Source organism: Saccopteryx leptura, chromosome 1 (assembly GCF_036850995.1).
Source record: "Saccopteryx leptura isolate mSacLep1 chromosome 1, mSacLep1_pri_phased_curated, whole genome shotgun sequence".
NCBI lineage: Eukaryota > Metazoa > Chordata > Mammalia > Chiroptera > Emballonuridae > Saccopteryx > Saccopteryx leptura.
Window position 1 is genome coordinate 98,839,494 of NC_089503.1, and position 287,658 is coordinate 99,127,151.

The 287,658-nt window shown below is 42.8% G+C and overlaps 8 protein-coding genes, 1 non-coding gene and 2 pseudogenes across 35 annotated transcripts in view; 2 read left to right on the forward strand and 9 right to left on the reverse strand.

Moving 5' to 3' along the window:
- The first annotated feature begins 6,758 nt into the window (after nt 1–6,758).
- On the forward strand, nt 6,759–30,139 carry IFT46 (intraflagellar transport 46). Of its 11 annotated transcripts, XM_066372355.1 has the most exons (16): nt 6,759–6,979; nt 7,704–7,800; nt 11,979–12,058; nt 12,165–12,255; nt 12,343–12,535; nt 16,244–16,389; nt 16,496–16,648; nt 17,708–17,838; nt 22,455–22,529; nt 22,690–22,783; nt 23,543–23,671; nt 24,547–24,668; nt 25,030–25,096; nt 27,632–27,692; nt 27,989–28,074; nt 29,320–30,139. In XM_066372355.1, the coding sequence occupies exons 7-16, from the start codon at nt 16,544–16,546 to the stop codon at nt 29,476–29,478; spliced, it is 1,029 nt and encodes a 342-aa protein (XP_066228452.1). In that variant the 5' UTR covers nt 6,759–6,979; nt 7,704–7,800; nt 11,979–12,058; nt 12,165–12,255; nt 12,343–12,535; nt 16,244–16,389; nt 16,496–16,543; the 3' UTR covers nt 29,479–30,139. The 11 variants fall into 11 exon arrangements, with proteins under 11 accessions (XP_066228452.1, XP_066228438.1, XP_066228444.1 ...); XM_066372341.1 differs by lacking the exon at nt 16,244–16,389; XM_066372347.1 differs by lacking the exon at nt 16,244–16,389 and having other exon boundaries at nt 16,520–16,648.
- A 7,087-nt stretch (nt 30,140–37,226) lies between these two features.
- Nucleotides 37,227–41,774, reverse strand: TMEM25 (transmembrane protein 25). Of its 5 annotated transcripts, none has more exons than XM_066372395.1 (9): nt 41,596–41,769; nt 41,128–41,296; nt 40,558–40,869; nt 39,614–39,904; nt 39,319–39,450; nt 39,060–39,090; nt 38,828–38,928; nt 38,599–38,682; nt 37,227–38,474 (listed from the first exon to the last, which is right to left on the reverse strand). In XM_066372395.1, the coding sequence occupies exons 2-9, from the start codon at nt 41,195–41,197 to the stop codon at nt 38,401–38,403; spliced, it is 1,095 nt and encodes a 364-aa protein (XP_066228492.1). In that variant the 5' UTR covers nt 41,198–41,296; nt 41,596–41,769; the 3' UTR covers nt 37,227–38,400. The 5 variants fall into 5 exon arrangements, with proteins under 5 accessions (XP_066228492.1, XP_066228490.1, XP_066228485.1 ...); XM_066372393.1 differs by having other exon boundaries at nt 38,599–38,685; nt 41,128–41,221; nt 41,596–41,768; XM_066372388.1 differs by having other exon boundaries at nt 38,599–38,685; nt 41,596–41,768.
- Nucleotides 41,775–42,076: 302 nt separating this feature from the next.
- Nucleotides 42,077–46,900, reverse strand: TTC36 (tetratricopeptide repeat domain 36). Its single transcript, XM_066372144.1, has 3 exons — nt 46,660–46,900; nt 45,511–45,699; nt 42,077–42,390 (listed from the first exon to the last, which is right to left on the reverse strand). Exons 1-3 carry the CDS (start codon nt 46,772–46,774, stop codon nt 42,128–42,130), a joined length of 567 nt encoding a protein of 188 aa, XP_066228241.1. The 5' UTR covers nt 46,775–46,900; the 3' UTR covers nt 42,077–42,127.
- Nucleotides 46,901–48,058: 1,158 nt separating this feature from the next.
- Nucleotides 48,059–160,458, reverse strand: KMT2A (lysine methyltransferase 2A). Of its 10 annotated transcripts, none has more exons than XM_066372187.1 (37): nt 160,023–160,458; nt 157,877–157,975; nt 122,920–122,989; nt 116,557–119,210; nt 114,825–115,002; nt 112,536–112,770; nt 111,006–111,070; nt 110,197–110,574; nt 109,888–109,961; nt 108,773–108,904; nt 102,205–102,318; nt 98,139–98,285; nt 97,233–97,325; nt 96,886–97,006; nt 95,045–95,167; nt 94,079–94,263; nt 92,420–92,593; nt 91,061–91,171; nt 90,703–90,776; nt 89,648–89,841; nt 89,215–89,321; nt 87,297–87,434; nt 85,748–85,906; nt 85,391–85,508; nt 85,184–85,262; nt 83,464–83,624; nt 83,081–83,266; nt 78,630–82,872; nt 78,286–78,366; nt 76,423–76,487; nt 74,240–74,410; nt 71,347–71,421; nt 56,402–56,576; nt 56,133–56,240; nt 55,608–55,691; nt 55,051–55,180; nt 48,059–52,532 (listed from the first exon to the last, which is right to left on the reverse strand). In XM_066372187.1, exons 1-37 carry the CDS (start codon nt 160,455–160,457, stop codon nt 52,257–52,259), a joined length of 12,012 nt encoding a protein of 4,003 aa, XP_066228284.1. In that variant the 5' UTR covers nt 160,458; the 3' UTR covers nt 48,059–52,256. The 10 variants fall into 10 exon arrangements, 9 of the variants coding, with proteins under 9 accessions (XP_066228284.1, XP_066228287.1, XP_066228289.1 ...); XM_066372190.1 differs by having other exon boundaries at nt 95,054–95,167; nt 97,233–97,328; XM_066372192.1 differs by having other exon boundaries at nt 56,133–56,236; nt 56,398–56,576; nt 95,054–95,167; nt 97,233–97,328.
- A 38,906-nt stretch (nt 160,459–199,364) lies between these two features.
- Nucleotides 199,365–209,225, reverse strand: ATP5MG (ATP synthase membrane subunit g). Its single transcript, XM_066372412.1, has 3 exons — nt 209,078–209,225; nt 201,437–201,597; nt 199,365–199,869 (listed from the first exon to the last, which is right to left on the reverse strand). The coding sequence occupies exons 1-3, from the start codon at nt 209,127–209,129 to the stop codon at nt 199,771–199,773; spliced, it is 312 nt and encodes a 103-aa protein (XP_066228509.1). The 5' UTR covers nt 209,130–209,225; the 3' UTR covers nt 199,365–199,770.
- A 2,001-nt stretch (nt 209,226–211,226) lies between these two features.
- On the reverse strand, nt 211,227–211,330 carry LOC136390257 (U6 spliceosomal RNA). Its single transcript, XR_010748685.1, has one exon. It is a non-coding gene; the product is annotated as a U6 spliceosomal RNA (small nuclear RNA).
- Nucleotides 211,331–211,374: 44 nt separating this feature from the next.
- On the reverse strand, nt 211,375–269,880 carry UBE4A (ubiquitination factor E4A). Of its 3 annotated transcripts, none has more exons than XM_066372330.1 (21): nt 269,749–269,856; nt 264,803–264,969; nt 263,920–264,068; nt 254,310–254,483; nt 253,623–253,735; nt 252,804–252,956; nt 250,924–251,083; nt 250,096–250,298; nt 249,699–249,890; nt 248,451–248,784; nt 247,225–247,345; nt 236,867–237,171; nt 234,072–234,204; nt 230,185–230,372; nt 226,597–226,697; nt 226,373–226,486; nt 224,838–225,012; nt 220,952–221,132; nt 220,016–220,163; nt 217,272–217,429; nt 211,375–214,676 (listed from the first exon to the last, which is right to left on the reverse strand). In XM_066372330.1, the coding sequence occupies exons 3-21, from the start codon at nt 264,038–264,040 to the stop codon at nt 214,547–214,549; spliced, it is 3,204 nt and encodes a 1,067-aa protein (XP_066228427.1). In that variant the 5' UTR covers nt 264,041–264,068; nt 264,803–264,969; nt 269,749–269,856; the 3' UTR covers nt 211,375–214,546. The 3 variants fall into 3 exon arrangements, with proteins under 3 accessions (XP_066228427.1, XP_066228419.1, XP_066228412.1); XM_066372322.1 differs by lacking the exon at nt 264,803–264,969 and adding an exon at nt 264,268–264,299 and having other exon boundaries at nt 269,749–269,840; XM_066372315.1 differs by lacking the exon at nt 264,803–264,969 and having other exon boundaries at nt 269,749–269,880.
- LOC136389716 (MKI67 FHA domain-interacting nucleolar phosphoprotein pseudogene) lies at nt 230,473–232,436 on the reverse strand (annotated as a pseudogene).
- On the reverse strand, nt 257,374–260,192 carry LOC136389717 (cell cycle checkpoint protein RAD1 pseudogene; annotated as a pseudogene).
- Nucleotides 269,881–269,906: 26 nt separating the features above from the next.
- The window catches only part of CD3D (CD3 delta subunit of T-cell receptor complex), a 31,624-nt gene continuing 13,872 nt past the window's right edge, over nt 269,907–287,658 (forward strand). The window contains exon 1 of one of the 2 annotated variants that reach the window (XM_066372162.1): nt 269,907–270,003. The gene's annotated coding sequence lies outside the window, so the exon portion shown is untranslated. Of the gene's footprint in view, nt 270,004–284,620; nt 284,704–287,658 lie in introns of those variants that run through there. The other variant, XM_066372169.1, reaches the window with a different exon arrangement.
- Nucleotides 279,686–287,658, reverse strand: part of CD3G (CD3 gamma subunit of T-cell receptor complex) — an 11,041-nt gene continuing 3,068 nt past the window's right edge. The window contains exons 2-7 of the mRNA XM_066372151.1: nt 286,260–286,283; nt 285,627–285,845; nt 284,538–284,669; nt 283,835–283,878; nt 283,357–283,440; nt 279,686–280,101 (exon numbers count right to left, since the gene is read on the reverse strand). Of these exons, the coding sequence (XP_066228248.1) occupies nt 283,375–283,440; nt 283,835–283,878; nt 284,538–284,669; nt 285,627–285,845; nt 286,260–286,283 (485 nt within the window). The 3' untranslated portion in view covers nt 279,686–280,101; nt 283,357–283,374. The remainder of the gene's footprint in view (nt 280,102–283,356; nt 283,441–283,834; nt 283,879–284,537; nt 284,670–285,626; nt 285,846–286,259; nt 286,284–287,658) is intronic.

Here is a 287,658-nt window from a genome sequence, read left to right on the forward strand (position 1 = left end):
AGAATATATAAAGAACGCTTACAGCTCAACAACAAAGACAAATAATCCAATATTTAAATGGGCAAAGTAGACGTTTCTCCACAAGATATATATATGGCCAATAAATAAGGTGACGAATTGTCCTCCTTTAGGGACGACAGTCCTTCTTTTGTAAGTTCCATCCTCCCTCGAAAAGTGTCCTCCTTTTTAATATAGGAAGACTAATCTGTAAATGTCCATATTCGATAGATGCAGAGTCAATCCATTGCGACTGTTGTGATGTACTTGTATTTGACATGATGATTTGTAAAGGATCAGTATCTAAATAAGTACTTTTTTCTTACAATTATTATTAAAAATTAATAGGCATGTAAGCATAATTACAATATAAAATATTACAAATGTTTTTATTATGCATTTATCATATTATAGTGTATTATTATTGCAATGAATAAAATGTTTCTTTTATTTACACTATTGTTTTCTTCAATTTATTTCTGTCCTCCTTTTAATTGTAAAAAAGTTGGTCACCTTACCAATAAGAACGCAAAAGATGCTCAACATCCTTAGGGAAATGCAAATCAAACCCAAAAGCAATGAAATATCACTTCACACCCATTGGATGGCTATAATAATAATGTTGGTGAAAATGTGGAGAAAATAGAAGCTTCATACATTGCTGGTGGGACTGTAAAATACTGCACTTACTTTAGGAATACTTCAGTGGCTCCTCAAAAAGGTAAACATAGTTACCATATGACACAGCAATTCCACTCCTTGGTATATAGTCCCAAGAAAATTAAAAACATGTCCACATATGCCTGAACTGTGGTGGCACAGTGGATAAAGTGTCTACCTGGAATGCTGAGGTCACTGGTTCAAAACCCTGGGTTTGCCCGGTCAAGGGCCATATGGAAGATGATGCTTCTTGCTCCTCCCTGCCCCACTCTTCTCTCTAAAATGAATAAATAAAACCTTTTTTAAAAAAAATAAAAATAAGCCTGATCAGTTAGTGGCACAGTGGATAGAGCATTGGACTGGGATATGGAGGACCCAGGTTCAAGACCCTGAGGTCGCCAGCTTGAGCACGGGCTCATGTGGTTTGAGCAAAGCTCACCAGTTTGAGCCCAAGGTCTCTGACTCAAGCAAGGGATCACTCAGTCTACTGTAGCCCCCCCCCCCCCCCCCTGTCAAGGCACATATGAGGAATCAATCAATAAACAACTAAGGAATCGCAACAAAGAATTGATGTTTCTCATCTCTCACCCTTCCTGTCAGTCTGTCCCTATCTGTCCCTCTCTCTGTCTCTGCCAAAAAAAAATTTTTTTTTAAAAATTAAAATAAGCCTCTGGTGGCACAGTGGATAAAGTATCGACCTGGAATGCTAAGGTCACCAGTTCGAAACTCTGGACTTGTCTGGTCAAGGCACATATGGGAGTTGGTGCTTCCTGCTCCTCCCCTCCTTCTCTCTAATATCTAATCTCTCTCTCTCTCTCTCTCTCTCTCTCTCTCTCTCTCTCCCCCCCCTCTCAAAAATGAATAAATAGCCTGACCAGGCGGTGGCGTAGTGGATAGAGCGTCGGACTGGGATGCGGAGGACCCAGGTTCAAGACCCTGAGGTCGCCAGCTTGATTATGGGCTCATCTGGTTTGAGCAAATCTTAGCAGCTTGGATCCAGGGCACTGGCTCGAGCAAGGGGTTACTCCGTCCGCTGAAGGCCCGCAGGCAAGGCACATATGAGAAAGCAATCAATGTACAACTGAGGTGTCGCAATGAAAAACTAATGATTGATGCTTCTCATCTCTCTCCATTCCCATCTGATCTGTCTGTCCCTCTCTCTCTGATTCTCTCTCTGTCTCTGCAAAAAAAAAAAAAAAAGAATAAATAAAATCTGTAAAATAAAAAAAATACAGGTGAATTTCTACCTTAATAACACATCTACCAAAAAATAATAAAATCAATAAAAAAATATTTTAAAAACCATGTTCAGACCCTGGCCTGTTGGCTCAGCGGTAGAGCGTCAGCCTGGCATGCAGGAGTCCCAGGTTCGATTCCCAGCCAGGGCACACAGGAGAGGCACCCATCTGCTTCTCCACCCTTCCCCCTCTCCTTCCTCTCTGTCTCTCTCTTCCCCTCCCGCAGCCAAGGCTCCATTGGAGCAAGGTTGGCCCGGGCGCTGAGGATAGCTATATGGCCTCTGCCTCAAGCACTGGAATGGCTCTGGTTGCAGCAGAGCAATGCCCCAGATGGGCAGAGCATCGCCCCTTGGTGGGCATGCCGGGTGGATCTCAGTCGAGCGCATGCGAGAGTCTGTCTGACTGCCTCCCCGTTTCCAACTTCAGAAAAATACAAAAAAAAAACATGTCCACACAAAAAAGCATACACTAATATTCATATAAGCGTTATTCATAATAGCCAAAAAATAGAAACTATACATATGGTCATAATAAGTGAATAGATAACAAAATGTTATCCATGAAACATTATTCAGATATTATGACTAATAATATTATGACTAATATTATATATACTATTATATTATATATACTATATATATTCTAGTATATTTTATATACTAGTATATTATATATACTATATTATATATGTATTATGACTAATAACATTATTCAGATATTTTATGACTAATAATTCATATTATTAGTCATAAAAAATAATAAAATATTGACATATTATACAACATGGATGAACCTTGAAAATATTATGTTAAATGAAAGAAGCCAGTCACAAAAGACCACATCTTATATGATTCCATTTATACGAAACACCCAGAATAGGCAAATTCATAAAGATAGAATGTAGGGCTGCAACGAGGTGGAAAAGGTGGGGAATAGAAAGTAAGGTTTGTTTTTTGGAGTGATGAAAATGTTCTGGAGTTGGATAGAAGTGGTGGTTACACAAGTCTGTGAACTGTACACTCAAAGGGGTATAATTTTATGGCTTATAAATTACATTTTTATTTTAAGTGTGCAGGAATCAGGACAATCATGTGCTTATGTTCATTTTGTAGGTGAAGAAAATAATGACAAGTTAAGAAATTTTATCTGCCACAGTGGCTAGAGCATCAGACTGGGATGCAGAAGACCCAGGTTTGAAATCCCGAGGCCACCGGCTTGAGCACAGGCTCATCCAGCTTGAGCGCAAGCTCACTAGCTTGAGTGTGGGGTTGCCGGCTTGAGCGTGGAATTATAGACATGATCTCATGGTTGCTGGCTTGAGCCCAAAGGTCGCTGGATTGAGCCCAAGGTCGCTGGTTTGAGCAAGGGGTCACTCACTCTGCTGTAGCCTCCCCAACCCCCGTCAAGGCACATATGAGAAAGCTATCAATGAACAACTAAGGAGCTGCAACAAAGAACTGATGCTTCTCATCTCTCTCCCTTCCTGTCTGTCCCTATCTGTCCCTCTGTCTGACTCTTTCTTTGTCTCTGTCAAAAAAAAAAAATTTTTTTTTACCCAAAGTTCTAGGCCAGTATATAATGGAATCAAACAAGTGTCAAATCCTGTCTTCTGATTCTATTGTTAGTTCTCCCATGCCCAACATCAGACTTAGAGCACATGTGATTCAGCAGTTCTCTATATCCTTGCCCTATATCATTTTATCCCATATTACTGGATAACTCTACAGCACTTGTCCATTGCTGCAATAATAGATATATAGCAAAATTTATTGAGTGTTTATTTTGTGTCAAGTGCTCCACACATATTGTCCCTATCCTTTACAATAAACCAGATAAGGAAACCAAGAGTCAAAGAAGTTAAGCACTTGCCCAGACTCACACAGCCGGTAAGGAATAGAATCAGGATTCAGGCTTTTGCAGGTTAGCTCAGTCTGTTAAGAGCGTCTTCTGGAAATAACGAGGTTTCAGGTCAGAACATACACCGGAAGCAACCAATGAAGGCACAGCTGAGTGGAACAACAAATGAATGCTTCCCTTCTTCCTCCCCCACTTTCTAAAACTGAATCAATCAACACATTTAAAAAAATTTTAAAAAGAAAGAACCAAAATTCAAACCCAGCTTTTCTCATTATGACTCTACTTCTCTACAGTATATCTCCTATGTATTTCTTAATGTTTATTGAGCACTTATAATATATCAGGCATTACTCTAAATCCTTCACACAGATTTTCTCAGTCAATCCTCAAGAGAATTCTCTGAGATAGGAACCATTAATATCTTTATTTTACAGGAGGGGAAACCAAGGTACAGAGAGGAAAACTAATCTACTACAGGTCTTAGGGTGAGAAGCTAGCAAAGTGTGAAGTGGAACAAAGGCTGCTAAGCTTTAGCACCTGTACCCTTAAGCACAGCACTATAGAAGCCTCCCTCTTACTCATTTCAAATTTATCTCCAGTGGTTTTCTAGCAGAATCATTACAAAGCCTCCATATTTTATTTATTTGTTTGTTTGTTTGTTTGTTTTTGACAGAAAGAGAGAGGGACAGATAGAGACAGACAGACAGGAAGGGAGAGAGATGAGAAGCATCAATTCTTCCTTGCAGCTCCTTAGTTGTTCATTGATTGCTTTCTCATATGTGCCTTGATGGTGGGGGTACTACAGCAGAGTGAGTGACCCCTTGCTCAAGCCAGTGACCTTGGGCTCAAGCCAGCGACTTAGGGTTTCAAGCTGAAACTTTTGGGCTCAAACCAGCAATTGTGGGGTTATGTCCGTGATCCCATGCTCAAGCCAACAACCCTACACTCAAGATGGATAAGCCCACACTCAAGCCGGTGACCTCAGGGTTTCGAACTGGGGAACTCTGTGTCTCAGTCTGATGCTCTATCCACTGTGCCACTATCCAGTCAAGAATGTTTTTAATTTTTTGAAAAGAGTAAAAGTCAGCCCTGGCCGGTTGGCTCAGTGGTAGAGCATTGGCCTGGCATGTGGATGTCCTGGGTTCAATTCCTCATCAGGGCACACAGGAGAAGCCCCCATCTGCATCTCCACCCTTCCCTCTCTCCTTTCTCTCTATCTCTCTCTTCCCCTCCTGCAGCCAAGGCTCCATTTGGCAAAGTTGGCCTGGGTGCTGAGGATGGCTCCATGACCTCCGCTTGAGGTGCTAGAATGGTTCCGGTTGCAACGGAGAAATGCTCCCCCCCCATGGGTAGAGCATCGCCCCCTACAGGGCTTGCTGGCTGGATCCCGGCCAGGTGCATGCGGGGTCTGTCTCTCTGCCTTCCTGCTTCTCATTTCAGAAAAATACAAAATAAATAAATAAGAAAAATAATAAAAATAAATACAAAAGGAAAAGTCATGCCTGGAATTATTGTTTTGTTTTTTCTTTTTTTTTAGACTTTATTTATTCATTTTTTGAGAGAGGGAAGGGAGCAGGAAGCATCAATTCCCATATGTGCCTTGACCAGGCAAGGCCAGAGTTTTGAACCAGCGACTTCAATGTTCCAGGTCGAAGCTTTATCCACTGCACCATCACAGGCCAGGCTGAAATTACTGTTTTATTGTGAAGGCTTCAGTGTGGACTATCAAAGATCTCAAAGACCAATTGGTGCTCTTTCTTTGGAAATGTGATATTAGCTGAATTAACTTGTATAAGAAAAGCACCCCTCTAAGCATGTTTTGTGAAGAGTACTTTAAAAGCAGTATGTCATAATGGTTAAAAGCAAAGACTTGGAAATTAGATTGACTTGTGTTTGACTCCCATTTTCAGCACTTACTAGCTGAGTGACTTTAGGCAAGTTCCTTTAATTCTCATAAACCTCAATTACTTAATCTGTAAATTGGTGGCAACATCTATCTCATAAGGTTGTGAAGTAGATAACATATTAATAAAGAAGATTATATAACCTAAGTGCTCCCACATAGAAAGTGCTCAACAATACATATTCATTATTATTAGCAATAACAGATGAGGATAACATTTTTTTAAATGTTTTGTAGTTCCATTGTTAAGCAGAAGTCTCAGAAGAGGCGGTTGCGTTTTCTTTTTTAAAGCCACTTTGTTGCTCTTTTCTGGCAGGTTTTCAGAGTCAAACTGCCAATATTCTTTTCTTTGTTTCTCTTTTTCTCTGACTCCCAAAAGTAACTATGTCTTAGTTTTGAAATATCTCTTCCTCACATATATTTTTAAAAGATTTTATTTATTGATTTTAGAGAGAGAAGAGAGAGAGAAAGGCGGTGGAGGAGGAGTGGGTATGTGCCTTGACCTGACAAGCCCAGGATTTCAAACTGGTGACCGTTGGCAGTCAAGTCTTTGTCCACTGTGCCACTGCAGGTCAGGCAAATTCCTCACATCTTCATTCATTTACCTAATTTATGCAATGCAAGGAGGCTATGAAGATCTTAAAAACTAGACTCAGACCCTGCCCTAAAGCAGCTCAGTCTTCTTTAGCAAACAAAAACACAGACATCAGGTTAAATTGAAATCTCAGATAAATAATGCATACTTTGTTATTTGATGTATGTCCCATGCAATGGGATACCGTTCAGGGGAAGGACTATAATGCAATATAAATGCTAAAAAGGACATACAAATGGTTGTGAGACTATTCCTTAGAAAATTTTCATAAATGCTGGCTAGACTGATATATAGGAGGCATTGCATGACCAATGGTACTCCTGTAAGGGGGGAAACTGCACAAGGTGTTTTCAGAATGACGAGCTAACCATATGAACCGAAATTCATCACCTCGCTTTACCACCCGTGGCCACTATGTGCCGCCACAGACATAGTTACTGAAACCATAGACAAACAGGCGACCGGGTCGCCCAGAGAGGCTTTTTCTGATCCGCTCTTGATCCTTAGAGCCTTCGCTGGAAAGACGTGACGCGCGAGTGAGGTCTCACGAGAATGAAAGCAAGTCCCGCGATTTTAAAGATTTATTTATTTATTTTTCCTAACGACTGACAACAGACCGATTGCCCCGAGTAGAATCCCTAAAGTGGTCCAGCCGGGAACTTGGAGTAAGACCCCAGCCGTAGGCCGGGGTTCTTTCCATATAGAACGACGGATTCTGAGGGGCTGCAGGTAATGTGTACTGGTCCTATCAGAAGGAGAGCTGTCTTTCTCCGTCCCAAGAGGAATTTAAGTGGACTCTTCAGTCACCGCCCTATCTGTTCTGTTCTCGTCTCCATGACAACTGTTCCTTCTTCCCTTCCTTCATGCCACCACCAATCTACCTCTTTCTTTCTTTCTTTCTTTTTTTTTTAACACTTTGCTTTTTTTACTCCCCAAGAAACTTAAGGGGGATCTGACCTGCAAGATGGGGGTTGGGGGTGAGATGGGGTGATGCTTTCAGGATTATTGGATGGGGCTGAGAGACTGGAGTTTCCCCTCCCTTCTGGTAAGCGAGGTGACTCCAGAGGCAGATCTCTTTCTAGAGTCTCAGCCTCCCCTGAGATACCTCTACAGCCTTGGAGAGAGCCGCAGTCTGCAAATGAACGCTGTTATGCCCCTGCGGGTGTATCTTAACAGCTTTGGGGAGCTAATGCAGAAGTTAGCTGTTGTTTCCTTGCACGGTTCCCTCCTTCCTCTGCCAGCCTGGCAGCGGTTCCTGTATAAGGGCTGCAGCAGATTGGCTTAACTGATTGACGTGGGGCCAAAAAGCTTTAAGGAAAGTTTGAATGGAGGTCAAAGTTTCATGTAAAACTGGGGTCTTGGGTGAGGAAGAGCTGGTTTGGAATCACACCTCTCCACCGAGTGCTTAATGCCACATGTTATGAACTCTGTAATCATGTCTCCTTTTGCTTAGACCGAGATTGTTGAAAATCAGACATACGATGAGCGTCTAGAGATTAACGACTCTGAAGAGGTTGCCAGTATTTATACTCCAACCCCAAGGTGCAGAGGTAAGAGAGGAATGAAGAGGAAAGAAGAAAAATGTTTCTCAGAACAAAGAGTAGGATGAATTCATGATTGTCTCTGAGAAATTCCTATTTTATAATAGTGAATGTTCACTTTCAGAATCAAGTTACTTCACTGGCCATTCTTTCTGTTTCTAACTAATTAAAAAGAAAAGACAGCCACCCAGATTTCAGGGTCTCCTCCAACCTGATCAGTGTTTCTAACCATCGTTTACTTCATGATACTTCTCTGCTCACAATCTGTAGGGAATACAAGGTTTTTGTTGTTGTTTTAACTTGCTAAAACTGTTCTGCTCACTTTTGAAGATACTTCAATTACCTGCCCTTAATCTGCAATCCCAATAAAAATCTCAATGAAATATGTATATTTTTAAAATTTATTTATTCATTTTTGGAGAGGGCGGAGAGAGAGAGAGAAAGGGGAGGAGCAGGAAGCATCAACTCCCATATTGCCTTGACCAGGCAACCCAGGGTTTTGAACTGGCGACCTCAGCGTTCCAGGTCGACGCTTTATCCACTGTGCTGCCACAAATATTCAATGAAATATCTTAAGAGGACCTGACACCATCATTTATTCAACAATGCGGTTTTTTAATACATACTATGTGTCAGCATTCTGCTTGGCACTGCACATACAGGTATTAAAAAATACACTGACCCTGCCATCCTGATGCTTGTAGTCATGAGAGACATGACAAATCAATAAACAAACGTAATTACAAATGTGGTAAGTGCATTGATGGAGGCAAAGAGTTTGATGTTTATGGAAAATGATGGTGAGGTGTGGGATCTACTATTGATAGGGTGGTCAGGGATGACCTAAGGAGGTAACATTTGAGACAGAAAGTTGGGACAGATCCAGACATTGAGGAAAAGTAGGCCAGAAAAATGTAACAATGTCTGACCAGGTGGTGGTATAGTGGATAGAGTGTTAGCCTGGGATGCTGAGCCCAGGTTCAAAACCCTGGGGTCACCAGGTTAAGCATGACGGTTTCAAGGTTCATCCATGCTGTAGCATGTGTTAGAATTGCCTTCTTTTCTTTCTTTTCTCCCTCCTTCCCTCCCTCCCTCTCTCTCTCTCTTTTTCTTTCTTTCTTTCAACAAGAGACAGGAAGGGAGAGAGAAGGAGGAGAAAGACTGAGAAGCATCAACTCATAGTTGCATTCACTTATTTTTTTAATTTTTTTTTTAATTTTATTTATTCATTTTAGAGAGGAGAGAGAGAAGGGGGGAGGAGCTGGACCCCATGGTTGCTGGCTTGAGCAAGGGGTCACTGTCTTGGCTGGAGTACCCTGGTCAAGGCACATATGAGAAAGCACTCAATGAACAATTAAGGCGCCGCAACTATGAGTTGATGCTTCTCATCTCTCTCTTTTCCAGTCTATCTGTCCCTGTCTTTCTATCTCTATCTCTTTCACATGCAAAAAAATAAAATAAAATAAAATAAAAAACGGGGGAATAGTAAGCGAAATGTGAAAAGGCCCTGATGCCAGAAAGAACTTGAGTTAGTTTGAGGACTTGAAAGAGACCACCAGCACATATAGTAGGAGAGAATGATATCAGAGTAGGCAAACAGGAGGTAGGCAGAGGTAGGCAGGAGGCCTAATAAACAGGGCTTTAGAGGTTCTGCTGCTGATATATGTGAAATGGGTTGAAAGATGCAAGTAGGAAACCGTTGGAAGGACTGTTGCAATGGCTGAGTTGAGGTGATAGTGGCTAGGATATGGTGAGGAAGTTGTGAATAGAAAGAAAATCACTAAGACGTTCTGATGGATGGATTTGGCTCTTGAGTTAGCAATCAAGGGTGACATTCAGGGTTGTTTGCTTGTTTGTTGTGGTAAATATACCTAACATAAAATTTATCATTTCAACTCTTTTTTTTTTATATATAATTTTATTTTTTTAATGGGGTGACATTTCAACTCTTTTTAAGTGTATAATTCAGTGGCATTAAGTAAATTCATATTGTTGTGTAACTATCTACTTTCTGCCTCCAGAACTTTTTCATCATCCTGAACAGAAACTGTACCCATTAAATAAAAACTCCTCATCCCCCTCTACCTCCCAGCTCCCTGTAGCCTCTGTTCTACTTTGTCTCTATGAATTTGCCTATTCTAGATAGCACATAAGTGTTATAACATAGTACCTGTCTTTTTGCATCTGGCTTATTTCACTTAGCATGACGGTTTCAAGGTTCATCCATGCTGTAGCATGTGTTAGAATTGCCTTCTTTTCTTTCTTTTCTCCCTCCTTCCCTCCCTCCCTCTCTCTCTCTCTTTTTCTTTCTTTCTTTCAACAAGAGACAGGAAGGGAGAGAGAAGGAGGAGAAAGACTGAGAAGCATCAACTCATAGTTGCATTCACTTTTTTTTTTATTTTTTTAAAAATTTTATTTATTCATTTTAGAGAGGAGAGAGAGAGACAGAGAGAGAGGAGAGAGAGAAGGGGGGAGGAGCTGGAAGCATCAACTCCCATATGTGCCTTGACCAGGCAAGCCCAGGGTTTCGAACCGGCGACCTCAGCATTTCCAGGTCGACGCTTTATCCACTGCGCCACCACAGGTCAGGCTGCATTCACTTTAATTGTGCATTGATTGCTCCTCATATGTGCCTTGACCAGGGATAGGACCTTGGGCTCAAGTTGAGCCAGCTTCCCCTTGCTCAAGCCAGTGACCTTGGGCTTTTCACACCAGTGACCTTTGGTCTCAAGCTGACAACCTTTGGAATTATAAGCACAGTCCTCCAGTCAAGCTAGCAACCCTGCTTTCAATCTGATGGTCCCGTGCTCAGAGCTGGAGACCTTGGGGTTTCAAGCTGGTGACTTTGGCATTCCAGGTTGACGCCTTATCCACTGCACCACCACCAGTCATGCAGAATTTCCTTCTTTTTTATGGCTGAATAATTTTCTATTTCTATATAACCACATTTTGTTTATCATTTGTTGTTGGACAGTTAGTTGTGTTATTTACATCTTTTGGTTGCTATTGTTAGTATGCTGCATTGAATATTGGTATATAAGTAAGTACCTGTTTGAATCAATGCCTTTTTATTTTTTTCAAAGAGACAGAAAGGGAGAGAGATGAGAGGCGTCAACTAGTAGTTGTGTCACTTTAGTTGTTCTTTGATTGCTTTTAAGATGTGCCTTGACTGAGGGGCTCAAGCCAAGTCAATGGCCCCTTGCTCAAGCCAGCAACCTGGGATCATGTTGATGATCCTGTGCTCAAGCTGGTGAGCTCGTGCTCAAGCCAGCAACTTTGGGGTTTTGAACCTGGGACCTCAGCATCCCAGGTCCATGCTTTATCCACTGCGCCACCACCTGGTCAGGCTTGAGACCTGGTCAGGCTTGAGTCAACGCTTTTAATTTTTGGGGGATATATATATATATTAATATATATATATTAATATAGATATTAATATATATATGCCTAGACACCCAGGTTTTTGTCTTGACCATGATTTTAATCTTGGCAGCTGTGAATATTATCATTTATTTTCATTTTGAGCAATTTTGTAGGCTAGAAAATGGTGTTTCATTGCCATTTATTTGATTTAGAAATACAGTATGCCAGTTAATATCTGACATCTGATTATGAATATTTTAGGTTAATTGTTTAGAATATTTTTATTGCTCTGTGGGCACTGATTCAGATTTATATTTGTGACTATAATTTGACAGGAGCTGGGTCAGTTTCTTTCATCTACGTTTTTTTCATTTGATCTTTATAACAGTCCTGAGTGAGAAGTATTAATGACCTCATTTAGAGGTGGGAATACTGAGACTTAGAGAAGTTAAGTCATTCGGTCCAAGTGATAGAGCTGTCCTTCAAACCCAGTATTCTGACTATAAATCCAGCACTCTTTTCATTTACTAATTACCAATCTCATTTCACCAATGTGTAAACTAAGGGCAGATTTTATACTATTTATTTAACAGCAGGTAATTAGTGTAATGCCCTACCCAATGCTAAAGTGCAGTGATGCTTAGTAAATACATGTTGAATTGAATCAACAGAGCCATGACCAGAGTTTAATCTTCTGTCCTTTAGCTAGATGTTCATGTAAACCATGTTCCATAAAATGGTCAAATTATAAAATTTTATGAACTAAAAATATCTGTCTAAAAATCATTTTAACAGTAACCTAAAGGGAAAACTTTTCTCCTAAGGATTTCCTTATTCTGCCCATCTTCCCAACAAGACTATGGCTGATAACAGCACTGATGAGTATGAAGAGGAAAATAACAAGGTACAGTAGAACTCACAGCTTCTTGTGGAATTTCTGCTTTGATATTTTTAGTAGCTAGAGAAGACACCAGTTCAGTAGTGAACATTTCTTGAATATTGACCTCCAGTGGTAGGGTACCTTTGACAATCGGGAAGAAAGAGCCTTAAGGATTTGACTCTCCTTCAGGAATAAAGGCTGCTATTACAGTTGACTTTTTGGTGAGTAATTTTTTTTTTAATTTAAAACCCATGAAGTTGGTTTTTAAAAAATTTTTTTTTAATTTTTATTTTATTTATTCATTTCAGAGAGGAGACACACACACACACACATATACACATACAGAGAGAGAGAGAGAGAGAGAGAGAGAGAGAAGGTGGGAGGAACAGGAAGCATCAACTCCCATATGTGCCTTGACCAGGCAAGCCCAGGGTTTCAAACCAGTGACCTCAGCCTTCCAGGTCAATGCTTGATCCACTGCGCCACCACAGGTCAGGCTTGGTGAGTAATTTAATATAATGTATGCCAGTGTTTTGCAAACTTTACTTTTTTTTTTTTTGCAAACTTTTTTGATCATAAGAATGAACTAGGGCACTTAATTTTATTTTTTGATTGATTTTAGAGAGACGGAGAGAAAGGGGGGAAAGCATTCATTGTGTTCCAATTAGTTGTATATTTTTGGGGGGGTTAATTTTGAGAGGGGGGAGGAGAGAGTGAAAAGCATAATTCATAATTGCTTCACTTTAGTTGTCCATTGACTGCTTCTCATACGTGCCTTGATGGTGGGGTGGGGGGCTTCAGCTGAGCCAGTGACCCCTTGCTGCTTAAGCCAGCAAACTTGGGCTCAAGCCAGCAAATTTAGGATTATGTCAGTGATCCCACGCTCAAGCCAGTGACCCTGCGCTCAAGCCCTTGACCTCAGGGTTTTGAACCTGGGGCCTCAGTGTTCAGGTTGACACTCTATCCGCTGTGCCACCACTAGTCAGACTAGCTGTGCATCATTGGTCGCTTTCTGTATGTGCCCTGATTGGGGATCAAACTCACAACCTTGGTGTCACAGGATGACGCTCTGACTGAGCTAACTGGTCAGGGCCAGCACTTAAGACTTCAAAATCAAGGTCTTGTTCACAAAGTATTGGCAGTACTACAAGTGTTGACAATAAACAAATGCTTAAAACAATAATTCCAGACTTGCTTATTAAGATAATTACTTGGAGTGTTTGCTAAAAATATAAATTTCCAGGCATTTACCTTTAAGTCTCTAATTCAGTAGTTCTGGATGGGGACTGAGAATCTGCATTTAAAAAAATTAAGACCCAGATGCCACTTTATTGTTATTCTGTGAACCTAGAGAATCACCCTGTTTCTGAGAGAAAGACAGAAATATGCCTATAGCTCTAAGCCAGGTGAGGCCTTAAAGTTGCATATGTTCACTGTTTAACATTGTGTTCAGCCTTAGCACATGGTCTGATGGTTAGATTTTAGTTGTCCTTTAAGAACAGAAGCTTTTAAAACTCTAGTAGAGAGGAATATTTTTTTTATTTTATTTATTCATTTTAGAGAAGAGAGAGAGAGGGGGAGAGAGAGACAGAGAGAGAGAGAGAGAGAGAGAGGAGAGAGAGACAGGGGGGAGGAGCAGGAAGCATCAACTCCCATATGTGCCTTGACCAGGCAAGCCCAGGGTTTCGAACCAGCGACCTCAGCATTTCCAGGTCAACGCTTTATCCACTGCGCCACCACAGGTCAGGCTAGAGAAGAATATTTAAAGAATGCAGAAAGCTGTAGTGATATCAACTAATTTCATAAAAAGTCTAAAAAGGAACATTTTAAGATAGCCTTACTTTGTGACTAGTGTGCTGTTTAACATCTTACTCACCAAGTAATATTTAGGCGTTTGTTTGTGGTATATAATGGTCTCTGCTTTTATTTTATTTTTAAAATTATTTTATTTATTCATTTTTAGAGAGAGAAAGAGAGAGAGGGAAGAGAGGAGGAGCAGGAAGCATCAATTCCTGCATGTGCCTTGACCAGGGAAGCCCAGGTTTTCGAACTGGTGACCTCAGCATGCCAGGTTGATGCTTTATCCACTGTGCCACCACAGGCCAGACTAAAGTTCTCTGCTTTTAGATCAGGGATTTTGCATAGCACAACTTTGAAGCAGACAAAAGAAAACTGAACAATTTTCCTAAATTGACTTTCTAATTTTATATATTCAACCTAAATTTTTCTAGTCTTCATCATGATGTGGTCAATATTCAAGGCTCATTTATGTTTATTTTTTTGTTATTTTTATTTATTTATTTATTATTATTATTAAATTTTTTTATTTTTTACTATCATTAGCTTTTTTTATTTTTTAATAAAAAAATCTTTATTAATTTTAATCCTGCAGTTCTTGTTTTTTTCTGATTTACTTATTTCACTCTGTATAATGTTATCAAGATCCCACCATTTTGTTGTAAGTGATCTGATGACATCAACAAATTAGGGTACACATATTCAAAGAAAACATGTCCAGGCCATCCTGTCATTCAACCATGCTGCATACCCATCACCCAAAGTCAGATTGTCCTCCGTCACCTTCTATCTAGTTTTCTTTGTGCCCCTCCCCCTCCCCCTTTCCCTCCTTCCCTCCCCCTGCCCCCTGTAACCACCACACTCTTGTCCATGTCTCTTAGTCTCGTTTTTATGTCCCACCAATGTGTGGAATCCTGCAGTTCTTGTTTTTTTTCTGATTTACTTATTTCACTCTGTATAATGTTATCAAGATCCCACCATTTTGTTGTAAGTGATCTGATGTCATCATTTCTTATGGCTGAATAGTATACCATGGTGTTATGTGTCACATATTCTTTATCCAGTCTTCTATTTTTTTTTACAGTGATTAAAGCCTTTAAGCAAACTCTTGGCCAATACAGCAAGAATCCATAAAAGAGTAGTGTCCTTAACAAGTTCACCAAGTCCAAGTTGGCCCCAACACCATGCCAAGTCCCTGATAAATGCAACCCAACCCCAGTTCAGTCTGTTCAGCTCTGTTAGGGGCCGTCCCAAGGAGCAGGAGTCCAGGAAAAGTCCGCATGTCACTGGAATTGTCACAATTCTATACTTTGCAGCTCACAATGACTGCTGCTTCTAGCTGGTAATAATTCAGGTAGACTGGAAAAGTCATCTGCAGCATGTGTGGAGATGGAGCTTCTGTTCTCCTCTGCCTGAAGAGATGAGACCAGGTTGCTTTTCCCTGGAGCTCTGCAACTGTGGCTTAGTAAAGAGAACCTTGGGATACACTAAGCTGGGTGGCAAAAGTAGATTCATAATAGAAGTTGTCAAAAGGGGGAAAGAGAGCTCTAAATTAGGAGTAGGTCCCAGCCTGAAATATGAGTGGGGCATTGAGGTAGGATGAATAAAGGAAACACTATGTATTAAACAAAGCAGAAAATAAGACTATCAACACCCACAACAGAGATCTTCGAGGGAAGAATAAAAAACCTGACTATTCAGGCAAGACATAGTTAAGTGGCCCTTGTGCAAATGAGATCAGTTTACCTGCTTCCTGGAAGAAATACCCTAGGCTTATTGTTTTTAAAAATATATATTTTTATTGATTGTTAGAAAGAAGGAGAGAGAGACAGGATCATTAATCTGTTTCTGTATGTGCCCTAACAGGGGATCAAACTGGCAACCTCTACACTTCAGGAGGAAGCTCTAACCAATCGAGCTATTTGGCCAGGGCTTATTTATTGATTTTAGAGAGAGAGGAAGGTTCATTTATGTTTCCAATTTAGTATGCACCCAGAGTCAGCAGAAAGGATCCATTTTTGATAATCAATATTCTTTAAAAGCTCTCTTTGCCAAACTGCTTCCCATGTAACCAAGGATAATTTTGGCAGATTTTAAATTAAGAAAGGACACTATGGGAAATGTTTATCAATTGTATACCAATAGGGCTTAGTCACTGAATAAATTCTGCAACTCTATGTCATCTGTCACACATATTATAGATTAAAATATATTTTTATCTATGTATAATAAATCTGTATTATGCTTAGAGGAAAATATGACCAAAAGCAGTTTTTCATGTCCTGTAATGTGTCATAGTTTTATGTGCCAATAGCTGTTTTACTGTAAAAAAAATTAAATAAGTTATAAACTAGAACCAAATATCTATTTTTTTAAGGTTTTTTTTTTTAAATTTTATTTATTAATTTTTAGAGAGGAGAGAGAGGGAGAGAGAGAGAGAAAGGGGGAGGAGCTGGAAGCATCAACTCCCATATGTGCCTTGACCAGGCAAGCCCAGGGTTTCGAACCGGCGACCTCAGCATTTCCAGGTCGATGCTTTATCCACTGCGCCACCACAGGTCAGGCAGAACCAAATATCTATTAATCTCAGTCCTAACCATATAGTATATGGAAACCAAGCTTTCAAAACCTACTTTTAAAGGGGGCCAATTGGTCATCCTTCAGGTTCTAAGTGAGGGGATTCCACAGGCTCCAGGCCACAGAGGCAAAGACATGGACCCCATCCCAACTGCCCCTGCAAGCCCCAAGCACCACCAGACCCCTTCTCATGGACTTAAGAGGATGGGATGGTACATAGAGAACCAGAAGCTCAGAAAGGTATGTTGTAATGCCAACAACAGAAGCAGCTCTATGTAACTTATGGGAGGAGGGAAGGGAAATAGGGATTAGTTAGATACCCACCGAAGAGAATGGAAATAGAAAACCAATAGTCTCTGCATCTGCTGATGAGAATTCAGGCATGGGGTGGATGATGAACTTCCTTCTTTTGGTAGTTACAAGCAGCTTACTCTGGGCAGTCTTGCAAATTAAATGCTAGATTTCCTCCCTGAGATCTCTGTGAGTACTAAGATCCCCTAAAAGTTTGTCTTCCCCACTTTATCTTTCCCCATTTGCCTTTCTCAAAAAGTTCCTAGAGGCCCTGGCTGGTTGGCTCAGCGGTAGAGCGTTGGCCTGGCGTGCAGGGGACCCAGGTTCGATTCCCGGCCAGGGCACATAGGAGAAGCGCCCATTTGCTTCTCCACCCCCACCCTCCTTCCTCTCTGTCTCTCTCTTTCCCTCCCGCAGCCAAGGCTCCATTGGAGCAAAGATGGCCCGGGCACTGGGGATGGCTCCTTGGCCTCTGCCCCAGGCGCTGTAGTGGCTCTGGTCGCAGCAGAGCGACGCCGCGGAGGGGCAGAGCATCGCCCCCTGGTGGGCAGAGCGTCGCCCCTGGTGGGCGTGCCGGGTGGATCCCGATCAGGCGCATGCGGGAGTCTGTCTGACTGTCTCTCCCTTTTTCCAGCTTCAGAAAGAAAAGAAAAGAAAAGAAAAAAAAAAGTTCCTAGAGTTTCTCAAAAAGTTTTACAGTTGAACTCCCAGATAGTTTGTGCAGAGATCTCAGGATATCCTAAGTAATAGGTGAAACAGATATATGGGGTAAAATTTATTCCCAGACCTCAAGCAGGGAAACAGAATTTGGTTAAAGAGAGTGGGGACGCAGTTTGTAGTAAGCAGAAGCAGATGGTTGTCGGGCACTTCTGGGGAATGCTGTCTTCTCTCTGGTGAGGCGGTGCCAGCTGGGAGGGTAATGGTTAGAGTGCCCAGAGAAAGCTGGGCAGAGGGACACTAAATTTTTCTTTATGTGGGTCTTTCTGTGCCTACCTTGCCTTATTTCAGGAGAAGAAGACCTCGCAGCTGACACCTCAACAGGGCTTTAGTGAAAATGACGAGGATGAGGATGAGGATGAAGATGACTCATCTGATGAAGATGATGATGATGATGAAGAGCACGGAGCTCCTCTGGAAGGGTGAGGAAAGCACCCCCTTCAAAACATGGGCTAAGAGGACATCAGTTAAAAGTGAAATTCCAGCCTGACCAGGTGGTGGCTCAGTGAATAGAGCATTGGACTGGGATGTGGAAGACCCAGGTTCGAGACCCCAAGGTCGCCAGCTTGAGCGCGGGCTCATCTGGTTTGAGCAAGGCTCACCAGCTTCAGCCCAAGGTCGCTGGCTCGACCAAGGGGTCACTCAGTCTGCTGTAGCCCCCCGACCAAGGCACATATGAGAAAGTAATCAATGAACAACTAAGGTGCCGCAAGGAAGAATTGATGATTCTCATCTCTCTCCCTTCTTGCTGCCTGTCTCTGTCCCTTTCTCTGACTCTCTCTGTCTCTGTTCCCCCCCAAAAATAAAAGTGAAATTCTAGTATCTTTTTCTATGTCTATTTCAGATTTTCAGATGTCTCAGAAACTCAACATAATGAGTTTTCATTCTTTTCTGGCTCATTGAGTCCCATGATGTCACATGCACTGTCTGAAACATTCGTGGGCTCAGGGTTCATGAGGTTTTTCTTAGTAAAAGATGGTCCCTGACTTCAGGGAGTTCACATTGTGAGGAAAAGAAGATAAATGTATGTACATAGCAAAGCATTTCTGTTTAGCATGGAGAGCATACATGCATAGGAGTAGACGACTTCAAGCTCATACCCTTTTTCAACAAGCAGAGCATAGGTACTTCAGGAGCCCCACATTGAAGCAAGTTCTTCTGAATGATTCTTAAGAAAAAACCTCTTACCCTGGGTCCTTGCCCAGTTACTCAGTTGGTTAGAGCATCACCCTGACAGCCAGGATTGTGGGTTTGATCTCCAGTCAGGGCACATCCAAGAATCAACCAATGAATGCATAAATAAGTGGAACAACAAATCAGCTTGAGCCCAAGGTCACTGGCTTCAGCAAGGGGTCACTTGGTCTGCTGTAGCCCCCGATCAAGGCACATATGAGAAAGCAATCAATGAACAACTTGCTGCAATGAACAATTGATGCTTCTTATCTCTCTCACTTCCTGTCTGTCTGTCTCTATCTGTCCCTCTCTCTGTCTCTATCTCTGTCACACACACAAAAAAAATAATAACTAGCCTGACCAGGTGGTGGCGCAGTGGACAGAGCGTCGGACTGGGATGTGGAGGACCCAGATTCGAGACCCCGAGGTCGCCAGCTTGAGCGCAGGCTCATCTGGTTTGAGCAAAAAAGCTCACCAGCTTGGACCCAAGGTCGCTGGCTTGAGCAAGGGGTTATTTGGTCTGCTGAAGGCCCACAGTCAAGGCACATATGAGAAAGCAAATCAATGAACAACTAAGGTGTTGCAATGAAAAACTGATGATTGATGCTTCTCATCTCTCTCCATTCCTGTCTGTCCCTATCTATTCCTCTCTCTGTCTCTGTAAAAAAATAAAAAAATAAGCCCTGGCCAGTTGTCTCAGTGGTAGAGCATCGGCCTGACGTGTAGGAGTCCCGGGTTCGGTTCCCGGCCAGGGCACACAGGAGAAGCACCCATCTGCTTCTCCACTCCTCCCCCTCTCCTTCCTCTCTGTCTCTCTCTCTTCCCCTCCTGCAGCCAAGGCTCCATTGGAGCAAAGTTGGCCCAGGTGCTGAAGATGGCTCCATGGCCTCTGCCTCAGGTGCTAGAATGGCCCTGGTTGCAACAGGGCAATGCCCCAGATGGGCAGAGCATCGCCCCCTGGTGGGCATGCTGGGTGGATCCCGGTTGGACGCTTGCGGGAGTCTGTCTGACTGCCTCCCCGTTTCCAACTTCAGAAAAATACCCCCCCCCCAAAAAAAAAAATAATAATAATAAATAATTTTAAAAAGTTAGGTTGGGAAAGAAAAAAAAACCTCTCACCCTGTTCCAAACCTTGGTGTTAGATTAGTCATGGCCCACTCCTATAGGTTTCTTTTTAATAATTAAAAAAATTCTTTACATACTGATTTTAGATAGAGAGAAACATCAATTTCTTGTTTCACTCATCCTGCATTCATTGGTTGATTCTTGTATGTGCCCTGACTCAGGGATCGAACCCTCAACCTTGGTGTATCAGGACAGCACTCCAACCAACTGAGCTACCCTGCCAGGGCCCTATAGGTTTTAAAGTGGATTCTAGGACCCATTTAAAATATAATTGCTGGTTAAGTGACAATGTAACCATTCAGTAGAATTCTATCTAGCCATTGAAAAGAATGAGGCAACCTGACCGGGCAGTGGCGCAGTGGATATAGAGCGTCAGACTGGGATGCGGAAGACCCAGGTTCGAGACCCCAAGGTTGCCAGCTTGAGCGAGGGCTCATCTGGTTTGAGCAAAAGCTTACCAGCTTGAGCCCAAGGTCGCTGGCTCAAGCCAGGGGCTACTCAGTCTGCTGAAGGCCCGCGGTCAAGGCACATATGAGAAAGCAATCAATGAACAATTAAGGTGTTTCAATGAGCAATGAAAAACTAATGATTGATGCTTCTCATCTCTCTGTTCCTGTCTGTTTGTCCCTGTCTATCCCTCTCTCTGACTCTCTCTGTCTCTGTAAAAAAAAAAAAAAAAAGAATGAGGCAGCACTCTTTGCACTGATAAATAACAGTCTCCAAGAAATACTATTACTTTTTTAAAAGGTATAGAAGTGTTTATGCTTTGTTACCATGTGTTCAAAACAAGTATTACAGAGCCTATCTATAGGATACAGTAGAAACTAATAATAGTGATTTCTTTTGGGAGGGGAACTTGGTGGCAAGGGGACAGGATAGAAGGGAGACATAAATTTTCATTGTATATATTTTTAAAATTTTTCCATTGATAGGGAGAAAAAGAGAAAGGGGAAGGAAGAGAGAGAGAAGCATCAACTAGTTATTCCACTTAGTTCCGTTTAGTTGTGCACTCATTGATTGCTTTTCATATGTGCCCCGACCATGGATTGAACCCATGACCTCGGTGTGCTGAGAGACAACACTTTATCCACTAAGCCACCCTGCCAGGGCCTGTGGTATGCATTTTGTACCTTTTATTTTATGTCATGTACATGCATCATTTATTAAATTAGTTGAATAAAAATAAAAATACTTACCTTTGGATTCTTTACCTGCATGCAAGTAGACACTAAGCAAATGAGGAAAATGTTTCATACCAGACTGACTTTTCATGCTTCCCAATTTACTTCGTGATCATAAATTATATATAATAGGGGAAACTTTAAGTTATTAATCTACTTAATTTTTTTTTATTTTTAATTTTTTTTTTACAGAGACAGAGAGAGAGTCAGAGAAAGGGATAGATAGGAACAGACAGACAGGAACAGAGAGATGAGAAGCATCAATCATTAGTTTTTCGTTGCGACACCTTAGTTGTTCATCGATTGCTTTCTCATATGTGCCTTGACCACGGACCTTCAGCAGACCGAGTAACCCCTTACTCGAGCCAGCGACCTTGGATCCAAGCTGGTGAACTTTTGCTCAAACCAGATGAGCCCATGCTCAAGCTGGCGACCTTGGGGTCTCGAACCTGGGTCTTCCGCATCCCAGTCCGACACTCTATCCACTGCGCCACTGCCTGGTCAGGTTAACCTACTTAATTTTTTTTTAAACAACTCTCCCCAGAACAACCTTATTAATAACTTTCAAAGTCACTTACATGCTTTGTCAATGTACATTTTACTTAATTATAATTAATGTGTTCTATTATATTTTTATTTATTTTTTGCTGAGAGAAACAGAACCAAGAAAAGAGAGAAATGAGAAGGATCAACTCATAGTTGCATTACTTTAGTTCAGCGGTTCTCAACCTGTAGGTCGCGACCCACAGGTTGAGAACCGCTGCTTTAGTTGTTCATTGATTGCTTCTCATATGTGCCTTGACAGGGCGGGGCGGGGCGGGGTGGGGCAGGAGGACCGTGGCGCTCCAGTGAGCCAGTGACCTTGGGATCATGTCAGTGATCCCATGCTCAAGCTGGTGTCTGGAGGCTGGCACTAAAACCAGATGAATCTGCAGCCAAGCTGGTGACCTGGGTCGGGGTTTTGAACCTGGGTCCTCAGCATCCCAGGTCAACGCTCTATCCACTGCGTCACTGTCTAGTCAGGCTTCATATGTTCTATTTTTATTTTTATTTTTTTACTGTATATATAGTACGAGTATTTTTTAGTAACTATACAATATTCAACTTAAACATATCTAAGCATTATTCAAATATTAGATATTTTGTTTCTAATTTTTTACTTCTATAAATGACACTGTGAAAAACATCTTTGCAAAAATTCCTTTTTCTCTTGGGGCAAACTTTTTTTGTCAAATTAAAATCTCATCCCATCTTTTCTCTTCACCCCTTTCATTCAAAAAAGAGAAAACAATTTCTGCCATATTCTAAGAATTTTAAAAATTACGTTTTGGATTTTCTGCAGCTCTGTTCTACTTTATTATCCGAGATATCTGAGAGCTAACTTTAATACATTTTAAAGTTGCCTTATGAACCACCCAGGAAAGGCAGAGGTGGGTGGAGCAGCAGCTAGCTTCAGAGTTGCGTGCCCTGTGATTGTAGTAACACGGGCTGAACCAGGGCCCATCAACATCGATTCATCTCTGGCCACCTTGCATCATGTTGTTGTTTTTTTTCCCCAGAGCCTACAATCCTGTAGATTATGAGCATTTGCCAGTTTCTGCTGAGGTTAAGGAACTCTTCCAATATATAAGTATGTGAGTATTAGACTTCTTACCCTAAACCCCCAGGCCCCACCTTATCCTTTCCTACCTCTAGTTGAAAACAAGGCCATCCATTATCTTTAGTGTTTTTTTTTTAACCTGAATAGTAAAGTAAGTTTCTGTCTTTCCATCTTCCCTTGGCAATATTTTCTAGGTATACACCTCAGTTGATTGACCTCGATCACAAACTGAAACCTTTCATTCCTGATTTTATCCCAGCTGTTGGGGATATTGATGCATTCTTAAAGGTATGGTTCAGACCATCCTAAAAATGGTCCATAGGTGTTTCTTCTGACCCCTCTATAACTCTCCCAGTTCCACTAATTTTCTTGAAAAGTGTTAGCTACCTTGATATATATATATACATTCTTCATTTTGTTAGAGTTCCTTTTTGTATGTGTGTGTGACAGAGACAGAGAGAAGGACAGATAGGGACAGACAGGAAGAGAGATGAGAAACATCAATTCTTCATTGCAGCACCTTAATTGTTCATTGATTGCTTTCTCATATGTGCCTTGATTAGGGGCTACAGCAGACCGAGTAACCCCTTGCTCAAGCCAGCAACCTTGGGTTCAAGCTGGTGAGCCTTGCTCAAACCAGATGAGCCCGCGCTCAAGCTGGCAACCTCGGGGATTCGAACCTGGGTCTTCCGTGTCACAGTCTGATACTCTATCCACTGCACCACTGCCTGGTCAGGCTTCATTTTGTTAGAAAATGACTATAGTCATTGCTATTAGGTAATACTTAATTACCTCATTATATGTTAAAAATTTGTCATGTATTTGCCACCTAATTATCTATGACTTCAGCTTTATGTTTAAGGTCCTATAGATCATTTATACATGTTTTCTAGATAGGATTTTAGTACAGTATGATATAGAGGCAGACTTTTTAATACTAATAATAATCATGATGAACCAGAAGTGTTCTTCCTCTTCAGTTTATTGGAAACAAGATGTGTGGCCTTTTTATGTCCTTTTCATTTTTTTCTGTTTTCTCTTAACTAGGTCCCACGTCCTGATGGAAAGCCTGACAACCTTGGCCTGTTGGTATTAGATGAGCCTTCTACAAAGCAGTCAGACCCTACGGTGCTCTCACTCTGGTTAATGGAGAACTCCAAACAGCACAACATCACAGTAAGACACCAGCCTTACATGGGCCCCAGCTGGAGGGCCGGATTGGAGGCCTTGCTGGTGTTTGCCCAGTGGACTGACTGCCTGCTAAAAGGGGTGCCCATGCTTTCAGGACAGCCTTTTAAATAACAAAGTTTCATTGAGATAAAATTTACCTACCATAAAACTCACTGTTTTAAATCATACAATTCAGTGATCTTTAGTATATTCATGGAATTGTAGAACCATTAGCATCTAAGAACATTTTTATCATTCCAAAAGAAACCTTGTACCCATTAGTAACCACTCCTCATTTCTCCCTGCTCCTAACCCTGGAAGCTCCTTCATTCTTTTTAGTGGCTGAATATACAGTACTCCATTGTGTGGACAGACCATGTTTTGTTTATCCATTTGTCAGTTGTTTGCACTTTTATTAATTATGCTGCCATGAACATGGACAAGTTTTTGCATAGACTTGTATTTTTATTTCTGTTATATATATATACATCTAAGAGTGGGATTACTGGACCATATGGTAACTTTTTCATGTTTTGAGGAAATGCCAAACTGTTTTCCAAAGTGGCCAAGCTATTTTACATTCCCACCAGTACTGAATGAGAGTGCTGTTTTTTCCATGTCCTTACCAGCACATGTTACTGCTGTCTTTTTAATTTTAGCCACCCCAGCAGGTATCTTACTATGGTCAGTTCTGTCTTACCAACCTGCTCCTTTCCTATGACTGGAAAATTTTATCAGTGTTCCATATATTCTTCATTGGGCTGCTGTCAGGCTTCCCCTTTCATCAGCTGCTTTGTATATGAAGTAGCAGCTGTGATAAGTCACTGTACAAACAGAGCTGCTTCAGTGCCACCCATCAGGCCTTCCCCTTGTTTTTCCAGCAACACATGAAAGTCAAGAGCCTGGAAGACGCAGAAAAGAATCCCAAAGCCATTGACACATGGATCGAGAGCATCTCTGAGCTACATCGTTCTAAGCCCCCTGCAACTGTACACTATACCAGGTAAGAAATGTCACATTCTCCACCATTGTGACTCATGGTAACCTTCACTCTGCCTGTGCACCCATTGCGTCTAAGAAGAGGGCCCAAAGGCTGTGGACGTGTTTGATCAACATGAGGTCCTGTGGGTCCTGACAGCTGTTGGCTGAGATTGCAATCGTAAAGACTGTCCCTTATCTGGTATTGCTGCTCAGCCAACTTCTCTAAACCCAGGCCCTGGACAAGTTTTGTTTGCCCAGTCTGTGTTCTCCTAAAACCCTCATGTGCCAGATTGAGAACCTCCCTTCATCCTAAATGTCCTGATCCAGAGATTATTGATGTCATCTGTTGCTTGTTTATACTTACGGTATGTCCACACTTTTAGGCCCATGCCTGACATTGACACACTGATGCAGGAATGGCCCCCAGAGTTTGAAGAGCTTCTGGGCAAGGTGAGTAGAAGGTAGCAGGAGCTAAGAAAGTACAGCATTCACACTTGGGCCCAGTGTTTTCTTTCTTCTTATATTATTATCATTATTAACGTATTTTTTTATTATTGATTTTTGGGAAAGAGGAAGGGAGAGAGAGAGACAGACAGACAGACAGACAGAAACATCTATCTGTTTCTTTATGTGCCCTGCCCGGGGATCAAATCGGCAACCTCTGCGCATCAGGATGACACTAACCAACTGGGCTATCTGACCAGGGCCATTATTAAATTATTAATTGGAGGGTAATACTCAATCAGAAATGTACATATGTTAATTAATTTTCACCAGTTGAACACCTCTGTGTGAATCAACACATTAGATCAAAAACAGAACATTGCTAGCATCCTAAGAAGCCCTCTCTTGCTTCCATGTCCCAACATAACCATGATTCCGATTTCTTTATAAATGTATTTATTGGCTTAGAGAGAGAAGAGAGAGAGGAAAGGGGGGAGAGGAGCAAGAAGCATTAACTCATACTAGTTGCTTCTATGTGCCTTGACTGGGCCAGCCTGGGGTTTTGAACCCCAGCATTCCAGGTCAATGCTCTGTCCACTGGGCCACTACAGACCAGGCACCACTATCCTGATTTCTAATAGCATAGATCAGGTTTGCCTATTTTGCATTTTACCTAAAGGTAAGAGAGCTCTTTTGTGCCCTATTTCTTTTACTCATCTGTATTTTGCATCCATATGAAGATTTATCTACATTGTTTCATACACTGTTGCACATTTTTTCTCCTTACTGCATGATATCAAGTTGTTTGAATATGTGACAATTTATCTATTCTATGGTAGCCATTTGGGTATATTCCAGTTTTGGGTTATTACAAATATAATATTACTACAACATTGTTATAATATTTCTATGAACATTGTAACACCTACCTTTTGGTGAACATGTATATATATTTCCTGTATTATTATGTTAGGCATGCCTTTTTCCATAGTGATATTTATGCTATTCTAAGAAGCTGATGTCCTAATCATAATACCCCAGATTTTAAAAATACAGGAGTATTGACCTGGAATGCTGAAGTCGCCGGTTCGAAACCCTGGGCTTGCCTGGTCAAGGCACATCTGGGAGTTGATGCTTCCTGCTCCTTCCCCCTTCTCTCTCTCTCTCTCTCTCTCTCTCATATCTTTCTCTAAAAATTAAATTAGAAGAAATACAGGAATACATTTAATAAGAAATTGGTAAGATTTGCCTGACCAGGCAGTGGCACAGTGGATAGAGTGTCAGACTAGGACACAGAGAACCCAGGTTTGAAACCCCAAAGTCACCGGCTTGAGCATGGGCTCATCTGGCTTGAGCAAGGGGTCGCTGGCTTGAGCATAGGATCATAAACATGACCCTATGTTTGCTGGCTTGAGCCCAAAGGTCACTGGCTTGAAGTCTAGGGTCACTGGCTTGAGCCCAAGGTTGCTGGCTTGAGCAAAGGGTCACTTGCTCTGCTGTATCCCCCCAGTCAAGGCATATATGAGAAAGCAGTCAGTGAACAACTAAGGAAACTAAGGAGCCACAACGAAGAACTGATGCTTCTCATCTCTCTCCCTTCCTGTCTGTCTGCCCATCCCTATCTGTCCCTCTCTCTGTCTCACAAAAAAAAAGAAATTGGTAATATTTATTTGAAAACAAATGATAAAACATTAATGAAGGGCAGACACAAGATCTGAATGAATGAGGAGCTGAGCCATGTTCCTAGACAGGAGGATTCAATCTGATAACACTGTAGTCCTACCCACTTTACTATGTGAGTGTAATGCCATTTCAGGATTTTAACTTGCATTTTTTTAGAAATTGAAAGTCTGAAGAAAAAAAAAGAAAGAAAGTCTGATAATAGCCTGACCAGGCAGTAGCACAGTGGATAGAGTGTTGGCCTGGGAGGCTGAGGACCCAGGTTCAAAACCCCAAGGTCGCTGGCTTGAGTGCGGGGTCACTGGCTTTAGCATGGGATCGGAGACATGACCCCATGGTTGCTGGCTTGAGCCCAAGGTCGCTGACTTGAGCAAGGGGTCACTGGCTCGGCTGGAGCCCCCTGGTCAAGGCATATATAAGAAAGCAATCAGTGAACAACTACGAGTTGATGCTTCTCATCTCTCTATTGCAAAAAAAAAAAAAAGATTCTATCTCCAAATACAGTCATGTTCTGAGGTACTAGGGGCAGAGGTGGATCAAGGTTGGTTGAGGCAGCCCTGGGTGCAGAAGAAAATATTGGGCTCCTTACATTAGAAAAAAGTGTAAAGCTGGGTTTTTTCGGGACCCTTCAGAAGTCGGGACGCAAACATATTAGCTCAAACATATTAGCACGCCTGGTGTGCCTGCTGTTAAATTTGCCTCTGACTAGGGGTTAGGACTGCAACGTATAGATTTTGGAGGAATGCCTTTTAGCCCATAATGCATATGACTTATGCTAGGAGCTCTTTTTTCTTCAGAGAGAGAGAGAGAGAGAGAGTGAGTTCAGCCTTTTGACCTTGATATGTCCGTTGCCCCTCCTAGGTGAGCCTGCCCACAGCAGAGATTGATTGCAGCCTGGCAGAGTACATTGACAAGATATGTGGTAAGCTTTTCCATCCCTTCCTTGTCCCCATCTCCGTATAAACACACAGGACTTTTGAAAAATCCTGTTTACCCTAGGAAGAGAGCATCCTGAGCTACAGCCTTCACTCTAAGCCATGTGTGCTATTGGCAGCACTCAAAGAAAGTGTTTGGGCTTATACGACTTATCTGCTGGGGTTTAACTCTCAGAGCCACAGTAACATGTCCCATCTGGGAGGAGATTGGCTGCTCTCCTAGAAATGCCCCATAAGTCCTGGACTTTTATTTGGTTCTGCTTATGAGAATTCTTGATTTCAGCCATCTTAGACATTCCTATCTACAAGAGTCGGATTCAGTCACTCCATCTGCTGTTTTCCCTCTACTCAGAATTCAAGAACTCAGAGGTAAGTCTAGCATTAGAGATTGACTTACTATATTTCCCCATGTATAAGATGCGCCATTTTTCGAAAAATTTGGGGTCTAAAAACTGGGTGTGTCGGCCCTGGCCGGTTGGCTCAGCGGTAGAGCGTCGGCCTAGCGTGCGGAGGACCCGGGTTCGATTCCCGGCCAGGGCACACAGGAGAAGCGCCCATTTGCTTCTCCACCCCTCCGCCGCGCTTTCCTCTCTGTCTCTCTCTTCCCCTCCCGCAGCTAAGGCTCCATTGGAGCAAAGATGGCCCGGGTGCTGGGGATGGCTCTGTGGCCTCTGCCTCAGGCGCTAGAGTGGCTCTGGTCGCGACATGGCGACGCCCCGGAGGGGCAGAGCATCGGCCCCTGGTGGGCAGAGCATCGCCCCATGGTGGGCGTGCCGGGTGGATCCCGGTCGGGCGCATGCGGGAGTCTGTCTGACTGTCTCTCCCTGTTTCCAGCTTCAGAAAAATGAAAAAAAAAAACAAAACAAAAAACAAAACAACAACAAAAAAAAAACTGGGTGTGTCTTATACAGTATAGTTTTTTTACTTGCATTTCCCTCTTTTTCGTGCTCATTTTTGCAGTTGTTGAAGACAGTGATTCATCACTAGACACAGATGAGGACAAGCTAATGAATGGGAGTTTTGACAGTGATGAGGAGTTGTATGAGTTTTATGATGAATAAAACTTGAATTCAATAACTTCATGTAATACATTTTTTTCAAATTTTGGGCCCCCAAATTAAGGTGCGTCTCATACATGGGGAAATACGGTAAGTTGTAGTAAGGATTGCTGCAGTCTCCACTATTTTGGTTCAGCTGTGACTGTGTCCTGTGTCCTGTGACAATGGAAGATGTTTGTCTTTGCCTGTAGTTACCATTACCCTGTCCATAATTAAGAGACTACAAAGCAGGCAGGGGTGGGCTTTTAAAGAAGTGGAAGTAGAGGAGATGTGGTGGGCTTTGGAAGAGGCTAGGTAAAGATCTACAGAAGACCCCTCATTCTTCAGGAGACTCAGGTGGCCTAATGAATGGGAACAGGAAGAAAGGGAAAAGGGTTTATTTTTGTCATAGGTAGGGCAGATTTCTAGCTGTTTTTCAAAGAGTTGGGAGAAATTGTTTTGAAAGTAGAATTGGGAGAAAATTGGAGCTTCAAAGTTGTAAAAATTTGGTTCTTGCTAAAATGTAGCCTTTGGCATATCCCAGATACTCCATGTTCCCTCCTCTCTTTCCTTGCAGCATTTTAAGGCTCTAGCTGAAGGCAAGAAAGCATTCACCCCTCCGTCCAACTCTACCTCCCAGGCTGGAGATGCAGAGACATTAACCTTCACCAGAGGCACTTCCCAGGCCGCTTTGTTTCAAGGCTCAGCTGGCTCCTCTACCCCAGCTGAGGGGTGATTGTCTTCAGCCACCTGGTGTCCTTGCCCTCACCCAGCTTGACTCAGGGACAGTGTATGTCCTACTACCCTCGCTGCCAGAAGGCACTGCACATTTGTTAAATGGCTTCTGTCTGAGATTTCCTTCCCTTGGGAATTATGTCTCTCTACTACTATGGGGATTTGAATTAGATGAATTGGAATCTCTGGGATTGCCGGATAGCTCAGTTGGAGTATCATCCCGGAGTGCGGAGGTTGCTGGTTCGATTTCCCAGTCAGGGCACATACAAGAGCAGCTCGATATTCTGTCTGTTTCCCTGCCTCTCTCAAAAACAAAAACAAAATGGAATTTCTGGGATCCCAGGATGCTCAGGCTAGGAGGAAAGTTCAAAAGATGTTCTTTTTGAGATAGCAATGAAATTATTTTCTTTCATTCTATTTTTCTTTTTCTTTCTTTTTTTTTTAATTGAGTTTCTTAGTTATTGCTTGATTTTAGCCAGAGAGGAAGGGAGAGAGAGTGAGACAGGAACATCGATCTGTTCCTGTATGTGCTCTGACCAGGGATCAAACCGGCAGCCTCTGTGCTTTGGGCTGATGCTGTAACCCATGGAGCTATGGCCAGGGCTCTTTTTTCTTTCATTCTTTAGTTGCCAAAGACTTTACAAATAAAATTCTCTTATCTTTCTGGCTTTCCTGCTGTTCTATAACATGAAAGAGAAAAGGCAGACTGAGCATGAGGAAGAGATGAGGAATGTGGTGTAGTTCCTCATCTGCAACAGCATTAAGTGAATGACAACCCAAGCAAACCAACTTTGTGAACTAAAATCAAACACCATTCTTCTGAGGTTGGCAGTGGATTGGAATTTCTCTTCCAGAACTTACTTTTCTGGGGCTCTCTCAGCAGTGAATGTTGTCTACTTTATGGGCTGCCTGCCGATCTGGCTCCACACCTGCCTGGCTGTCTGCTCAGGAAGCTGAGCAATTGCCGAGACCCAGTCAAGAGACCATTGACCCTTGGGGGTGCTGTAGTAGTAGAGGTGGATAGATGTGGGAAATAAGTTGGAAGTTGGAAACCATGCTAGAGATTTCTAACAAAAGGTGTTAAATATGGGAAATTGGTTACAAAAGTTTTGGAAGGTCTGAAGAAACAAAACAGAATGGAGGGTGCTGAAGAAATGAAAAATTAAAGAGTAGTGTCCCCTGCAGGTGCTAGAAGGGGAAGGGGGGCCATAGAGGTCTTAAATGGCTGAGCAGGTGCCACATGGAGGCACAGCTGTTGTGCAGACCTCATCCCCACTGCTGCAGCAAGCAGAAAGCAATGGCTGCTGCTTCCTTCCTTCTGTCTTCTCCCATTGGCAGAAATGAACAGCTGACAGGAAATCTGGAAAATCCAGCAGTATAGAGTATAGAAGAGGGGGTGTGAGGCTGAGAGACAGCAGATAAATAACCAGTAGAGGTAGAACTAAACTTGGTGATAGATTGGATGTGGGGGATAAAGGGAAAGACATCAAGGATGACTCCCAAATTTGGGGGCTTGAAGAACTGAATGGGTAATGGAGCCAAGTACTGATGTGGGGAATGAACTGATTGGAGGGGAAGATTGCATTAAAGTGCTCAACTGTCAGCCTAATATATATATATACAGTAAACATGTAGACAGGAGGGGAATCATTTCTTAGGTGCTTTTTTTTAAATTTCATTTTAGAAAAAACTCAAACATTAGTATACAAAGGCATGTGCACCCCTATGTTCATATCACATCATTATTCACTATGGCCAAGACATGGAAACAACCAAAGTGCCCCTTGATAGAGGACTGGATAAAGGAGACGTGATACATATATACAATGGAGTACTACTCGGCCTTAAGAAATGACATACAGTGGTACCTCGTCTATCGCAGGCGTTAGGTTCCAGAACCCCCTACAATAAGCAAAAATCCACAAAGTAGCGACCTTATATTTATTTTATTATTTATATATATTTTAAGGCTTTATAAACCCTCTCCACACTCTTAAAAACCTTTCCCACACTGCTATTAACCTTTCCCACACTCTTATAAATACTTCCTATGCTCTTAAACACTTTCTACATTCTCAAACCTATGTAAAATCCCATGATATAGCAAAAAATCCATGATGCAAATTTAATATATACAATTAAAAAATCTGCGATACAGTGATACCAGGAAAAGTGAACCGTGATATGGCGAGGGATGACTGTAGTGACATTTACAACATAGATGAACCTTGAGAACATTATACTAAGTGAAATAAGTAAATCAGAAAAATCTAAGAAATATATGATTTCACACACAGGTGGGATATAAAACAGATTCATGGACATAGATAAAAGTGAAGTGGTTACCGGGGGAGAGGAACAAAGAGGGACAAATATACAGTGACGGAAAATGATTTGACTTGGGGTGATGGGCACACAACAGTTCAAACGCTATATAAATGTTTACCTGAAACCTGTGTACTATTTTTGTTTTCTTAGATTTTATTTATTGATTTTTGGAAAGAGTGGGGAGAGAGAGAGAGAAGGGAGAAGCAGGAACATCTACTTGTAGAAGTTGTATGTGCCTTGACCAGGTAAGCCCAGGGATTTGAACTGGCAGCCTCAGCATTCCAGATTGACGCTTTATCTACTGCGCTACCACAGGTCAGGCTGTGTACTCTAAATTGATCAATGTCAGCCCATTAAATTTAATTTCTAAATAAAAAAATAGAAAAAAATCATTTTAGAAAGAGGGAGAGAAACATCGACTTGTTCCACTTAGCTGTGCATTCATTGATTGATTCTTGTATGTGCTTGTTTTTTAGACTTCAACTAACTATCATGTTCACATTATGCTTGGGTTTTTGTGTGTGTGTGTGTTTTTCTTTTTTTTATTTTTTTTAAACTTTATTTATTCATTTTAGAGAGGAGAAAGAGAGAGAGAGAGAGAGAGAGAGAGAGAGAGAGAGAGAAGGGAGCAGAAAGCATCAACTCCCATATGTGCCTTGACCAGGCAAGCCCAGGGTTTATCTACTGCACCACCACAGGTCAGGCTGTTGTTGTTTTTTTACAGAGACAGAGAGAGAGTCAGAGAGAGGGATAGACAGGGACAGGCAGACAGGAACGGAGATGAGAAGCATCAATCATTAGTTTCTCATTGCACATTGCGACATCTTAGTTGTTCATTGATTGCTTTCTCATATGTGCCTTGACCGTGGAGCTACAGCAGACCGAGTAACCCCTTGCTTGAGCCAGTGACCTTAGATCCAAGCTGGTGAGCTTTTGCTCAAACCAGATGAGCCCACGCTCAAGCTGGCGACCTCGGGGTCTCGAACCGGGGTCCCTGGCATCCCAGTCTGACACTCTATCCACTGCGCCACTGCCTGGTCAGGCGCATTATGCTTTAATTTGAGGACCAGGAGCATTTGAGCATAAAACACTTACTCTGACACTATATTGGGACCAGCACTATGCTCTCAAGTGGATTTTATTTATTTTTTCCGAAGTTAGAAGCGGGGAGGCAGTCAGACTCCCACATGCACCTGACCGGGATCCACCTGGCATGCCCATTAGGGGAGCAATGCTCTGCCCATCTGGGGCATTGCTCTGCTGCAGCCCAAGCCATTCTAGCGCCTGAAGCGGAGAACATGGAGCTGTCCTCAGCACCCAGGCCTACTTTGCTCCAATGGAGCCTTGGCTGCAGGAGGGGAAGAGAGAGATAAGAGAGGAAGGAGGGGGAAGTGGTGGAGAAGCAGATGGGCGCTTCTCCTGTGTGCCCTGGCTGGGAATTGAACCCAGGAGTTCCACACGCTGGGCTGATGCTCTACCACTGAGCCAACCGGCCAGAGCCTCAAATGGATTTTATTAATGCTCACATTTAACTCAGGGAAAAAAGAAAAGCAAAATGTGATAGGAATTCAATTCTCTTAAGTTTTTAAGGAACAACCAGGTTGACTTCTTTGGCCAGAGCTAAGACTCCACATTTATATACTGTAGTAGATTCTTGTAATTCATAGTACTTATGTTCTATAAAGTCACTGTGAACACTGAGTTAGCAAATACTGAGCCACTGCTCTTAGGGGAACTATAAGGTTAGGTTCCTATATACCTCTGGTCATAACATTTTTATCAACCAGCCTTTGAGTCAGTGAATTCACAGCCACCAGCACTATGAATCACACCACAGTGAAGCTTATCTAACACTTTCTCCTTAAGACACATCACAGCCCTCTTGCACTTAGGAACACTAGGCAACACCTCAGCACTATGCTTGGGGGCCATTTTATACAGTAAAATCACCACCAACAAGCAAAATCATAGCATTAAATACACCTTGAAACGGCACTTGTTTACAGTGTGAGAGCTGAAGCCAGGAGGCACAACATTGTCTCAGATGGGAAGGTAGGTGTTGAGTGACTGATTTTCACTGCTCTGAGCATGTATGCAAATGATCACAAAAATACTGCAACATTGATCTTGGGATTATGATTTTAGTGAGTATGTGAAATTACAAATATGGAACCTGTAAATAATGAGGATCAACTGCCCTCCCTAACTTAATGGTTAACATGTGGGCTTTTTAGCTTTACTCCCACTTCAGGACATGCACCATATCTCTCCACCGATCCTCTTAAGACACTTTTTCATCACAGGATTCCCTCTCCTCTTTAACACTCTCTAGTTATTCCCTCTTGGCTATTTATTCTGTGGCCCTGGGAAAAATCAGTTAACTGTTTTTATTAATCTGGTTAGATGAAGTTCACTTACATATCTGATATTACTTTCATTCTGAAACTTGGAATAATTTTCCCAAAGGTTTTGTTCGTATATATCCAGTGTTTGTGTTCAGGCTTTTGGTATGCCTTGTGTTCAACAATCAGATCTACATTTTTTCCATTGTTTACAAATATTTTAGTATACACCATAGGAAAGATATTAACTTTATCTACCACTTCAAGGTTGTGACATTCGCTGATCCAAAAGTATTATTGGCAAAACACATGAACATTCCAGAAACATGAACTCCTGCTGAGTTGATAGTTAACCTTTCCTGATGTACAAAATTCATGTCACTCTGATGCCAGCTATTACTCTGTGCTTTAATCTGGCTGTTTTCCTTTATCCACATTGAGTCCAGAGAACCAGGCACATCTTTTACCAAGCATACCACTGTGAATTCTTCCTATTCCCTAAGAAGTTAGCTTGCAGATGTCCTGGATTCAGTCCTGTCCGGCACACATGAGAAGCAACCATCTGCTTTTTTTTCTCCCCCTCCCTTTTCTCTTTCTTCCTCTCGCAGCCAGTATAGTAAGTAGGCTGAGTGTTGGCCTCAGGCACTGAGGGTAGCTCAGTTGATTTGAGCATCGGCTTCAGACGGGGTTGCCCGGTAAATCCCAGTTGAGGTGTATGTGGGAGTGCTGCAACCAGTGGGGGGAAGTGAAGATCTGAGTGGGGGCGATGGAGGATGAAGGAAAACACAGACATACAGTTTGGGCCAGGTAGGACAGTGTGCTCTGATGGAAACACATTGCTGCAAACCTGTTTGCAGGCTGGCGATCTCTTGGGGCTTCAAACCTGGGTCCATTGTTACCCCAATCTGACACTTTATCCATTGTCTCACCACTGGTCCTGCTTTTGGTGTCAATGCCACGAACAGCCTTCAAGTTGTTTTTAGTGACCTTGTCTTGCCAGGTCCCTCAAGGCGAAGCAGGGCCCTTTCTCTGCTCTCAGCTGCACATAGGCCAGACACACTCAGATGCAGTATCTCTACATGGCAGTCTATCTCCCTTCCTCTCACTTAAAAAAAGTATACAATTCAGTGGTTTTTGTTCTATTAGAAAAGCTGAGCATTACCATCAATCCCAAAACATTATCATCACCCCAAAAAGAAACCCCATATTCATTAGCAGTCACTCCCCAGTCTTCCCTTCCTCCAGTCCTGGAAACCACTTATGTATAGATTTGCTTGCTCTGGACGTTTCATATAAATGGTTACAGAATAGGTTTGAGTTTGGCTTCTTTAGCAGTGTTTTCAAGTTTCATCCATGTTGTAATTGGTAGGGCTTTTTTTTTTTTTTTTTTACAGAGACAGAGTGAGAATCAGAGAAAGGGATAGACAGACAGGAACAGAGAGAAATGAAAAGCACCAATCATTAGTTTTTCTCTGCAACACCGTAGTTATTCATTGATTGCTTTCTCATATGTGCCTTGACTGTGGGCCTTCAGCAGACCAAGTAACCCCTTGCTAAAGCCAGCAACCTTGGGTCCAAGCTGGTGAGCTTTGCTCAAACCAGATGAGTCTATGCTCAAGCTGGCGACGTCGGGGTCTCAAACCCGGGTCCTCCGCATCCCAGTCCAATGCTCTATCCACTGTGGCACCGCCTGATCAGGCGAGCTTTTTGTTCTTTAATCTGCCATTTTCTCAGAAAAGTGTTAACTTTTGTCAAATTCTCCAAGGAGTTTGTGACTCAACAAAGGCACAAGAAATCTCTGATCTAAGGGGCATGTATGGAGGACTGGGACACTAGTTTAAAAGTTCACCCCTTAGCAAACACCTGCAAGGGTGGCAAATTTGCCAGGAAGAGCAAACCTTTCCAAGTTAGACCGTAAGTGCAGGTAGGAGGAGAGTGCAGGGCTTGTAGCCTTGCCAACGAACAATCAAGGAAGGGGCTCGAGGACCTCCCAAAGAGAACAGTGGATGAGAGAGAGGATCAACAGAATTGACAGCAGGGCACCCTGGCTCCTAAAAGTCCTGGAGCCACAAAGGAGCTTACAAGCAGTATTAGAAAAGGCAGAAACTAAGTTCCTTGCAGGAGGTTGGGGCGGCCTGAGCCATTACCATAGAGGAAAATACCAAATAAAAGATGAGGAAAGGACAGGACTGGAAAACCCAGAGCTAGGCAAGCCAATTAATCTGCCACTAAAAAAGATAGGTTATAAATCTGCCTCCAAAAACTCATCCCATTTCTAGTCTTTTTCCAACCTCATAATCCCCCAGAAATTTTTTTGGGAAAATCACAGCCTAGGCTGAGCTTTCTGTACTCCGGGTCAGGGCAAAGGGGTTCAGTGTTTCTTAGCCACTGTCTTGGCAGGGGGTGTCTGCCACTGATAGTGACTAAAGAAGACTCAGTTACTGGGTACAGCTATGATCCCTACCGGGCACTCCTAAAACAAAAAATGTCAAAAAAAAAAAAAAAAAAAAAAAAAGTCAACCCTGCCACTGGACACAGTGTAATTAGAGAAATATTTATTTTTAAAAAATAAAAGATCTGAAGCAAATAAAGTAGAATGTTAAGATTCAACAGCGTTGTCTGACCAGGCATTGGCACAGTGGATAAAGTGTCAGACTGGTGTGCAGAGGATCCAGGTTCAAAACCCCAAGGTCACCAGCTTGAGCATGGGCTCATCAACTTGAGCGCAGGGTGGCTGGCTTGAGTGTGGGATCATAGACATGACCCCATGGTCTCTGGCTTGAGCCCAAAGGTTGCTGGCTTGAGCAAGGGGTCACTTGCTCTGCTGTAGTCCCCCGATCAAGGCACAAATGAGAAAGCAGTCAATGAACTAAGGAGCTGCAACAAAGAATTGATGCTTATCTCTCTCCCATCCTGTCTGTTTGTCCCTATCTGTCCCCTTCTCTCTTGGTCTCTGTCACACACACAAAAAAAGATTCAACAGAGTTGAGTGGTGGGTACACAGGTGTCTGCTATAATTTTTCTACTGTGTGATTTAAAAACTTCATTAACAAACCTATTTGAAGGAATGAACACATAGAACATTCAAACAATCAAATTTATTGAATTTACTGTGTGCTCGCTCAGCACTGTCCTAGGTTGTAACATGAGAAAAATTACAAAACAAGGTAACAAGGGAAAAATATACTCTGCACTATTAATTTGCTCTCATTTCTATGTTGCTTTGTCAAGTGTCCTTAGGTTATTTTAGGGTTTGTGGTCTGCCCCTGCTCCATGTTCCCCAAAGCTTCCAGCACTGTTGCATTATGGGAACATCCCATGGAACAGAAACATGTTGAGGGAAACTATTAACCCTGAGGGTTGAGGGTACTCAATGAGTCACAGGAAGGCTAGACTTGGGAAGCCACAAAGAGGGACCTGGTATCCTCCCTCCCATCCAGGGGATGTGCTTTAAGTGCCAACTAACACTGTTAGAAAAAAATGCATAGCTGCAAGCCATCCTGGATACCCCTAGACTTCCCACCTCCCTCATTTCTCCTGATCTGTGCTAACACCAGGCACTAGCACTACCAGAGGCCCAGCTAATGAGGAAGTCTAGTGGCCAGTGAAGAAGTGGACAAGGTCCAATATATAACCTATGATGCCCAAGAGAAGGTTGGGACAGAGGAGGCAGAGGTATATAGCAAAAGGGACTAGTTTGTGCTTGGCCAACACCCCTGGGCCAGGAGTTGGTTCCTGTGCAAAGGGCATTTTGGTTCTATAAGCTAGCAGGGTCCTAAATTTTCCCTGAGGGAATAAAGCTATGCAACATAGGAAGGAAATCCGAGACATGCAAGGCCTTCCTCATCCCACAACCAGGCATGCTCCATGCCTGCTATACAAGGTGCTGAGGAGTACTGGTGTGAGGCATAGAGCAGCCCTAAGACAGCAGGGCCACACCACACTTAGATGCTGGATGACCTCTGAGCATGTGGGAAAAGACCTCTATTGGCTTGGGTACAGGCATCACATGCAGACCCAACCTCAATTAGAACAAGGGCTTAGGTGCAGCTGGTGGCCTAGCCAAGGATACCTGTGCCCGAGGGTCTGATCCCAGCGAAGCCATCATGTGGATGACAGAGGGCACACCAGCCAGGGGTGCAAGTAAAAGTGGAAGTGGCCTCTTCTCACTGGCAACATGGCCTGGGCAGAGGATGCCTTGCAGGAGTGGGAGGGTGCCCAGGGGCCATGGGACTCTCCATCTCCCCCTAAGCTCAGAGCCAGATCTCATCACTGCTCACACTGGACACTCGATAGATGTAGCTCAGCATTGGGAGTCGGATGAAACCTACAGGGTCAGAGATACCCAGGATTCTTGGTAACCCTCATCCTTGGAAGTCAGGAGACTCTTCTCTGCCCCTGGGGACTCAAAGGTATAAGCACAAGGGCTGAGGAGCAGAGCAGGAGGGTACCTTGGCTGGTAAGGAGGCCGCCAGTCTCTGAATCCAGCTCTGGCCTGCGGTTGTTACAAGCCATCTGCCGGTCTGCTGGTTTCCCTGCTGGGTGACAAAACAGGTGGCGCCGAGGAGAAGGAGTGGGAGTGTGCCTGATGGGACCTGGCCCCCCTACCTACCAAGGTCTCTCTTTTTCTTAGAAGCACCTCTAGAGATAAAACAGGCAAACAGAGGGTCCTAGATGTACCTCTGTAATCTGGAGTGAGGTCGTTGAGCTGAAGGTTGGACGGGAGGGACATGTTCTCCCGTGGCAGACGCACATTGTTGAGTTTCAGGTTGTTGGAGTCACTACAGGGTGGAGGAATCCCAGGCAGATTACTGCTTTTGGGCCAGTTCCAGAACTACCAGCAACCGAAGATTCCCATCTGTCCCCATGCTGCATCTCCACTCAGCCTATCCACCCAGCCCCAGGAAGTTACCTAGAGAGCAGAGATGGGCGCCGGGAGGGGCCTAAGGAGAAAGAAACCACACCACTGTTCCCAGAGTGCCCATCCACTTTGGGCTCTGCCCCCCTACCCTTTCAGAGCCGTGAACCTCAGGGAAGGGTTCTCTCAAATTCCCAGCCTTCACTCTTTTCAGAGATGACTTGTTCTGCCCAGCCCACTTTTGCCCTGCTGCTCACCCTGACCTCATCTCTACTCCCCCAACCACCCTGTCCCTCCACTGCTTTGACCCTACCTTTGGTTTTCTTCTCTTTCCTGCATACCAGGCAGGCCACCAAAGTGCTGAATGCCACCAGGGTGCCCAGGGATAGCCCTCCAGCCACAATGATGCCCAGCACTGGCACTTCCACCCGAGTGGCCAGGAGTCCTGCAGGTAGTCATTTGGTTAGGTTCCAAGTGGGCAGGGCCCCCAACTCTGAGATGATACAGGTACTACTCGGCCCTCCATGCCCATGGTTGGGGTCAGCTCATTCACAAGTCTAACCCAAAGGGCAAATCCTCCCATTTCTCTACTTAGATTCCATGCTCACCTTGGGCTGGAAGCGAGGCACTGGTGACACCAACATCATTGGTGGCCACCAGAGAGATGTTGTGTGCCAGGTTGCGAAGCTGCAGCTGCACAGTGTGGTTGGTGAGCCAGCGGTAATTCTGGGCATCCAGCACCAGGAAGTCTGAGGTGTTGACAGTCACTGGCCCGTCCTGATTGATCCAGGTCACACTGGCAGGTGGGTTGGCACGCACCAAGGCAAAAAGAACTACGAGGAGGCCCTGGCCCTGAGCTTCTTGGTACTTGGCCCCGACCTGGGCAATCTCCGGCTTAACTGGTACAAAGCAGAGGCCCATATGCTTTCATCACAGCCCCTCATACTCCCTACCCCCCCTTCTAAAAAGATTCTATTTATTGATTTTAGAGAAAGTGGGGAGAAAGAGAAAAAGATGGTGGTGGTGGTGGGGTATTGGGAAGCATCAATTCACAGTTGCTTCTCATATGTGCCTTGACCTGGGGCAAGCGTGGGCCTTTGAACCGGTGACCTCAACATTCCTAGTTGACACTTTATGCACTGTGCCACTGTAGGTCAGGCATTCCTGCCCTTTACTCCAAACTCAGAAGGGACCTGTCCTCAAAGGGGACACTGGGAAATAGGATAGCTATGTCCACCAGAAGACAGCATTTCATAGTGATTGAGAGTATAAACACTAGAGCCAAAATGTAGAGATCTGAATACTGGATCTGCTACTTACCAGCTGTATGACCTCTGCCAGACTGCTTAGCTTCTCTGTGCCTGTTTCCTTGTTTGTAAAGTGAGGGTAACAATAGTAATTACCTCATAGGACTATTGTGAGGAGTAAAGTGAGTTAATATTTGCAAAGTGCTTAAATATTTGTTAAATGTCCTATCAGACCACCTGCCAGGTGGATGCTGGGGCTCCTCGGGCAGAAAAGCTCGCTCCCTGCCCATTTCAGGGACACTCACATTGCACATTGAGGATGACAGAGGCGTTGGCTGACTGGCTACTGCTGAGGTCCTGCAGGGAACAGTTGAGCTCATGCTGGGCCCGATGGGCAGTGACAGTGAAGGTGCTGGTGCCTCCAGAAAAGGCCTCCCCGCCCACACTCAGCAGTCTTGAGGTGCTAGCCTCCTGCAGCTGTCCATCCAGGTACCAGGCCAATTGGGGAATGCCAGGACCCCCTGCCACTCGGCAGGTGAAGGGGTGGCGTTCATTCTCCCGAAGTGCCCGCTCAGCCCAGGCCTGGCCATCGATTTGTGGCGCCAACTCCCCCCAACCTGGAACACAGGGGATTCTGGGTAAGGTTTGTACTGTTCTGTGACCAAGATGAGGTCTAGTTTCAGACGGTCAGCGGGTCGATAGAGCACCTGGGTTCTCTCACCAGGGACTGGCTGGATCTCGGGTGTTCGGGGGAGGGAAACCCAGCTCTAGTTCCTAGGGCCCGAAGTGAGTACCAAACCGGAAACGCAGGCAAGGAGGGTGGAGAATGAACTATGACCTAGAAGTGCTCAACCAAGGAATGAAGAAAGGTGTACCTGAGCTCAGGAGGGCTGGCAGGAGCAGCAGTGTGTGCGGGAGAACAGGTGCGCGCCCAGGCAGTGCCATGGCGCCCCTGTCCTGGGCCTCAGGCTGCCGGGAGAAGGGGGCGGACCTCCACTTAGCCAGGTGAGAGGGAGCAAACAGTAATTCCTCCAGGAATGAACTCTCCAGAAACAAAAGTAAATCACGCACGTAAACACAAATGTAGACCGACCCACGGGGTGAAGGCGGCAAGGACGCGAAAACCCAAAAGCCCCAAAGAACAAATCGACTCGCCGGCTGCAGGGGACAGAGGCATCATCCTCACCTCCCTCCCCCTCATACAAAGAAACAAGGAGCGACAGTGCAGCCCGCCTAGGCCCGGACACACGCAGATGCTCGGACAAACGCGCCCCTCCCCAAAGGAACCGTCCTACTCCAGACCCCGTCCCTCTCTCGTCCCATTCCCCTTCCCCATCTCTCACCCTACGCTCTTTTCCCCATCCTTTCGGTTACTGGGACGGCAGTGGGTCCCTCAGTGAACAGAAGGTGGTCCCGCAGCAGGGCCACCTCACTATCTCGCGGAGCGCAGCATCGCGCCGGCGCAGGCCTGATGGGTTCAGCAGCGCACCGCAGGGGCGGTGCCGCGCCGGGCAGGACCAATCAGAGCCCGCCGCGCCGCCGCGCCTCCCTGCACTGTAGGCCGCAGCTCCCGCCCCCGCCGGCCTCCAGCCCCGCCTCACCCCGCCCCGTCCCCATACCCCACGGGCCCGCCCCGCCCCCGTCCACCGCCCTGCTCGCCCGATCCACAGCCCCCACAGACCCCTCCCTGCCTTAGCCCCGCCCCTGCCCCGCTCCAGCCCCCCACGGGCCCCGCCTCGCCCCGCCCCCGCCGGCTCCCAGCCCTGGGAACACCTGCAAGCCCTGGGCTGGCGGCCCGCGGCCGGGTGCAGAAACAAGCGGAAGTCGGGCAAGCCGCAACTTTATTAGTTCAGGAGCCCCCTCGCCCGCCAGCGCTCAGCGTCCCTCGCTTGGGCCGCGCAGCTGCGCCATCACGTCGGCTAGCATGCGGTTGCACAGCGCGGCGTACGGGTTAAGCAACACCAGCTGACGGCGCGCGAAGGGGCTGCCCAGCCGCGCTGCCTGCTCGAAGTCCCTGCGGGCGTCGTCGTCTCGGCCCTGCAGCCGCGCGAGGAGCCCGCGCTGCACGAAGGCCTGGCGGGCTGCGCGGCCCTGGCCGCCGCTCAGCGCCACGGCGCGCTCCAGGTCCTCCAGGGCTCCTGCGGGGCGAGCGAGCACAGAGTCCGGGCTTGGATGGAGGTCTGGGGCTCAGCCCTTCATTGCCCGCTTGCACGCGAGCCTCCTGGAGGTAGCTATTGTTATTCCCACGACACAGGTGAAGGCTGGAAGAATTGGGAAGACCTGCCCTGGCTGTGCAGCCAGTTAGTTGGCAGAGCTGGGACTAAAGTCCAGGTCTCGCCTTGTCCCACACCAAAATATGAAAGTTACACAGAGCATTTTGAATGGTCATCTGTGCTTGTGGATCTGGCCCATTGCTGGCATATAGCAGGCAATTTATTTCACATGTACGTTATTTTCTAAGTACGAGGTGACTAACTGAATCCCAGAGCCCAAAATAATTATGAAGAACTGCTTCTTACAAATACAGGAAAGACCATATAGGAAAGTCCATTTCTCTTTTCCTTTGAAGACATATCCCTGTTTTCCATTGTGTGATTTTTAAAACAGCTTCTCTCACCCATTTTCTACACTGACTGCCTTTCCTCGTTCTTTTTTGTTTTGTTTGTGTGTGTGTGTGTGTGTGTGTGTGACAGAGACAGAGACAGAGAGAGTCAGAGAGAGGGACAGATAGGGACAGACAGGAAGGGAGAGAGACAAGAAGCATCAATTCTTCGTTGCAGCACCTTAGTTGTTCATTGATTGCTTTCTCATATATGCCTTGACCTGGGGGCTCCAGCAGACCGAGTGATCCCTTGCACGAGCCAGTGACCTTGGGCTCAAGCTGGTGAGCTTTTTGCTCAAACCAGATGAGCCCACGCTCAAGCTGGCGACCTTGGGGGTCTCGAACCTGGGTTCTCCAGGTCCCAGTCTGACGCTCTCTCCACTGTGCCACCGCCTGGTCAGGCTTTCCTCATTCTTTATTTCCATAATCTTCATTATTTTGTATCTAATCTTCGTTGAAGAAGGTCTTGGAGCCAGAGCTGGCCTGCCCATTTTTATTTTTATTGTCCTCATAAAATATTGGGGTTAAACATCTGAATTCAACTTCAAGGAGCCTACTGGTATCTACTGTAGAGTTTACTGAGCTGTATTTCTTCTGGGTTCTTCATGCCGCCGGATACTTGGGGAGCACCATTGATCTTCCTTTTGTCTCTGTTTTGATCCCTGGGAACCCAGCAGGGGCTATGCTCCCACCACACTTACACCTGGACCTGAACCTTTGAGAAGCTCTCTGATGACAGCCTGTTTTGATTTCCCTCAGAGAAGCTGGTCTGGAGGGCTTGAAAGCCTCCTTCATGTGAACTGCCTCTGATCTCTGGGGTTTTGGTCTGCAGGCTGCCTCCAGCAACAATTACAGCCCTGCCCTGCCACAGAGCCAGGCAGCAGACAACTGTTTTCATAATGGAGTCCAGACTCTCCAGCCTGGCATTACGGGTCCCAGGAGCACCTCCACCACCAAGAGTCTTAACCAGGGGTCCCTAACTTTTTACACAGGGGGCCAGTTCACTGTCCCTCAGACTGTTGGTTCCATATTTGTCAATGCTAGCCGTAACAAGTGATATGACGCGCTTCCGGAGCTGTGATGCGTGTATCCCACGTCACTGGTAGTACTGTACGTGAGCAACGCTGCACTTTGTGGCTCTCACTGACCACCAATGAAAAAGGTGCCCCTTGCCTGTCCTGTGGTGGCGCAGTAGATAAAGCGTCGACCTGGAATGCTGAGGTCGCCGGTTCAAAACCCTGGGCTTGCCTGGTCAAGGCACACATGGGAGTTGATGCTTCCTGCTCCTCCCCCTGTTCTGTCTCTATCTCTCCCTCTCTCTCTCTCTCTCTCTCTCCCCTCTCTCTCTAATAAAAATGAATAAATAAAAAAAACAAAAGGAAAGAAAAAGGTGCCCCTTCTGGAAGTGTGGCGGGGGCTGGATAAATGGCCTCAGGGGGCCACATGCAGCCCACAGGCTGTAGTTTGGGGACCCTTGGTCTTAACAGTCTATTAGTTCTTTAGTTCCCTACTAGACTTCTCTGGTTAATGATTGGCCTGCTCTCTGGTTCTAAGCATGGCCCCCTTTGTCACATTGTCCCCACTCCAGCTAAAGTTGCCTGAATGCAGTAGGTTTGATTTCATCACTCCCCAGTTAAAACCCTTTAGTGATTTCTGTTTACCTCTAGGCCAGGGCTAGTCAACCTTTTTATACCCACCGCTCACTTTTGTATCTCTGTTAGTAAAATTTTCTAACCGCCCACCGGTTCCACAGTAATGGTGATTTATAAAATAGGGAAGTAACTTTATAAAATTTATAAAGCAGAGTTACAGCAAGTTAAAGCATATAATAATAATTACTTACTAAGTACTTTATGTCAGATTTTTGCTAAGTTTGGCAGAATAAGTCTTTATAAAACAACTTACTATAGTTAAATCTATCTTATTTATACTTTGGTTGCTCTGCTACCGCCCACCATGAAAGCTGGAACGCCCACTAGCGGGCGGTAGGGACCAGGTTGACTACCACTGCTCTAGGCCGTCCCACCACTCCCTGGTTCAGCCAGCCTGGAGATCTGAAGTTCCCTGTACTTTCCTTTCATGCCTCTGGACCTCCACAGGCTGTGCCTTCTCTACTGCCTCCCCTCCATCCAGCTAACTCCTACTCATCCTTCAAAAGTTACCCTTCAGGAGCAGGTCCCTCTCAACCTGCCACGGTAGTATCATAATTCTGTGTCTGTCCTGCTCCTAAACTGTTCAAATCCCAGCTCTGCCACTTCTCAGCTGTCTGAGTAACAAGCTACCTAACTTCCATTCTACAGTTTTCTTCATCTGTAAGATGAAGATGACAATAGTTACGTACCTTTCAGGGTTGTTGCGAGGATTATCTTAGTTACTACAGCTTACATGTGAAGTTGCCTGGCATTTAGTGCCCCAGCCCCTGGCCCACTGCTACAATAGTAGATTCTCATTAAATACTAAGTGGAATGCAGTCTATTCTTTCATGATAGCCCCAGAGATTAGCAGGACCCATAATATACCTCTTATAGATAAGAATGCAGATTCCAAAGGGGTTTTATGACTCCCTACCCTCATACCCCAGCCCCGTAACCACTTTATCTCTGGTCTGTGCACTCCAGGGCCCCTTATGCAAAGATTCCAGGGCATCTCCCCTCACCTGCCACATCTCCTTGGAGTCGCCGGGCCTGGGCTCGGTTGTTGTAGGCTGATGCCCTCTTAGGCAGCAGTTGGATGGCTTGGCCAAACCTCTCGAGGGCTGTGCTGAGGTCACCAGCCTCTGCTGCTATCACCCCCTGCAGCTCCAGGGCTTTGGACTGCTCCAACTGTGCTTGAGGGAAAAGTCCATCTGTGCCAGGGAGGGGGCCAGGAGGGGATGAGTGTGCAATTGGAAGCAAGAAGCAAAACCACCTCTGGCTTTGGAAACCTGAGCTGGGAATTACTGGGCTGGGGTATGGATCACAGTAGGAGTCAGATGCAGTATTTAGGGCAAGGGGAGCTGAGGTCACCAAGGCTGAAAGCTAGCACTGCCTAAGTCCCAAGGAGACTTGGGAAAGGGTCCTTGGTTGGCTCTCTGTTATGGAGAATAGAGCTCTAACTCAGCCTGTAACTTAAGAGATTTGCTCAATATCACACAGCCCAGAAAGTTGCACAGCTTGGATTTGAACCCAGGTCTTTCTGGCTTCTTAGCCTGTCCTCATTTTGTCCTACTATACTGCCCCCAACACAAAAGCCCCATGACATACACAGGTCATAAAAATTACATCCCATGTATCCCTTAGCTTTTCAGCCTGAATTCTCAATAAGGCTTAGGCTTCGCTCCTTTAGAAACAAAGGACATCAAAAACTTCTGATGGGAACATCAATGTCCATTAGGGACCAATGGAAAAGCCAATGAATGCACTCCACTCCTGTGGAAGGATCAGCTCAGTGCTTGGCTTGTAACTGTTCAATGGAGCCATGCCCTGTCCTCTCCCATTGTTTGTAAGGGTGATACACTCTTGCCATGACAAAGATGCGAGAGCTTAGTATCACCCTCCTTCCTATCCACCGACACAGTTAAACTTGGATTATAGGGAGAATTAAGTGGTGAGGTAAGCTCCGAGGTGTGAGGGCTGAAGGACTGACACAAACTCTGGCTCTCTCCTCTTGGCAGAGTGACTTGCCAAACACCCATCAGTGTACTGAGGATCTCGATCATCGCCAAAGGTTAGTGGAACAAACAAGGGACTTTGTAAGACCACTTTCCTCTGCCTCCCCAGGGAGTCCTGTAGACCAGGAGGGCTCTACTCCGAGGTCAAATACTCACCTTCATCTACTTCTTCTTTCTCAGCTTTCTCTCCCAGGTCCAACCCAACATCTCCAAACGGGGTGTTAGGGTTGAAGATGGCCTGTAACACTGCCTGATCGTTTAGAGTCCCCATGGTGCTCAACTACAAAAATCTAGAACAGTTTTAGGATGAGAGAGGAGGGAAGAAGTGGTGGATGGTGCTGAGCTTCTCAGCCAGTTATCTAGAGGGAGGTTGAGGCCCATCCCCCATGAAGAGGAGTGTCTTCCATGCTTTGGCTGTAGTGTAAACTCAACTTGTTTGGCCAGTGTTTAGTGACCTGGCTCATGACCTGGCTCAGTAGAATATTTACAGGTATTTCTCAACTGCCTCCTCAGTCCTAAGAAAAACAGTAAATAAATCCAATTTCAGCCTTAAGGTGGAGCAGAGCAAAGAGAGGGTGCTGTCCAGGTTCTCCCTTAAATCCTTTAAACCAGGAGTCCCCAAACTACAGCCCCGCAGGTCGCATGCGGCCCCCTGAGGCCATTTATCTGGCCCCCACCGCACTTCCGGAAGGGGCACCTCTTTCATTGGTGGTCAGTGAGAGGAGCACATTGACCATCTCATTAGCCAAAATCAGGCCCATAGTTCCCACTGAAATACTGGTCAGTTTGTTGATTTAAATTTACTTGTTCTTTATTTTCAATATTGTATTTGTTCCTGTTTTGTTTTCTTACTTTAAAATAAGATATGTGCAGTGTGCATAGGGATTTGTTCATAGTTTTTTTTTATAGTCCGGCCCTCCAATGGTCTGAGGGACAGTGAACTGGCCCCCTGTGTAAAAAGTTTGGGGACCCCTGCTTTAAACCTTAAATGCTTGACCACCCATGGATAAAGAAGGGGGAGGTATGTAGGTGGCAAAGGAACTATTCCTTTGTCCTCTTGAGCTCTTCTTTATATCCGGAGTTAACTAAGTTCTGAATATACACCATTGATAAGACAACATGGTTGAGAGAGCCCATGTTTAAAGCAACGAGGAATGACTAAGAGATTCTACCTTAAAATAAGGACTGTGGAAGGTACTTTGGAATCAAGTTTCAGGCTGTACTCCTCCCCCATTTCTCCTCCCCAGCCAAAGCCAAAAGAAAGCCACCATGTGCAGCAATAAACTTGACATGTTTATTAATTAAACTATCACTTAAATAAAAAAAAGTGCATAGAAAATAAACATGTTTAAAAACTCCTTTTTTTTTTTTACAACTATGTACACTTTTTACTTTTACATTCAGTCTTTCGTAGAGAGCTTTCAGCATTATTATTTTTTGAACTATTAAAGTTATTTTCCTTCATCCCTGTCACAGGGAGTTAACACTGATGGACTTTAGATACATTTTTCCTTTTTTTTTTTTTTTCTCTCTTTTTCTCTAACCAGAAGCTTGGAAGAACACAAGGAAAAAAAATGTTATACATGATAAAGTTGTCAAGAAATGTCTTATTTCTAGAAAAGAAGCTTGTCATCTGTTGAGCTTTTGAAACAATTATTCAACTACCTGTATTTACTAAAGAGACTGTTAAAAGTTCAATAAAAGAAACACCACAAGTCTATTTTCTTGGTTGAAAGACAGAACTAGAGTACCTCGGAACAAGATACCAGGAAAGCACAGAACACAATTTTCCCCTAAATGCAGGTGGAAACCCCAACATTCATAACCAAAATAGAAAAACAAGGAGTACAGGTACTGCCTGGCAACATTCACTGGCAGAAAAAAATCCAGGTGACACCGATTCTGCATTTCTTTCTGATCCTAGGAATGGGCTACCATTCCTTTAAGGTTTGCCCCCCTCACCCCATTTCAGAGGACAGAGGAGTGCCAGACTGACATTTTCCTGCCACTACTAGCAACTGTAACACAATCCTTATCTATAGTGTTAAAGAGAATTAAAAGCCGTGGACTGAACTAGGCTTTGTTACATGGTGCATTACTATATTAGTTCCTATATATATCATATTTATATTTATTTGAAAACCAAAACAAAAAAGGTACAAGTTTTCAGAGACTTGACTGGTATTCATGATTCGGCACAAAACCATCTGCTTAATAACCTTGTATTGCTTTAAAATGAAGGAAATGAAACAAAACTACACCCAGCCCTTTGCAATGACCCGCTTTTCCTTTAAAAAAAAATTCTATTTAAAATATCCCAAATCAAACTTAAAAGTTATCATCTGACAAGGTTTTGACCTTTAGTATTTTCAGGTATTTGATTGAACGTCAGTCCTTTAGAAAGATACATTCATTAAAATTTTTTTTTTTTTTTTTTTTTTTTAAATCAAGGGAGCTGCATGGTGCTCACTGCATTGGCCGGGGGTGTTTGACAGAGGCAAGCAGGGTGGTGGACTGGATCCCGGCAAGGGAGTCTGATTGAAAACATATATAGCTGCCAGGGCTTCCCCCTGAATTCTTGATATTGGTCTAAAACAGAAGGGGTTGTGCTGGAGGTTGTGGACAGTAACAGAGGGAGCCAAAGGACCAAGTTCCGGCCAAAGGGTCAGCGCCATGCAGCTATTCTGGTTACACAGTTGTCACTGGCCACCAGGAAATGCAGCCACAACAGGTTCTAGCAGCAAAGCGGTAAGGGAGCTGGCTCTCACTGAGAACTGACCAGGTTTGAAGCCTGTTACTCCTTAGGGATTTGGGGTGCCCCTTGGGGGGCTCTTAGGAATGACCCACCACAGTTCCTCAGTCTGCACTTTTGTGCAGAGATTCATTAGGTCACTTTCAAAACAAACTCAGGTGTTTTGAAAACAGCTATCCCATCTGTTGCCTTCTTTCCCTCTTGTAGGGAACCCTTAGCTCATTCCCCAAGTTGCTGGCAGGTATGCTGAAATTTGGCAATGAACTCAAGGCTGAGCTGTATGAGAAATTTCTCATTTCTGTGGTTAGTTAGGGAGTGGAAAGGCAAGGCAAACCATCTGCAGCTGGCAGAAGGAAGATGTGGGTTCCTCCCCTGGCCTCAAGGCTTGGGACTGGTAGAAAGAGGAGGAGGGGCTCACAGTACAGCATGGCCTAGCAGGGCAGTAACTCTGTCTGTTTAGCTGAGTTTCCCCCACCCCCAGACTGGCCTTTGGGTCTTTCTCAGGGTGAATTCATGACCCATCAGTGCATTAATCTTTTCAGTAACAAATGCAGCTTAAGGATTTTTTCCTTAAAAAAAAAGAAAAAAAAGGAATAAAAGGGTTTACAAAAAAACCTCACACAGTGCAATAATAAAGGAAACCAGACAATAGTGGAGCCAGTAGGGCCACTTGTGTCTTGTTCATGGGCAGAAGGAGGAAGGGAGGTGAGGTCTGGGTAGAGTGCTTTCCCCAGTCCCCTGCTGGCACTTCTCTGTGATAACAAGGAAGTCTCTGCCATCCTGGCCACAGTGCTGGGCTCCCTGCATGACAGCAACAACAGTGATAATGTTCCAGCAAAGCCATCAAAGTTCTTAAGGTCACGGAAGAACAGGGAGCCCAGGATGGAAGGCACAGCAGAACCATGAGTCCTGGAGCAGAGAGCGCTGGGCTGAGTCGTATTGCTTTGCTAGACTTCCATAGGAACGAACAGGCTTCTTGTGTGGAGAAAAGGTTGCCCTGCCCTCTGCTGGACTACAATGCTCTGAAACCTCATGGCTGACAGGCAGAGAAAAACCTGCTTTATTGTGGGTGGTCAGACTGTGCTTCAGTTTCAATGGGCTGCCCCAAAAGAGGGCACAGGGGGATCTATGGGTTCTTTGTAGGTATGAGGACTTGGTGGGCAGAGGGGAAGGGAGTGAGTTGAGCTATGAGGCAGATGGTGGTGGAAATGTCAGGTTGCCATTTCTGAAGTAGGAAAAAGGAGGGAAAAGTAGATTACCACCTCTCACCACTCTGAGCGAGTGCCAGAAAGGAGAGACAGTGCGGGAAAGAAGAGGAGTGGCCCAATGGAGTTGGGTGACCTTCCTTTTCCATTTATTGTCAAAGAACAAAACCCAGGAAACGTTTGTCAACAGGGCACAAACAAACTACACATCAAACAACAAAAAGTACACCTTCCAGGGGGAAGTTGGGCAGGAAAAACCAGACTTTGTGTGTACAGCTGAATATTAACTTTAACTTCATCCTATGAAAATAAAAAATTATTTAAAACCGATCTTCTTTTAAATTAGGATAATACCGCGGTTTAAAAAATAGCCTTGTCATAAGTGCTTCTCCCTATGAAGTGCTTCTCATAGAAAAATATACAAAATATATTTACATTTATAAAACCTTAAATAGTAAACTGTAAACAGAACAGAGGAAAATCCAATGACTTAATTTAACAGGTTCAGGACACTGTCTTGGGGGAAGGGAGAGAAAAAACACTTGATGCTGTTTGACCACATCCTAAGGAGTAATTAGGGCAGTAGTGTCATCTGATTTACTTTACCCATGGATTTTGCATGGGTGGCAGAGTTCCCTCAATACAAGGTGGTCTAGTCCCCAAGTTTTGGGCCTTGAAATCTGATTAGTGTTGTGCCTTCAACTGGACACCGACCATTTAAAAATTAGGTCTTCCTATGTCTTAACAGCAGGACAGTAAAATTACCAGTCCTAGGAATGGGGGCCAGAGGTCATCCTGGCTGTTGCATGATTCAACTATTTAAATAATCTCTTCCTAAAATGTCATGCTACATATATTTCTTTAAAACTCTCAGTGGAGCTTTATGACAACTCCTAATTCTGTCTGGTTATGGCCAATGGCTCCTGTCCACTTCCCCACTGGGAGTGCTTACAGGATCAGGGAAAGTTTTTGGAGGTACATAGTGTGCCTAATAGGGAGTGTCCTTGAGCAGAGAGTCACTTTCTCCTACCACCCAGAAAGAATGGGAAAAGCAGTGGGATGAAGAAAAGGGAACACAAAACAGGAGAGTGAAGAGAAGGAATGAGGGAAGCCGCTCCTATAGTCAAGAAAGGTAACTGGCTGAGATAAGGCTCATGGGGATAAATACTCCCACTTAAAGCCCACAGGCTCAATGTTTGGTAATTAATTGGCACAACCCCAAGACAGCCTTGTGACACAAAAGGTGCCAAGAATCCTGTTTCCCAACTAGAAGTGAACTCTCAAGTAGGAAGAGAGCAGGGAAAACCACCAGACCTTTTCTGTTTGTTCAACAGATGGCTACAGGTTGGGCCTGGCTAGCAAACTATCAGGTAGCCAACCAACCCAATGATTGGGACTTTGCCTGACTCCTTGCTTACAGTGCTTGGGAAAGGGCCAAGGAGAGGATGGCAACTTCTCTCTGAGGAGATGCTTATACCCAATCTCCCAATAAAACTAACCCATAACTCCTTCCAGCAAGTCTACTAGGGACCCCATTTCCCACTTTTGAACAGCATATAATTAGAGGGCCCCAGTAAAAAGCAGATCATGGGCCTTTACTTTGAGACCTCATTTCTCTCTCCAGGACTAGGATCACATGTATAATGTGAATATGGGACATAAGGGACCTCAGCCATCATGGAGGCCTCTCAACTGTGCCCACTCAATCCTAAACTCCTAGCTGCTGGCAAAGGCCTTCAGCATTGTTTTGGATGGCCCTGGGTCCCAGTACTGCACACTGGGGAAGAGGACCAGCTTTAGTTTAGGAACTTCCGGCATTTCTTGGCGCCACAGTTGCAGGGTAGCTTGTTGCTGGCATCCTCAATGGGGAACTTGTAGTCGTAAGTGAGTTCCTCCCCTCGGTAGATCTTGCGCATGGCAAAAATGACAATGTGCTTCTGTCCATCGATGTTGATGACCCGAGAGTAGCAGTTAGGCTCACAGGAGTGATTGATGAAGCGTGCAGCATTTCCATGCATGGTGGCATCCACTACCTCTGAGTCATCAATTCGAAACATGTAGCAACCTATACCCTATATGTGAAGGAGAATGGAGAAGAACCTGTTATTTATTACAGCTCAGTGTTGAGAACATTTCCCGAACTCTTTTCTGGTATGACTAATATCTGGTGATGCAGTTTTTTTCTAGTAAAATTTCCAGATTCCTCTCATCTCTCAAGATGTTTCCATGATGAATTCCAAGATTGTAGGCAATAGACTACTGGTTTATTAATATTTCCTCAGGAAAGAGAAACTTAAAAATTGTGTTGCTATGTGCTTTTTGTTTTTTTAAAAGGGCAGAGACAGAGAGAGAGACAGGACGGGAGACAGGGAAGAGACAGATGAGAAGTTATCAACTCATAATTGCTTCACTTTAGTTGTTCATTGATTGCTTCTCTTATGTGCTTTCACCAGTGACGCCTTGCTCAAGTCAATGACCTGGGGCTTGAGCTAGTGACCCTGGGATCATTTGGATGAGTCCTTGCTCAAGCCAGTGACCCTATAATCAAGATGGCAAGCCTGTGCTCAAGCTGATCAGCCCATGCTCAAGCCAGCTACCTAGGGTTTTTGAAATTGGGGACCTCGCCTGACCTGTGGTAGTGCAGTGGATAAAGCGTCGAACTGGAACACAGAGGTCCCTGGTTCGAAACCCTGGTCTTGCCTGGTCAAGGCATATATGGGAGTTCATGCTTCCTGTTCCTCCCCTTTCTCTCTCTCTATAAAAATGAATAAATAAAATCTAAAACAACCCTGGCCACTTGGCTCAGTGGTAGAGCGTCGGCCTGGCGTGCAGGAGTCCCGGGTTCGATTCCCGGCCAGGGCACACAGGAGAAGCACCCATCTGCTTCTCCACCCCTCCCCTTCTCCTTCCTCTCTGTCTCTCTCTTCCCCTCCTGCAGCCAAGGCTCCATTGGAGCAAAGATGGCCCAGGCGCTGAGGATGGCTCTGTGGCCTCTGCCTCAGGCGCTAGAATGGCTCTGGATGCAACAGAGCGATGCCCCAGATAAGCAGAGCATCGCCCCCTAGTGGGCATGCCGGGTGGATCCTGGTCGGGCGCGTGCGGGAGTCTATCTGACTGCCTCCCCGTTTCCAGCTTCGGAAAAATGCAAAAAAAAACCCAAACCAACAACAACAAAAAACAACACTTTAAACTGGGGACCTCAGCATCCCGGGTCAACATTATCCACTACACCACCACCAGGCAGACTGTTGCTATGTGCTTTTGATTCTGGGATCCACTCGGACAAACCTTCAAAGAGAATTTTGTGTACTAATCCTTACAGTACATTATGAACTTTTACTGGGCCCACCACAAATTTCAGAGATATTAAAATGTTGAAAAAGTGTCTTTGAATCAAAATACAGTATTTTTTTTGATGCAGAGATATTGATAGTTGATGGCCACTTTCTATAATAAACAAAAGTACTGCCTGACCAGGCGGTGGCGTAGTGGATAGAGCATTGAACTGGGATGCAGAAGACCTAGGTTCTAGACCCCAAGGTTGCCAGCATGAGCGCGGGCTCAACTGATTTGAGCAATGCTCACCAGCTTGGACCCAAGGTCGTTGGCTTGAGCAAGGGGTTACTCCGTCTGCTGTGGCCCCCCTGGTCAAGGCACATATGAGAAAGCAATCAATGAACAACTAAGGCAGGGGTCCCCAAACTTTTTACACAGGGGGCCAGTTCACTGTCCCTCAGACCGTTGGAGGGCTGGACTATAAAAAAACTATGGGCCCTGGCCGGTTGGCTCAGCGGTGGAGCGTCGGCCTGGCGTGCAGGGGACCCGGGTTCAATTCCCGGCCAGGGCACATAGGAGAAGTGCCCATTTGCTTCTCCACCCCCCACCCCCTCCTTCCTCTCTGTCTCTCTCTTCCCCTCCCGCAGCCGAGGCTCCATTGGAGCAAGGATGGCCCGGGCGCTGGGGATGGCTCCTTGGCCTCTGCCCCAGGCACTACAGTGGCTCTGGTTGCGGCAGAGCGACACCCTGGAGGGGCAGAGCATCGCCCCCTGGGGGGCAGAGCGTAGCCCCTGGTGGGCGTGCCGGGTGGATCCCGGTCGGGCGCATGCGGGAGCCTGTCTGACTGTCTCTACCCGTTTCCAGCTTCAGAAAAATAAAAACAAACAAACAAAAAAAAACTATGAACAAATCCCTATGCACACTACACATATCTTATTTTAAAGTAAAAAAACAAAATGGGAACGAATACAATATTTAAAATAGAGAACAAGTAAATTTAAATCAACAAACTGACCAGTATTTCAATGGGAACTATGCTCCTCTCACTGACCACCAATGAAAGAGGTGCCCCTTCCGGGTGTGCGGCGGGGGGGCCGGATAAATGGCCTCAGGGGGCCACATGCGGCCCACGGGCCGTAGTTTGGGGACCCCTGAACTAAGGTGTCGCAACAAAAAACTGATGATTGATGCTTCTCATCTCTCTTCATTCCTGTCTGTCTGTCCCTATCTATCCCTCTCTCTGACTCTCTCTGTTCCTGTAAAAAAAACCCCAAAAAAACAAAAGTACTGGGAGAGTGGAAGTTTGAGACTCACCTTGCTGTCATAATACTTCTCTCTCTTGTCAGTCTGGATGGAACGGATGACATTGCCAGCATACTCAATCACCATCTCACCTGCATCGATGTTTCTCTTACAAAAAAGACCCCGGCCATGGATGGGAGACCTAGGACATGAAGATGGACAAGAGATCAGCCATAAATTTTGGAATAAGGTTAACTGTGTGAACACGAGTAAGTGAATAAAATCCCCTGGTCTGTAAGTCCCCCAAGAGGGACACTTGAAACAAACAAACAAATAAACAAACAAACAAAATATGGACCCACTTGAGTACATTAATTATCCTAACAAATTGACAAGGATTAAAATTTTCTCCATTCTGCAGCCCAGTAGAAGTAGCAATACTGCAATGCTTACTGTGTTAAATTTGTTGTTCAACGCAAGAACTGCAGGATCCCAGGACATCTGGTTCAATTAATAATATCTATAAATCCAACCTACTGAATGAGGGAGGTCACTCCTACATTTGGTTCATTCTGATTTTGAAAAACATCATTAGTTTTCTATAATTCTCTCGAGGATTTTAGCCATACCTGTAGACACCAACTGCCTCCTTGGAAGTCTTTTTTAAGTGCCGGAAACGCATGGGCATTGGCAGATCCATACTAGTCGCCCTTCTGAAGAAACAAGGCATATTGTTAATGAATTCTGTTCAGGAAATAATTAGCTCTGAGTCTCAGATTGGAAGTTCCCAGAGAATGACTACACTATTCTTTGTGCCAATAATAACAAGTGTCTTACAAAATTAGGCCTATTTTCATAAATATAGTATTTTCTGACCATGATGACTGCAGTGATACAGCCTAAGCTGACTGATATACTATGGTAAAAAAAAACAACCAAAAACAAAAAACTATACATCTTAGAGTTATTTACATTTCTCTTCTAAACATAGTCTTTGTGCAAGTCAGCTACTGCTACTTCAACACAAAGTACATTTCAGTCTGCTTAAATGTTACCTAGGAAATTCTGATCCAAGCAAAACCACACAGTGCCCTGGAGAGCTGAGTAGACAGAAGCAAAGTGTTTCTAATGACAACTCTCCACTCAAGGCTTACCGAGCTGACTTCAGCTGTACCTCCTCCTCTTCCTCATCATTGGGGTTGTATTCGGGAGGCTGCCGATGTTTAGAAGCCAGGAAATTAAACATGTCAAATGCTGACTTCCTGGAGCCAAAAAATTAGAATATATTTAGAGAAATGCTTTAATAGATGTAATAAGGAACAGCACCAACACTGAAAATCTCAAAGGTTATCTGGGAAAATAATTAAATCATTAGACAAGAAATTGGGACCCAAAACTGCTTAAGGAAAAGAATGGAACTTGCCTCAGGTGGACTTCAGCCCTGGCTGAGCCGTGAGGATTCAGGGGCGGTTCGTTGGCCTCCTCTGGTTTGTGAAAGCGGAATTTGTAATTCCTACAGTGTTTGGCGCCTGACAACTGCTCAATCAGGAACACGACAGCATCGTGGAGGATCCCCAGCATCCTCAGACCATTAACACCTGGAGGAGCAGAGGCACCAGGGCTGTGAGGAGTGCAGCAGACAGGACAGAACAACATGCCTGTGCCAGTGAATAGTGGCCAGAGGCTTCTCTAGAGCAAATTAGACTAAGGACTAGCCAATCATCTGCATTAGATAAGCCATTAAAATGATGTGGATATAGACTTATCAATATGGAAAATGTTGGCGACAGATAAAGTGAAAAAAGGTGAACAAACTACGTACTATTTTCTGTGTTCTGCATGTGTATAAAAATGCTATATGCATGGCCCTGGCCGGTTGGCTCAGTGGTAGAGCGTCGGCCTGGCGTGCGGGGGACCCGGGTGCGATTCCCGGCCAGGGCACATAGGAGAAGCGCCCATTTGCTTCTCCACGCCCCCCCCTCCTTCCTCTCTGTCTCTCTCTTCCCCTCCCGCAGCCAAGGCTCCATTGGAGCAAAGATGGCCCGGGCGCTGGGGATGGCTCCTTGGCCTCTGCCCCAGGCGCTAGAGTGGCTCTGGTCGTGGCAGAGAGACGCCACGGAGGGGCAGAGCATTTCCCCCTGGTGGGCAGAGCGTCGCCCCTGGTGGGCGCATGTGGGGTCTGTCTGACTGTCTCTCCCCGTTTCCAGCTTTGGAAAAATACAAAAAAAAAAAAATGCTATATGCATTATTTCATTTTATGGTCCTAATGACCATGCCAGGCAGGAGTTACTAGTTTTATCTTGAGATAAGTAAATCTAGGCTCAGAGAATTTAAAGGTCACATAGCTAGTGTGACAAAATTTGAGCCTTGGACTGTGTAACTCCAACTTTTTGTTTATAGGTAAATGGAGTTCTGGGTCTGTAAGCATACATCCACACAGGCAGCTCACTAAAATGTAAAAAGAACATTCTTTAACCCTTTAAAGACAGAACTCTCTTTTGTGCTGTGAGAGTGAATGTGTGGAGGAAAACCCTCAATGGATGCGTTGTTTTACCCACTAATCTCATGGCATTAATGAGCACTTATTTATTTTTTTACAAAAACATTTATATAAGTCTGCTGGCACAGACAGGGAAAGGCTTTCTACAAGAATCTGCTTCTTTGCCCTGTCCAAATAGCTCAACTGGTTAGAGCACTGTCCCAAAGAACAGAAGTTGCCGGTTTGATCCCCAGTCAGGGCACATACAGGAACAGACTGATGTCCCTATCTCTCTATCTTTTTTAAAAAATAAAATGTGTGGCCCTGGCCAGTTGGCTTAGTGGTAGAGCATCAGCCCAGCATGTAGAAGTCCCAGGTTCAATTCCTGGTCAGGGCACACGGGACAAGCGACCATCTGCTGCTCCACCTTTCCCCCTTCTCTCTCTCTTTCTCTCCCTCCCACAGCCATGGCTCATTTAATCAAGATGGCCCCAGGAGCTGAGGATGGCACCATGGCTTTACCTTAGGCACTAAAAATAGCTTGGTTGCTTAGCAACGGAGCAGCAGCCCCAAATGGGCAGAGCATTGCCCCTTAATGGGCTTGCCCAGTGGATCCTGGTCAGGGCACATGCAGTTGTCTGTCTCTCTGTCTCCCTGCCTCTCACTTAATAATAATAATAATAATAAGAAGAATAAAAAAAAATTTACTTCCTTCATTTAAGGGATGGGGCATAGTAATGTGCTCACTAATGCCACATTTTTTGAAAGAAATAAATAGTTAATCTTTATATTTTTAGGTAAACTATATTATCTCATTTATAAATATTGTTTTTAGTCTTATTAATTGATACCAAAACAATAATGATGTTTGTTGTAGACAAGACATATAGTTCATAAGCATAATTGTGTTGGGATTACCTACACAATTTAAACAGACATACACTCTGTGTTATGAAGCAAGTTCAGAGATGTAAGCTCAGTGTTATCTGGGGACCACATGCTGTGTCTGGAAGGACATCCATGTTTAAATGTTAATAACAGTTACTTCTGGGAGGTGAGACCCTGTCTAGCTTTCAACTTGTTATTGTAATTGTTTGCTTTTCTGTATTTGAAAATTCTATGTCTTAGGTAATTTTTTAGAAGAAGGGTAAGTTATTATTAGATGTACAATTTCTATTTCACTTAGAGAATTTCTAAGGGACATAACCTGGTTTCAATGGAAAGTAGAAAGTTGTCTCCAGATAAGCAACATTCTTATGAACACAACTGTTGTTCCAATTAGAACTCAACTTATGTATATAACACAAGTCTACAATATAAGAGCTTAAGCCATGTAAGACGATGGCAAACATGTTTTTTCTATATAACACTGGTTTTCCCCAAGAACTTTTTTTCCTAGATTTAATTTTTTTAAATTTATTCATTTTAGAGAGGAGAGAGAGATAGAGAGAGAGAAAGGAGGGAGGAGCAGGAAGCATCAACTCCCATATGTGCCTTGACCAGACAAGTGCAGGTTTCGAACCGGCGACCTCAGCATTCCAGATCGACGCTTTATCCACTGCGCCTGGGCTTTTTCCTAGATTTAGGTCAGGCTTCTTCCTAGATTTAGATTGCAATGAATTCCTGGGTAGAAAAAGACACTGAAAAACATCCCTAAGTATATTATAACACACACACAAAATTACTGTCTTTATTTATTTATTTTTAATTTTTAATTTATTTTTATTTATTGATTGATTTTTAGAGGGCGGGGAGAGAGAGAGAGAGAGAGAGAGAGAAAGGGGAGGAGCAGGAAGCATCAACTCCTATATGTGCCTTGACCGGCCAAGCCCAAGGTTTCGAACTGGCAACCTCAGCGTTCCAGGTCGACGCTTTATCCTACTGCGCCACCACAGGTCAGGCAAAAAATACTAAGTCTTTAATACTTAGGCAGTGTTCAAGTACACATTCCCAGGAGGACTTACAATGAGATCAGGTAGTGTGTCAATATTGGGAAAACAAAGACAAATCATGCCTGGCCTCTGTTCTCAAGGAGCTGCTGGATGAGAGAGAAGGTATGCACACAAACTATATAATATGAAAGTATCAAAATAATGGTTGAATATAAACTATTGTGGCAACTCTTTAAGAAGGAACAATTTATTGTTGTGGAGGGATTTGTTTATTCAACTAATACTTACTGAGCACCTACTATACTCCACACATTCTTTCCATCTCTCCACTGTGACAGACAGAATCTTAGGAATACAGAGGTGAACAGGTGGACAAGGTACCTGTATTCACAGAGCTATTATTTCACGGAAGAGACACAATAAACACAAAGGTATTCCCACTTCAGGGGTTTTTATCTGCTGTTTTTTCTGCATAAAGACTTGTACTCTAACTGTTGCATGACTGACTTATTATCATCACTCAGGTCTCAGCTTTAATGTCATCTCTTTAAGAGACTCTTTTCCTGACCACTCCACCTGGAAGAGGTTCCCTGCGACCAACTACCCACCTTTGTGTCACTCTATTTCAGAACCACATTTTATCTGCTTTAGTGTCTTATATCTTCCACAAGAATATAAAATCATGAGGGCAAAGAAAAGGTGATAGCATGAGAGATGGAGAATGAGAGACAAGTTTTGGACTGCAGAATACAATAGTCATTGTGGCTAACCCTCAGCGTCCATTCCACTGCAATGATTAGTTTATGCCGACCACAGGAATCTCAGGATCCTTGGCAGTAACTACCTTAGGAATGAACATGGTACCAAGTTCTGGTCTGTGAGATGTGAGAAGTCCACTTCCTGCTCACATTGCCATGACTGACTGATCCTGGAGAATTGTTGCAATTATTTGCTATCGGCCTGAACCTGAAGTTTTACTTTTGTAAGCAAAGTGAAAAGAAGGAAAGAATCTAGGTCTTATGACAATGCACACTTCCAAATCAAACCTGATGCCTGTCGTACCTCTGGACTTTCTGTTATGTAAGATTATAAATCATCTTCCTATTTAATCAATCAAGAGATGGGGTTTCTATAACTTGAGGTCAAAGTATCCTAAGCAGTAAGGCTGTAGGTATACAGAAGAATGGTCAAAAAAGGCTCCAGAAAAGAGGAGACTTTGGGTAGGGTGTGTGAGGGTGTGTGTGTGTGTGTGTGTGTGTGTGTGTGTGTGTGACAGAGACAGAGAGAGGGATAGATAGGGACAGACAGACAGGAAGGGAGAGGATGAAAAGCATCAATTCTTCATTGTGGCACCTTAGTTGTTTGTTGATTGTTTTCTCATATGTGCCTTGACTGGGGGCGGGGGGGGGGGGCACTACAGCAGAGCAAGTGACCCCTTGCTCAAAGCAGCAACCTTGGGCTCAAACCAGCAACCATGGAGTCATGTCTATGATCCCACAATCAAGCCAGCGACCCTGTGCTCAAGCTGGTGAGCCCTTGCTCAAGCTGGTGACCTTGAGATTTCAAACCTGGGTTCTCTGCATCCCAATCTGATGCTTTATCCACTGCACCACAGCCTGGTCAGGCGGGTAGGGTCTTGAAGGATTAACAGAAAAGCCAAAAAGGAAATCTGGGGTGCAGGAAGAGAGAAGATGGAGGCACATAGGCCATTCCTGGTAAAGGGAACTACATGAATCATGGTATGCCAAAGTGAAAGCACGTGTTATATAAGTAAGAAGAATTACTTGGGGTACACATTAAAAATCAGCTTTATCACTTCCAGTCCCAGAGGTTGACTCATGTCTACAGACCACATTTTAAGACACACTGATGGATCTGTAACAAAAAATAGTACAGTGTGGCTACAGAATAAGAAATCTGGTGGGGTGAGGGCAGTGTTGAAAGTGAAGTCTGGGAGGTGGAGTGAATAGGACCCTGTTAAGTGAGGCACTCATGGACTGGAGACCCCAGGAAAGCAGGGCTTACTCTGCTTCTACTCAGCAACTATAGGCTAAGTGTTTAACATGGTGACAGACATGTTACAGGTGTTCAGTAAATATTTACTAGTAACAAATCTTTAAGGACTAAAATTTTATTCCAGAATTAGTAGGCAACAATGAGGTTTTAAGTAGAAGAGATGGGAGATTCAGGGATCAGTTATAAAGTTTTTTAATATTATAGGTTAGAGAATAACCAAGGTTATTTCTGAGGAAGGAAAGAGAAGGAATTCTACTTTTGGGGTAGAATCAATAGCAGTGACCGACTGGCTATGAATGAGAGAATGATGAGAGGAAGGATGGACGTCAAGATTTACAGGATTTTTCTGGCCCGAGATATGGGGGATGATAGCAAGAATGAGTTTGGATCACTGGGGTGTAATGTGAGAGTATGGGAATGGCTAAACAAGTCTCCTGGCTCTGGTTGGGTAGCTCAGTTGGCTAGAGAATCATCCTCATACACCAGGCTTGCAGGCTGGATCCCCAGACAGGGCACATACAGGAGTCAACCAGTGAATGCATGGATGGGTGGGACAGTGGATCAATGTTTCGCTCTCTCTCTAAAACTCAATCAATCGATAAAATAAAATAAACAAGCCTCCTGAGTGGGAGAATGAGAGGAACAGAGTCTAAGAATTCAGGAGATTCCTAACTTAAAAACAAACAAACCTGGCCTGTGGCAGTGCAGTGGGTAGATCGTGGACTCTGGGCTTGCCTGGTCAAGACACATATGACAAGTAATCAATGAACAGCTAAAGTGATGCAACTATGAGTTGATATTTTTCTCATTCTCCTAACCTCTCTCCTCTCTCGGTAAAATCAATAAATAAAATCTTTTAAAAAAAATATTTATCATCTGTTCTTTTAACAACAGAACTGAATATATTTAAATCAACTAAGTTTTTATTTCTTAATTTACTGGTTGATTTGAGAGAGAGAGGAAGGAAGAGAGAGAAAGAGAGAAAGAAACATTGCTCTGTTCCTGTATGTGCCCTGACCAGGGATTGAACCTGTAACCTTGGCGTATCAGGATGATGCTCTACCCCAGGGGTAGTCAACCTTTTTATACCTACCGCCCACTTTTGTATCTCTGTTAGTAGTAAAATTTCCTAACCGCCCACCGGTTCCACAGTAATGGTAATTTATAAAGTACAGAAGTAACTTTACTTTATAAAATTTATAAAGCAGAGTTACAGCAAGTTAAAGCACATAATAATAATTACTTACCAAGTACTTTATGTCAGATTTTCGCTAAGTTTAGCAGAATAAATCTTTATAAAACAACATACTATAGTTAAATCTATCTTTTTATTTATACTTTGGTTGCTCTGCTACTGCCCACCATGAAAGCTGGAACGCCCACTAGTGGGCGGAAGGGACCAGGTTGACTACCACTGCTCTAACCAATCGAGTTTTTAAGAAATTTATAAAAATAACACCTACTTAGAGAAGTAAAGTGAAACAGTACAGAGAAGTAAAATTACCTATTCTAATTTCCCAGGTCTTATTCTTCAGATACAGTATCTATATGTGTATGGTATATGTATATGTATATCTGAACATAAAAGTAAAGGGAGCCCTGGCCGGTTGGCTCAGTGGTAGAGCGTTGGCCTGGCGTGCAGGAGTCCTGGGTTCAATTCCTGGCCAGGGCACACAGGAGAAGCGCCCATCTCCACCCCTTACCCTTTCCTTCCTCTCTGTCTCTCTTCCCCTCCTGCAGTCAAGGCTCCATTGGAGCAAAATTGGCCCGGGCGCTGAGGATGGCTCTGTGGCCTCTGCCTCAGGCACTAGAATGGCTCTGGTTGCAACAGAGCAATGCCCCGGATGGGCAGAGCATCGCCCCCTGGTGGGCATGCCGGGTGGATCCCGGTCGGACGCATGCGGGAGTCTGTCTGACTGCCTCCCCATTTCCAATTTCAGAAAAATACAAAAAATAAAAATAAAAAAGGTAAAGGGAATCGAGATACATGATTGTACTAGATACACATTGTTTCAATTAATTTATACTTTGGCCTCTTTCTAAATTCCCCTAATGAGGAGCATTTGGGTTATTTCCATTATTTTGCTACCTCACGTTGAAAAAAACATCTTTATATATTTTTATGACTTGACTGAGATGACATATAAGATAATTTCCTAGAATTGGAATTGTTGGATTGAAGGGCATATGACTTGAAAATTTGGATTAGCTACCATTTAACTGCTCTCCAAATAGTTGTATTAGTAATGTAAGGGACAGCCCATCTTCTCCACCTTTATCTATATTATTTCCAAATTCTGAACCTTTTTTTTTTTTTTTTGTATTTTTCTGAAGCTGGACACGGGAAGAGACAGTCAGACAGACTCCCGCATGCGCCTGACCGGGATCCACCCAGCACGCCCACCAGGGGCAACGCTCTGCCCACCAAGGGGCGATGCTAGCGCCTGGGGCAGAGGCCAAGAAGCCATCCCCAGCGCCCGGGCCATCTTTGCTCCAATGGAGCCTCGGCTGCGGGAGGGGAAGAGAGAGACAGAGACGAAGGAGAGGGGGAGGGGTGGAGAAGCAGATGGGCGCTTCTCCTGTGTGCCCTGGCCGGGAATCGAACCCGGGTCCCCCGCACGCCAGGCCGACGCTCTACCACTGAGCCAACTGGCCAGGGCCAAATTCTGAACCTTTTTAAATCAAGGTAAAAAGTTAATCATGTTTTAATATGCACATTTAAAAATTATGAGTGAGATAATATCTTCATTGTCATTGGCCATTTGTATTTTACTGAAGATAAAGTTTTGTTGTGTCCCTGACCTGTGGTGGTGCAGTGGATGGAGCGTCAACCTGGATGCTGAGGTCGCTTGTTTGAAACCCTGGGCTTGCACAGTCAAGGAACATATGAGAAGCAACTACTGTGAGTTAATGCTTCCAGTCCCCCTCCCACCTTTCTCTATTTCTATCCTCTCTCCAAAAATTAATAAATAAAATCTATTAAAAATTTTTGTTGTGCCCTTTACTTTTTTTTATAATTAAAGAAGTTCTTAAAAATTTTATATATAGAAAAGTACACAGGCTATTATAACAGCTGTACAAGCACCTGCCACTTAAACGAATGTTATACACTTTAAATATTTTCCTTCCTTTTCTTCTTAAAAACATTATAGATAAAGGTTATATTTCTCTAAGTACTCATTCACTTCTCTTCCTACGACTAATTGGAAAGGAGCTTACAGAGGTAGGCAGATATGGAAAATACAGAATCAATGGATTAATTAAAATCTTTAATGTTCACTTGAACAACCGTATTAATGTTTTTACACTGCCTAGTTTTAATTTGAAGTCTAACAGCAATGAGAAACTTTCAATTTTAAAAAAAAGGTATGATGCCTGACTAGGCAGTGGCGCAGTGAATAGAGCGTCAAACTGGGATGCAGAGGACCCAGGTTCGAGACCTCGAGGTCGCCAGCTTGAGCGAGGGATTACTCGGTCTGCTGAAGGCCCACGGTCAAGGCACATATGAGAAAGCAATCAATGAACAACTAAGGAGTCACAACGAAAAACTTAGGAATGATGCTTCTCATCTCTCTTCATTCCTGTCTGTCTGTCCCTATCTATCCTCTCTCTAACTTTGTCTCTGTAAAAAAAAAATGTTTGCAGTTCCTCAAGAAGTTAAACATACAGTTAACATATGATTAAGCAATTCCAATTCTAGTAGGTACACACTCAAAAGAAATAAAAACATGTCCACACAAAAACTCGTACGTGAATACTCATGGCAACATTATTCACCATAATCAGAAAGTAGAAAAAACCCCAAATGTCCATCATTTAGTTGATCAATGAAGAAAGTACATGTGGTATATCACATAATGGGATAATATTTGGCAATATAAAGAAACAAAATACTAATACAAGCCATATATGAAAAATCCACAGCAAATTTCTGACTCAATAGTGCAGGACTAAAAGCTTTTCCTCTAAGATCAAAATCAAGGCAAAGATGCCTGCTTTCACCACTTCATACTACTGCAAATCCCAGTGGGAGCAATTAAGTAAGGAAAATAAAAAGCACCCAAATTAGAAAGGAAGAAGAAAGATTTTCAGTTTGCTAATATTATCTTACATGTAGGAAAACCTAAAGATTCCACATAATAACTATTAGAACAAATAAATAAACGCAGTAATGTAGCAGGATATAAAGCCAACACAAAAATCAGTTGTCTTTCTACATTCAAAAATAATTCCATTTATAATAAGTAGAAAACATCTAAGATTTAACCTAATCAAGGAAATGAAAGACTTGTACAAAGAAAACTACAAACATTGCTGAAAGAAATTATTATTTTTTTTAGTGAGAAAGAGAGACAAGCAGAAAGGGAGAGGGATGAGAAGCATAATTCAGTTGCTTCATTTTGGTTGTTCATTGATTGCTTTCTCATACATGCCTTGACAGGGGTTCTCAAGCCGAGCCAGTGACCCCTTTTGCTCAAGCCAGCAACCACAGAATCATGTTTATGATCCCATGCCCAAGCCAGAACCCTGTGCTCAAGGGGGCGAGCCTGCACTCAAGCCGCACTCAAGACAGTGACTTCAGGATTTTGAACCTGGGACCTTAGTGTCCCAGATCAATGCTCTATCTACTGTGCCACCACCAGTCAGGCTTTGAAAGAAGTTTTAAAAAGACGTAAGTAAATGAAAACACATCCCATGATCATGGATTGGAAGACTTAATATTCTAAGATGTCAATGGGGTTGCCGACCAAGGTGGTGGTGCAGTGGATGGAGTACCGAACCGGGATGCAGAGGACCCAGGTTTGAAACCCTGAGGTTGCCAGCATGAATGCAGGCTCATCTGGCTTGAGCATGGGGTCGCTGGCTTGAGCAAGGGGTCACTCGCTCTGCTTTAGCTCCCCCCTGCCCCGGTCAAGACACATAAAAGAAAGCAATCAATGAACAAACTAAGCTGCAACAAAGAATTGATGCTTCTCATCTCTTTCCCTTCCTTTCTGTCTGTCCCTTTCTGTCCCTCTCAGTCTCTATTAAAAACAAAAAAATGTAAATAGCACCCAAAGTGATCAACAGATTCAGTGTTATCTCTAATCAAAACCCCAACGGGGCCTTGGCCGGTTGGCTCAGTGGTAGAGCGTTGGCCTGGCGTGCAGAAGTCCCGAGTTCGATTCCCAACCAAGGCACACAGGAGAAGCACCCATCTGCTTCTCCACCCCTCCCTCTCTCCTTCCTCTCTGTCTCTCTCTTCCCCTCCCGCAGCTGAGGCTCTACTGGAGCAAAGATGGCCCGGGCGCTGGGGATGGCTCCTCAGCCTCTGCCCCAGGCACTAGAGTGGCTCTGGTCGCAACAGAGCGACGCCCCAGAGGGGCAGAGCATCGCCCCCTGGTGGGCGTGCCGATGGATCCCGGTCGGGCACATGAGGGAGTCTGACTGTCTCTCCCCGTTTCCGGCTTCAGAAAAATACAGAAAAAAAAATCTCGCCCTGGCCGGTTGGCTCAGTGGTAGAGCGTTGGCCTGGCGTGCAGAAGTCCCGAGTTTGATTCCCGGCCAGGGCACACAGGAGAAGCGCCCATCTGCTTCTCCACCCCTCCCCCCTCTCCTTCCTCTCTGGCTCTCTCTTCCCTTCCCGCAGCGAGGCTCCATTGGAACAAAGATGGCCCGGGCGCTGGGGATGGCTCCTTGGCCTCTGCCCCAGGCGCTGGAGTGGCTCTGGTAGCAACAGAGCGTCGCCCCCTGGTGGGCGTGCCGGGTGGATCCCGGTCGGGCGCATGCGGGAGTCTGTCTGACTGTCTCTCCCCGTTTCCAGCTTCAGAAAAATAAAAATAAATAAATAAATAAAACCTCAAAAAAAAAAAAAAAAAGAAAAAAAAAAGAAAAAAGAAAAAAGAAAAATACAGGAAAAAACCCCCACCCCCCAATGGAAAAAAAAACCCAAACCCCCCCCCCCAATGATGTTTTTTGCAGATATAAAAAAATCCATTCTGAAATTCATACAGAATCTCAAGGGACCCTGAATAGCCAAAACAATCTTGAAAAACAACAGAACTAGAGTATGCATACTTCCTGATTTCAAAACCGACAGAAATTGTACTTCAATAAATTTTTTTTTAAAAAGAAGCAAAAAAAGGCGATAGTAACCAAAATATTGTGTATTGGCATAAATACAGACATGTAGACCAATGGAATAGAATAGACATTCCAATAATAAACCTTCACATATTTGGTCAGATGATTTTTGCCAAGAATGCCCAGACCATTCAATGGGGAAAGAACAGTCTTTTTTATAAACGGTGCTAGGAAAACTACACACACACACGCAAAAGTATGAAGTTGAAACCTTAGCTAACACCATATATAAAAATTAACTCAAAATGGACCAAAGACATAAAACTATAAAACTCTTAAAAGAAAACATAGGACAAAATCTTCATAACACTGGATTTAGTAACAATTTATTGAATATGACATTAAAGGTACAGGTAACAAAAGAAAAAACAGAAAAACTGGACCTCATGACAATTACAAAACTTTGTGCATCAAAAGACACTATTAAAAATGCTAATATTCAGTGATTTCTCTGAATTGTCTTAAGTACCTTCAGTCAGGATAATGATCTTAATTGGACACATTTAATATATTAGGATATATAAATAAATAGCTATATATCAATGAATAGCTGCCAATAATGTCAGGTTCATTTTTTTTGTTTTTTTTTTTGTATTTTTCTGAAGCTGGAAACGGGGAGAGACAGTCAGACAGACTTCTGCATGCGCCCGACCGGGATCCACCCGGCATGCCCACCAGGGGCCACGCTCTGCCCACCAGGGGGCGATGCTCTGCCTCTCTGGGGCATCGCTCTGTTGCGACCAGAGCCACTCTAGTGCCTGGGGCAGAGGCCAAGGAGCCATCCCCAGCGCCCAGGCCATCTTTGCTCCAATGGAGCCTCGGCTGTGGGAGGGGAAGAGAGAGACAGAGAGGAAGGAGAGGGGGAGGGGTGGAGAAGCAGATGGGCGCTTCTCCTGTGTGCCCTGGCCGGGAATCGAACTTGGGACTTCTGCACGCCAGGCCGACGCTCTACCACTGAGCCAACCAGCCAGGGCCTCAGGTTCATTATTTTAATGAACTCTCACAACAAATTTTGAAGGTGCATTAATATTATCACTTTATAGATAAGGAGATCGAGGTTCAGAGAAGTTAATTAGCCGCATCCAATGTAATACTGACAGCAACAGAGCAGAAATCGAGCTTAACTCAGCTGTCCCTGCCTCCAGAGCTCATGGTTTCTTACCACCACTGCATATTGTGGTAAAAGACTTAGATAAACTTTTTTTTTTATTTTTTTTAATTCATTTTAGAAAGGAGAGAGAGAGGGGAAGAGAGAGAGAAGGGGGGGAGGAGCAGGAAGCATCAACTCCCATATGTGCCTTGACCAGGCAAGCCCAGGGTTTCGAACTGGCAACCTCAGCATTTCCAGGTCGACGCCTTATCCACTGCACCACCACAGGTCAGGCCGACTTAGATAAACTAAGGATAGCTTTGTCCCCTTGGAAAAAGAGCCAGGATATTCACTTTGAGGCTGGGAATACTAAATCAAAAGGCTGGTTTCCTATAAGAGGCAATCAATGAATAAGTAAAGCACCAGAGCTCAGTTGATGCTTTTCATCTCTCTCCCTTCCTGTCTGTCCATCTGTTTTTCTGTCCCTCTCTCTCTTGCTAAGGAAAAATATAATACTGGTTTCCTCCAGTAGAATTTTACACGTTATCAACGACCAGTTGATAGCGACTATGTACACATCTAACTATACTGTAATTCACTCAATGACAACCAGTTGGTCAGAGTAGGACCTATGAACCATATATTCTTGCTCCCAAAATATCTCCCTCACCAATCTGCAAAAAAGGGGGGATACAATCCACAAAGTAAAGTCAGCCCAAAGAATGGGAGAAAATATATGCAAATCATATCTCTGATCAGGGATTAATATCTAGAATATACAGGGAGGGGGCAAAAGTAGGTTTATTTATAGCTGTTCATATGGAAAATAATATAGTAACTAATTAATAATAATACAAGAATAAACTGGGTTTTGTTTGTTTGTTTTTTACAGAGACAGAGAGAGAGTCAGAGAGAGAGGGATAGATGGACAGACAGACAGGAACAGAGAGATGAGAAGCATCAATCATTAGTTTTTCGTTGTGCCTTGCGACACCTTAGTTGTTCATTGATTGCTTTCTCATATGTGCCTTGACCATGGGCCCTCAGCAGACTGAGTAACCCCTTGCTTGAGCCAGCGAACTTGGGTCCAAGCTGGTGAGCTTTTGCTCAAACCAGATAAGCCCAAACTCAAGCTGGCAAGCTCGGGGTCTTGAACCTGGGTCCTCCGCATCTCAGTCTGACACTCTATCTACTGTGCCACTGCCTGGTTAGGCAGAATAAACTGTTTTGTGTACTCAAAATTGTAAGCCTACCTACTTTTGCTCCACCCTGTATAGAGAACTTCTAAAACTCAACAATGAAAAAAACAACCCAATTAAAAAAAAAGGAAAAGTGCTTAAATAGACCTTTATCCAAAGAAGATACACAAATCACCAAATAGCACATGAAAAAATGCTCAAGATCCCAATGATCTTCTGGGATGTAAATGACAAAGTACGACACACAACCTTATACCTACTCATAAGGATGGCTACTATCATTAAACAGAAAACAAGTGCTGTCAAGAATGAAGAGAAACTGAGATTCTTGTGCACTGTCACGGGAGTATAAAATGGTACAGCTGCTGTGCAAAACAGTGTAGCAGTTCCTCAGAAACTTACAAACGGAATTACCACATGACCCAGCCATCCCACTTCTGGGTTTATACCCCCTATAAAGAATTAAAAGCAGATTCTCAAAGAGGTATCTGTGTATACCTGTTCAGAGAAGAATTATTTGCAGTAACTAAAACACAGAAGCAACCCAAGTGTCCGTCAATGATCAGCAGATAAGCAAAATGTGAAATTACTCAGTTTTACAAAAGGAAGGAAATTCTGCAATATGCTACATGGATGAAGTTTGAGGACATTAAGCTAAATGAAATAAGCCAGTCACATACTGTAAGATTATGAGGTACTTAGAGTACTTAAATTCACAAACACAAAAAGTATTACTGGTAGTTGCCAGGAGCCAGGGTGAGAAGTATCGTGAGTTAATGGGTAATGGGTATAGCGTTTCAGTTTTATAAGATGAAGAGCTATGGGGTGATGACGGTTGTACAGTGTGAATGTATTTAACACCACTGACCTGTACACTTAAAAATGGGGCCCTGGCCAGATAGCTCAGCTGGTTAGAGCATTGTCCCAAAGCACAGGGTTGCCAGTTTGATGCCCGGTTAGGGCACATACAGGAGCAGATTAATGTTCCTGTGTCTCCCTCTCTCTAAAATCAATTTTTAAAAAATTTGAAAATGATTAAGATGGTATATTTTATGTGCATTTTACCAAAACAAAATTCATTTGGTAGAAAAGAGGAAGAAAAAGAATACTGATACAATGTATGGTAAAGAGAAATCTTGAAAGCATTATATTAAGTGAAAACCAGATACTAAAGGCCACATGTTATATGAATCCATTTATAGTATATGACACGTTAGAGGCAAATCCACAGACACAGAAAGTAGATTAGCAGTTGCCAGGGCCTGGGGCTGAGAAATAACTGTTAATGGGTACAAGGTTTTTTTAGCAATAATAAAAATGTTCTGGAATTATATAGAGGTGATAGTTACACAACTTTGTGAATATACTAAAAGCCTCTGAACTATATGCTTTAAATGGGTGAACTGTATAATATAAGAATTATATCACGATAAAGCTGTGAAAAATTAATTTTTTTTTAAAAAGAATGTTGACTGTGCATGTGTGTGTATGTAATCAACTCTGTAACTTAGACTAGGAAGTTACCAGAATATGCTGAGACAGGAGTAAAATGACCACTCTAGCCATTACCTGCAAATGAGAGCTGCTTTAGGCGAGCGTTTGATCGAGCTTCCTGGACTTTATCTGTCAATGACTTCCAGGCATCTATGAGAAAACAAAACATTCAAGCAAACATCTGTTAACACCAGTGGTACGCATAAGCACTGTGCTTAGAATCCCTCCAGCATGGAAACACACCCTACTAGAATAGTTTTTGTTTTGTTAGTTGAAATCAGTTTAGTGCAGAAGAAAGAAGCTGGGAAGGTACACTACCCAGAAGTGTTTTTCTATTAGAAAGGACAGAAGCAGCCTGACCAGGCAGTGGCACAGTGGATAAAGCATTAGACTAGGATGCAGAGGACACAGGTTTGAAACCCTGAGGTTGGCGCAAGCTTGAGTGCAGGCTCATCTGGCTTGAGTGCGGGCTCATCTGGCTTAAGTACGGGATCATAGACATGACCCTCATGGTTGCTGGCTTGGGCAAGGGGTCACTCACTCTGCGATAGCCTCCCAGTCAAGGCACATATGAGAAAGCAATCAATGAATAACTAAGGAGACTAAGGAGCTACAATGAAGAATTGATACTTCTCATCTCTCTCCCTTCCTGTCTGTCTGTCCCTCTCTCTGTCTCTCTGTGACAAAACAACAAAACAAAACAAAAAGAACAGAAGCAGTAAGGAGATTCATACCTGCTGAAAATGACCCTTGAATCCCCAAAGCATTCACATCCCTTGATGGTAATCTGGATTTCAAACCTAAATGTTTGTTATGAATTCTATTCCCTGTAGTACCATACTCTTAACCAAAACAAGTGTATTACCAACTTAACCATGCCTGTAGTGAGATCATAGCTTCTTCTCAATTCCTTAAAATTAAGATAGAAAGAAAAGCTAAAGCTCTTTATAAATAATCTCTTCCAGCTCTCCCAAGATTCTATGATCTCTTACTGTCACAGAAGAAAGTGTGGAGTAGTAGTAAAAAATCTGTATGTGGATTTCAATCTAGTTCTTCCAACATAGAACTAGTTCTTCCAACATAGCTTTTTACCCTCAGTCACCCAGGCTGAATCTTTAGTCACCTCTGACTCCTCTGCTGTCCATATCCATGCAGTCATTAAATATGTCAGTTCTTCTTCCCTTTCTTTTCCTACTGGAAATGGGCTTCATTACCTGACATCTCTACTGAAGATACACTCTCATTAGTGACCTCTTGCTTCCTAGTGTCTCCAATTCCATCTTATATAAAGCTACCACATAAAACTTTTATTCTACTCTCTGAAATGTTCAGAGGGCTCATGGCTTGGCACCAAAGGCCCTCTAAAACCTGTGCCTAACCCACCTTACCAATTTTCTCTATCACTACTACCAACAGGGATTTCAACATCACTTTCCCACCTGACACTACTCTAAATCCACCAAATGCAATTCTATCTTGCTAACCTTCCCTATATCCCTTCTTAGAAAGCCCTCCCACCTGACTGGTGGTGGTGCAGTGGATTGTACATCGACCCGGGACACTGAGGACCCAGGTTTGAAACCCCAAGGTTGCTGGCTTGAGTGCAGGCTCACCAGCTTGAGCATGGGATCACAGACATGTTCCCAGGGGTCACTGGCGTGGCTGGAGACTCCTGGTCAAGGCACGTATGAGAAACAATCAATGAACAACTAAAATGACACAACTGAGTTGATGCTTCTCATCTCTCTCCCTTCCTTCTCTCTGTTAAAAAAAAAAAGAAGAAAGCCCTCTCCCCTTTCTCTTTGCCTAAGCCAAATTCTACTATCTCCTTTAAAGAATCTTCTATTAATCTTCATGGGTTTTTTTTTAGAAGTATATTTATTCCTCATTCCTCTTCTTTTTTTTTTTTTAACAGAGACAGAGAGAGAGTCAGAGAGAGGGATAGACAGGGACAGACAGAAAGGAATGGAGAGATGAGAAGCATCAATCATTAGTTTTTCATTGCACATTGCGACACCTTCGTTGTTCATTGATTGCTTTCTCATATGTGCCTTGACTGTGGGCCTTCAGCAGACCGAGTAACCCTTTGCTCGAGCCAGTGACCTTGGGTCCAAGCTGGTGAGCTTTTGCTCAAACTAGATGAGCCCGCGCTTAAGCTGGCGACCTTGGAGTCTTGAACCTGGGTCCTCTGCATCCCAGTCCGATGTTCTATCCACTGTGCTGCTGCCCAGTCAGGGACTTCTTCATGGGTTTTTTGATAACTCTAGCTGACCTATAGTGATCTTTCTTTTCTTCAAACTCCTCTAATACTTATTACCCACAGAACATTCACTGAATCCCTCAACAGCTAATGCTACATGCATCCCTCAACAGCTACATGCTTGGGTACAAAGGTGAAAAAACAAACTACAAGCCCTATGGGAAGTTTCCTGTTGAGTAAGAGTGAGTAAAACATAAAAGTAAACAAACATTTATAGAACGAATTTTAAGCTATGAGAGAAACATTTAAGAACCTAAAAGGGGCAGAAAGGAGGGAGTGGGACTGCTTCTCTACCTCAGAAAGTCAGAGTCTTGAAGGATGAGCTGAAGCTCACCAGGTGAATGAGCAAAGGGGAGTATTCCAGCAGAGGGAAGAAATGTGTGAAGGCAGAGGGGAGAGAGAATGGCATTCAAGATGCACAAGGAAGTGGTAGAGAGATAAGCAGAGAGATAAGCAGAAGTCTCATGTGCTATGCCAGGGTGTGTGTAATCTTAAAAACAATCTGTATTACTAACTTTTCACATAAATTATGAACTATTTCTCAGGGACACTAAGTCCTTAATGACAGGTTAAATATATAATGCCTTCAAATATCTTCCATAACAGCAAGCACAAAACCGCCCACATAAAGGATACAAATGTACATAAGTGCAGATCTAGCTCAATTAGGACCTGCGATGGTGGGCCAGCCAAATTTAATCCACTTGCCTTCAATACTTTCTGCACAGATCTGAAAGCCATCGTCACTGGAAATTTCAAAAATTAGTCCTTTCTTGGGCTTTTTTTCAGCAATGCTTTCCTTCCGCTTCTGTTCTTGCTGGAGCCAAAGCATCAGTGGAGAGCTGAAATTACTTTCCTCTTCTTCCACTGTTTTAGATTCTACAAGGGAGAAAATATAGAGGGGACAAACTGGTTGCAGGAGCAAACACTGATGGAGCACTGACTTATACACATTATCTTTAGGCTTAGCAACATTCCACAGTTGGTATTATTCCGTGGACAACTAACTAAGTCTCACAGGGGTAGAACAGCTTACTACCTAGGTCACAGCTAAAAATGACTAAAACAAGAATTAAAAAAAAAAAAAAAAGTCAAGTCATGTTGTTTTTGTGGTAAGTTTTTAGTTTGACAATTTGATAGTTTTTCAATGAGTAAATACCCTCACCTGACTGGTGGAGGCACAGTGGATAAAGCGTCAACCTGGAACACTGAGGTTGCCAGTTCGAAACCCCAAGGTTGCTGGCTCTGAGTACAGCCTCATCAGTGTGGGGTCACTGGCATGGCCCCAGTCAAGGTACATGTGGGAAGCAATCAATGTCCAACTAAAGTGAAAGCAACTTCAAGTTGATGCTTCTCACCCTTTCTCCCTTCCTGTCATACTCTCAAAAACACAAACAAATAAAACCTTTTAAAAGTAACTGCCCTCAGTTGGGTTAAAGTAAAAATATAATAACAGTTAATGTATATAAACAGTACGTATTAGGTACTCTTCTAGGAATTCCCTATATAGTAACTCATATAAAACTCACAACAGTCCAATGAGGTAGGTGGTATTATTATCATCCACATTTTAAAGGTAAAAAAACTGAGATAGAGAGAGGTGAAGTAAGTGGCCTAGTAGCCCAAGTTCATATAGCTAACAAATGGTGACACTGGAATTTTAATCCATGTGGCTCCAGAGTCTGTGCTATTAGCCCTTCCTTACTGCCCTCTCACATCAACAGATAGACCAGTCTTCTCGAGCGACCAGCAAGTCAGCAGAATGTGATCACATCCCAAATCTTATGTTTAAGTATTTTTCCTAACTGGTTCTCCTTTGGGAAGACTCCTTCAATACCCAGAGCTCTCTAATCTTGAAGCGGCCAGTTGTTTACTGATCAAATTCATTAGGACAGATAGGAAGTGCTATGGAGATATCTCTGATGTCATAACCAAAATATCACTATCTTATATAATAAATATGCTTCTTGGTTCTCTTCAGTGACAATTGATGAGTGAAGTCAGGTTATCACTAGCTATTTATTTATTTATTTATTTATTTATTTTTGCATTTTTCCGAAGCTGGAAACGGGGGGGGGGGGGGGGGGGGGAGGGGAGGCAGTCAGACAGACTCCCACATGAGCCCGACTGGGATCCACCCGGCATGCCCACCAGGGGGCGATGCTCTGCCCCTCTGGGGCGTCGCTCTGTTGCATCCAGAGCCATTCTAGTGCCTGAGGCAGAGGCCACAGAGCCATCCTCAGTGCCCGGGGCCATCTTTGCTCCAATGGAGCCTCGGCTATGGGAGGAGAAGAGAGAGAGAGGAAGGAGAGGGGGGGGGGGATGGAGAAGCAGATGGGCGCTTCTCCTGTGTGCCCTGGCCGGAAATCGAACCCGGAACTCCGGCACGCCAGGCTGACGCTCTACCACTGAGCCAACTGGCCAGGGCCATATCACTAGCTATTTAAATCACAATACTGGCTTTGGCCACGTAGCATTGTCCCAAAACGCCAAGGTCACAGGTTTGATCTCTGGTCAGGGCACATTCAAGATTCAATTAATAAATGCATAAATAAGTGGAACAACAAATCAATGTGTCCCTCCTCCCTTATCTCTCTAAAATCAATCAATAAAAAATTTTAAGTATAAATCACAGTGCTATTAAAGCAAGTAGAGCAAGAGAGTATTTAAAGGTTTTAGTTTTGCGTCTGTTAGTTGACAGATGACCACAGAATACGTAGTAGAAGAGCACGGGACCAGGAGATAACTGCTGAGTCTCAATCACTTAACTTCTTTGGGACTTAGATTTCTATTTTTTTTTTAAATCTAGAAAATCAGTAGGTAATGCAGATGATTTTTATAGTATGTTTGGCTTTGAAATTCTGATACTAACCTGTTACCCACCCACATACCTGTACTTTCTTGTTCATTTGGTGGATTTTGTGTTGTCTGAACTTCAGGAAGACCAGCCACTTGCCTAAAACACACACACACACACACATACACACACACGTATATATATATATAAACACACAAAACAAAAAAACAAATATGAGATCTAACATCAGTGAGTTCTTCAATTCAAAGATAAAAACTGCCCATAAAAAAAAAAAAACTGCCCATAATCTGCCATACAGCTGTGTCAGTTATTCAAAACAACTACTGGAAATGAACCACAGGGTGCTTTGTCTAGAACCTATTGAATGAAGACTATCACCAAACTACTACTGTGTGGTACGTAACATAAAAGCATCTTCTATGAGGTTTCCCTCAAAATACTGATATTTATTAAATTTCTAGTTTTAGAGTTGTAGATTGTGCCCTTAAATTTTTCTCATATCCTTAGTATTAGAAATAAAACGAACACTTGTTAGAAGCATGTGGGGCAGCTGTGTTAGGCTTGCTCATGGGGTTACCAGCTGCAAGTACTTTGCCTGATTGGTGCATGAGTGCGTGGCAGGGTCACCTGTGTATGGCCTATACAAGGCTATGGGTGCTTGTTCTTGAGAGAGATTGGGGATTGTGGGTGGTGGATTGCCTGCCTGCTTTGCCTGCCTGCCTGCCCGCCAGCCACTGTGAGGGGCCAGTCTTGCTGTTTCTTTGCTTGAGAAGCAGTTTTCCCCTGCCTGTGTGCTTGTCTGCCATTGTGAGACTTTATTAAATATAATGGTCCAATGCTTTCCAGCTCCAGTTTCTTTACCATCTGCCCGAATCCAATGTGGACCTGCCTGGCCTTGGCCATTGGCACAGCAAAGCAGTTCTGGAGTTACTTAAGAGCTGCTTAAGTTATCTGCTTTAACTAAATACAAATGTAAGTTGCATGAGATAATAAACCACTATCAATTTTCACTTTTAAAATTAAATAAAACTTGGAAACAATCCAAATGTATAATAAGGGCTAGGGGCTAGTAAGTAAATTACTGTAGACCCACACACTAGAACTGGAGGCAGCCATTAAAAAAATGAAGTGTGTCCTCATCTGGTGGCGCAGTGAATAGAGCATTGTCCTGGAGTGCTGAGGTTGCTGGTTACATTCCTGGTCAGGGCACATATAAGAATCAATCAATGGGTGCACAACTATGTGGAACAACAAGTTGATGCTTCTCTCTCTCTTTCAAAAATAAAATAAAAATGAAGTGCAACACAGAAATGTGCACACACTACAATAAGTGACAAAACCAGGTTGTATGTACATCATCATTCATTCTATGTAATAAGTGTATATATAAATATATATATATTCATATATATACCACATAATGGTGTACAGAAATGCCTGCATGGATGAAAAATTATTAGCAATGTTACTTCTAAGGAATAGATGGGGAGAGGGTTAGGTAGGGCAAACAGGGAACCATTATCCATTATTTCATAATTCTATACTATTTTTTAAACAAGCATGTACTACTTCCATTCAAAAACTTTGGGAACAGTCTGACCAAGAGGTGGTGCAGTGGACAGAGCATCGGACCGGGATGCAGAGGACCCAGGTTTGAAACCCCGAGGTCACCAGCTTGAGCGCAAAGTCGCTGGCTTGAGCAAGGGGTCACTCGCTCTGCTGTAGCCCCCGGTCAAGGCACATATGAGATACCTATCAATGAACAACTAAGGTGCCGCAACAAAGAATTGATGCTTCTTATCTCTCTCCCTTCCTGTCTATCTGTCCCTTTCTCTGTCTCTGTCACAAAACAAAACAAACAAAAAAACTTTGGCAACAAAAATCAAAACAAATCAGGAAGAATTATTTTTTAAATGAAGCTAATTTTTATACTCACCCTGAAGGCTGCCCACACTGCTTCTGTGAGGACTGCTCCACACTGGTTGTGTCCTGCAGCTCAGTCTCTGCTCCTGGAGTCCTGCAACAGAATCATTTGTGTCTTTTCAAGAAAAATCCACCAGGAAATATGTACCCAGTGTGGAGTTTGGTTCTAGCTCAGAGACAAACTGATCATGAATGAAAGTGAAGTTTGCTCTATAAATCACCACTGAGAAAAATTAAGTTAAAACCCAGAAAACACCCGAGTACAACAACCTGGACATAGACTGGCCCTCCTGGACTACTCTCAGCCTCTGCCTCAGAGCACACACACCCAGCACAGGCACTGTCTGGATCTCTCACCCTGTGACAGAGGTTAGGGACGATGTGTTGGCTTCTTGGTCTGGAATGTGTGCTTCAGAAGAACTGGTCCGCAAATGGGAAACTTTGTGCTTCTTGCTATTCCCCTTGTCCAAAGGCAGCTGAATCCGCTTGACTTTTGATTTGGGTTTAGTGGGACACAGCATTGAGGGACTTGCTGACTGAGGTCCAGAGGACGGAGAGCCTCCTGGAGAGGCTGAGCTGGCTTGTGTGGCTGAGGATGAAGCCTTATTCTGCTCCAGCCCCACGTTATTAGGAGTCTCTGCTGTCTGAGTAAAGCTGGATCCCTGAGTCCCGGGAGCAGGATCCAGATCACGCTGGGAAGAGAGAATTCCAGTTTTGCTGGCAAGGAGCTTGTTCACATGCTGAAGTCGATAGTGTTCTTCTGCTTCCCTAGACGGTGAAGCAGCCGCTATGCCCATAGTCTGGGTGGAGGGGAGGACACAGATGCTAGATGCTGCTGTCATTGTAGCAGTAGAGGGTGTCTGTGATGTCCCCAGTTGTGGAAATATTCCTGAACTTGGCGGTAAAGCCACAGGCTGGTCCTGAATCCCCAGGCCCTGCTGGCTAGCTTTAATTAATAGATTGCTTATTGAGCCAATATCTGGGGTACCTAGTAGCCTTGGGTTGGTTAACGTGACATGTCCTGGAACCGACGCACTACTTGTAGGGGCTGTTGTAGTTTGCATGGATACAACATTCAAGACGGAGGAGCTGGATGCCAAGCCAGCCACAGGCCCTGAAGTGAGGTGGCCAGTATCCTGGTTTATTGTTGCTGTACCCGCTGCTGTAGCAGCGGTGCCTCCCACATTCTGTGGTAACAGAGGAGCCTGTTCAAAATACATGATGCCAGATTTAGACCTTTTTATGATGTTGGGGACAGTTCGGTGAGGTGAAGTATTAAGTGACCCCATATCTAACAGATTGGGATGGTTTGGAAGCTGGGAGGGTGTGAAGTTAATTAGTGTCATGTTAGAAACCACATCAGAGGGGGCAATATTGGAAGGGGTACTAGAGGGAGCGAGTTTTTTATTCTTTCGGGTCTGTAGACGAGATATGGGTCTTTTCTTGAGTCCAGAGGATGGAGTGACTACTGTGGTACTGAGGTCTGTCCTCTGGCTGGCTTCTGAAACCAAAAGTTGGGGATCTGGAGGAGGCTGAACCCCAATAAGTAGGCCTGAAGGAGGACTGCTGATGTTAGGTGGGAAACTACTTTGAGTAGCAGCAGGGAAGGAATGTAAGTGCTGGTGATGAGGCATGGGGAGCAATCCTTTGCTAGCAGGAGGGAACAAAGATTGAGAAGTTGGCAAGCTTGGATTTAGTCCTGTGGTTAGGGTGAGACCACTGCTCATGGGCCCCAAGACTGAAGTATTTGTCTCCATCACATTGGGTGTAGAACTAACAGAAGAGGTCAATTGAATTTTTTGGGTTACTCCATTTGGAAGAGTTTGGAGAACATAAAGTGGCTGCATGTTCTGGTTAACAACAATGAGTTTCTCAGTGGCTGGTTTCAGGTGGGGTGGAGTGGTCTGAACAGCTGCATTAGAAATCTGAGATGGGCCAGGACTATCAGTAGAATTGGGCACATATTTCTGGTTCTGGATAGAAACAGTGGGGGAAACAGGTACCTGAAGGCCAGGGGTGCTACTGTTTCTAGTTAAATCTTGATTGTTGCCATGACCTTGCTCCACTGAACCACAAGGAGGGCTGGAAATGTCTGCATCCATGTGACCTTGGATAAAATGATCAGGAGTCATGTGACCTTCGGGCGCTGGGTCTACTCCTGGACTCAGCAGTGCTGAGTCATCCTCAGAGGAGGCCACCGATTTTTCTGTGATGGTCACTCTCTTCTCTGCTGAGTCTGAGATTACAGCTAGCCTACTCGGATTCTGGCTAGGAACAGTGGGACTCCGGGTGGTCAGGACAGAGAGATCAGATGGTAGCTCTAGAGGCAACTCAAACTGCTCCTCTGCGGAGATAGAGGAAGAGACACTGCTATCCACGGGTTCTGCTGTTGGCAGCTGCTGAGAAAACACTTCAAAAAGACCCATTTCTTTTTCACGATTACTATCAAGACCCAAACCTTCACCAAGATTCAGGAGTTCTGATGAAGATGATTCTGGACTCTCATCCAAAGCCTGCATGGATGGAGTATTCTTCAGTACAAAGTCCATAATGTCTGAGGGCAGGATATTGCCACAGTCATCACTGTTGTTATTGTCCGAATCAGATTTCAGGAGCTCAGTATTATAGGTGTCCAGTAAATTTTTGTCCGAGGGGGTGCCCGTGTGGACTCTGCGACTTGACTCCAGTGAGCTGAGCTGAGCTTCCAAGGAATCCTGACTCTGTGTTTTAACTCTGCTTACAGAGTGGCAGTTATCCATCTTTGGCTCATTTTTGTGGCCAACAGAACTCTTAATGACATGTTCTTTTTCACTGGCATCTTCAGGTCGATCGATCTTTAAGTTCTCTGTTCCATTTTCTTTACCATTTCTTTTTGGAATCTGGCTGCTTTTCCTTGTTGTGGCTGTGACACTTGTATCACTCTCTGTCCCATCATCAACCCCATCCAACTGTGAAATTTTTGGAAGATCACACTGTTGTTCCTCCTCCCGAAACAGGTTATGGGATGCCAGCCGTTCCTCTGCACCAGAAGCAATCACTGTTCTAGTGAAATTGTAGTAATATAGGTCATCTTCATCTGAAGTGCTTAAGTCATCAGCCCCGTCCACCTGTCCTTCAGCTGACCTCTTGCCTCGTTTCTTCCCAGTTGAGCTGCTATAGAACGGAATGTCTTCTTCACCATAGGATCTTACTCCATAGAGTGGGGTGAGCCCAAAAAACATGTTGGAACGTGCACGGGCACTACGACGAGGGTATCTCCTCTTGAAAGAGCCATCCTCCTGAGGTTTGGGGCCATCTGGAAGCATTAGATTTTTGTCCTGTACAGGGAGATTCTGATAGTTGTTACTCTGAGAGTCCTGGGATGAGGTATTATTGGGACTTGGTTGGGCCACTGGACCATCTCCTGGACTTTCAGAGGCTAAAATTGGTTCTTTTGGAGATGCAGACTCTATTTGTAAAGGGGAAACAGGACTACTTTCCTTTAGGATATTCTTGGACTGACTCTCATTTTCCATTTTTAGTGGTGTCAGTGTTACTTTGACTGTGCGTTTCCGGGGAGTTTGTAATTCCTTGGCAGAGCCTTCTACTTGCATGGATGGAGCTTTGGTGACTCCTGGAATAGAAATGACTTTGTCTCCAATTTTATCAGAAGAGATATTATTACATGGTCGTTGCCCCATAAATTCAGGAGTCAAAACTTCATCAGCAAACTCTGACTTTAGGTTTCCTTCCTCACTAGCTGTCACCTGACCAGGTTCTAAAAAAGACTTGCTGGAATGCTTTTCTTTGAACGTTTCTTTACAGGATTTTTTCCCTTTCTGTCTTCTGTCTCTGGAACTAGATCCCACATGTTCATTGATAATAGATGATCTGCTGCTTACTCCAGAGAGCTTCAAGGTTTTGACTTCAGTGTCTTCACTGGGAAGGGGGCTCAATGATTGATTAGAATCTGCATATTGGTCTCGGTCATGCCTTTGCCCTCTCAAATGGAGTGGTGGGAAGGAGTGTGCGTCTTTAGAAAACGGCACTGAAGAGAATTCAGCAAAAGTGCCAACTTTACTAACATTTAATTCGCCAGATGCTGTATTATGAACCTGTGGGGCCAGTTTAGGAATGCCAGGGTAAGCCACACTATGCGCAGATCCCTCTGAACTCTTGGCACTCAGTATTTTGGTCTTCTCTCCTTTAAAGGAGGAGCTATTGGATGGTAAGTCTGAAGCACTGGAATGCTTCATTTCTGAAGATGAAGATCCATCCAAGTGACTGGTTTTAGTGACCATAGTAACTACTGTCCTTTGCAGATTTGAAGAAGTGGAAGTGTTGTGCCTTAAATTAGTATTTGAAGCCAGTGACCCTAAGACATGATCGACTGCTTTGGTGCCTGACTCAAGATCTGCAGCGGGCCCTATAGAGGAGACTGAAGAAACACTATTCTTGGAATAAGTACTCCCAGTTCTCATTGGAGACATTATCCGGAGTCTCGACTGCTGGGGTGACAAGGAAGAAGTACTGTGACGCCTGGAGCCGATGCTTCGAAGTCCAGAGGAGAGTAAGGGATCACCCACTGTGACTATTTCATGAGTGGTTGGAGTAGGACTTCCTAGACAAGAGAGAAAAAGTAGTAAAAGTCTATTATAGATAGAACAAATATGTGATAACGTTGGTTTCAATGACATGGCTATACATAGTTATATGTAACTAAAAAAATCATTATTTTCAATAAAGAAATGTCACTAAAATAAAGTTGCCTGAAAGAATTACAAACTCATCTTTGAGCTGATCTTCTTGGGGTCAATGAAGTCCTTTACCTGCAGAAGGCAATGGCCGACAGCCTGGAGATCTCTGTGTTGGAGGATAACTGGGTGTTCGAATCCTAGGAACCTTTGAGATGACATGATAAAAACAGGAACCAGAGGTCTGCGTATGAGGAGGTCGGTCTGGTGATGGGGGACTCACAATTTCAGCTGTGTTTTGACTTTCTTTAGATACAATTTCTGTAGTAGAATATAAAAACCCTTACTTTAAAAAGTTCAATTAAAAAATCAAACCAATGATCCAATAAAAAGCCAGGTATTAGGTAAATATCAAAATAGAAATAAATGACACCTCCCAAAGAAATGACATTTTCCCATGCTTCAATCACAGTACTCCCAAAACTCTAATTCAAGTAATACCTTGATTAAAGACTAACCTGCAAAAGATGTTGGACTATGAGCAATGGTCCTGTTTTCATCGTGCTCAACAGTGCTGTTGATATCTGGCTCTACGACTGGAGGACGGCATTCCACTATCTTGCATGTGTACACACAACGCTTGCGAGCGTCTGTGGTGCTCCAGTACACCCTGGAACACCTAGCAAACAGATTTGTAAAAATCACCAGAAGTGAGAATGCAGAAGCAAAGATGAACATTTATCAAAACCTCTTCTCATCCTAGGCTCCCTGGTCTCCTTGAATTGTAGAATTTAGCTTCATTTCATGAACTCTTATAGATTTCCCAGGTTAGGATGTTCCAAGCTTTTTGAAGTCCTTGGATATTTTCCAGTCTTTCAGAAAACAGCATCAAATCTTTTTTTTTAAATTGTATTGTAAGCAGGAGACAAAAATAGTAAAACATCCTAAAATGCAGAGAAAAAAAGACTAACTACTGCAAGAAACAGTTATTGGCTTTTGGGAAGGGACTACTGCCCCACAATATATACAAAACAGGTAAGAATAAACCTGAGGTGTTTCCTTTGGGAGAAAAGCCCCAGGAGATGACAGACATGTAACTGCTTCAAATTCTCTGGATATTAATGGAGCCCAGTTTATAGAAATTGCTGCCAACTAAACGTAGACTATAAACTGTTGTCAGAACTGGAATGTCGAGTAAGCTGAAGTATATATTAGCATAATGAGACTCGAACAGGGGAGAGATAGAAAGGGAATTTTAAATTTATACTGTTAGTTTGTTAGAAGTTTTAAAAAATTACTCCAAATAGGAAAGATGATAAATTCTTAGTGGAAAGATCTGATATTATTGACAGGGGGTTTTATTTTTAGAATAATCTGTAAAATTTAAAACTGAGGACAGAGGCACGAGGTATGCAAGATCCTGACAATAATAAGGACTTTTGCATCCAGATGCATGGAACTTTGTGGAATCTCAAGAGATTGACATTGTGTTTTCTATTTAGATTTTATTTAGAAATTATTCTGAAAAAAAAAAAAAGAAGATATTTTTAAAGTGAGAGGAAGGGAGATAGTGAGGCAGACTCCTGCATGCATCCCGACCAGGATCCACCTGGCAACCCCATCTGGGGCTATGCTCAAGTACAGAGCTATTTTTAGTGTTCGAGGCTGATGCATTTGGACCAACCAAGTCATCCTCAGTGCCCGAGTAACACTCGAATCAATCGAGTCACTAGCTACAGGAGGGGAAGAGGGAGAAAGAAGGGAAAAAGGAAGGAGAAGAGAAGCAAACAGATGCTTCTCTTGTACGCCCTGACCAGGAATCGAACCTGGGATGTCCACATACCAGGTCAACACTCTATCCACTGACCTAACTGGCCAGGGCCTGAAAAACTATTTATATTTAAGTGTAGTTGGTATATAATATTATATTAGTTTCAGGTATACAATATAGTGATTTGATATTTTTATACCTTACAATGTGATCACTCCACTAATTTTAGTAACCATCTGTCACCATGCAAACTTATAATAATATTTTTCAATGCTTTTCTTCCATAACTGGATTTAGCTGACATAAAATGACACTTTAGTCCTAATCTATGAGAAGTAGCAAAATAGCAGTTTATTTTTAATAGCAGTTAAAAGCAGCTAACAAGTATGGCTCTGTATTTAACAATCTGATCACTGCTTCAGGGTAAATTGTGGGGGCTGTTGTCTTCTGTAAACAGTTCTACTTACTGATATCCAATAGGAAAAAGTTTATCTTCACAGTCAGAAAGATCATTTAGAATTCCTAAGCAGTCAATTGACATGGAGCCTGACCAACAAAAAGAAGAACTCATTAGAGGAAATAATGACATATATAAAATAATTTTATAAATGAAGATTAGAAAGTACCCCAATGATATATCCAACCTTTCCCAACAATCAAGGCCCATGTCATACCAATCATCATATGAATATTTTCTGGTTCCAAGCCATTAAGGAACTTTCTCCTTAAGCTGATTCCTTCAAAGTCCACAAACACTCTTCTAAAAACTTCAAATCCATTCTCAGGAACCACCTTAAATGAAAACCCAAGGTAGCTGTTAATAGGTTGTCCCTTTATAGAGTATCCTCATGATACTGACTCAAAGGGAGATAAAGATCATATCTCCCTGGGAGGATTCTGTATTTCTCTAAAAGGAGGAGACTCTAGGAACCCCTAGTAGGAATGTAAAACAAAATTTATGACCTTGCTTGCTATTTTCAATTTTCCCAGAATTCCTAGAGAATTTTAAAAAGCAACTAAAGCTCTCTCACCTCGCCTTTGATCAAATCCCGATGTCGTTGGCAATATACTTTCTTATCATCCAGAAAAACACAGTTCTTGGCTCGAGAACACATGAAGTGATAGTTGCTGGTGCAGGACGTGAGGCAGCAACCCACTGTGGCTCCAGGCTTTTGGCAAAATTCACATCTCTAACAATCCAGAAAGAACAGAGTCCCAAGTCAGACTTTCAGATTTTTGGGTTTTTTTTACAGAGATAGATAGATAGATGGAGAGAGAGAGAGAGAGAGAGAGAGGGAGAGAGATAGGGACAGATAGACAGGAAAAAAGAGTGATGAAAAGCTTCAATTATTTGTTGCAGCTCCCATAGTTGTTCAGTGATTGCTTTCTCATATGTACCCTGACCGGGGGGGTGATAGCAGAGCAAGTGACCCCTTGCTCAAGCCAGCAACCCAACGCTCAATCCAATGACCCTGCACTCAAGCCAACAACCTCACAATCAAGCTGATGACCTCGGGGTTTCAAACCTGGGTCCTCTGCATCCCAATCTGATGCTCTATCCACTGTGTCACTACCTGGTCATGCCAGACTTTCAGATTTTTAAAGTAATTTTCCATCTCCTGTATAGAATCACTACATTCTGGATTTCCTATAATTCATTTTGTTTATTGATAATCTGCTGCATTATAGAGAAGGGATGTAAGCCATAAAGTTTCTTTCACAATCTTCTCTCTCACATTGTCCAGGGGGCCCTTTTATAATGGCCAAATTTAAATAATACAATTTGATTTAGAATTTGGAACAAAACATAGTTTTTCTTCTAGGATGCATGACTGGAAGAGGAAAATTTGAAGATCAATGCTAAAAACAACATCTTTCTAGAAAGCTGTTATATCTAAAAAATTCAGTTATAGAATGATTATACCAGTCAAAAACATAATGGTTCTCTAGATACTGGACGTAACAGACAAACTTAACATATGATTAAAAAACTTCCTTTAACCAGTCTATATGTCACCACCTTATTCTGTCAGTCAGTCTGGACTTCTCCAGGAGATTTTTTTCTATTGCACCCATACTCCAAGGGTCAGAATAATCATCTGCCTACAGTGGACAGCAGTATCTCTTACTGGCTACCACCCTGAAGGCACTATGAAAACCATCAGAGAGGCAGCACTTAGCAACAGAAGGAACATCTGGAAACTGAGAGGGAATCTCTTTCATTAAAATTTACTGACAATGCCTGACCAAGCGGTGGCGCAGTGGATAGAGCGTCGAACTGGGATGCCGAGGACCCAGGTTCGAGACCCTGAGGTGCCAGCTTGAACATGGGCTCATCTGGTTTGAGCAAAAGCTCACCAACTTGGACCCAAGATGCTGGCTCGAGCAAGGGGTTACTCGGTCTGCTGAAGGCCCACGGTCAAGGCACATATGAGAAAGCAATCAATGAACAACTATGTGTTGCAATGCGCAACAAAAAACTAATGATTGATGCTTCTCATCTCTCCATTCCTGTCTGTCTGTCTCTGTCTGACTCTCTATCTCTGTTAAAAAAAAAAAAATTTACCCACAAGTTCTTACCAGCTGCTTGCCCCGGATCACAGCCATATGCACATTCTTCAGTGACCCATCATCATCCTCAAACACTTCTGCTGACCACAAAGCGCAGTTCACATGTGTCCACTCATTTTGGCCAATATATAGCAAACGGCCAGCATCCTATGAAACAGAGATTTCCTTTTTCTTTAAAGAATATTATGTCAGCCCTGGCTGGGTAGCTCACTTGTTTAGAGAACCTTCCTGATGCACCAAGGTTGCAGGTTCAATCCTCAGGGTACATAAAGAATCAACCAATGAATGCATAAATACGTGGAACAACAAATCAATGTCTCTCTCTCTCTCTGTCTCTCTACCCGCTACCCTCTTTTCTCGAAAGTCAATAAATAAAAATTTTAGCCCTGGTCGGTTGGCTCAGTGGTAGAGCGTCGGCCTGGCATACAGAAGTCCCGGGTTCGATTCCCGGCCAGGGCACACAGGAGAAGCGCCCATCTGCTTCCCTACCCCTCCCCCTCTCCTTCCTATCTGTCTCTCTATTCCCCTCCCGCAGCCAAGGCTCCACTGGAGCAAAGATGGCCCGGGCGCTGGGGATGGCTCCTTGGCCTCTGCCTCAGGCGCTGGAGTGGCTCTGGTCGCAACAGAGCGACGCCCCAGAGAGGCAGAGCATCGCCCCCTGGTGGGCGTGCTGGGTGGATCCCAGTCGGGCGCATGCGGGAGTCTGTCTGACTGTCTCTCCCCATTTCCAGCTTCAGAAAAATACAAAATAATAAATAAATAAATAAATAAATAAATGAAAAATTTAAATAGACTATTATGTCAAGGAAAGTTTTCTTGTATTTGCTTTACCTGACAAGTTCAATAAATTAATTAAAATCCTTTAACTAAACACACACACACACACACCACACTTTTTTTCTTTTTCTTATTTTTATTAATTTCCAGCAAGAGAAGGAGAGAGCGAGAGATAGAGAGATAGGAACTGTATGTGCTGCTCCTGTATGTGCCCTGACCAGGGATCGAACAAGCAACCTCTGTGCTTCGGGATGATGCTCTTTACCGAGCTATCCAGCTAGAGCATCATATTTCTTTTTTCAATGTTTCAGTTTCCACTTCTCTCCTTTCTGATAACCTTTTCCAGACTGAAGGTAACTTATAAAAAAAGAATTGAAAAACAAGCTATATATGTAACTTCATAAAAATGCACTGACTTCTTTAAAACCTTATTTCAAAGCCAATTCTCTCTGCTTGCACTAAATAAGGCTTTACATACATTATTTTCTTTAGTTTTCATAACTATTCTAAGTATTATTATTATTATTATTATTCCCATTTTAAAGATGAGACTGAGGGTCAGAGAGGTGAAAGCTCCTTGCTCAGGTCAACAGCATAGAAATGTATGCAGGCAGCGGGCCCAAACTGAGGATCTTAACCATTCTGCTATATTACATTCAACACAGATTACTTAATATGCAACTTATATTTTACTGACTTTCATAGTCTTTTTGAGGAACTTACTGTAGAAATGATTAGACATCAGTAGATTTAGGCAAATAAATCTCTTAATAAGTTTTATTGATTCATTCTTAAGGACAGAGAGAAAAGGAAAAAGAGGGAAAAAAAGAGAAACATAGATTTGTTGTTCCACTCATTCATGCATTTGTTGGTTGATTCTTCTACGTGCCTTGACTGAACCTTCTTCTATTGAACCTGCAATCCTGGTATATTGGGATGATGCTCCAAACAACTGAGCTACCTGGCCAGGGCCAAGGCAAATCATTTTTTAAATCAACTAAATCAGTTATAGAAAAAGCCCCACGTTTCACAACTCAGTGATAAACATCCATTAAATAAATGACACCCAGTCATCAAGTTTAGACACAAAGGACAAATAGTTCACTCTGGGTATCTAATAAGTAGGACCCAGATATCCCAAGGTACTTACATTAGCACTGTCATCACCATACATCAAACACAATGCACATTGTCTGTTATCTTCTATGCCTGGGGGTGGGTTTAGCTCTGGACTATCTTCTCGACTCCTATCAGTACCTTGTAATCCAAAAGACATCCAGTTAAAATTGGCAATACTAATTTTGATTTCCAGAAAAAAAAAAAGAAAACAATTCAGCTTAAATAGCCTATAAAATGAACATTTTCACAACAGGTTCAAAGTCATGCTCTCTCACCTATAGCTGTACATCCTATATAAAACAATGTATATAAATTCCTTGTTAACATCCCAAGTGAAGCAAAAATAGTGATTTATTACATTTAAGGATCATCTGAAAAGTTTTATGCAAGGATATTAAGTTTGTATTTAAAGTCAATCATCTATGCCTAGAGAAATGGGTCATGACTCTTCTTTGGTGCCTTACTCAGAATTGGTGGTGTAGGAGGGTGCAGAGGAGTTGGTGAGTCCGGTTCTCCAGGCCCTTTCGGTTTGGGAGCTGGAATGATTTTCTTCGTTAGAGGAGGCTGCTCAGTGTGGCTGTTTTCCTCTCGCTCCTGCCACTGAGCATAATTATGGTCAAGTGAAGGTGGAAGCACTGCGTTTGGTAACATCCCACTGCTGAAAATAATCGATTTAACAAGTATTTATTGAACCCCTATAATATTCCCAGAACTGTACAAAATAATGAAATTCTTGATATCATCAGGTCTTGGCCCCATGCACAAACCATTCACAGTATATAAATAAGAACAAGTCACAATTTGGAAACTGCCTGCATGCACAAGACTTTATTATTTTAAAAAAATATAATCTCAATGTGTGACTCTTGGTTAAACTTTCAGAAACAAAAGAATTTACTGGAATAAAACTTTAGGGTTAAATATGGAGACTCAAGAGAGGTAGAGAGTACCATTTGAACTGAATAAAATACAACCCAATTACAATAGATTATGATAAACTCTGTTGTCTCAAAGTCAGCACTGAGAAAGCATTTTAAATTTACTTTTAATTTTTTTTTTTGTATTTTTCTGAAGTTGGAAACGGGGAGGCAGTCAGACAGACTCCCACATGCGCCCAACCGGGATCCACCCGGCATGCCCACCAGGAGGCGATGCTCTGCCCATCTGGGGCGTTGCTCTATTGCAACCAGAGTCATTCTAGCGCCTGAGGTAGAGGCCATAGAGCCATCCTCAGCACCCGAGCCAACTTTACTCCAATAGAGCCTTGGCTGTGGTAGGGGAAGAGAGACAGAGAGGAAGGAGACGGGGAGGGGTGGAGAAGCAGATGGGCGCCTCTCCTGTGTACCCTGGCCGGGAATCGAAACCAGGACTCCTGCACGCCAGGCCGATGCTCTACCACTGAGCCAACCGGCCAGGGCAAATTTACTTTTAATAGTAAAACCTAGCCTAAAAAACCTCTACCTAGAAACTTAAGAACTCTGACTTCTAGCTGATGAGAAGTAATACAGAATTTACTTACTTGCTCGATACTTTATTTGGCTCCCAAAACCTGGACTTTTTGACACTGAACCATGGAAATACACGTTCCATTTGCTAACAGAAAAATGAACAAAATGTAAACATGTGAATATTCACTTAAAAAACACAAAAAACCCAACAACTTCACACAATTCTGTCAACACGAGGATGACACAAGGCCTCAAAGGACCAGATCCATCTATTCTGGTGTCCTTGCCAACTTCTTCCCAAAGAATGAGATCAATTAAACAAGAATATGTTTTATCCACATAGCAAAGCAAAATGTAGAAGAGAAAGTCTTATCTGGGGTAATTATCCCCAGATAAGAATTAAAAACATGAACTATTAATATCATTCACCCGAATAAAGAAGGACTTGACCATGCTGTTAGCTTTTTTAATCTCTGGCTGCCCTCCATCTGAATTAATGGCTGCTTGAATGATCTTCACGATATCGTCACTGAACTCCAACTGTATACAAAAAGAAAGCATGAATTATTCATAAAACAGTGCAGCTCTAAAACCACTTTCTTTTCCCTCCTTAGTCATCCAACACACAGGTCCAAACAGGAAATTAATACTGTATTTTCATACAATGAAGTTTCTCTTCAGAGGAGTTATTTGAGACTCAGTTCACAATTAACTTGTGGCAGTCAAGAGATGCAAGGCTAGTAAGAAAGAACGTAAATAAATTAGCTGTATCATAGTAAGTTACTCAAATATGACCACAACTTTGGTTTTTGTTGTTGTTTTACTAGTGAGAGACAGACAAGAGAGAGGAACAGACAAGAAGAGAAAGATGAGAAGTATCACTCATAGTTGAGGCACTCTTAGTTATTCATTGATTGCTTCTCATATGTGCCTTGACCAGGGTGCTCCAGCCGAACCAGTGACCCCTTGCTCAAGCCAGCAACATTGGGCTTCAATCCAGAGACCATGGGGTCATGTCTATGATCCTGAGCTCAAGCTGGTGACCCCACACTCAAGCTGGTGAGCCCACACTCAAGCCAGCGACCTCAGGGTTTTGAACCTGGGACCTCAGTATCCCAGGTCAATGTTCTATCCACTGCGTCACCACTGGTCAGGGAGGACCATAACTTTTTATTCAAACTAAAATGAGTAAACAACTGAAGAGCAAATATGCACCTTGAGTTAACAAACATTTCCTAGAGGTTTATTTTTGCAGTGAAGATTGAGAGAGAGAGAGAGACAGACAGACAGACAGACAGGAAGGAAGGGAGAGAGATGAGAAGCATCAACTCGTAGTTGCATCATTTTAGTTGTTCATTGATTTGCTTCTCATTCCTTTATAGTTCTAAAACCATAAAATTAAAAGGTATCTATTTACAAATGAGTATCTTATATAGAAAGACATTATTCAGATGTTATCTCCAAAGGGTCAAATCAATTAACTTTACATGATCATTTTTCCATAAACAGTTTTAATTTAAAAATGACAAATATAAACATAATTTTCAGAGAACTCAGATGAAAGCCAAATAAAAAGAACCATTTTAAGACAGTATCTTCCCAATCATAACTTATCTTCTGAAACACAGAGCTACACAACTCACCCATTTTTAGGTATTTAAAGTCACATGACATTCCTAAATACAATACTAATCATCATTTAGTGCTCGCACACTGTTTCATCTTCCATAAGACCCAGGGAAGCTAAATTGGCACTTGAAATTTTGATGGTTTGCGGTAGAGACATACCACAGATGTGTAGTTTCCCTGGTCCATTTTCCTTCGGACTCCTTCTAGATCTAAAGGCTGCTGATCTTCTTGCTTGCTGACTTCAGTAAGAACTGGTGGATCAGGTCCTTCTGGGGAGCTGCGGGAAGGTATGCTCTCCTCCGTCTCAGGATTTAAATCTGGAGGCTTGGCAGCCTGTTGCCAGGAAAGATATGTTTCACTGAGCTAATACTGAAAATGTGGCATCCTTGCAAATTGTATTAAAATTAATAAAGTTGGTTCTGAATGATTCATATTATAAAACTTAAAGAACATGGAAATAAGAGATATTTCCAATCACAGTCACCAGTTATGAACAAGATAGGTTCTATAGGTTTGAAAATATGTAAGTATTGATATGCACAGAAAGATAAAAATAAATACTATGTTAAGACATCATCTGTCTGAGTTGCTTTTAATAGGTAAATTTACCTGTTCCAACTTACATAACAAATTCAACTTAAGAACAAACCTACAGACCCTATCTCATTTGTAGCCCAGGGAATGCCTGCATAGAAAAGGAAAAGTTAAAATGAGCCAGTTGTCTGCCCTGGCCAGATAGCTCAGATGATTACAGCATCATCCCTAAGCTCAGAGGTTGTCGGTTCGATAACCAGTCAAGGGCACAGACAGGATCAGACTGATGTTCTTGTCTCTCTCTCTCTTCCTCTCTCTAAAATCAATACAAAATAAACATTAAAAAATAAAATAAAATGAGCCAGTTAACTAATAGCACCACTAGGCTAATTTAAAAGCTTTGCTTGAATCTTCTAAGCCTAGTATGAAGAAAAAGAAACTGTCTTGTTCCTTCTGAATAAGACATAAATGGCTGCTAATTTTCTTACCTAAAAAAATTAAGCTCTATTAAAAAATAAAGCAGTAGCCTAATTCTGAGTGAAAGCTATCCATGTAGTTCTTCCAACAGTACACCTTGTGTTTTCAATGCTTATAGTTATACAGTTCACAACTTGTATGGACAAAAAGTAGTGGTTTTCAAAGTGTGCCCTGAGGAGGCCTAGGGAGTTCCCACAGCCAAAGGTCTCTAAGGTCCACTATCGTCTTAGATTAGGCCACCATACTCTCTCTTACCTAGATTTCTGTAACTGCCTTTTAACCACTGTTCCTGCCTCTAGGCTCAGATCTTTTCAATCATTTCCCTCTATCCAGTCAGAATAATTTTTTTTTTCTAAAAAGCAACTCTGGCCCTGGCTACAAAGGTTGTGGGTTCGATCCCCAGTCAGGGCTCATACAGAAACAAATCAATATTTCTGTTTCTTTCTCTTTCTCTCTCAAAACTCAATAAAGAAAAAATATCTTTTTAGAAGCAACTCTGATTAGGTTACTCTTTTGGGCAAATTCCTCCATCGACTCTGCATAGTCTTTAGAGTGTGTAAAATCCAAATTTCTTTTAACAGCAAGGCCTTTGAAGATACGGCCCCTTCTTATTTCTTACGCCAAAGGAGGTCCTATTCTTAGCTCTAAAAATGTTATTAATGTTTTTAAGTCAAACAAGTAACTCTACAAAACTAAATAAAGCAAAACAAACAAACATAACTCAACCAAACGAAAATCATTCCATTAGTAGGTAAAAAAACCACCTAAGGATCAACTCTCAGAACACAAAATAAGACTTGGGCCCACCTGTCGGTAGCGTAACAAGTGGCTGGTGGTCCGAGAGTTCAACAAAGCTGTCAGAACTTGCTTAAGAGAGACCTGTAGCTCTTTTTCAAGGGCCAGTCGCCACTCGGCTGGGTGCCGCTCAGTACAGTTCACACAAGTGTAGGCCACGCTTTCTGGCAGATTAGATAGAATCTCATACATCTCATCTGGGAAAGCAAAAACCTACAATGTTGAGGAGCTCTGAAGAGTGGGAGAGAGGGAGAAGAGGAAACTATCCCACTGAACTTAATGTAAAACTGTATGTTGGAAGCAATAGTAAGACTAATATCCCCTAAGAACTTACATATATTGACTTCCAAAGGGACATTATTAACATTAAACCAGGATTTGATTATTGGAGAATCAATAGGTTACAGTGCCAAAAAAGGACAGCAAGTAGATATTGCAAAGGGGTATATTTAAGACAAACACAATCTTAACACAATGTTGTTTCTACAGACCAAAAGATACCCTTTAAAAGACTTCAAATAGCCTGACTGGGGGTGGTACAGTGGATAGAGCATCAATCTAGAATCCTGAGGGCACAGGTTTGAAACCTGAAGGTTGCTGGCTTGAGCGTGGGCTCATCTGGCTTGAGCATGGGCTCGCCAGCTTGAGTGCAGGGTAGCTGGCATGAGTGTGGGATCATAGACATGACCCCGTGGCTGCTGGCTTGAAGCCTAAGGTTGTTGGCTGGAGCAAGGGGTCACTGGCTTGGTTTGAGCCCCTCAGTCAAGGAACATGCAAGAAGCAATCAATGAACAACTAAAGTGAAGCAACTATGAGTTGATGCTTCTCCTGCTCTCCTCCTGCTCTCTCACTCCTTCTGTCAAAATCAATGAGAAAAAAACTTCAACTAACTATCATAATTTTATATTTATGGTACTCTGGGGGATGTAAATGCAGTTCTAACAAGAAAGAAGAAAATTGTAATAAAAAGGCTCCAACCTTCTGTACCTGAAAGATTCTCACATTTGGAATGGACCCAGCGATCACATTTCCCACACTGCATCATCTTACTCTCATAGTCATCATCATCGTAACACTTATCACAGAGAGGGCAGAAGTTTCCTGAAAGCAAAGCAAAGATTTCAGCAGTGCTTTAGTTCACAGACCAATGACTCCAAAGTCCTTGACTTACATACATCAATCTGATCTAAACTGCGAGCCACTATATTCTTCTGGAATGATTTACAGATGCCAGCATGGATCTACTATGGAATGCTCACACACCTTTATTCTGAGCTCTCAGAATATGCCACCACTTTACCTCTTCAGACCCGTTTTTTAAATATTTTTTCCATGACAGAGAGACAAAGAGACAGAGAGAGGGACATATAGGGACAGACAGACAGAAAGGGAGATGAGAAGCATCAATTCTCCATTGTGGCACCTTAGTTATTTGTTCATTGAATACTTTCTCATATGTGCCTTGACCAGGGGTCTACAGCAGATCGAATGACCTTGGGGTCATGTCTATGATCTCATGCTCAAGCCAGCGACCTGGCACTCAAGTCGGATGAACCCGTGCTCTAACTGGCAACCTCAGGGTTTCGAACCTGGGTCCTCCAAATCCCAGTCTGATGCTCTATTCACTGTGCCACTGCCTTATCAGGCTTCACACCTGTGTTTTTTTGTTTGTTTGTTTTTTACAGGGACAGACAGACAGAAGCAGAGAGATGAGAAGCATCAATCATCAGTTTTTCGTTGTGAGACCTTAGTTGTTCATTGATTGCTTTCTCATATATGTCTTGACCGTGGGCCTTAAGCAGACCTAGTGACCCCTTGCTCAAGCCAGTGACCTTGGGCTCAAGCTGCTGACCTCGGGGTCTCGAACCTGGGTCTTTGCATCCCAGTCTGATGCTCAATCCACTGCGCCACTGCCTGGTCAGGCCGGACCTATTTTTAAAGGTTATGAGGGAACCTGGTTGGTGGTGGTGCAGTGGATAGAATGTCAACCTGGGATGCTGAGGTCCCTGGCTTGAAACCCCAAGATCACCAGCTTGATCATGGGATCATGTACATGATCCCAAGGTCACAGGCTTCAGCAATGGGTCACTGGTTCAGCTTGAGCCCCCACTCCTCTGTCAAGTCACATGCAAGAAATAATCAAAGAACAACTAAAGTGAAGAAACTACGAGTTGATGCTTCTCTCTTTCTCTTCCTGTCTCTCTGTCTAAAATCAATCAATAAAAATTAAAAATAAATAAATATGTATATAAAAATAAAGATCCTGAGCTAGGTTTTACAGATAGCATAATAGAGAAAGAATGAAAGAGCTTAATCCCTCTCTTTAAAGATTTTAGTTATTGATTTTACAGGGAGAGGAGAAAGAGGGAAGGACAGGGAGTGAGAAGTATCAGCTCATAGTTTCTTCATTTTAGTTGCTAATTGCTTGTCATATGTGCCTTGACTGGACAAGTCCAGGGTTTTGAACCAGCAACCTCAGCATTCCAGGTTGATGCTTTATCCACTGTGCCACCATAGGTCAGGCATAGAGAGAGCTTAATCTATTAAACATTATAAGGAAATGTTTAAATTTTTTTTAGTGTAACTATTAAAATAATAAACCCTTCCTTTTCCCCACAACCTAATAAAACATGTCTAGTTACTATATGTAATTATCTGTGTAAAGGAAAGACAAAGATGAGAAACTCGGTAAATGTGTCAAAATGATATCCGTGGTAAGATGTGTAAGATTTTTACTTTATTACACTAGAGTATTCAGTTCACCTACAAAACGAGTACAACATCTCAAAGCTGACAGAACTGGCTTCTTTCTGAGGTACCTTTAGCGAAGAGTTTGGCACAGTCGTGGCACAGTGAGAAGTCATGAGACCACTGCGCATCCCACCCTTTGCCTGGAGTTGTAGACCCACAGCTCTTGCAGCGGACACACTTGGTACAGATCTGGAAAGGATAGAAAGAAATTCTATTGAATATTCTCAGTATCTCTTCTTACTTAAAAAGATCACTAATTTCTAGAATTGACTCTCTAACTGGGATGGCTTTTTCTAATAATGAGACAAAAAAATTGTTACACTGACATCTGAAATCAAGGATATTTCTATTATAAGTTGTCCAAGCCCACAGTCCCATGACAATTATCTTTGAAATAGAGTATGTGTGTACTCACCCAAACTTTCTTTTTCTTTGTGGGTTTGGTGGGGTAGTTAGGTCCTAGGCACTCAGGGTGATAGCTGTTTCGGCACTTATTACATTCAAGCAGCTGCTATAAGAAAATACAAAGGCAAAAAGGTGGGTGGGCATCATGACCCCTTCAACTAAACATCTATTACTTCACATCCTAAGGTAAAGCTACTTGTTGGGGACAGTAGTAATCTGTATTTCTCTTCAACTAAATATAGAACATCATTAAAACAGTTTAAATTTGCTCACAAATTAATTTACTCTTAATTAAAGCATAAGGATTTATTTCCTGCCAAAAGCATTAAGTGATGAATATTCTTATCAGATAGATTTTATTTATTTTGGGAATTTTTCTTTTTTTTTTTCCTTTTTTTACTGAGAGGGAGACAGGAAGTGAGACAGAGGGCGAAAAGCATCAATTTGTAGTTGCTTTTACTTTAATTGTACATTGAGCTTCCCATATGTGCCTTGCTTGACCAGGGCCAAGTCAGTGTTCCCTTGTTCAAGTCAGAGACCTTGGAGTTTTCATGCCAGCGACCACTGGGCTCAAGCTATCAAGCTTTGGGATAGTGTGGACATCCTTTGCTCAAGCCAGCAACACTATGCTGACAAGCCCACGCTCAGAGCTGGTGACCTCGGGGTTTCAAAACAGCAACAATTTTCCAGGTCGACACTTTATCCACTATGCCACCACCAGTCAGGCTACTTTTGGGATCTTACCCAATACCATGTTTTTGCTATACATAGTCCCAAAATTAAAAAACTAAAATAGGCCATTGATTATACCCAATTAAATAGTCAAAACAGACTAAGCCAAAAGAAAAAAAAAACACAGACAGGAAATCCTAAAGTAAAAGGCAGAAATGGAACTAGAGAATAACACGTTTTGTACCTTTGTGGCTTGATGCTGCCTCCCGCAAACGTGACAGAACTTGCAGCGACGACAACACCAGTTCTCCAGCTGGTCCTCTAGAGGGCGCTCGCTCTCCTCAAGACAAAACTTGTGGAAGGGCTCACAACAGACTTGGCAATACACAAACTAGGGAAAGATGTAAACAGAAGTTGTAAAATAGCACACAGAAAATCAAACAAATCTGACCTACATACTCCAGGCTTTAGGAATACATTGCTAGTTATATTTTATTTAATACATATTCATTAAGCAATGGCTATATTTTTTAATAAACAGCACAATATTGGGCACTACGGGAGATTTAGGGAATTGAAGTGGGAATGAAAGAATAAGTAACAAAATAAATATAATCTGAGATTTCACAGGATATACTACGTGACATAAAATAGGTATAAACAGTCATGGAAATGGAAAGAAGAGGAATAGGGGGAAACAGGGAGGGTTTTATAGGTTTTCTAAAATATTCTAAAAAATTGTAATCTCTGGTTTGTCCTCTCTCTGTCTACTTTTAGAAATAAATTACTTTTGCCTGACGAGGCGATGTCGCAGTGGATAGAGAGTCAGACTGGGATGCAGTGGACCCAGTTTCAAGACGCCGAGGTCACCAGCTTGAGCATGGGCTCATCTAGTTTGAGCAAAGCTCACCAGCTTGGACCCAAGATTGCTGGCTTGAGCAAGGGGTTACTCAGTCTGCTGTAGCCCCACGGTCAAGGCACATATGAGAAAGCAATCAATGAACAACTAAAGTGCCACAACAAAAAACTGATAATTGATGCTTCTCATCTCTCTGTGTTTCCGTCTGTCCCTATCTATCCCTCTCTCTGACTCTCACTTTGTCTCTATAAAAAAAAGAAATAAATTACTTTCGCATTAATAGTTTAAAAAATTAGCCTGACCAGGCAGTGGTGCAATGGATAGAGTGTCAGCCTAGGATGCAGAAGACTCAGGTTCGAAACCCGAGGTCGCTGACTTGAGTGCGGGCTCACCAGCTTGAGCAAGAGGTCATTCACTCTGCTGTAGCCCCAGTCAAGGCACATATGAGAAAGCAATCAATGAACTAAAGTGCTGCAACAAAGAATTGATGCTTCTCATCTCTCTCCCTTCCTGTCTGTCTATCCCTATCTGTCTCTGTCTCTCCAAAAAAAAAAAAAAAAAAAAAGTTTAAAAAATTAGAATGAGGGTGACCCAGAATTATTGGGACAATTGATCAAACCTAAATAAGGTGCACAGATTAGATAACAATAATGTACCAATGTTATTTCCTGATTTTGATAATTATACTGTGGTTATAAGAATGTCCTTGGTTTTAAGAAATACACTGGAAAATATTTAGAGATAAAGGACATATGTCTGTAAATTATTAGGAAACAATGTGTCTACTATTAAAATGCGTGTATATTTTATTTCTTAAATTGTCACACAAATACACAAAGAGAAAAGGATAAAGCAAATGAAAAATAATAACATTAACCCTGGCCAGGCTGCTCAGGGGGAAGAGCATCAGCTTGTTGCAGTGAGGCTGTGGGTTCAATTCCGGGTCAGGTCACATATAAGAAGCAAACCAGGCCCTGGCCGGTTGGCTCAGTGGTAGAGCATCGGCCTGGTGTGCGGGGGACCCGGGTTCGATTCCCGGCCAGGGCACATAGGAGATGCGCCCATTTGCTTCTCCACTCCCCCCTCCTTCCTCTCTCTCTCTTCCCCTCCCGCAGCCGAGGCTCCATTGGAGCAAAGATGGCCTGGGCGCTGGGGATGGCTCCTTGGCCTCTGCCCCAGGCGCTAGAGTGGCTCTGGTCACGGCAGAGCGACGCCCCGGAGGGGCAGAGCATCGCCCCCTGGTGGGCAGAGCAGTGCCCCTGGTGGGCGTGCCGGGTGGATCCTGGTCCGGCGCATGCGGGAGTCTGTCTGACTGTCTCTCCCCATTTCCAGCTTCAGAAAAATACCAAAAAAAAAAAAAAAAAAAAAGAAGCAAACCAATAAGTGCGCAACCAAATAGAACAACTAAGTGGAACAAGGAGTTGATGTGTCTCACTGTCTCTCCCCACCTCTCCCTTTTGCTTTCACTCTTTCAAATGACTGGGAAAATATATATAACACTCTGGGTAAAGGGGGTATGGGAATTTTTTGTGCGCCTCTTGTAACTATTTTGTAAATCTGAAATCACATCAACATAAAAACATTTCTTTAATTTGGATGGAGGTGCAGTTCATCAGCACTGGTTATGCTGCAGAGGGCAATATGGGTAGGGCATTGCTTATCCTCTAACTCACCTTTTAGGAGTTCTGTGGGATTGCTGTCCACAACTACACAATTTAAATTAGAAGGAAAACACCTCTTTGAATACTGATGCACAAATTATTCCTTTAGGTAGCATATGTGTGAATGTAAAGCATTAGATTAAATAGGAAAAGAGATATAATAACCCACTGGTGCTTGTTGATTGAGTATTCTTAGTTTTAATGATATCTAAAGCAACCCCAGCATAAAAAGTACTGAAAAAAACCCCAACAAACCCTTCTGTTTATTATACAAATATACATATCTATATATATATATGTATATGTACAAACACATGTATATTTAAAGTTTTATTATATAATTATACACACACACATATTTGATAATTTATCTAACTATATTCATAAGATAAATGCCTGGAGTGCAGTTGTTGGGTACAAGGGTACACCCATTTTAAAAATAAATACATATCTCTGAACAACCTTCAGAAAGAAAGAATGCAACAATTTAGATTTCCAACAACAAAGACCCATTGCCACATGATCCTTTTTTTTTTTAATTGATTTTAGGGAAAGAGGAAGGGAAAGAGAGACAGGAACATCAATTTGTTTTCTGTATGTGCCCTGACTGGGGATTGAACCAGCAACTCCTGTACTTCTGGACAATGCTCAAACGGTTGGAGCTACCCAGCCAGGGCGCCACATGATGCTTTTTATATCATGCTTTCATTTCTAGCTTTCGGTCATCAGAAGACTCAATATCCCCCTCCTACCATGTCTTTATTTCATATTTTGTGCATTATATATTCCTGTCCTTAAGCTTATCTTAAAAAAAGATTTTATTTGTTAGAGAAAGAGAGAGAAAGGGGTGGTGGGAGCAAGAAGCATCAACTCTATGTGACTCAACCAGGCAAGCTTAGGGTTTTGAACCAGCAACCTCAGCATTCCATGTCGATGTTTTATCCACTGTGCTACCACAGGTCAGGCAGTTAAGTCTATTTTTTAACTGGGTGTTAGTCCTTTTTCTTACTAATTGCTAAAGCTTTTTAGAGACAAGGGCATTTTGGTATTCAATATAAAACAACCATCAAAAGCACCTCTTTTTCTAGAGGAACACTATATTATTTTTTTGCCCATCTTGAGACATCTAGCAGAAAGATCAGACCTCTAGTAAAGAGTAAATTTAGGCCTGACTGGTGGTGGTACATGGGATAGAGGGTCAGTTTGGAATGCAGAGGTCCTAGGTTCAAAACCCCAAGGTTGCCAGCTTGAGTATGGGCTCATCTGGCTTGAGCACATACTCACCAACTTGAATGCAGGAACAATGGCTTGAGTGCGGGATCATTAATATAATCCTAAGGTCCCTGACTTAAGCCCAAAGTTCGCAGGCTTGAGCCTAAGGTCACTATCTTGAGCAAGGGGTCACTGGTCTGACTTAAGCCCCCCGGTCAAGGCATATATGAGAAATAATCAATGAACAACTAAGGTGACACAACTACAAGTTGATGCTTCTCATCTCTCTCTTCCCTCTCCCTGTCTCTCTCTCTCTCTCTCTCTATCCCTCTCTCTAAGTCAGTAAAAAAAAAAAAAGGAATAAATTTAGGAGATCAGACAAACTTTTCAAACTCAATAACTTTGCTACTCTTATAAGAAGCAGATTCCTTTCTAAAAAACTTCACAAGCATTTCATTAGCTGGTTTAAATAGGGGTAGTACCTGCTGCACATCCACAAAACAATATAATGATTTTTCACCACAAATAATTTGCCATTATGCTTTCTAAGATACCAAGAAACTGACAGAATATCTCACCTCTACATGCCCACTACTGGCACAGAGAAAGCAAACCACCCTGGGTGTTATTGGAAGAGAGGTCAAGATTCCTAAGCCGCCCATCTCCCACACATTTTCTGCTTCACAGTCCTCCTGTGGAGAGAGAAGAAACATTTAAGAGTGTTATAATGACACAACTTTGGATTGAAAATAAGGATGAAAGGGAAAAATTAGAATGACATCAGAATGTCAAAAATATTTCATTTAATGAGTACAAAAACAACTGCTGCTTTAAAAAGCTTTAGTCTCAGATAAAATGAAAAAAGGGCCATCTATTTATTGGTTCAACTCACATTAACTATAATGCAAAGATATCCTTGGAGTGAATTTCTGTTAGTTTTGCTGATTTAAGCAATCACCATCATTTGGTCATTTCTTTTTTTTTTTAATGTTTTATTTATTTATTTATTGTTTGTTTGTTTGTTTGTTTGTTTGTATTTTTTTCCTGAAGTTGGAAATGGGGAGGCAGTCAGACAGACTCCTGCATGCGCCTGACCAGGATCCACCCCACATGCCCACCAGGGGGCGATGCTCTGCCCATCTGGTGCGTAGTTCTGTTGCAACCAGAGCCATTCTAGCGCCTGAGGCAGAGACCATGGAGCCATCCTCAGTACCCGGGCCAATTTTGCTCCAATGGAGCCTTGGCTGCAGGAGGGGAAGAGAGAGACAGAGAGGAAGGAGAGGGGGAGGGGTGGAGAAGCAGATGGGCGCTTCTACTGTGTGTCCTGGCCGGGAATCGAACCTGGGACTCCTGCACGCCAGGCCGACGCTCTACCACTGAACCAACCAGCCAGAGCCTCATTTGGTAATTTCTATGTGGAAGGATTATTTCCTCAGATATAATTCTCATCTAAATGTACTTTATTACTTCAGATGAACAGGATGTTCCAATGTTGACGCTCTTCTGTCAGGTCACAAACACTGGCCAAAGTTCTCATTTGTGGGAGCCCATCTGCTAATGGTAGTTCCTTTTCATTTCCCCACTTAATGCTTAATTTCCTTACTTTTAACACCTTTGGTAACATCATTATCTAGATTTAAATTCAACGACATGAGCTTCTAATCAAGATGCCACTGTAGGTTTAAATGCGGTATTCACACCCTCCCATGACCACATGAAAATTAAAGCTAAACTACAGAGCACCCACCATTCAGAACTGCCTGAAGTCTAGCTGAACTGAAGCCTTACAACTAAGGATACAAAGAAAAAGCTACCTCAAGACTGGTAGAAAGGGACAACACATGGATCCCACACCCATATGTGGTAGTTAAAGAGTGGAAGGGCTTTCTTGGCTGTGGAGGTTCCTGCTGTAAAACAAGAACTACAACCTCATACCAGGACCCCCATCCCTGGAAGAGAAGTCCCTATAACATCCGGCTGTGAAAACCAGCAGAGGTTTTGGCTGAGTGACACAGAGGGCTATTGGAGTACCAGATGTTCCTCTTAAAGGGCCCACACACAGACTTGCAAAGACTTACTTGGACTTACTCGCTTTGTTCCAGCTTTGCTGAGCCCTCCCCCTACAGGCTCAGGCCAGTACCATATCTGAATCTCCATGAACGTTTTTCACACTGTTTGCCCTGCCCTGGTGATTCCGAGACCCTGCCCACTCAATTTGCAGGCGGACCCAAGCTATTTCCAGTGGCTCTTCCATACAAACAACCTGCCCTGACTCGTGCTGCAGCCTTTCTTTAAATCTCTCCAAGGTCCACAAACCCCTCAAAAGCAGCATTTGGCCTTGGTATGCCCACACCTGCTGTTAAGCAGCCCCAAGCCCAACACTAGCAACAGCCAAATTTGGTGTGCAGCTTAGTCTTCTCCCAGGTATCTCCAAACCCAGAATAAGTGGCAACCCACCTGCAGGTCATTTTGTAGCTCATGCTGGATGCCAGCAGCTGACTTTGGCCAATACTTCCCAGGAGAACCCAGAGCCAACTTCAGACCACATCAAAGAACCACCCAACCACCTCCACTAAGTGACACACTCAAAGGGTGGCAGGCACCATTGAAGGGAGTCCTGTTCTGTGGGGTTGGTCCTTACACAGCAGCTCCTCCACTGCAGTCTCAGCTGGTCCTCCCAGACAGTCAGCCTGTGGGTAAAAGCCTCACACTGATGTGCCAACAGCAGCCCAGGCTCAACTACAAGAGGAGAGCACACACAGCCCACAGGAGGCACAAATGAAGTGCCTTACTCTGGTGACAGAAGGCTGCACCACTGGGCCCCACAGGATACCTACCACATAAGGCCACTCTACCAAGACAGGGAGATGTAGCAGCTCTACCTAATACATAGAAACAAACACAGGAAGGGAGCCAAAATGAGAAGACAATAAAACATGTCCCATATAAAACAAGACAAAACTCCAGAAGAAGAACTAAACAAAATAGAAACAAGCAATCTACCAGATGCAGAGGTCGAAAAACTGCATATAGCCTGAACGGTGGCAGTGAAGGTCACGAGGCTTGAGCAGGATAACTGTCCAATCGATTCCAAAGCTCACCAGCTTGAGCCCAAAGGTCACTAGCATGAAAAGTCCAAGGTCGTGGCTTGAACAAGAGTACACTGGCTCAGCCATGGTCAAGGCATGTATGAGAAGCAATCAATGAACAACTTTTATGTGAAAGCAACTAGGACTTGGTGCTTCTCACTCTCTCGCTCCCTTCCTGTCTCTGTCTCACACACACACACACACACACAAAATCTTTGAAAAAATAAAAAAACCCTGGTTATAAGGTTGTTCAATGAACTTATGGGAAGCGTAGAGAAACTTAGAACTTCAAAATAGATAGGAAACATAACAATGGACATAGAAAGAAAACAAAAAAGAACCAGTCAGGAATGAAGAATACAATAACAATGAAGACTACATTACAGGAAATCAACAGCAGAGCTGATGAAGCAAAGGATCACATCAGAGATTTAAAAAGGAAGGTAGCAGAAAACACCCAATCAAAACAGCAAGAAGAAGCAAAAATCACCCCAAATGAGGAGAGTTTAAGGCAGTGGTTTTCAACCTTTTTACACTTGGAAACCAGCGAAAATAGAATTATCTGGGGGACTATTAAGGCAAAAATCACGCTGAGCACAAGCAAATTCGACCAAGATCAATGGGTCTATAATCTTCATACATCAGGTTGGCTAACTCTTTCATAGACCAGCATGAAATTGCTGGCAAAATGGCAGTTAAAAAAACACTGGGTTGGCCCTGGCCGGTTGGCTCAGCGGTAGAGCGTCGGCCTAGCGTGCGGAGGACCCGGGTTCGATTCCCGGCCAGGGAACACAGGAGAAGCGCCCATTTGCTTCTCCACCCTTCCGCCGCGCTTTCCTCTCTGCCTCTCTCTTCCCCTCCCGCAGCCAAGGCTCCATTGGAGCAAAGATGGCCTGGGCGCTGGGGATGGCTCTGTGGCCTCTGCCTCAGGCGCTAGAGTGGCTCTGGTCGCAACATGGCGACGCCCAGGATGGGCAGAACATCGCCCCCTGGTGGGCGTGCCGGGTGGATCCCGGTCGGGCGCATGCGGGAGTCTGTCTGACTGTCTCTCCCTGTTTCCAGCTTCAGAAAAAAAACAAAAAAAAACCACACTGGGTTAAGTCTGTGGCACATCAAGTATACCAACAATTATATCAAGGAGGTTCCAAAAGAAGAGAAACAGCAAAAAAATTGAAAACCTATTTGAAAAAAATGGCAGAAAACTTTCCTAACTTGGTGAAGGAACTAGATATACAAATCGAGGAAGCACAGAGGGTCCCAAACAAGATGAACCCAAAGAGGGCCACACCACGACACATCAAAATAAAATGTAAAAGGTTAAAGACAAAGAGAGAATCTTAAAGACTGCAGTTAGTTAGCTACAAGGGAGCTGCCACAATATTGTCAGTTGATTTCTCAACAGCAACCTCGCAAGCCAGAAGGGATTGGCACAATATATTCAAAGTGATAAAAAGCAAGGACCTACAAACCAAGATTATTCTACCCAGCAAAGCTATCATTTAGTATAAAAGGACAGATAAAGAGCTTCCCAGACAATAGAAAGCAAAAGGAGTTCATCACCACCAAACCAGTATTATAAGAAATGTTGCCTGACCAGGCGGTGGTGCAGTGGATAGAGCACTGGACTGGGATGTGGAGGACCCAGGTTCAATACCCCAATGTCTCTGGCTTGAGTGTGGGTTCATCTGGTTTGAGCAAGGCTCATTAGCTTGAGCCGAAGGTCACTGGCTTGAGCAACGGGTCATTCAGTCTGCTGTAGCCACCCTCCCCCCTCCGTCAAGGCACATGAACAACTAGGGTGCTGCAATGAAGAATTGATACTTCACATCTCTCTCCCTTCCTGTCTGTCCCTATCTGTCCCTCTCTCTGTCTCTGTCACACACACACACAAAAGTTAAAGGGTCTTCTTTAAGAAGAAAAAGAAAGATCAAAATATGAACAATAAACTATGTATCTACCCACAATTATTTTAAATACAAATGGATTAAATGCTTCAATCAAAGACATGGTGGCTCAATAGATAACAAAACAAGAACCTTACATATGCTGTCTACAAAAGACTCACTTCAGATTGAAAGACACACACAGGCTGAAAGTAAAAGGATGGAAAAAAGATTTCATGAAAAATGAAAACAAAAAACACTGTGGTAGCAATACTTACATCAGACAAAAGAGACTTTAAAACAGAGGTTACAACAAGAGGCTAAGGATTTAGCAATTCTACTTCGGTGTATTTATCCGAAAAAACCCCAAAACACTAAGTTGAAAAGACATATATATCCATATGTTCATTGCAGCATTATTGACAATAGCCAATATATGGAAGCAATCTAAGTGTCCATCAATAGACAAACAGATAAAGAAGATATGGTACAATCACCCTAGCCAGTTGGCTCAGTGGTAGAGCATCGGCCCAGCATGTGAAAGTCCTGGGTTCGATTCCTGGCCAGGGCACATAGGAGAAGCGCTCATCTCCTTTTCTACCCTTCCCCCTCTCCTTTCTCTGTCTCTCTCTTCCCCTCCTGCAGCCAAGGCTCCACTGGAGCAAAGTTCGCCCGGGGCACTGAGGATGGCTCCATGGCCTCCACCTCAGGCACTAGAACAGGGGTCAGAAACCTATGGCTCGCGAGCCACATGTGGCTCTTTTAATGGCTGCATCTGGCTCGCAACAAATCTTTAATAATAATAATAATAACATTAAAAATATAAAATATCCTCATGTATTACAATCCATTCATTTCCCACTGCTCATGTTCATAGTTGCAGGCGGCTGGAGTCAATCACAGCTGTCCTCTGGGACAACACCAAATTTTTATTGGATAATGTGTAACGTACACGGGTTGTTGTATGGCTCTCATGGAATTACATTTTAAAGTATGTGGCCGCAGTGGATAAAGCGTCGACCTGGAAATGCTGAGGTTGCCGGTTCAAAACCCTGGGCTCGCCTGGTCAAGGCACATATAGGAGTTGATGCTTCCAGCTCCTCTCCCCTTCTCTCTCTCTCTGTGTCTCTCTCCTCTCTCTCCCTCTCTGTCTCTCTCTCTCTCCCTCTCTCTGTCCTCTCTAAAAATGAATAAAATTAAAAATTAAAAAAAAAAAAGTATGTGGCTTTCATGGCTCTCTCAGCCAAAAAGGTTCCCGACCCCTGCACTAGAATGACTCCAGCCACAACGAAGCAACACCCCAGATGGGCAGAGCATCGCCCCCCAGTGGGCATGCTGGGTTGATCCTGGTCGAGCGCATGCAGGAATCTGTCTCTCTGCCTCCCCACTTCTCACTTCAGAAAAATACTTCCCCAAAAAGAAGATATGGTACATATACACAATGAAATATTACTCAGCTATAAAAAAAAAATGAGCTCGACCAGGCAGTTGAGCAGTGGATAGATTGTCAGACTGGGATGTGGAGGGCCCTAGGTCTGAAACCTTGAGGTCGCTGGCTTGAGCAAGAGGTCACTCAATCTGCTGTAGCCCCCCAGTCAAAGCACAGATGAGAAAGCAATCAATGAACAACTAGGATGCCACAGCAAAGAACTGATGTTTCTCATCTCTCCCTTCCTGTCTGTCTGATTCTCTGTCTCTGTCAAAAAAAAAGAATAAAATCTTGCAAAACCATGGATGGACAGAGGGTAATGTGCTGAATGAAGTAAGTCAGAGAAAGACAAATGCCAGATGATTTCAGTTATATGTGGAATCTAAGAAACAAAATAAACAGAACAGAAACAGACAGATACAGAGAATATTCTGACAGTTGCCAGAGGAGAGGGAGGGTTGAAGGGGATGGGTAAAAAAGATAAAGGGATTAAGAAGCACAAATTGGTAGTTACAAACTATTCACAGGGATGTAAAGTACAGAGAATATAGTCATTAATATTGTAATAACTATGTATGGTGCCAGATGGGCATGAGATTTATCAGGGTGATCACTTTGTAAGTTATAGAAATGTCTAATCATGCAGTTGTATACCTGAAATTTATATTGTATCTCAACTGTAACTGAAAAAGAAAAAAATTATATATAAAAAAAGTCTACAACACTCAATATACTACACAATTACCTTAAAGTCCACTCTGATCCTATGGACTCCATCTGCTGGGATTTTTTGCTTAGAACTATTGCCATTGGAGAGAGTGCTGAGGATGTTCAAAGTGCCTGTGTTCTCCTGCTTATTTACTGGAGGTGGTTTTTCCTACAGGAATAGAAGATAAATAAAGAACAAAACCATACTCGCCTTCACTTTTGCAACAGAAAATAATGCAAATGACAAATCTTATCAATAGATCTATAAAACATGTTTTGAACATAAGTATCCTATAAAAATAGTGAAGTACTCTTCAGAATATTGTTTTTTCCATTGAGGCCTTTTTAAATTTTTTTTTTGCACATATGTCTTACATTTCTAGAAAAAACAAACTCAGGACTTTCCCTCCTGTGTGTCTTTATCTTGCTTCGCTGTGGTCCGCGATGTCAGCTGAGGTTGTCAGTACAATGAAACCAAACTAATGGGACAGGGGCAGGTTACTCTGCAATTTTTTCTAGATATTTCAGTTGCACATCAAATTTGGGCTGATCAGTCCATCGTTGTCTAACCTTCCTATGAGGTTCACAACAATTTTCCCAGCTTTGTGAACATCAATGATTTCAAACTTGCCAATGCTTCATCATCATAGTTAAAAAACTAGATGATGACTTTGGAGCATGACCTAATAAAAACCTAGTATTAGCCTCTCTTTTTGCCACTGTTGATGCTCTCGAAAGCATGTGAGGACATACATATGGCACCATTGTGGTGACAGGAAAAGACAATGGAAACAGCCAGAAGATTCTTAAATCTCTCTCTCTCTCTCTTGCCACATAATAACAGGGCACACAGGGAAGGGTGATTATTACAGACAAATATTGCTAAATATTGCTACAAGATGTTGAGAGCAGAAAGCAATTATGCTAAGTGGCCTTATAGCATAAGAAGAAGCATATAGGACCACAAGGAAGGGAAAAACAACAAGGGAAAAGAGAGAGAAAAAGATATAAGCTAAAGCCTAAATTCCTCTGCCATCTACATAGAAGCAAAAATGTGGTTTCATTCACTCAGTCATGTAAAAAATCAAGACTAAGGTTATCTTCCTACAGAACAGAACACACCCGAGAATGGCAGAGAAACAAATCTCTTACCTTTTCTTTTGGTTTTTGTTTTACAGGAATATTTGGGCGAGGAGCCACTTTTTTCTGCTTGCTTTGCTCTGGACCTAAAGAATTCAAGATAAATTGCAGTCAGATGCTACTGAATTCACAATTAATGCTCAATAGCTATGACTATTTTAGGATTGATTGGCCTTAGTATATAATGGCTAAAAGAGAGCTAATTTTCTTGCACCAAAGGCTTAAAAAGATACATTTCAGGTTTCCAAACACTGCTTAAGACGTCAATGTTTTTTATTAGTACTTCTGGGTCAGCAGTTCCTTCTTGCCTTCCTCACTCACCTGATTCTGGTGTTAAAGGCTGCTTTTTCTTAAACTCACTAGGACCAGTCTTAGGAACGTCTTTTCTTGGTGGTGCTGTGCTAGGTGGCTGTGGGGGAACAACTGGTGCTGGCTGGGAGACCTGCTTGCTGGACTTTCTGGAAACTGGAGTGGTCACTTGTTTGGACTCAGGTCCTGGCCCAGAGGCATTCCCTTCTTCACTCTTTTCCTCAACGTGCTTCCGTGGAGGAGGCTCACTGTTGCTTTTCTTAGGGGCAGGGTCCTCTCTTGTTGAAGGGGCAGGTTTCTGACTGGTATCCACTGAGTTCTTTACCACACTGCTCTCTTTGCTGTCTTTCTTTTCACTGGTCTTAGACTTTTTCTCTTTCTTTTTCACAGCTAGGGGAAAAACATGATTATTTATCAATAAGCAAGAAAAAATTTATTTAAAATAGAAGTACAGGAATGTAACAATCTTATTCTCGGTTTCCTACAGTTAATGTTGACACTGAAGAGGCTCAAGAAAATTAATGCCAAGTTGGTCAGGTAAAATAGGTATGCTTTTATTGCTCTAGAAAATGAAACAGTTGTTAATTTTTATATGAATTTAAAGATGTTTTATTATGAAAATTTTCTAACATACTCCAAGAAAAGGGAACAGTAACAGGAACCCCCATGTACCCATCACCCAGCTTCAACAACCATCAATTCCCTGGGAAAGAGCAGTATTGGGGGGGAAAAAACCTAGTATTTTCTTTATACTAGATATACATAACTAGATGGCATTAAAGCAAGAAGCACTTCGGGGAAGAGCTTTTTTACAACATTACCTTTTGCTTGCTTCTGAAGATAGGCTTTGGAAGGCATCCATTGTAGATTCTGACATTTTCTCATCCTAGGATAACAAGGGATACCATAAAATAATGACATTTATAAGAGACACAACTGGAATAAGTCTTAACTTGACTGTAAGAATCAGTGAATCTTTACTCGGGTTCATTTTGAGAGCTGAAAAGAGGACTGTGTATTACTCAGATTAAACCTGAGCCTTTGAATTCTTCAATCAACAATTTTACCTACCTTTAGGATATAAAAAGAGCAAAATACCAAATTACTTTTGAAATGACTCAAATTTCTTATAACCTAGTACTAACTAGCACCACATGCAAAATTATTGGTTGATATTGCTTATAATCAAATCAGTTCTGTTCCCTTATGATATTAATATTGTTATTAATCTGAATATAATATGAGCTAAAATCATCTAACAAGTCCTCTGTCTGCTACTACAATGGTATACATTTATGTAAGGGCTTTTTATAGATATTCCACACCTCAATTTAAGAAAACTCAAACTTAATTTGAAGTGTAAGATTGAACTGAATTCATTTCAATCCCCAATTTTATTATAATTTTATCCTGCTATGACATGTTTTTGCTGATTTGTGAATTCTCACTCCTTTACAAGAATGGGAGTGAAACAAAATTCTTGCCAGACTAAACCAAAGCACAAAACTGCTTATTGTCTCCTAGACACTGCCTCCCTGGAGTAAGTAATGCAGCACTTCTCCCAACTACGTTTTACATAAATCACTTTCAAGTTACTTATTCATTCAGAAAATGGCTATTGATTACATCTATTCCTTATGCCAGGTACTTTATGAGGAGCTCAAGCACCACAATTCCTATTTGTGCAAATCTTTGGATCCACTTTAAACAAGTTTTCCCAGAGGGCAGAAAGTGCATTCACAAACTGCAAGAAAGGAAGAAAAGATCATCAAAACTTCCATATATCAAAAATTCCATATGCATGAAAATATTGTGAGAAACAGCAGAGATGTATACAAGGTATTGCCAATATTTCCTGAAAGCCATAAAGATAAAGGTTAATTTTAGTTGACCTAATAAATAATAAGTTATAATAGATATTATGCCTAAATTTGTCAGTTTTCAAGTAGAAACCTCCCAGAGCTGCACTGATATGGTAGCCACTAGGCACATGTGATTATTTAAATTTAAATTGGTTAAAATCACATGAAATAAAAAATGTAGTTCCTCAGTCACTAACCACGCTTTCAGTGCTCAATAGCCACATTTGGCTCATGGCTACCATACTGAAATGAACAGACAAAAAACATTTCCACCACTGCAGAATGTTCTATTAGACAGCATTGCCCCACAGTATTTCTTACTTAAGCACAGCCCACACCTAGCAAAATCCCACTCTGCAACTAATCTAGCCACTCAAGAACTCAATACAATCATATTCAGTTTCCTGATTCGTCTTTGCAACAAACCAAGCATAAATCAACAGCCTTCATGCAGAGAGGTTGATGCCTCAGAACAAGACCCCCACTCACTTGCAGCACTGCTTCTTTATGTTGCGGCCACCAAACTTGGGCTTGTCTAAGCAATTAGTACAAACACCACAGTCCTCAGGCACCTGGCAGCCAGGACACTGCCCACACCGCCTTGATCGCCGTCCTTTCTTTACTGGAGGTTCCTGAGGAGCCTTGTTTCTGGTCACAGGTTTAATTGGTTTGATGGGTGGAGCAAGAGGTTCAGCATCTTCTGAGCCAGCAATCGATGACTTGTCTGTTAAAGAAAGGTGTCGTTAGTTCTGAGGTATATATTTCCTTCTTAGGAGTGGAGACAGAAGTTCTCTAAATCAATTTATATTATTATATACATTCAAACATTTTTTCTAATTGGAACTCCAAAAATGAAATACAATATAAAAAATTATCATATGCAGAACTCAGAGCCTGTTTAAATCATTTAAATGTTAAGTGCCTATAACTTGTAGTTTAATAAAAGCAAAAATCCAAATGCTGAGAACCAAACACATTCTAACCTAAATTCAAGAATATGAATTAAATGCTACTGAAGATTCTCTAAACCACTAAATTTTATATAAGCAGTCACCTATCATATAAAACCTATGTGGCGCCTGACCAAGCGGTGGCGCAGTGGATAAAGCGTCAGACTGGGATGCAGAGAACCCAGGTTCGAGACCCCAAGGTTGCCAGCTTGAGCGCGGGCTCATCTGGTTTGAGCAAAGCTCACCAGTTTGGACCCAAAGTCACTGGCTCAAGCAAGGGGTTACTCAGTCTGCTGTAGTCCCACGGTCAAGGCACATATGAGAAAGCAATCAATGAACTGAGGTTTCGCAACGAAAAACTAACGATTGATGCTTCTCATTTCTCTCCGTTCCTGTCTGTCCCTATCTATCCCTCTCTCTGACTCTGTCTATGAAAAAAAACAACAACTATGTGGCGGCCCTGGCCAGTGGCTCAGTGGATAGAGAATCAGCCTGGCATATGGATGTCCCAGGTTTTTTGTTGTTTTTTTTGTTTGTTTGTTTGGTTTTTAATTTTTCTGAAGCTGGAAATGGGGATAGACAGACTCCCGCATGCGCCCGACCGGGATCCACCCGGCACGCCCACCAGGGGGCGATGTTCTGCCACTCTGGGGCGTCGCTCTGTTGCGACCAGAGCCACTCTAGCGCCTGGGACAGAGGCCAAGGAGCCATCCCCAGCGCCCGGGCCATCTTTGCTCCAATGGAGCCTTGCTGCGGGAGGGGAAGAGAGAGACAGAGAGGAAGGAGAGGGGGAGGGGTGGAGAAGCAGATGGGCGCTTCTCCTGTGTGCCCTGGCCGGGAATCGAACCCGGGACTTCTGCACGCCAGGCCGACGCTCTACCACCGAGCCAACCGGCCAGGGCCTGGATGTCCCAGGTTTGATCCTGGTGAGGGCACATAAGAGAAACAACCATCTATTTCTCTCCCCCTCCTTTGCGCCCTTCTCTTCTTCTTCCCCTCCAGCGGCCATTGGCTCCATTGGTCTGAGTGTTGGCCTCAGGTGCTAAAATAGCTCAGTTGACTCAAGCATCGGCCCCAGAGAGGGGTTGCCAGGTGGATCCCAGTCAAGGCACATGCAGGAGTCTGTCTCTCTATCTCCCTTTCTCTCACTTGGAAAAGGGAAAAACAAAATAGAACTATGTGGCAGGGACTGCTGGGTTCAGTGAAGGATCTCAAGATGGCTGGACAAAAATTTGCTCTAAAAGCCGTTAACGAAGCAGTTTTTGGGGAGATTATACCCTAAAACCAGAGGGCCATTGCTAACTCCTTGAAATCCTGTAATGAGACCCTCACCTCCAAGTTGGCTGCTCTACCTGAGAATTCACCTGCTATCGACTGGGCTTACTACAAGGCCAACATAGTAAAGGCTGGCTTGGCATATCAGGATGATGCTCTAACCAACTGAGCTATCCCACTAGGACAAAATTGTTTTTGAGAGACACAAGATTCCTCTGGCATTCACCTTTTGCTCAAGGACAAGTCTTGCCAAACTTTTTACACTGCATGGCAACCTAGGAAGACTCTGCCCAAAGATCCCTCCCTCCTTCATTAGAGTCAGACCTGCAGGACAGTCTGACAGCTCTCCCAGTCTTCCCTTGCTCCATCCCCATTTCCCCTCACAGGAATTTCCTCTAATAAAATCCTGTCACTGAACTCCCCCCTTGTCATCTATTTTTTAGAGAACCCAGACTAACACATAATGCCATGAAGAGCCTACTAGGTATCCCAAGAATGATCAGTAAGCAAATCAGTGTGTGCTATGACTTCAAGGCTGACATCTCAGACCTACCATCATTCCCCATGGAAGACAAAATCTTTTCTCGTTCTTCCCATGGTAAGGCACTCAGGGTGGGCATGTCATCAGGAAACACAGCTCGTTTTCGGCCAAGGGCAACAGCGGCTCTTCTGCAGACATGTTTAATTCGGGGTCCTCGCACAGAGGTCTCTGATGAATCACTTTCTTGACCCTAAATATGAGGCAAGCCAAAAATAAACAATAACAACCATACATGTTGAAATATAATTAAATGAAACTAAGATATTTTTGATTAGCTTATAATCTAGAATCACTCTAGTTATTTCTAGCTGCTAAACCATATCTATATGCAGGAATCAACTACTTCTGTATCCTAAAATTGGCAGGAAAAAAACATATATTAACTAAGTTCCTATACCCCTAGTATACTAGTTCTTGAAAATTCCCCTAAAAATTCAAGCTGCCAGTCTAGAGTCTCAAAAAGTTCAGTCTAACCATAGACTATTTCTTATATTTCCCTGTTCAACAGAGAAATAGGAGGAAATAACTATAAACGGAAGTAAAAAAGGCCATAGCTCCAAACAGAAGTTTCACATTTTAAAGAGCCAATACTCTTATCACTATTAGGCTAACTGAAAACATCCAAAATGATGTCAGAAATAAGTCCCTGCTTACACTCTGGCAGAATTGCTAAAATATGGCCCTAGGTTGAGTAACATTAAAAACCTGTTTGTGGTCACTATAACCTAACTTGATATATTGGCATAAACTTGTATCTACTATATGACAATTTCTTAAAAAGAACCTCAGAAAACACCAGTGTCTAGCTTTCTGTGTAAAAATAAACAAACATAAATAGATTAATTAATTAATAATGCTGCTCTTTGTAGATCTGTCTTTATCTTAACTAACTCAACTCTACAGCTTTTCTGTCCTACAGCTTAAGGCCAAATGTTTCTCATACATATTCTGCAAACACCTATTATTTAATCACTAATCACTCACAACTCAGATGATGAGAATCTGCATCCACCCACACGTTTCTATAGTAAACAACAATAAAACAACTTGTCTACAGAAATGCACCTTCAAAATTAAATTGCAGATTCCAATATATCAAACCTAAAAGTACAAGCAACTCAGCATTCTCTGTAATATGGCCCCAAACTACCTTTCAGTCTCAGTTCACCACTTTCCTGTGTATACCAGTCCAGCTATTCGCCGTACCTGAAATGTTTCCCTACCCACATTGTTCCCTTTGTATAGAATGTTCTCCCCTAACATCTTCTACCATCAAAACCCCACCTGTCTGCCTGACCAGTGGTGGCGCAGTGGATAGAGCATCGACCTGGGACACTGAGGTCCCACGTTTGAAACCCCACAGTCACTGGCTTGAGCGCAGGTTTATCAGCTTAAACATGAGATCATCAACATGATCCCAAGGTTGCTGGCTTGAGCCCAAGGTCTCTGACTCACCTTGAGCCCGTGGTCAAGGCACGTATGAGAAGCAATCAATGTACAACTAAAGTGATGCAACTATAGTTGATGCCTCTCATCCTTCTCCCTTCCTTTCTCTCTCTCTCACACACACACACAGACACACACACCCTGCCTGTCCTTGAAGGACCATTGCAAATGCCACCACTTCCTCTAATGTTTACTTGATTCCCATAACTGGATGTAACTGAAACACTAAGCCTAAAACTTGCTCATAGGAAGGGCTTGATAGCCTATGGATTTTAACAGGCAACATGGAAAAGAGTACCTGTGCTTTGGGTTGATCAGTTTGTTTAAGACTCTTACTCTTCTCAATCTTGCAGAGCTGGGCTTTGGCCTTTTTTAGGAGGCTGGCAACCCTCTTGTCAGTCATTGGAAGCTTGTCTGCCTGAGCCAACATGGAGCCGATGGAGGAAGTGGAATGTTTAACAGTGCTAGATGAAGAAGTGGAAAGGCAGAGGGTTTTCTCCTTCTCCAGAGATGGGGCAGTTGGGCCAAGGTCCAAGTTGGTTTTGTCCAGATTTCCTCTCCCTTTCTTTATAAATATTTTGGTTTTGACAGCTGTTGTATCCCCAAGAGTCACAGAAGAAATTTCAGTCCCAGAATCAAGTGATGAAGACTTCTTCCGCCCTGTTGCTTTTTTGGCAGAAGATGAAGTGGCAACATCCTCACCAACAACCTTCTCTTTGGAAACCCTACCCACAGGATACAAAGCAGAACTACTCTGAATCTCTGATCCCTTTTTCCTCTTCTCTTTCCTTGACTCTCGCTTATTCTCTTTTTCTCTCTCCCGGTCTCTCTCCCTACTCTTGTCCTTTTCCACGTTCTTGTCAGCATCTCGATCTTTGGATAACTCATCGGGGGCCTTGTCTTTATTTCTCCCTCTGTCAGTCTGAGAGCCTGGGGTAAACCAAGGGAAGAGAGGAGTGGGACTGCTGGATGAAAACAGCTCTGCTGGAGTACTAGCCTGCTTTCTTGGTCTCTGGTTTTTCTCTGCAGATTCCCCAGACTGAGTCAGGGAATGAGAAGGAAAAGTAAAAGTTGGGTTTAAGGCACTAGTGGCAAGAGGACTAACAGAAATGCTTAACGAGGAAGAGACAGAAGATGGCGGGGTGAGAGGTGACAGCTCAGAAGTACTAAGTCTTCCACTTCTTGTCCTCATGGAGTGAGAAGGAGATCTCGGTTCGGATCGAATAGGGCTAAACACTTTTCTTTTCCTTTTTCTGTTAGATACCCCCGAAGAAGATGTTCCAGCAGAAGTTCGATTACTAGGTAAGGTAACAGACTCAAATATTCTAGAGTGAGCCTCACTTGGAGTAAATCTTGGGGCTCTCAGAAGAGGGCTCCTTTTGTGCACATCGAACCTTGTTCCAGAATGGAGTGGAGAGAACAACCGGGCTGACGCAGCAGCACCAGATGTGGAAAAACCAGATGCGAAGCCAACATCCTCAGGAGTCAGTGGAGGAGGTCGGAAATTATCAAATATTGGTTTGCGAATAAGACCTTCTTTGGCATACTTTGCTGAGGAAAAATATTGTGGCTCTGACCTAGAATGCTTTAAAGAAGTCCACCTAAACGTTGGTTCTCGCAAAATAGACTTTCGCTTTCCTTGCATGGGAGCAGCAGAAGCAGGCAGAAACGGTGATGCTAAAGGGATTGTTGGGGGCATCAGCCAGGGGGTATGGTCAGAGATGCTGGAGGCTGGCTGCAGTGGTGGGGGCGGAGTGAGGAGAGGCGGAGGTGGAGAGGAGGAGGTCTGCTGCTGGGGGGCACTCTGGAGAGCTGATAATTTTTTTGTTGTTCTAGATCCAAAACTTCTCTCTGACACTGAATACCTTCTGTTCCTCCTATCACTACTATCATTTTCTGGGGACTGGGAAATAGGCAGTGGAGTATGAGCTTCAGGGGTCTCACTCGGTTCTTCAGGAAGTACCCGAATCTCCTCAGAGGCCTGAGAATCAGTGGAGGTATCGACACTCGGGCTGCTAGATCGGGAGGAGTCTGAAGACACTTGAGAGGAGTGCTGAGAAGCTGCACTTGATTTTTCAGATGATCCACAGGATGTGGTACTGAATCTACTGTTTGGTGTAGATTCTAACCGGGCAATTTTAATTGGAGGGTCATAATCTTCATCCTCTATAAACCGCCGAGGAGTTTTAATAATACGCGAGGAAATGGCACTGACAACAGGCATGATAAATTGTCGAATATTTTTTACCTGTGTCTTCACCTTCCTTCCTTGCAGCTGAGCTGCTTCTTTCTCAATTTTCTTTTGAGCCCCCTTTTTTGCCCTCTGCAGGAGCTGCTTAGCAATTGTTGCATCTGTCCTTTTAGAAGAAGGAATAATCCTAACTGGCTTAATCCTTCGAGGGCTCTGTCTGACTACTGTCTTATCTTCCTTTGTGGGTGGAGGTGTTCCTTCTTTCTCTTTCCGCACCTTCTGGGGCTTTTCCAGTTGAGAGTTAATGAGGAGCCCTGAAGGGGTCTTTATCCTTTCTGTTGATGGGGGTCTTCCTCGCCTTCGTACTATCTGCACCCCTTTCCTTCCTATTTGAAGTTTCCCTGTCTTAAATTTAGATTTGAGAGGAGAGAGTTTGCCTGCTCTTAATTTTTTAATCTTTGTGGCTTGCTGAAATGTAGCAGAAGGTGTCCGTTTAATCTTCTTCAGGGTATCTTCTTTGTTTCCCTTTGGTAATTCTGAAATGTCCTTTCCATGTGATATTTTGATTTTCACTCCAGGGAAGGTGGGAGGTCTTCCTCTCTTTTTTTCTATACTTTTAGAATCTTTCTTCTTAATCTTATCTCCAGATTTTGTCTCTGACTTATTTAGAGGGGGGAACACAGATGGATCTGAGAGGAGAGCTGAAGTTCGGTCAGAGCCACTTCTAGGTCTCCCACGAGGTTTTCGAGGACTAGTTTTAACTGTGTATAGAAATTAAACAATGAAGAGCATATATTTAGCTTTGCAGTTCAGGTCTTAACTAAGCTGAATATAATTTAGCACAAGCCACTTGGTACTGCACTCTACTTGAGTCTTAATGAGTCAATAAAACATTTTAATTGTGCTTAGTTTCTTTTCCCCAAAATATTGCCTCAAAGAAATCAACCACCTAAAAGAACATTTAACTACTTTTTTGGTAGAAGAGCTAACATAATAATAAAAGGCTTCCAACTGAGCAATTTATGTTATACAAAACTGATTTTCCTACAACTTTAGACGAGTAAAGTTTTTTTCTGAATTAAAATAAAGAACATTAAAAAAATAAATCTGTACTATCTTTTTCATATCCTAGCCACCAAGATTAACATTTGAGAACATGTTTATAGTAAATCATCTTGTCCTACCTTTTCAATTCAGAATTCTGGCTTCAGTAAATTTTAACAAAGTGCTCTTGGAGCAGTAACATACCAACTTCTATAGAAAAAGGCTCCAGAGCAGCTCAGCCTCCTGTATTTTCAATCTGTTTTGCCACAGAAAACTAAGAATGTTTTACTAACTAGAAAAATAAAAAATATTCATTCATAAGACATCAGAGTGTGATCACTGAACTCAGTAGCATGTGAACTAACCAGGGAAGTGAAATGATGTGTCCAAGTAACTGATGCCCCTACCTACTAGTTAGTCTCAAGTTATAAAAAAAAAATTTAACCTTAATTAACATAAGAGCAAACTAGCAATTTATTAAATCAGATTTCTTATAAATAAAAGGGATTTGACAATGTATGAATCAGCTCAATCCGCTACTTATCATGAGACTCAAGAAAACAAAATTATTTTTCTAAAATTCTTCGTGTTTATATAAACCTGTATTTTCTAAATGTATTGTTTCCTAGTCTAGCATACCTTCTCTTCCCTCACGACTTTTTAATGTTTTATATGACTCTACAGTCTTCTGAGACTAAAACCTCCCCTAACAGGCACCAAAAGAGATGTATGCCATTAAGATGAACATTTTAGACTACAGAATCAACTTTCTAACTGAACAGAAATCAACAAAGGGCTTGTTGTTGAGCTTTGTAAATATAAATGCTCCCCTCACCAATTAACTTGAGACCTCCTCTAATAGATTAAGGAGCCACAAATCCATTCTCAGTATACTAATTACAACAAAAGTAAGACCAGAATACAACAGCTAAATTATGTTTTATTCCTTAAATAAAGAAGATATCCAGATGGTTTTAAAAACCAAGATGCCTGACCTGTGGTGGCGCAGTGGATAATGCATTGACCTGGAATGCTGAAGTTACTGGTTTGAAACTCTGGGCTTGCCTGGTCAAGACATAAATGAGAAGCAACTACTATGAGTTGATGCTTCCTGGACCTCCCCTTGCCTTTCTCTCTATATATCCTCTCTCTAAAATCAATAAATAAAATCTTAAAGAAAACAAACAAACAAACAAAACCCTGGGCTTGCCTGGTCAAGGCATGTACAACAAGAAATAAACAAGCAAGGAATGAACAACTAAAGTGAAGCAACTATGAGATGATACTTCTCACTACTACTCTTCTTTGCAAAACTAATAAATAAAATCTTAAAAAAAACTAAAAACAAAAAAAACAAGACAACATTCACCATAGACTAACAGCTAAGAAAAAAAGTAAGAGAAAACCATCAAGAAAGGGTTATGAATTAACAAAATAAATTCCTACCTAAAGTACATCACAAAATTCCTTATCATCATGGTAGACTTAAACCGGGCCACTCATAGGGCTTGATTAATTCTGAAGACCTCTTCTAACTTTTTTTTTTAATTGTGTTTTTTTTTTTAATGTTTGAGGGTGTTTTCCCCTCTCATTTTATTTTATTTATTTATTTTTTGCATTTTTCTGAAGCTGGAAACAGGGAGAGACAGTCAGACAGACTCCCGCATGCGCCCGACCGGGATCCACCCGGCACGCCCACCATGGGGCAACGCTCTGCCCATCCTGGGCGTCGCCATGTTGCGACCAGAGCCACTCTAGCGCCTGAGGCAGAGGCCACAGAGCCATCCCCAGCGCCCGGGCCATCTTTGCTCCAATGGAGCCTTGGCTGCGGGAGGGGAAGAGAGAGACAGAGAGGAAGGCGCGGCAGAGGGGTGGAGAAGCAAATGGGCACTTCTCCTGTGTGCCCTGGCCGGGAATCGAACCCGGGTCCTCCGCACACTAGGCCGACGCTCTACCGCTGAGCCAACCGGCCAGTGCCAAGACCTCTTCTAACTTTTAAAAGAAGCTTTTGGTGGACAAGTTGAAAAAGAAGAACAGAGAAGAGTCTAGCTTTGCTGCCAACTTCCATAATCTGTAACACATTCAAAGAACTCACAACTCAGTTATAAGTCACTGCTCATCATGTACAATATATTCTGGGCCTCATTTCATCATTTATAAATGAAGGGTTAGGCCAAATGATCTCTAAAATCACTTTCTGATACAGTTTTAAGATTTTACCACATATTAAAGAGAATATTGCTACCATCTAAATGGCACAGACACTAGGATCCTACTGGCCAATTTCCTCTCAACTATAATAGCAATAACACCATTTGAGAAAGGAAAAATTATCAATTTATGTGTTTGAATTAGACTACTATATAACATGTGATGACTCTTAAAACCCAAATGCTAACAAACATCACAAGCTAAGCCAATGTCAAAGAGCAAAAAATCACAGCTAACAACATCATTTAACTAGATTGTCCACATAAAATCAAAGAAAATCATGCAAGAATTCAGAACAGCAGCACAGACAGGAAAGATCCATAGCCATCTTCTATATGGGAAAGAAGCCTGCAAGCATTAACTGTTATTTCCACTAAGAACTGTCCATAAGAAAACTGCTAAAGTATAGAATTTTAAGACATTTTAGATATTTTCTTGTTGAGAACAATGACAAAAATATTGCTTATAAATGGAAATACCCCATATTATTTTTGTTTTCTTTTAATACTGCCTTTAAAGAAGCAGGTAAAATAGTTTATACAGTGCTAATATTTTATTTTTAGTTTTTTGAGAATAATAGACCAAATTTTATCTGTAAAATACAAGGACCAAATTATCCCCAAAGTCATATGTACTATCATATAATTCAAAATACATGAATCTGAGGCTGCCTACCAGATTTTCCAATCATTCCACAGAAATCTACCTCCCCCCATTAAATTTAATTTAAAAATTTAAAAAATTATTAAAAAGAAGAAGAAGAAATCTACCTCCTATGCCTCAGGTGGTTCCCATAGAGAAGCATAAAGAATAATTCAGCCTGGCCTACGGTGGTGCAGTGGACAGAGTGCCGACCTGGAGTGCTGAGGTCGCTGGTTCAAAACCTTGGATTTGACCGGTCAAGGCACATACGACAAGCAACCAATGAACAGCTAGAGTGAAGCAACTACTTTTTGTGTCACTCCCCATAAAATCAATAAATAAAATCTTGAAAAAAGAAAAAATATACCACAAGTGGCCTGACAGAAAAGAGCACTGTAAAGAGGTCTACTTCATAAGGCATTTCTTACTTAGTATGAAGGAAAAGGAAGGATGTAGAAAAAAAAAAACAATCCTAGTATTTAAAACCATCATTTACATGCAGAGGCAGCAAAGGGAAGCCATAGTCTCTTAACACACAAAACTTAAAGTCACCATGCGCTTAATTGGCCATACCTGAAGGAGACCTTGTGGGGCTTCGTACTCTGACTTCTTCATCTGAGCCAAAACCTAAGAACTGCTCATCCTACAACAAAGGAAAATTATTTTAAAATCAGAAACCAAAACACAAATATAAACAAATACTAAAGAAATGTCCAGAGAAGACAGAAGTACATTTGAAAAATTAGCCTCTATATATTAATCATCATCATTCACATGGATATTTAAAGTAACTATTATCAAAACAATTGGACCCAGGCATAAAGCTTCATTACAAATAGGAGCTGTGTGTAATTGAAATGTCATCTTCGGTGCATAGTACCCAGGGGACAGACCTAAATTTCAAAGTATAGATGCAGCCCAAAACAATTAATGAATGACTTTAATCAAGTAATCAAATTAGCACAATGGCAGAAATATACAGCCCCAATAGAACAAATCTTTCAACAAGCAGTTAAGTCTACAAATGCATAAGAAGTAACATAAACAATATCTTACTAATAAAACTCTGGCTTACTAATAATAGAGACTGAAGTTGCCATAATCATTTGTCAGTTCCTTAACTCAGGAATTGACCTCTAGATACCATTTCTGTACATTTGAGATCCAAAGATTCTCAACGTGCATTTCATAGCATCATTTTTAAATGCCCTGTGATAAGAGACTTAATGGTGGGCAGCAGCATCTGTGAAAGGCATCATGAATTAACCACATAGAGGGTGAAATTCATTAAAAAATAATGTAGGGAAGCATCTTATTTTCAGTTAAACTTAGAAAAGGCAAAAACTTCTTACTTCTAACTTAACCTGCCCTTTAAAAATATATGTATACACCAAGAATTGAGCAAGTTCTCACAAAGATCGTCTATTTAAACAAACCGATTAATAGAAATTCACTGACTCAAAAACTAAGAATTCCTTCCAGAAAGAGATGAGACAGAATTTCAGATTCCAGAAACAAAATCCACACAAAACAAGAAAATAAGAAATTGAGACACATTTTCTTGAACTTCCAAAGTATACTGATAAGTCCTAAACTAAGCTCCAAATATTAAAGCCTCAAATTTGCCTCTCAAAAAAAAAAAATGTTGTTTTCCCAGTTAGTTTAAAGCTCAAGTGCTAATCAGTCTACCACTTATTAATCAGGAATATATATGAAGATACATACAACCTTTTAGACAAATAGCAGGTTCAGTTCTTAAATTTAAATGCTTTTAAGAGGCTATATGAGCCCTGGCCAGTTTGCTCAGTGGTAGAGCATAGGCTCGGTGTGTGGATGTCCCAGGTTCAATGCTCAGTCAGGACACACAAGAGAAACGTCATCTCTCTCTCTTCTTCTCCTGCAGCCATGGCTAGATTGGTTTGAGCGCATTGCTCAGGGCACTGAGGATGGCTTCACAGAGTCCCCACCTCAGGTGCTAAAAATAGCTTGGATGCGAGCATGGGTCCCAGATGGGCAAAGCATCGGCACCAGACAGGGGTTGCCAGTGGATCCCAGTCAGGGCTCATGCAGGATTCTGTTTATCTCCCCTCCTCTCACTTGGAAAAGAAGAAAAAAAAATAATAATAATAATAAAGCAATATGTTTGAGGCCAAGACTTTGGTTATAATGCAACTGAAAGACAGTTCTCATTAGAATCTAAAAAGGTTCTTATTCTTAGACTGTTAAAATTAATGTATTCCCTGGCTGGGTAGCTCCACTGGTTAGAGTATCATCCTGATACGAAAAGGTTGCTGGTTATATCCCCTTGTCAGGGCACATACAGAAACAGATTGATGTTTCTGTCTCTCTCTCCCTTCATCTTTAAGGTCAATAAATAAATTTTTAAGTTATTGAAGTATTTAACTTTTTTTTTTTTTCTGTATTTTTCTGAAGCCGGAAACGGGGAGAGACAGTCAGACAGACTCCCGCATGCGCCCGACCAGGATCCACCCGGCACGCCCACCAGGGGGCGACGCTCTGCCCACCAGGGGGCGTCGCTCTGTTGCGACCAGAGCCACTCTAGCGCCTGGGGCAGAGGCCAAGGAGCCATCCCCAGCGCCCAGGCCATCTTTGCTCCAATGGAGCCTCGCCTGCGGGAGGGGAAGAGAGAGACAGAGAGGAAGGAGAGGGGGAGGGGCAGAGAAGCAGATGGGTGCTTCTCCTGTGTGCCCTAGCCGGGAATCGAACCCGGGACTTCTGCACGCCAGGCCAACGCTCTACCACTGAGCCAACCGGCCAGGGCTGAAGTATTTAACTTTTTAAAAAATTATAATTGTCCTCTTCAAAGAGATTTCTTTGTAGAGTATTATAATGCTAATAATTAAACCTAAATTTAAGGAATACAAAAGAAAATGTAAAGAATACACACTAGAGTATTTTTTAGTCTTTTTAAATTATTCAATAAAATTTAAAATTCTACTGTGAACATCATTCATGAAAAAGAAAAAAAAAACTCTCTTCATCTTAAAACAAATTCAGACAACCTAAGACATATGGGACATAATCCCAAATAAATTTCTGAAATGATTTTCAGAGTTTACACTTGTAAACTATAACAAAAAAAGATAAATCTCACAAGAAACATTTAATCTAAAAATCTTATCATAATAATGGAAGTTCCATACTGTTAACTTTTTTATTTTTTATTTATTTTATTTTTTTATGACAGAGTCAGAGAGAGGGACAGATAGGGACAGACAGACAAGAAGGGAGAGAGATGAGAAGCATCAATTCTTTATTGCACACCTTAGTTGTTCATTGATTGCTTCCTCATATGTGCCTTGACCAGGGGGCTATAGCAGACTGAGTGACCCCTTGCTCGAGCCAGCAAACTTAGGCTCAAGCTGGTGAGCCTTGCTCAAACCAGATGAGCCCACACTCAAGCTGGCGACCTCGGGGTCTCGAACCTGAGTCCTCTGTGTCCCAGTCCAACGCTCTATCCATGGCGCCACTGCCTGGTCAGGCTATATTGTTAACTTTTTAAATGTACTTTTGGGCAACAAAAAAGACATTTAAAATAGTAATCCTAAAATGTACTTTGAGAAAAAAGCAGACAAATATAATAGGCCATGGTAAAGTGCCTCATATGCTATAAAAAAAAATCAAAAATCAAAAAATCAAAAGTAAAACAAAAATGCCTGACCTGCTGGTGGCGCAGTGGATAGAGCATTGTCCCCGGATGCTGAGGACCCAGATTCAAAATCCCAAGGTCACTGGCTTAAGTGTGGGCTCATCTGGCTTAAGCGCAGGGTCCCTGGGGGCTGGGATCATAGACATGACCCCATGGTCTCTAGCTTGAGCCCAAGGTTGCTGGCTTGAGCAAGGAGTCATTGGCTCAGCTGCAGACCCCATCAAGGCATGTATGAGTTGTAATCAATGAACAACTTAAAAGTGCTACAACTACGAGTTGATGCTGCTCATCTCTCTTCCTCTCTCAAAAAAAGTTTCTTAGAGCCTGATCAGGCGGTGGTGCAGTGGATAGAGCGTCGGACTGGGATGCGGAAGACCCAGGTTCGAGTCCCCAGGTCACCAGCTTGAGCGTGGGCTCATCTGGTTTGAGCAAAAGCTCACCAGCTTGGACCCAAGGTCACTGGCTTGAGCAAGGGGTTACTCGGTCTGCTGAACTCCCACGGTCAAGCACATATGAGAAAGCAATCAATGAACAATTAAGATGTCACAACGAAAAACTGATGATTGATGCTTCTCATCTCTCTGTTTCTGTTTGTCTGTCCCTATCTATCCTTCTCTCTCTCTCTCTGTCTCTGTAAAAAATAAAATAAATAAATAAATAAGTTTCTTAGAATTTTAGAGGAAGCAGTCCAATTGCCCCAATTGTTGGCAAATGACATCACTGAGAGTGAGGACTTAGTTTGAGGTGGGCTATGGGATATTAGTCAAGTCACTTGTTATTTTTTTTATATCTTAACTTTTTTTTTTAAAGATTTTATTTATTGATTTTTAGAGGGAGAAAGAGAAAGAAAAAGAGATAGAGAAGGTGAGAAGCATCAACTCGTAGTTGCTTCATTTTAGCTGTTCGTTGTTTCTCTTATGCGGCATGACCGGGCAACACTGGGGCCTGCTCTATCCACTGTGCACCACAGATTGGGCTACATCTTAATTTCTTTATTGGAGTGTTGTGATAGGGAAATAAAAAATTACGTAAATTACATAACTTATGTAAAAATCACTCAGAAAATTAGAAGACAATATTCATATTGCAGTTCTATTTCTGATGCAGTTTTAGAAACTGAAGCTCTGAGGGGCCAAATGACTTGCCTAAGATCAGTTAGTTACAATGAACTTCCTATCATAATAGTTACAATTTAAAACTACTTGAGTAAATATTTAAAGGAATCAAATACATCCTCAGTACAAAATTTGCTATTCTTTCACCTGCTATTGAAGTAATATGATGCCCATTTTCAGATCCTTAAAACTTATTTTATTCATTCTTTTCCTGTACTATCCTATCCTCATGGAACAACCAGCTGATGTACGCATTTCAAAGACATCTGAGGATTTCCCAACACTTACCAGGAGACTACATTGCTAAATGCATGAATTTTATGCTCCAAGTGCTGTATTGAGAAATAGTTCTATCAACTATATGTACAATAATCAACAGGAAAAGTAACCAAGAGGTGAGGTAATAAAAGATTATTAATCTGTAATATAAATATTAGATACTCATTGTTCTGTTTATTATCAGCAACCTTAGTGAGTCACTTTCTATATTTCAAACTTTCACAAAATGTAACTCTATCGTCCTAATTGCCACATGCTCCAAAACAGAGTACTACTGAATTGTCAAGCAGTAATTTAACTAACTGCCAATGTGTAAAATTTGCAAGAACTGTACTTTCCAAAATGGCAGAAAGCATGAATTCTTTCCTTATGGTCTTGTAGTTGAAATAGGAAAAGAATGAGTAGTCAAAACTACCCAAGAACTTTCTTTTCACTTTAAATATCAGTTAACTTCTTGAAGCATGCTTAAAAAAATAACTACCCATTGTTTACACAATCCATCCAGATGGTTTAACCAAAAACAAGCCATCATTAAAGCTAAAGAACTCTCTCTAGTCTTCTAACTCTGAACTTTCAATTACATATATAAAAGCCCTAAAATAATTAAGGAAAGCCAAGTCGAAAAAGAACTGGGAAAGAAATGCTGCAGGAGTGTGCTGAAAACGAAGTCTTTCCTGTCTCTTGCCTTGCTCCTATCACCCACGTTAAACACTGGGGTTCCTGGGAGAGTTAGTAAACAGGCAACAGTTTTGGCTTCTAAAGGATTTAGACTTGCCTAGAAATCAAACACTAACCCAAAATGCCTATAAAAAAGACAAGAAAAGGAAACTCAAATCCATATTCAGTACTGTGGCAAACATCATAACCCTGGGCACCCTAGTAAGGCAGGGTACGGAAACATCATGCTACACATTACCAAGTCTTCCTGGGAACTGGGCCCAAAGAGCCATTCATCACTCATACTTTTCCTGTTAAAACAGCTTTCTCTGATGAGCACAGCATTCCAAGACAGAGCCATCAAACCCATTCCTTCCGAACAATGTCTTTGAAGACTAGAGCTCTGAGATTTTAACACTTATCTCCTTGTCAAACTGAGAACTGTAAAGTATTATTAGTCATATTTAGCTTCTAGTGATTAAGAATGCAATGAGCCTGACTAGTGGTGGTGCAGTGGATAGAGCATCAACCTGAGATGCTGAGATCCTAGGTTCAAAACCCCAAGGCCGCCAGCTTGAGTGCAGGCTCCTTCGGCTTGAGAATGGGATCATCAACACGATTGCAAGGTTGCTGACTTTAGCAAGGGATCACTGGCTCAGCTTGAGCACCCCACTCAAGGCACGTATGAGAAAGCAATCAAGGAACAACTAAGGTGCTGCAACTACATGTTGATGCTTCTCTTCCCTCTCCCTTCCTGTCTCTCTCAAAAAAAAAGAAAAAGAAAGAAAACAAAAAAGAAATGCAATGAATGGGCATCTAGTCAAGATGGCAGCAAGTACTCAGAACCTGTCACAACCACATCAAAATCAAAACTAAACAAAACAACCATCATTCAGAACTACCTGAAATCTAGCTGAATGGAAGTCCTATAACTAAGGATATAGAGAAGCTACATTGACACTGGTAAGAGGGGTGGAGAAGGAATGGCTCGTCGCACACCCACATGTGGCGGGGAAAAAATTCAGGAGTGGGATTTCAACTGCAGAAGTTCCTCCTGAGGAACCAGTGCTCCCAAGCCCACAAAAGGCTCTCAGCCCAGGGTTCAATGCTGCAAAGAGAAGTCCCCACAACTTCTGGCTATAAAAACCAGCAGAGATTGTGGCTGACTGACACAGAGGGTTCCTAGAGTCCCAGGCATTCCTCTTAAAGAAACCATAGACAAACTAACTCTGACTCACTCTGAGCTTTAGTGTTGGGGAGGGCGGGCAGCAAATCAAACAGTGCCAGAGATATATGGGGAAGAACTGAATTGTCTGGCATAAAGACAAGGGCTAGCCTGACCAGGCAGTGACACAGTTTGAACTGAGATTCTCGGCTTGAGTGCAAGCTTGAGCGTGAAATCAGACATGACCCCATGGTCACTGGCTTAGGCTCAAAGGTCACTGGCTTGGCTGGAGCCCCCCAGTTCAAGGAACATATGAGAAAGCAATCAATGAACAACTAAGGAGCTGCAATGAAGAATTGATGCTTCTCATCGCTCTCCCTTCCTGTCTGTCTGTCCGGGTCTGTACTCTCCCCCACCTCGCAAAAAAAAAAAAAAAAAAAAAAAGGGAATACAAAAAGACGAGGTCTAAAGGGGCAGCTTTCTCCCAGACAAAAGCGGGAGATGCTATTCCTTTGCTGAGTCCTCCCCTCACAGAGCTGGCAGGCAGTTACCATATCTGAGTCTCTTAGTCTCCATTAATCTATCTCACACCATTTGCCCCACCCTGGTGATTCCCAGACACTACACCACTAACTTGTGGACCCATCCAAGCTGCTTTTAGTGGCTTTTCCATATGAGCGGCCTGTCTTGGCTTATGCTGCTGACTTTTCTAAAAAATCTCTCAAACAAGCATCATTTGGACTCTACATACCCTGATCCGTATCTCGCTATGTGGTCCCAGGTCCAACACCAGTGGCAGCCAGCTTTGATTCACAGCTTAGCCTCTCCTGGGTACCTCCAACTCAGAATAAGTAGCAACCATCTGCAGATTACTCTGTAGTTCATGCCAGCTGGTCCCAGGCAGGACACAGGCAGCGACTGACCTTGGCCCACACCTCCTGGGAGGACCCAGAGCCAGTGCAGCTGGTAGGCAGCATGCTGAAGTCCCACCCCAACCACTTTCACAAGCAACACACTCAACAGATACCTGAGCCCCACTAAAATGAGTTTGTTCCATGGAATTGACCCCTACACAGTTGATCCTTCAAAGCGGCAGTGGCCAGCCCTTGCAGCTAATCAGCTTGGGGGGGTAAATCACTTCCAATGATGTGCCAACAGCACACAGCCCACATGAAGGGTACACCTGGAGTGCTCAGCTCAGGTGACCAGGAAGGCTGCACCACTGGGACCTACAGGACACCTACTACATAAGGCCATACTACCAAGACCAGGAAATGTAGCATCTCTGTCTAATCATAGAAACAAAACAGGGAGGCAGCCAAAATGAAGTGACAAAGAAACATGTCCCAAATAAAAGAAAAGAACCCCAGAAAAAGAACTAAACAAAACAGAGACAAGCAATCTACCAGATGCAGAGTTCAAGACACTAGTTTTAAGGATACTCATTGAACTTAGTGGAATAGAGGAACTTAGTGAGAACTTCAACAAAAAGATAGGAAACATAAAAATGGAGATGAAAAACATAAAAAAGAACCAGTAAGAAACCTAGAATACACTAACTGAAATGCAGACTACATTGCAGGGAATCAACAGTAGAAAAATGAAGCAGAGGATCAAATCAAAGATTTGGAAAATCAGGTGGCAGAAAATACCCAGTAAGAAGAGCAAAAAAAAAAAAAAAAACCTCTAAAATGAGAATAGTTTCTGAGGACTCTGTGACAACATCAAGAATACCAACAACTGTATGACAGAGGTTCCAGAAGGAGAAGAGAAAGAGCATGGGATTGAAAACTTATTTGGAAAAAATGATAGAATAATGCCCTAACTTGGGAACAAAAAGAGACACACAAGTCCAGGAATTGAAGAGAGTCTCAACAAGATGAACCTATAGAGGCCCACACCAAGAATAATCATAATTAAAATGCCAAATGTTAAAGACAAAGAAATACTTAAAAGCAACAAGAGAAAAGCAGTTAGTTATCTACAAGGAGCTCTCATAAGACCATCAGCTGATTTCTTAACAGAAACTGTGCAGGCCAGAGAGACTGACATAAAATATTCAAAGTAATGAAAATCAAGGACCTACAACCAAGACTATTTTACCCAGCAAAACTACCATTTAGACTCAAAAGACAGACAAATCGCTTCCCAGACAAGATAAAGCTATAGGAATTGATCACCACCAAACCAGTTTACCGGAAATGTTACAAGGCCTTCTTTAAGACAAAAAAAGATTAAAAAAATATGGATAATAAAATGGTAATAGCAACATACCTATTAACAATTACTTTAAATGCAAATGGATTATATACTCCAATCAAAGATAGTGGCTGAATGGATAACAAAACAAGAACCTTACATATGCTGTCTACAAAAGACTCACTTCAGACTGAAAGACACACACAGGCTGAAAGTAAAGGGGTGAAAAAAAGATTTCATGAAAATGAAATCAAACAAACAAAATACACTGGGATAGCAATACTTATACCAGACAAAATAGACTTCAAAACAGAGGTAATAACAAGAGACAAAGGATTCAGCAATTCTACTTTTGGGTATTTATCTGAAGAAACCCAAAACTAAATTGAAAAGACATGTATTAAACATTCATATGTCCAATGCAGCATTATTTACAATAGCCACAATATAGAAGCAACTTAAGTGTTGATCAATAGACAAATGAATAAAGAAGTGGTGCATAGCCTGACCAGGTGGTGACGCAATGGATAGAGTGTTGGATTGGGATGCAGAGGACCCAGGTTCGAAACCCTGAGGTCACAAGCTTGAGCACAGGCTCATCTGGCTTGAGCACAGGGTCGCTCGCTTGAGCAAGGGGTCACTCGCTCTGCTGTAGCGCCCCCCATGTCAAGTCATATATGAGAAAGCAGTCAATGAACTAAGGTGACGCAACGAAGAATTGATGCTTCTCATCTCTCTCCCTTCCTGTCTGTCTCTATCTGTCAAAAAATAAAAGAAGTGGTGCATATATAAAATGGAGTGCAGCTCAGGCATAAAAAAGAATGAGGCCTTGGGCAGTTGGCTCAGTGGTAGTGTTGGCCTAGCATGTGATGTCCTGGGCACACAGGAGAAGCATTCATCTGCTTCTCCACTCCTCCCCCCTCTCTCTTCTCTCTCTCTCTTCTCTCCTCCTTCAGCCATGGCTGTGGAGTCAGTTGGCCCCAGGCACTGAGGATGGCTCTATGGCCCCTGCCTCAGGCGCTAAAAAAGATGGTCCCAGATGGGCAGAACATCGCCCCCTACTGGGCTTGCTGGGTGGGTCCCTGTCAGGAGCATTTGGGAGTCTGTCTCTGCCTCCCCTCCTCTCATTAAATAAGTAAATAAATAAATAAAGAACGAAATCTTGTCATCTACAACAATATGGATGAACCTAGAAGATATTGTGCTGAGTGAAATATGTCAGACAGAGAAAGACAAATGCCAGATGATTTCCCTTACATGTGGAATCTAAAAAAATGAACAAGCAGAACAGAAACAGACTCATGGATACAGAGAACAGACTGACAGCTGTCAGAGGGAGGATGCTGGGGATAGAGTGGGTGGGGCTGGGTGAAAAACATGAAGAAATTGAGCAAACAAAGTCAAACAGACCAATAGTATGGTGATTACAGAACCAGTGAGAAAGAGAGGTGGCAGAAGGTAGGAAAGCCTAAATTGGGGACAAATGGTGATGAAAAGAATTGACTTGGGGTGAACACACAACACAATATACATATGATGCATTATAGAATGATATGCTGAAATCTTTGTAACATTAACTAATGTCACCCTTCAAAAGATCGCACAAAAAACAAATCAAATAGTCATGAGGATGTATTGTACAGCATAGGGAATATAATTGATAATATTGTAATAACTATGTATGGTATATGAGTACTAGATTTATCACTTTGTAAATCATATAACTGTCTAATCATGCAGTTGTACACCTGAAACTAATATAATATTGTACATCAATTGTAATTTTAAAATAAAAATATTTTAAAGAAAAATAATACAATGAAGCTTTCTAATGTCACCTAAGTGAAATCTAATTGTAAAAGTAATAAATGTGTAGAATTTCTTTCTTTATTACTCCGACCCTTAACTCTAGGGCAACCAGTTATTTGAGAACTTCTAAGCAAACTTGTATTAGTAAATTCTACTTTACTCATAAATATTCTGAAATTTGAAGATTTATTTATTTTTAGTTTAAAATTTTTTTATTTATTATTTTTATTAAGAGAGGAGTGGAGAGATAGACATAGACTGACAGGAACATCAATCTGTTCCTGTATGTACCCTGACTGGGATGGAACCCACAACCTCTGTGCTTCAAGAGGATGCTCTAACAACTGAGCCATCCAGCCAGCACAAAAAGTTTTATTCTTATTTTTTTGTTTTATTTTTCATTTTTATTTTTTATTTTAATTTGTATTTACATAGATTCAAGTGTCCCACTGAATATATCTCCCCCCACTCCCTTATTCCTCTCGGCCCCCCCATGCTCCCTCCCCTCAATGCCTTCCTCCCTTCCCTCCAGGATCTGCTGTCCTGTTCTCTATAAAAACATTTTTATTTTAATGCAGAATTTTAATTCTTTAATAATTTAATTTGTTAAGTGATGAAGCAACAGGAATATTTTTTTCCACAAGAGAACCTCAATGAATCCAAAATAAGTATTAAATATGTTTATATATAAAATATAATAAGGACATTTTAGAAAAATACATAAATTTGTGTTTAAAAAAAATTAAGTACCACTAGGACAACTTTTCAAACAAAGCACTATTTCTTTCACATGTTCATTCATTGAAAAACCATTGAGATGCTAATCAAATGGAACAGTATTTCTATCTGCTCCAGATGCAAAGATGAGTAAGATATGATTCGTGTTCCCAAGAAGTATAGAAGGCAAACAGGCAGGTGCACAATTGCAGACTTCCTTTGAAAAACTAAAGTCACATTAAAATGACAGTGAAGGATAAAATACTGTTATTCATATTCTGGAATTTAAAATGTTTAAATCTTTTTTTTTTTTTGAAGAATTGGATCAAGGGATTTCCCAAATTCCTTTATATATCTTTATTTTCTTTTTGAAGATTTTAATTTTATTTTATTTTATTTTATTTATTCATTTTAGAGAGGAAAGAGAGAGAGAGAGAGGAGAGAGAGAGACAGAGAGAGAGAAGGGGGGGAGGAGCTGGAAGCATCAACTCCCATATGTGCCTTGACTAGGCAAGCCCAGGGTTTCGAACCGGTGACCCCAGCATTTCCAGGTCGACGCTTTATCCACTGCGCCACCACAGGTCAGGCTAAAATGTTTAAATCATTTAAGAGTTCTTTCTCTCATATTAGTATTTGGTTCATAGAGAAATATTTAACAAACTTAAAGTCCTTTCAAAGAGTGGCAATGTAGGTCTCCATCCCTCAGTATTGTAACTAGGCACCACTCCAGTATTAGAAATCAGAGTTTAGGTAATCAAGATCTAAATCAAATGCAGTGACTCAATGTGACACAGTTCCTTGTAATACCAGTAATCTGATAAACTTTCAACTGATAGACCTCAATGCCTTTTGCTCCCCATCCCCAACTAAGGACCTAGATTTTAGTTCTTTCCATAAAGTCTTCCCAATTTAACACAGTCAAAGCACAAATCACTCACCTAGAGTTCTTCACCTCTCAGGCTAACATGGAAGTTCCAGAAACTACTTTGAAAACTCTTTTGTTAAATGAGCTCATCCAGCTCTGGCCTCAGATTTAAAAAGGCCTAGGCTAAGTACTAACACCCTTTTTTCTTCTTTAACAGATTCTTCAGCACTTCAGAGCACTGAATTAACTGGTAGATATCTTAAACATGCCTTTTGGCAACCATATCTTAGCATTCTTTTGTTTCTAAAATGTTTAGTCTTAAGACTTTAAAAAATCAAATTTCTTCTACTACAAAGGTTTATTGATCAATCAGTTTGAAAGTAGCATCAATAACTACACAGTAAGTATCAAAACCACACTGATGGCCCGACCTGTGGTGGCACAGTGGATAAAGCATCGACCTGGAAATGCTGAGGTTGCCAGTTCAAAACCCCTGGGCTTGCCTGGTCAAGGCACATATGGGAGTTGATGCTTCCTGCTCCTCCCCCCTTCTCTCTGTCTCTCTCTCCTCTCTCTCTCCTTTCTAAAATGAGTAAATAAAAAATAATAATAATAATAAATAAAAACCACACTGATACTGTTGAAACTCTGGAGTTTTGGAGGCTTCTAATTTTGGTATCATCGTAAATGGTTCCATCATATGAGGAGGCCACAGGAGAACTAAGAAAATTGCTAAGGAAAACCAAAGATGAAGAATCATAAAGGAGCCTAACCAGGTGGTGGTGCAGTGGATAGAGCGTCGGACTAGGATGCGGAGGACCCAGGTTCGAGACCCCGAGGTCGCCAGCTTGAGCACGGGCTCATCTGGTTTGAACAAAGCTCACCAGCTTGGAACCGAGGTTGCTGGCTCAAGCAAGGGGTTACTCGGTCTGCTGAAGACCTGCGGTCAAGGCACATGTAAGAAAGCAATCAATGAACAACTAAGGTGTTGCAACGCGCAACGAAAAACTAATGATTGACACTTCTCATCTCTCCATTCCTGTCTGTCTGTCCCTGTCTATTCCTCTCTCTGACTCTCTTTGTCTCTGTGTAAAAAAAAAAAGGATCATAAAAGAGATATATTGTACATCTCTGCAATTCTAGTTTAAATAGAGTAACACACCTGACCAGTTGTGGCACAGTAGATAGTGTTGACCTGGAATGTTGAGGTCCCAGGTTTGAAACCCCAAAATTGCAGGCTTGAATGCTGTGTTGCTGGCTTAAGCCCAAAGATCACTGGCTTGAGCAAGGGGTCACTGGCTTGGCTTGAGCCCCCCTCCCACCCCTACCTCCTCTGCCCTAAGGCACTTATGAGAAGCAATCAATGAACACCAAAATTGCTGCAACTATAAGTTGATGCTTCCCATCTCTCTTCCTTCTGGTCTATCTCTCTCTCTCTCTCTCTCTCTCTCTCTCCCTTTCACTTAAAAAATAAAAAGAGTAATACTTCCCCTTTGGTAATTTATTCCAGTTAGCAATCACCTCTGCTGACATATTGTACAAGCTCTAAAATACCAGGGTCTTAATTAATGTTGCATTTTAAATACATGCACACACAATTACTAGTATTTAATTACCATTATCTTCTCTAGAATGTTTACTCTGAGGCAGGAGTAGTTTACTTACTCATTTTTATATTTCTAGTTATCTGGCATAAATTTGACACAATAAATGTTTGGAAAATGAAAATAAAGAAAATGCAATACATTAACCATGCAAAAAACATTAAGTATCTATTGTGGCAATACCACTGCAGTAGAATATACTACTGAATTCCAAAGAATTAGACAATATAACTCATTTTTAAGAATACATAGGGAGGCCTGACCAGTGGAGGCACAGTGAATAGAGCATTGACCTGGGACGCTGAGGACTCAGGTTAAAAAACCTGAGGTCACCAGGTCGAGCACGGGATCACCGGCTTGAGTGTGGGATTAAAGACATGATCCCATGGTTGCTGGCTTGGCTGGAGCCCACCACCCACCACACGCCTGTCAAAGTACATATAAGAAACAATCAATGAACAACTAAAGTGCCGCAACTACAAGTTGATGCTTATCTCTCTCCCTTCCTGTCTCTCTCACTTGCTTAAAAGAAAAAAAAATACACAGGGAGTATGATTGGTGGTAGCACAGTGGATAGAGGGTTGACCTGGAACACTGAAGTCCCAGGTTCGAAATCTTGAGGTTGCCAGTTTGAGTGCAGGCTTGAGCGTGGGGTTGCCACCTTGATCATGGGATCATCTACATGATCCCATGGTTGCTGGCTTGAGCAAGGGGTCACTGGCTTGGCTTGAACCACCCCCAACCCCGTCAAGGCAAATATAAGAATCAATGAACTAAAGTGAGGCCACTACAAGTTGATGCTTCTCATCTCTGTCCCTTCCCATCTCTCACTTAAAAAAAATGTATAGAGAATGTCCTCAAACTGGTAGGACAGACTAAATCCATTCATTCATTCATTTAAAATATATGTGAGCTCATTTTAGGATCAAGGGATAAAGATAGAAATAAAAGACAACTGCTGCCTTTAAGGACCTGGTAGTCTATCAACAATAGATGAATAAATTAATGTTACACAATATGTTGCCTGCTATGCGAGAGGCATGGTATGGAAGCAGAGCAGAAAGATAACTAACCTCGTCAAGTAGAGAGGGGTTCAGAAAAGCCATTGCAGAGAAAAAAAAAATGAAAACTTTATCTAACTTGAAGAATGGTAAGTGGGTGGCCTGACCTGTGGTGGCGCAGTGGATAAGACGTCGACCTGGAGTGCTGAGGTCGCCGGTTTGAAACCCCAGGCTTGCCAAGTGTCAAAGCACATATGGGAGTTGATGCTTTCTGCTCCTCCCCCCTGTTCTCTTTCTGTCTCTGTCTCTCTCCTCTCTAAAACGAATAAATAAATAAATAAAATTTAAAAAAAGAATGGTAAGTGGATGTGTGAGGGAGATATTGCAGGCAGAGAGAATGACATGTACAAAGGCCCAGAGGTACAAGAGCACAGCATAGAGTAAAATTATTAACCATTCAGTAGAACTAAGGCCCTAAGCTAATGTGGGGAAGGAGCATAAGATACTGAGGGAGGGAGGGAAAGGCAAGAGGCAGATCATGAAAAGTCACATGCCACAACTACAAACTGATGCTTTTGATCTCTCTCCCACTCTTTCTGGCACACGCATTGTGTGGAAAAAAAAGAAAAGGGGGAGAGGAAAATAATGAGAAGTGAAAAATCAGATGCAAGGATTAGTAAAAACTGATTTGATCAGAAAGGGGTAGCCATAGCAGGGCCAAGATAAAAGACCAATGCATTATCAGAGCCTTGCTCCTTCTAGGATGCCATGGCCAAAGCTGATACACACACATACAAACACACACACAGAGGAGGAGATAGACTGAATAGAGACCAGAAATCAGTCAACAGCCATAATTCCACTCAATCACTCAGCAAGTATTTTTTTTCTGGGAGAGGGGTACAGAGACAGAGAGAGGGACAGCTAGGGACAGACAGAAAGGGAGATGAGAAGCATCAATTCTTTGTTGCGCACATTAGTTGTTCACTGACTGATTTCTCATATGTGCCTTGACTGGGGGGCTGCAGCAGAGTGAGTGACCCCTTGCTAGAGCCAGCGACCATAAGGTCATGTCTATGAGCCTGTGCTCAAGCCGGATGAGCCTGCACTCAAGCCGGTGACCTCGGGGTTTTGAACCTGGGTCCTCCGTGTCCCAGTCCAATGCTTATCCACTGTACCACCACCTGGTCAGGCCACTCAGCAAGTATTTACTGAGGATAGCCAGGCACTGTTTTAGATTCTAAAGATACACGGGTGAAGCAAAATCACTGCTCCATGAGGCAAGATGCAGGGAGACAGAAAATAAACATACAATAAACAAACTAGGACAACAAGAAATAACAAGGATTAGCTGTGGGCGTTATTGTCACTGAGGCGGACAGGAAAGGCTTCTCTAAGGTGGTCTACCATGATTGGCAAACTATGAACCACAGGCCAAACCTGGCCTGCCCCGTTTTTGTTCAGTCCATAAGCTGAGAATGGTTTTTAACATTTTAAAATGGTTAAATCACGAGTAATATTTCATTCAAATAAAAATTCCATGAAATTAAAGTCTCAGTGTCCATCAGTAAAAGTGTTACTGAACACAGCCACACTTGTTCATGTTCATGTACTATGTCTGCTTTCACACTGTAACAGCAGGGTTGAGTCATTTAAATGGAGACTATCTGGCCCTTTGCAGAATAAAAGCTTGCTGAACCCTGCTTCAGACCTAAATGAGAAAGACAAACACATAAAGATCTAAGTATAGCCAGATCTGTGGAGTGTAGCAGATGGAGCATTGACCTGGAATGCTGAGGTCCCCAGTCAGAAACCCTGGGCTTGCCCAGTCAGGGCATATATAAGAAGCAACTACAAGCTGATGCTTCCCACTCCACCCCCCACTTTCTCTCTCTCCCCTTTCTCTAAAATCAATAAAAATCTAAAAAATGTTTTTAAAAAGCTCCAGCTATATCAGTATTCTAGCCTGATAGTAAGTGCAAAGGCCCAGAGACAGCAGCAAGCATGACATGTATGACAGAAAGGCCAGTGGGCTCTGTAGCGACATGAGTGAGGACGAAGAGATGACGTTGAAGAAGCCGACCTGAACAGGGGCCACACCGTGCGTGCCTTGGTTGCATTTCTAAAAAGAAATTTAGATTTGCTGGGGGTGGAGAAGGGATGGGTTTAAAGAGAAGAAATAAATGTGATTGATTTACTCCTGGAGTACTTAGTTGCTGTATAAAAGCAGCCTTTTGTGAGCTAAGAACACAAGCAAGGCCCTGGCCGGTTGGCTCAGTGGTGGAGCGTCGGCCTGGCGTGCGGGGGACCCGGGTTCGACTCTTGGCCAGGGCACATGGGAGAGGCGCCCATTTGCTTCTCCACCCCCGCGCCTCCTTCCTCTCTGTCTCTCTTTTCCCCTCCCGCAGCCGAGGCTCCATTGGAGCAAGGATGGCCCGGGCGCTGGGGATGGCTCCTTGGCCTCTGCCCCAGGCGCTAGAGTGGCTCTGGTCGCGGCAGAGCGATCCTCTGGGGCAGAGCATCGCCCCCTGGTGGGCAGAGCATTGTCCCTGGTGGGCGTGCCAGGTGGATCCCGGTCGGGCGCATGCGGGAGTCTGTCTGACTGTCTCTCCCCGTTTACAGCTTCAGAAAAAAAAATACAAAAAAAAACAAACAAAAAAAACCCACAAGCAAGATGACAGATGAGTCCAGCCAAAAGATTGTAATGGGTAAGTCTGGGGGTTTGGTGGTAGAACTGATAAGAAGATGGAGTTAAGGTATTTTGGAGGTCAGTCAGATAGACTTTGCTAATGGTTTATTTGGGATATGAATAGGAGAAATCAAAGGTAACTTACATTTCAGGCCTGAGCAACTGGGTAAGTAGCAGTCATTCCAAAATAAGGAGAAAGGAAATCAAGATTTTTTGGACATGGTAGGTCTAAGATACCTGTTAGATACACAAATGCTTCACACACACTTGTTTTCTTGCCTGGGAACAGTAGTGGCTACCTCAGAGGGTCATGATTAGGTGAAATAACACTGAAATACTCAGAATACTGCCTGGCCCAAAATAAATAATACATACTACCCACTGTTACTATTTTAGAGAGAGGACAATAGAAATTTGGGCTCAATAGAAATGACAAGTAGGCAGTTGGGTATACAAGTGTGGGACTACAAGAAGTAGTCAGAGTTAGAGGCAGATTTTGCAATCTTCAGCATATAGATGAGACATGTATGCGATCACCTAAAAGGGTATGTAAATAAAGAAAGTAGCCAAAGGTAGACTCTTAGGTGATTCCAACATTCAGGAGAGCTAAGCAGAAGGAAGCCATACAGAATACTGAAAATTAATAACCAATGAGTTAACAAAAAGTAAGTTGAGTGTAGTGTTACAGAATTCAAGAAAGGTTTCGAAAAGGCAGTGGTCAGCTAGTTCAAATGCTGCCCAAAGATTTCATAGGGTGAGAACTGAGAATTATGTTTTCAATCTGGCCAGAGAGAGGTCCCTGAGGATTTTGATAAGAGACATTTCAGTAGTCATGGGGATAAAAGCCCAATCAAAGTGGCTGAGGATGTGACAAGAGAGAGAAAGTGGAGACAGCACTTCAAGAAGTTCTGTTTTGAAGAGGAGCAGAGAATTGGGTAGTTAGCTAGAGGATGACATAAGGTCAAGGGTGTTTTAAAAAGAGAATTATATTAAGATAAACACTTTTACATGTTGATGATACCAATCTAATTGTGGAGGAGAAAATGTCCATACAAAAGAGAGGAGATAATTGCAGTAACAACCCTGAGTAGATGAGAGGAGTGGTATTTTTTCAGTTGTAGAAGGCAGCAGAGGAGGTGGTGGTACTTAAGTTCCCCTGTAACAGGAAGGGAAAAGCTATTTAATATTTTTAAAATACTAAAAATATCTTGCTTCATGCCTGACCTGTGGTGGCACAGTGGATAAAGCGTCGACCTGCAATACTGAGGTTGCCGGTTCAAAAACCCAGGCTTACTGAGTCAAGGCACATATGAGAAGCAAATACTATGAGTTGATGCTTCCTGCTCCTCCTTCCTGCCTTTCTCTTTCTCTCTCTGTCCTCTCTCTAAAATCAATAAATAAAATCTTAAAAAAATATATCTTGAGCTTGACCTGTAGTGGTGTAGTGGATACTGTTGACTTGGAACACTGAGGTCACCAGTTCAAAACCCTGGGCTTGCCTGATCAAAGCACATATGGGAGTTGACGCTTCCTGCTCCTCCCCCACTTCTCTCTTTCTCTCTCTCTCTCTCTCTCTCTTTCTCTCTCTCTCTCTCATTCTATCTCTCTAAAAATAAATAAATAAAATAATTTTTAAAAACCTACCTTGGTTCATATATTCCACTTGGTACAACTACCTCTCAGGAATCAGTAAACCAGTAAATGAATACTACCTGAAATGCTTCCAAGAACCAATTGCTAACATGAGTTTTGAAAGCTTCAACCTTCAAATTATCAATTTCCAAAGTATCTTGCAAAATATTATACTTTTAGTACCAATATTCATGCTATACTATTTTAAGCCGAGCTCAATAAAAATAAACGAAGTTCCATGAGCAACAAACATGTTCAATGCCAATGCCCCAGCACTTGGTCATCCGCCTAGTACCCCTGGTACCCAGGGGTAAGATGAGCTTCTTTGCAAGCACTCTTGCATCATTTGTAACAGAAGAAAATATAGTGACCTTTGTAAATCATTTCCAAAAAGTGGAATATAACAATAATGCAGTTGAATCTGTAAGAAAGGAAAAGCATAATACATTCAAGCATAGTCAAATATATATACATCAAGAGACATACTTCTTAAGCCAAGATGGTTTTGAAACCCAACTACTCAAGAAAGGTACGTATATAGTTATTGAACTAACATTAAAGTCTGTTGTCAACAGATTGGCAGGGGCAGGGCCAATGCCAAATTCTCTCCGTTATTGGTGCATCAAAAAGAACAATGGTTGTTTGCATGCATAATATAGACAGGAAGAGATTTAAGCTGTTTTAAATATAATCCCTGCCTAAGATTGAGAAATGTTAACCCAAAAAGTCACCTAGGATTAAACAGTGCAAAGACAATACACTATTCTTCAATAATAGTTGGTAAAATTTTTACCCACAAAAGAATAAAATGTTTTCAATATTTAATTGAATTCTACCTAGCAACTGTCACCTAGAAACAAACTATCCACTTTGTAATTAGAAAAAGTGATGCCCCTTCATCCTCACTCTATGTCAACAAGAGCAAGAAGCAATGATGCTCAAAAAACAGATATGCAAATGAGACATGCACTAGACCCATGCAGCTTCAGAAAGGGGTAGCCATAATATCATTGCTCATTTGTCTTGGGGCTGGGGCCTCACTATAGATAGTAAGCTGTAGGTTCTTGGCAATGCCCCCAAACTACTTTGCAGGACCTTAAAAATCAAAACAAAATAGCAAGAAAGGTATATTTTCAGACATCTAGGTTCTAAGCCTAAACTGCTTTATCTGCTTGCTGCAGCAGAAGAAATAAGCCCATTTAACAGACTGTAGAAATTTAATCATCACAATTACAGGGTTTATTCTTCTGTTTAATAGCAAAGAACCACAAAATGACCAGAGCCATTAGAAAAGGCTGGGAAAAGTAAACAAAGACCAACACTGTTTTCAGACATGTTCTTTTTATTTTAAGAGGTTTTAGTTCCCCATATACCAACTTTAAGTAACTAACTTCATTTTGTACTATATGTTCACTCAACTACAAATTTCAATTTTTTTCTTCCAGTTTGTTGTTCTTATCTTGGTGCAAAACTCGGGTTGCATCTTCCTTCTGGGAAGATGGGCTATTGAATGACCAACAGCAACAAAAGTAACACTGAGGAATTCACAACTTCCTTCCCTCTATGGTAAATAGGGTTATCTCGCTGTAGTCTTATAAAGGAGCAATGGTTAAGTGAGATGACAAAAGTGAACATTCCTTCTGGCAACAAAACAAAGCTACCAAGTGAACCAACACAATTTGACCCAATATTTTTTAGAAATTAATGTTCACTATGAGTTGGAAAGTTTTATGTTCTTAATATCTTGAAAAACCAATGAACTCTCTTCTGACTACCAAATCATATTTGGAAGTTTGCCATCACATTCTGAGAACCCCACACTATGTAGAATGAACCTATTAAAAAAGCCAGACCTAGCCCTGGCCAGTTGGCTCAGTGGGAGAGCATCAGCCTGGCGTGTAGGAGTCCCGGGTTCGTTTCCCGCCCAGGACACAAAGGAGAAGTACCCACCTGCTTCTCCACCCCTCCCCCTCTCCTTCCTCTCTGTCTCTCTCTTCCCCTCCCGCAGCCAAGGCTCCATTGGAGCAAAGTTTGCCCGGGCGCTGAGGATGGCTCTGTGGCCTCTGCCCCAAGCGCTAGAGTGGCTCTGGTTGCAACAGAGCGACACCCCAGATGGGCAGAACACACCCCCTGGTGGGCGTGCCGGGTGGATCCCGGTCGGGCACATGCGGGAGTCTGTCTGACTGCCTCCCCTTTTCCAACTTCAGAAGAATACAAAAAAATAAACAAAATAAATAAATAAATAAAAAAGCCAGATCTATGGTGGTGAAGGGGATACAGCTTCAACCTGGAATGCTGAGGTCGCTGGTTCAAAACCCTGGGCTTGTCTGGTGAAGGCACATATGAGCCTTTCTCTCTAAAGTCAATAAATAAAATCTTTAAAAAAAAAAGGCTGCTGGTTTATTTAATTAATTAATTAATTAATTTATTTCTGAAGCTGGAAATGGGGAGAGACAGTCAGACAGACTCCCACGGGGATCCACCCAGCACGCCCACCAGGGGCGATGCTCTACCCACCAGGGGGCGATGCTCTGCCCCTCCGGGGCGTCGCTCTGCAGCGACCAGAGCCACTCTAGCGCCTGGGGCAGCGGCCAAGGAGCCATCCCCAGCGCCTGGGCCATCTTTGCTCCAATGGAGCCTTGGCTGCGGGAGGGGAAGAGAGAGACAGAGAGGAAGGAGGGGGGCGGGGTGGAGAAGCAAATGGGCGCTTCTCCTGTGTGCCCTGGCCAGGAATCGAACCCGGGTCCCCCACACGCCAGGCCGACGCTCTACCGCTGAGCCAACCGGCCAGGGCCTGGTTTATTTTTTTTAATTACTCCAACAGAGTCTGTTAAGTAGAATAAAGAATCATGAAAATTAATCTTTGCTCTTATAATCTCTTGCTTTCTGAATTATACCTGTATGACTAGCAATTAAGTTACAGGAAAAGTGAATCTTTTATATTTTGAATTCCCAAAGTTTCTCAAATGACATCTAATTGTACAATTAGGGACCCAAACTGCCCTTCACTTGGCCACTGCTTGCAGAATGCCCACAACAATGCAGCTTCAACCTTAGAACTCCAGTCATTTTATGAAATTATCTGGTTAAGAGTGGACAGCATTCCCTATAATGAAACTTAGAAAATATTCATTATATGTAAATAACCTTAAATAAACCAAGTATCAACTCACCTAAAATAAGGAATTTATACATAATTCCAGTACTAAATTCAAAAGTCCTAAAGCTTCATAACTCAATCCAGGTTGTAGAACTAAGAGTTGATAAGAACACGAGCTGGTGTTAATTAACAGCAGCCTGCACAGACTTTTGGTAATCTATATGAATAATCCCAATTCAGTTTTCATTCTGACTGTACAGGAAATGCGTTTTGCAACCCAACATATCTAACAGGTTTCATTCTGAGTGATGCCAGCCCTCCACAAAGCCTCCAAAGCTCAGGGTCAGAGGCCTTGGTAACCCTCATTCACATGAAGCAAACTTACTTTAGATGGGAAAGGATTTACAAAGTATTTGTGAATAATGCATCCACAAGCAGTGATAACTTAACAAGCAGTATTCTGAAGCATGCTCCTTAAACTACAACTGAAAATGAACATAAAAGCTACAAATACTTACTTGTCCCGTTTATTGAAATCACACCTACTGTTTTCCCTGGTTTCTCTTAATGTTTAGAATTTATTTCTTAGTTCATCTACTAAATTTTTATTCTCCTACAAAACCACTACAAAATCATTTCATAACGACATTTCTCTGGAGTTTACTACTGAAAGTTAATTATTGCCATAAATTGACAATTTAAATAAAATATTCTTAGGGACCCAATGAGGCCCTATGACTTCTTGGAAAATATTAAAAAGCACAAAACATGACCTGTGCCCTCTAAAATATTAATAAAAATAAACTAAATATATTTACTGATTCACAGAATGAGAAGGTAGTTTGAACGGCTGTTCACCTCCAGAAAAGATCATAAAATTATTTTGGTAACCTTTTCACCATCACTAAAATGACAACCATCATTGCAACAAGTTCTTTACATAGCTACCCTTTGCTTCAGTTTAAACCTGGAAAACAGCTGGTTACCATTCCTAATAATGGATCCATTCATGGGTGTGTGTGTGTGTGTGTGTGTGAGAGAGAGAGAGAGAGAGAGAGAGAGAGAGAGACAGATAGAAACAGACAGATAGGAAGCGAGAGAGATGAGAAGCATCAATTTTTCATTGTGGCACCTTAGTTGTTCATTGATTGCTTTCTCATATGTGCCTTGACCAGGGGCTCCAGCTGAGCCAGTGACCCCTTGCTCAAGCCAGCAACCATGGGGTCATGTCTATGATACGACGCTCAAGCCATCAACCCCATGTTCAAGCCTGCAACGTTGGGGTTTTGAACCTGGGTCCCCAGCATCCCAGGCCAATGCTCTATCCACTGCGCCACTGCCTGCTCAGGCTTTACTAGTTTTTTTAAGTTACTCAAAATTATCCTGCTAATAGATTTGTATATAACATTAATAGCTTATGTAATATAGCCTTACAATATATTCCTAAAAGTTGTACATATATGAAATTTTCTTTTTATTCCATATATGAAATTTTCAATTCAACAAACTTTCACTGGTAACTTTCTACATGAAAAGTCACAACTGTAAACGATATATAACATAAATGATGACTAAGAAATGGTCCAGGTCTTAAAGAAATCACAATCTAATGGGGGAAAGACATAAAATTTAAAGGTATTTACAACATAAAGTATCCTGGAGTAAATTCTTTAAGGGTTGTTGTAAAGTGCAATCAGAAAACAAACAAACTGGAAATGAGAAGTTATATTTCACTAGTACCAGTATCTGTGAAAACTTCATAGAAGAGGATCTGTGAATCTGAGCTGAGCCATGAAAGATAATAAGCAGGGCAAGATGGGAAAGACTTTATTTTATTTATTTTTTTATTTTTTTCCATTTTTCCGAAGCTGGAAACGGGGAGGCAGTCAGACAGACTCCCTCATGTGTCCGACCGGGATCCACCCGGCACGCCCACCAGGGGGCGATGCTTTGCCCCTCTGGGGCTTCGCTCTGCTGCATCCAGAGCCATTCTAGGGCCTGAGGCAGAGGCCACAGAGCCATCCCCAGCGCCCGGGCCATCTTTGCTCCAATGGAGCCTTGCTGCGGGAGGGGAAGAGAGAGACAGAGAGGAAGGAGGGGGAGGGGTGGAGAAGCAGATGGGCGCCTCTCCTGTGTGCCCTGGCCGGGAATTGAACCCGGGACTCCTGCACGCCAGGCCGACGCTCTACCGCTGAGGCAACCAGCCAGGGCTTTTTTTTTGGGGGGGGGAAAGACTTTAAAGCAAAGAATAAGCACTAACAGAGATCTAAAAGCGGGTACTTTGGAGATTGTGGAGAACATCTCATAGATTGCAAGTCCAATACAGTTAAAGAATATAAATAAGATGTGTGTTCAAGAGATAATGTTGAAAATGTAGAAATGTAGACTAGCTAGATTATGAAGGGCTGAAAAATTTCAATCTTATTTTATTTTGACTTTTCTCTGAAAAGTCAAAAGATTTTTAAATAAAGTAACATAATCAGATGTGAATTTCAGAAAACCACTAGCAACACTGTTCACAGTAAAAAGGCAGAGAGACCAGTTAGATTATAGCAATAATCCATGCAAAGGTAACATAAATTTAAAGGATGGTAAAAATAGAAATGCATGGTCAGATGAAATAAATACTATACAAATATCATGGACAAACCTCAGAAATGGACTGGATTGTGTGGGAAGAGAAAGGAGTTGAAGATAGCACACTGTAGAAAGAATGAATGAGCTTTTTTTTTAATGAGCTTTCAAATAAATATAGGTTGGGAATTGAATTCTAGCTCAACCACTTACTAGACATAAAGAAAACTGTTTCACTTGTCTGTGCCTCAGTTTCTTCAGCTGCAAAAATTAGGTATTTTACGAAACCTTCTATGTAAGAGAGATAAAACAGAACTGTAGGTTTCCTTTTAAGCACACTACCATCTATGAGTTATTCTTTTTTAAATTTTTCCATTGATTTTAGAGAGAGAGAGAGAGGGGAAGGGAGAAAGGGAAGAGATAGAGGAAAGGAGAGGGGGGAGAAAGAGCATAGGGAATATAGTCAATAATATTAAAACACTATTTATGGTGTCAGAAGGGCACTAGATTTATCAGGGTGATTACTTCATAAGTTATACAAATGTCTAACCACTGTGCAGCACACCTAAAACTATTACTGAAGGTCAATTGTGATTGAAAAATAAAAATAATAAAAATAAAAAACTTTAATCTGGCCCTGCCTGGGTAGTTCAGTTGGTTAGAACATCATCCCAATACTCCAAGACTGTGGGTTCAATCCTTGGTCAGGGCACACATACAAGAATCAAACAAGCCTGACCAGGCAGTGGCGCAGTGGATAGAGCATCGGACTGGGATGCTGAGGACCGAGGTTTGAGACCCCGAGGTCACCAGTTTGAGCGCGGGCTCATCTGGTTTGAGAAAAGCTCACCAGCTTGGATCCAGGGTCACTGGCTCAAGCAAGGGGTCACTTGGTCTGCTGAAGGCCCACGGTCAAGGCACATATGAGAAAGCAATCAATGAACTAAGGAGCCGCAATGAAAAACTGATGACTGATGCTTCTCATCTCTCCCTTCCTGTCTGTCTGTCCCTATCCATCCCTCTCTCAGACTCTCTCTCTGTCTGTGTAAAAAAATTTTTTAAAGTCCTTTTAAGAATCAAACAATGAATTCATGAATTTGTGGAATAAATCAGTCTTTCTCTCTCTCTCTTTCTTTCTCTCTCCTTCCTTCCTTCCTTCCTTCCTTCCTTCCTTCCTTCCTTCCTTCCTTCCTCCCTCCCTCCCTCCCTCCCTCCCTGCTTTCCTTCCCTCACTCTTCCTCCCTCCCTCCCTCCCTCTCTGCTTTCCTTCCCTCACTCTTTCTCCCTCTGCTTCCCTTCCTCTCTCTCTAAAATCAATAAATATACCCTAACTAGACAGCTCAGTTGGTTTGAGCTTCATTCCAATATGCAAAGGTTGAGGGTTCAATTCCCGTTCAGGGCACATAAAGGAAAAGATGGATGTTTCTGTCTCTCTCTCTCCCTTCCTCTCTCTAAAAATCAATGAATGGGCCTGACCTGTGGTGGCGCAGTGGGTAAAAGCGTCAACCTGGAACGCTGAGGTCGCCGGTTCGAAACCCCAGGCTTGCCTGGTCAAGGCACATATGGGAGTTGATGCTTCCTGCTCCTCCCTCTGTTCTTTCTATCTTTCCTCTCTCTGTCTCTTTCTCTCTCTGTGTCTCCTCTCTCTGTCTCTTTCTCTCTCTGTGTCTCCTCTCTCTAAAAAAGTGAATAAAAAAAAATATGAAAAAAAAATATATAAAAAATAAATAAATAAAAATCAATGAATGTGTTAAAAATATATCAATCAATTAAAAAAACTTTTAAAACCTTTAATCTATGTTTGACTTCTATTTAGGTTATTTTTATTTCTCAAATTAAGTTCCAACCCCCAGAAACTGTAACTTACAACACAGCATTTCTCCTATAATTAAACTGTTAATTGCACTGATCTCTGTAGCCTTACAATCCCCAAGTAGAACCTTGAGAACAAATGTCTAATAGTTTCCAAGTGTAGACTAAGGCATCCGAACCCCCGGGGCCAAAAACCCTGAAGAGCCTCAGAGTTGTAAGGAATCACTAAATACTCACAATTTAAAAAAGACAATAAACACAAGGTATAAAGACCAAAGTAACCAATTCCAATACAGCTGCCTGGGCTTGATAACTAGGCAACTCAAGGAGGCACTGTATTCCTTGGTATTGTTGTACCTTTTACTGTCCTGTTTTTTCTTCTCCCTTGTTTGCATTATCTCTAATTATGTTCTAGTTGAACACCAATGGTACCCACTGTTACCAAGATAAATGGCTAGCCTTCAGCTTGGTTCTAGCTTACTGAGGAACCTAATGCTCAGACTAAAATTAAGAACATTCAAGTCTCCTGATCTGTGGTGGCGCAGTGGATAGAATGTCGAACTGGGACACAGAGGACCCAGGTTCAAAATCCCAAGGTTGCTGGCTTGAGTGTGGGATTATAGACATGACCCCCATGGTCGCTGGCTTGAACAAGGGGTCACTCGCTCTGCTGTAGCCCCATGGGTCAAGACACACATGAGAAAGCAATCAATGAACTACTAAGGAGCCTGACCGGGCGGTGGTGCAGTGGATAGAGCGTCGGACTGGGATGCCGAGGACCCAGGTTCAAGACCCTGAGGTCGCCTGCTTGGGCGAGGGCTCATCTGGTTTGAGCAAAGCTCACCAGCTTGAGCCCAAGGTTGCTGGCTCGAGCAAGGGGTTACTCGGTCTGCTCAAGGCCCGCGGTCAAGGCACATATGAGAAAGCAATCAATGAACAATTAAGGTATTGCAATGCGCAACGAAAAACTAATGATTGATGCTTCTCATCTCTCTCCGTTCCTGTCTGTCCCTGTCTATCCCTCTGATTCTCTGTCTCTGTAAAAAAAACAAAAAACAACTAAGGACCTGCAACGAAGAATCGATGCTTCTCATTTCTCTCCTTTTCTGTCTGTCTGTCCCTATCTGCCCCCCTCTCTCTGTCACAAAACAAAACAAAAAAAGTCAAGATTATAGCATTCAAAGAGGTATATGTATGTGTATATACCTCAAAGTAATGAAAACCAGTTATCCTGGTGAAAGAAAGATTAGAGCATTCATATCCTTTAAATCAGTGGTCCCCAACCTTTTTTGGGCCACGGACCGGTTTAATGTCAGAAAATATTTTCACGGACCGACCTTTAGGGTGGGACAGATAAATGTATCACGTGACCAAGACAAGCGTCAAGAGTGAGTCTTAGCCGGATATAACAGAGGGAATCTGGTCATTTTTAAAAAATAAAACATCGTTCAGACTTAAATGTAAATAAAACGGAAATAATGTAAGTTATTTATTCTTTCTCTGCGACCAGTACCAAATGGCCCAAGGACCGGTACTGGTCCGTGGCCCAGGGGTAGGGACCACTGCTTTAAATCACTGAATCCTAGTAATTAAGGATTCCTACTTACCAGGCAAAATGCTAAGTACTTTGCATGCATAATTTCAATTAAGTTTCTCAATAATCTTACTAAGCACAATTGCCAGCAATTTACAAATGAAGAAACTGAAGTACAGAAAGGTTAAGAAATTTTTCCAAGGTCATTCAACTAATATATGGCGGAGCCAAGATTTGAACGTAGGCCATCTAAATCCAGAGCCCATGGTTTTAACAGATCTTAATTATACTGTGCTATACTATCTCATACTATTACAGATTAGATAATGAGATTCTCCCTCTCCTTTGAAAAGGTATTTATATATGCATAAGTAAAAAATCCTAGCTGCAATTACAAAAGAATCTCCTCATTAACTAAGCTTAAAGAGATGTCATCCACATGGTTTTATTGCTTATAATTAAAGGCAATAATCTAGGGACAATGTTGTATGTTTGTATTTGATCTAAAAATTAGTTAACACTCACAAATGAACAGAAGTTGAATATAGGGCCTGACCAGGCGGTGGCACAGTGGATAAAGCGTCGGACTGGGATGCGGAAGGACCCAGGTTCGAGACCCCGAGGTCGCGCCAGCTTGAGCATGGGCTCATCTGGCTTGAGCAAAGCTCACTAGCTTGGACCCAAGGTCACTGGCTCCAGCAAGGGGTTCCTCGGACTGCTGAAGGCCCGCGGTCAAGGCACATATGAGAAAGCAATCAATGAATAACTAAGGTGTTGCAACGAAAAACTGATGATTGATGCTTCTCATCTCTCCGTTCCTGTTTGTCTGTCTCTCTCTGACTCTCTCTCTGTCCCTGTAAATAAATAAATAAAGGTGTTGCAACAGAAGTTGAATATAGGCATGTGTACATATTTATTCTTATCAGTGTAGATATTTATTATAGATATTTGTAATTAACTTCTCTCCAGTTTTAGAACTGAAATAAAAAGGAAAGCTTAATGAAAAAAATTTTTCTCCAAAAACATTCCTCACAAATAACATTACTCTCCTAATTCAAGACAGAAAGCCACAATTACTTTGACACTATTAAATGAGAAAGAAACAATACTGCTTCTTCAGCAAAGCATGGATCCTAAGGGTTGGAGCTCTCTAAAACAGCTCGATGTTAGAAAGGTTCATAGTTCTCACTGCTGAACAACATCAAAAAATCTATGCCCAAACATTCCAACCAAACACAAAAAACAGAAATGCAAGCCCTAGCTGGTTGGCTCACCGGTAGAGCGTCAGTCCTGCGTGTGGAAGTCCTGGGTTTGATTCCCGGCCAGGGCACACAGGAGAAGCATCCATATGCTTCTCCACCTTTCCCCCTCTCCTTCCTCTCTGTCTCTCTCTTCCCTTCCTACAGCTAAGGCTCCATTGGAGTAAAGCTGGCCTGGGCACTGAGGACAGCTCCATGGCCTCTACTCTAGCGTTGCAGGCGCTAGAATGGCTCTGGCTGCAACGAAGCAACACCCCAGATGGGCAGAGCATCGCCCCCTCATGGGCATGCTGGTGAATCCTAGTCGGGCACATGAGGGAGTCTGTCTGACTGCCTCCCAGCTTCTAACTTTGGAGAAATACAAAACAATACAAACAAACAACAACAACAAAACAGAAATGCAAGAAAACACATAAAACATGTGGAAGAAACTGCAAATCCAGAAATAAACGCTAGTGGAAAAGATCCTACCCCTGGGAACCACACAAGGCATTGCTGTAGCAATAATTAAAGGTAAGATATCTGGGGAAATCCCTTTGGTCTATTTGTCAAATAGAAAAACAACTACTCATTTCAAAGAAAGGGGAATTTTTATACACAGCACAGAAAACTGCCAACTAATTCTTACATTTATATCTTTAACTGTAAAACTCATTAGGTAGTACATTCAACACCTAAAAAGTTAAACCAAGTTTGGCCTCTAACAAGTTTTGTACTAATCCTAGAAGGGAATTTTGGTCAACCAAAACAATTACAAATCACACAACAAAATTCTTCCTTTAAATGTCTTAGTCCTTAAGAGTAAACTCTGGCAGGCTACAGCTGGCTGGCTTCCCCTGTGTAACCTGACAAGGTACACAGCTCACTGAAATATTTAATAGTGGTAGTATGGATTTCTTTGGATGGGTCAAGAAAAACAGCTCATCCTTTTTAAAAACATAAAGAACCATTTTATGGGATGTCATTCCCTTTATCCAAGTGTCTGTGCATTTCCTTGGGGCTTTCTCAGAGACCTTATTGAGGGGAAAAATAAAAAAGAGTAACAAAGCTCCCTTTTCTCTCTCCATTCCCAACACAATCCACCCCAGCCACAGGGCAAGTGGCATCCACATTGTCATAAATGCCAGCAATTAGAGAATTAGGCCATAAAACCACCCACACTCAGGTAAAAGAGTGCAGGCCTCCAGCTTTTTTTAATGCATGCCATAAAGAGCGTTTGCTGGTCTTTCATGCCTTCTTCACAACCAATGAAATGACAGGAACAAAAAAAGATAGCCCTTTGTCTGCCTGCCTGGTGGTACTGATGGAATCAATGAAACCATCTAGGTCCAGGTAAAGGATTTAAGATTCCCTTTTCTTAATGAAAATTGCACTTCCTCTAGTATGCCACATAGCGACCCATTAAAGGATACGCTGCTTTGAGCACTAACACAATGGACACTAAAGTGAAGTTCCATTTTCCAGAAAAATAATTTCGCCTTATTATGCAACTACTCTAGAAGCCTAGCCAATTCCTGAACTTCCTGAGAAATATTGGAGCCTACAAAATATTAATTCTATCGTTTCTAGAACTTCCTGAAGTATTTTTTTTAATCAAAAAGTTAATTCAAATCTCAAAGTTAACCTTTATTCAGTCTATGTTTTAAAATGTGATACAATTTAGGATCAATCAATATTCATTGATTGTCTTCAGAACTAACCAGTCCACAAAAATCACAAGACTTTCACTGCATGTTAAGGTATTTTGTTGTTATTGTTGTCTTTTAAGAGAGAGAGAAAAACACTGATTTGTTCTTCCACTTATTTATGTATTCATTGGTTGACTCTTGTATGTGCCCTGACTGGGGATCAAACTGGAAACCTTGGTGTATAGTGATGATGCTCTAACCATCTGTACAACCCAGCCAGGGCCCATAGGTTTTATTCATCAATCTTTAAACCATCTAGGTAAGACCTAAACAAACAGATTTTAACAGTAAACTCTTTAGCTTCCGCTTTCCTACCAGTGCCTCTGGGGTTAAGAATCTGATTAAAATGTAGATAACTCATGTCAGAGTCATTAGTACTTTAACCTTTCTAATATCTGAAAATAACATATACATAGGAAAGAAGATTCCATCCCAGCAATCCTAGAATTCCCCCCCCAAAAGTAATGATAGTCACAAAACTTCCTTTCTCAGAGATCTGTTCCACTGGGCTCTCCACCTTGGCAGAGGAAGAATGGAAAGAGACAAGAAGGCCTTCAGTTAAATCTAGAAGTTGAAACTGTGTGCCAACATTAGTGGAATGTGGGCAGGCACAAAAAAATCTTAATTAGGAGATCTACAATTAAAATACAGTGAATCTCCAAAAGAGAGAGGAACTGGAGTATAGGATGCCTCAGAGCAAGCAAAGCACTGCTGCAACCCTCTGTAGCCACAGGGCTAGGTAAAGTGATGGGTATTGAGCATGCACAGCTCAATGGAAAGAAGGACAGCTCCAAGGTGAGCAAAAAGATGGGAACTGAGTGAAGATGGGAGTATTTTCTTAACTTCCAATCAGAAGATGAATCACTATTTTGTGAATAGTGATTTCCTGCAGGAGCATGTGCCTTAAAATATTTATATGGAAGGTAAAGATGAACACATGTTATATGGTTTTCAGTGAGAGATGAAGAAAAGTTCTAAAGACTGCATTTCTGATGCTCAGCATAAACCAAAAAAGTACCACATTTTAGGGCATATTAACAACCACTCCCTACAATGTAGGTACTATTGCTTTGGATTTTTAACTACATTAGTATATTGGACTTTCCATTTTAAAAAAATTCTAGAGAGGCCTGACCTGTGGTGGCGCAGTGGATAAAGCATCGACCTGGAAATGCTGAGGTCGCTGGTTCGAAACCCTGGGCTTGCCTGGTCAAGGCACATATGGGAGTGGATGCTTCCTGCTCCTCCCCCCCTTCTCTCTCTATCTCTCTCTCCTTTCTAAAATGAATAAATAAAATAAAAATAAAATTAAAAAAAAATTCTAGAGAAATACAATACCTAGACTGAAAATAACTTCCCTTTGGAAGTTACAACATTGAAACATGAAAATAAATTTAGCCAAATAAGAGGGACCTTTAACACCAGATGAGTTATATTTAATATTTGATCTTCATTTTTTTAATAATTAAAATCGGTCAAGTTCAGCAAATAACGTTTTCCATACAGTTAAGTCCTTATTTTTTTTATTTTTTATTTTTTGGTATTTTTCTGAAGCTGGAAACAGGGAGAGACAGTCAGACAGACTCCCACATGCACCCGACCGGGATCCACCCGGCACTCCCACCAGGGGGGGATGCTCTGCCCCTCCGGGGCATCGCTCTGCCGCGACCAGAGCCACTCTAGCGCCTGGGGCAGAGGCCAAGGAGCCATCCCCAGCGCCCGGGCCATCTTTGCTCCAATGGAGCCCTGGCTGTGGGAGGGGAAGAGAGAGACAGAGAGGAAGGGGGGGTGGAGAAGCAAATGGGCACCTCTCCTATGTGCCCTGGCTGGGAATCGTACCCGGGTCCCCCGCAACGCCAGGCCGACGCTCTACCGCTGAGCCAACCGGCCAGGGCCAAGTCCTTATATTTTGTTCATACAATGAAACCTTTCCCACCAAGTTGATATTTCCCTGCCCAATAAGCCAGTTATATGGGCAAATTACAATAGTATTAAATATAACCAACTCTTCAAATAAACTCAGAATAAGAAGTTCTGACCTAACCACCAAAATATTAACATATTAGAAAGGAATCAGAACACTAAAGTAGAAGAGAATTCATGAGCTAATATTAACCCAACTTTTCATTTCACAGATCAGAAATTTAAGGTTAAACATGAATTGCCTAAAGTCCCATAACTGAACAGCGAGTTCAGTGCAAGGAGAGTCTATGCCACTGACTTCCACTCCAAGTGCTTCTAGTCCATTTGTATTCTCTGCTTCAATTTCCTTCTGCCAAGCTGAGCTTTAGCTGTGAAGGCAATGAAGGAGCAACTCCCACTCTTGGTACATAAACTCAATAAACATTAAAAAAAAAAAAATCAGACACTCTCCAACTACAGAACCATCATATTTTCTAACCTCAACTCACCTCAGTCTATCTCATCTAAACTGCCATTTCAAATGAAAACAAATACAATTCAATGCAATTCAGTTTCAATTTATATCTAATTAAAGTTTGCCATATTTCATGATCAGGATGGAAAGTTTGCTTTCAACATTTTGTGAGGTGGTAGGGAAGATACCTGGATTATGAAATTAATAAACAAAGACTAGATGCTGATAAATAAGACATTTCTGGGGGTTATATTAAAAGGGCCCAAATTCTAAGTCAAAAGAGAAGATGCTGTACCATCTTTTTTTTTTTTTTTTTTTTTTACATAGATGGCAAAGTAGAATAGCATTAACACTACCTGACACAATCCTCAGTGAAGTGGGGCACAGATGCTATGCTGGTGAGAAAGGAAGGCACAAAGACAGAGCTCTGTGATTTCTTATAGTGCTCGATAAAAATCAGGCTTTAATTCTACTTCATAATTGTCATACAGAAAACCAGAATAGGATACTAGCAACATTTATATGTTTTTAAAAAATAATTCCATTCCAAAGAAAAAAGAAAAAAAAAAATTCTATTCCAACAGAATTTGGTCATGGAGAACTCCTGCAACTACCAGAGAAGTATTCAATAAGTTAGGGCCCTGTGGGGTGAAGGACAAGTCTGCCATGGCTTAAATGAGTTTAAACAGGGAAGTGATCTGGAAGTTCTATTACCTTTCAACCACCTTACCTTACTAGTTCTATAAGTATTAACTTGGGTTTGTTATGAACAAGTTAGTTATTACTCATTTAAAGCAAACCAGAATTTAAAAAGGCCACAATCATTTTGGGTCACAAACCATGTCCTCATAAATCCAGGCAAAACTTGATACTGAGCTGTGAATGAATTCTAAGAAACAATCTTTAGAATTCTATAAGTATGTCAGCCCAGGGGAATCCTAAACCTCCCTCTCGGAACTTTGTCATTGGTCTCTAAGACCCTATAAACAAAATGCTTAGTTTCTATACTGAAAACTATGAAGTCAAAGGACATAATCACCATGGTTTAGTACTAAACCATACTATGGGTTAGCACTAATCAATGCATACCACCAACCCATACTAGATAGCCTCAAACTATCATATAAAAAGCTTACCAATAAAACAACAGCTCATTTAAGCTCGACTCAGAGAAAAATACTCAAGTTTAAGTAAGCAGTCAACCACTTTCTCATAATGAAGTAGCAACTACTGTTCAGGCAAAACTTTTAAAAGAAGAAGAAACTTACTAATACAACCTTATTTGAAAAGCTGAAATTCCTTAACAGGATTCATTTGCTACATACTACTGCTAAGCAAAATAATGCCAGTGGATAAGAAAACATTAGCACCTGATTAAAACTGTAAAGGTGATTTATGAAAGACCAACAGATAAAATATTCTGGTGCCCAGACATTAGGTCCCTGAATCCAGGTGGCTCTCTTTCTCACCAGTCTCTTAAAAAGCTGTAATTGGAAACTGTCAGCGTAAAACTTTCCCTTTTAATATGTGATAACATTTGGAATGTGAACACTTGGTCCTTCAATACAAAATATAAATCATGCTAAACAAGAAGAAAATGCTTCTCAAGATCCTCTTAAAATAGACTAACTTATCCTAATAGAGATTTTCTTATACTCAAATACACATGGGGCTAAAATTCTACACACAACCAGGCAAGTCTCAATTTAAAAAATAAGCAGGTAAATGAAATGTCTTTTTTTTTTTTTGCTGCTGTATCTTTTAGAAAAGCAAAATCAACTCACATTTAAGCACCAACTCCATGCAAGTAACCTGAACGGTTCAGTCTTTTTGTCATGTATGAGGCCTTTGGTTCTCCAACTACATGGGATCTGTGTTGTTAGCTTAAAAAATACAGAATTGGCCTTTCAAAAAAAAATAATAATCTACAGCAACCAATAAATAGTCTCAAGCAACCCTGCTGACTGCAGCTGCCTTCTGAAGGCTGGGAAAAGGAGGTGGAGATAGAGCAGAGAGAGGCAGGGAAAAGGGACGCTGCAGCTAGCTACACAGCAAGGAACACGCCCCCATCATGTCCTCCTTGCTCTATCAGAAGGCGGGTTGTTGTCAGCCTCCTGATGAGGCTGCCTTAGAAACGATTTTAAAAAGGAGGCAGGAAGATTCACAACTGAAAAATGCCAGCTCCTTGAAAGGAGGGGCCGGGATAGCTAGGTTCTCCTCCCCCACTTCTTCCCAGGATCTCTGCATATATCTAAAGGGGTGCAAGGCACAATAGGGGATAGGGGTTTGCCCAGGATATTTTGTGTGCACTAACGGCAGAGCACGCAGGAAATGCCTGGTTATCTTTCCCTTTCTGTTTCAATCAAGAGCGCTCCAGAGCAGCAACCCCATACCCCCTTTCCTTTTGGCTCATAACAGCCTCTCTCACCCCTCTTAACATCTCTCATCCTCTTCTCCCCACCCCACCCCCGCCCCCACAATTCAAACTCCCCCTTCTGCATCCAATGGAAAATAATCAATGTGTAATGTCATGGCTGAACCTGAACTCAACTTCCCTTCCCAGGGCAACTTTCTTTTTTGCTGAAGGAGTCTGAATAATGCTCATCAAAGCATCCCCATCCTCACCCCAGTACTAATGTGGAAGGGGCAAAGATCTTGAATTAGAGAGATAACCCTAACTCTAAGGAATAACTTTGCTTCATAACCCCTTTTTTTTCAACCCAAAGCAATCACCATCACACACTAAAGTAAAGCTGTCCCTCATCTACCCTCACCACTCCAACCCTGCTTCCCCAACCCTTTCCATGCCCCAGGGTTAGCCTAGGAAAAGGTGGATCAATAGTGAAATGTCGGAGAAAAGGAGAAGGCCAAGAAGGAACTAGGGTTGGAGACTGCGTGCTCTCCAGTGCAGTGGGTGGGGTAGGAGAGCTGCTTCCCTGGGAAGATGCTGCCCAAGCCCCCCCACAAACACCTCCCCTCACAGGGGCCCCTTCCTCAGAACTGGAGGGAAAGCCTGCCTCCTCTCTCGGGGAATAGTGGAAAGCTGCTCTTATCTGAGCCTAGGGGACATTGGACTATTTCCCCCTCAAAGACGCCACTAATCCTTCATTCTAAAGAAGGAAAGGGTGGAGTGAAGGTAGAGTAATTCCCCGCTACCAATAAGCTAGCAACTGTAGCTCTGCAAGATGGGGAAAGACTGCTGTATAAGGATATTACCGTTATCTTCAGCGGGAAAGGAGGTGAAGGGAGGCAAAGAGGAAAGGAAAGTAGTTTTTCCCCGCGGGAATAGGGCGGGATGAGGGAGCATCGATCTGGTGGGGGCGGGGGCGGGGGTGGAGGGTGGAGGTGAAGGAAGGGGGAGTGGCTGGTAGTGTAAGGACCTGGCCAAGGGATGGAGAGAGGGTTCACCGGGATTTCGGAAGCAAAGTGCTGAAGGGACATTGGCCTCCAAGGATGGAAGAACGTGGCCCTGGATGAGGCCATCGTCCGAGAAATGACCAAGAGAAAAACTGCCCCAAGAGTAGAACATCTGCCCAGAGAGGGAGGCGGGGATGTGGAGGGATCAGATCTCTAGGAGGGAGGGTGGGAGGAATCTTGCTTGGATGAGGTAATCTGGAGAAGGGAGGAGGCGTTCAATCCGGGATGGGAAACCCCAGCGAGGGGTCTATGCCAAGGCGTTTGGGCAAGGGTCAAGAGAAGGAGGGGTGCGGGGGTCAGACCCCCTCAGCCAAATGGGAAAAACCCCAGGGTGGGTACGCCTGGAGGCCTGAACGCCCGTATGGGGGTCCCAAGATGAGCGAGCCATTTGCCCCGGGTCAGGGACCTCAGGATGGTCCCAGAATTAGGATGCTCCACAATCCCGGATGGGGGAGGGGAGGAGGCTCCGCAGAGGGTCGAGACCCCGGACTTGGGGGTTCCTCGCCCCCTTACCTCTCCGCTGCCGCCTCCCCCGCCGCTCTCCCCAAACACCGCCCGGAACCGGCGCAGGTTGGTGCCGATGGCGGCCGAGACCTGCAGCGCCGCGTCGAAGCCCGGGCCCACCCGGAGCAGAGCCGGCCCAGAGGAGGCTGAGGACGATGACGAAGACGAAGACGAGGCGGACGACGAAGAGACTGCTGAGGCGGCGGCCGCTCCCCCTGCAACCCCAGCCCCGCTGCTTCCCGCCGCCGCCGCCGCCGCGGCCGCCACAGCCGGGGGGGAGGGGGGCGCCCCGGGGCCGCCACCGCCGGCCAGGGGCCCGGGGGGAAGCAGCAGGGCCGGGACGCGTTGGCGCGGGGCGCCCCCTAGGCCCCGGCGCCCCCCGCCGCCGCCACCCCCGGTGGTCCCGGGTCGGGCGGGGAAGCGCCACCGACAGCTGTGCGCCATGTTCGCCCCGTGAAGTGAAGCAGCGAGAGGGAGAGGCGACAACACAGGGGGGCGGGGAGGCGGGGGGGGTGCCGCGGGCCCCGGAACCAGCCTAAGTCGCTCGGCGCCGCCCCGCGGCCAGCGCCCTGCCGGCCTCCATGCAGAGCGCCGGGCCGCGCCAGCCAGCCCGGTAACCTGGATACCCGGCTCCGGCCTCCGCTCCTGCCGCCGGGTTGCTGCTACTCGATCCCGAGGCCCGGGCCGCCGCCTCTTGCCCGCCCGCCTGCCCCGCAACCTGAATAACTGCATGCCCCGCCCTCCGGGAGCGGCAGAGCTCGGGAAAAGGAGGGGGGAAGGAAGCCGAGGAGCCCGACGCGGAGCGCGGGTTCCGGGGAGAGGGGGAGGGACCGCGGACTAGAAGGGGATGGAGGCGGAGGAAACCAGGCCGCCTGCAGCCTCGGGAGTCCAGAGGCCGATTACACACGTTCCGGGGATGCGCTGGGAATCGAACCGCCCGAGAGAGCTCCCTCTAGGATAACGCGGCTGCCGGGTCGGGGACTAGTGAACCCTCTCTGCCTCGGGGCACGGATACGAGATGGGTCAGCCCTAATTCAACGCCTCTAGAATAAAAGACCCCTTACTGTACTACTTGCAAAACGGAAACGTTTACCAGTTTATGCAAAACAGAAAGGCCTTCAATGAACGCGCTCTAAAAAATTTTAAAGAGCCCCTCCCATTCTCCTGCTGGAGCTCTCTTCAAAATGCACACAGCAAGTGGCAGGTCTACCGTCACCTCCTCTCCCTACTATGCACTCGGGGCTGAGGGACCCCTGTTTTTCGTGTCCTGCAGTGAGTTGGGATGTTTCTCCAGCCCGGGCACTCGGCCACGGGGCCACGGCGTGCTCGGCTAACAAGGCGGTGTTACAACGTAGTTGAAGTTGGGTGGCTAACGGAGCCTGGAGGGAAGAGGCGGGCAAAAGCGCCCCCGCCCCTTCCTCAGTTCTTAGCCTGCCGCTGCATGCAAAGCAGACCCTAATATATGCATGCAAAGGGTGGGGGACTCGTGAGCACGTTTCTGATTAAGAGGGGGAGAGAAAGAGCGCTGGGCATTATGAAACACTGGGTGGAAGGGGCCCGCCGGCGGCGATCTCTGAGCGGGGTTAGTAGGCTGAGGGGGGCGGGGGAAGGAAGGAGGAGGGTTAGGGCGGGGAAGAATATCCACCCGGTTTACTTTATTGCGGGAAAGTGGGGAGGGCGTCTCAAGCTAGGCGTTAGAAGCCTGCAAAGCTGGGAAAGCAGAGAAGGGAGGGAGGGGTTTCTGCCAGCAGCACTTGGCGTAGGCTGAGGTTGGAGGATCGATACACAGTCTGCAGGCCCCGGGGCAGCCTCCATCCCCTAAACCAAGGCGGAGTTCGCTGGAAGGTCACGCAGCCTTCCTGGACTCCCGCACCGGTACAGCACACTGCCTGTGATGTTACTGCCTGGGGCGGCGAATTTGGGAAGGAGGGGGAGGATCGTGGTGTGCAGGTTGCAATCAGCTTTAGTCCTCTGGAGAGTGCACCGTACGCTTCCAGAGAAGGTCCACGGCCTCCTGGTGCTGAAAACCTGCGTCCCTCCACTGCCGAAATGTTTGTGCTGAGCGAACTATGGGGTGGGGGCGAGGGGGAATAGCATTGAAAGGGAAGACACACAGGCAAGCTCCAACTCTTCCCGGATCGATCGTCGTTCCAACCGCGCAGGATGGAGCCCAGATGGTTTGCAAAGCGTACGCACAGAACCATATACTGTTGTTACGTCGCGTGGTTTACTAGATGCAAAAAGGGTGAGAGTCGTGGCAGAATCTCTTAAACGGCAGCCCCAAGATTCTGCTAAGGAGGGCATAGGCACCCCATTGTGGAAGGTTTCTCTATTGCAATATATTTAGCTTTAGGAGCTGGGGGTGTTGCTTCAGTGTAGCTGCTCTGATCAGTTACAGATTGGCGACCACGTGGATTCCCTCAAGCATCCTGATTTGTTCCCTCTGTAGCTTATTTTTCTTTTGTATTTGTCCCCCCTTCTTTAATATGCGTAACGGTCTGCAGAGGTAATAGGCAGGGGACTGAGTGACAGGCTTTATATAATTGTGTCCACAGGGTTTCTTTCAGTCCTCCACCCTTGAGAAAACAAGCTGGCTAAATTCTGAGTAACCTTACTTCAAGCACACCTCATTTGGCATAGGTGGGAGGTCCACAGGTTGGGGGCAGCATGAATAAAAAATGTCTAAGATTGTGTGAAATCTTCAGAATCAATCCTCTAGGTAGAAAAACTTGAAAAATCATCTAGTTTGTCTCTTTGCCTCCAGGCTAGACCAAAAGGAACCAAAGCAAGTCACAATTTACTTTATTGTTGGAGCTGTAAGGCAGAAATAATAACTTACGTTTGTTGAGTGCTTTCTGTGAACCTAAGTGCTTTATGTGTACTCAGTTCTCACCAGCCCTTTGAGAAATTTCTGATTTTACAAATGGGAAAACTGAGGCTAATGTCCAAGGTCACACAATAAGTAGGACCAATACTCATTGGGTCTGACGTCAATATCCATTAACCATACTGCTGATCCCAAAAAGATATACCATATCTTCCCATGTATAAGATGCACCCTTTTTTGAAAAATTTGGGGTCTAAAAACTGGGTGCATCTTATACAGTGGTCATAGATTTTTTAACTTGCATTTCCTACTTTTTCACACTTGATGAAGAGTTGTCCCAACCTGGATCCACCTGGCAAGCCCACTACGGTGTGATGCTCTGCCCATCTGGGGCATTGCTCTTTTGCAACTGGGGCCATTCTATGACCTGAAGCAGAGGCCATGGAGCCATACTCAGCGCCCAGGCCAACTTTGCTCCACTGGAGCCTTGGCTGCAGGAGGGGAAGAGAGAGAGAAAGAGAGAGAATGCTGAGGTTACCAGTTTGAAACCTGGGCTACCTGGTCAAGGCACTTATGGGAGTTGATGCTTCCTGTTCCCTCCCCACCACACACACACACACACACACACACACACACACCCCTTCTCTCCTCTCTATAATGAATAAAAAATTTTTAAACAATTATAAGACAAGGACTTTAACTAAATAAAAGTGTTCAAGTATGTTTAAAATTTATTTATTCACTTTAGAGAGAAGAGTGAGAGAGAGAGAGAAAGGAAGAGGAGCAGGAAGTATCAACTCCCATATGTGCCTTGACCAGACAAGTACGGGGTTTCGAACTGGCGATCTCAGCGTTCCAGGTCAACGCTTTATCCACTGCGCCACCATAGGTCAGGCCAATAACTTTATGTAATACATTTTTTTTTCAAATTTTGGACCCCAAAATTAATGTGTGTCTTATACATGGGAGCATCTTACACATGAGGAATACGGTACTATGTCACTTCACACAGATTAGGATTGCTACCATCAAAAAAGCAAAACAGCCTGACCAGGCAGTGGTGCAGTGGATAGAGCATCAAACTGGGATGCGGAGGACCCAGGTTCAAGATCCCGAGGTTGCCAGCTTGAGCGCGGGTTCATCTGGTTTGAGCAAAGTTCACCAGCTTGGACCCAAGGTCGCTGGCTTGAGCAAGGGGTTACTCGGTCTGCTGAAGGCCCACGGTCAAGGCACATATGAGAAAGCAATCAATGAACAACTAAGGTGTCACAATGAAAAACTGATGATTGATGCTTCTTTTTTTTTTTTTTCATTTTTCCGAAGCTGGAAATGGGGAGGCAGTCAGACAGACTCCCGCATGCGCCCGACCTGGATCCACCCGGCATGCCCACCAGGGGGCAATGCTCTGCCCCTCTGGGCGTCACTCTGTTGTGGCCAGAGCCATTCTAGAGCCTGAGGCGGAGGCCACAGAGCCATCCCCAGCGCCCGGACCATCTTTGCTCCAATGGAGCCTCACTGCGGGAGGGGAAGAGAGAGACAGAGAGAGGAAGGAGAAGGGGAGGGGTGGAGAAGTAAATGGGCACCTCTCCTGTGTGCCCTGGCCGAGAATCGAACCCGGGACTCCTGCATGCCGGGCCGACGCTCTACCGCTGAACCAACTGGCCAGGGCCTGATTGATGCTTCTCATCTCTCTTTGTTCCTGCCTGTCTATCCCTATCTGTCTCTGAAAAAAAAAAAAAAAAAGGGCAAAACAGCCTGGCCAGGTGGTGGTGCAGTGGATAGAGCATCGGACTGGTTCGTGGAGGACCCAGGTTTGAAACCCTGAGATCGCTGGCTTGAGCATGGGCTCATCCAGCTTGAGCGTGAGGTTGCTGGTTTGAGTGCGGGATCACAGACATAACCCCATGGTCTCTAGCTTGAGCCCAAGGTCGCTGGCTTGAGCAAGGGTTCATTCACTCTGCTGTAGTCCCCCCCATCAAGGCACATATGAGAACACAATCAATGAACAACTAAGGTGCCGCAACGAAGAATTGATGCTTCTTATCTCTCTCCCTCCCTGTCTGTCTGTCTCTATCTGTCCCTCTCTCTCTGACTGTCTCCCTGTCTCTGTCTCTGGTGGTGCAGTGGATAAAGCGTAGACCTGAAATGCTGAGGTTGCCAATTCAAAACCGTGGGCTTGCCTAGTCAAGGCACATACGGGAGTTGATGCTTCCTGCTCCTCCCCCTCTTCTCTCTCTCTCTCTCTTTCTCTCTACTCTCTCTCTCTAAAAATGAATAAATAAAAGCTTTAAAAAACCCCAAAACATTGCTATAAACCTGACCAGACGGTGGCACAGTGGATAGAGTGTCGGACTGGGACACAGAGGACCCAGGTTCGAGACCCCGAGGTCACCAGCTTGAGCGTGGGTTCACCTGGTTTGAGCAAGGCTCACCAGCTTGAGCCCAAGGTCCCTGGCTCGAGCAAGGGGTCATTTAGTCTGCTGTAGCCCCCCCGGTCAAGGCACATATGAGAAAGCAATCAATGAACAACTAAGGAGCTGCAACACAAAGAATTGATGCTTCTTGTCTCTCTTCCCTCCTGTTTGTCTGTCCCTATCTGTCCCTCTCTCTGACTTTCTCTGTCTCTACCAACAAAAACAAAAACAAAAACAAACAAGAACAAAAAAGCAAGCAAAACAGCCCTGGCCGGATAGCTCAGTTGGCTTCCCAATACACCAAGGTTGCAGGTTTAGCTCCTGGTCAGGGCTTTAAAAAAAAAAGTGAAACAACTGTTGGCAAGGATATGGAGAAATTAGAATGCTTGTGCAGTGTTAGTGAAAATGTAAAATACATCAGCTGCAGCCTGACTTGTGGTGGCGCAGTGGATAAAGTGTCGACCTGGAACACTGAGGTCGCCGATTCAAAACCCTGCACTTGTCTGGTCAAGGCACATATGGGAGTTGATGCTTCCTGCTCCTCCTCCCTTTCTCTCTCTCTCTCTCTCTCTCTCCTCTCTAAAAAAATAAATAACTAAATAAAATACATCAGCTGGAAAACAAACAGTATGGTGGTTCCTCAAAAAATTTAAAATAGCCTGACCTGTGGTGGCGCAGTGGATAAAGCGTTGACCTGGAATGCTGAGGTTGTCGGTTCAAAACTCTAGGCTTGCCCGGTCAAGGCACATATGGGAGTTGAAGCTTCCTGCTCCTCCCCCCATCTCTCTCTCTCTCTCTCTCTCTCTCAATCTCTCTCTCTTTCCTCTAAAATGAATAAATAAATAAAAATAATTTTAAAAAATTTAAAATAAAATTATCATATCTAGAAATTCCTCTTTTGAATATATACCTCAAATAATTGAAAACAGGGTCTCAAAGAGATATTTGTACAACCATGTTCATGGCAGCATTACTTTATAAAATTATTTTATTGTGCCTGGCTGGATGGCTCAGTTAGTTGCAGCATCATCCCAAAGTGCAGAGGTTGTTGATTCGGTTCAATCCCCAGTCAGGGCACATACACGAATGGATTGATGTTCATACCTCTCTCCCTCTTCCTTCTTCCTCTCTCGCTAAAAATCAATCAATAAATTAAAAAATTAAAAATAATAGATACAAATTTTTATTGAGTTTATTGAGGTGACATTGGTTACTATAATTACACAGGTCTGAGGTGGACAATTCCACAATACATCATCTGTAATTGCATTGTGTGCTCACCACCCCAAATCAAGTTTCCCTCCATCACCATCTGTTCTTCTTTGGCATCGTTATTCACAATACTTAGAAGTAACCCAAGGGTCCATCAACCAATGAATGGATAAGCAAAATGTAGTATGTTAATACAATGAACTATTATTCAGTCGTTTTTTTGTGTGTGTTTTTTTGTATTTTTCTGAAGTTGGAAATGGGGAGGCAGTCAGACAGACTCCCGCATGCGTTCGACTGGGATCCACCCGGCAGGCCCACAAGGGGGTAATGCTCTGCCCATCTGGGGTGTTGCTCTGTTGCAACCAGAGCCATTCTAGCGCCTGAGGCAGAGGCCACAGAGCCATCCTCAGCACCCGGGCCAACTTTGCTCCAATGGAGCCTTGGCTGTGGGAGGGGAAGAGAGAGACAGAGAGGAAGGGGAGGGGGAGGGGTGGAGAAACAGATGGGCGCTTCTGTGTGCCCTGGCCGGGAATTGAACCTGGGACTCCTGCACGCCAGGCCTGCTCTCTACCACTGAGCCAACCAGGCAGGGCCCTATTATTCAGTCTTAAAAAGGAAATAAAGTCTGCAATATACTACATTATACTAAGAGAAATAATCTAGTCAAAAAAGACAAATACTGTGTGATTCTACTTATATGAGGTAGAGTAGTCAAAAATTATAAAGACAAACTATAATGATAGTTGCCAAAAGTAAGGGTGAGGGAGGTTGGAGTTATTGTTTAATGGGTATGGAGTTTCAGATCTACAAGATAAAAAGTTAATGGATAGATGGTGATGATGGCTACACAATAATGTTAATGTAGTAAAAAAAATTAAAAGACATTCTGTGTAGCCTGACCTGTGGTGGCGCAGTGGATAGAGTGTCGACCTGGAATGCTGAGGTTACTAGTTCAAGGCCCCGGGCTTGCTCGGTCAAGGCACATACAGGAAGCAACTACTATGAGTTGATGCTTCCTGCTTCTCCCCCCACTTTCTCTTTCTCTCTCCCCTCTCTCTAAAAATCAATAAATAAATTTAAAAAAAAAGACATTCTGTGTAACTTAAACTCCATATGCTTTTTTAAATTTTTATTTTAATTCAATTTATTTTTCTTGAATACCTAATATAGTCATATGGCTAAAAATTCAAAGGAATTAAAGATTTCAATCCAGTCTTGTTCTGAACTACCCTCCCCCCCCATTCATATCTTATCCTTTCTTAAGGTCAACTAATGTTATCAGTTTCTTGTATATTCTTCTAAAGTTAGCCTATGCCTATATGAGCAAATAGACATAGAAATTTTTCCACAAATGAAAGAATTTTGAAGCTGTATCTTAGAAATCATTCTTGTCAGTGGTCAGCATTTCCTGCATGTAATAGATGTAGTTCTCTGATGGTTGGCACTGAAGTTATTTCCAAACTTTTGCTATTTTAAACAATGCTACAGTGCACAACCTTGAACAAATGAAATTTAGTATATGTGTAAATATATTTGTAGTATAAATTTCTGTAAGTGGAATTGTTGAGTCAAAAGATATATACATTTGTAATTTTTTTTCTTTTTTTCTTTCAACATTTGTAATTTTTTAAAAAATATCATATCCGTTTTTTTATTATTTATTTATTTATTCATTTTAGAGAGGAGAGGGAGAGACAGAGAGAGAGAGAGAGACAGAGAGAGACAGAGGGGAGAGACAGAGAGAGAGAAGGGGGAGGAGCCGGAAGCATCAACTCCCATATGTGCCTTGACCAGGCAAGCCCAGGGTTTCGAACCGGCAACCTCAGCATTTCCAGGTCGACGCTTTATCCACTGCATCACCACAGGTCAGGCTAACATTTGTAATTTTGATAGATGTTGCTAAGTTGTCCCCTGTAAAGATTGTACTACTTCATACTCCCATGAGCAAAGTTTGAGTGCCTCTTTACCCACATCTTTCCACAAAAGATTTTTAACTTCTCCTCTTTGGAAAGATATCTCATTGCAAACCAGTATTGTGGTGAAACTAACATGGGCTCAAAGTCACAAATCTAGGCTTGAAATGCAGATCCAATCATTGTAGCTATGTGATCTTGAACCAGGCACTTTGGCTCATTATGCTTCTAATTTGCAAAAATAAGGATGTTAATAGCAACTTCATAGGATATTATAAAGATCGAATGACAGGTAAAGTGTCTTCTCTCTCATTCAGATAGAAACATTTACCCCCCAAGGATTTCCTTAGGCGTTGGTGAAGATACCCCCTCTCAAATCAGCAATTTCCTTTCTTTAATGGGGCCCCCAATGGAAAACATTGCATTAATGGTCCCAAAAGTCCTCTTGCTAACAAAAGAACGGTGGCTGAGTCATTTAAACTTACCCATAGAAAAGCTTGATAATTACTGAACAGAGTACTGTTCCAAATCCTCAGATGCTGCTTTCTTCTGGGGAAGGAACGGCCAATTCCATCACTCTTCTACAAAGGCACCCTTCCATAAGCAATGGATGCCATTTGCTACTGCTGTGAGTCTGTGAGTTTGCATTTCCGACCTCCAAAAGAATTAGGTATAGTTATACTTGTGACTAAAAGACTACAAATACTGACCGCAGCTGGCTTTCTTTAAAGGATTGGGTATAGTCCTGGCCAAAGGCAAACACTAAATGATTTTTGGGCTGTGAGCTCCATGAGAACAGGAATTGTGTATTACTTATCTCTGGATCCCAGGTGCCAGGTAGTGTCTGTACTAGCACAATTAGCTGTACTCTTGGACCTTGGGATTCATACCCAAGGGATCTTGAGTTGTCAGAGGATTTGACAATCACGTGTACTGGGCCTTTTTTTTTTTTTTTTACATTTTATTTAAAATAAGTTCAATTGTCTCCATTTGAAATTGTACCAATGTGTAAAATTTGTATCTCTCAAAGAGAGAAAAATGATGGTAATAATTATTATTTGATTATTACTGTTTCACCTTGTATAAGCTTAAAGGAAATGTTGCACTAAAGCATTTCCTTTCCCTTTCTGGTTCTCTCTAACTTGTACTCTTCTAGTAGTCTTCTGATTGGTATCCTTACCATCAGCCTCTGTGCTTTCTGATTTTTTGTCCTTTTATTTATTGAATATTAACTTTATGCCAGTTATTATGTTAGATCTGGAGATGCAAAGATGCTATGTCACAAAACTTCCACTGAAACATGAGAAGGAAAGGGGCCTTTGAGAAATAGAGTGCTTGATTGTTGCTTGAACATAGGTACATGTGGGAAAATGTAAAAAAAAAAAAAGGATGACTAGCCAGATCATATTAAGGAGTTTAGATTTTTATCCAGAAAGGCTAGGAGAAAATGGAAAGATTTCAAGCAGGGACTAATGATGGAATCTGTGCTACACCATTGTGGCAACTGAGCATAAGAAAGCTGGCTGATGGTGAGACTAGAGGCAGAAAATGTGTTTAGGATATTTCTGACCATGTCCCAGGGCTTCAGACTCATATCCATATGCAGTAATCCAGACATTGGATGCAGTGGAAGTGAAAATGCAGGAATAAGGACACCTTCCAGAGATTTAGCAGATAGAATGACTTTGGCTGTTTATTTAGATATGGTGTTGGTCAAATAAGTTTATAAAATGTGATTTTTATGTCTGCTCACTTATAGTTTGCATTGGGGGGCTGGGCAGTGCCAGGTATATGTGGTCTGTGAAATTGCAAATTACCTTCCTGCTTGGGAAGGGCCATTCTTTTGCTAATGTTTGCTGGAGGAGAGGATTTTGTGCCAGAACATTTTGAAGAAAGAAGCCATGTTTGCACAGAGAGAGCAGACAGAATGCAGAGTGCTGAAGAAGAAGCCATGTTGGCATGGAAAGAGAAGGTGTGCAGATGGGGAACCAGAGCAGTGGGGCTTTGGGAGCCCTACTGAGACTGGTGGAGCCTTTGATTCTAGGAGGAACCGGAGAAGATCCTCCGGTTGTGGAACCTGAGAATGTGTCAGTAGCTTTGCGAGCCCTGTGTTTGCTGGCTGGCTGGTGAGAGACTTTAATAAAGGAGAGGCCCACCATTTTTTGGCTCCACTGTTTCTTTCTTTCTTTTTTTCTTTTTGTTTTGTATTTTTCCGAAGTTGGAAATGGGGAGACAGTCAGACAGACTCCTGCATGTGCCCGACCGGGATCCACCCGGCATGCCCACCAGGGGGCGATGCTCTGCCCATCTGGGGTGTTGCTCTGTTGCAACCAGGGCCATTCTAGCGCCTGAGGTAGAGGCCATGGAGCCATCCTCAGTGCCAGGGCCAACTTTGCTCCAATGGAGCCTTGGCTGTGGGAGGGGAAGAGAGAGACAGAGAGGAAGGAGAGGGGGAGGGGTGGAGAAGCAGATGGGCGCTTCTCCTGTGTGCCCTGGCCGGGAATCGAACCCGGGACTCCTGCACGCCAGGCTGACACTCTACTACTGAGCCAACTGGCCAGGGCTCCACTGTTTCTTTACCATCTTTCTGAATTTAATGTAAACCTGCACATGCATGGCCATGACAGCTGCCAAGTACTGACCATACATATGGGAAATGAAGAAGTTGCCAGCTGGAGTTGATCAAGCAAATGATTCCACCAACTAACTAAGATAAGGACAACAGGAAAAGGATGTTTTTCCTTGGAGATGATGAGTTTGGTTTTAAAAAGTTAAGTTTGTGAGGCTTGTGAGATCTGCAAGTAGAGCTGTCTAATATGCAGTTCGATATATTGGACTGGCACTCAGGAGAAAAGGCTAAAAATATAGATCTTGGACTTGGAAATAAAGATGGTAATTGAAACTCTTATTGGTGTTGGGGTTCTTGGGTTCCCCAAGATAGAAATCAAGAGGAAACTCCAAAAAAATTTCCAGACAGATTTTATTAAGTTTATGCTCAAGCACAAGTGAGGCAGCATAGGAAGGTCCACTGAACTGACTTCAGGGCTGACTCTGCTTCGCTGCTTTTATAAGATTTTATTTATTGATTTTTTTGGAGAGAGAAGGAGGGGAAGAGCAGGAAGCATTAATTTGTAGTTGCTTCTTGTATGTACCTTGACTGGGCATGCCCAGGGTTTTAAACCAGCGACATCAGCATTTCAAGTCATTGCTTTATCCACTGTACCACCACAGGTGAGGCTGCTTGGCTGCTTTTATAAGTTGGGGACAAAGCAGGCTTGCATGAAAAGGTGGGCTTGCAGTGCTCTTCCTTCCAGGAACATGCTCAAGCCTTTTTCCTCCCCCTCCCCAGGCATGTTTCTCTTTTTCTCCTAAGCTCCCCTTCTTTGCCTGCCTCTGTAACTTGTTTCCTAAAGCCCATTTCTTCTACTTCTGTGACTTTATAAATAAACTTTATCAAAAAAAATAAAAAAAATAAGCTTTCTCTTATATTTTGAAAAAAAGAGGGTGCTGTGAAGGGTTCTGGGAGTGGAATTTTCTGTCAGGGTGGGGTTACTTCCTTCTTTAGTGAAGTTGCTTGGCAACTATCTTCACACCTGCCACTGTAGGGGCAAGATGGCCATGTTACTCATTACTGCCACCCCAGGAAAGTCCTATAGCTGCCAAACCTTGGTCAACTGTGCATGCAAAACAGTGGTTTCCACATCTTCTGGCCACCTGGTTTTAACTTTGCTTCCTGGCTACTCAGTATTTTTCCATTCTCTGGCCCAAGTTCCTGTATTGTCTCAAAACCATGGGCATGGATAAGGCCACACAGAAAGAATGTGTGTAGCACACAGGGGCAAAGGGGTCAAGAACAGAACCAGAAGAAACCCAGGTCTATCCAGTGGGCTCACAAAAAGTAGCCAAAGAAAGGAGGCTGAAAATGCTCAGTGAGGCAAATGGGGCAAGAGGGAAGCCAAAAGAGAGAGTTTCAGACAGAAGAGCTATAAACAATGTCAAATGTAGCAGAGAAGTCAAAAGCAAAAGGACTCAAGAGTGTTCCTCATAGTTCTAGGGAAATCACAGAAGATCCCAGTAAGTGCAATTGCAGAGGAAAGGTGAAGTCTGAAGTAAGAATGTACTTGGTTGAGAAAGAAATGGCAAGGGGAAGGAGAAGAAAGTGGAGGCAGCTCTTTGGAGAGGCTCAGCTCTAAAAGGGAAGAGGACTGTAGCTGGGCCCCTGAACACGTGGTTAAGAGTTTTATTTATTTATTTATTTATTTATTGTACTTTTCTGAAGTTGGAAACAGGGAGGCAGTCAGACAGACTCCCACATGCACCCGACCGAGATCCACCCAGCATGCCCACCAGGGGGCGATGCTCTGCCCATCTGGGGCGTTGCTCTGTTGCATCCAGAGCCATTCTAGCGCCTGAGGCAGAGACCACAGAGCCATCTTCAGCACCCGGGCCAACTTTGCTCCAATGGAGCCTTGGCTGTGGGAGGGGAAGAGAGAGACAGAGAGGAAGGAGAGGGAGAGGGGTGGAGAAGCAGATGGGCGCTTCTCCTGTGTGCCCTGGCCGGGAATTGAACCTGGAACTCCTGCACGCCAGTCCGATGCTCTACCACTGAGCCAACCTGTCAGGGCCTATTTATTTTTCTTTTCTTTTTTTTGTGGCAGAGACAGAGTCAGAGAGAGGGAAGGTAGGGACAGACAGACAGGAACGAAGAGAGATGAGAAACATCAATTCTTCGTTGCAGTTCCTTAGTTGTTCATTGATTGATTTCTCATATGTGCCTTGACCATGGGGCTACAGCAGACCAAGTGACCCCTTGCTCGAGCCAGCGACCTTGGGCTCAAGCTGGTGAGCCTTGCTCAAACCAGATGAGCCCGCGCTCAAGCTGGCAAACCTCAGGGTCTTGAACCTGGGTCCTCCGCGTCTTAGTCCGACGCTCTATCCACTGTGCCACCGCCTGGCTATTTTTTTTTAAGCTATGATTTTGTTATAAAAATAATGTATACAGCCTGACCAAGCTGTGGCGCAGTGGATAGAGCATCAGACTGGGACATGGAAGACCCAGGTTTGAGACTGCAAGGTTGCCAGCTTGGGTGCCGGCTCATCTGGTTTGAGCAAAAAGCTCACCAGCTTGAGCCCAAGGTAGCTGGCTTGAGTAAGGGGTTACTTGGTCTGCTGAGGGCCCGCAGTCAAGGCACATATGAGAACGCAATCAATGAACAACTAAGGTGTTGCAATGAAAAACTGATGATTGATGCTTCTCATCTCTCTCCATTCCTATCTGTCTTTCTCTGTCTATCCCTCTCTCTGACTCTCTCTCTGTGTCTGAAAAAAAAAATGTATACAAGGTAAAATTTTTCAAGTATAGAATAATGTAAAATGAAAAAGGTAATCACTGGAAAGTTTGTTGTCTAATATTTCAGAATATGGACAAGCACATATATATCTTTTATATGTGTATATATATGGATGTGTACACACACACATATTTTCTTTACTCAGTGTGATCACCATACAAACAACTATACCTGACCCTTTAATCTTTTTCACTTAACAGTAAAGTTCTGGAAACCTTCCACATCTTTCTGACGTTACTTTCTGTGTGTGTCTCTCTCTCAACTTCATTGTGTTCTATTGCACTGAACTCCTTTCAGTTCCTGGAACACACCAGGCACACTCACACCTGAAGGCTTGTGCACTTGTTGTTTCTTCTGCCTGGAATGTTCTTACCCCAGATATCCTCTTGGCTCCTCTTTCCCTGTACATCTCTACTTAAATGCCATCTCCTCAGAGAGGCTGCCCCCTATTGTTCATGATGCCTTACTCCATTTTTCTTCATAGAACTTTATTATGCACCTGTGGATTTGGTCAGTGTCAATTTCCCCCACAATGAATATGAGCTCCGTGAAGGAAGGGACGTCGTTTCACTATTCTACATCCAGAACCTAGAGCAGTACCTGAACCCTAATAGTACTCAATGAAATAGGAAAGGGTATATAAAGCTAGAATAGTTAGCGTAGTATTATGGGTAACAACATAGTGATTGATGCTGCAAACTCAAATGTGCTTGGGTTCTAATCTTTATTTCTCTGTAGGGTGTTCACTTGGGTGAGTGAATTAGTGTCCTTTCTTAAAACAGGGTCATATGAGTGCCTAACTCCCTGGGTTGTTGTGAGGTTTAATGTGTGAACATATGGAATGTGCTTAGAATAGTAACTGACACATGGTAAATTGTAATGAATGCTCCTTGCTATGTGTATTCTAGAAAAGCACTGTAGTAGCCCCAACATTAGTGACTCCCTTCTTTCAGCTCTTCTTCACTTCTTTATTTCTTCTTAGCTTCCTTTCTCTGCCCTTTGCCCCTTAAACACTGGTGTCTCCTGAGTCCTTTTCATTGCTCACATTCTCTTGGAGTGGACTTAAGTTATTTACTGCTACCCGGGCTGAAGAGTGCCATAATTGCAGCCCAAACAGCAGGCTTCAGACCCTTGCGTCCAACTGCTTTCAGCATTTCCATATTAATTACTTGTTAGGTTGTATGACTCACTGAACTGTGGATTCCTCAAGGGCAGAAAGAATTTCTTGTTTATCTTTATCTGCTTCTTCAGGGGTGGTGCTCTGGGTAGGTATACTTTGTAGGTGCTCACAGTCTTGTGAAGAGAAATAGGCAGTGAATAAATTATTATAAGAAGTCAGTTGGGGCCTGACTTGTGGTGGCGCAGTGGATAAAGCATCAACCTGGAAACGCTGAGGTTGCCGGTTCAAAACCCTGGACTTGCCTGGTCAACGCACATATGGGAGTTGATGCTTCCTGCTCCTTCCCCCTTCTCTCTCTCTCTCTCTCTCTCTCTCTCTCTCTCTCTCTCTCTCTCTCTCTCCCCCCTCTCTATAATAAATAAATAAAATCTTAAAAAAAAAAAAAAAAGAAGTCAGTTGGTGCCTGACCAGGCGGTGGCGCAGTGGATAGCGCGTCAGACTGGGATGCAGAGGATCCAGGTTCAAGACCCTGAGGTCAAAAAAAAAAAAAAAAAAAAAAAGACCCCGAGGTCGCCAGCTTGAGTGCGGGCTCATCTGGTTTGAGATAAGCTCACTAGCTTGGACCCAAGGTCACTGGCTCGAGCAAGGGGTTACTCGGTCTGCTGTAGCCCCATGGTCAAGGCACATATGAGAAAGCAATCAATGAACAACTAAGGTGTCGCAATGAAAAACTGATGATTGATGCTTCTCATCTCTCTCCGCTCCTGTCTGTCTGTCCCTCTGTATCCCTCTCTCTGACTCTCTTTCTTTGTAAAAAAAAAAAAAAAAAAAAAAAGTCAATTGGTGACAAGTGCTATACAGTTGTCCCTCGCCATATCGCAGTTCACTTTTTGCAGTTTCACTGTGTCGTGGATTTAAAAATTGTATATATCTAATTTTGTATTGCGGATTTTTTGCTATGTCGTGGGATTTTGCGATATATAGGTATTTTATATATTTATTATTTTAATTATTTTTGCAGTAAAATAAGCATTTTCTTAAAATAACATTATTTTATAAGCTAATTCATCATCTTCATCATTCAAGTTGTAGTACCCATATAGAATTTTATATGTTGTTAAAATTACGTAGGTTGGCCCTGGCCGGTTGGATCAGTGGTAGAGCGTCAGCCTGGCGTGCGGAAGTCCCGGGTTCGATTCCCGGCCAGGGCACACAGGAGAAGCGCCCATCTGCTTCTCCACCCTTCCCCCTCTCCTTCCTCTCTGTCTCTCTCTTCCCCTCCCCCAGCCGAGGCTCCATTGGAGCAAAGATGGCCCGGGCGCTGGGAATGGCTCCTTGGCCTCTGCCCCAGGAGCTCGAGTGGCTCTGGTCGCAACAAAGCGACGCCACGGTGGGGCAGAGCATCGCCCCCTGGTGGGCAGAGCGTTGCCCCCTGGTGGGCGTGCCGGGTGGATCCCTGTCGGGCGCATGCAGGAGTCTGTCTGACTGTCTCTCCCCGTTTCTAGCTTCAGAAAAAAATACAAAAAAAAAAAAAAATTACGTAGGTTTAAGAGTGTAGGAAAGTGTTTAAGAGCATAGGAAGGGTTTATAAGAGTGTGGGAAAGGTTAATAACAGTGTGAAAAAGGTTTATAAGAGTGTGGGGAGGGTTTATAAAACCTAAAATATAGCCTGACCAGGTTGTGGCACAGTGGATAGAGCATCGGACTGAGATGCAGAAGACCCAGGTTCGAGACCCCCGAGGTCGCCAGCTTGAGTGCGGGCTCATCTGGTTAGAGCAAAAGCCCACCAGCTTGAACCCAAGGTTGCTGGCTCCAGCAAGGGGTTACTCGGTCTGCTGAAGGCCCACGGTCAAGGCACGTATGGGAAAGCAATCAATGAACAACTAGGTGTTGCAACGCGCAATGAAAAACTAATGTTTGATGCTTCTCATCTCTCTCCATTCCTGTCTGTCTGTCCCTGTCTATCCCTCTCTCTAATTCACTCTGTCTCTGTAAGAAATAAATTAAATAAATAAAATTAAAAAAAAGATGAAAATAAATAGTAATGAAATATTAAAGGGTAATATACTAAAAAAAAAAAAAAAAAACCTAAAATATATATAAATAATAAAATAAATATAAGGTCACTACTTAACCGATTTTCGCCTATCACGAGGGATTCTAAAACCTAACCCCTGTGATAGAGGGGTTAGTGATAGAGGGACCACTGTATATGTAGGATAAAGAGAGTAGAGAGTTGACCTAACCAGGTGGTGGCACACTGGACAGCGCATGACTGGGACGCAGAGGACCCAGATTTAAAACCCCGAGGTTACCGGCTTGAGCCCAAGGGTCTCCAGCTTAAAGCCAAAGGTTGCTGGCTTGGCTGTAACCTGGTCAAGGCACATATGAGAAAGCAATCAATGAATAATTAAGGTGCTGCAACAAATGATTGGCACTTCTCATTTCTCTCCCTTCCTGTCTATCTGTCCCTCTCTCTGTCTCATTCTCTCACTTGCTAAAGAGAGAGAGAGAGAGAGAGAGAGAGAGAGAGAGTAGAGAGTTGGGAAAGGCTGTGGTGTGACAGTTTACAGGATGGCCAGGGAAGAGTTTTGGGTTAAGGGCATGTTTGAACAGAGCACTGAAGGAAGTGAAAGAGTAAACCAACGATGTCCGAGGAAAGACCATTTCAAGCATAAATGTGAGAGGCCTGAGGTGCAGTGTGTTTAGGAGACAACAAAGGGACCAGAGTGACTGGAGTAAAATGACAGGAGAGTGGCAGGAAAAGAGGTGACGGAAGTAATGAAGGAGAGTGTGTTTTAAAACATACAAGGGCCAGTCCTGACTGGGTAGTTCAGTTGGTTAGAGCATCCAGACATTCTAAGATTGTGGGTTCAACCTCCATTCAAGGCACATTCAAGAATCAACCCATGGCCTGTCCAGGCAGTTGCGCAATGGATAGAGCATTGGATTGGGAGGCGGAGGACCCAGGTTTGAAACCCCGAGTTTTCTGGCTTGAGCATGGGCTCATCTGGTTTAAGCAAGGCTCACCAGCTTGAGCCCAAAGTCACTGGCTTGAGCAAGGGGTCACTCGGTCTGCTGTAGTCCCCCAGTCAAGGCACATATGAGAAAGCAGTCAATGAACAATTTAAGGTGTCGCAAGGAGGAATTGATGCTTCTCATCTCTCTCCCTTCCTGTCTGTCTGTCCCTCTCTCTGTCTTTCTCTGTCTCTGTCACAAAAATAAAAAGAATTAGCCCATGAGTGCATAAATAAGTGGAACAACAAATCAATGTTTCTCTCCCTAAAAAATAATAAACAAAAAAAAATTGCACAGGAGCTTAAAATGAAGTGACAAGCCATTAAAGGGTTCTGAATAGAAGAATTATACTGAAAAAATTATTTAGTGATTTTAGAGAGAGGAAGGGAGAGAGAAAAGGAGAGAGAAAGAGAAAAAGGGAGAAACACTGATCTGTTCTTGTGTGCATCCTGACCAGGAATCAAACCTACAACCTTCACGTTTTGGGATGATGCTCTAACCAACTGAGCTATTCAGTCAGGGTGACAAAATACATCTTAATGTTTGTAAAGATCACTCTGGCTGCTGGTAGAAGAATAGTTAGACAACAGAGAGGCAACAGGAAAGCAGGGAGATCTGTGGGAAGGTTACTACAGAGGTCCAGGTAAGAAATGATGGTGTTTTGGCCTTGGGTGATAGTGTAGAGGTGATGACAAATTCAGGGCAAATGAAGATAGACTAAAGATTTTTTTTTTTTTTTGTATTTTTCTGAAGCTGGAAACGGGGATTGACAGTCAGACAGATTCCCGCATGCGCCCGACCGGGATCCACCCGGCACACCCACCAGGGGCGATGCTCTGCCCACCAGGGGGCGATGCTCTGCCCCTCCGGGGGTTCGCTCTGCCTCGACCAGAGCCACTCTAGCTCCTGGGGCAGAGGCCAAGGAGCCAACCCCAGCGCCCGGGCCATCTTTGCTCCAATGGAGCCTTGGCTGCAGGAGGGGAAGAGAGAGACAGAGAGGAAGGACGGGGGGGGGGGGGTGGAGAAGCAGATGGGCGCTTCTCCTATGTGCCCTGGCCGGGAATCGAACCTGGGTCCCCCACATGCCAGGCCGACGCTCTACCGCTGAGCCAACCGGCCAGGGCCTAGACTAAGGATTTGCTGATGTATTAATGTAGGGTGTGAGCAAAAGAGAAAAGGCAAAGCAAAGTAAAAATAAGTATGTGGAGATCTATATCTTTCTATCTAGCCACATCATAGAGTGATACATAACAAGAGCGCCAAAGTCAGGAAATAAATGAAAAACTTGAGAACCAACAGAAGAAAGATTTAAGATATATTCACATGCTTGACCAGGCGGTGGTGCAGTGGATAGAGAGTTGGACTGTGACGCAGAGGACCCAAGTTTGAAACCCCGAGGTCGCTAGCTCATCTGGTTTGAGCAAAAGCTCACCAGCTTGAGCCCAAGGTCACTGGCTTTAGCAAGGGGTCACTCAGTCTGCTGTAGCCCCCTGGCCAAGGCACATATGAGAAAGCAATCAATGAACAACTAAGGTGCCGCTACAAAAATTTGATGCTTCTCATTTCTCCCCCTTTCTGTCTGTCTGTCCCTATCTCTCCGTCTCTCTGTATCTGTCTGGCACACAAAAAAAGATACATTTACACACTGCCATTCACTTGTAAAGAGAAAGGTAATGAAAGATAGGTCAGTAGCTTGAGGATGAAGTAAAGGGAAGGTTCTTTTATTTTTTTTCTTCTTTTTTCCAAGTGACAGGAGGGGAGATAGAGAGACATACTCCTGCATGTTCCCTGACCAGGATCCATCTGGCAACCCCTGTCTGGGGCCAATGCTCTGCCCATCTGGGGCTATGCTCACAACTGAGCTATTTTTGGTGCCTGAGGCAGAGGCTCCATGGAGCCATCCTCAGTGCCCCAGGCCAATGTGCTTGAACCAATTGAGCCATTGCTGCAGGAGGAAAAGAGAGAGAGAGAAGTAAGAGGGGGAGGGAGGGAAAGCAGATGGTTGCTTCTCCTGTGTGCCCTGACTTGGAATCAAACCTGGGACATCCACATAGCAGGCTGATGCTCTACTACAGAGCAAACCAGCCAGGGCTTCTTTTTTTTTTTTTTTTTTTTAACATTAAAAACAGATATACTGAACCTAACCAAGCAGTGGCGCAGTGGATAGAGCGTTGGCCTGGGACACAGAGGACCCCAGTTCAAGACCCCGAGGTCGCCACCTTGAACGCGGGCTCATCTGGTTTGAGCAAGGGGTCACTCAGTCTGCTGTAGGCCTCTGGTCAAGGCACATATGAGAAAGCAATCAATGAACAACTAAGGTGCCCACAATGAAGAATTGATGTTTCTCATCTCTCTTCCTTCCTGTTTGTCTCTATCTGTCCCTCTCTCTAAATCTCTCTGTCTCTGTCACACACACAAAAAAGATATACTGAGCCTGACTATAACTTGAGGGGAAGTATCAATAAAAAGGGGAGAGCAGAACTGCTCAATGAAGTTGTAGCAAACTTTCTTAAAAAGAAACTATGCTCACAGCCTTCACTTCTTTACCATCTTTCATGTACACTTAAAACGATGATCATTTGCCTGCCACCCCCATTGAAACTGCTGTCATAAAAAAACACCCATGAACCTTACCAGTGGTGGCATGGTGGATGGAGTACTGACCTGGGATGCTGAGGTCCCAGGTTCGAAACCTCGAGGTTGCTAGCTTGAGCACAGGTTCACCAGCTTGAGTGAAGGGTCTTTGGTTTGAGCATGGGATTATTGACATGATCCTGTGGTTGCTGGCTAAAGCCTAAAGTTGCTGGCTTGCGCAAGAGGTCACTGGCTTGGCTAGAGCCCCCAGTCAAGGTACATATGAGAAAGCAATCAATGAACAACTAAGATGCCGTAACTATGAGCTGATGCTTCTCATCTTTCTCCCTTCCTGTCTGTCCCTCCCTCTCTTCCTCTCCCTTGCTAAAAGAAAAAGAAAAGAATGTAATCCTAAATTAAAACTGCATTTAATGGCTCTGGCTGGTTGGCTCAGTGGATAGAGCATTGGCTCAACATCTGGACATCCCAGGTTTGATTCTGGGTCGAAGCACACATAAAAAGCAACCATTTGCTTCTCCCCTCACTCTCCTCCTTCTCTCTCTCTTCCCCTCTTGCAGCCAGTGCCTCAGTTGGTCCAAGCATTGGCCTTAGGTGCTGAGGATATCTTGGTTGATTCGAGCATTAGCCCCAGATGGGGGTTGCTGGGTGGATCCAAGTGGGGGTACATGTGGGAGTCTGTCTCTCTATCTCCCCTCCTCTCAAAAAAAAAAGGCCACATTTATTAATGCCTCCTATGTGAAGTTACATGAGCTTCTGATATCAAGTTTAAAAACTGAGAACTTGGGGAGTAGGGGGAAGACTAAGAGGGTAAAGAATGGACAGATATGTAGTAACAAGATACTAGAGTTGGCCTGACCAGGCGGTGGCACAGTGGATAGAGTGTTGGACTGGGATGCGGATGACCCACGTTTAAAACCCCAAGGTCGCAAGCTTGAGCGCGGGCTCATCTGGTTTGAGCAAAGCTCACCATCTTGAGCCCAAGGTCGCTGGCTTGAGCAAGAGGTTACTTGGTCTGCTGTAGCCCCCCCACCCCATCAAGGCACATGTGAGAAAAGCAATCAGTGAACAACTAAGATGCCACAACAAAGAATTGATGCTTCTCATCTCTCTCCCTTCCAGTCTGTCTGTCCCTATCTGTCCCTCTCTCTGTCTCTGTCACAAAAACCAAACAAACAAAAAGGATACTAGAGCCTGACCAGGCGGTGGTGCAGAGGATAGAGCGTCGGACTGGGACGCCGAGGACCCAGGTTCGAGACCCCGACCGAGGTCGCCAGCTTGAGCGCGGGCTCATTTGGTTTGAGCAAAGCTCACCAGCTTGGACCCAAGGTGGCTGGCTTAAGCAAGGGGTCACTCAGTCTGCTGAAGGCCCACGGTCAAGGCACATATGAGAAAGCAATCAATAAACAACTAAGGTGTTGCAATGCACAACGAGAAACTAATGATTGATGCTTCTCATCTCTCTGTTCCTGTCTGTCTGTCCCTGTCTATCCCTCTCTCTGATTCTCTCTCTGTCTCTGTAAAAAAAAAATAATAAAAAAAATAAATAAAAGTGCAAAAAAAAAAAAAAAAAAGGATACTAGAGTTGGATGGTAAACACACAACACATAGATATTGCCAGAGGCGGATTTAATGGTGGATGTACAGGGTGTATGCCCTGGGCCCTGACTTCTGAAGGGCCCTGCAAAACCCCAACTTTATACTTTTTTTAGTGACACCTAGTTTGGTTTCATATGTGCAATTTTAACATTAATAGTACATAACATTTTTTATTTATTTAAAAATATGGTTAACATGTATTTTTATTTTCCCCAGTCTCTCTTTTTTTTTAACGGGCCCAATATTTTCTTCTGCGCCGGGGCCTCAACTGACCTTAATCTGCCTCTGGATATTGCATTATACCTAAAATTTGTATAATTTATTAACCAAGTTACCCCCAGTAAATTTAATTAAAAAACACTGAGAACTTATTTTGAAATAGGTAGAGACTGGGTAGTTAAATGATAACCGATTAATTTACTTTTTTAGATGTTTAGGATTAGGTCTTAGCTTCTCCTCTTTAGTTGTTAGTTGATTGCTTTTCATCTATGCCTTAACTGGGGGGGCTCAAGCCAAGCCAGCAACCCCTTGCTCAGGCCAGTAACCTTGGGCTCAAGCCAGCAACCTTGGGCTCAAACCAGTGACCTTGGGATCATATGGATAATCCCGCACTCAAGGCAGCAATATTGAGGTTTCAAACCAGAGACCTCAGCATCCTGGTTGATGCTCTGTCCACTGTGCCACTACCTGTCAGGCCTGAACCCTTTGTTTTAACATCTAACCAATCTTATGAATTAAAACCCAGGAAATATCAAGGTTCTGACAGAAATTATTATGTTACGAATCACTTGGTTCAGCTAAAGTTGAAATGGAGTGTTTTACCATGTGTGTTAGAGTTCAGGTTTAAGTTTCTGAATAAAAACTAAAAAAGCAAACCACCTCCCTTCCCTACTCCTATCCCTCACAGTGCAATACCCACTTAAATATCCTAGAGTAGAGAGGATGCAGTTAGAGTTAGGAAACCAGGAATCAAGTCCCACATTCCAGTCCTCTACACCTGACTCACTCACCTCTCTCTATTTCATTTTGTGCTGAAAAGTCAGGAGAGTAACATTTTGTTTCAGATCTTCTAATATGAGTGATTTCTGCTAACCTGCAAGGGGACTTTGTGGTGGACAAATGCAGCTACAGATATTGTATTTATTCATTTATTTTTCCATTGTGATTGAGAGAGAGAGAAGCATCAACTCCTTGTTTCACTTAATTGTTCCATTTTGTTGTGCATTCACTGATTGCTTCTCCTATATGCCCTGAAGGGGATGGAGCCCACAACCTCAGTGCACCAGGATGACGCTTTATCCACTGAGCCACCTGGCCAGGGACTAAGTATTAAGAGAGAAAAAGAATGGGTTTTGTTGCTGATTTGTGTTCTTGAGGATTTTCTGCCCATGACTTTGGAAGGTTATCTGTCTTTATAGGCTGACATCTCTGGAATGGGTGGAGGGAGTCAGATGGTGATGACAGAGTAAACAAACTCAAAAGTCCCAAACCAAGGGCCATTTGGCATCAGCGTTTACCCTCAGTGCAGTTGAGGTGAAATGTGGAGCCATGGGTGAAGTGGAAATTAGCTTTCTCAATGTAGTAGTAATGTGGTATAATAAATACTCCTACTAGCATATTCAAGACAGATGAAACCACAACAGAGTTCAAGGTAAAGTAATAATCAAAATATCACTTCTGACTTAATATTTTTAGCTAACATTACTTTTTCTTTTTTTTTAAACCAAGCCTGGGCTTACATAGCTATCTTTCTAATATATCATCTGAAGGTCACTGAAATTGGTAACCAGTTTTCTACCATCACCTTAGAATTCACTGCTATTTCAGAATTATATTCACTTGTTCTATTAAGTTCCCTACCCTCTTGAAACCCAGAGTGAGATGACATCAAGGTAAAAATGCACGCTGTCCTTAGGGGAAACAATAGCTATTTTATCAAGTATAATTCAAAACCACACAATAATATTATTAAACACCACACAACAGTGGTTTTTTTTTGTTTTTTTTTTTTTAATTTATTTTATTTTATTTATTCATTTTAGAGAGGAGAGGGAGAGACAGAGAGAGAGGGAGGAGACACAGAGAGAGAGAAGGGGGAGGAGCTGGAAGCATCAACTCCCACATGTGCCTTGACCAGGCAAGCCCAGGGTTTCGAACAGGTGACCTCAGCATTTCCAGGTCGACGCTTTATCCACTGCGCCACCACAGGTCAGGCCACAACAGTGTTTTAATTGCTTTTGGATTTGACAACACCAGAATGCATTAAAACATGGAGCTTCTAAACATAAGCTTTCTTACTGTGCAAGAAGTCTGACATGTAATTCTTATTTTTATACCATCCAAAGCTTGCATGGTAAATCCTACAAGGAAAAATGTGGTGCTATAAACCAGTGCTTCTTTCAGCTCTACTAAGGATACAAATCCTGAAATCCAGGCTTGGCAAAAACAAGAGGGAGTTAGAACAATCAGTTCCTAAGGAACCTGGGATTTCAAGCTATGTCTTCTATAAAAGCTCTTCAGCTGCCCACCCTCTCCTTCTTCCCTCTTGGGTCTTATGCAAAGGCAACCCTGCATTGACCTTGCTTGGTAGAGAAGGGCTGCTAATCAGGGATCAAAATCTCTGTTTTAGAGTTAGAGGCTGAGATGGAGGAGTGACTCAGCCGGCATTAACTGTGAGGCAGTCTTAGCCTACAGGCCTTTAGGAAATGAGTCCCCAGGCCTGCATCTCCCTCTGTGGCAAACTGCCACTAAACTCTGCCCTTTATCAATCCAGTACCAAGCACAGCAAGTAGAGTTTGCTGTTTCACTGTTTGAAAACCTACTAGATAAAAGCCAGATAAAGTGATAGGCTAGGATTACAAAGATGAATTAGATACTGTGCCTTCCTTAAAAAAGCTTAGTTTAGTAAGGGAAACAAATATAAATAGAGAATGTGTGCTAAAAGAGGCCCAACAGAAGGGCAAGAAGCCTGACCTGTGGTGGCACAGTGGATAAAGTATTGACCTGGAAAGCCGAGGTCACTGGTTCGAAGCCCTGGGCTTGCCTGGTCAAGGCACATATGAGAGTTGATGCTTCCTGCTCCTCCCCCTTCTCTCTTTCTCTCTCTAAAATAAATAAATAAAATCTTAAAAAAAAAATTAAAAACCTCTTTAAAAAAAGAAGCGCAAGAACAAGCAGTTTGGAAAAATCAGAAAATACTTTATTTAAAAAAATTATTGATTGATTTTAGAAAGAGAAAAAGGGGGAGAGAGAGAGAGAAACACTAATTTGCTCTTGTATATGCCCTGACTGGGGATGAAATTGGCAACCTCTGTGCTTTGGGACAATGCTCTAACCAAGCGAGCTATCCAGCCAGGGAAGAAAAGACTTAAAAAAAAATTAAATTTATTATTTTTTCACCTGGCCTGTGGTGGCAGAGTGTATATATAGATCGTTGACCTGCAATGTTGAGATTGCTGATTTGAAACCCTGGGCTTGCCTGGTCAAGGCACATATGACAAACAGGCAAAAATGAACAACTAAGTTGAAGCAACTATGAGTTGATACTTCTCATTCCCCCCAATCTGTAAAGTCAATAAATAAAATCTTTTTAAAAAAATTATTGATTTTAGAGAGAGAAGGGGAGAGAGAGAAAGAGAGAGAAACACTGATTTGTTGTTCCACTTATTTATGTATTCATTAGCTCATTCTTGTATCTGTTCTCACTGGAGATAGAACCTACAACCTTGGAGTGCTGGGTTACTACCCAGCCAGGGCAGAAAAGACTTTTTTTTTAAGTGAGAGGAGGGGGGATAGAGAGAGAAACTCTTGCATGCGCCCCGACTGGGATCTACCTGGCAACTCCCTTCTGGGACCAACCAAACTATCCTCAGTGCCTGGCTGACATTTGAACCAATCAAGCCACTGGCTGCAAGAGATAAAAAGAGAGAAAGGGGAGGGAAAAAGCAGATGGTTACTTCTCATGTGTGCCCTGACCAGGAATAGAACCCAGGACATCCATCCACACGCTGGCTGACCCTCTATCCACTGAGCAAACTGGCCAAGGCCAGAAAAGACTTTTCAAAATAGTTATTAACTGGTTTTGCCTTGTCCAGATAGTTCAGATGGTTAGAGCATCATTGGGGAGTATAGAGGTTGCCAGTTCGATCCCTGGTCAGGGTACATACAGGAACAGATGAATGTTCCTGTTGTGCTCTATCTCTCTCTCCCTCCTTCTCTATTGAACATAATTAAAAGTTATTAACTGGTTTTGAAAGTGGGACAAAGCCTGACCAGGCGATGGCGCAGTAGATAGAGCATTGGACTGGGACGTGGAGGAGCCAGGTTTGAAACCCTGAGGTCGCTGGCTTGAGTGTGGGATCATAGACATGACCCCATGGTCGCTGGTTCGAGCCCAAAGGTCGCTGGTTTGAGGCTCAAGGTCTCTTGCTTGAGCCCAAGGTTGCTAGCTTGAGCAAGGGGTCAATCTGCTGTAGCTCCCTGGTCAAGGCACAATGAGAAAGCAATCAGTGAACAACTAAGGTGCCACAATGAATAATTGACTCTCTCCCTGTCTCTATTAAAAAAAAAAAAAAGTGGAAGAGATGTGCCAGATAGAAAGTGTTGAAATAAAGGCAGAAGTAACAGTATCTACAAAGGTATAGATTAATTAATGGATAAGTCAATTTATTCATTATATCTGTATTGAGTAAATTCTATGTGCTTAGAGGCTGGGATTTATCAGTGAACAAGATAGATTTTAAAAATGTCTGCCTTGGCCTGACCTGTGGTGGCGCAGCAGGATAAAGCGTCGACCTGGAACACTAAAGTTGCTGGCTCGAAACCTTGGGCTTGCCTGGTCAAGGCATATATGGGAGTTGATGCTTCCTGCTCCTCCCCCTTCTCTCTCTCTCTCCCCTCTCTCTAAAAATCAATAAATAAAATATTAAAAAAAAAAGTCTGCCTTGCTTAAAAAAAAAAAAAAAAAAGTCTGCCTGGCCTGACCTTTGGTGGTGCAGTGAATGAGGTGTTGACCTGATTCAAAACCCTGGCTTGCTCAGTCAAGACACATACAAGAAACAACTATTAGTTGATGCTTCCTGCTCCTTCCCTTCTTTCTTCCTCTGTCAATCTCTCCTTTCACTAAAATGAATAAATAAAAATCGTTTTTTTTTTTTTTTTGTATTTTTCTGAAGCTGGAAACGGGGAGGCAGTCAGGCAGACTCCCGCATGCGCCTGACCGGGATCCACCTGGCATGCCCACCAGGGGGCGTTGCTCTGTTGCAACCAGAGCCATTCTAGCACCTGAGGCAGAGGCCACAGAGCCATCCTCAGCGCCCGAGCCAACTTTGCTCCAATGGAGCCTTGGCTGCGGGAGGGGAAGAGAGAAACAGAGAGGAAGGAGAGGGAGAGGGGTGGAAAAGCAGATGGGTGCTTCTCCTGTGTGCCCTGGCCGGGAATCGAACCCGGGACTCCTGCACGCCAGGCTGATGCTCTACCACTGAGCCAACTGGCCAGGGCCATAAAAATCTTTTTAAAAAAGTCTTACAAAGAAATGTCTGTCTGTTCCTTGTGAGGTAGCTCAGTTGGTTGGAGCAACATCCTGATGCCAGGGTTGGGGGTTCATCCAGGTCGGGGTATATGCAGGAATCAACCAATGAATGCATGGGTGAGTGAAACAATTTGATGTTTCTTTCTCAAACAAAATTTATTTTAAAAAAATGTCTGCCATTGTGAGACTTGCATTTTTTTAAGCAAGATAAACAACTAAAAATAAACATAATAAACCAATACATAACAGAATTCTGAGAAGTTAAAAATTTTTTGGGAAAGGGATAGGTAAGGGAAAAAGTATTTGGGAAGAGGTTTCTTGCTATTGTAATTAGGGTGGTTGGGGAAGCTTACATGGAAAGCACTGAATGAAGTGTGAATATCTTGGGGGAAGGCATTTGAAGCTGAGAAACTAGAAATTGCCTGATGTGCTTGAGGAAGGGGGTCAGTAAAGCAGTATGAGAAAGGGGAAGAGTTGGGAACTATGAAGTCAGAGAGGTAATAGTAAGCCAGGTCTTATTGAGTCTTGCAGTCCACTGGAAGAATTTTAGCTCTGAATCTGACTGAGGTGGGAGTCATTGAAAGGTTCTGAGTAGAGGAGTGACATGATCTGACTTACATTTTGATAGGATCACTCTGACTGTTGTGAAGAATATACTGTAGGCAGGCAAGCTTGGAAGTAGGAGGCCACTTTAAGAATCCTAGTGAGAGATCATACTGCCTTGATGTTAACAGTGAAGGTGGTAAGAGTGGTCAGATTTTAAATGGATGTGTTTTAAACTAGAAGCAACAGAACTTCCTCATGGATTGATATGTAATAGGAGAGATAGGAGTCAAGGAGGACTCCACGGTTTTTTAGCCTTAGACATTAGAAGGAAGAACTGTTATCAGCTGAGAGGGAGAAAACTCTCAAACAGGTTTAGTGTGTGGATGGAAAAGAAAATCAGTTCAGCCTGACCCGGTGATGGCACAGTGGATAGAGAGTCAATGACACAGGTTCGAAACCCTGAGGTCTCTGGCTTAAGCACGGGTTCGCAGGCTTGAGCACAGACTAACCAGCTTGAGCACAGGGTCGCTGGCTTGAGCGTGGGATCATAGACACGACTCCATGGTCACTGGCTCAGCTGGAGCTCCCCTGCCCCAGGCATGTAATCAATGAACTAAGATGTTGCAACCACAAGTTGATGCTTCTCATCTCTCTCCCTTCCTGTCTGTCCCTATCTGTCCCTCCCTTTCTCTCTCTCTCTAAAAAAAAAAGAAAATCAGTTCTATTTTGGACATGTTAATGAGATATTAAAGAGCCAAGTGGCATATATTTCTAGAGTATAGAGAAGAGGTATGGATGGAGTTATAAATTTGAGTCATAAGTATATAGATTTATAATTTTTGTGTGTGTGTGTGAGAGAGACAGAGAGGGACAGATAGGTACAGACAGACTGGAAGGGAGAGAGATGAGAAGCATCAATTCTTCATTGTGGCTCCTTAGTTGTTCATTGATTGCTTTCTCATATGTACCTTGACCGGGGGGGCTACAGCAGATCGAGTGACCCCTTGCTCAATGCAGTGTCCTTGGGCTCAAGCTGGTGAGCCTTGCTCAAACCAGCTGAGCCTGTTCTCAAGCCGGCAACCTCAGGGTTTTTAACCTGGGTCCTCCGCATCCCAGTCCAATGCTCTATCCACTGTGCCATGCCTGGGGAGGCTATTTATAATTTTTTTTATTAAAAAACTTAAATTTATTGATTTTGAGAGATAGAGAAACATCAATTTTTTTTGTTCCACCTATCCACGCACTCACTGGTTGAACCCTGCACGTGCTCTTCTGGCTGGGGACTGAACCCACAATCCTGGCGCATCAGGACAGTGCTCAAACAGAACTACCCAGCCAGGGCTAGATGCTATTTAAAACCATGAGACTAGATGAGATCATCAGTGAAATGAGTATAGAAATAAATACTGAGCCTTATCTTTGGGATAGTCCAAAGATAGAAGGCCAGGAAAAGGGGAAATCAGAAGAGGAAACTGAAATGTGAACAATGCCTGACCTGTGGTGGCCCAGTGGATAAAGTGTCGACCTGGAAATGCTGAGGTCGCCGGTTCGAAACCCTGGGCTTGCCTGGTCAAGGCACATATGGGAGTTGATGCTTCCAGCTCCTCCCCCTTCTATCTCTCTCCTCTCTCTCTCTCTCTCTCCCTCTCCTCTCTAAAAAATTGAATAAATAAAAAATAAATAAAAATTTAGAAAAAAAAAAAAGTAGAGAGCTCCTATGTTTAAAAAAAAAAAAAATGAAATGTGAACAAAAAATAAGGAATAAGAAAAGCCAAAGCAAAGCTCTGGAAGCCAAATGTATCAGAAAGTGCAGCAAGCAGGAGGAAATATTCAGCTGAGTCAAATACTGCTGAAATGTCAAATAAAATACAGACTGAGAAGTAACTCTTGTGTTTAATGTGTAAAAAGAAGTTTCAGGCCCTGGTTGGATAGCTTGGTTAGTTAGAGCATCGTCCGAATGTGCAAAGGTTGCAGGTTCAATCCCCGGTCAGGGTACATAGAGGAAGAGATTGATGTTTCTGTCTGTCTCTCTCTCTTTAAAATCAATCAATTAAAAACAAAACAAAACAAAACCAGTTTCAGTGGAGTGGTAGGAATCTACACCTAATTAGAGTGGATTCAAGAGAGAACAGGAATTGGACTCAGTGAGTATTGATAACTTTTAAGTGTTTTGCTGCAAAAGATGGTTTTGTAAAAGATGGTCTAGAACAGTGGTCCCCAACCTTTTTTGGGCCACGGACCAGTTTAATGTCAGAAAATATTTTCACGGACCGGCCTTTAGAGTGGGAAGGATAAATGTATCACGTGACCGAGACAAGCGTCGAGTGAGTCTTAGACGGATGTAACACAGGGAATCTGATCATTTTTTAAAAATAAAACATCGTTCAGACTTAAATATAAATAAAACAAAAATAATGTTATTTATTCTTTCTCTGCGGACCGGTACCAAATGGCCCATGGACCAGTACCGGTCCGTGGCCCGGGGGTTGGGGACCACTAGTCTAGAAGATAATAGCATGTGTATACACTTAGAAGCACGAGAATAGGGAAAAAAAACTAATGATGTAGAAAAGGGGAGAAATGATATCACCAAGACTCTGAGTGGAGGGATTGGCCTTAAAAAGGCACATGAGCCTGACTAGGTGGTAGTGCAGTGGATAGAGCCTCGGACTGGGATGTGGAGAACGCAAGTTTGAAAACCCGAGGTTGCAGGCTTGTGTGAGGGCTCGCTAGCTTGAGCGCAGGGCTGGCTTGAGCGCGGGAATCACAGACATAACCCCGTGGTTGCTGGCTTGAGCCCAAAAGTCACTGGCTTGAGCAAGGGGTCCCTTGGTCTGCTATAGTCCCCCGGTCAAGGCACATATGAGAAAGCAATGAACAACTAAGGAGCCACAATGAAGAATTGATGCTTCTCATTTCTCTCCCTTCTTGTCTGTCCCTATCTATCCCTCTCTCTGTCTGTCACACACACACACACACACACACACACACACACACACACACACACACACACACACACAAAAGGAACAGTTTAGTAAATACAAAGTAGAGTATGTGTGTGTGTATGTAGATGGTAGTGAGTCATTGATATAGTGGGAGTCAATAGAAGTTCTCTAATTGCTTCAATTTTCTCAAGTATAAGGCAAGTCATCTGTTGACAGAAATAATAGTGGCAAAAAAAAAAAAAAAAAAAAAAAAAAAGAAATAATAGTGGCCCAAAGAGATACAGTATGCTTGTCAGTAGTATTAAGTACTTCCTTAAGGTTCTGATCATGATTGTAAAGTGAGACTAGCCACCTAGATTGTTTCCTCCAGCTACATTCAGCTATGTGGGTGCAAGTGCAGAGCAGGTAGACATTAGCCAAGGATGTGGTTTTAGCAAATGAGTAAAACAGTGAGTGACAGGCAAAGAAATTGAGGGTGTACTCTAGAGAGTGATCATGATTGATCATGATATACAAATAAATTGGGTAAGGAAGGAAAAGAAAACATCCAGGTGATAAAGGAGGTGGTAATATCAATTTATTAATGGTTTCGGGGACTCTGAATTCATGTAGTTGCAATATTAGAGGGAATGAGCTAGAAAGGTAATAGGTGGTCAGAGAGAGGGATGCATGAAATTCATAGCATGGAGTGGTTGGTAATGATTGGTAATGACACGGGAGTGCATGCTTAAGGAAGGTGAAAGACATAATCATTGGACTTTTTAAAGGAAACCGAGATTTCCTTACCAATTTGTTGGATCATTTATGTCAGTGGTTCTCAATCTTTACCATTAATCAGCATCACTTGAAGAGCTAATTAAAACAGACTGCCAGATCCCATTCCCAGAATTTCTGGGTAGAGCGTGAGAATTTTTATTTCTAAGTTTCCTAGTGATGCTTCTGCTGATGCAATCCAGGGACCATACTTTGAAATCTACTGATCCATGTGTATATTGAAATTGACAAGAGATAAGATAGAGGTAGTTTTGTTGAGTGGCAGTGAGCCAGGAGAAAAAAACTGTCAAGAAATAAAGAAGAGCCTGGCCTGTGGAGGCGCAGTAGATTGAGCGATGACCTGGAACACTAAGGTCACTGGTTCAAAATCCTGGGCTTGCTTGGCCAAGGCACATACGACAAACAGCCAATGAATAGCTAGGGTGAAGCAACTACTTCTTGTTCCCTCCTTCCCCTCCCTGCTCTGTAAAATTAATAAATAAATATTAAAAAAAAAAAAAGAAATAAAGAGTGGCCTGGTGATTGGTAGAAAACTGGCAAAAATCAGGGGCAGTGGGTCTAGAGGGGAGCAAAAGTAAGTAAATTTTCAGCCATCACCTGATCAGGGAGTTGCACAGTGGATAGAGCTTTGACCTGTGATGCTGAGGACCCAGGATGAAACCCTGAGGTTGGTGGCTTGAGCACAGGCTCACCAGCTTGAGCACAGAGTCGATGGCTTGAATGTGGGTTCATAGACATGACCCCATGGTCACTGGCTTGAGTATGGGGTCGTTGGCTCAGCTGGAGCCTCCTGGTAAAGGCACATATGAGAAAGCAATAAATGAACAATTAAAGTGCTGCAAGTGCAAGCTGATGTTTCTTATCTCTCCCTTCCTGTCTGTCTGCCCGTCTGTCCCTTTCTCTCTCACTAAAAAAAAAGAAAAAAAAATCCAGCTTACTTAAAAGATAAATCAGGCCCTGGCCGGTTGGCTCAGCGGTAGAGCGTCGGCCTGGCGTGCAGGGGACCCGGGTTCGATTCCCAGCCAGGGCACATAGAAGCGCCCATTTGCTTCTCCACCCCGCCCCCTCCTTCCTCTCTGTCTCTCTCTTCCCCTCCCACAGCCAAGGCTCCATTGGAGCAAAAGATGGCCTGGGCGCTGGGGATGGCTCCTTGGCCTCTGCCCCAGGTGCTAGAGTGGCTCTGGTCGCAACCGAGCGATGCCCCGGAGGGGCAGAGCATTGCCCTCTGGTGGGCAGAGCGTAGCCCCTGGTGGGCGTGCCGGGTGGATCCCGGTTGGGCGCATGCGGGAGTCTGTCTGACTGACTCTCCCCATTTCCAGCTTCAGAAAAATACAAAAAAAAAAAAAAAAAAAAAGATAAATCATAAGTATACAAAATAATAATAAGACAGACTGACCAGGTGGTGGCGCAGTGGAGAGAGCATTGAACTGGGACGCAGAGGACCCAGGTTCGAAACCCCAAAGTCTCCAGCTTGAGCGTGGGCTCACCAGCCTGAGGGCAGGGCTGCTGGCTTGAGCATGGAAATGACCCTCTGGTCGCTGGCTTGAGCTAGGGGTCACTCAGTCTGCTGTAGCTCCCCAGTCAAGACACATACAAGAAAGCAATCAATGAACAATTAAGTTGCCGCAGTGAAGAATTGATGCTTATCTCTCTCCCTTCCTTTCTATCCCTATCTGTTCCTCTCTCTGACACACACACACACACTAAGACAAATAATACAAAAATAGTTTCATGTACTCACAACTATAAACCTGCTTTTCCCACCCCTGTATAATTTGATGACCTTTTTCTTTCTTTTGAGAGGCAGGGAGAGACAGAATTGTCAATCTGCTCTTGTATGTGCCCTGACCAGGGAATTAAAATTGGCAACCTCTGTGCTGGGATGATGCTCCAGACAATCACACCATCTGGCCAGGGTTTATTGATTTTGGAGAGACAGTGAGAGGAAGGGCGAGAGGGGAAGGGGAAGGGAAGAATTCATTTGTTGTTCCACTCAGTTGTGTGTATTCATTGATTGCTTCCTGTGTGTGCCGACTGGGGATTGAACCCACAACCTTGTTGTTACAGGACAACACTCTTAACCAACTGAGCTAACCATTCAAGGCCAATCTGATGACATTTAAATCTGGTAATTTTGATGGAGAGTGGTTAGAAGAAATTGTGTGGCTGAAAGAATGGTTGGTAGCAAAATGAGATTAAGGCAATGCTAAAGGCAGCAGCCTCACAGGTAGGTATTTATTAGCAGATTAGTGTAAATTCCCTGCTAAGGGAATCTGAGGGAATCACTATATTCATCTCAGGAGTGATCACAATTATACCAATTGATGTTCTGGTAGAAATAAAACCACATTAATTAGGAAATATTAAGTCTTACAAAACTAGACATTACCTTACAGGTAAAACAGGCCTGAAATTACACAGAATTACAGAATGGAACTGAAAATAGTGACATCTAAAAGGCAGTCAGGAATCAAGTCAGGGCACAGATAACAACATGGGATGTCACCTGGGCCCAATTAGTGGTTCCATCACTTCAAACTCACGGGATCTTAGCCAAACCATTGGTCTCTGCTTAGTTTATGACTTGTTAAATGCATCTATTGTTTATGCCATATGCCTCAGAGGAAATCTCAGGGCTAAATGAGATAAATTTGTTTTTATGACAAGAGAGAGTGAGAGAGACAGAGAGAGGGACAGACAGGAAGGGAGATGAGAAGCATCAATTCTTCATTGTGGCTCCTTAGCTGTTCGATTTTCTCATATGTGCCTTGACGGGTAGGGGGCACTACAGCTGAGCGAATGACCCCTTGCTCAAGCCAGCGAACCCAAGCTCAAGCTGGTGAGCCTGGGCTCAAGCTGGCAACCTTGGGATTTTGAACTTGGATCCTCTGAGTCCCAGTTCGACACTCTATCCGCTGTGCCACCGCCTGGTCAAGCAGTGTACATACTTTGAAAGAGTCAAGGGCTATACAAGTATCAAATAGTAAAAAAGTAAATTGTACTGGGCTAACCTTAGAAATCACAGAAGAAACATTTAGGTATATAAGACTCTGGGTAAGAAGAAACTTACCCAATGAGAATAATGTGGAGGTGTAAAGGATTAAACATATAATGTGGTTTCATGTTCAACGTGGTCTTAAAAATGATAAGTTCATAAAAAGGCTTTATTTATTGACCCTTGTTCAATAACTTATTTTTATATTAGTGGTTCCTTAGGAATCATACTTATGGATCATAGTGAATATTTGTCTAATGATTTGAACTTTGGCAACTCTCATGAAGTCTACTTACTGAGTATCTGTAGTTTACATGGTGAGAAAAATGTAGGACCACATGCATCCCTACATGTACACTATGCACGTTTCTATCCTAGTTTTTGTTACCTGGAATTGAAACTGCTGGTTGCTGTTAGAACGCAGAACTGAGGGCAGGGATTGTACCTTGTCAAAATTCTTCGATGGCTTTCCATTCACTGCCCTTGAACTAGTCAAATCTTTAATATCACATTAAATGTACTTCATGATCTGATCCCCACTATCCTGTCTTTCCTCAGTACTCTCTTAGGTACTTGGTGATTCAGCCATACTTACGTTCTTTCAGAACCTCCAATGTGCCACACTTTTGCACAGGCTGTTCCACCTGCCCAGTTTAACTTGTGCCTTTCTTCTTAGCTAATTCTTCCTTTTTTGGTTTACTTTATATATTAGTTCTGACAGTTTCCCTTGAACACCTTTCTCAAGTCTGGGTTAGGCTTTTTTCTTTTTAGTGTGTATGTGAGAGACAGATGAGTAGCATCAACTCATAGTTGTGGTATTGATTGCTTCTCATAAGTGCCTGGGGTGGGGGTGCGGGTTCCAGCTGAGCCAGTGACCCGTTGCTCAAGTCAGCGACACTGGGCTTCAAGCTAGTGACCATGGGATCATGTTGTTGATCCTACATTCAAGCCAGTGACCTCAGGGTCCCAGTAACGCTGAGGTCCCAGGTTGATGATCTATCCACTGTACAAGCACCAGTCTAGTCAGGCTGGGTTAGACTTTCAAGGATTACCTTTCACTTCCCTCACATAACACAACATATTATGGTAATTGCATGCTTAATTACCTTTCCCAGATGACAAAACTCTTGTGAAACAGTTCAACATAGTCTCGTTATAAATGTTTCTAGCATTTAGCATAGTGCAAGGACTTAGGAGATAATAAATATAAGGCATATGAATTATTAGTGGCAAACACTTTGCACACACAAATGCAGTGCAAGATTCTCTACTAGAAGACAGGACATTTGAGGTTTAGGAAGGCAAAAAGTAACAGGCCTGGAAGTCAAGTGGTCACTTCAAGGATCCCACAAGTAGCCTGACTAGGCAGTGGTGTGGTGAATAGAGCGTTGGACTGGGATGCAGATGACCCAGGTTCGAAACCCTGAGGTCGTCAGCTTGAGCACAGGCTCATCTGGTTTGAGCAAGGCTCACCAGCTTAAGCCCAAGGTTGCTGACTTGAGCAAGCAGTAACTCGGTCTGCTGTAGCCCCCAGGTCAAGGTGCAGATGAGAAAGCAATCAATGAACTAAGGAGTTGCAACAAAGAATTGATGCTTCTCATCTCTCTCCCTTCCTGTCTTTCTAACCCTATCTGTCACTCTCTCTATCACACACACACTCTCTCTCTCTCTCTCACAAACACAGGATTTCACAGCTATTTTAACCTTAGAAAATTCCATACATGCAAGATTAGCCACCATACATCAGAGGCCTGCTGCACGGCAGGGGGAGAGGTAGTAAGAATGAAATGAGTAGTAAATGTTTATCCTCTAAACTTTCCAAGGTAACCATATGTTTTTTTTTTTGTTTTTTTTTTTAAATTTTATTTTATTTATTTGTTTTTAGAGAGGAGAGAGAGAGAGGAGAGAGAGACAGAGAGAGAGAAGGGGGGGAGCTGGAAGCATCAACTCCCATATGTGCCTTGACCAGGCAAGCCCAGGGTTTCAAACCGGCGACCTCAGCATTTCCAGGTCGACACTCTATCCACTGCGCTACCACAGGTCAGGCTGTTTTTGTGTTTTTTAAACGGAGACAGAGAGCGAGACAGAGAGAGGGACAGATAGGGACAGACAGACAGGAACAGAGAGAGATGAGAAGCATCAATTATCAGTTTTTCATTGCAACACCTTAGTTGTTCATTGATTGCTTTCTCATATGTGCCTTGACCGTGGGCCTTCAGCAGACTGAGTAACCCCTTGCTGGAGCCAGCGACCATGGGTCCAAGCTGGTGAGTTTTGCTCAAACCAGATGAGCCCACGCTCAAGCTGGCGACCTCATGTTCTCGAACCTGGGTCCTCCACATCCCAGTCTAACGTTCTATCCACTGTGCCACTGCCTGGTCAGGCGAGGTGACTATATATTTAAAAGAAAGAAAATCATGCCCTGGCCGGGTAGCTCAGTTGGTTAGTGTCGTCCCAATATGCCAAGGTTGCTGATTCAATTCCCGGTCAGGGCATATACAGGAACATATAAGAATCAACCAATGAATGCATAAATGAGTGGAACATTAATTCGATGTTTCTCTCTTTCTCCCTTCCTCTCTAAAAATCAATTAAAAATATCACATTACAAAAAAAATCACATTACATGTAAATCAAACTTTTGGTTAATTTTAATACTGCATGAAACAGAGAAATTCATAAAGATCACCATTAATGTAGTGGTATCTTTTTAGTCTTCTGCTATGCATATATTAAGTTACCAAATGCTTAAAAAAATTTTTTTTTTTACTTACTCATTTTAGAGAGGAGAGTGGGGGGGGGGGGGGAAGGAGCAGAAAGCATCAACTCCCATATGTGAGTTGACCTGACAAGTGCAGGGTTTCAAATTGGCAACCTCAGCACTCCAGCTTGACACTTTATCCACTGCGCTGTCACAGGTCAGGCCTGAATGCTTTTTTTATTGACAAAGAGTCAGAGAGAGGGACAGAGAGACAGGAAGGGAGAAAGATGAGAAGCATCAATTCTTTGTTGCAGCATCTTAGTTGTTCATTGACTGTTTTCTCATATGTGCCTTGCTTGGGGGGCACGAGGCTACAGCAGAGCAAGTGACCCCTTGCTCAAGCCAGTGACCATAGGGTCATGTCTATGATCCCATGCTTAAGCCAGTGACCCTTGTGCTCAAGCTGGTGAGCCCATGATCAAGCTGGCAATCTCAGGGTTTTGAACCTGGTTCCTCTGCATTCCAGTCTGATGTTCTATCCACTGCACCACCACGTGGTCAGGCCTGAGTGTTTTTTGAAAAGAGGTAGTTTCAGTTTTGACCACCTATGTTTATTACAGAAGTAGTGCTAGGCATTATTTCATATTTCAGAAAAGCAGCAGTCTCTATGGAGACTGTCTATCACTTAGAAAAGCTGTGACCTTGCCTGACCTGTGGTGGCGCAGTGGATCAAGCATCAACCTGGAATGCTGAGGTCGCCGGTTCAAAACTCTGGGCTTGCCAGATCAAGGCACATATGGGAGTTGATGCTTTCTGTTCCTCCCTCCCTTCTCTCTCTCTCTGTCTCTCTTTTCTAAAATGAATAAAAATAATTAAAAAAGAAAAAGAAAAGCTGTGACCTTTATTAAGCTAAAGCAGCAATGTTCTAAATATAGTGGGTGAATTTGGGATTGATAGATCAATACTTGTAAAGGATGAATACTATATTGAGAGCCAAAATGCCTTTCCAATATGCAATCACCTGGTAGTGTACACTTTGCAGGGGCTGTAAGTTATAATAGATTCAGAAAGTACCAATGAGCCAAAGATGGTAAGATCCCCAGAAAAGGCAATGAATGATTAAGTCTTTGCTATATCCTCATAAAATGGCTCAAGATGATAGACTGATAACCACTTCTATTTATTTCATGAGATAATATACTATTTAGATCCATGGATGATAAGAAGTTATAACCCTGTTTAAATATCCACAGGGTATTTTAACAAAGATAGGTTCTAAAATCATAAAACCAGATAGATTAATAATAATACACCTATCAGCCTGACCAGGTGGTGGCACAGTAGAGTGTCAACCTGGGACAATGAGGACCCAGGTTCAAAACCCATGTTCAAAACCCCAAGGTTGGTCTTGGCAGTGGCGCTGTGTACAGAGCGTCGGACTGGCAGGCTGAGGACCCAGGTATGAAACCTTGAGGTCACCGGCTTGAGTGTAGTATCACAGACATGACTCCATGGTTGCTGGCTTGAGCCCAAAGTCACTGGCTTGGCTAGACTCTTAGTCAAGGCACATATAATAAAGCAATCAATGAACAACTAAGGTGCCACAACTATGAGTTGATGCTTCTCATCTCTCTGCCTTCTTGTATGTCTGTCCCTCTTTCTTTTGCTTAAAAAAAATAAACACATCAAAATTAGATTAAAAATGTAGGTCATGGCTCTCATTCACTGTCTTGGCGTTAATGTTATAAAAATACGTATTTAGAATATCACCAAATATTCCAACATATACAGACACAGGTATTGTCAAAAAAGTCTTTTTCTGATTGTAGCAAAGAGAAACCAACTGAATTTTATTTAACTACTGACATGATTTAACTTTAGTACATAGTATTACTATTTCTTTTATTGTAGCAAGCTCTAGTTTTCTCAAGGCCTTATCCTGACTTTTCTGAAAATAAAATGTATCAGGTCAGTATATTCACATATATGCTTTTCATTTTTAGGCTAGGCAAAGACATGCATTTAGAGCTATATTAACGTTATTAAAGCAAAAGACAACCTAACCTATTATCAAGAGAAACTGTGACCTTTCTATGCAGTGTTTGATATAGAAAACATTGATTTTGACATATCTTTTTTTTATTCAAATACCATTCTGATCACTCATGGTCCAAGAACATTCAAATAATAAACCAAGAAACAGATGTTAAAGACTGGTCTTCACACATTATAGCCAACGATGCCACGCTTGCCTATGATCTCGCCGATGTAAAACCACATCCACACCTCAGTAGCCACCAAACCATTCAGCAGAGCTTGCTGGGAAAAAAAATAAAAAGCAAAAACTTTAATGTAAACTTTTTCTTACATATTTAAAGCTATTATTTTCCAGGATTAAGTGACAGAGACTGTAAGGATGCTGTTAAAATTAGAGGGCAGTTTTAGTCAAAGTCAAGAATTACTGATGTTAACTAACTGCTGAGAATCCCTGAACTTTCAATTATGTAAGGTAACTATAGTAGTAGTCTAGAGCTTATACATTCTTTCAAAGCATTCTTTAAAGACCTGAACTGACTTAACACTTTCATTATTAGTTTATGAGGCATTTTATGAGCCCTAAACAACCCACATCCTGGAAATAACTGACACATTTACACAGGGCACTCATATGAAAGAATGCTATGGGAAGGCTATTGTTAAATAGATACTTCTGTCCAACTAGAGAAAATGTGTTGAAAGATAAAAGGCTGTCTTCTTCTTTAGACATTATTTTTATTCATTTATCATTTGCCTTAACTCTTTAAAAATAATTTAAAAAAATGTTTAGAGAGAGAGACAGGAACATTGATCTGTTCCCGTATGTACCTGGACGGGATGGAACCCACAACCCCTGTGCTTCAGGACAATGCTCTAACCAATAGATGTGGCCAGGGCCATTTGTCTTGACCCTTGTATTCAGTAATTTATTCATTTTCACAGATCAGTGTTTTACTGCTCTAAAGAGAAAAAGTGCACATATGGTTCCAGAAAGCAGTATTACATGCAAGTGCAAATATGGATCTTGAAACTCTAATTGAAAAAAATACCTTTCCTACAACAAAACTGAGCCTTTTCCTTTTAGCATCTGAAAGTGAATTTCCCCCTTCAAATTAGACCAGAAATATTGGAAATTTCCTGAAAAATATAGTTTCTCAAGTCAGCAATAATTTAGTTATTTAAGTTTTTTTATATCATACTTCAATCATGCAAGCAAACACAAAACACAAATTTTAATTCTTGTAGTCTTCAGATTTTATCTTCACACGACTCAATAACCCTTCATATGATATTATATGCTTGCTAGATTTTGATATTTTTATCCTTCATATGAATGTTAGCTGCCTGACTGTGATATATTCTAAGAGAAACTTTGACCAAATTGGGAATAGCTTCAGGACTATAGATGAAAAAATGCACAGACTCAGCACAATCAGCCAACCAAAAGAGGAAGGGGGAGGAAAAAGATGCTCAGTAAAAACATTCACTTCTTTCCTTGGCTGGATAACTGGTTAGAGCACCATCCTGATATGCAAAGGTTGCTGGTTCGATCCCTGCCTAGTCAGAACACATACATAAACAGATAGATGTTTCTGTCTTTCTCTCTGTAACGTCAATAAATAAATTAAAACAACATAACAACAATAAAAAACAATAAACAAAAACCTTCCCTCACTTCTCTGTTATAAGACTAACAGAAAAGTAATATATTTAACAGCCCAATTGATTGGCAGTCAAGAAAGAGTACCTTCTATTATGTTAGTTTCAGTCTCACTGGAGAATACATATATTAATCAAAACAATCAGATATATCCCAAAGGAAGGTGTTTTTTCATTTAACACATAGTACCTTAACTGTGAGCTGTTTGAAGCTACCAGTTTGAGCACTAGTGACTATTTTTTTCAAGCTTTGAATAGCTGTAGGGATCTCAGCTGGGGTTGGAGGAATCAGCTCAACCTTGGCATAGTGCCAGAATGTGGCCAGTCGAGGCTTGGAGTAAGTCACAGCAGCTGGAAAACAAACAAACAAACAAACAAAACAAAACAGGATGAACTCACTAGAGGTGAATAGAAGTAGATGTGTGGGCTGGACACAAATATTTATTCATACATCACATTCATTCATTGCTTACATCAAATGTGCACCCAGTGTGAAACGTCAAAGCAGCTCCCTGGTAATAAGAGGCTTTTAAGATGTAGAACACCTGTATCATAGGTTCAATTAGGCAGGAGACTATAAGCACATTCAATTATACCAGGACTTCACTAGTAGGCAGCTAGTACTGTCACTTTATTTATGAACAGCAAATCTAGTTAATTGTAAAGTTACCAAAAATTGGATTCAAAAACAAGAAAATAGCAGCAACGTAACACTTTTCTTGCTAGAGAAAATTTGGAGGGAAGAGGTGCAGCAGGGGAGGGAAGGAGCTCTGCAGACTGGCATTCTTAAGAATAAGATTAAAACTTGTCACAATATTGGGCTCAAATCCAGATGGAATATACATTAGTATCCATTTCTGGTATCCTCATCAGTATGTGTTGGATTAAATCTTTCTTTAATAAAAGCACAGCTAATCTCCTCAAAACACCACAAATAATAAAAATAAAACCTACAAATATTAAATTCAGGCTGAAACTTGAATCTATTACTAAGCTGAAATTCTTCAAACCACTGTGGATGTGAGACTATGGTAGTGATTTCAGCAAGAGAAAGGCATTTTATTTTTAAAAATTAGAAGGCAGCCTGACTGGTGGTGGCGCAGTGGATAGAGCGAAAACCTGAGACATTGAGGTCATTGGCTTGAAGGCAGGGTCATCAACATGATACCAAGGTCGCTGGCTTGAGCAAGGGGTCACTAGCTTGGCTGAAGCTGTGGTGCCTGTCCCGTCAAGGCATGTATGCAAAGCAAGAAGCAACCAGTTAACAATTAAAGTGACACAACTATGAGTTGATGCTTCTCACCTCTCTCCCTTCCTGTCTCTCTCAAAATAAACAAACAAACAAATAAGACAAATGTAATAAAAGCACAAATGCATAAACATCCATAAAGTGTCTATTGTTCAAAGACAGATTGAAGGCTTTTGGTACTTTTCCTATTATTAATGGTCTGTGTTTAGTATTTTACCATTCTTAGAATGACTATTTCCATCATCCTCTGTACTTAGGGCTGTGGAAATCTTTAAGCAGACACAAAGCTCTGTGAAACAGTTCTAAAAAGAATTATGAATGCCCAAAGATGGGGCTATCAAAAAGTACAAAGTCTGTGTAACTCTTTAAAATTTAACCTTTAACACATAGATATTTCATCCTTTAAAAAAAAATCAGTACACTGTACTTTATGAGAGAAATTACAGAAAGGAAAGATGAAAGAATAAATCCTGTAGTACTGTATTAGAGCTGGAGACATTCATATGAACTCATGTTTAGTTTAATATAAGTATATAGCCCTGGCAGGTTGGCTCAGTGGTAGAGCGTCGGCCTGGCGTGCAGGAGTCCCGGGTTCGATTCCCGGCCAGGGCACACAGAAGAAGTGCCCATCTGCTTCTCCATCCCTCCCCCTCTCCTTCCTCTCTGTCTCTCTCTTCTCCTCCCGCAGCCAAGGCTCCACTGGAGCAAAGTTGGCCCAGGCACTGGGGATGGCTCTATGGCCTCTGCCTCAGGCGCTAGAATGGCTCTGGTTGCAACAGAGCGATGCCCCAGATGGGCAGAGCATCGCCCCCTGGTGGGCATGCCGGGTGGATCCCGGTCGGGTGCATGCTGGAGTCTGTCTGATTGCCTCTGTTTCCAACTTCAGAAAAATACAAAAAAAAAAAAAAAAAAGTATGCAGATGGATACAGAAACAATTATATATATATGCATGTATACACACGGTTTAGTGTGTAAATACACAGACACATACACAACCTTGTTCACTATGAGGGCCTAGAAGCAGTGATATAGTAGTCTAGTAGCAAGGAATATAACCAGTGCCTAGAATTTACGATAGTTTCAGAATACCATTGTCCAAAAAAAGGAACCAGAGTTTCCTGGAGAAATGGCTGATTCTAATGCCGAGGCAGGGAAAATAAGACTGAAGCATCTTGTAGTATCAGGAAGTAAAGGGGACATGTCAAAGAGAAGTGCCAAACTGAAAGAATTCTAATGGCCAAGGGTGCAACAATTTGAGCGACAAAATAAATATCCTACTGGAGGTATGAAGTATGAAATAAATGAACATGAGTTCATTAAATGACTGACTGACTGAACAAATAAATAAATGGGGAAGAGACAAATGTTTCCCATAGAAGAATTCCATTTATATGTCTGACCTGTGATAGTGCAGTGGATTAAGCATCAGCCTGGAACACTGAGGTCGCTGGTTCAAAACCCTGGGATTGCCTGGTCAAGGCACATACAGGAAGCAACTACTATGAGTTGATGCTTCCTGCTTCTCCCCTCCACCCCATTTCTCTTTCTCTCTCTCTCCACTCTCTAAAAAAATCAATAAATAAAATCTAGCCTGACCAGACTGTGGCGCAGTGGATGGAGCGTCGGGACTGGGATGTGGAGGACTCAGGTTCGCAGGACCCAGGTTTGAAACCCCAAGGTTGCCAGCTTGAACGTGGGATCATAGACATGACCCCACGGTGGCTGGCTTGAGCCCTAAGGTCGCAGGTGTGAAGCCCAAGGTTGCTGGCTTGAGCAAGGGGTCACTCGCTCGGCTATAGCCACCCCCCCCCCATCAAGGCACATATGAGAAAGCAATCAATAAACTAAGATGCTGCAACGAAGAATTGATGCTTCTTATCTCTCCCCCTTCCTGTCTGTCCCTATCTGTCCCTCTCTGTTAAAAAAAAACTAATAAGTAAACAAAATCAACTAAATAAATAAATGTATGTATGTACATATGTATGTATGTATGTATGCAGGCAGTCCATTATCCAGGTGATGGACTCCCTGCTGATGGCTGCAGCTAACCCTCTCTCCCCACCCCCTTCCCTGTGGGCTAGACTTAGTTATGTACTCCTTTCTAAAGAATAGAGTACGGAAAGGGAAAAACAGTAACTTTATAGAGAAGAAACCTAGCCAATATTGCCTTAACGGGCTTAACCAACTGATAAAAGCTAATTTCACCAGTGATGTTATATGGATACTGTATCACATACGTCCTGATATGAGATCAGAGCACTTCACATTTGTGGAACTCTTCCTAAAAACCCATAGTTACAAACTAATCATGGGAAAAACATGAAAAGTAAGGAATAACAGGAAAACTGTCACACCAGAAGAGCTAGGGAGATTGAAAACTCAATGTAGGCCCTGGCCGGCTGGCTCAGTGGTAGAGCGTTGGACTGGCATGCGGGGGACCCGGGTTCGATTCCCGGCCAGGGCACACAGGAGAAGCGCCCATTTGCTTCTCCACCCCCACCCTCCTTCCTCTCTGTCTCTCTCTTCCCCTCCCGCAGCCAAGGCTCCATTGGAGCAAAGATGGCCCAGGCACTGGGGATGGCTCCTTGGCCTCTGCCCCAGGCGCTGAAGTGGCTCTGGACAGGGCAGAGCAACGCCCCGTAGGGGCAGAGCATCGCCCCCTGGTGGGCAGAGCGTTGCCCCTGGTGGGCGTGCCGGGTGGATCCCGGTCTGGCGCATGTGGGAGTCTGTCTGACTGTCTCCCTGTTTCCAGCTTCAGAAAAATACAAAAAAAAAAAAGAAAAAAAAAAAAGAAAAAAAGAAAACTCAATGCAATGTGGCAGTGTAGATTGGCTCCTGAAGAAATAGATGAATGAAAAAACTGGTGAAATCCAAATAAAGTCTCAAGTTTAGTAAATAGGAAAAAAACAAAACCAAAAACCAAAAAAACCCCATACTCTGTACTTTGTGGGGAAGTCTGATGATAAAATTATTTATCTGAAAGATCTGTCTGCCATGGGAATTAACAGATACAGTTTGTGTGTGTGTGTGTGCAAAGACAGAGAGAGAGTCAGAGGGAGGGACAGATAGGGACAGACAGGCAGGAACAGAGAGAGATGAGAAGCATCAATTCTTCGTTGCAGCACATTAGTTGTTCATTGACTGCTGTCTCATATATGTCTTGACTGGGGGGCTTCAGCAGACCGAGTGATTCCTTGCTCAAGCCAGCGACCTTGGGTCCAAGCTAGTGAGCCTTGCTCAAACCAGATGAGCCTGCGCTCAAGTTGGCAACCTCAGGGTTTCTTTTTTTTTTTTAAATTTTATTTATTCATTTTTTTTTTTTTAGAGAGGAGAGAGAAAGGGAGAGAGAGAGAGACAGTGAGGGAGAGAGAGAGGAGAGAAAGACAGAGAGAGAGAAGGTGGGGAGGAGCTGGAAGCATCAACTCCCATATGTGCCTTGACCAGGCAAGCCCAGGGTTTCGAACTGGTGACCTCAGCATTTCCAGGTCGACGCTTTATCCACTGCGCCACCACAGGTCAGGCGACCTCAGGGTTTCAAATCTGGGTCCTCCGCGTCCCAGTCTGAAGCTCTATACTGTACCACCGCCTGGTCAGGCCAGATACAGTAATTAAAATTTTTTTTTACTTATTCATTTTAGAGAGGGGGAGGAAAAAAGAGGCGGAGAGAGAGAGAAAGAGAAGGGGGGAGGAACAGGAAGCACCTACTCCCATATGTGCCTTGACTAGGCAAACCTGGGGTTTCGAACCTGTGACCTCAGTGTTCCAGGTTGATGCTGTATCCATTGTGCCACCACAGGTCGGGCCAGACCTAGAAATTTTTTATTAGATATTTATCATTCAGCCTAACCAGGTGGTGGCGCAGTGGATAGAGTGTTGAACTGGGACCCAGAGGACCCAGGTTAGAAACCCCGAGGTCCCCAGCTTGAGTGCAGGCTCACCAGCTTTAGGGTGGGCTTGCTGGCTTGAGCCCAAGGTCACTGGCTCAGCTGTAGGGCCCCCCATCAAGGCATATATGAGAAAGCAATCAATGAACTACGTACCGCAACGAAGAAATGATGCTTCTCATCTCTGTCCTTCCTATCTGTCTGTCCCTGTCTCTTTCACTTAAAAAAAATTATTCAGATTTAATAAGCTGTTACGTTATAAAGCAAAATATATTTCCATTTTATTATTTTTAAAATATTTTTAAAAATTATTTTTATTTATTCATTCCTAGAGAAGAGAGACAGAGAGAGAGAGAGAGAGAGAGGGAGAGGGAGAGAAAGGGTGGAGGAGCAGGAAGCATCAACTGCCATATGTGCTTTGACGGGCAAGCCCAGAGTTTTGTTTTATTTATTTTATTTTTTATTTTTATTTTTTAAAAATACTTTATTTATTGGTTTTACAGACAGGAGAGAGAGGGGAGTGTGGAATGGGAAGTATCAACTCATAGCTGTTTCATGTTAGTTGTTCATTGCTTGCTTGCTGTATGTACCTTGACCAGGGAAGCCCAGGGCTTTGAACCAGCAACCTTGGCATTCCGGGCCTAAGGTTTATCCACTGCGCCACCACAGGCCAGGCCAAGCCTAGAGTTTTGAACCAGCAACCTCAGTGCTCCAGGTCGACGCCTGATCCACTGCACCACCACAGGTCAGGCCATTATATTTTATTTTTTTAGTAAGAGTGAGAGACAGGAAGAGAGAGGGATGAGAAGCATCAACTCATAGCTGTGTCACTTTAGTTGTTCACTGATTGCTTTTCATTTGTACCTTGAAGGGGGTGGGGTGGGTGCTCTAGCTGAACCACTGACCCACTGTTCAGTGAGTAGTCTTGGACTTTAAACCAGTGACTATGGGACTGTGTTAATGATCCCATGCTCAAGCCAGCAACCTTTGGGTTTTGAAACTGGGACCTCAGCAATCCAGGTCCAGGCTTTTTTTTTTTACAGGGACAGAGAGAGAGAGAGAGTCAGAGAGAGGGATAGATAGGGGCAGACAGGAACGGAGAGAGATGAAAAGCATCAATCATGAGTTTTTCGTTGTGAGACCTTAGTTGTTCATTGATTGCTTTCTCATATGTGCCTTGGCCATGGGCCTTCAGCAGACCAAGTGACCCCTTGCTCGAGCCAGCGACCTTGGGTCCAAGCTGGTGAGCTTTTGCTCAATCCAGATGAGCCCGCGCTCAAGCTGGGGACCTCAGGGTCTCGAACCTGGGTCCTCCGCATCCCAGTCCCACGCTCTATGCACTGGGCCCACTGCCTGGTCAGGCTATTTTTGGATTTTATTATTAAAATTAGTTTGCAATTCCCCAACAGTCACCATCTAAATGATGTGAGAGCCCCCTGAAATTTAAAATCTTTTTTGCCTCAAATCATACAAAGTACAAAGAATGAAGCCGCTATTCCTTCTCTTTTTACAGGGATAGAGAGACAGACAGATAGGGACAAAGACACAGGAGAAGCATCAATCATCAGTTTTTCCTTGGGATACCTTAGTTGTTCATGGATTGTTTTCTCATATGTGCCTTAACTCTGGGCCTTCAGCAGACGGAGTAACTAACCCCTTGCTGGGGCCAGCGACCTTGGGTCCAAGCTGGTGAGCTTTTTGCTCAAACCAGATGAGGCCGCGCTCAAGTTGGCGACCTCGGGGTCTCGAACCTGGGTCCTTCTGCATTCCAGTCCGACGGTCTATCCACTGCGCCATCGCCTGGTCAGGGTCTTTTGTAGACTAGGGGAGATAGTTACTTTTGGTCTCAGGCACTCTAAGGCCCTCTATTCAATGGCTGCTGATGGAGGAAAGGGAGCAGAGAATAGAATGTGACAATAACAGTAAAATAGGCTAAAAAATATTACATGTACTTTTTAAATAAAAATTATTTGTATTCACAGTTCGTCATCAAATTTGAGGGACAGCTGAACTGAACTCCCTTCGGGAATAAAGTGACAAACATGCTGCCCAGGGACAACGGCAGAACGGATGGCTACCCAGTGCTGCGACTGTTCAGGGCTGTTCTGAGATACAGCACTCCTTCTAACAGTGAGGCTTCAGCTTTTCAAACGGAAAAACCCCACAAAAACTAAGCCAGGATAATCAAGACTACGATTTACACACAGCACTTTTTACGCTAAAATCCCGTTCCACCGAAAGATCCCCTCAGAATCTGGCTAGGGCAGAAAAGCTAAGTCGACGTTCAAAAACTCTCCTAGCCTTAAAAACTTCTGTAGACTTGAAAATACTGCATTAGAAAGCAGACAAGCTGATGAGGCCGCATTCACATCCTTGCCCGTATCTGCCCTCCCTTCCCAGCTCTCCTGGCGGAGTTCATGCTCTCCGGCCCCGATCCCGGAGATGGCAGCGGTCGCTGGGCTCCGCCGCGCTTGGCACGGCCCTCCCTCGGCTGCGGTTGTCATTACCCACCACTTCCAGGGCGCACTGAGAGCCTACGCTGCAGGCCGGGCGAGCAGAAGCCCAGAGGAGCCGCCAACCTGCCTCAGCGGCCCGCCGCCAGTCCGCCCCGTCCCAGCTCCCACAGGCCCGTCGGGCTGGCCATGGCGGGCGCACGCCTGCTGGATACCCGCTTCGGTGTTGTGACGCTGAGCTCACCATTCACCAACGCGGGTGCCTTCTCCGCGAGGTTTCGGACAAATTGGGCCATAGTTGGAGGATGTAAGGTCTGTGGGCCCCGGATAGCCTGCTAAATGTCACCCTCGTGAGGACCCACCGAAGGACCCCATTCCGCTTCCAAGGTCAAGGCCTCCTCTTCTTGCGCCGGTCCAAGATATTTAGGTGTTCTACGGTATTTCCGGAATATTGCTGGTTGATTCAGTTTCCTCAGCCACAGAGTGGAAAGTGGGTACGAAAAGATGAGATCACAGTACACGTGGAGAACAGTGAGATTCCGCATAGAAACAGGCATTTCTTGGGGCAGCCGCTCTTGGAGGCCCGGACGACCAGCGAGGGGTGGGGAGACGCATGCGTCCTGAGTCTCCCCTGCTCTCCTTGACGCCGTCCTCTACCTTTTCACCTAAGGTGCTTTCGGTTCTGAGAACGTGCGAAGTTAGGGCTGGGAGGCATCGCCGAGCTTTTTCCAAGCCACACGGTCATTTTACATAGGCAGAGAGGGTTTTAGGCTAAATAGGTAAAGTTAGGGGCAGAGCAGGGGCCATACAGCCTGTCCCCAACTCAGCCTATTGCCTTTCTTTAGCTAATATTTTGTAATCCCGATTTTCCCCGCTTCCACTATCGGGATTGCAATCCCAATTCCCTAACGTGCAACAAAAAACTATGCAGATATGAGGAACAAAATCAGATATTCTGACTGCTCCCAGTATGCTTGGCATTTCGGAATCCAAAGAAAGCCAAAGAAAGCCTGTAAATTAGTATCCTCATTTAAGACCGTGTTTAATAAACGGCCGTTTATTAAACACAGGTTTAATAAACACAGGTTGCAAACCACAGATGGTATCAGATTAGGCATGTTGCTGACCTGGGAAGACTTTCTACAGGAGATCTTTGAGTCGGTGTATAAGGAGTTGAAACTTTATAGTTAAACACGACTGGAAGAAAACATAGTAGGTTAGTGGCATTTGATAAAAACTGGAATGGCAAGTACTGTACCCTGAGAAACCCTGAGCAGAAGTAAAACTTTTGGATTGACGAAATGATTAAAGGTGGAAAGAAAAATTAGGAGCCAAGGGCAGGATTTCGGTGGAGTGATACGGTTGCCTTATACTAAGGAGAAGTCAAATTAAGGATGGGGAAGTTAATTTGGCAATATGGAAACATTAGAGCAGTTTCAAAAAGTTAGGATAGAAGCCACAGTGAAGGAAGAAATACAACTATAACAGAAAACAAGTCAGAAAACCAAATAGGAATGTGGAGGTCAAGAAGAGGTTGAAGATACAAAAGAGAAATTGACAAGATACCCAATGAGGCAGGAAAGAAGTTTGGAGGGATTAGACTTGGAATGGCTGGGCCTTTTCCACAGATGGGATGATAGGAGATAATTTTGAAAGTGAAAATTGGTAGTCTAGGTCTTTCCAGTGAAGTAGAAGGCAAGGTCATCTGAGTGTGAAGGGTAGGGTTAAGAAGGAGGGTGGGAAAGAATTTGAGGAAAGAGGTTAAAGTTTGGGATAGCCCTGGCGAGTGGCTCAGTGGATTGGCCAGAGTCCCAGGTTGATGAGGTTGCAGGTTCTAGCCAAGTTAGGGCACATAGTAGAAGAGACCAGTGAGTGCACAAATAGCACTAAGTGGAACACCAAGTTTATGCTCTCTCTCAAATCAATGGAAAAAATTTTAAAAATTTTGGGATAGCTGTTGGAGTTAAGGACACAGAAAGGTTGTTGGGCAAGGTTAGAAATAATGTTTGTGGTTGCATCATTGTAAAGATCGTGTTGTTTTTCTCCCAACAGTCATCTGTAGTTTGGATGTTGGAGCAGAGGGGAATGATTGGTTTAATCTAGGCTGAGATCTTGCATGGCAGAGGTACAGAAACAAGGGGAAAGAGGTACATGATAGTGAATGATTAAAATGAAAGACTTGGGGTTTAGGTCAGATAAAAAAAGTGAAGCCAAAGTGAACTGATTAAAACTCATTTTTAAAAGATAACTGTAGGATCCAGAGGTTATCTGGCAAGGCAGGTTGGGTCAGCCAGTTCACAATTTGATACTACCTTTAGCAAAATTGAAGGTTGAATCTTTTTAAGTTTCCAAAGGGATTTCTGAAACTGCCACTAGCTTTTTAAAATTTTATTTTAAATATGGAATGCTTCACGAATTTTCATGTCATCCTTGCTCAGGGGCTGTGCTAATCTCTGTATTGTTCCAGTTTTAGTATATGCGCTACCAAAGCGAGCACACCACTTGAATTTAATACTGTAATAAAGGAAGTGATAACAAAAGTCATGTTAGGTGTTTATTTATTAAATACAAGCATTGAACAAACACCCCCAGGCGAGTTTGACAAGAAATAACCTTCCTGGAATATTTCAAAATACAGTATGTTGAACAAGTTTTATTTCAATCAACCTTTTTGTTTTGTTCTTCATTTTATTTCTAGGTTCTTTTCATGTTCAGCAGTTAGAGCGTGTGTGCGCATTATTTCCTCATGTCATCAACAGTGCAGCATCTGCCTCTGGCTGGCAAAGGCACCCCAGTAGACTTATGCTCTGTCCAACGGTTGCTTAGCAACCAGCATTAAATAAAGTAATGAAGCTTTTGTAGAGTGTGATACCAAATAGCAACTGGCACCTTTACCAGCACCATTAAAAAACCTTTAAAGTTTCTTTCAGATTTTACATATCCATTAAAAAAACAGTAACCCAGACTGCTTGCTAAAACCTACTTAATTTCCCAAGTTTAGTATTATCCTCTTAATAAGCAATATTAGAGCTGATTAAAAAGTCTTCATTTTCCTATATCATACTCCAGCAAAGTCAACACATAAAACTAGGCATGTTAGAAAGTCTGCTCTAATAGATTTAGAGCTGCTTCTTAGTACCAGATAACAAAACACATCTTTAAGCTTCCAAGTGCATAGATGCACTGTGTTGTACCAAAATGATATTTTAGTCTTATTTTTGGGATGTTCTTAAATTACTTGGTTTTCTTACCAATAGTGGCCTTAAGCTATGCAATTGCTTTTGTAATGAGTTTAAAAGACATTCAGCAGCATTAATAGTGCCATAGCCATTCATAAGTTTCAGGAAAAATGCTTTAACAAAACAAAAAAAAAGCTTGCCAGAAAAAGTTTACAATCTGAAGACTAAATACAGAAGTAGAATACAGACATAGATACATAGATTGTTGACTAGAAAGCTGCTGGGAACAGCTTCCTTCTGAGGTTTTGTGCCCATTTTCCCTCTAATTTGCTGCTGTAAAACTCTGGTCTTTTCCTCACTTCTCTTAAAAATGAAAATATCCCATTAAATTGGGTTTGGGATATAAATGCAAGTAGGTAGAAGCTTATTTTATATGTAGTTCAGTCTCAGGAAAGGAGAATAATAAATATGACATGAAGCTTATTTTAAGGAAATAAACAAATCCTGTCAACCCATGCCTTAAAGGCCCAGGGAGCACAATGAATTAGTATCTTATATTCTGGTATTTGCAAGTCTTAGACTTCCCTTTTCACTTATAAGCATAGCAACAGGCAATATCCTTCTATCTAGTGTAGGATGCCCTCTGATTTGCACTTTTCTCACTGATACCATCAAAAATCTATCAAGGGTTGTTAATTAGAAACTTGGAATATTATGAAACTGACATCTTATTTGAAAGACAACATGGTTAGCAATAATGTCCTCTAAATGAAGCAATGATTCCTGTTTCCAGATCATACCCTTTTTTTTACTTATGGTATCTTTGGGCTTAGAGGGACAGTGATAGGCAGTCTGTAGGGAATGTGCTTCACTTAGCATGTTAAGCTGCACAAGTGAATTGAGTAGGGGTTTCAAGCTCAACTTGTAAAAGTGGGGCTAATCCACACTACACAAGTCTAAACTGATATTTAAAATGGTTTGTAGACAAAGCTGTGCTCAAATTCCTTCGTTGCTAATTGCTGACCTAAGGCTGAGTTAGAAGCACTTCTTGGAATTCAGGTCATCAGCCCAAAACTTAATTATATACATTTCATAGTCTCAGAATTTTCTCTAGAATAAGTGTGTGTGGCTACACACTGCATACCAGGGAAGAGAGGATTTACAGTGGTGCTCAGTTTACACTTGATCAAAATAAGAAAGCACGTGGAATATAGGTACTAAGATACACTGTTGATATTAGTGTCTTAAAATTATATTTTTCCTGCTTCCATTATTTGTTGTCCAACTTCTCTACTCTAGCCTAGTCCTTGTAGCAAGAGATTTCCACAAGCTAAATTAGGCCTGACAGCCTCCTTTATTCTTTTTTTTTTTTTCTTGTGGTTGAGACAGAGAGTCAGAGAGAGGGACAGATAGGGACAGACAGACAGGAAGGGAGAGAGATGAGAAACATCAATTCTTTTTTTTTTTAAACAGAGACAGAGAGAGAGTCAGAGAGAGGGACAGACAGACAGGAACAGAGAGAGATGAGAAGCATCAATCATTAGTTTTTCATTACGACACCTTAGTTGTTCATTAATTGCTTTCTCATTCGTGCCTTGACCGTGGGCCTTCAGCAGACCGAGTAACCCCTTGCTCGAGCCAGCGACCTTGGGTCCAAGCTGGTGAGCTTTGCTCAAACCAGATGAGCCCATGCTCAAGCTGGCGACCTTGGGGTCTCGAACCTGGGTCTTCCACAACCCAGTCCGACGCTCTATCCACTGTGCCACCGCCTGGTCAAGCTCCTTTATTCTTTCACCTCAGAATTTTTTGAACAGTGTTGTCCCGTCAATCCTCCTAAAAAACTGTAGGGCTAAGTTTTCTGTGGTAATGACAACCCCATGAGAGAGTGTTTATCCTCTGCTGTGTCTCTGAGATATGAGTTAACACAAAATTAAGAGCTATCAACAGAATTGCATACAATCCCTTTCTCTTTTCATCTTATTTATCATCTTATTCAAATGTCTACTCAAACATCAAGATACCTGCTTTTATTTGAAAGATTATCTTGTAATACTGAAGAGCTGTAACAAGGAAAAGAGCTGAAGTGTAGGTCATGAAGGTTAGTAAATACCTTGATAACACAGGCCTTCGTGATAACAACTTTCACTGAAATATGTGACTTCATATAGTTAAAAGCAGTGCTCTCCAAAGATGTCTGAATGGTTCTTGGAAGAGAAATAGTAAGGTGACAGGAAGTTTTAGAAGTTGAAGTTAACATAATTTAAGGTAGGAAAGGGAAGAAGAAAGAATAGGAAAAGAGAACAAAGGGTAAAAATTAGTAATGATTTCTAGACTTTGTGATGGTATAGCTATAATTTCCTGCCAGCCAGAAGAGCACTGTAAAGTTCTGAGGAATCTTAACTATTATAATTTGAGCAAGAGCAGTTCTCCAATTTAGTAAAGAAAGAAAAAAAAGGAACAGAAGCAAAGAGAAATCACAAACAATTGTTTATCTACACTCTGGGGTTGGTTTGGGTTTGTTTAGGTCACAGTATTCATTCATGTTGCTCCTTTTGTTGCTGTTTCCTCTCTGCGAGCCAGCGTTGGATTTTCTCTTTTAGTTCTGTGTTTGGCCGGATCTGGTCCATGGTGAGGGGGCTACGGTTAAAGGGATCTGTTTGGTCACTAGGACAAAGAAAGAAAGGAAGATGGGGTTATTTCTGACGAGATCGGGCGCGTTCAGGGTGGTATGGCCGTAGACTGATGGGGTTATTTCTGTAAGTTGTAACATCCTCACCCAGAACTAGAACACCTGGGATCTCACTTTGAGACTGAACCTAGAGTGCATTATAACTTTGAATTAAGTGATGAATTGAGGTTAGAAAGATGTGACGAGAAAGAATGATTTAGGAATTTTTTTTTTGGTGACAGAGAGAGGAACAGATAGGGACAGACAGACAGGAAGGGAGAGAGATGAGAAGCATCAATTCTTTGTTGCGGCACCTTAGTTGTTCATTGATTGCTTTCTCATATGTGCCTTGACCGGGTGGGGGCTACAGCACACTGAGTGACCCCTTGCTCAAGCCAGTGACCTTGGGTTCAAGCTGGTGAGCTGTGCTCAAACCAGATGAGCCCATACTCAAGCCAGCAACCTTGGGGTTTTGAACCTGGGTCCTGAGCGTCCCAGTCCGAAGCTGTCCACTGTGCTACTGCCTCATCAGGCAGGAGGTTTTCCTTCCTTAAAATTTTTTTTGCAGATTATTTAGCTACTCTGTCCTTCTGATTCCTAACAAACTTCATTTCAACACTGTTGTTCAGAGAATATTTGGCTTAATTTCCCTAAGGCAAAGACCCTGTACACTCATGTTAGCATGAATTGCTGTCTGTAGTTTTAGTGACAGGCTTTCAACACATAATAAAATGTTAAGGGATAAGGCATTGTGAACTGACACTTGATTTAGTTAGCTGGCTGTTATCCAAGTAGATGCAGATTATGGTTTCCCTGACAGGTGATAAGGCTTATAACATATATCTTCTCTTTTTTCTTCTGAGGCCACAATAAAATATAAATTTTTACTCACACTTTGAATAAGACATACTACCTAGTACAGCGTCATGCATAAAGTAAATCCTTAATACCAACTACCATAAAGTATAAAATCCTTTTTCTTTCTTTTTTTTTTAAGACAAGAGATAGAGCCTGACCAGGCAGTGGCACAGTGGATAGAGCACTGGCCTGGGATGATGAGGACCCAGATTCGGAACCTAGAGGTCACCGGCTTGAGCGTGGTCTCATCCAGCTTGCACCAGCTTGAGTGTGGGATCACAAACATGAATCCATGGTCACTGGCTTGAGCCCAAGGTTGCTGGCTTGAGCAAGGTGTCACTGGCTTGGCTGGAGCCTCCGGTCAAGGCACATATAAGAAAGTAATCAATGAACAACTAAGGTGATGCAACTATGAGTTGATGCTTCTCATCTCTCTCCCTTCCTGTCTGTCCCTTTCTCTCTCTCCCCCCCCCCCAAAAAAAAAAAAAAAAGAAATAAAAGAGAGAGAGACAGGGAAAGAGGTGAGAAACATCAACTTATAGTTATGTCATTTTAGTATTCATTGTGCATTGACTGGGGGACTTCAGCCTAGCCAGTGACCCCTTGCTCAAGCAAGCAACCTTCGGGCTCAAGCCAGAGACCTTGGGATCATTCTGATTATCTCACACTCAAGCTAGATGAGCCCATGCTCAAGGTGGTGACTTTGGGGTTTCAAATCTGGGACCTCAGCACCTCAGGTCAAACCTCTATCCACTCCACCACCACTGGCCAGGCAGAAAATCTTTTTTTTTCTATACTTAAATACTTGGCCAGACCAGGTGGTGGCGCAGCAGATAGAGCATCGGACTGGGACACGAAGGACCCAGGTTCAAAACCCCGAGGTCGCCAGCTTGAGCATGGGCTCATCTGGCTTGAGTGCAAGTTCATCAGCTTGAGCATAGGGTCACTGGCTTGAACGTGAGATCATAGACACAACCCAGTGGTTGCTGGCTCGAGCTCAAAGGTTGCTGGCTGGAACCCAAGGTCGCTGGTTTGAGCAAGGGATCACTCGCTCTGCTGTAGCCCCCGAGTGAAGGCACATATGAGAAAGTCAATGAACAACTAAGGTGCCGCAATGAAGATTTGATGCTTCTTATTTCTCTCCCTTCCTGTCTGTATGTCCCTATCTGTCCCTCTCTCTGACTCTGTCAAAAAAAAAAAAAAAAAAAAGAATCTATTTCCTTAAATTTGGGCCAACTTATATAACTTAATTTTAAATAGGCAGTCTCTCAGTACCCACTTCTATGTAATGCAGCAGTTAGAACAGGCAGGCTGGGGAAAATTCCTGGACACCATGGTTGACCACAATAGCAGCAGCAAAATGTAGGTTAACTGATATGATGAATACAGTTTAAAACCTGAATAAAAAACCCCACTCCTACCTTTTATATTTTTATAAAATTTAGAACAATGACATGCCTACTTATACACCAGGTTAACGTATGTTAATAGAAAGTATTTCCTTAGAGAGGATAAGGTTAGAACCATCATTTCTCACTAGGTGTCTTGTTTTGGATGTTTAAATCCTTAACAATCAAGTGGTATACCTCTACCGATGCCTCCCCAACAAATTAATAAGTCAACAATATGAAGCACCTATTGGATGTACTACACTGTAATTAGGATCTGGGAGAAGATGATAGCAAACAATCACACATCTCTTCTCTTGAGGCTGCTCTTTTTGGCTGGCATACCTGAGCAAATGTCTGGCAATGGTGGATCTGTCCACAGTGACTCTGGAAGATGGCAGCACCACAGGGTCAGACATGAGTGTGCTCATGATGGGATCCAGGAACTCATCACAGGCATCTGCAAAGGTCTCCTCTTCCTGTTGTTGGAGGTCTGCCAGGGACTGAGAATAGACACCTTGTAACTGAGGTGAACTCACAGGGCAGATGAATCCAAACTGCTCAGTGACTATGCCTTAACAGGTATATAACCTTAAAAAGTGCATATAAAGGTAATAATCCTTTTTTTTTTACAGTGACGATAATTCTCAACTTTATTTTCTAAACAAGCCAAGATGGGTATCATTGGAGCAAATTTAGCATTCAGCCCCAATTCTGAAACTTAATTAGGTTCAACTGCTAGCGGTCATGACTAAAAATGGGTTGAAGTGTTAACAGGAAAAGAAATAGATCACATACATCTTTCTGGCAACACTTCAGTTGTAAATGTCATAATTCAAAAAGGGAGGGAGTGGAGGGTTATTATTTGCATAATTACAGAGTCACTCATGCAGTCTGTATATGAAAAGCAGTTTCTGGTTTTAGGTACAAACAGGTATAAGAATTTAATTACTTTTTATGAGAGAGAGAGAGAGAGAAAGGGTAGGGGGAGGAGCTGGAAGCCTCAACTCCCATATGTGCCTTGATTGGGCAAGCCCCAGTTTTTTAACCAGAGACCTCAGCATTTCAGGTTGACACTTTATCCACTGCACCACCACTGGTCAGGCCAAACAGGTATAATAATTTAAAAATGGCTTCAACATTTGATTCTTTCATGACTCTACTTCTTCAGGGCCCCATCTGACAAAACTCTAGACCAGTGGTAGTCAACCTGGTCCCTACCGCCCACTAGTGGGTGTTCCAGCTTTCATGGTGGGCGGTAGTGCAGCAACCAAAGTATAAATAAAAAGAGATTTAACTATAGTAAGTTTTTTTTTTTTTTTTTTACAGAGGCAGAGATAGACAGGGACAGACAGACAGGAACGGAGAGAGATGAGAAGCATCAATCATCAGTTTCTCGTTGCGACTTCTTAGTTGTTCATTGATGGCTTTCTCACATGTGCCTTGACCGTGGGCCTTCAGCAGACCGAGTAACCCCCTGCTGGAGCCAGCGATCTTGGGTCCAAGCTGGTGAGCTCTTTGCTCAAGCTAGATGAGCCCGCGCTCAAGCTGGTGAGCTCGGGGTCTCGAACCTGGGTCCTTCCGCATCCCAGTCCAACGCTCTATCCACTGTGCCACCACCTGGTCAGGCTATAGTAAGTTGTTTTATAAAGATTTATTCTGCCAAACTTAGCAAAAATCTGACATAAAGTATTTGGTAAGTAATTATTATTATATGCTTTAACTTGCTGTAACTCTGCTTTATAAATTTTATAAAGTTACTTCCCTACTTTACAAATCACCATTACTGTGGAACCCGTGACGGTTAGAAAATTTTACTACTCACAGAGATACAAAAGTGGGCGGTAGCTATAAAAAGGTTTACTACCCCTGCTCTAGACAAAAATGAAGCCCAACTTAAAAATAAGAAACTCGCCTGACCAGGTGATGGTGCAGTGGATACAGTGTAGGACTGGGACATGCAGAACCCAGGTTCAAAGCCTCAAGGTCACCAGCTTGAGCGTGGGCTCATCTGGTTTGAGCAAGGCTTACCAGCTTGAACCCAAGGTCACTGGCTTGAGCAAGGGGTTACTTGGTCTGCTGAAGGCCTGCGGTCAAGGCACATATGAGAAAGCAATCAATGAATAACTAAGGTGCCACAATGAAAATTGATGCTTCTCATCTCTCTCCCTTCCTGTCTGTCTGTTCCTATCTGTCCCTCTGTCTCTATGTCACACAAAAAAGAAGAAATAAGAAACTCAATAAAAGGGAAGACTAATACCAATAAGGGAAGTTTTATTTTTTTTTAATTTTTTAATTTTTTTTAATTTTTTTAAATTCATTTTAGTGATTAGAGGGAGAGACAGAGAGAGAGAAGGGGGGAGGAGCTGGAAGCATCAACTCCCATATGTGCCTTGACCAGGCAAGCTCGGTTTCGAACAGGAGACCTCAGCATTTCTAGGTCGACGCTTTATCCACTGTGCCACCACAGGTCAGGCAATAAGGGAAGTTTTATATCAGACTCTGTGCCATGATTTTCCCTTTTTTTTATAACTGCTAATGGAGCTCTGTCATACTCCAGCCAAAGGGATTAGCTAAGTACAATACAGTATTTTATTCTTCAAAATGTATGGCTATTCCCACATAAGCCAAGTACCAACCACAAATATATAGAGAGAACAGAGAAAATGATGATTGATGCTTCTCATCTCTCTCCGTTCCTGTCTGTCCCTATCTATCCCTCTCTCTGACTCTCTCTCTGTCTCTGTAAAAGAAATAAAAAAATAAAAGTTCTTTTGTATTAACATCGTAGATTTTAAAATCTATTGATAACACTGAACAAAAATTTTCATAGAAACAGCCAACAAAAATCTGTACATTTTTCTCTTGTAATAGAAGGTTCTTAAATCAAATTTTCTGTCCTCATCCTTCCATTGAAGAGTAGTATTACTATAGTAGTTCTAGTTACTGACTAACCAGGAAGAATCATGTTTATATTTTTTAAAGGCAATGATTTTCCCCCCCACGAAACAGGGTATAAAGCAGAACAGCTGAGTCAACAATGTGATTTTTATAGAACATGGTAGAAAATAAATTATTCCCCTTCTCACCTTGATTCTCTCTGCTAAGTTGCTGAAAGCCACAATCATATTCCCAGGCTTATTTATCTTCTTCAGGACTCGGACTGTCTGTGCAAAGAGAGTTGGGGAATAGGAACGTCCATCCTTGGGCACAGTGGCACAGAAATTCTCCTCATCCCTGGAAGGTCAGCATTGGAAAGAAATAGAATATCAGAGGAGATAACAAATGGTTTGAAGAATGAGGGTCCCATCAGTTAAATGCCCTGAATGTTCTTTTGAGTTAAAATTTTTTTTTCTAATTTTTAGGAAGGAAGTCTATCAAGTATTCTGTAGCCTTAGAAGAATACTGCTTTTCCAAACAATGGTACAACCAGCAAAGTTTATCTTTTGCACAGATCAAGGCAGAATGCTGGAAATTCTAAACCAGGGGTAGTCAATCTTTTTATACCTACCGCCCACTTTTGTATCTCTGTTAGTAGTAAAATTTTCTAACCGCCCAACGGTTCCACAGTAATGGTGATTTATAAAGTATAGAAGTAACTTTACTTTATAAAATTTATAAAGCAGAGTTACAGCAAGTTAAAGCATATAATAATAATTACTTACCAAGTACTTTATGTCGGATTTTCGCTAAGTTTGGCAGAATAAATCTTTATAAAACAACTTACTAGAGTTAAATCTATCTTTTTATTTATACTTTGGTTGCTCTGCTATCGCCCACCATGAAAGCTGGAACGCCCACTAGTGGGCGGTAGGGACCAGGTTGACTACCACTGTTCGAAACAATGTCCCACTGGTCATACAAAAATCTCATTTAAAACTACAGAAGATTCTTTCATCAACCAACTAAAAAAGAACCATTTCTTTTCTATTTTCACATAATTACCAACCAGTCATTCCATTATCAAAACTCCAAATTAAATCACTAGCACCCCCTCTTGCTTGCCCAGTTTAAATCTCAGGTACCCAAGATTTAAGTAGATAGTGCAGATATCTGATACAAGTTGCTGGGGTTTGAAGTCAAATTCACTGAAGTCCTTGACTTTTAAGGCCCCCATCTTGGGGCCAACCAGGTGCTGTAGGAAGTAGTTCAACATGGAGATGATACGCTCAGCCAGGAAAGGATGCACAAAGAGTGACTTGATCTCTGGAAAAAAAGCCAATCTGTGAAAAGTCAATCCATTAGCCATCTTTTACTTATGCCTTTGAGTTTTACTTGAAGACTTATGGGGACTACTATTTTTTATAATTACGTAAGTAATATATTTTCATTGCAGTAACATTAGAAAATATAGACAAGCAAAAGCAAACAAAAATACAAAAACTACCACCCACAAATAAACACAACACCTTGCTACTATGGCTGACCCTTGAACAGAATTTTGAAATGTGTGGGTGCAGTTATATGTATATTTTTTTAATAAATAATGTAAATGTATTTTTATCTTCCTTATGGTTTCTTTTTCTTCTCTTACTAGGAGGCGGTGAGGCAGAGAGACAGACTCCTGCATGTGCCCTGATTGGGATCTACCTGGCTAGCCCCCACAGTGTGATACTCTGCCCATCTGCGGCCACTGCTCCACTGCTTAGCAACTGAGATATTTCAGCATCTGAGGCAATGCCAAGGAGCTATCCTCAGCACCGAGGGCCAACTTGCTCAAACCAAGCTATGGCTGCAGGAGGGGAAGACAGAGAGGGAGAGAAAGGGGAGAGGTGGAGAAGCAGATGGTTGCTTCTCTTGTGTGCCCTGATCGGGAATTGAACTGAGACTTCCACACGCTGAGCCGATGCTCTACTGCTGAGCCAACCAGCCAGGGCCCCTTATGGTTTTCTTAATAACATTTCTTTAGCTTCCTTTATTGTAAAAATACAGTATATAATATATATAACATACAAAATGTATGTTAATTGACTATATTATTGGTAAGCTTTGCAGTCAATAGTAGACCATTAGTAGTTAACTTTTGGGGAGTCAAAAGTTATACATGGGTTTTCAACTATGCTTGGGGGGGGGTAGGTGCTACTAACTCCTGCATTATGCAATGAGTCAACTATATATATTTTAATACAACTTTTTTTTTGGTTTTTTTGTTTGCTTATTTTCAGAGAACTTATCACTAAATCTTCCTAAAACTCTCCTCCAGAAATGTAAAACTCTCAATAGAATAATTTCTAGCAGTTCTGCATTTCTGGAAATGTTCTCTCTGGTTCCATCTGACACTATAATCTGGACTCCTTGCTCTACAAGCCTGTTGCATGGTGGTCATACAAGCTCCGTCTACCATAATCCTGGGAACTTCCTTTGTGTGTCTTCCACCTTCCTCCTTTGGTGTTTACTCCCTCATTTTGATGGAGTATATAATTTTGTAGTTTCTCAAGAAAGGGCACACTGGAAGTAAATTTGATACCTTCAAGTCTGAAAATGTCCTAACAATTGATAAATTTGGCTGGCTATCGGATTCTAGGCTGAAAAAATACTTCCCATCCGAAATGTGTTCCAGCTTCAAATGTCACTGTTGTGAAATTCAAAGACATTCTAATACTTAAACCACTGTATATGACCTGCTCTTTTTCTCTGGTACCTTGTAGAATCATCTCTTTATCCTGATTTTCTGATATGTGGGTAAATTAGTGTGGGGGTATTAAAAATTCCCTGTGCTCGATACCTGGTGCCTCCTCTCAATTTAGAGGCTTTTATCTTGGGGATTTTAAAAATATTATTTCTTTGATAATTGCTTCCCTTCCAATTTCTTTCTTTTTAAAAAATAAGTAATTTATTGATTTTAGGGAGACAGAAACATGGATCTGTTTCTGCATGTGCCCTGTTGGGGAATGAACTGGCAACCTCTATACATCAGGATGATGCTCCAACCGAGCTATCTGGCTAGGGCCCAATTTACTTTATTTCTTTTCTGTTTTTTTTTTGAGAGATAGAGAGAGAGAGGGACAGACAGGGACAGAGAGACAGAAGGGGAGAGAGATGAGAAGCATCAATTCTTTGTTGCAGCACCTTAGTTGTTCATTGATTTCTTTCTCATTTGGGGGGGGGCTACAGCAGAGCGAATGACCCCTTGCTCAAGCTGGTGACCCTGGGCTCAAGCCAGCAACCTTGGGCTTCAAGCCAGTGACCATGGGGTCATGTCTATGATCCCACATTCAAGCCAGCAACCCTGTGCTCAAGCTGGTGAGCCTACACTCAAGCTAGATGAGCCTGCATTCAAGCCAGCAACCTTGGGGTTTTGAATCTGGGTCCTCTGCATCCCAGGCTAATGCTCTATCCACTGCGCAACTGCCTGGTCAGGCCCAATTTTCTTTTTGAGATTTCCTAGATTGGTCCTTTATTTTTTATCCTTCTTATTTCTATCTCATATTGTTCTGCTTTTTAAAAATATTTATTTAAAATAATTTTTTATTTTCAACTACAACTGATATACATATTAGTGTCAGTGTACAAGTCACTGGGTAGACAGACATTATATGACATTCTGAGTGATCATCTAGATAAAAAAATCTCATACTCATCTGATACCATACATAATCGATAGGATACCAACTACATTCCCTACATTGTACTTTACATCCCCATGACTATTCTATAACTACCAATTATACTTCTTAATCCCATCACCTTTTCCACTCATCCCCTCAACCCCCCCTCCTCCAATCTGGGAACCATCAAAATGTTCTGTGAATGTGAGTCTGTTTCTGTTCTGCTTGTTCACTTATTTTTTTAGATTTAATTGTTGACAGGTATTTACTGCCATTTTACTGTTCATTTTTTTTACCTTTTTTTCCCTCTTCTTAAAGAACACCCTTTAACATTTCATGTAATACTGGTTTGGTGGTGAACTCCTTTAGCTTTTTCTTGTGTGGGAAGCTCTTTATATGTCCTTCACTTCTAAATGATAGCTTTGCTGGGGAAAGTAATCTTTGTTGTAGGTCCTTGCTTTCCAATACATTGAATATTTTGTGCCAGTCCCTTCTGGCCTGCAAAATTTCTGTTGAGCAATCAGCTGATGTTCTTATGGGAGCTCACTTTAGGTAATAAACTACTTTTCTCTTGCTGTTTTTAGATTCTCTTTTTTATCTTTAACCATTTGTTTTTAATTATGACTATTCTTGGTATGGATCTCTTTGGGTTCATCATGTTTGGTACTCTCTGTGCTTCCTAGACTTGTATGTCTATTTGCTTCACCAGCTTAGGGAAATTTCCTGTCATTATTTTTTTTTTTTTTGTATTTTTTTTCCTGGAAACGGGGAGAGACAGTCAGACAGACTCCTGCATGCGCCCGACCGGGATCCACCCAGCACGCCCACCAGGGGCGGATGCTCTGCCCACCAGGGGGCGATGCTCTGCCCCTCCGGGGTGTCGCTCTGCCGCGACCAGAGCCACTCTAGTGCCTGGGGCAGAGGCCAAGGAGCCATCCCCAGCGCCCGGGCCATCTTTGCTCCAATGGAGCCTTGGCTGCGGGAGGGGAAGAGAGAGACAGAGAGGAAGGAGGGGGGGGTGGAGAAGCAAATGGGCGCTTCTCCTATGTGCCCTGGCCGGGAATCGAACCCGGGTCCCCCGCATGCCAGGCCGACGCTCTACCGCTGAGCCAACCGGCCAGGGCCATGTCATTATTTTTTTTACTTAGGTTTTCAATTTATTGTTCTCTCTCTACTTCTTCTGGCAACTCCCATGATGTGAATGTTGGTGTGCTGGAAGTTGTCTAGAGGCTCCTTACACTATCCTAATTTTTTTTCTTTTGCTGTTCTGAATGGGTGATTTTTGCTTCCTTATATTCCAAATCACTGTTTTGATTCTTGGTCAATGCATTTTTTTGGGGAAAGCAGTGCTTTGTGTCCTTACCTGATGTCAGAAAGGCAAGGGTACCGATTGTTTCATTGGACATAATGTTATGGAAACGTGCCAGCTGTCCAAACATCTGTAGGCCAGCTTCCTTCTCTCGGCGGGCTTCTGGAGTCAGACTGTCCCATTCACCTCGGTCCTTCTCAATCTGTTGGATCTTTATCTTGCTCAAATACTACAGAAACCAGAGGTGGAATATATCAGAAGAGAAACTGCAGTTGAAGGCAAGATGGTATTTCAGAGGTCCTATTTAAAATCGAGTCCACTAGCTGGGAAAGCCAGGAACTACATAAGAGACATGAGGCTTCATTTCCCATCATAGGTTTTTAGACAAAAAAGAAAAGAAAAAGAAATTGTGGCTCCATATAGCTTGTTTCAGCCTAGGCAGACTTATTAGTAATTCCCCTAGAAATAGAAAGGAGGAGAAATAATATAGTATGTGAAATCCAGGCAAGAACAAACAGGCTACAGTGAAAAAAAGGATGAATCTTTCAATAAAGATAAAAACAAACAAAAAAACAAAGCCAAACCCAAAAAACTATCAAAGAACAAAGCTTTATCAAACATGCAAGACGTTTGGAAGGAGAACCGTATTTGAAACCTGCTCCCTTGCTGCTGCAGCAAATGTGCTAAACTTACAGTTCCACAAAAATGCAATCAGTATCATCTTTTGTATCACGCAACTCTTGCTTAAAAGGGTCTGTTTGTTACTCAGTTTATTCTTGTTTTCTAAGAAAACCTATCTAAAGCCTTGTAGGATTATGAGAAAAGCAGGTAACTTTTTTCACAGACACAAGTTGCTGGGATATTGCTCATCAGTATGAGGAGCTCATGGCTACCCAACCGGCCACCCTCACGTTTTGCTGCTCCATCTCCCTTTGGGTCACTGCCCTATTTTATAACTGTGGCAGATGTGTGACTTTTTACATGAGCATTAATAGGCATCTCCACAGGGACGATAAAGGGAATAAGCTCAGAGGCACCCAGCTGTACACTTTGTGAAACTCGTGTTTCAAATATAGCTAAATATTTGGGAGGCAATGGAGAGATGAAGAGAAGTGATGACTTAGTCTTTATATAAAAAAATAACCCAAACCAGAGACTTTTTTCCTAAGCAGTGATGTAAATATCTGACTCTTTTAGGAAAGAGGGATAAGAACTACTATACTGCCTTAGTGAGCCACTGTTACTAATGCATTGGGATGGAAAAGGTTGACAGTCCTGATGAAACACAAGATTCTGATTTCTTTTGTAACATTAGCCCAATTAGTTCTGCCTGTGTACCTTAGTTTGGTCTCACCAACTTTCTTTACTATCCTATGCCAAAGTAACATCATAGTTTGAGGTTTCCATGGACCTTATGGAACAATATTTCCCAAGGTCTGTAATGGCAAGATTGGCAGTATAGTACTTGCAAATTTTTGGTGTCTTAAGACTGGTAGTAGAAGCATGAAAATTGCTATGATTATAAGGTAAAACATAGGTACTGGCCATGATTTGATGATATAGGAGCAGCTAATCTTTTTTTTTTTTACCTGTATGGCTTCATCCAAAAGGAAGATGGCATCATTCATCAGCAGGTTAAGGAAGCGGAGAAAAAGTGGGGGATTCATAGCTTCTAAATTCTTAGAGGCATAGTCAGCCAAATCCTGTAAGTTCCAGCCCAAGAGAATACCATTTTAGTACTGAACCATAACTTACTGGGGCTTATCTGAAGCAAAACTCAGCTCAGTTTTGTTTTCAGTGAAAACTCTCTCACCTTAATGCTCTCTCGATAGGTATCTGTTCCCCACATGTACCTTAGAATGGGATACATGGGACGACGGTAATTAAACTTCTGTTCAAACTGATGGGGGTCCCCTGGAGTAAGGTAAGAGCAAAATACCAGCAATGGTGCTGCTATTAGAGAAAGAGTAAGAGCTTATGCCTATGTATAGCCATTTCCCCTTATTCTGAGTATGTCCAGGCTACTGACAATATCTGACTTGGGACTTAAAAAAGTAAAGGCCTACAGTTGTAGACAAGTGTTTGCTTATTTCCCTACTGAGAGAACAAAAGGATACCTTACACAGAAAAGGATACAGACCAAGCTATACATCAAATGTAGAGTATTTATCAGACTTTGAAATGAGGCCTCTGGAGCTGGCCACTATGGCAGTGATGGCCATATGCAGAATGGGTTGTTAAATAATCCCACATTCTTTTTTTTTTTTTTTTTTTTAATATTTATTCATTTATTTGAGAAAGGCAGGGGCAGAGAGAGAGACAGGAACATTGAGCTGCTCCTGTATGTGCCCTGACCTGGAATCGAACCGGCAACCTTTGTGCTCCGGGATGATGCTCCAACCGACTGAGCTATGTGGCCATGGCAATCCCACATTCTTTATAGATAACAAGGCAACTGTATAGCTAGCTTAAAAAAAATGTATTTATTGCCTGACCTGTGGTGGAGCAGTGGATAAAGTGTTGACCTGGAATGCTGAGGTCACGGTTTGAAACCCTGGGCTTGCCCAGTGAAGGCACATATAGGAAGCAACTACTACGAGTTGATGCTTCCAACTTCTCCCTCCACTTTCTCTTTCTCTCTCCCTCTTCCCTGTCTCTAAAAATCAATAAATAAAATCTAAAAAAATATTTATTAATTTTAGAGAGAAAAAGGAGGGGGGAGGGAGGGGCTGGAAGAGGAAGAGGTAAAGAGGTGGAGGGGGAGGAGAGAGAGAGAGAGAGAGGGAGAGGGAGATAGAAAGAGACTGATTTGTTGTTCCACTCATCAGTGTACTCATTGGTTGATTCTTGTATGTACCCTGTCCGGGGATTGAACCTGCAACTTTGGCATATTGGGATGACACTCTCACCAACTGAGCTGCCTGGACAGGGCTCAACTGGTTCTTTTTTTGTTGTTGTTTGTGTTTTTGTTTTTGTTCTTTTTACAGGGACAGAGAGAGAGAGAGAGGGATAAATAGGGACAGAGAGACAGGAATGGAGATAGATGAGAAGCATCAGTCATCAGTTTTTTGTTGCAACACCTTAGTTGTTCACTGATTGCTTTCTCATATGTGCCTTGACCGCGGGCGTTCAGCAGACCAAGTAACCCCTTGCTCGAGCCAGCGACCTTGGGTCCAAGCTGGTGAGCTTTTTGCTCAAGCCAGATGAGCCCGCGCTCAAGCTGGTGACCTCGGGGTCTTGAACCTGGGTCCTTCTGCATCCCAGTCTGACGAACTATCTACTGCGCCACCGCCTGGTCAGGGTGGTTCTTGATTATTCTATAAAATCAAGTCAGCTAAAAAGCTGAGGCTTATATTGCTTTTGACATACCAAAGGTACCACTAGAGCACTAAGGTTGGGTCATATAATAAAGGAAGAGCACGTGATATGGAGTTAGAAGACCTAGGTTTTCCTTCTGTTCCATTTAATGCAAGTCCCTTAACCTTTTGCAACTTCCATTTTCTCATAAATAAGACAGAAATATAATACATCCTCTACCATCATATAATGAGATAATTGCAGCAATTTATTGTGCAACTCATGTACTATGAAGTTTTACATGCACTTTTTTCTCCCTTATCACTTCAACCCATTTTGCACATGAGAAGAAACCAGGGCTCAGGAGAGTTAAGTGAAGTAAAAATCCAAATATGGAAAGGCAGTCAATAAAATGTTTCTTTATAAAGTATATAATTATCTAACCACTATGCTATATACCTGAAACTAATATAAAATAATATTAAATATAAACTGTAGTTGAAAAAAATACGTATTGTATTTGTCATTAGATAGTAGGACAACCCTTTAAAAGGGGTCTTAAAACACTGTATAGCCCTGGCCGGTTGGCTCAGCGGTAGAGCGTCGGCCTGGCATGTGGGGGACCCGGGTTCGATTCCTGGCCAGGGCACATAGGAGAAGCGCCTATTTGCTTCTCCACCCCCCCCCTCCTTCCTCTCTGTCTCTCTCTTCCCCTCCCGCAGCCAAGGCTCCATTGGAGCAAAGATGGCCCAGGCGCTGGGGATGGCTCCTTGGCCTCTGCCCCAGGCGCTAGAGTGGCTCTGGTTGTGGCAGAGCGACGCCCCGGAGGGGCAGAGCATCGCCCCCTGGTGGGCAGAGCTTCCGCCTCTGGTGGGCGTGCCGGGTGGATCCCGGTTGGGCGCATGCGGGAGTCTGTCTGTCTCTCCCCGTTTCCAGCTTCAGAAAAATACAAAAAACAAACAAACAAAAAACCAAAAAACAAAAAAATAAACACTGCATAACATCCTGTTTACTGGTTGAGATGGGGTACTGTTTACTCAAACATAGCATCTCAGGGTTAGATCTCAAAAGGCCAAGAGAGAAAGGGAATGTTACCTGCTGTTATTCTTTTTTAAAATCTTTTATTATTTATTGATTAGCAAGACAGGAAAGGAAGGAGAGAGAGACAGGAACATCAATCTGTTTCTGTATGTTCCCTGATAGGGGATCGAACTGGCAACCTCTGTGCTTCAGGATGATGCTGTAAACAACTGAGCTACCCGGCCAGGGCCTTGCTGTTATTTTTAATCTAACAATTAGACTGTTAGAGAGACAGTCTGGGCAATAAAAGAATTTCTCTACAGGCACATTGTCTTATTATCTACTATTCTGCAATTTTGAGGCAGAGAAAATAAAGACTCAGATTTTTTTTTTTTGTATTTTTCTGAAGCTGGAAATGGGGAGAGACAGTCAGACAGACTCCCGCATGCGCCCAACCGGGATCCACCTGGCAAGCCCACCAGGGGGCGATGCTCTGCCCACCAGGGGGCGATGCTCTGCCACTCCGGGCGTCGCTCTGTTGGGACCAGAGCCACTCTAGCGCCTGGGGCAGAGGCCAAGGAGCCATCCCCAGCGCCCGAGCCATCTTTGCTCCAATGGAGCCTCGCTGCGGGAGGGGAAGAGAGAGACAGAGAGGAAGGAGAGGGGGAGGGGTGGAGAAGCAGATGGGCGCTTCTCCTGTGTGCCCTGGCTGGGAATCGTACCCGGGACTTCTGCACGCCAGGCCGACGCTCTACCACTGAGCCAACCGGCCAGGGCCAAAGACTCAGATTTTAACTGGAAAGCCTCATTTGTTTTGAGTATGATTTGATCAAGCAATATAATAATCTTTTTTTTAATTTAATCTTTTTGAGAATCCATGTCCTCATATGTAAAATGAGGATAATACAGTAGAACTTTCCCGATGGTGACAAATTAATGAGACAATGTAAAGAAAAGCTCTTAATATCAAAGTTGGCATAGAGTAGGAATTCAATGATGACCGATGACATTTTTCTGATATTCAAATACTGATCAAGCTTTGCAATTGTACACGTCTCAGCTTTTCAGTTCTAGACTTCTTTACCTGTAAACTCAATGTCCACAAAGACCTTGATTAGAGCTTCTGCAAGGTGGGCTGCATAGGGAAAGTTGCAGAACACACGTTTCCGGTGGAACACACTGGATACCAAGGGATTTGGAGTCTGATCCAGGTGGGGCATCACTGCTTCCAGCACCTCAGCCAGTTTGGCTCTTAGGTGGGGATTCTTCATCCTGCAATTAGGGCACAAAGCAAGCTGAGCTGGTAATTTTTAGTTTTTATTTTTAGATTTTATTTTATTTGATGGTAACAACAAAGACTGTGGTTTAGAACTTAAACCTGAAGTTCACGGTGACCCTTCTGTCCAGGCAGAGTAACTAAAGACAGATAAGCATCTGCAAAGAAAACTAAAAGAGACTAGGACAAGGAGGCAGTGAGAGCCTGGCGACTGCAAGCTGGAGCGCATGCCTGTGTTTCAGCTAGGGCTTTCCTTATTGACTTCAACCAAGTTTTATTCTCTAGTTAAATACAAGAAGTCAGCCATCATAATAAAACCACATTTTCCAAAAGAAGTATTATACATAATACATTCAGAATCACTGATTGCTTTTTTTCATCCTTTTTCCCTTGAATGTGTTTGTCTCGTGTTTCTTCTTTTATGTCAGATAAGGGCTGTTTGAAAACTATTTTATAATCTTCATCATCTATTTTAGCCCTTCAGATTTTTTAAAAAAATATTTGATTGAGAGAGAGAGAGAGAGAGAGAGAGAGAGAGAGAAGCATTCACTTGTTCCACTTTAGCTGTGTATTCATTGGTCACTTCAAGTATGCGCCTTAACCAGAGATTGAACCTGCAATCTTGGTGTTTCAGGACGATGCTCTAACCAACTGAGCTAACTGATCAGGACTTCAGATTTTTATTTTGTAAAAAGTACACTGTGGCCCTGGCCAGTTGGCTCAGTGGTAGAGCACTGGCCCAGCGTGTGGAAGTCCCGGTTTAATTCCTGGCCAGGGCACACAGAAGTGGCCATCTGCTTCTCCAACCCTCTCCCTCTCCTTTCTCTCTATCTCTCTCTTCCCCTCCCACAGCCAAGGCTCCACTGGAGCAAAGATGGCCCAGGCGCTGGGGATGGCTCCTTGGCCTCTGCCCCAGGCGCTAGAGTGGCTCTGGTCACGGCAGAGCGACGCCCTGGAGGGGCAGAGCATCGCCCCCTGGTGGGCAGAGCGTGGCCCCTGGTGGGCGTGCCGGGTGGATCCCGGTTGGGCGCATGCGGGAGTCTGTCTGACTGTCTCTCCCCGTTTCCAGCTTCAGAAAAATACAAAAAATAAATAAATAAATAAAAATAAAATTTGTATGTAAAATCAATGAAGAAAAATTACAATCAATTCTTTTTTAGCTAATCTCTTACTAAATAACTTCTTTCTTTTTAAATTGCTTCTCCATCTGTAACTTCTGGAGTGTCCAGTTCTGATTCTACTGTTTGACTGCCATATATATATTTTATTATTAATAATAATAAATAATAATAAAATAAAATGTTTATTTTATTATTTTAGAGAGAGGAAGGGAGGGAGGAAAGAAAGGAACATCAATTTGTTTCTGTATGTGCCCTGACTGGGGGTTGAACCAGCAACCTCTGCTTCAGGACGATGCTCTAACCAACTGAGCTATCCGGTGAGGGCTGGATATGTTTTCTTAAACGGAATATGCCACTCTCTAAATTAAAAGTTCCCAGTACTTTCTCACATGGCATAAAATGACATAAGAGTCTTCACCAAAAAGGTAGTTGTTCACTGTTTAAGCAACTGTCTTGGCAGCATCTTCAGAGTCAACCTCCCCGAAGGACTAGTCTTTACTACTTCCAGAGTCTTCACTTTTGGACAGTCTGAATCTTGTAACAGTGCCAGATTAGGAAAAAAAATGCTTGGACCTGGGTTTATAAAGTGCTGGAGGTTGGTGGCCCACATAGATTATTCTAGGAGTTTTTTTCCCTTGCTTTTGTTGCTTGCTTGCATGCCAGCAAGCCTGAGCCACTACCTCCTTCTGAAACTTGGCCTCCTCCTGTGGGTTCAGGGACAGGGGTGGCTTGGCCAGGCCTACAAACACCACCATGCTGAGAGCGTCTAAGCTGAGGAATCAAATTTTTATGACTACTCTCCTCACAGGAGCCAAGACATCCTAGAGTCTTGCCGTAGCGGGGAACACCCTATATCACCACAGTGGAGGCAACGTCCTATGCCAGAGCCTTTGGGGGAAACGGGACTCTGCAGTTTTAAGTCTGTCAGTTTCTGGGGGATAATTCAGGAGCTACCATTCAACTTTTTTTTTTTTTTGGGTGTGTGTGTGTGTATTTTTCTGAAGTTGGAAACGGGGAGACAGTCAGACAGACTCCCGCATGCGCCCGACCGGGATCCACCCGGCGATGCTCTGCCCATCTGGGGCGTTGCTCTGTTGCAAACAGAGCCATTCTAGTGCCTGAGGCAGAGGCCATGGAGTCATCCCCAGTGCCCGGGCCAACTTTGCTCCAATGGAGCCTTGGCTGCGGGAGGGGAAGAGAGAGAGAGAGAGGAAGGAAAGGGGGAGGGGTGGAGAAGCAGATGGGCGCTTCTCCTGTGTGCCCTGGCCGGGAATTGAACCCGGGACTCCTGCATGCCAGGCTGATGCTCTACCACTGAGCCAACCGGCTAGGGCCACCATTCAACTTTTGAGGTCACAGCTTACCACATACGAGGGTGAGTACTTAAGTTTGTATTTAATGTTTAGCCATTCTATGTACTTCTCTATGATAATGCATTCTTTGAAGCTTACTATTCTGTGACTGTTTACTTGGGATGAACCTGCCTTTCTAAGCTTTCTAAAAGCAAGGACCATGCCCTGGCCGGTTGGCTCAGCGGTAGAGCGTTGGCCTGGCGTGCGGGGGACCCAGGTTCGATTCCGGCCAGGGCACATAGGAGAAGCGCCCGTTTGCTTCTCCACCCCCCCCTTTCTCTCTGTCTCTCTCTTCCCCTCCCGCAGCCAAGGCTCCATTGGAGCAAAGATGGCCCGGGCGCTGGGGATGGCTCCTTGGCCTCTGCCCCAGGCACTAGAGTGCGACGCCCCAGAGGGGCAGAGCATCGCACCCTGGTGGGCAGAGCTTCGCCCCTGGTGGGCGTGCCAGGTGGATCCCGGTCAGGCGCATGCGGGAGTCTGTCTGACTGTCTCTCTCTGCTTCCAGCTTCAGAAAAATACAAAATAAATAAATAAATAAATAAAAGCAAGGACCAGGGTATAGTTATTCTATATTACCATGTGTGCCTGATAAATACTTGCTGACTTATATTTTCTCATGAGGTCTGCTCAGCTCAGGGAAGGGTTGGCTTTCACCTACTTCTCACTGACAAGGCTCCACGGACTGTGGAGCATTCTCTTCTTTGTGTAGCAAATCTTCATTTATGTACACATTGTCTCCTTTGGCCTAGGCACCAAAAAAATCAGAGAAGCATCTCTACAGGTTAGCATCTTCGTTTGGAAAAGAGGACTACAAGTTATAAAGGAGAAAAACTTGAGATCAGAAAGCATTTACCTAAGTTTAATGCTCACCCAACTCAGGATTTCAAAGGCAAACTGTATCTTAACATTACTAAAAGATCATTAGTACCTGGCTGCCACTGGCGAGGTTTCTGCATTAAGGTAACTGTTTTAACCAGGAAACAGCAGTGGAATTTCTATCAGGTACCATATATGCAAGTTCAGATTCTCTGTGGGCAAAGTCCTTTGCCTCTCTAGAATGGGATTTTTTGGCTACCCATCAGAATGGTCAGGTGATCCATTAATGTTAACACAACTTCTGAAGGCAACCTCTTATAAGGCAGACTTGTTTATTTCTTGGTTTACAAGTCTTCTGAATGTTTTGCAGCTCTAAACAGTGACTGCCAAACTTTCAGCACTTCACCTTTCTATGCTTCCAGTGAAGATGGTGATAAAGTGAAGGACATGTTCTAGGGAATCTGCTGATGTCTCTAAGATGTCATCGGCAAAGCGGCGGAGAAAAATGAGGAAATCACCCAGGTTATCTGCAAAAAATTCTGGAAGAAAATTCATTGGAATTAGCCAAACATCTGACTCTCTGTACATACAAATTCTATACTGTACTTAATGAAGGTTAACAAAACCCAAATGTCTTGCAGATACTAGGAATGGTAAGTTAATAAAATAAATGTAGACTCTCCTTTAAATGTGTCAATTTTAATTTTTAAAATTCATTTTAGAAGGAAAGAGAGAGAGAAGGGGGAAGGAGCAGGAAGCATCAACTCCCATATGTGCCTTGACCAGGCAAGCCCAGGGTTTTGAACTGGCGACCTCAGCATTTCCAGGTTGATGCTTTATCCACTGCATCACCACAGGTCAGGCTCAATTTTAATTTTTATTCAAGTAAATATAAAAGCAGTAGAGACACAAAAATATTAACACATCAGTACAGTTTAAGAAAGTATACTGTGATATATTTCCACACTCAAGGTTAACTGTGAACTAAATAACCCTTTAGGTGTATGAAGAATTTTGAATGAAGATTCATTAGGTGATTATGGTCACCAGTCTCCAGATGGTCCTCGCCTCCTGGTATTCTTACCCTTATGTGTCCCCTCTTATTCTTCCAGGGTAGAAGATACACCCTGAGGCATACAGAAGTGATGGTATGTCATTTCTATGACTAGGTTATATAAGCCAACAGCTTACATATTGGTTGCTTGCTCTGGGGGAAGCCAACAGCCGTGTTATGAGTATTTCTCTCCTATATCTCTCATATCTCTAAGGAGAGACCTATGTGATCTGAAAAATAAGCCAGCAAACAATTGAGGTTTGCCAACAACCACATGACTAGGCTTAGGCTTGTGAGCAGTTCCTTCATCCCTGGTTGAGTCTTCACATTCCTATGGTCCTGGGTGACAGCTTGGCTGCAACCTTATGAGAGACCCAGAGTCAGAACGATGCAGCAAAGCTGCTCCGGAATTCCTGACACGACAGAAACTGTGTGAGATAATATTGGTTGTTGTAAAGTTCTATGATTTGGGGTAATCTGTTAGTTAGCAATAGATGACCAATACAGTGAGCAAGAACAGATAAGCTGAGCCTGACCAGGCGGTGGCACAGTGGATAGAGCATTGGACTAGGACGCAGAGGACTCAGGTTCAAAACCACAAGGTCACTGGATTGAGCACTGGCTCATCTGGCTTGAGCGCATAGTCGCTGGCTGAGTGTGGGATCATAGACATGACTCCATGGTTGCTGGCTTGAGCCCAAGGTTGCTGGTTTGAGCAAGGGTCACTCGCTCTGCTATAGCCCCCCCCCCCCCAGGTCAAGGCACATATGAGAAAGCAATCAATGAACAACTAAGGAGCCATAATGAAGAACTGATGCTTCTCATCTCTCTCCCTTCCTGTCTGTCACTATCTGTCCTTCTCTTTGTCTCTGTCTCTCTCACACACACACACACACACACACACACACACACACACACTATATAAGCGGATTTTTAAAATTTTATTTATTTATTTATTCATTTTAGAGAGGAGATAGATATAGAGAGAGAGAGAGAGAGAGAGAGGAAGGGGGGAGGAGCAGGAAACATCAACTCCCATATGTGCCTTGACCAGGCAATTGCAGGGGTTTGAACCAGCGACCTCAGCGTTCCAGGTCGATGCTTTATCCACTGCACCACCACAGGTCAGGCTAAGCTGATTTTTTTTTTTTTTTTTTTTCATTTTTCTGAAGCTGGAAACAGGGAGAGACAGTCAGACAGACTCCCGCATGCGCCCGACCGGGATCCACCCGGCACGCCCACAATGGGGCGGCGCTCTGCCCACCAGGGGGCGATGCTCTGCCCATCCTGGGCGTCGCCATATTGCGACCAGAGCCACTCTAGCGCCTGGGGCAGAGGCCGAGGAGCCATCCCCAGCGCCCGGGCCATCTTTGCTCCAATGGAGCCTTGGCTGCGGGAGGGGAAGAGAGAGACACAGAGGAAAGCGTGGCGGAGGGGTGGAGAAGCAAATGGGCGCTTCTCCTGCGTGCCCTGGCCGGGAATCGAACCCGGGTCCTCCGCACGCTAGGCCGACGCTCTACCGCTGAGCCAACCGGCCAGGGCCTAAGCTGATTTTTTTTTTTTTTAAGTGAGAGGAGGGAAGATAGTGAGATAGACTCCTGCATGTACCCTGGCCAGGGTCTACCTGGCAACCCCCTCTGGGGCTGATGCTTGAACACTGAGCTATTTTTAGCACTTGAGGCTGATGCGCTCTAACAGAGTCATCCTCAGCACCCAGGGCCATGCTTGAACCAAGTGAGCCACTGGCTGTGGAAAAGGAAGAGGGAGAGAGGGGAGAGATAGGAGAGAAGGAGGGGGAGAAGCAGATGGTTGCTTCTCCTGTGTGCCCTGACCTGAAATCAAACCCAAGACATCCATATGCTGGGCTGATGGTCCATCTTCAGAGCCACCAGCCAGGGCCCATATACAGTAATCTGATTTTGATGGACAATATCTGCCAACCACTCACCAACATACATAACATATAAATCTCCCTCTGATTTAACGAACAGATAATTTTTTTCCCTTAAGGAAGAGCACAGGGAGAGTTAGGAGAGTTGACTAATAATTAAGGAAGGGTATTCTGAGGAGTAAACTTCCAAAGTGACCCAGTGAAACTTAGATGGCTATAAATAGGAAGTTCCCAAGGGAGAAGAGAGTCTGCTTACCTGGCACATAAGCCAAAGAGTTGTAGCTATCCGGCAGAGGAAAAGTTAGCTCTATTGGCTGTGAGCCCTCATTGCCTATGGCTAGTTGAACTAGTAGAACAGCCATGGACACCTGCAAATTTAGGCAGTTTTGTAGCATCTGTGGCTCAGTCATGGCCGTCTTGGTAGAAAGATAGATGGTCATTAGTCGTTCAAACTGCTCACGAAGGTTATCAGCAGCAGGGCTAGAACTTTGTTGAGCATCCCGCCAGGCTACCTGTAGCCGATGAAGATTTTGGTTGATTTTTACCATCTGATCATGCAACCTGCCCCCAGGAAAGAAGAAGAAACTGGGTCAGGAGTCACCTATAGAAATAGTATAGTAGAGACAATTCCAGAAATGCAAACCCTCATTTATTTATTCTAGTGTCTCTTTTAGGATATAGAGAGCTGCAGTTAGGATGACACAGAAGGTACTAACGATAGTTACTGACAAGACAGAGAGGCAAGCATAGCATTGGGAAAATGTTACCAAGTATTCAACATAATTAAATGTAATTAAAAATATTTAGCAGCTTCCAAAGAACAGTAGCTTGCTCAAGTAGGGCGTAGATTGAGCTGTTATAATGTCAAATAAATAACTATTAAGCAAAATACAAGAAGCCCAGCAGGAGAGTGTGACAACACACCAGTGCAATGACTACTCAGATATGGTTACTGTATTCCCCATGTATAAGACATGCCTTAATTTTGGGGCCCGAAATTTGAAAAAAAAAGTATTACATAAAGTTAATGAATTCAAGTTTTATCCATCATAAATTCATACAACTCCTCGTCACTGTCAAAACTTCCCATCCATTTGCTTGTCCTCATCTGTGTCTGATGACAAATCACTGTTTTCATATATTGCCTTGTACTCAGTTTCATCTATGGCATTTGAAATGCCCCACTTCTTAAATGACTTGACAATGATCTCAATCTTGATATTATCTCAAGATCTTTTCACCCAGGGACAAACTTCTCCTATAGTTGATTTCTTCACTCTTCCTGCTGGTGTCAAATTGTCCCTAGAAGACTTCATCCATTGGTTCTATTCGTCTCTCATGGCAGCTTTGAAGGGTTTATTAATGCTGGCATCAAGTGGTTGGAGCTGGGATATCAAGCCTTCAGGTATGATGGTAAGTTTTGTTTTTTGCTCTGCAGCAATCTTTGTGTTTTTGTTATGTGTGCCCTGAACTGATCAAGCACCAACAGGGCAGGTTTACGTAAGAGCCCACCTAGTCTCCTTCTCCAAACTTTCTCAAACCAGATCTTCATCCCATCCTGACCCATTCAACTCTTGTCATGAACGTGGACAATCATTCCTTGAGGAATGTCTTCTTTTGGCATTGTTTTGTGTTTGAAAATAAGCATAGGAGGCAGCTTGGTTTCGTCAGCACAACAAGCTAGAACAACTGTATAATGGTTCATTTCATGTCCACTTGTCTTCACAGTTACATTTTTTTTTTTCATTTTTCTGAAGCTGGAAACAGGGAGAGACAGTCAGACAGACTCCCGCATGCGCCCGACCGGGATCCACCCGGCACGCCCACCATGGGGCGGCGCTCTGCCCACCAGGGGGCGATGCTCTGCCCATCCTGGGCGTCGCCATATTGCGACCAGAGCCACTCTAGCGCCTGGGGCAGAGGCCAAGGAGCCATCCCCAGCGCCCAGGCCATCTTTGCTCCAATGGAGCCTTGGCTGCGGGAGGGGAAGAGAGAGACAGAGAGGAAAGCGCGGCGGAGGGGTGGAGAAGCAAATGGGCGCTTCTCCTGTGTGCCCTGGCCGGGAATCGAACCCGGGTCCTCCGCACGCTAGGCCGACGCTCTACCGTTGAGCCAACCGGCCAGGGCTCCTACAGTTACAGTTTTCACCCCCTTCTTATCAACAGTTCTGTTACTTGGGACATCAAATTGAAGGGGGACTTTGTCCATATTTGCAACCTGTCTCAACTCAAACTGATGTGCTTCAGACACTGAATGACAAAATGATGAAATTCAAGCTCAAAGCTTTCAGGCATCTTTTGGGCAAGTCTGGTGCGTGTACACATGCTTAGTCCATTCCGTTTCATGAACCTGAAGCAGCAATTGTGTCCTCCTTTGAAATCAGTAACTTCTTTTTCATCAGCAATTCTTCTTGCCTCATGCTGAACCATCTTTGTAGACACAGGAATTCTAATTGCCCTTTGCTCTTCAATCCATATCTTTAATTCCCTCTCTAAATCAGGCCATTTTGTTGACTTGCCTCTCATGACCTTCTTCTGCCGTGGAGTTTTCAGTAGGGTTTCTTCTTCCTGTAGCCAGTTTAAGATTGATTTCTCAGTTGGAGGAGGACCAAACTTACATTCAGTAGCACGATTTCCATTCACTTTTGCAAACTGGATCACTTTTAACTTGAATTCAGCACTGTATGAAAATCTTTTCTGAGCCATTTCTGGGCAGAACATGGCAAAATGTAACCTACTGTAATACAGTGTGTCCATAAAGTCATAGTGTACTTTTGACTGGTCACAGGATAGCAACAAAAGATGATAGAAATGTGAAATCTGCACCAAATAAAAGGGAAACCCTCCCAGTTTCATACCTATTCAGTGCAGTTCGATGTGGGCTCACGCACAGATTTTTTAGGGTTCCTTAGATAGCTATCTCGTATAGGCTCCACAGACTCGTCACTGACTGATGGCCTACCAGGATGGGGTTTCTCCACCAAACTGCCGGTTTCCTTCACTGCTTATCCCACTGAGTAATGTTACTCCTATGTGGTGGCGCTTCGTTATAAACGCGCTGATATTCTCGTTGCACTTTGGTCAAGGATTCGAATTTAGCGAGCCACAGAACACACTGAACTTTCCTCTGTACCGTCCATGTCTGACTGGCATGGCCATGGGCTGCTCCGCTGTATACACGGTATTACGTCATCATCTGCGCATGCGTACATGCTGCCACATCATCCTATAGACACTGGGAGGGTTTTCCTTTTATTTGGTGAAGATTTCACATTTCTATCGTCTTTTGTTGCTTTCCTGTGACCGGTCAAAAGTGCACCATGACTTTATGAACACATTGTATACTGGTAACAAGTGCAAAACAATGAGCTCAAGGACAAGAGCAAAAAAGCAGGAAATGCAAGTAAAAAGCCCCAAAACCCTATAAGACGCACCCAGTTTTTAGACCCCAAATTTTTCAAAAAAGTGTGGGAGATGGTGTAAAGCCAGTAGCCATGACCACCATCACAGCTGCCTGGCCCATGCAGGTTCGCATTTGATTCAGACAGATGGTAATGAAACAATGGAGCCAAGAACTGGTGGGCCATTAGCTTTAATACTAGCTTGCAGCCAGTGGGCAAGAAATACACACAGTGGGAAAACACTTTCCTTTCCATTCAGGGCTCCCAAAGCCACTGACTTATCCGAGTTTCCTGGAATCAAAGGTGTCTACCTCACCAGCCTTATTCACCTCTGCTCTCCATCTTCTCTCTGCACAAATTCTGCACTAACTGGCTTCTCCTTCAGCACTCCGCCATTTGGGCTGCTGCTTCTCTCCTCCACGTGGCTTTTCTCTGCTCTCTCCTCTCTAATGCTAATCTCAGGAACTGAGAGAGAGCAAGCTCTCAGTCATAGAAATCAAAACCTTTAACCCAATATAAAAACAAGGAAGTCTCTGATACATAGTCACTTAAGGTGGGAAAGGCTTAGTCTTAAAACTAAGCCTTAGGGTATAACAACCCTGCCTGCTTACAACCTGTCCCCCACATTCAATGCAAATTATAAGCAAGCAAACCTATATATCACATTTACAAACTTATTTGACCAACATTCCACCCCTTTTGCTCGCTTCACAATCTAAAGCATAGGTATATCTGCACAAGGAAATTAGGCACATTACACAAATTACAACAACATGACAAATCATACAATTTCAACAATTACAAAGGTACATTTCACCAGTCTCTGAGCACTTTGCCAAAAGCACAAAATGTCCTCGGACTTCTTTCTAGTCATGGGAAAAGCTTCCCGGGGCAGGGGATGGCCTCCAGCTAAGTTTCCCCCCACCCCTATCAGGGTATTTCACATTGTTCAAAATCCGTAAGTCCATCCAACAAAGCAGCCAGTGCTCACTCTGGTCATAGTCCAGGAATCAGTCCAAGCTCATGGGGCCTCAGCCACCCCCCTCATCCCTGCTGTCCTGGCAGGTCTTACCCTGTCCCAAAGAGGAGCACATGGCAATGGAAGTTAGCATTTCCATCTCCGCTCCAGAGAGCATGATGGAATCCACCCCTATGTCCAAAATCGCAGACCTACCAGGGACGTAGTAGGTACTCCTTGCTGCTGGGCTCTCACCTTCTGAAGACTGCGAACTGCAACTCCAGCCTGATTCTCCTTATCCTCCAAAGAGGAACTGAAAACACCAGCTCCCACTGCCTTCTGCTCTGCGGGCCTTGTAGCCCCAGCTTCGTTCGGCCTCAGCCCCGGCCTCCTGCTGCTGCTGGCTCTCCACAGTGTCCAGGACAAGCTGCAATTTACGAACCTGTGATTCCTTCTCCAGTGGCTGCTCCATTTCCAAGCAAATCTTGCGAACCTGGTTGGCCTCCTCTGGTGCTTGCTCCAGCTCTAGGGTCAGCATCTCTTTCTCCCATGTTTGCTCCAGCTCCTTCCACTGCTCGGTTTGCAGGTCCCGGGCAGCCTCTTCCACAGAGCTCTCGGTTTCCTCACACATGGCTGTGAAAGTCAGCCAGCCTACAGCCCCCAAAAGGACAGCCATGGGGAGCCATAACAGCAGCCAGTCCTCTACTCCACCGCTCAAAGGTGATGGTGGCTCCATACCGAACTGTATTGAATCCTGCCACAGACTACACCAAATGTAAAGCTGGTAGCCAGGGTCACCATCACAGCCACCTGGCCCATACAGGTTCGCATTTGATTCAGACAGACAGTACAATGGAGCAGAGAACTGGTGGGCCATTAGCTTTAATCCTTGCACCCAGCAGGCAAGAAATACACACAGTGGGAAAACACTTTCCTTTCCATTCAGGGCTCCCAAAGCCACTGACTTATCCGAGTTTCCCGGAATCAAAGGTGTCTACCTCACCAGCCTTATTCACCTCTGTTCCCCATCTCCTTCTCTCTGTACAAACTCTACACTAACTGGCTTCTCCTTCAGCACTCCACCATCTGGGCTGCTTCTCCTCTCCTCCACGTGGCTTTTCTCTGCTCTCTCCTCTCAAATGCTAATCTCAGGAACTGAGAGAGAGCAAGTTCCCGGTCTGCCCCATTTTATAGTGTAGAAATCAAAACCTTTAACCCAATATACAAACAAGGAAGTCTCTGATACATAGTCACTTAAGGTGGGAAAGGCTTAGTCTTAAAACTAAGCCTTAGGGTATAACAACCCTGCCTGCTTACAGCTTGTCCCCCACACCCAATGCAAATTATAAGCGAGCAAACCTATATGTCATATTTACAAACTTATTTGACCAACAGACGGCAAGCTGACAAAAGTCCTCACAGTTTAAGGTTTAAGCAAAAAGGCTAAGCTCTTCCCCACAACCTCTGATTGTTTGATTAAGTCGGTAAAGGTAATTTACATGCCCTTCCCCACACCTTCACGTTAGCTATAATGCTGATGGTTTCTACTCATCCCATTCCTCACATCCCTAGAAGAGACTGGAGGCAGTTTTCTTTTTACCCTTTGTTTTGTGAAGTTAAAATGTTATGCATAGTGGGGTGTTTTCTGCACTTGGGAGAATTCTTGGTTTGCCTTGAAAATGTGACTCTGTATCTGATCTCTCTTTGTTTTGCAAAATAACTTTGCTTTACACTATAAAAATAAAGCTTTTGGGAGTGCAGGGGCTCTTGCAGCCTATCAGTCTTGGCAATGAGTCCAAGACTGGCAAAAGATTCCATCTTTTTTCTTTCTGTATTTATTTTCTAATCCTCTGTCATTCATACATGGGGAAATATAGTATATGGATGGTCTTTCCATGGTTAGAAGAGAACTAAGGCTGGTAAAAAAGGACTCTACATTAGTAATGACCACATATAAACAGGCAGTCACCTGGGATGCAGTCTAAAAGAAGCAGCTCCCAGCCTTCTGCTGTTCAATATTATATTATTTTTCACAAAGGGTCAGCCAAATGTTCTCTAATGCAAGGAAGACCCACAATTCAATGTTATGGGTGGTTTTCTCTATATGTACAGTCCAAAATAATCTTCTTTTGCCATGCAGATAATGTCTGGGGTTAAGTAACCTATACTGGGTGTATGGCCAGTTGCCACGGCCACCATCACAGCCCCCTGGCCCGTGCAGGTTCGCATTTGATTCGGACAGACAGTAATGAAACAACGAGCCAAGAAATGGTGGGCCATTACCTTTTAATCCTAGCTTGCACCTGGCGGGCAAGAAATACACACAGTGGGAAAACACTTCCCTTTCCATTCAGGGCTTCCAAACCCACTGACTTATCTGAGTTTTCCTAGGATCAAAGGTTTCTAGCTCACCAGCCTTATTCACCTCTGTTCCCCATCTCCTTCTCTCTACACAAACTGGCTTCTCCTTCAGCACTCCACCATCTTGGCTGCTTCTCCTCTCCTCCACGTGGCCTTTCTCTGCTCTCCTACAGCATGGGCTCCTCCTAGAACGTAATCACTCTTCCCTCCAAACACGTGGTCTCTCTTCTTTTTAAAACCTGTTGGAGCGAAAGCCTTCCCCTAACACACATTAATATAATTATGCCCATCCCAAGCAACTAATATTATCACCTAAGTGACGGGCTTCCATGTGGGCAGAGCCATCTTTAACAAAGTGAGCATAATATATTTTATCTGCCCAACACTGCGGAACTAGATGACATTTATTTTTGTGTTTGTATCTAGATGACTGAACAGGTCAAACATGCTGAATTGTTATCTATTGTCTCATTTAAAATGTTGATGACAAGAATAGAAAAATTCCCTAATAAAGATCTAATGTCATTTTTCTATTTTTTAAATGATTTTATTTAACTAATAGATGATTTCCCCCCTAAGGAACAGCAGAGGGAGAGTTAGATAAATTTCCATGTTGAACAACAGACAATATTAATGATAGAAACCAACAGCTCTGAAAATCCTGACTGCTTTAGTTCTTGGAAGACGATTTTCTGACATGCAAACAGTGAGGACACAAGGTTGAGCACAAAGCTGTAAATTCCTCTATACATTCACCAGTAAATATTATCTGCAAGTATGAGTAGGGGGAATGAGAACTTGTTGCTTCACTCTAGCTGTTCATCGGTTGCTTGTTGTATGTGCCTTGATCGGGGAAGCCCAGGATCTCAACCCGGCAACCTCAGCATTCCAGGTCAGCTCTCTATCCACTACCACCACAGGTCAGGCTAATTTCAATTTTCAAGAAATTTGCCAAGTTTTGTAAAATGCTGTGTCAATTCAAGTATCCTGGTAAGGTATTAAAAATTGCTATCCTCGCTCTCGGACATCTCTCGGAGCAATATATTTGCTGATTTATCTCCACGGGGAAGTGAAATAAAAGACAGGATAAACAAATGGGACTATATCAAACTAAAAAGCTTTTGCACAGCTAAAGACAACAAGAACAGAATAAAAAGACAAACTACACAATGGGAGAACATATTTGACAATACGTCTGATAAGGGGTTAATAACCAAAATTTATAAAGAACTTGTAAAACTCAACACCAGGAAGACAAACAACCCAATCCAAAAATGGGCAAAAGAGATGAATAGACACTTCTCCAAAGAGGACATACAGATGGCCAATAGGTATATGAAAAAATGCTCAACATCACTAATCATTAGAGAAATGCAAATTAAAACCACAATGAGATATTACCTCACACCAGTCAGAATGGCGCTCATCAACAAAACACAGAATAAGTGCTGGCAAGGATGTGGAGAAAAGGGAACCCTCCTGCACTGCTGGTGGTAATGCAGACTGGTGCAGCCACTGTGGAAAACTGTATGGAGATCCCTAAAAAAACTGAAAATCGAACTGCCTTTTGACCCAGCTATCCCACTTTTAGGAATATACCCCAAGGACACCATAAAACGGCTCCAAAAGGAGAAATGCACCCGCATGTTTGTGGCATCATTGTTCACAATAGCGAAGATCTGGAAACAGCCCAAGTGTCCGTCAGAAGACGAGTGGATTAAAAAGCTTTGGTACATATATACTATGGAATACTACTCAGCCATAAGAAATGATGACATCGGATCATTTACAATAACATGGATGGACCTTGACAACATTATACGGAGTGAAATAAGTAAATCAGAAAAAAAACTAAGATGAATCCATACATAGAAGGGACATAAAAATGAGACTCAGAGACATAAATAAGAATGTGATGGCAACAGGGGTGGGGGGTGGGGGGAGGGGGGATGGGGTGAAGAAGGAGAGAGGGGTTGGGGGAGGGGAGGGGCACAAAGAAAACCAGATAGAAGGTGACAGAAGACAATTTAACTTTGGGGGAGGGGTACACAGCACAATCAAATGTCAAAATAATCTAGAGATATTTTCTCTCAACATATGTACCCTGATTTATCAATTTCACTGCATTAAATTTAATAAATAAAAAAAGTTGCTATCCTCAATACCTCTAACTATTGACTACATATTGAAAGTAGCTATTTTCTCTCCTTATTTATACTTGTAATCACAATCAGCTGAATTACAGGGGAAAACTGCTAGAACCACTATAGCTAGCTAGAACCTGAACCTTTTTTTTTTTTCTTTTGGCAGAGACAGAGAGAGTCAGAGAGAGGGACAGATAGGGACAGACAGACAGGAAGGGAGAGAGATGAGAAACATAAATTCTTCATTACGGCTCTTTAGTTGTTCATTGATTGATTTCTCATATGTGCCTTGACTGGGGGGCTCCAGCAGACTGAGTGACCCCTTGCTAGAGTCAGCAACCTTGGGCAAAGCTGGTGAGCCTTGCTCAAATCAGATGAGCCCGCGGTCAAGCTGGCGACCTCAGGGTCTCGAACCTGGGTCCTCCACATCCCAGTCCAATGCTCTACCCACTGTGCTACCGCCTGGTAAGGCTAGAACCAGAACCATTTTTGAAAATCATACACTTTAGTTCTCAAATCTTCAAATTTCTAAAATCCTCTTTATGTTTTATTTGAACATAGATCTTTTGTGGTCATACTGATCTTACTGGAATCCCTTATAAACATTTAATTTTTTTTTAAAATGTATTCATCTTTAGAGAGGAGAGGGAGAGACAGAGAGAGAAGGGGGGAGGAGCTGGAAGCATCAACTCCCATATGTACCTTGACCAGGCAAGCCCAGGGTTTTGAACCGGCGACCTCAGCATTTCCAGGTTGACGCTTTATCCACTGCGCCACCACAGGTCAGGCTACATTTTTTTAATTTTGCCAATTTTGCCCAGGCTGGATAGCTCGGTTGGTTAGAGTGTTGTCTCAATATACCAAGGTTGTGGGTTTGATCCCCGGTCAGGGCACATACAAGAATCAACCAGTGAGTGCATAAATAGGTGAAAAGACAAATTGATGTTTCTTTTTCTCTCTCTCTAAATCAATAAATACATAAAGAAGTTAAAAAAAATAAAATTATGGCCCTGGCCCAGTAACTCAGTTGATTAGAGCGTTGTCTCAACACGCCAAAGTTGTGGGTTTGATCCCTGGTCAGGGTACATACAAGAATTAACCAGTGAATCCATAAATAAGTTGAACAACAAATCAATGGCTCTCTCTTCTCTCTAAAAAAATTAATAAAAAACCCTTTAAAAATAAATAAATTATCATTTTGCCAATGTTGTCTCTACATCATAGAATAAAGCTTGGCCTTTTTTCATCAAGAGTGTAAGTAATGAAAGTTCAAGAGCAGAAAATGAAATATTAAATGAAAACAATTCTACTTTCACAGATGACAACAGGAAGACAGTGATTTAAAAATTTGGAAATTTAGAAAAAAATACTAGCGAACTTTAATTTTAAAAAGTTTAACATGTCAATAATTAAAAATGAATTCAAGTTAACTGGACAAAGCCAATTCATGTAAATACAAATAAATGCATATAATCCCTTTTCCTACTAAATCCTACTGTGAGCCTTCATATTATATAAGACTGACTTTGAACTAAATAGTTCTTGCCTAATGACATCAGAAGAGTTACTGCCCGGGCCCAGTAGCTCAGTTGGTTACAGCATTGTCCCGATACACCAAGGATGCAAGTTCAATCCCTAGTCAGGGCACATACAAGAATGCATAAATAAATGGAACAGTAAGTAGACGTGTCTCTCTCTCAAATCAATAAATAAATCAAAGTAAAAAAAGAACAAAACTAAAGAAGAATTACCTGTGAAATCCTAAGTATAACGTATACTCTGTCAGGACAAGGTTCTCTGTTACAAGGTTGTAGGTCTGGGGAAACTTTGGCTCCTGTACAGCTGGGATCAGACAGGTTTCTTTGTCCAAACCTCAAAGAAGTTAAAAGGAACAGTAAATGGCTTGCCATAGACATCTGTCCTGGTCTCCCCTTATTCTAGTTCAACTTCCATACTGCTATCATGCTATCAGTGGGACCTTTTTCTTTTTTTTTAAAGTAATATCTTCTTATAAACAATCTTATCACATTACTACTCCTTTGTTTAAAAAAATCTTTTGGCTTCTCACTATCAACAGAAATGCAGTTAAATTTCTTTAGCTTAATCATGAAGTCACCAAAAATGAAAAGGAATAGATAATATTGTTCAAGAGCTAGACAATGGATCATTTGTATCTATTTTGTGCTTCTCTTTAAGATTATTTGCTTTTGAACATGTCTTACTTTTACAACTGGAAAAGTTACAAAACTGGCAGGAACTATGTACACTGAAATTACATGTAATTCTTTCCGAGTGGTAGAATTATGAATTTTTCTTTTCACTTCTCTGTATTGTTCGAGTTTTCTCTAAGCTGGACCCAATCTTCTGCCTCCCCAGACTCACTTCCTGCCATTCACATACCCTTCCCTCCTCCACCTTTAGCCATAATGATCTTTTTACTGTTCCTTAGTCAAGCCTTTCCATAGTGTTGGTGCTTTATGTGCTTTATGCTTGTCATTCTCTCTGCATAAAGGGATTCCCTGCTGCTTTGTCTGATAAACCCACCCCATCTCTCAAAGCTCAGCTATAAAGACCTCCAACTTCTCTAGAATTTATTTCTCACTCCTTCCTCTGTGTTCCCACAGCTTAGCTCTGCATATCATACTATAATTATCCATTAATATATCTGCTTCCTTCTGGGGTTTTTGGAGTCATAAAGGACAGGGACTGTGCTTTACTAATTTTTAAAAGAAAAAATGAATGAATACACAAGGCTGTCAAATTCAGAGAGAATGTCTCACTAAAGCACAACATTTAAAAGCTACCAGTTTTATTGGTAAAAGTCTGTCCTAGTGAAATTTATAATAGCTCTTCTGTCTGCCTCATCTTCTTTAAGAGGTACCTTTGTGAGAAAGAATATGGACATGAGTGCCTTTGATGTCACACACATGCAAACACACAAACACACACAATTTAGGGAAGCCCAGTACTCCCTTACCTCTCATGTGTACATTTTTTATTTTTCGTTCTTCATCATTCAACTCCTTCAGGGCACAGTAAGTGGGATTAAAGGTGAGGAGTCGAGAGGATCTGGGTTTGCAAAATGGCTGGCACAGCTTCAGGAGAGCAGCACCCAGATTCAGAAAGAAGGCATCTGAGGCATACATTTGGAAGAAGATTTCTGGCATCTGGTTGGCCCAAATCTTGGTGCGGCCTGCATTTGCATGCAAACAGTTTCCAAGCCAGGACAAGATACAGTGTTTGGTTTCTGGAGAGAGCTGGAGTAAGTTCTTCAGCATCTGGTAGATCTTTTCATGGAACTGAGCCATGAACTGTTTAATCAGAAAACATAACCACAGAACATTCCAGTTTCACAATCCTAATATTGATTACTCCCAAACCTTAGCCACCGGCAATTTCTAAAAATATGTCAATCCTAATCTTTTTCCTTACTCTCCCTGTGCCTTACCCCCAGGTCTAATTAAAAAACGTTTTCTGGGCACTTATGAGATTTCCTGATGAGCTGCCAAACTGCAGATAGCATTTATGTAGCTTTAGAGTTGGGATCAGTAAACTTTTTCTGCCAAGGGTCAAATGATAAATGTTTCTGGCTCTGCATGCCATGTGGCCCTTATAGCAACTATTCAGCTCTACCATTATGACATGAAATCAAGCCATCAATAACATATACAAATGGGCATGGCTGTGTTTAATAAAACTATTTACGAAAACAGGTGGCAGGCAGAATTTGGCTACTGCTGTAATTTGCAATCCTGTGTTTTGGGAGCTGTGGTGATGGGAGATTTAAACTACCCCCAATTCAACCATTTACTGCCTCATGTTGGCTAGACTTCTATAATTTATACTAAGAAGGCCAAATAGAGAGGACATAGAAAGGAGGTAAAGAGAAAATAAATTGGTTTATTGGCTGGAGTTCAGTCAGAAGATTTAGGAGCTAAAGTTCTGTAAGAAACAGGTTGGTGAGAAAAACAAGAGTGGAGAGGAAGAGGCTGTGCTCCAGCATAGGACAAAGAATAGCAGCAACTTATTCTTGAAACCACACCAACATTTATCCTCGGCCCTTAGCACGTGCTATAAAGAGGGTAACTTCTTTACATGATTAAAAAGCCAACCAGATCAACCTGCTTTCCCAAATGGCCTCCAGCAGCCTTATCTGCATCTGCTTCCTGAGGAAATTCTAGTCAATCTAAGATCAGAGGCTGGGATACACTGTAAGCAGTTCCACCTGATGGATGTTGGCCTCTTGTACTTTGATTTCCTGGGGACTGGAACGAGATGGATTCAAGAAGTAGCCATGATTTTCTACAACACCCGCAGTCTTTAATAAGCAGGAGATATTCAAGATAACTCCCAGCAAGGTCTTCTGGTACATCTGCCCATTGCTAAGGTCCTTGGGCTGAATGTATTCTACAAAAACCTGTAGGAAAAGATAAGTCCTACTTATTTGTTTGTATGATGAGATAAATGTGATGGGGTGAGAGGGCCTCAAAGAGTTAAGTCTACACAACAACTAATACATCTTTCTCTTGTTACACAAGTAATATTATAGTGCCCTCAGCATAGGGAAACATAAATTATTAAATCTTCAGCTCATCAACTGATATACCACTTTTCAGACTTACTTTTGCCATATCCTTTTGCCTAGTGAAATAGAGAAGAATGTCCAGATATGCATACAACAGGATCTGGCAGAGTTCTAGATCTTTTATTCGATCCAATAAAATATCAAACACTGGAATCATGACTTCAGGAAATGTTCGAACTTCCTCATCCAATATCAAGGCTTCAATGACCTCTTCCAGAAACTCAGTTACATCTTCAAACTCTAATAGAAAGCAAATGAGAGAGAAAGGAGGCCATGGGAATTTTTATCTACCTTTACACTGGCTCTTAACTCTTCTGGTACTTAAAAAGTTTTTTTTATTTATTGATTTCACAGAGAGAGAGAAAGAAAGAGAGAGACAGAAACATTGTCTTATTGTTCTACTTCTTTATGCACTCATTGGGTGATTCCTGTGTGTGCCCTGAGCGGGGATCAAACACAACCTGGGAGTCAGGATGACACTCTAACCAACTGAGCTACCTGGCCAGGGCCTCTTCTGATATTTTAGGTAATCCTACTGATAGTCAACATCAAAGGTCAAGGTATGAATCCTAATCCTTAATATTTACTGGCTCTAAGACTTTTCAATATACTTAAAGGTATTCTAAATTTGGAAATCAAAATGTAGAAGCTCACCACCCTGACCAGGCAGCTTCAAAGTTGTGGGTTCAATCCCTGGTCACATACAAGAATCAATCAATGAATGCATGGATTACTGGAATAAATCGATGTCTTTCTCTCTCTCTCCCCCTGTTCCTCTTTCTAAAATCAATAAAAAAATTTTTTTTTAAATTAGATACCTCATTTAAAAAATCTAGAAGCTCACAGATCTTGCTTATGTACTCACGGGCTCCTTGGATGGCTTCCAACATCAAATCTACCAGTTGTTCATGGATGTTTTGGTCAACATATATCTCTGGGGTGAGGAGAACTGTTCGAGTATTGGACACAGTGAGGTTCCTGCACTGTACTGCAAAAGGTAGCAGGTTCTCTGGAACTTTGGTAATCTGGAAACAGCATAAAGAAGAGAGGGAAGAGTCTAGTTCTATAACCTGGAATAAGGGTGGACATAGCAAATAGAAAGGAAAAGACACTGTGTTCCAAAACAGTATTGCTCTCCCATGGCTGCTTGAAAATTCATGAGAGTTCATTCTTTGGTTCAAGGAATCACCTACCTGTTAGAATTCCAGTGCTGGAAGTGACCAAGCTTGGTCTATTATTTACACCTCAGTGGAAATGAGTTTATCAGACCTTTTTAAAAAAAATTGTTACTGATTTTTTTTTTTTTTTTTTAGAGAGAGAGAAAGAGAGAAACATGGATTTGTTGTTTCACTTATTTATGCATTCACTGGTTGATTCTTTTTTTTTTTTTTTTTTTTTTCTGAAGCTGGAAACGGGGAGAGACAGTCAGACAGACTCCCGCATGCGCCCGACCGGGATCCACCCGGCACTCCCACCAGGGGCAACGCTCTGCCCCTCCGGGGCGTCGCTCTGCGGCGACCAGAGCCACTCTAGCGCCTGGGGCAGAGGCCAAGGAGCCATCCCCAGCGCCCGGGCCATCTTTGCTCCAATGGAGCCTTGGCTGCGGGAGGGGAAGAGAGAGACAGAGAGGAAAGAGGGGGAGGGGGTAGAGAAGCAAATGGGCGCTTCTCCTATGTGCCCTGGCCGGGAATCGAACCTGGGTCCCCCGCACGCCAGGCCGACGCTCTACCGCTGAGCCAACCAGCCAGGGCCTCACTGGTTGATTCTTATTTGTGCCCTGACTGGGATCAAACCTGCAACATTGGCATACTGGGATGATGCTCTAACAACTGAGCTGACCTACTGGGCCTCGGCTTCCAATTATTTATGCATTCATTGGTTGTGCCCTGACTGGGGATTGAACCCCTAACCTTGGCATATTGGGAAGATGCTCTAACCAACTGTGCTATCCCGGCCAAGGCTATCAAACCTTTAAAAACTTTTTCAAAATTAAAAATATATATATATGTATATTTAATTTAATTAATTTATTGGGATAACCTGATTCGCCATATCATACCTTTTTTTTTTTTTTTTTTTTTTTTTTTTTCCATTTTTCTGAAGCTGGAAACAGGGAGAGACAGTCAGACAGACTCCCGCATGCGCCCGACCGGGATCCACCCAGCACGCCCACCAGGGGCGACGCTCTGCCCACCAGGGGGCGATGCTCTGCCCATCCTGGGCGTCGCCATGTTGCGACCAGAGCCACTCTAGCGCCTGAGGCAGAGGCCACAGAGCCATCCCTAGCGCCCGGGCCATCTTTGCTCCTATGGAGCCTTGGCTGCGGGAGGGGAAGAGAGAGACAGAGAGGAAAGTGCGGCGGAGGGGTGGAGAAGCAAATGGGTGCTTCTCCTGTGTGCCCTGGCCGGGAATTGAACCCGGGTCCTCCACACGCTAGGCCAACGCTCTACCACTGAGCCAACCGGCCAGGGCTCATATCATACCTTTTTAAAGAGTTTTTGTATAGAGAATGAGAGGCACTGGTTCACTGGGGAAAGGTGTGGATCCCAAGCCACAGAAAGAAGACTAATACTTTATAAGACAAACTAATAGTGCCTCATATCAGTTATCTAGTTACAGATATACTATGATGTATATAACAAACCCAATATAAAAGACATTGATCCAGCTCTCTGGCTTACATGTTGAAGGCATACCTATAAGGACAATATAGTAGTCAATGAAAATTATTATTATTATTATTACCTCTTCCTTGGCTCTTTGGAAGCAGGAATAAAGGTAACAAAAAATGTGCCTCTCCCCCGCATCTCGATCAGCAGAGAGATTTAATGTTGTAGAAGAAGTCATATTAATCAAGTGGTTGTCAGGATCTTGAAGTAATAGGCGAGCAAAGACAGCCTATTAAAAACAAACCAACAAAAATACTAAACCACCACCAAGTTAAACCTAGAACATCAAGATGTAAAAGGTAATTTTGACATAGGTTATTGTGATAAATATAGAATGTAAAGGGGAAAATAGAACCCAATGTATTATTACTTTAGAAAATACTATATATACAGTGTAACTGTGTATACATAGTTATCTTAAATCAAGCTCAAGTGTTTGGTATAGCCTGTAGCACATTGTAAGCATTAAAAGAATATTTGTTGAATGGTGCAGAGAATCAGCAATTAAACTTATGTGAAATCTACTACTCTGTGTGATTGCTGACCTCACTCAAACTTATACAGTTTAAACATACAAAGTTAACCTACAAGTTGTCAAGTGGCTTCCCTACCAAACTTTTATTCCTTTGAAGTTAATTAGGTATCTATACAGTAAAATGCCTGTTTTGATTTGGAAATTATATAAAGAACAGAAAAGATGATATTTTAACTAGTTTTAAAGAATGGGTAGATTTGGATTTGTGGCCATTGTCAATAAGGAGATTCCAAAAGAGGACCATTACAAACAATGGGAGAGATGGAGGTAAGCAAAGTCTTGGCTGGAGAAGGGTGAACAGACTGCAGTTGCCTGGCTAATTTTTGCTGAAGGCACACATAAAGAACAACTGAGTGTTACCTGCTCAATGTTGTTCATATCAAGCCAGTCTTGATCTTCGAGGTCTACTGCCATTTCTTCCAAATACACACAGCGGGTGGGGATACCATTCCCACTTTTCAAGCTTGGATCACCTGGGAAATAGTTTTAAATCTAGTAGGTTAAGGATAATGCTTCTGTTTTATACAAGGGATCTTGACAGCACTTTTCTTGAACTCCATGTTTGACTTAGGTAATATCAGAATGACCTTGACTTACAAAGCAGTATCTAAATAGTAAAGTTTCCCCTCCCTCCATTAAGGAGCATGGACTTTTTATAAACTTAACATCAGGATATTTAAAGAGTAAATCCCACACATTAGCACTAACTTTGGGTTTAATTGCAGATAAGGCACAGAGGAAAAACAGTCTCATACCTCTTGGGGCTAAATGTTTAGCTCACCTCTGAGAAGAAAATGGATTCATTCCCATTTCCTCCTTAAGGTAGTAAAGGCAAGTAGCTATATAGCCCAGTCAGTATCAAAATGGGAATGAAGTTCCATGGGATCAGCTTCATCAGGTTACATCAAAGCTGATAGATAAGCCCTATGTTCTAGGGAGTGCAGTGGGTTTTTAACCATTAGATAAAACAGATTTCTAAGAGCAAGTTCCTAGCCCAAGCAGGAAGGGCAGAATAATGAACAGACTGGCTGTAAGTCTGTAACTCACTGTTGTCCAGAGTAATGAGGAAGATCCTTTGAATCATGTGATTGATGTTGAGTTGCTCACATATTTCCTGCTGTGAACGGAATGAGCGGCTAATTTCAGCCACAGAGTAATCAAAATCATCCAGGCTCTCTGACACACTATTATCCGAGTCATCTGGGCTAGCTGGGAGTTCATCTGCCAAAAAATTGCAGCCATTAACAGTTACACTCCTCTCTTTTAAGAGAACCAAGCATACTGCCAAAAATGATAAATGTAACCAAGAGGAGGATAATCTTGCATGTGGAACAAGTCAATCAGCTAATTAGTGAACATCTCAAGTCAGGCTACATTTAAAAAAAACTGACACTAGTTTCATGTGTGTAACATAAGATTCATATTTAAACATAGTGCAAAATAATCACTAAAATTAGTTAACATGTTACCATACATAGTTGCACTTTTTTTTCTTGTGATGAGAACTTTTTTTTTTTTTTGTATTTTTCTGAAGCTGGAAACGGGGAGAGACAGACAGACTCCCGCATGCGCCCGACTGGGATCCACCCGGCACGCCCACCAGGGGCGATGCTCTGCCCACCAGGGGGCGATGCTCTGCCCCTCCGTGGCGTCGCTCTGTTGCGACCAGAGCCACCCTAGCGCCTGGGGCAGAGGCCAAGGAGCCATCCCCAGCGCCCGGGCCATCTTTGCTCCAATGGAGCCTCGGCTGTGGGAGGGGAAGAGAGAGACAGAGAGGAAGGAGAGGGGGAGGGGTGGAGAAGCAGATGGGCGCTTCTGTGTGCCCTGGCCGGGAATCGAACCCAGGACCTCTACACGCCAGGCTGACGCTCTACCACTGAGCCAACCGGCCAGGGCCTGATGAGAACTTTTAAGAACTACTCTATTAGCAACTTTCACACATGGAATACAGTATTATTTTCTATAGTCACTATGCTATACAATTACATCCCCATGGATTTATTTTATAAATACAAGTTCATACCGTTTGGTCCCCTTTCAACTCTTTTGCTCACCCCAACTCCCATCTGTTTTCTGTATCTATGAGCTCTTTACTTATTTCACTTAATATAATACCCTCGTGCCTGACCAGGCAGTGGCGCAGTGGATAGAGCGTCAGACTGGGATGCGGAGGACCCAGGTTCGAGACCCCGAGCTCACCAGCTTGAGCGCAGGCTCAACTGGTTTGAGCAAGACTCACCAGCTTGGACCCTAGGTAGCTGGCTTGAGCAAGGGGTTACTCAGTCTGCTAAAGGTCCGCGGTCAAGGCACAAATGAGAAAGCAATCAATGAACAACTAAGGTGTCACAACGAAAAACTGATGATTGATGCTTCTCATCTCTCTGTTCCTGTCTGTCCCTGTCTATCCCTCTCTTTGTCTCTGTAAAAAAACACACAAAAAAAACCCCCTCGTAACAGTTACTCTAGCAGGTGTGAGGCGAAATCTTGTGGTTTTAATTTGATGATTAGTGATATGGAGTGCCTTTTCATGTACCTGTTAGCCTTTTATGTCTTCTTTGGAAGAATGTATATTCAGAGCCTCTGCCTATTTTTAAATTGGACTGTTTTTAAAATTTTGTTCCTTCACCAGAGGGCTCCAGCTGAGCCAGGGACCTCTTGCTCAAGCCAATGACCATGGGATCAGGTCTATAATCCCACACTCAAGCTGGCGACCCTGTACTCAAACTGGTGAATCTGTGTTCCAACCAAATGAGACTGTGCTCAAGATAGTGATCTTGGGGTTTCAAACCTGGAACCTTAGCATCCCAGGGTGACACTCTATCTACTGTGCCACCACTGGTCAGGCAGGAAATATCTTAAGTACAGGATTCTGAAATCCCCGGCTAAATGTCCTATCACATTTTACAAATCAAAAGTTTTATTCTTTCTATTCATAATCAATTGTACTCCACCCTGCCAAAATTAGCAACATAATTTTCCCTACAGAATCCTAGTGAACGAAGAATTACCTAATAGATCAATGTCTTTAATTATTTAAATGACCTTTTCCTGATTTTCAGATATTTTTAAATTTTTAGTTTATTTTATTAAATATCTACATGCCACAAAATCATTTCATTGAAAATTACCCAAGAAATGCAACTTGCTCAAAAATTGGCTTTTTACACCTAAGTTTGGTTGAGAAACTCTTATAGGGAAATAGAAGGTATCTAATAAGTACAGCAGTACTCACTATACTGAACAGTTTTGAGAATGAGATGGAAATCTGTAACTCTGAAGACTTTTATATCTTGTTCATAGATTTCTTCAAAAATACTTTAAAAATAAATCATATTATTATTTACATTTGTTTGGTGATGCCTAAGCTTCAGAAGGTTTATGAAAAAGTCTCATAAAAAAGCCAGTCATTTTTCAATGCAATTAAATGCTATTTTTAAAAAAAAAATATTCTTTAACACAATGGTTCTCAAACTTTAGCATATATCAGAACTTCCAAGGGTGAGGGCAGTGCGTTTTATTTATTTTTAGAGAGAGAGTGAGAGAGATAGGAATATTGATCTGTTCCTGTACGTGCTCTGACCAGGGATCAAACTCACAACCTTTGGGTATCAGGATGATGCTCCAACCAACTGAGCTATCTGGCCAGGGCAGAGGGGGAGCTTTTTAAACTACAGATGCTGGGCTCACTTGCAGAGTTTCTGACAAGTTTCTAGGTGATGCTGATGATTTTGGTTGGGGCACACTTTAAGAATTACTGCTTTAAGATCTATTCTCCAGAATTCAAACTAGTAAGCAATGCTCATATGCTTTTTCTTTTTCTAACAAATAAATAAAAGAACACTTTATATATGGCTCCATCAAACTTTATTATTTTATTTTAGAGAGAAAGAGAAGGGGGGGAGAGAGAAAGAGAAACATTGATTTGTTGTTCCACTTATTTATGCACTCACTGGTTGATTCTTGTATGTGCCCCGACTGGCAACCCTGGTGTATCAGGACAATGCTCTAATGCCAACTGCCATACCTGGCCAGGGAGGCTCCATCAAACTTTACATTTTCAGACTTTTGAAATGTCCTACTTAAATAGAATATATAATTTATTCATCTTAGCTCATAATAAGTCTTATGAGTTCAAAAGACAGAACCATAGGATAGGCCCGTACTGGATAATCTGTTACTACATGAAAACATTTACTTACAAAATATGCAGTAACTTTAGGGTACAGGGACCTTTTTCCTATTCCTATTTCCTTCATGCTTCTTCCCTTTAGAAAATCTAATACAAAATCGTGAAGAACGAGAACATGACCTATCATGAATGTGTACCGCAATGTCACAGTGTACTGTCATACTTAAGATTCAGATTCAGGAGCTTCTTCATTAAGGCAGCACATATACTCCACAGAACATATTTGTCCATCTTCATTTCTAATCATATACCATAATGAGAGGTATATGATTGGTTATCTGTCCGGATAGAACTAACTTCTTTGCATAGGGTTTCAGTAAAGAAATCAGTTTGTTGACCTGGATCTGATTACAATTAAAATGATTTCATCAAATCAGAATCTTTGCAATAGTCAAGGTAGGAGCTTCCTGCATTCCCAAAGGTAGATAATCTGAAATAAGGCTTGTCAGGAGACATGGTGATCTGTAGGATCTCACTTGTCATATCCAATTCGGAAAATGCTTCACGGAGCTCCTGTGACTACAGAATAATTTTATTAATGGCATTAATAAAATCATGTTTTTATAAAAACATGCAGAAATAAAGAAATCCAGAGTTTTCTCAGCCTCCAGAATATTGGTTTTACAGACTGTCACTTCTTCCAGAAATAGAATCAAAGGGTGACCATAACCTTGGTAACACATTTGAAGTACTGTCAAATTCCCTGGCACAGTACTTGATCTAAAAATAGATAAGCAGTCTATGCCTGACCTGTGGTGGTACAGTGGATGGAGCATTGTCCTGGAATGTGGAGATCGCCACCCCAGGCCTGCCCGGTCAAGAGAGAAACAGCTAATTTGAGCTGCTGGTTCCTACTTCCTACCTGCCCACCTTTTTCTCTCTCACCTCTCGCTAAAATCAATAAATAAAATCTTAAAAATAAAGATAAGCAGTCTAAAAGGACAGTTAAATTAATATAAAAAGTAATAGGCTCTTCCTGAACTTTAAACTCTTGAAAAACTCCAGGCTTTACTCCCACACACTTTGCATTTTCCACTGTAACCTTGATTTCATTTTTAGTAGCAAAATACACGGTATGTTCTTGGAAATGAATAGCCTTCAGGACAGTGGGGAGATTCCTAATTTTGAGGCTGGCCATCAAGCTGTAGTCACTCTGATCTGCAACCTGCTGGTCTATGGGGGGCACTGTCCATCACATGGTCAGTGTCAAGGGGTGCTCCTGGCACCAACACCTGCTCCTGTGGACCATGAAACACCTTTGTGGTGGGGTCCAGATGCCTGACTGCTCTTTCCAGCCAGGTCACTGGGGAAGTGAGATGCAGCCTCCCAAGCTCCCAGAGAAATGGGGAGGAAGTAAAACAGCCAGAACACATTTCTTTTGATAAGTCCAAACTGTACAGGAAAATATAATGTAAAAAGTCTCTGAGTCTGTTCCCTATGGACAACCCCTTCATTTAAAAATGTTTTCCAGGTCCTGGCCGGTTGGCTCAGTGGTAGAGCGTCGGCCTGGCGTGCAGAAGTCCCGGGTTCGATTCCCAGCCAGGGCACACAGAAGCGCCCATCTGCTTCTTCACCCCTCCCCTTCTCCTTCCTCTCTGTCTCTCTCTTCCCCTCCCGCAGCCAAGGCTCCATTGGAGCAAGGATGGCCCGGGCGCTGGGGATGGCTCCTTGGCCTCTGCCCCAGGCACTAGAGTGGCTCTGGTTGCAACAGAGCGACGCCCCGGAGGGGCAGAGCGTCGCCCCCTGGTGGGCGTGCCGGGTGGATCCCGGTCGGGCGCATGCGGGAGTCTGTCTGACTGTCTCTCCCCGTTTCCAGCTTCAGAAAAATACAAAAAAAAAAAAAAAAAATGTTTTCCATATTTTTTTCCTATTCTGGTGCTACTGTTCATTACTATAATTTTTAGTGTTTATAAAGAATGGGATCATACTGTATATACTGCTCTTCAGCTTGCTTTTTATTTTTTTTTATGGGAGACAAGACAGAGAGAGGGACAGACAGGGATAGACAGACAGGAAGGGAGAGAGAGAGAGATGAGAAGCATCAATTCTTTGCTGTGGCTCCTTAGTTGTTCACTGATTGCTCTCTCTTATATGCCTTGACCAGGGGGCTATAACCGAGCTAGAAACCTTGGGCTCAACACAGCGACCATAGGGTCATGTATGATCCCACGCTTAAGCCGGCAACCCTGTGCTCAAGTTGGTGAGCTTGCACTCAAGCTGGATGAGCCCACACTCAAGCCAGTGACCATGAGGTTTTGAACCTGGTTTTCTGCGTTCTAAGCCGGTGCTCTATCCACTGTGCCACCACCTAGTCAGGCTCAGCTTGCCTTTTTTTTTTTTTTTTTTACAGAGACAGAGAGAGAGTCAGAGAGAGGGACAGACAGACAGGAATGGAAAGAGATGAGAAGCATCAATCATCAGTTTTTCGTTAAGACACCTTAGCTGTTCATTGATTGCTTTCTCATATGTGCCTTGACCGTGGGGCTACAGCAGACTGAGTAACCCCTTGCTCGAGCCAGCAACCTTGGGTCCAAGCTGGTGAGCTTTTGCTCAAACCAGATGAGCCCAAGCTCAATCTGGTGACCTCGGGGCTCGAACCTGGTCCTCCGCATCCCAGTCCGACGCTCTACCCACTGCGCCACTGCCTGGTCAGGCTCAATTTGCTTTTTAAATGTAATCATACCAATATCTTTCTCTGTTATGTCAGTTATAGCCTCTCTTGTCCTTTTCAACAGCTGCATTGTGTTGCATTGTATGTACACACTAGGATTTATATAGCTACTTCTCTAATGATGAACATTTGGGTTGTTATCAATTTTTCATGATTTCAAACAATACTGTACAGAATATAACTTACTCTTTCTGTGTACTTGTATGAGTGTTTCTGTATGCTAAATCTGTAGAAATAGAATTGCTGGGTTAATGAACTTGAACATTTAAAAGTTAATGTATAGCCTGTCCTGCAGTGGAGCAGTAGATAAAGTATCAACGTGGAACACTGAAGTCTCTGATTTGAAACCAGAGATTGTTCCTAGCTAGTTAAGGCATATACAAGAAACAAATGTGAGTTGATGCTTCATACTCCTCCAACCCCCCTGCCTTTCTCTCTCTCTACTCTACCTAAAATCAATAAAAATCTTTTAAAAAAATAAATAAAAGTTAACATATATACCAGATTACCTCAGCAATACTGCTCTAATTTATATGCTCACCAAAAATATCTAAGAAAATGCCTGTTTAAATATTCACAAATGTCATAGGTAAAAATGATCTAATAATTATTTTTTTGTGTGTGTGACAGAGACAGAGAGAGGGACAGATAAGGACAGACAGACAAAAAGGAGAGAGATAAGAAGCATCAATTCTTTGTTGCAGCACCTTAGTTGTTCATTGATTGCTTTCTCCTATGTGCCTTGACCTGAGGGCTTCAGCAGACCGAGTAACCCCTTGCTCAAGCCAGCAACCTTGGGCTCAAGCTGGTGAGTCTTGCTCAAACCAGATGAGCCTGCGCTCAAGCTGGCGACCTTGAGGTTTTGAACCTGGGTCCTCCGCATCCCAGTCCAACACTCTATCCACTGTGCCACCGCCTTGTCAGGCTTTAATTGTTTTGAATAGTCCTGATTTTTAAAATCATTTTATTATTGTATATAAGTTGCTTATTCATATGTTCTTTTTCTTTCTAACTTGTTACTTTTTTGTTATTTATTAAATCCATTTACTTATTTGTATAGCATCTTCAAAGACTGCCTCTCAGAATGGTACTCAGGCTGAATGAGTATAAAAGTAGTATTGTTCACTAAAAGCCACATGTGAGTCTGTATGTACTTTTCATCACTGACAAAAAAGGTTATTTGGAAATTCCAGGCAAAACTCTCAGAAGAGTTGGTTCAATGTGGTGAGTTTAGTCACGGGAAAGCTCAGTATAAAAGGCCAAAGGTTTGGCAGCGTAGGAACTACTGGTGAAAACATGTTAATAAGCACTGTGGCATAATCAACTCAGTGTAAACAAACCAGGATGATGATGTGCCAAAATCGTGACAGAGGGTACGTGCCTGATTTGTCCCCATGGTGTGGGGCCTAGAGTGCTCCCAATTCTAGCCTGCTTTATGCCTGCTCACAGTCAGAAAAACAAGCGTTCTGTCACTGTACTCATAGACTAAGTTCTCTGCACACTAAGAGTGAAGGAAGCTAAGAACCTAGTTAGCAAAATTTCCCTCAACCACATACTCATAAATTTTATTTTCTCACTCTGTTATTTTTCCTGTTCCTCACTCTGCTTTCTCATCTACAATCTTCTAAACTAAGGTTTCTCATTCTGAGCCTGTATCCCAGAAATCTGGGCTAGATTTTAGAGACTAGACCCAGATTGACTTCTATCACATTAAAAAGTCAGCATTCTGCCTGTTGTTTCTCTCCTGGTCTCCCTGGAAGCAAGTGATTAAAAAAAAAAAAAAAAGGTCAGCATTACACTTATTTCTCCCTTGCTTCAATTATCACCCTATTACTCATCTGTCTTGCCCTTACCTCCTTTTTATTCATTCTTAACAAGAGAGCAAGGCCAAAACTCAGCTACACATGTAAACGTTTTAAAAATAAAATAAAGGGAAAATATAAACATTTCTCCTTTTCTTAAAAGTAAAACATAATTATTCTTTTTTTTTAGGTAATAGAAGGGGAGCAATTTCATTTCTTTTCCTTCCTCCCTCCCTCCCTCCCTCACCCCCCATCCCTTTCTTCTTTCCTTCTTTTTTGTGACAGAGACAGAGAGAGAGGGACAGATAGAGACAGACAAGGATACACAGACAAGAAGGGAGAAAGATAAGAAGCATCAATTCTTCATTGTGGTACCTTAATTGTTCATTGATTGCTTTCTCCTATGTGCCTTGACCAGGGGGTGCTACAGCAGAGTGACTGATCCCTTGCTCAAGCCAGCGACCTTGGGCTCAAGCCTGCGACCATGGAGTCATGTCTATGATCTCATGCTCAAACTAGCAACCCTGTACTCAAACTGGTGAACCCACGCTCAAGCTGGATGAGCCTGCACTCAAGCTGGCGACCTTGGGTTTCGAACCTGGATCCTCTGTGTCCCAGTCCTACACTCTGTCCACTGCATCACCGCCTGGTCAGGCGGAAAACCATTTTTCTGATCAGTGAGATATTATTCTGATTTTTTTCACAATTAGGCTAAGGACCATATTTTCTCAGCAGTCTGTTCAAAAAGTAGTAAGCTACAATGGTGGCCTCTCCATCGAGTGGAAGAAACATTTCACTTGAGACAGACTCTTGAAGTACTGAGCTTGAGAACACTTCTCATTTATGTGTCTACGGACCAAAAAACTTTTATAATTCTCCCTTTTACATATCTACTGTCTATAGTTACATGTGACTTGCTTTTCCAAACCTCTGCCCACAACTTCAATTTCCCATGTTAAAAAGATTTACTTAAATATCTTTTACTAGGTGATTTTAAAAATAAAACAGCTAGAAAGCCTGACCTGTGGTGGCACAGTGGATAAAGCATTGACCTGGAATGCTGAGCTCGCCGGTTCAAAACCCTGGGCTTGCCTGGTCAAGGCATATATGGGAGTTGATGCTTCCTGTTCTTTCCCCCTTCTCTCTCTCATTTTCTCTCTAAAATGAATAAAAAAATCTTAAAAAAAAAAAGAAAGATCTTAAAAAAACAAAAACAAAACAGCTTGAGCCAGACCAGTGGTGGCATAGTGGATAAGGTGTCAACCTGGGATGCTGAGGTCCTAGGTTCAAGCCCTGAGGTCGCTGGTTTGAGCCCAAGGTCACTGGCTCAGCTGGAGCCCCCTGGTCAAGGCACATAAGAAAAGCAATCAATGAATAATTAAAGTGCTGAGACTATGAGTTGATTCTTCTCATCTCTCTCCCTGTCTCTGTTTCTGTCTGTCTTTCTCTTACTTAAGAAAATAAATAAATAAAAACAGTCTGACAGTCTAGGGTCATGACTGGCATCCGTTGGCACAGAACCACGTGTTATCTGGTCTCTTTTATGCAGGGGGAAGACAAGGAGGAAAGGAACTGAAACAAAACAAATAACCAGACTGAACAACTTTCCTGCTAACTTCTGCCCTAAACAAAAAAACAAACAAACAAAAATAACTTCTGCCCCAAATTTATATTCCAATTGCAATTAAGGACCCAAAGAATACTTAATTTTGGCCTGACCTGTGGTGGTGCAGTGGATGAAAGCGTCAACCTGGAATCTGAGAACGCCAGTTCAAAATCCCAGGCTTCCCCAGTCAAGGCACATGTGAGAAGCAACTACGAGCTGATGGTTCCCGCTCCTACCCCCGCCCCCCCCCCCCCCCCCCCCCCCCCCGTTTCTCTGTCTCTCCTATCTCTAAAGTCAGTAAATAGAATATTAAAAAAAAGAATAGAAATTTAATTTGGGGAGACCTGTTCTAGGTCATCTCATCTGCTGCTATTGGCTACTCCACTTACCAGGCTGTTGCTTCAGCTGCTCTTTTTGGATTGCTGCAAACTGCTTGGCATCTGCCAGGGAGCCAAAAAGAGCAGCAAAAGGGTTACTTGAGATGTTGTTGTTATTCTCCTGGTCTGTCATTTCACTTTAAAGTGTCCTCCATGCAGACCTGCGGGGAAGGGTTATGGGAAAAACAGGTATTAGACACAGAAGGTCAGATAGCACCATAGATATAGTATACCCACAGTTGTTTGTTTTCCCATTTCTCAAATACAATATATTTGAAAAGGTTTTGGGTAAGACTTTAAAATTCCCGTTTCAAGATTCAAGATGTTTTGGCAACAGTTACAAAACAGTTACAAACCTACCTACTGGATAAGTTGGCCTTCTTTGGGTATAGCTAAAACAAAATTATAAAATGTTCAGTTGGAATATATTTATCTGTTGACATGTTTCTATTTGTTACATCTTTAAAAAATAGGTTAAGTAGAAAGAAAAAGAGGGAACTCACCTACTAATTTTAACAACATATTTAAAAGTAATATTGTAAGAACTATGGATATCCCATAAATCCAATGCTGGCCAACTACATAGTTCTCATTTACCATGAGCATAAAGTGGCACTTGCTCAGGCTTCTATGACTTTATTTATTGAGGTTGGGAATTTCTCAGCTACATATAAACTAAATGTAAGCCTATTAACTCAGACATGAATGACAAATCAGGATAGAAATCTGGTAAGCAATATACCTCTACACCTGGGCTTACAACTACTGATATTTCCTCCACTAAAAACTAAATGATCTTTGATTAATCCTACATTTAACTTTCACTGTTTATCTGATTTTTTACAATAGCGAAGAAACACAAATACCTAATGTGAAACATGAAATAGATATATACCTTAAAGGTACTTAGTGGGGCTGAGTGAGCCTGCATTTGTGCTCTTCTGATTATAGTTCCTCATTCAAGTACCACGGGGACTTAAAGGCTCAACAGAATGGGCAGAGCTCCCTGAAAGGCTTCTTCCCATTTCTGAAATTTTAAGGCCACAGCATTGAAATACACTCCTGAAAAGCGGGTAAAGAGACAAAGGTATGAATATTCTGCTTACAAGGATGTTGAACTGCTGTAAGAACAGAGGCCTTAACAGAAGTGGGGGCAGGGGTATAAGGAAATGAGAAAAGATCATTTGTATACCTTTAATTTACTGAGGTAAGACCCCTTATTGAATCATATTAACAAAGGCTAATGCAAATTGGAAAAGTTACCCTGAATTTTTGGAGAGAGACTATAACACTTCTTGACAATTCTGAGGCATCTCCACCAGTTGCTTCATGTTTCTCTGTCATGTTTTCTGCATAAGAGCTAATGGCTAATTAGCTGTAATGACTTAGGCAGTCTAGTCTTAGCACAGTGCTGGGCTGTATTGCTTCAAGAAATTGGACTGTTAGATGTTGCTGTATTTTACTTTTGCTATGTATAGTTTAGTTGAGCTAATAATACAAAAAATTAGTATTATTTAGTGTTAAAATTAACAAGCCCGGAGAGGACCCCCCCTCCCCCATTTAACCACAGCATAAACCTAATTACTACTCCTAATTCATGTAGAGGACCAAGAATTGTCTCCTTCTTACCTGACTACCATCCCACTTCTTTTTTTTTTTTTTTTTGTATTTTTCTGAAGCTGGAAACGGAGAGAGACAGTCTGACAGACTCCCGCATGCGCCCGACCGGGATCCACCCGGCACGCCCACCAGGGGGCGATGCTCTGTCCCTCCGGGACGCCGCCCTGCAGCGACCAGAGCCACTCCAGCGCCGGGGGGCAGCGGCCAAGGAGCCATCCCCCAGCGCCCGGGCCATCCCCGCTCCAATGGAGCCTCGGCTGCGGGAGGGGAAGAGAGAGACAGAGAGGAAGGGGGGGGGGTGGAGAAGCAAATGGGCGCCTCTCCTATGTGCCCTGGCCGGGAATCAAACCCGGGTCCCCCGCATGCCAGGCCGACGCTCTACCGCTGAGCCAACCAGCCAAGGCCCCCACTTCTAAAGTAACCTGAGGTCAGAGAGATGTAAAAAGTATAGTGAACTCTTGTTATTTTCTGTCTCCAAAACATCCTACTCCTTTTTCAACATAACACCCACATTATTCCCTTGGGGCTCCACCCCATTCCCAGTCCACATATTTAAAAGGGGATGACCTTAGCCACTAGCTTCAGGAATGGGCATATGAATCTGGCCTGGCCAAAAAGAATACAGCATTCTCTGGCCAAAGTGACTGATTCAGGAATGGGCACAAGACCCTACCAAGGCCTATAAGATACAATAAACATCAGCTTCAGGCCTTTGGCTGAATCTACAGAAAAGGTAACTCTTTTTTTCCTGCTTAAGTTGCTAGTGGAAAATCTACTTGAAGTGGAAAAATCTACTTATAACTTTTGACTCCTGCAAAACTTAACTAACAGCATACTGTTGACCAGAAGCCATACAAATAACATAAACAGTCAATTAATATATATTTTGTATATGATCTGTATCATATACTGTATTCCTACAATAAAGTAAGCTAGACAACAGAAAGTGTTCTTAAGAAAATCCTAAGAGGCTCTGGCCGGTTGGCTCAGTGGTAGAGCGTCGGCCTGGCGTGCAGAAGTCCCGGGTTTGATTCCCGGCCAGGGCACACAGGAGAAGCGCCCATCTGCTTCTCCACCCCTCCCCCTCTCGTTCCTCTCTGTCTCTCTCTTCCCCTCCCACAGCCGAGGCTCCACTGGAGCAAAGATGGCCCGGGCGCAGGGGATGGCTCCTCGGCCTCTGCCCCAGGCGCTAGAGTGGCTCTGGTCGCAACAGAGCGACGCCCCGGAGGGATCCCGGTCGGGCGCATGCGGGAGTCTGTCTGACTGTCTCTCCCCGTTTCCAGCTTCAGAAAAATACAGGAAAAAAAAAAAAAAGAAAATCCTAAGAGAAAATACATTTACACTACTGTACTTATTTACTGGAAAAAATCCACGTGTCAGTGGACCAACATAGTTCAAACCCATGTTGTTCAAGGGTCAATTGTAAGTTGAAAGGAATATAGAACATATGACAGACACGCTCCTAAGACTATCAAGAGGTAAAGAGGATAAATGGCATTATCTCCTTTTTTAATACTATACTGTCATATATTAATAAGCTAGCTTCCTATTACATTTTATCTCTCTCCATATATTTAATTCATTTATTGATTTGAGAGAGAAGAAAGGGCAGAGAAGGAAGGAGGGAGGTAGGAGAGAGGGAGGGAAGAGAGGTGGAGGGAGGAGAGAGAGAAAGAGAGGGAGAGAGAGAGGGAAGGAGGAAGACAGAAAAATCTATCTGTTTCTGTATGTGTCCTGACTGGGGATCAAACCAGCAACCTTTGGGTATCGATGCTCTAACCAACCAAGCTATCCAGCCAGGGTCATTTTATCTATATTTTTAATAGGATTTATAGCTTTCTACATTGTAGTCCTAATGCAGATCTTCTACTGTGCTAGACTGTAAACTGGAATACAGGTTCATGTATGACTATTATTTCTTCTGTGTCTGCCATTATATATCATATCACAAAACCCCCAAAAGTATTGTTGAATCATTCAGTCTTATATGTAATTACTCCTGACCTCATAATCAATAGCAGCACCACAAATCTACTTCAAGGTAAGAGTTTTCCTATTTGTTTTGGATTGCAGTGGAATGACAAGCCAGACATATGGCTCTACGGTATCTCAGCATGTGCAGAATAGAGAATGGAAATAAATCTGCCATCTCTGCTGTTTGTCTTTTTAAAAAACAAAACAAAAATGTTTTTACCTACCTCATTAACCTCAATTTTTTCATATGTACTTCAAATATGCACAAACTATTTCTTTTTATTTTTAGAGAAAGAGAAAAAGAGGGGGGAGAAGTGAGAAGTTTCAACTCGTAGTAGTTGCTTCCATTTTGTGCCTTGAATGGGCAAGCCCAGAGTTTTGAATCAGTGACCTCAGCGTTCCAGTTCGATGGATTAGTCATTGCACCACCACAGGTCAGGCTGTACACAAACTATTTTCATAGAAAATGGGCTATCACTGTAAACACTTACAGAAGTTTTACAGGAACAGGACTAATCACTTGATGAGAACCTTTGTGGAGATGTCAGTTTAGATTTGTTCAATGGTCTCACAAATGTAAAAAGAGACAGAGATATTGCCCAATACAAAATAAAGGTATGATAAAATGAAATCTAGGTATTTTTTTTAAATTCAACATCACTGATAATTTATAGTCTGCTATTTTCAACTGTCATACAGATACATAGCACTATTCTGTTGTTAGTCTTTGGGACAGTAGAACCACCAATCTTTAGTTTTGGAATTTGATTATTTTTTAACGTCTTCCTTAAAAATATGTCTGATATACTCACTGCAATGGTCCCTATGTATAATAGCTGTCTACCTCCATCCTGCAAAATTCTCTCACAATACTCTGATTCAATCTTTTGTTTAAAAACAGTACTGCTAATCTCTTAAGGGACATTATCAGCTCTTAAAGACAAGAGCTCACAAACGTGTGAACATCAGACTTGGCATTGTTTTTAAACAGAAACATGTTGAGTTCTTTGTAAAACTGGGATTGTCAAAATCAAGCTCTATTAAATCATAAACTGTAAGGTCTCTGTCCTCATGAGTACCACATACATCAAACAAAAAGGAAATTAAAAAATATTTGCATCGTTGTATGTTCCACCCAACAATACTTTCAAGCTCCTCTAATGTGGCAATGAATCCTTCCATCACATCAGCAAGCTAGGGTATCATCCAGTCACAAAACAAACAGGCCCTGGCCGGTTGGTTGGCTCAGCGGTAGAGCGTCAGCCTGGCGTGCGGGGGACCCGGGTTCGATTCCCGGCCAGGGCACATAGGAGAAGCGCCCATTTGCTTCTCCACCCCCCCCCCTTCCTCTCTGTCTCTCTCTTCCCCTCCCGCAGCCAAGGCTCCATTGGAGCAAAGATGGCCCGAGCGCTGGGGATGGCTCCTTGGCCTCTGCCCCAGGCGCTAGAGTGGCTCTGGTCACGGCAGAGCATCGCCTCCTGGTGGACAGAGCGTCGCCCACTGTCAGGCGCATGCGGGAGTCTGTCTGTCTCTCCCCGTTTCCAGCTTCAGAAAAATAAAAAATAAAAAACAAACAAAAAAAACCAGACAACATTCTTCCCCGGGTCCCATTTCATCTCAGGAGGACGTGGGACTAAGATAGTCAGTCCATGACAGCGAGACTAAACACCTCCTTGCTCTGGGAGTAAAACACTGATTCCAAAGAGGAGACCCATCAAATATAAGCTACTGAGTCGTGAACTGTCTTCTATACTTAATCGCTGAGGGAGCATAAAGCAGACCGGCAGGAGAGTTCTGACTGGTGAACTATTTTTCTTAAGAAATGTCAACATCTTGCCATGTACCTTCAACTGATTTGGGTACTACAGCTCCTCGTTAATGTTATCTTTTCTGGCCTGTTGTCCACTCTATACTTTTATCCCTCCAAGTTCCATAAGGGTTTGGTGGCATGAAGGGAGACCCACCCACTCGGTGCACGTTCTAGAGAAAGGAAGTCAAAGATAATGCCAGGCCAGTACTGGGGCCTTTTCCAGGAGAGCAATGGCAAAGACTGGGGGCACTGCCGGAACTGGAGCAGGTAAGGGGTTCCCAAAGCAGACAGGGTCGAAGTTCACGAAGGAGAGAGTAATGGGCAGGAAAGCACAGGACAGGGAACCGGGAGGAGGTTAGACTGCAGGGCCCGAACTGGCACTGGACTAGGAGAAAATAATCCCTCTGCAGAGTGAGCGAGCCCCTCCCCTTTCTTACCAGAACCTGAAAGGCCAGCAGCGACGACACACGACAGTCTCTGGCCGAAGGAATCCCACTTCCGACTCAGCCAGGCATCCGGAGTTTACGTCATGATTAGGCGACAGGCCTGTGGAACCCAGTCCGGGCGCGCCGGAAATAGGGTGTGTCTCCAGACGCGGGAACCTGGAGCGCAAAGACGCCCATGGCGCAGGCGCCGCCTAACTGGGGCGGGCCGGAAGTGCTCTTGGGATCGGGTTGTGGGCGCGGAAGCAGGTGAGTCCTGCAGGACCCTATTGGAACCGTGTGTAACGTGACCCGCCTCCTTGGAGTGTATGGCCAGCAGCTATGACTTCGTGATCCCCGGCACTGCCACAATTTCTTTAGGCTTCTGCTTTCTTTTTTTCCTACTGCTCTTGTTTTTTTGAAGCAGTTTTTGTACTTTTCACTAATTATTATTAGCTATGAAGCAACAGCAATAGCTGTTTTGAGAGGAGGGGACATAGACTCCTGCATTTGTCCTGCCTGGAATCCACCTGTCTGGGGTTAATGCTGAATCAACCAAACCGTCTTCAGTGCCCCAGGGCCATGCTCCAACCTTTGGATCCACTGGCTGTAGGAGGGGAAGAGGGAGAGAGGGGGAGAAAGAGAGGGAGAGAAGCAGATGGTGGCTTCTCAGTGTGCCCTGACCGGGATTGAATCCCGGACCTCAGCACGCCAATCGAGGCTCTATCCACTGAGCAAAACAGCGCTAAAAATTACTTTTCAATTCTAGTTGATGTACAATATTATATTAGTTTCAGGTGTATAATATAGTGATTGGACATTTATGTACCTTATGAAGTGATCACCCTGCTGAGTCAGTGACCCCTATGATACCATACATGGGTATTACAGTATTCTTATGCTGTACTTTACAGCCCTGTGACTGGTTTCATAACTGAATTTATACTTCTCAATCCCTTCACTTTTTCACTCACCCTCCTCACTCCCCTCCTATTTGGCAACTATCAATTCTCTCTATATATAAATTTGTTTATGTTTTGTTTGTTCATTTATAAAATATGCTGTTTGATTGGACTTCAGTTTTTTTATCTGTAAAGTAGAGATACTATACATCCTACAAGGTTATTATTATTATTATTTTGTATTTTTCCAAAGTGAGAAGCGGCCGAGAGGCAGACAGACTCCCACATGGGCTGGACCGGAGCGATGCTTGGCCTCTCTTGGGCGTTGCTCGGCTGCAATCGGAGCCATTCTAGTGCCTAGGTGGAGGCCATGGAGCAGTCCTCAGCTCCCGGGCCAACTTTGCTCCAGTGGAGCCTTGGCTGCAGGAGGGGAAGAGAGAGATAAGGAGAAAGGAGAGGGGGGAGGGGGGAGAAGCAGATGGGCGCTTCTCCTATGTGCCCTGGTCGGAATCGAGCCCGAGACTGCCACACGCCTGGCCGACCTGCCAGGGCCCCTACAGGTTATTTTGAGGTACACAAAGGAAATGGAAGCTGAAGATTTTTCAAGAGTTAAAAGTACTCTGCAAATGGAAAGATAATTGTAAGAATGAGAGAAAATATTGTAAATCATATCAGTAGTCTCCCTTCTTAAGTGGGGACTCTTTCTAAGACTCCCAGGGGATAGTACCAACCCCTATATATACTATGTTTTTTTTCTGTACATACATAACTATGATAGTGTTTAATTTATAAACTACACACTGTTAGAGGTTAACAACAATAACTAATAGAATAGAACAATTATTACAATGTATTGTAATTAAAGTTATGTGAATGTGGTGGCTTTCAAAATATTTTGTACTGTACTCACCTCTTTACTTAAAGAAGCACTTTATGGCTTCTCTTTGGAATATCTGAATTGCTGGCATTATTACTCTTGTGCTTTGGGGACATTTTTAATTAAAATAAGGGTTACTTGAACACAAGCACTGTGACACCAACAATCTATCTGATAACTGAGATGGCTACTAAATGACTAATGGTGGGGAGCTTATACAGACTAGATACTCTGGACAAAGGGATGATTCACATCTGGGTGGGATGGAGCAGGATGATGGGAGATGTCATCATGCTACTCAGAACAGTAGGCAGTTTAAAACTTAGGAATTATTTATTTTTGAACTTTCTATTTACTATTTTTGGACCACAGTTGACCATGGGTAACTGAAACTGCAGAAAGAAAAATTGTGGATAAGAGAGATTGCGGTTATCTGATAAGGGGTTACTATGTAGAATATATAAGGAACTGCTACAGCTCAACAAAGAGCCAAACATAAAAAATGGAAGATATATATTGGCAACCATCAAAATATTCTCTGTATCTATAAGTCTGTTTCTGTTCTACTTGTTCATTTATTTTGTTTTTTAGATTGCACATGTAAGTGAAATCACCTGGCATTTGTCTTTCTGTTTGACTTATTTTACTTAGCACAATATTCTCTAGATCCATCTATGTTGTTGAAGATGGCAAGATTTTATTCTTTTTTCTTTTATTACTGAATAGTTATACACAAACACACACACACCGCTTCTTTATCTACTCACCTATTGATGGACAATTAGGTTGCTTCCATATCTTGGCTATTGCAAATGATGCAGCAATGAATATATGGATGTATATCTCTTTTTTTAAAATTCTTTTTTTATTAATTTATTGTGTTTACATAGATTCTAGTGTCCCCCCGAATACATCCTCCCCTCCCCCATGTTCCCCAGTACATCCCCCCTGTCCCCCTCCCTGTAACACCCTCCTCCCTTCCCTCCAGAATTTTCTTTTCTGCTCTCATCCCATTCTATCAGCCTATCACCCCCTTTCCCTCTGTCCACTTTCCTTCTGGATCCTTTGATCCTGCCTCTGTCTCTATTCTGTTCCTCAGTTCGTATTGTTTGTCGGATTCCTCAGATGAGTGAGGTTATATGATATTTTTCTTTCTCTGACTGGCTTATTTCACTTAACGTAATAGTTTCCAGGTCCATCCATGTTGTCACAAAAAATAATATTTCCTTTTCCATGGCCCCACAGTATTCCGTTGAGTATATGTACCACAGGTTGTTAATCCACTCGTCCACTGACGGGCACTTGGGCTGTTTCCAGATCTTGGCTATTGTAAACAATGCTATCGTATACATGGGGGTGCATTTCTCTTTTTGACTCGTTGATGTGTTCTTGGGATATATTCCCAAAAATGGGATGGCTGGGTCAAAAGGCAGTTCAATTTTTAATTTTTTGAGGAATCCCCATACTGTTTTCCACAGTGGCTGCACCAGTCTGCATTCCCACCAGCAGTGCAGGAGGGTTCCCTTTTCTCCACATCCTCGCCAGCACTTATTCTGTGTTATTTTGTTGATGAGCACCATTCTGACTGGTGTGAGATATACATCTCTGGATGTATATCTCTTTTCAGTTTAGTGCTTTGGGTTTCTTTGGATAAATAGAAGTGGAATTTCTCGGTCCTTCTTTTTCTCTTTTTTTAATTAAAAAATTTTTATTTATTAATTTAGAGAGAGAGGAATGGAGAGAGAGAGAGACAGAAACAGCAATCTGATCCGACATGAGCCCTGATCAGAGATTAAACCCACAATCTGCACATCAGGATGATACTCTAACCATGCTATCTGGCCAGGGAATCTTTATTCCTTGTTCTAGCCTTTGTTTTAAATTTTATTTTGTCTGCTGTAAGTATTGCTACCTTAGCTTTTTTTGTTTCCATTTTCATAAAATATCTTTCCCCATCCCTTTACTCTCAGTCTGTGTCTTTATTATAAGTAGTATTTTTTTTCCGAAGTGAGAAGCAAGGGAGAGGCAGACAGACAGACTCCCACATGCACCCCATCGGGATCAACCTGGCATGCCCACCAGGGGGCGATGCTGGCCCTCTGGGGCATTTGTTTCACTGCAATCGGAGCCATTCTAGCGCCTTGGGTGGAGGCAATGGAGCCATCCTCAGCACCCGTGCCAACTTTGCTCTAATGGAGCCTTGGCTGTGGGAGGGGAAGAGAGAAATAGAGAGAAAGGAGAGAGGGAAGAGTATAGAAGCAGATGGGTGTTTCTTCTGTGTGCCCTGGCTGGGAATCAAACCTAGGACTTCCACATTCTGGGCCAACGCTCTACCACTGAGCCAACCAGCCAGGGCTGTTTGTGTCTTTTAATCTGAAGTGACTCTCTTATGGATAGCATATGTAAGGGTCTTGTTTTGATATCCATACAGCCACCATATGTCTTTTGATTGGAGCATTTAATCCATTTGCATTTGAAGTAATTATTATTATTATTATTTAATGAGAGAGAGAGGAACAGACAAGGACAGACAGACAGGAAACGTAAGAGATGAGAAGCATTAGTTCTTCGTTGCAGCACTTTAGTAACTAAAGTTTAGTTGTTCATTGATTGCTGTCTCATATGTGCCTTGACCGGGGGTCTCTAGCTGAGCCAGTGACCCCTTGCTCAAGCCAGCAACCATGGAGTCATGTCAATGATCCCATGCTCAAGCCAGCGACCCTGTGCTCAATCTGGTGGGCCCACGCCCTAGCCAGATGAGCCCGTGCTTAAGCTGGTGACCTCAAGGTTTTGAACCTGGGTCCTCTGTGTCCCAGGCCAGCACTCTATCCACTGCACCACTACTGGTTAGGCTGAAGTAATTGTTAATAGATATATAGTTGTTACCATTTTATATTTTCATTTTCTTTTTTTTTTTTTTAGAGAGAAAATCAATTTGTTCCACTTATTCACACAGTCATTCGTTGATTTCTGTATGTGCCTTGACTGGGGATCGAAACCATACCTTGGTGTATCAGGATGACACTCTAACCAACTGTGCTATCTGGCCAAGGATGTTCTTTTTCTTAAAGAAAACACTTTACAGGCCCTGGTGGGTTGGCTCCATGGTAGAGTGTCGGCCCAGTGTGTGGAAGTCCTGTGTTTGATTCCTGGCCAGGGCACACAGTAGAAACACCCATCTGCTTCTTCACCCTTTCCTCTCTCCTTTCTCTCTATCTCTCTCTTCCCCTCCATTGGAGCGAAGTTGGCCCGGGTGCTGAGGATGGCTCCATGGCCTCTGCCTCGGGCTAGAATGGCTCCAGTTGCAGCAGAGCAGCTCCCCAGAAGGGCAGAGCATTCCCCATTAGTGAGCTTGCTGGGTGGATCTCAGTCGGGTCCATGTGGGAGTCTGTCTCTCTGTCTCCCTGCTTCTCACTTTAGAAACACACACACACACACACACACAAAACAAAACAGTTTACATTTCTTATAATACTGGTATGGTGGTGATCCTTTAGCATTCTCTTGTCTGGGAAGCTCTTTGTCCTTTAATTCTAAATGACAGCTTTGCTGGTTAGAGTAATGTTGTATATAGGTCCTTGCTTTTCATCAGTTTGACTATTTCATTCCAATCCCTTATGGCTTGCACAGTTTCTGTTGAGGAAACAGCTGACAGTCTTATGGGAGCTCCCCTGTAGGTGATTAACTGCTTTTCTTTTGCTGCTTTTAAGATTCTTTTTTTTTTTAATTTAACCTTTGGCATTTTAATTATGATTATTCTTGGTGTGGGCCTCTTTGGGTTCATCTTCTTTGGGACTCTCTGCAATTCCTGGGCTTGTATGTCTATTTCCTTTACCAGGTTAGGGAAGTTTTTGGTCATTATTTTTTCAAACAGGTTTTCAATTTCTTGTGCTCTCTCTTCCTTTCCTGTATTCCCATGGTGTGAATGTTGTTACTCTGAAGTTATCTTAGAGCAGTGGTTCTCAACCTTTCTAATGCCGTGACCCCGCAATACAGTTTCTCATGTTGCGGTGACCCCAAACCAAATAATAATTTTGGTGGCTACTTCATAACTGTAATTTTGCTACAGTTATGATTCGAATGTAAATACCTGATATGCATTATGTATTTTCTGATGGCTTTAGGCGACCCCGCTGGGGTCGCAACCCACAGGTTGAGAACTGCTGTCTTAGAGACTCCTTACACAATCCTCATTTCTGGGATTCTTCTTTTTTTATGCTGATATAATTGGGTGTTTTCTGCTTCCTTATCTTCCAAATTGCTCATTTGTTTCTCTGCTGCATCTGCTCTACTGTTGATTCACTGTAAGGTGGTCTTCATTTCAGTTCTTATATTCTTCACTTCTGACTATTTAAAATCTTTTCTATCTCTGTTTTTAGGTTTTCTGTCTCTTTGTTGAAGTTCTCACTAAGTTTATCTACTCTACGCCTGAGTTCATTGAGGAACCTTATAACCAGTGTTTTGAACTCTGCATCTGGTAGATTGCTTGTCTCCATTTTGGTTAGTTATTTTTCTGGAGTTTTGTTCTGTACTTTCATTTGGGACATGTTTCTTTGTCTCTTCATTTTGGCTGCCTCCCTGTGTTTGTTTTTATATATTTGGTAGAACTACTATGTATTCCAGTTTTGATAGAGTGGCTTTACATAGTAGGTGTTCTATAGGGCCAAGTAGTGCAGCCTCCCAGGTCACTTGAGTTGGGTGTGCCAGGTGCACCCCTGTGTGAGCTGTGTGCACCTTCCTGTTGTAGTTGAGTCTTAATTACTGTTGGCATGTTAATGGGAGGGATTTACCCCTAGGCTGATTGGCTGTGAGGACTGGCTGGCTGTGAAGACTGGTTGTCACCACTGTGGAGGGTTTGCTTTCTAGGGGCCAAACCCATTTTGCAGAAATCACTTAAGTGGGGCTCAGGTATCTGCTATGTTTGCCCATTGAGTGTGTCATTCATGGAGGTGGTTGATTGGTGCTTCAAGATGATCTGAAGCGGTCTACTGGGTATGCTGGCCCTGGTGCCTCTCAGGAGGTACCTCCTGAGAGGCACCAGGGCCAGCACATGTGTATCCTATACCATCATGGGCTAAACGGGTTATTTACAACAACTCTATACCTTAATATAATTTCTAATATAGTTATGAGATATATTTTGCCATTCTTACAACTGACTTATTAATGAATTTTTAAAACATGATCAATGGATCCAAGACCAATTGTACCACAGTGCCTTTCATATTATAACCACTATGCATAATAATACTCATAATAATAGTCACAGTTATTCCCATCAGTGCCAGTTCCTAGAAAGTTTTCTCAATAAAATAATACTATAGGCCCTGGCCAGTTGACTCAGCAGTAGAGCATTGGCCCAGTATGTAATTCCGTCAGGGTACACAAGAGAAGCGCCCATCTGCTTCTCTACCCTACCCCCTCTCTTTCCTCTCTGCCTCTCCCTTACCCTCCGGCAGCCAAGGCTCCATTGGAGCAAAGTTGGCCCAGGCGCTGAGGACAGCTCCATGGCCTCCACCTCAGGAGCTAGAATGGCTCCGGCTGCAATGGAGCAAGAGCTCAGATGGGCAGAGCATCGCCTTCTGGTGGGCATGCCTGGTAGATCCCAGTTGGGTGCATGCGGGAGTCTGACTGTTTCCCTGCTTCTAACTTCTGAAAAATACAAAAAAAAAAAATAGTACTATAAGTCTGACCAGGCGGTGGCGCAGTGGATAGAGCGTCGGACTAGGATATGGAGGATCAGGTTTGAAACCTCAAGGTCACTGGCTTGAGTGTGAGCTCATTCTGCTTGAGCACAGGTTCACCAGCTTGAGCACGGGGTTGCTGACTTGAACGTGGGATCATAGACATGACCCCATGGTTGCTGCTTGAAGCCCAAGATTGCTGGCTTGATCCTAGGATCACTGGCTTGAGCAAGGGGTCACTTGCTCTGCTGTAGCCCTCCAGTCAAGACATATATAAGAACACAATCAATGAACAACTAGTGAGCTGCAACGAAGGATTGATGCTTCTCATCTCTCTCCCCTCCTGTCTGTCCCTCTCTCTGACTTTCTCTCTGCCTCTGTAAAAAAAAAAAAGTACTATAAGCTAGTAATCAGGGAAGTAGTCACCTGTGCCCTTCCAAGGGCCACCTGGCATGAGCTACAAAGTGATCTGCTGATGGCTGTTACTTGTGCTGCGCTTGAAGGTGCCCAGGAGAGGCCCCCTATGAACCAAGATTGACTGTCACTAGTGTCAGACCTGGGGCCACTTAGCAAGAGGTACAGGGCACACTGAGGTTAGATGCTGCTTGTTTGAGCCCAGATACTATTTTTTTTTTTTTAATGGAAAAGCCACTGGAAAGAGCTTGGGTGAGTTTGAAAGTTGGGTGGGGTGGGGTGTCAGGGAATCACCAGAGCAGGGGTCAACAGTGTTAGCCAGGTTGATGAAGACTCAGATATAGCACCCACTTGCTGGCTCTGTGGGGAGAGGGCTCAGTCAAGGAACAATGGCATCTCCAACACCTCTGCCTGGGAAAATGCTTCTTTTCCTCCTCTTGTTCTAATGCCAGACAATTCAGTTTCCTCTTGTATTCCCAAGGCACCTTTTGAACTGCTGCCCCAGCACTGGAGCACAAAGTAAGTTGTATAAGTCTCTGCATGGGTCCTTTCAGAGGAATACCTGGGACTCCATGGCCCTCCATCTCACTCAGCCACCATCTCTATGGTTTTCACAGCCAGAAATTATGGGGACTCTTCTTCCCAGCACTGGAACCCTGGGCTGGGGTCAAGGGATGCCTATTGTGGGGCTGAGACCCCCTTGTTCTGCAGGGGTACCTCCCCAGATGAAATATTCCTCTTGATTTATTATTTTTTGTGACAGGGAGAGAGACAGATAAGGACAGACAGGCAGGAAGGGAGAGAGATGAGAAGCATCAATTCTTTGTTGCAGCACCTTAGTTGTTCACTGATGGCTTTCTCATATATGCCTTGACCCAGGGGCTACAGCAGAGTGAGTGACCCCTTGCTCTAGCCAGTGACCTTGGGTTCAAGCCAGCGACCTTTGGGCTCAAGCCAGCAACCATGGGGTCACGTCCATGATCCCACACTCAAACCAGCAATCTTGCAGTCAAGCTGGTGAGCCTGCGCTCAAGCCGGCGACCTCGATGTTTCGAACCTGGATCCTCTGCATCCCAGTTCAATGCTCTGTCCACTGTGCCACCACCTGGTCAGGCTCCTTCTGACTTTTAACTGCCACTTGTGGGTGTAGAACCAGCCTGTTCTGCTTCTCTCCCCTCCTACCAGTCTTAATGTAGCTTTTTTATAATCCTTAGTTGTAGGACTTCTGTTCAGACTTAGGGGGTTCTGAATGATTGTTTTTCTGCAGTTTAGTTGTAATTTTGATGTAGTTATTGGAGGTTCCAAGTACTATGTTAACCTACACCACATTTTGACTGAATTCTTGGGAGAATTTTTTTTTAATTTTTATTTATTCAATTTTTTTTAGAGAGGAGAGGGAGAGAGAGAGAGAGGAGAGAGGGAGAGGAGAGACAGAGAGAGAGAAGGGGGAGGAGCTGGAAGCATCAACTCCCATATGTGCCTTGACCAGGCAAGCCCAGGGTTTCAAACCGGCGACCTCAGCATTTCCAGGTCGACACTTTATCCACTGGGCCACCACAGGTCGAGAATTTTTTTAAAAGAATAATTTTTAATAGGGAAAGACCTTTCTAAATATGAAACAACCTAGAAGTCATAAAAGACTAGTAAATTCTACTATGTGCAAATGTTTGTAAAATGTTCATAATAACCCAAACGTAAGTAAAGTTAAAAAACAAATAACAATATTGGAAAAGTACTTGCAACTATGATCACAAACTAGATTACTTAATCTAGTTTCCCAAATATGAAAAAGGCTTTTGCAAGTCTACAAAAAGAGATAAAAGGCTACGAACCTCTATTTCCTGAGAAAGAAAAACAAATGGTTCACGGTCAATTTTAATGAGAATAATGCAAATTAAAACTACTCTGCGATACCATTTTTAACAAATTGGCAAAGTTCAAAAAGTTTAATAATGCACTATTGGAATGTGTGTGGAGTAGAGGTACTCTAATTTTTTGTTATTGAGAATATATATTAGTCCAACTTCTATAAAGTGTAACCTGGCAATTTTAATAAAATTACAAGTGGAATTACATATAGACCAGCAATTACATTTATTTGTATTTGCTATATATAGTCTTAAGCATGTTCAAAATGACAGTTATTGCTAGAAATAAAGTGATAAAACTTTAAAAAGTATAAAAAGAAGCAGGAGAAATCTTTATGACCTTGAGTTTGGCAAATATTTTTTAGATATGACACCAAAAGCACAATCCATAAAAAATTTTGATAAAATGGACTTTATCAAACTTAAAAACTTTGGTACTTCAAAAGACACCCTTCTTTTCAGGAAAGTTAATAGAGCCCTGGCCAGGTAGCTCAGTTGGTGGAGCATTGTCCTGATGTGCCAAGGTTGCCGGTTCAATCCCTAGTCAGGGCACATATAAGATTCAACCAACGAATGCATGGATGGGTGGAACAACAGATGGATATTTCTCTCTCCTTTTCTCTCTAAAATCAATAAATTAAAAAAAAGGAAATGAAAAGACAAGCCACAGACTGGTAGATATAGTTACAAATTATATATCTGCTATAGAACTTGTATTCAAAATGTATCAGAGCTCCTATATTCAACAAACAAAAAAGAAGTAAGAAAACAAATAACCCAAATAAAAAAAGATTTAAAAAGACATTTCATTAAAGATATAAAAATGGCTAATAAGCACATAAAAGATGTTTAACATTATTAATCAATAGAGAAATGCAAATTAAAGCCATAATAAGACACCATTTTATACTCACTAGAGTGGCTATATTAAAGAAAGATAGTAATGAATATTGGTGAGAATATGGAGAAATAGGAATCCTCAGCCATTGCTGGTGGGAATGTGAAATGGTACCATCAGTTTGGGAAAAAAAAAGTGTGTTAAAGAGTTAATCATAAATTAACCATACAGCCCAGCAATACTTCACTTCTAGGTATCAACCCCAGATAAATAAAAAAAAAAAGAAAACTTGCATGGTAATGTTCAGAGCAGCATATTGTATGATTCCATTTATACGAAATGTCCAGAAAAGGCCAATTAAAAGAAACAGAAGAGATTAGTGGTTGCCGGGGGCTGAGGGTGGGAACGAGGAGTGACTGCAAACATCACAAAGGATATTAAAAGACTGGTAGAAATATTCTAAAACTGGATTATGGTGATAATTGTCCAACTGGATAAATTTGCTAAATATTACCAAGAACAGGTTCACTCACTTAAAATGAGTGAATTTTATAACAAATTATAGTTTAATATAATTATTTTTTAAAATGACATTTATACAATGTTAGTCATTGCAGCATTGGAACTGACTTAAATGTCCATCAATAGAGGACTGATTAAGTAAATGATAGTGTGTCTGTACAATGTGGCAGCATTAAGAAAAAGAAGATTCTTTATATGCCGGTATAAAATAATTTTCAGGTTTTCTTAGGTGAAAAGTGCAAGATGTATAGTATGATATTAAATGTGTGAAAAAAGGAGAAGGGAGAAAATGCGTACTTAAAATTTTGCTTATGTATGCCTAGAATACCTGTGATATATAATACAGTGGTCCCTCATCTACCGCGGAGGTTAGGTTCCAGAACCCCCCTCCCATGATAGGTGAAAATCTGCAAAGTAGCGACCTTATATTTATTTTATTATTTATATATATTTTAATTGTTTTCAATTTTTCAATATATATATTTATATTGTTTGCAATTTTTTAGGCTACAAAATCCTTATTTTACCACAAAAATAATTAAAATAATAAATATATAAAATGTTTATATACTGCAAAATCCTGCGATATAGCAAAAAATCCACGATATAAAATTGGATATATACTATTTAAAAATCTGCAATACAGTGAGGCCATGAAAAGTGAACCGTGATATGGTGAGGGACGATTGTACATTTTATATCTTTTAAAGATATATAAAAAACTAGTATAGTGTTTGCCTCTGGAGAGGGCAACTGGGTGGCTGCAGATGGAGGTGGAGGGAGACATTTCACTGCATATTTGACCCATGTGAATCATGACCTATACAAAAAGTAAATAAAAATGGAAACAAAAAATTATATCCAAATTGAGAGGGTGATTGACCTTTTTATTTCTCTTATGGAGAAATTACTTCCCAATACGTGGTAGTCTTGAACCACCATACATGTTTTTACTTTACTTTTATTTAAATTTTGACAGAATCCCAAATTTGCTCTGATGGCCTTTCTCTCCATTCGTCAATTCTGGGAACTCGAGTCTAGATTTAGAGCTGAAATTCTCTGTTAGGAGCACTCCGAAATGTATTGCTTTGTTTCTGAGAACTAGCTAGGAAGGAGAATACCTGGATTTAAAAAAGAATTACAGTTGGTTCCAGAAAGCAAATAGTACTTGAGCCCTGCTTTCCTGATTGAAATTTCTAATTGATTAAATCAGAACTTCTGATCGATTGATTGGTTGATTCAAAAATTAATATAGTCTGATCTTTGGTGACTCAGTGGACAAAGCATTTACCTGGAATACTGAGGCTGCCAGTTTGAAACCCTGGTCTTGCCCAGTCAAGGCATGTTCGAGATGCAATTACTATGAGTTGATGCTTCCCATTACCCTTCCCCCTTTCTCTCTCTTTCTCTATCCTCTCTCTAGAATCAATCAATAAAAATTTTTTAAAATATTTTATTTATTGATTTTTAGAGAGGCAGGAGAGAGAGAGAGAAGGAGAGAGAAAGAGAGAGAGAGAGAGAGAGAGAGAGAGAAGGGGAGGAGCAGGAAGCATCAACTCCCATATGTGCCTTGACCAGGCAAGCCCAAGGTTTTGAACCGGCAACCTCAGTGTTCCAGGTTGATGCTTTATCCCACTGCGCCACCACAGGTCAGGCGATCAATAAAATTTTTTAAGAAGAAAAATTAATATAGATCAGTGGTTGCCCTTGAGGGGACACTTGCAATATCTTGAAAATTTTTGGTTGTCAAAATGGGTGTACTGCTGCCTTACTATACTGGTTGCACAGTGGATTAGAGTGTCAGCCTGGTACGCTGAAGTGTCAGATTAGAAACCCTGAGGTCACTGGCTTGAGCGCGGGCTCATCTGGCTTGAGCACAGGCTCACCAGCTTGAGTGAGGGGTCACCAGCTTGAGTGTGGGGTAATCAACATAATCTTGTGGTCACTGGTTTGAAGCCCAAGGTTGCTGGTTTGAGCAAGTGGTCACTGGCTCAGCTGGAACCCTTTGGGCACATGTGAGAAAGCAATCAGTGAACAACTAAAGTGATGCAGCTATGAGTTGATGCTTCTCATCTCTATCCCTTCTCTCTCTCTCTCTGTCCCTCTTGCTAACAAAATAAGATAAAATAAATAAATGGGGCTGATATTTGGTGACTAGAGGCTAGGGAGGCTGCTAAAGACCCTATAATGCACAGAACAGTACCCCTACCACAAAGAATTATCTAAACCAAAATGTTAATAGTATGGATGTTAAGAAACCATTGTACTGAATTAAGATTAATATTCAGCATTACTGTTTTGAGAGGATTTAAAGACACACACAACTTTCATATATTCTTAGGCCAAGAAAATTAGCACTGGCCCTGATGTTTTTAGAAATGGGCCTCCACCTCCACAATCACCTTCCACCCCGACCCCCACTTGATCTTTATAAGTGGGGAAAAGAGATAGACTTGGCAGCACTTGGGAGGCAGGGAATGTAAAGGCATTGTCTTAGAAATGGTGTAGAAGGACACACCTGCTCTAAGTCCTGAGCTCAATGTTTTCTCAGCTGGTTGCCTTGAAGGTGGCTGTATTGGTCATCTTCCCGATCCTTGAGGGGCTAAAAAAGGACAGCACAGTCATAAGCTCATTTCCACCCATCCTTTATGAATTAATTTGATGCATATTTATGGAGTACTTTTTATATGCAGTGGTTTTGAAGGGGGTGCTGTGATCCTAGGTGCAGAAAGAGGACAAGATGATGGAGGCTCTTTATATACTCTCCCACGCGGTGTGTTCTTTCATTTTTTCTCACTAGATCCTTACCTCAGTCTCTCTCAACCCTTTCTTATTTCATCCATTCTACCCTAAAGGATAACTATGCCATTATCTGGTATGTCCTAAGCAGTTTCTTATCTATAGAGTATCTTTCAGTTAACTTGCCCCACACCGCCACTCCAAAATTTTAAGCCACCACCTGTTGTAGCAATGTCTGTCATTCCTCTTTCCCTTACCTGGTAGAGCTGGTCATTGGACAACAGAGTCTGCTTGTCTGAAGCTGCACAAAAGATAAACAATACACATGTAACACAAGGCAGAATGAATAATAAATTGGGTTATATTCACAGAACGGGGTACTAGATAGCAATATGAATTAGTGAAATACACCTACATACAAGAATATGGATAGATATCACAAGCATATTGTTGAGTAAAAGAAGCCACACACAAGAATACTTACCCTCTGAGTCCATTTATATAAGGAACAAAAAACAGGCAAATCTAATCAGTGTTAGACGTCAGCATAGAACTCACTTTTGGGGATAGGTAGAGTCTGAAAGTGACCACAAGGGGGCTTATAAACTGTTGTTAACATTCTTTCTTAAACTGGGTGCTGGATTAACAGGAGTGCTTGCTTCGTTACATTCTTTTATTTTGAGCTGTATGCTTGTGATTCATACATGTTTATGTATGTAGGCTTTACTTCAATAAAGAGTTTAAAAAACCACAGAAGACAAATGAGAGGGAGTTGGATCTTGAGACAGGTAAATATGCTGTGAAAACACTAAGTGCCCTTTTCTCTTGATTACAGAGAGAGCCTCACCCATTCGTGCACATTAACAACATGTGCCAGCTCAGTCTCTTGGGACTGTTTTGAGAAGAAGAAAGCTGAGGGTCCTGGGTGGTCTCACATCTCATCTAAGAACATTCTTTTACCTCTTGATTGGCGAACTCCATCCTGTCCAGCAATGAAATACACCCCAACGGCAAGGAAGAAAATGCTGATGATTTCGGCGAAGATGAAGCCAGACACAGTGGATGCATTCAACTCAATGCAGTTTTGACACACTGTGATGAAAGGGAAGGACAAGCCTACTTCAGGGTATGAGAGATGTTTTTCTGGATCCTTTTCTCCTGACTAACATCAATAATGCCTTTGTTTAGTTAGGGCAACAGAAAGCATTCTCCGTGAGTTGTATGGTAAGGGAACTGCCTGGGAAGATCCTTGGACTTAGAATGCAATGTTTCTTTCTTTATTTTTTTTTTTTACAGAGAGAGAGTCAGATAGACAGGGACAGACAGACAGGAATGGAGAGATGAGAAGCATCAATCATTAGTTTTTCATAGTGCATTGCGACACCTTAGTTGTTCATTGATTGCTTTCTCATATGTGCCTTGACTATGGGCCTTCAGCAGACCGAGTAACCCCTTGCTCGAGCCAGCAACCTTGGGTCCAAGCTGGTGAGCTTTTTTTTTTTGCTCAAACCAGATGATCCCGCGCTCAAGCTGGCGACCTCGGGGTCTCGAACCTGGGTCATCCGCATCCCAGTCGGACGCTCTATCCACTGCGCCACTGCCTGGTCAGGCTGCAATGTTTCTTGATGTTCCTCTCTTCTCTAGGAGTCTTGGGGAAGTCCATGTAGTATTATTACCAAGAACTATGTGAAATAGAAGGACAACCAGATCTCCTTCACCATGCCTTCTACATCTCACTGCTGCTCACCTCGATAATTTCTTATCGTCCCTACCCACTCTAACTCAGTTTATGTAAACTGCTGACTGCTCCAATCCAGGAGGCCAAGCCAAAGGAAACCAGGCTTTCAGGACTGGCTGTGCTTTACCAAGAAGCTGGGGGAATTGTCTTGTTATATTCAAAAATAAACAAGCTGCGATTAAGAGAACTGGCTGTTTAGCATCTATTTCATCACTGTTTAGCATATATGTTTACACTCATTCTGGACAGGAAATCACCAACAGCAAGTATAGCTTAATTCCACAATAAACAAACCAAAGGGGATAACATACTTCTATAATACACCTGGAGGCGATTTGAATTATTCTTTGGTCCTTGACACCAATATGTCCCTCGAGGGTCCTTCAAACTACTTCCTAGATTCCATGAGGTTTTATTTATAATCATTTCCTGTCCATCTTTAAACCATTTGATATTTTTGTCTTCTATGTTGCAAATCAGAAGCACTGAACCATCTTCTTGATTGTCATTCACTTCTACCAAACGTTTTGCTGAAAGGGGAAAAGCCATGGTTTGTTAAAGATCTAGTCTCTGAAATTCTCTCTACCCCAGGGTATCAGACAAAGACCATTACAGCAGTGCTTCTCAAACATTAGTGTATATATAAATCACATGGGGATCTAAAATTTCAGGTTGTAATTTAGTAATTCTGGGGAGGGTCTGAGATTATGCATTTTTAACATGTTCCCAGGTGATGTCAATGCTGTTGGTTCATGGGTAACATTTTGAGTAGTGCCTAGATGCTAGGGTCTTGTTTCTCCTCCAAAAATCAGACAATTAATTATTGATTATGACTGGCCACTGATTTGGTTGACAGTGGAGTTCATCTCAGAACTACTGTTGTAGGAAGCCATATTTTCATGAATTCCTCAGAGTTTGAGCATATAAAGAAGTCATTTCCCTACCTTGTTTCAACTGGGCAATTGTACCTGTAGAGACAGATGAGAGACAGAGGATTAGCTGGACACGTAGTTATTCAGATGCCCTGAGGTATTATTTACATCAGGGGTCCCCAAACTTTTTACACAGGGGGCCAGTTCACTGTCCCTCAGAGGGCCGGACTATAAAAAAAACTATGAACAAATCCCTATGCACACTGCACATATCTTATTTTAAAGTAAAAAAACAAAACGGGAACAAATACAATATTTAAAACAAAGTACAAGTAAATTTAAATCAACAAACTGACTAGTATTTCAATGGGAACTATGGGCCTGCTTTTGGCTAATGAGATGGTCAATGTCTGGTTCCATATTTGTCACTGCTAGCCATAACAAGTGATATGACGCACTTCCGGAGCCATGAGGCGTGTGTCCCGCGTCACCGTAAGTAGTACTGTACATGAGTGACGCTGCGCTTTGTGGCGCCGCCACATACAAAACTGCAGGAGCACAGGATCCGCATCCTGTGCTCCTCTCACTGACCACCAATGAAAGAGGTGCCCCTTCCGGAAGTGCCGCAGGAGTGGATAAATGGCCTCAGGGGGCTGCATGTGGCTTGTGGGCCGTAGTTTGGGGACCCCTGATTTACATGGTCATTTGAGGTCAAGATGAGAGAGATCCTAATCCCTAATAAAGGAGTAATGTTATCTGTATTTACGTTCCTGGATTATTAAGCCAAATCACTAAATTGAATTCAGGGTGTTGTATAATAAAGAATTTGTCTGGTCTCTGTCAAAAACTTCTGTGAGGGAGTTTCTAAACCCTTGGAATTTTAGGAGTGCCTTTATTATTCTTGGTGAGCCCTTGGATCATATGTGAGTTTATACTAATGAGATGATTCAGGATGGGGCCGGTCAAGATCAACCATGGATTAAAGAATTGGGACTTTGAGCACTGGCAGGGGAGGGGCTCTAGAGACTGAGTTTAGTCACATGGTCAGTGTTTCAATTTATCATGCCTATGTAATGAAACCCCAATAAAAACTCAGTGGAGTTTCTTGGTTGTTGAACAAATCAATGTGCCAGGAAGGTGATGTATTCTGATTCCATGGGGAGAGGCACAAAGTTCTGTTTTCAGAAACCTCCCAGACCCCATTCTATGTATCTATCTCTTCATTTAGCTAGTTCTGATTTAATTATATTTTTTATAATAAAACTCTAATAATACGTATAGTGCTTTCCTGAGTTCTGTGAGTTGTTCTAGCAAAATAACATACGGAGGGGGTCATGGGAACCCTCCAGATTTATACTCAGTTTGTTAGAAATGTAGGTATAGCCCTGTCTAGTTGGGTCAGTGGATAGAGCGTAGGCCTGGTGTACAGATGTCCCAAGTTTGACCCCTGGTCAGGGCACACACATGAGAA

Bases quoted from the DNA above. Each gene is read 5' to 3' on its own strand.
- IFT46 (XM_066372337.1), top strand. From the start codon at position 12,014: ATGGCTGATAACAGCACTGATGAGTATGAAGAGGAAAATAACAAG. The intron at 17,839-22,454 runs GTGAGGAAAGCA...TTTTTTCCCCAG, and splicing joins CACGGAGCTCCTCTGGAAGG to AGCCTACAATCCTGTAGATT. The intron at 28,075-29,319 runs GTAAGTCTAGCA...CTTTCCTTGCAG, and splicing joins CAGAATTCAAGAACTCAGAG to CATTTTAAGGCTCTAGCTGA.
- TMEM25 (XM_066372393.1), bottom strand. From the start codon at position 41,197: ATGGCACTGCCTGGGCGCGCACCTGTTCTCCCGCACACACTGCTGCTC. The intron at 39,905-40,557 runs GTGAGTGTCCCT...GCTTTGTACCAG, and splicing joins TGTCATCCTCAATGTGCAAT to TTAAGCCGGAGATTGCCCAG. The intron at 38,475-38,598 runs GTACCCTCCTGC...CTGACCCTGTAG, and splicing joins CGGCCTCCTTACCAGCCAAG to GTTTCATCCGACTCCCAATG.
- TTC36 (XM_066372144.1), bottom strand. From the start codon at position 46,774: ATGGGGACTCTAAACGATCAGGCAGTGTTACAGGCCATCTTCAACCCT. The intron at 45,700-46,659 runs GTGAGTATTTGA...TCCCTGGCACAG, and splicing joins GAAAGAAGAAGTAGATGAAG to ATGGACTTTTCCCTCAAGCA. The intron at 42,391-45,510 runs GTGAGGGGAGAT...CTCGCCCCGCAG, and splicing joins ACTCCAAGGAGATGTGGCAG to GAGCCCTGGAGGACCTGGAG.
- KMT2A (XM_066372174.1), bottom strand. From the start codon at position 160,457: ATGGCGCACAGCTGTCGGTGGCGCTTCCCCGCCCGACCCGGGACCACC. The intron at 85,263-85,390 runs GTATGACATGGG...TTTGTTGGTCAG, and splicing joins AAATATTCATATGATGATTG to GCTCCATGTCAATTGACTGC. The intron at 82,873-83,080 runs GTAAAGGACTTC...TCTCTTGTCTAG, and splicing joins TCGGCCATTGCCTTCTGCAG to GAAGTCCTACTCCAACCACT.
- ATP5MG (XM_066372412.1), bottom strand. From the start codon at position 209,129: ATGGCCCAATTTGTCCGAAACCTCGCGGAGAAGGCACCCGCGTTGGTG. The intron at 201,598-209,077 runs GTGAGCTCAGCG...TTTGTTTTCCAG, and splicing joins GGCACCCGCGTTGGTGAATG to CTGCTGTGACTTACTCCAAG. The intron at 199,870-201,436 runs GTACTATGTGTT...TTTTTTTCCCAG, and splicing joins TCAAACAGCTCACAGTTAAG to CAAGCTCTGCTGAATGGTTT.
- UBE4A (XM_066372315.1), bottom strand. From the start codon at position 264,040: ATGACAGACCAGGAGAATAACAACAACATCTCAAGTAACCCTTTTGCT. The intron at 225,013-226,372 runs GTAAAAAAAAAA...TGGTTTCTGTAG, and splicing joins TTTTGGATGAAGCCATACAG to TATTTGAGCAAGATAAAGAT. The intron at 214,677-217,271 runs GTATGCCAGCCA...TCTTTGTCCTAG, and splicing joins ATTGCCAGACATTTGCTCAG to TGACCAAACAGATCCCTTTA.